This window comes from Macaca fascicularis, chromosome X, assembly GCF_037993035.2.
Source record: "Macaca fascicularis isolate 582-1 chromosome X, T2T-MFA8v1.1".
Classification (NCBI taxonomy): domain Eukaryota; kingdom Metazoa; phylum Chordata; class Mammalia; order Primates; family Cercopithecidae; genus Macaca; species Macaca fascicularis.
Genome location: NC_088395.1, coordinates 76,935,593 through 77,179,022, shown reverse-complemented (window position 1 = coordinate 77,179,022; position 243,430 = coordinate 76,935,593). Strand labels below are relative to the sequence as shown.

The 243,430-nt window shown below is 41.8% G+C and overlaps 8 protein-coding genes and 1 long non-coding RNA gene across 14 annotated transcripts; 4 read left to right on the top strand and 5 right to left on the bottom strand.

Annotated features, from left to right (window-relative positions):
- Positions 1 to 2,036: 2,036 nt before the first annotated feature.
- On the bottom strand, positions 2,037 to 135,110 carry KIF4A (kinesin family member 4A). Of its 2 annotated transcripts, none has more exons than XM_074029486.1 (31): positions 135,033 to 135,110; positions 134,605 to 134,926; positions 134,376 to 134,490; positions 128,089 to 128,279; positions 125,112 to 125,201; positions 121,947 to 122,113; positions 121,615 to 121,709; positions 87,131 to 87,247; positions 86,321 to 86,496; positions 82,654 to 82,715; positions 74,143 to 74,275; positions 72,338 to 72,396; positions 72,117 to 72,222; positions 65,352 to 65,408; positions 64,183 to 64,368; positions 51,767 to 51,870; positions 50,681 to 50,825; positions 49,824 to 49,934; positions 38,987 to 39,070; positions 38,384 to 38,497; positions 27,313 to 27,468; positions 27,090 to 27,190; positions 21,129 to 21,258; positions 19,787 to 19,957; positions 19,009 to 19,116; positions 17,953 to 18,030; positions 17,506 to 17,601; positions 16,779 to 16,967; positions 4,873 to 4,989; positions 3,083 to 3,205; positions 2,037 to 2,804 (listed from the first exon to the last, which is right to left on the bottom strand). In XM_074029486.1, the coding sequence occupies exons 2-31, from the start codon at positions 134,722 to 134,724 to the stop codon at positions 2,601 to 2,603; spliced, it is 3,705 nt and encodes a 1,234-aa protein (XP_073885587.1). In that variant the 5' UTR covers positions 134,725 to 134,926; positions 135,033 to 135,110; the 3' UTR covers positions 2,037 to 2,600. The 2 variants fall into 2 exon arrangements, with proteins under 2 accessions (XP_073885587.1, XP_005593920.2); XM_005593863.5 differs by having other exon boundaries at positions 134,605 to 134,745.
- Positions 55,511 to 56,587, top strand: LOC123571383 (trafficking protein particle complex subunit 2-like protein). Of its 2 annotated transcripts, none has more exons than XM_065537961.1 (2): positions 55,511 to 55,815; positions 56,348 to 56,587. In XM_065537961.1, the coding sequence occupies exons 1-2, from the start codon at positions 55,565 to 55,567 to the stop codon at positions 56,550 to 56,552; spliced, it is 456 nt and encodes a 151-aa protein (XP_065394033.1). In that variant the 5' UTR covers positions 55,511 to 55,564; the 3' UTR covers positions 56,553 to 56,587. The 2 variants fall into 2 exon arrangements, with proteins under 2 accessions (XP_065394033.1, XP_045240295.2); XM_045384360.3 differs by having other exon boundaries at positions 55,593 to 55,801; positions 56,228 to 56,587.
- PDZD11 (PDZ domain containing 11) lies at positions 134,576 to 138,587 on the top strand. 4 transcript variants are annotated; one of them, XM_015444120.3, is made up of 8 exons: positions 135,265 to 135,322; positions 135,589 to 135,663; positions 135,831 to 135,930; positions 136,682 to 136,765; positions 137,017 to 137,073; positions 137,362 to 137,460; positions 137,853 to 137,913; positions 138,069 to 138,587. In XM_015444120.3, the coding sequence occupies exons 3-8, from the start codon at positions 135,844 to 135,846 to the stop codon at positions 138,101 to 138,103; spliced, it is 423 nt and encodes a 140-aa protein (XP_015299606.1). In that variant the 5' UTR covers positions 135,265 to 135,322; positions 135,589 to 135,663; positions 135,831 to 135,843; the 3' UTR covers positions 138,104 to 138,587. The 4 variants fall into 4 exon arrangements, with proteins under 4 accessions (XP_065394398.1, XP_015299606.1, XP_005593913.1 ...); XM_065538326.1 differs by lacking the exons at positions 135,265 to 135,322; positions 135,589 to 135,663 and adding an exon at positions 134,576 to 134,787; XM_005593856.3 differs by lacking the exon at positions 135,589 to 135,663.
- RAB41 (RAB41, member RAS oncogene family) lies at positions 138,204 to 142,960 on the bottom strand. Its single transcript, XM_074029489.1, has 6 exons — positions 142,837 to 142,960; positions 142,590 to 142,645; positions 142,326 to 142,379; positions 141,807 to 141,912; positions 141,556 to 141,667; positions 138,204 to 141,230 (listed from the first exon to the last, which is right to left on the bottom strand). The coding sequence occupies exons 1-6, from the start codon at positions 142,958 to 142,960 to the stop codon at positions 141,089 to 141,091; spliced, it is 594 nt and encodes a 197-aa protein (XP_073885590.1). The 3' UTR covers positions 138,204 to 141,088.
- Positions 141,223 to 144,406, top strand: LOC141409412 (uncharacterized). Its single transcript, XR_012429973.1, has 3 exons — positions 141,223 to 141,360; positions 142,903 to 142,968; positions 144,269 to 144,406. It is a non-coding gene; the product is annotated as an uncharacterized lncRNA (long non-coding RNA).
- On the bottom strand, positions 143,336 to 157,299 carry ARR3 (arrestin 3). Its single transcript, XM_045384367.2, has 17 exons — positions 157,261 to 157,299; positions 156,231 to 156,268; positions 155,936 to 155,966; positions 155,725 to 155,785; positions 155,483 to 155,527; positions 148,871 to 149,070; positions 148,658 to 148,717; positions 148,411 to 148,478; positions 147,639 to 147,774; positions 147,368 to 147,452; positions 147,031 to 147,103; positions 146,529 to 146,666; positions 144,898 to 144,981; positions 144,594 to 144,617; positions 144,361 to 144,413; positions 144,069 to 144,078; positions 143,336 to 143,500 (listed from the first exon to the last, which is right to left on the bottom strand). The coding sequence occupies exons 2-17, from the start codon at positions 156,236 to 156,238 to the stop codon at positions 143,410 to 143,412; spliced, it is 1,167 nt and encodes a 388-aa protein (XP_045240302.1). The 5' UTR covers positions 156,239 to 156,268; positions 157,261 to 157,299; the 3' UTR covers positions 143,336 to 143,409.
- Positions 157,300 to 165,735: 8,436 nt separating this feature from the next.
- Positions 165,736 to 167,851, top strand: P2RY4 (pyrimidinergic receptor P2Y4). Its single transcript, XM_015444352.3, has one exon. The coding sequence runs from the start codon at positions 166,318 to 166,320 to the stop codon at positions 167,413 to 167,415; it is 1,098 nt and encodes a 365-aa protein (XP_015299838.1). The 5' UTR covers positions 165,736 to 166,317; the 3' UTR covers positions 167,416 to 167,851.
- Positions 167,852 to 186,062: 18,211 nt separating this feature from the next.
- On the bottom strand, positions 186,063 to 192,471 carry AWAT1 (acyl-CoA wax alcohol acyltransferase 1). Its single transcript, XM_005593848.4, has 7 exons — positions 192,311 to 192,471; positions 191,250 to 191,357; positions 190,937 to 191,007; positions 189,831 to 190,035; positions 188,705 to 188,876; positions 187,009 to 187,208; positions 186,063 to 186,807 (listed from the first exon to the last, which is right to left on the bottom strand). Exons 1-7 carry the CDS (start codon positions 192,384 to 192,386, stop codon positions 186,653 to 186,655), a joined length of 987 nt encoding a protein of 328 aa, XP_005593905.1. The 5' UTR covers positions 192,387 to 192,471; the 3' UTR covers positions 186,063 to 186,652.
- A 23,163-nt stretch (positions 192,472 to 215,634) lies between these two features.
- DGAT2L6 (diacylglycerol O-acyltransferase 2 like 6) lies at positions 215,635 to 243,219 on the bottom strand. The gene is made up of 7 exons (XM_005595075.3): positions 243,036 to 243,219; positions 222,023 to 222,133; positions 221,522 to 221,592; positions 220,945 to 221,149; positions 219,336 to 219,510; positions 216,576 to 216,787; positions 215,635 to 216,139 (listed from the first exon to the last, which is right to left on the bottom strand). The coding sequence occupies exons 1-7, from the start codon at positions 243,118 to 243,120 to the stop codon at positions 215,985 to 215,987; spliced, it is 1,014 nt and encodes a 337-aa protein (XP_005595132.2). The 5' UTR covers positions 243,121 to 243,219; the 3' UTR covers positions 215,635 to 215,984.
- Between the last annotated feature and the right edge of the window lie 211 nt (positions 243,220 to 243,430).

Below are 243,430 nucleotides of genomic sequence, written 5' to 3'. Positions count from 1 at the left end.
ACACAACTTTGCAGCTTGGCAGTGAGGAGAAGAGGCCCAGCCAGCCCACTGGAAAGGCGTGTGTGTGTGTGTGTGTGTGTGTGTATGTATGTGTGTGTAAGTCTAACATCAAGTCTCAAGCTCCCTGGGAATACAGCCTTGATTCATTAGGCCCCCTCCCCTCTTGAGCTCCTACTTCTAATTCAGCAAGGTGCATGTATAAGAAGCTGCAGCCAGGAGCGGTGTCTCACACCTGTAATCCCAGCACTTTGGGAGGCCGAGGTGGGTGGATCACCTGAGGTCAGGAGTTCAAGACCAGCCTGGCCAACATGGTGAAAAAATACAAAAATTAGCCAGGCATGGTGGTGTGCACCTATAATCCCAGCTACTTGGGAGGCTGATGTGGGAAGATTGCTTGAGCCCGGGAGGTCGAGGCTTCAGTGAGTTGAGATTGTGCTACTGCACTCCAGCCTGGGCAACAGAAGCTACAAGCTACTTCCTGAACTCTGGACAGCAAGTTGCCCTGTTTCTGGACCAGAGGTCCCCATGGGCCTTGTGGATCCTGGGTGACACTAGTAGTTCGCCCGTCTTCCCTCATCACCCGACAGGAGATGCTCATTCAGGACTTGTGTCATTTCTGCTGCCTTGTCCCTAAGGCATATGAGTCTCTTTCCAAGAATCCTTTGAGGAGTGTAGTGTATATTGGGGTCACAGGCTTTTGGAAGATGAACACATACAAAAGATGCTGTTACTATAGCATCAGCGGGGAAGGGCTGGTTAGCACACTATAGTTTGCTTAGTGCTAAAGCACAGGGGTCTGGGTGGGATGGGGGCCAGGGGCTGGCTTGATTGACCTCTCCCTCTACATTATGCCTGATGCGGTGACTCGAGGTCTGGGGGCTATTAGTGCAGTGTTGGTAGGAAAGGATGTTTTCTCTGGGGATAAGTCTGCTTACCCCTCCCCCGCCACACACTGGCTTTCAAACAGTGAGAAGGAAGACTGGCTCTCTTATGCCAAGAGCTGGCCCCCCTCCCACTCAGCCTTCCCATTGTGTCCAGAGGCTCTAGTTGGCAATGGCAGAGGCTCCTTTGCTCCCTCGGCATTAAAATGCAAAGAGAAGCAGGGCTGCTTGCTGGCAGGAGGCCAGGGAGGACCAGCAGGTCACCTAGTCCATTGCAGGCTTCATTCTAGGCAGACTGTTGCTCAATTTCTTTTGCTTGGGCTCTGGTGGATTCTAGAGGAGTCTTGGCTTTTGAGTTTTTGGGGATGGTTTGGGAGCTTTTTTTGGGAGAAGGGTTTTGGAATTCAGAATGCATAGATATGAAGCGCAGGGCTTGTGAGCACCTCAGAAGACAAGGCCAGTCAGCAGCCTGTGTATGGTATTCCAGGGCTGGCCCCCTTTTAGCTTTAAGCAGAGATGGAGAACCTGATACATTGTAAGGCATAAGCATCTTTCAAAGGAGAATGCAAGGAGCCAGTGCCGTTCTGTCCTGGGACTGGACAGCAGTATGGTGCAATGCCCCTCCTGCACTAAGAAATCAGGCTGCAGGGCATTAGAAGTGGCCGCTGCTGGCACTCTAGAGAGTTGGCTAGAGTGAAGCTTGGATGGTAGCTCTGCATTCGGGCCCTAGCTCACTAACTTTGTGACTCTGGGTAAGTTACTTAACTTCTTTGTACCCCAGTTTCCTCAAATGCAAAATAAGGACATCTATCTATGTTGACCTTTTTGTGTGTGTGTGTGAAGAACAAATAAAATTGTGGCAAGAACATGGAGATGGTTAGTAAACGTGGTTTCTTCCTCCCAAATCTGGAAGCCAGGCAGGTTCTACAGTGGAGGTCAGGCCACTGGCCTTGCTAACGTGATTCTGATTTCTTAGGGTAACAGAGCAACATAAAGACATGTCACACTCCACACTACCTTCTGGGAAAGAGGGCGGCTACAATAAGTCAGGGAGGCTCAGGTACTTGTAATGAATCCCCTTAATAGCTTCCTCAGGGGCTCAGGAACACAGGTTGAAATTTTATTTCTCCCTCTAGCACAGAAGGATCTTCCCGAACAGTAGATGGGCTAAGGTTTATTTACTTACTTAACATTTAAAAATAATTCATTTACTTCAACAACATGGAAGACAATCGAGAGTACTATTGAAACACAATTCAGAGAGGGTCAGGACAGTACAGATCACAACCCCATTCCTGAGGTGGAATGAAAGATCTAAACCAGGCCTCCGTCCTAGGCCAGGCTCCTCCGTTAAGCAGAGACAACCAAAAGATAAGAAAGCCTTGGCCTCATCCCCGTCATGAGATAGCCTGAACTGCTCACAAATAAGAAATAACTTGATGATTTTGAGGACTGGTTCCTGATGAGTCATTAGGAAAGTCAGTTGGTTCTCTCTTCAGTAGGTGGTTTGGCACCCTTCTGGAGAACAGCGAGTAGTAGTCTGGAGCTGGAGGCTGAGGGCCAACATCCAACAAAGGTTACCTTCTTTTCAGTAACACTTTTTTCCTTTTTTCAACAGCAAGAAACCTGAAATCCAGAGAAGTCATTTAAAAACCCCTTCTGGCTGCAACCTGAAAGATCTCCCAAGCCAGACTGAGGGTAGAGATGATGACTCCAACTTCAGTGGGCCTCTTCTTCGATAGGGGAGCAGCCAGAGAAGAAGCTGGTGTTGCTGGCCAGAGCTCGTTTCTTTTTCTTCCCTGGAGCCTTATTTTCTTGGTATTCTGTTGCTACATGTTTCAACTCTGGGAGGTCAAAAAGGGAGGGAGCTGGGGGAGTCTTCTTTGACGGCACCTGCTCCACGTCGCACATCTCTTTCAGGATCTAGGAGGGACAGAGACAGGTATGAATAGGCTTTAGAAAGGGGCAGAAGCTCAGCCCAGCCGAGCTGCTATAGATGCTCGACATACTCCCAGTAGCATGAGGTATTCTTTAAGATCATTCCATGGAAAAAACCAGACTCTAGTCTATGTGCGACCCCTAGTTCCCAGCAAGCTGATTACACCTTTACTTCACCTGCCTCTCTTCTACTGGTCCGTCATAGATAACGCAGAGAAGGATGCTAATCCAGTTTTCCAATGCCTGCCTTTTAGCCCACCTACCTTGCTATTGGGGGTGGCACAGACGGGATTAAAGAAGCTTAATCCTGGGGTCACCTCCGTAGGATCCTCCAATTTGAAGGAGCCTTCAGAATCCTGGGTCCGTTCAACAGTGCCCAAGCTATCCTGAAAATCAAGCAGACAGGCATATTATAAATTTGGCTGCAAATCAGTCTGCTCCCATTCAACCAAAGAGGTAACAGTTCTAAGTGCCTGATTAGTCAGCTGAGCAAGTCTTAGGGAGGCCCTGCTTGGGGAGGTCACAGTGTTTGACATACTCTATCCCTGAAGGAATGGAGCAATGCTTGTAGGTAGCCTCTGAAGGCAAAGACTAGGTAGTGGCATGGGACATCTCACAAGGCCAGGTTTAAAGCAAAGAAAACCTTGGTCATTTGTTTGACTAAACTCCCCCTCTCTACAATTTGCGATATCCCTTTTAGCATCTATACTGGGTGTTGCCTGTATTAGTATTCCTTTCAGTTAACGAAACTGATTCTGAGAAAGACAGATAGAGATGGGAGGAGGGAGGGACGGGCCATGCCCCTCTGCCTGGAGGCCCTTTCACGGAGCTACTACATGACTCTTGAACCCAAATTGAAAAACCACAGGAATAGAGGATCCTCAAGGTCTCTGCTACTTCTACAGTTCTTAGCCTGACTTCTGGCTTGCCTATGTATATTACAAGTTTTTTTTTTTTTTTTTTTTTGAGATGGAGTCTCACTCTGTTGCCCAGGCTGGAGTGCAGTGGCGCGATCTCAGCTCACTGCAAGCTCCACCTCCCAGGTTCATGCCATTCTCCTGCCTCAGCCTCCTGAGTAGCTGGGACTACAGGCGCCTGCCACCACGCCCGGCTAATTTTTTTCTATTTTCAGTAGAGATGGGGTTTCACCGTGTTAGCCAGGATGGTCTCGATCTCCTGACCTCGTGATCTGCCTGCCTTGGCCTCCCAAAGTGCTGGGATTACAGGCGTGAGCCACTGCACCCGGCCAGAGGTCTTTTTAATAGAAGATGCAGGCTGAAACTTTTCACATGTGGATGTTCAAGAAATGCATGATGAATCATCATTAGACCGTGCTTGCTAGAATTATTGTATATCACATAGAGAGCTGTAGTAATGCATTTTTGCTATTGCATAGGTAGGTGTAAGGCAGGTATAGGGATCTGACCTGCTTGGTGCTGCTCTTCCCAGGGCACATTTGGTTTTCCTGAGTTTGCTATTCCTGGGAACAATATTAAGAGGACATTTAGATTAACTTGGTTTACAACAGTGACTATTAGAAAGGCCTGGTTCCTGTGGGTCTTTTCCTAGAGCCATGGAATAGCTAGCTGGTTGCCATGGAGAGAGTCTAAGTAACGAATGTCTCAAGATGTCAGAAGGATTAACTTCCTGGAAGCTGCTACCTCAGCACGTGGGTCTTACAGTTCCAGTTAAACCTCTGGACTAGTTTCTAGTTTGATCTTACATGTCTATATGCCTGTGAATGCCTGCTCTCTTGTCCTTGTCGTCTCAAAAACCGTACTGAAACTTTACAGCCAAGCCTGGGGGTAGGGAGCTCTATACCTGGGAATCTCCTGGGAAGCACTGTGGTTTCTGAAAGGGGTATGTGAACAGGCGAGCAGCAAGGAAAAAGGATTGAGAAGTGAACTGTCTCTTTTCCTGGGTTCAGAGGGAAGGAGAAGGGTAGGAAGAGCTGTGCAGGAGACTCCAGGTTTCAGGACGGAAGACAGAAAAAGAGGGTGGAAACTAGTGGGAGGTCTGAAGGGATGGGGAGAGGAAACAGCACTGATCCTACCTTGCCTTGCTGGCGGTTCCGACACTTTGTGGGGTCACAGCAACAGTCCACACCACAGTCTGACTTTTGCTTCCTGCACCCACACTGCTTGTTTCCACACCAGCCCTTGCAGGAACACTGCAAAACAGGTTTGCAGAAAGACACATTACTGAAAGGGTTAGAAGACTAGTTTAAAATGACTCCCTTCATTTGCAAGCTTTTCTAGAAAAAAATGGAAAGTACTATTATCTACCAACCTTCAATCTCCTTAGTCCTCTCTTCTTTGGTGAAACAATAATCACCAAGAACTGTCACAGGTTTAAAGAGAACAAGTCTTGCAAGACAAATCCATTTTCTTTTCTTTTCTCTTTTTTTTTTTTTTTTTTTTGAGATGGAGTCTTATTATGTCACCCAGGCTGGAGTGCAGTGGCACGATCTCTGCTCACTGCAACCTCCACCTCCCAGGTTCAAGTAATTCTCCTGCCTCAGCCTCCTGAGTAGCTGGGATTACAGGTGCACGCCACCATGCCTGGCTAATTTTTAAATTTTATTTATTTTTTTGAGACGGAGCCTTGCTCTGTTGCCCAGGCTGGAGTGCAATGGTATGATCTTGGCTCACTGCAGCCTCCGCCTCCTGAGTTTAAGCAATTCTCCTGCCTCAGCTTCCCGAGTAGCTGGGATTACAGGTGCCTGCCACCACGCCTGGCTAATTTTTGTATTTTTAGTAGAAACAGGGTTTCACCATGCTGGCCAGGCTGGTCTCGAACTCCCGACCTCAGGTGATCCACCTGCCTCGGTCTGTCAAAGTGCTGGGATTACAGGTGTGAGCCACCATGCCTGGCCACCTGGCTAATTTTTGTATTTTTAGTAGAGATGGGGTTTCACCACGTTGCCCAGGCTGGTCTCAAACTCCTGACCTCAGGTGATCAGCCCGCCTCGACCTCCCAAATTGCTGGGATTACAGGTGTGAGCCACCGCGCCTGGCTGAAAAATCCATTTTCTTTTGGACAGAATACTTGAAGGACGGATCAGAGGGATAGCATAATGCAAGGCAACTGACAAAGACTCTTGTGACAACTTTATGGGCAAAGTGAAGAACTGTGAGCTGGATGGTAGTATAGTTAAGTACATTTAAAAACTGAGTGTAGTTGCTCAGTATTTTTAGAATTACCAAACTGTACTTTCATCCAGCTCACATTTCTGCATTTTGTCCAGTGTTAGTCTGGGCTTTGTCCTTACCACATTTTGATAAATCACTGATGATATGAAATAAAATCATTTACATTTGATAGCACTTTACAGTTTTCAGAGTACTTTCATGTACATAAATACAAAATCTCATTTGAATCTCATAACTAGTCTATAAGGTAGGCATATTTATCAGCTCTAACAATGACAGAAAGCTGGAAGGATGAGTAATATGTAAGATAAAAGAATCACAATTCGGCCGGGCGCGGTGGCTCAAGCCTGTAATCCCAGCACTTTGGGAGGCCGAGACGGGCGGATCACGAGGTCAGGAGATCAAGACCATCCTGGCTAACACGGTGAAACCCCGTCTCTACTAAAAAAATACAAAAAACTAGCCGGGCGAGGTGGCGGGCGCCTGTAGTCCCAGCTACTCGGGAGGCTGAGGTAGGAGAATGGCGTGAACCCGGGAGGCGGAGCTTGCAGTGAGCCGAGATCCGGCCACTGTACTCCAGCCTGGGCGACAGAGCGAGACTCCGTCTCAAAAAAAAAAAAAAAAAAAAAAAAAAAAAGAATCACAATTCAAAAATATTTTGACAAGCTGGACTTAAGGTGTGAAAGTAGAAAGAAAGTAAGTTTGTAAGTTTGGTATTTAGGTTCCCCTCAACTCAGTCATAGAAATACAATATGGAGAGTGATCTAGCTTAAAAATAGACCGTGCAGTGGCTCATGCCAGTAATCCCAGCACTTTGGGAGATCAAGGCGGGTGGATCGCTTGAGCTCAGGAGTTTGAGACTAGCCTGGGCAACATGGTGAAACCCTGTCTCCACCAAAAATACAAAAAATTAGCCGGACATGGTGGCAACCTCGGGAGGCTGAGGTGGGAGGATCACTGGAGCCTGGGAGGTGGAGGCTGCAGTGAGCTGAGATCACGCCACTGCACTTCAGCCTGGGTGACAGAGTGAGACCTCATCTCAAAAAAAAAAAAAAAAGACTGTGTAGAAAAGGGCCTAGGGATTTGAGGTGTAAGCAAGCTCTGTGAGTCAACAGCTTGAAATGGCTGTCCCAAAGCAAATGCAGTCAGGTAGAAATCTGGAGTTCAGAAAAGATGGGGAGTAATTATTTCACTGTACCCTGGCTCAGTAGGATCCCATTTGAAATAATGCATCCTGGCTGGGCACGGTGGCTCATGCCTGTAATCCCAGCACTTTGGGAGGCCGAGGCGGGTGGATCATCTGAGGTCAGGAGTTCAAGAACAGCCTGACCAACAAGGTGAAACCCCATCTCTACTAAAAATACAAAATTAGCCGGGCGTTGTAGCGCATGCCTTTAATCCCAGCTACTCAGGAGGCTGGAGGCAGGAGAATCGCTTGAACCTGGGAGGCAGAGGTTGCAATGAGCCGAGATTGAGCCATTGCACTCCAGCCTGGGTGATGGAGTGAAACACCGTCTCAAAAAAAAAAAAAAAAAAAAGAAAAAGAAAGAAAGAAATAATGCATCCTATTTCAGGGCACCATAATTTTGTTCATGCGTACAAAAGCATAGACAATAGCAATAAAAAACCTCACTCATGCCCCCACTAACCCCCCTTAACAGTAAAATGCAGATATAACCGAGGTCTCCTATGTACTCCTTCCTGATCCCATTTGCGTCCTCCCTTTCCAGGGATAAACAGTCTACTGAATTAGGTATTTAACAATCCTATCACATTAGTTTTTTTTGTTTGTTTTGTTTTGTTTTTTTTTTGGAGACAGGGTCTTGCTCTGTCACCCAGGCTGGAGTGCAGTGGCGCAATCATAGCTCACTGCAGCCCCAACCTTTTGGACTTAGTGATCCTCCTTCCTCAGCCTCCAGAGTATTTGGGACCACAAGCACATGCCACCACGCCTGGCTAATTTTTTGTTTTTGATTTTGTAGAGACAGGGTCTTGCCATGTTGCCCAGGCTGGTCTTGAACTCCTGGCCTCAAGCAATCCTCTTGCCTCAGCCTCCCGAAGTGCTGAGATTACAGGTGTGAGCAACAGCACCTGGCCACACATATGAGTTTTTGTAAAAAAACAAAAATAAACAAGAAATTGTCTTACACATTTTTAAACTTTGTATAAATGACATCTTACATGTTGATACATATAGCTCAATTCCGTTCATTTTCACTCTATGAACTTGCCACAATTTACCCATTCTCCTGATAGTGCCATTTTCCACTCTTATAAACAAAGCTGCAGTAGTGATGGCTAACATTAATGTGTGCCAGGCACTGTTATAAGGGCTTTCCGTTTATTAAACCAGTTTAATTGATAAGCATGTTTTCTTGTATGCACATTCAGGAATTCAGTGTGTATGTTTTATAAAGAGGATGTTAAACAAAAAAGAGGTGAGTGATCAGAATTACAGGAAACAATGCTATAAGAAAAATCATAGAAGAAAGTGGGATAGTTTGGCTTTGAAAAGATAGAGGTGGCCAAGCTCACAGGATGAAGGAACAGAGTGAGAAGAGACCTCAGCAACCATCTAACGACTGGTTTGATGTACGAAGCTCCTCTTAACATCCCTGGTCTAATTATCTGAAGCTCTATTTATCCTGAGGTAATAATAGTTTCTATATAACTTCTAGTCATAGAACCCAATTCTGCCATCTAAAATGACATGGAATGAGTTTAACCCCACTTCTATAGAATAACTGTTAAAACCTGAACATAATTTCTACTCCCCAGTCCCCTTCTGTCCAAATCCTCTCAAAGTTAAATGTACCTAGTTCCTTCAATGATTCACCACATGACAAGGTCCTCACCACCTTGACTATACACCAATTTGTCAAAGTTCTTCAATTGTGAGATCTAGAAATGAGCACAACTTTCTAAATGTGGTGTGACCACTGTGGGGTGGACTATGATAAACACCTCCCTTGTTACGGACCCAGTAGTCCTGTTAATGAGGCCTAAAATCGTTGCTTTTTTTTTCCTGTCACATCTTTGTGGATTCATACTGAGCTTATAGTCAAATTCAGGCCCTTAAATTTTTTTCATATGAGAACCATCACCTTTGCTCTGTAGTTGCTCTGTAGAAACCACAATAACATCTTTTTTCTGATTAGCAAAATAATATATATCACTTTACAAAACTTGAAAACCAAAACACTTGACTTTTAATAGTTGTGTATAATATTTCCTCATGGGGATAATGTCAATTTATTTAACCAGTCCCCTAATGTTAAATATTAAGATTGTTTTGAAAGAAATTGTTCACTATTATCAATCATGTTTTAGTAAATATCCTTGTATAGAAATATAATCTAAACTGTACTACGACTGACAAGGCCCTCCATCATCCGGCCCTTGACTACAGATCCCCTGACTGTAGCTTATGCTCAATACATTCTAGCCACACTGGCCTTTTTAGTTGTTCCTCAAGATACTAAGCTCATTCTTGCCCCGAGGTCTTGCATTTTCTGTTCCCCTTTCCTGAAATGTTCTTCTGATGCTTTTCCTGACTTGCTCTTCACTGTTTAGGCCTCAGCTTAGATATTTCCTTCTCAGAGAGAGCTCCGCAAGCACTCTTCTTTAAACAAAAATTTTTTTTAATGAGGTGGGGTCTCGCTGTTACCCAGCCTGGTCTTTGTAACTCCTGACCTCAAGCAATCCTCCCAAAATGTTGGGATTACAGGCATCTGCCACCATGCCCAGCCTCCCGAAACACTCTTTTTTTAGTAGAGATGGGGTTTTGCTGTGTTGGCCAGGCTGGTCTTGAACTCCTGACTTCAAGTGATCCGCCCACCTCAGCATCCCAAAATGCTGGGAATACAGGCATGAGCCACCACACCTGGCCCCAAGCACTCTTCTAAAGTGCTCTTTTCCCATCCCACATTCTCTATGACTTCACTATTTTCTTTTCCACTCATCACTATCTAAAATTATCTTATTTTTCTGGTTACTGTGTGTCTCTCCCCACAAGAATACCAGTTTCATGAGGGCAAAGAATCTCACCTGTCTTGTTTCATGTCTTCTCAGCAGCTAGAAACAGTGCCTGGCACATAGGTGCCCAGAAAAAAATTTGTTGAACGAATAAATATATTTACATACCAATGTCTATTTCCTTAGTATAAATTCCTATAAATTACTGGGTCAAAGGATAGAAACATTTTAAAGGCTATTGATACATATTTTCAAGTTGCTTTCCTGAAAAGTATACCAATTTATATTCCTAATAGCAATACAGAAATGCCCTTTTTTTTTTTTTTTCAGACAGGGTCTCACTCTGTCACCCAGGCTGGAGTGCAGTGGCATGATCAGAGCTCACTATAGCCTCAACCTCCAGGGCTCAAGTGATCCTGTGGCCTCAGTCCCCACTGAGTAGCTGGGACTACAGGTGTGTGTCACCACGCCAGGCTAATCTTTTGTATTTCTAGCAGAGACAGGGTTTTGCCATGTTGCCCAGGCTGGTCTCAAATTACTAGGCTTAAGTAATCTGCCCACCTCAGCCTCCCAAAGTATTGGGATTACAGGTGTGCGCCATGGTGCCCAGCCAGAAGTCCCCTTCTTAGTCACCCTTGCCAATGCTAGACATTATAATAACAAAAAATCTTTGCTGCTTTAAGACAGGATGAAAGATGGAGTTCTATGACATGTCCTGGTGATACTTCCCCAGGATGACAGTGATCCACTGATTGCTACAGCCTGGGTAAGGTCCTTTGGCCATTTACAAATTCATCTAAATGCTCCAAAAAGGCTGTTACCTCGTCCATGTTTCTCTATTTTATCCAAGGGATAATATCATGAGAGCAGTATCTGAAGGGCTGTCATAAAGAATGATTAGGCTCTTATATAGCCAAGACCCATTGGGATGATGTATAGGACAGCACATTTCAGCTAAACAAGAAGGAACTTTCTAACAATTAGTGGAGTCCAATGGGTTGTCCTGTAAGACTGTGAGCTTCCCCCTATTAGAAGTCTTCAAGCAAGAAGAGGTTAGATAAACACCTGGTAGTGGTATTATAGCACAGTCATGACATACATGACAGATGTAGTTGCATGAATGCCACGTACATGAGCTGTAACTTCATCCTATTCTCTCTCACACCAGGAAGCAGATTAGAATGTCAAAGACAGAATGTGACCCTATCACAGGCATAACTACAAATGTATTTACTACATGTATACAGGGTGGTGTGTGTGTGTGTGTGCATGTGTGTGTGTGTATATCACAACTGCTGGCAACCCACCAGCATGTTCCAGCACCATAGTTGAGAAGTAATAGGGGGACTCTTTTTTTTTTCTTTTTCTTTTGTAGAGATGGGATCTAGCTGTGTTGCCAAGGTTGGTCTTGAACTCCTGGCATCAAGCAATCCTCCCACCTTGGCCTCTCAAAGTGCTGGGATGACAGGCATGAGCAACCACACCTGGCCAAGGGATTCTTTGTAGAGAGTGGAAAGCAGAGCTGAAAGACCTCTGTTCTCAACTTAAGCCAGTTGTTCTCAACTCTAGCTGCACATAAGAAATCTCTGGGCAGCTTTTCAAAAAGGCCATGTCCTACCTCAGACTAATTACATCAGAATATCTGGGGGTGGGGTCCCAGGCTCCATGTTTAAAAGCTCCCTTGGGGGTTCCAATGTGTGGCTAGACTTGAGAACTACTGCTTTAGAGTCCATAATTCCTCTAGCACTAAGCTCAGTGTTACACTGTACCTCATACTTCAGAAGGATAAGATCTGGTCAAAAAAAAAAAAAAAAAAAAAAAAAAAAAACAAAAACCAGGATTGGTAAGTGATGCTGTGGCAAAAACAAAAAACAAAGAATACCAGACTAGGAATTTGGAGACTCAGGCTCTAGTCTTATATTTAATGCTTGGCATGACCTTGGACAAGTCACTTCATCCAAGTTAATCTCCATTCTTTTTTTTTTTAATTTTTAAATTTAGAGATGGGGGTCTCACTCGGTCATTGAGGCTGGAGTGCAGTGGCACAATCATAGTTCACTGCAGCCTTGAACTCTGCGCTCAAGTGATCTTCCCACCTTGGTTTCCCAAAGTATTGGGATTACAGGTATGAGCCACCGTGCCCAGGCCATTCCTTCATCAGTAAGGTAGAGGCAAGAATACCTGCTCCCTCTTTTCTGCCAAATGTGACAAATGAGAATATTTGTAAAATGCTTATAGTGCTTTAACAACAATATCTGCATGATATTGTATCCTTCACAAGGTGCTTTTGCATATATTCCTCCTAACTTCTCAGATAACATATAACACCATATAAAAGCATTGTTATGGCCAGGTGTGGTGGCTCATGCCTGTAATCCCAGCACTTTGGGAGGCTGAGGCGGGTGGATTACAAGGTCAGGAGATCGAAACCATCCTGGTTAACATGGTGAAACCCTGTCTCTACTAAAAATACAAAAAATTAGCCGGGCGTGGTGGCAGGTGCCTGTAGTCCCAGCTATTCGGGAGGCTGAGGCAGGAGAATGGCGTGAGCCCGGGAGGTGGAGCTTGCAGTCAGCCGAGATCGCGCCACTGCATTCCAGCCTGGGGGACACAGCGAGATTCCATCTCAAAAAAAAAAAAAGGCATTGTTATTAAAACCCATTTACACAACTTTGACTGTTACTTGGACTCAGGATATTAGTCCTAGAAGGAACCTTATTCATAATCTATTCTAGACCAGGGGGTCCACAACCCCTAGGCTGGGGACCAGTACTGGTCAGTGGCCTGTTAGGAACTGAGCCACACAGCCGGAGGTGAGCTGCAGGTGAGCAAGTATTACAGCCTGGGCTCCGCTTCCTGTCAGATCAGTGGCAGCATTAGATTCTCATAGGAATAAGAATCCTATTGTGAACTGCGCATGTTGCGCACTCCTTATGAGACTCTAACTAATGACCGATATCTGAGATGGAACAGTTTTATCCCCAAACCACCCCCACGACCAGTCTGTGGAAAAACTATCTTCCATGAAACCGGTCCCTGGTACCAAAAAGGTTGGGGACCGCTGTTCTAGACCCTGCATTGCATAGATAAGGAATCTGAGGCCCAGGGAGACTGACTTACTCAAGGTTACTCAATGAACCCGTGGCAAACTCAAGACCCATGTCTATCTGGCTTCTAGGTTACTACTTTTTCTATGATAGCACATGACTTACCCCCCAGCATCTCCTTAGTACCTATAGGAAATGTGGCTGAGTAAGGAAGCCATTAACTCTGGACAAGTCATCATTTTGGTGCCTGCTTCAGTCTCCTTTTCAGTAATCTAGTGATAGTCCCAGCCAGCTTCAGCTGGGTTGAAGCAGTAATAATAAAGGTCCTCTGTGAAACGTCAAGGTCTACAGGTAATACGTCTGCAAGCAGTCTGATCAAAGAGCAGTCATAGCATCCATGTACTTTCAGATTGCCAAAAGGTAACTTTAGAGAAACTAGATTTTATGCTAACTTGCTCCCTTTAAAGTCCAGTTATATTCACTTTCCAAATTATAAAATCAGGAGAAAAGCCTAGAAAAGAATAATTCCTCATTGTTTTAGACATAGGATTTATCACTAATAGCAAATATTATTTACTTGCAATATTTGCTGTGTACTTCTATGTTGCCCTTTTAAGCTTAGAGCAACAGTGCTATAATAAATATATGAAGCTTTCCGTGAGGACAAGTATACCTGTATTCACCTCACATTTGGAAATTCCTTTCCAGAGCTTTAGGCCCTCTACCATTTTTCTTTCTTTTTTTTTTTCTTTTGAGACAGTCTTTCTCTGTCTCCCAGGCTGGAGTACAGTGGTGTGATCTCAGCTCACTGCCATATCCACCTCCTGGGTTCAAGCAATTCTCCTGCCTCAGCCTCCCAAGTAGCTGGGATTACAGGCATGCGTCACCACGCCTGGCTGATTTTTGTATTTTTAGTAGAGATGGGGTTTCGCCATGTTGGCCAGGCTGGTCTTGAACTCCTGACCTCAGGTGATCTGCCTGCCTTGGCCTCCCGAACTGCTGGGATTACAGGTATGAGCGATGCCTGGCCTCTACCATTTTTCTGTGTGTACTTCTCAACTCTGCCTCCTATTACTTAGCTGACCTTTTAATCTACATTCAGTTCATGCTCTCTACTTCAAGTATAGTAAAACATCCATAAATGTTTGTTGAGTAAATGAATGAAAGACAGACACTCTCTGCCCCATTTTCTCTAAGTGTCCCAACTCTGTTCCACTACCATCTTCAGGTCTTAGGAATATGCTATTCATTGTGCCAGAAATGTCTCGCAGTTGCTCCCAAGACTGTATTTCCCTTTCTGTCTTACAACACAGCAATAGTCACCTCTTTCATGGCATTTTCTTAAATGACACCTCCTTGGTTTGGCTTTATAGTCACTCTTAAAAACTTGCGCGGTGGCTCACGCCTGTAATCCCAACACTTTGGGAGGCCAAGGTGGACCGATCACCTGAGGTCAGGAGTTCGAGACCAGCCTGACCAACATGGAGAAACCCCATCTCTACTAAAAATACAAAATTAGCCGGGTGTGGTGGCGGGCACCTGTAATCCCAGCTACTTGGGAAGCTGAGGCTGGAGAATCACTTGAACCCGGGAGGAGGAGGCTGCGATGAGCCGAGATTGCACCATTGCACTCCAGCCTGGGCAATAAGAGTGAAACTCGGTCTCAAAAGAAAAAACACAACAAACAAACCAAAAACTCCCCAGTCCATTTCCCTGAGATGAATATGCTACCATATTCTCTATGGTAGGCTTCTATTCCTTTACCTTGTTTTCCCATTAGATCATAAACTCTCTGAAGCTAAGGATGAGTTCTTAGTTTCACTACGAACACGATATGTTGCATTCTTTTTTTTTTTTTTTTTTTTTTTTTGAGACGGAGTCTCGCTCTGTCGCCCAGGCTGGAGTGCAGTGGCCGGATCTCAGCTCACTGCAAGCTCCGCCTCCCGGGTTCACGCCATTCTCCTGCCTCAGCCTCCCGAGTAGCTGGGACTACAGGCGCCTGCCACCTCGCCCGGCTAAGTTTTTGTATTTTTAGTAGAGACGGGGTTTCACTGTGTTAGCCAGGATGGTCTCGATCTCCTGACCTCGTGATCCGCCCGTCTCGGCCTCCCAAAGTGCTGGGATTACAGGCTTGAGCCACCGCGCCCGGCCATATGTTGCATTCTTGATGATTCTGACTGACCAAATGACTTACCACCATGGCTGTCTATATCTTATGACTTGCTTCATCCTGGTGCTGTGGGTTTATAAGGCTCAGTTCCCCAGGTGATGAGCTATAGGCTAATCAAATCAAATAACGTAGGAAGCCAGCTAAGGTAACTTGTGAACTGTTCTCTTTAAGTGGAATGTGGCTGCAGGGCACAGTTGGGGGCCAACTGTAATGCCTGGGAAGTTAATGTTTCAACATAAAACATCTAGGTTTGAGTAGGACTATCATTGTGTAAGCAAATAAAGCATGCCTAAGTCAGATTGTTCCTAACTAGCCTTAACTTAATGTGTTTGAACTTAATTATTAGCTTTTTCTGTAATTCCTTTTGTTCCTTAGCCTAGGGAGTGAAATCACTCTGTTAGGCAAAGATAAAGTACACATTCAACTTCTGGTCTAAGGTTTTTACTGACATAACCATGATGTGGGGGAAACAAACTGGACTTGGAGTCAGAATATTTGGTTTCTAGTCCTGACTGTCACGTAGTTTTACGACCTTGGGCAAGGTCGTTTCCCTCCTGTGGGTCAGGGGTCCCTCTGGAAAATGCAAATAATAAATATCTCACAGGATTTTTTTTTTTTTTTTTTTTTTTTGAGACGGAGTCTCACTCTTGTTGCCCAGGCTGGAGTGCAATGGCATGATCTCGGCTCACCAGAACCTCCACCTCCCGGGTTCGAGCGATTCTCCTGTCTCAGCCTCTCGAGTAGCTGGGACTACAGGCATGTGCCATCACGCCCGGCTAATCTTGTATGTTTAGTAGAGGCGAGGTTTCTTCCTGTTAGTCAGGCTGGTCTCAAACTCCCAACCTCAGGTGATCTGCCTGCCTTGGCCTCCCAAAGTGCTGGGATTACAAGTGTGAGCCATGGCCCTTCACTGGATTTTTTGTGGTGATTAAAAGTGGTAATATATATGAGAATGGTTTATAAACTGTAAAATGCTATAAAAACATGAAGAATTGTTATGATCATTTTGGTATCAGCTTCAATGAAATGGTATGGAATATTATCTATTCAAATTGATAAGCAGCTAAAAACAAGAAGAGAGCCAACTTGTGCACTCAAGCAGCCCTCTATACTGGCCCCAGGTTCTACACAGAGATGGCCCAACAAGTCCCCCCTTTAGTGGAGTCAGCGCCTCTAAATGGTAGCTAAAGGGTATGGGGCCAACACATTCCTAGATTCAGAAAACTATCCCAGTGGCAGTGAATGAATACTAAGAATTAGAACCCCTGACAAAGTCGAAGAGCTAGGCCGGGCGCGGTGGCTCATACCTGTAATCCCAGCAATTTGAGAGACCAAGGTAAACAGATTGCTTGAGGCCAGGAGTTTGAGACCAGCCTGGCCAACATGCTGAAACCCTGTCTCTACTAAAAATACAAAATTAGCTGGGTGTGGTGGCGCATGCCTGTGATCCCAGGTACTCAGGAGGCTGAGACACGAGAATCACTTGAACTTGGGAGGCGGAGGTTGCAGTGAGCCGAGAATGCGCCACTGCACTCCAGCCTGGGTGACAGAGTGAGACTCTCACTCCAAAAACAACACAAAACAAAACAAAAAAAGTTGAAGAGCGGGCTCCTACCCCTTGGATGTTCTTCCTGGACACCTTAGCTAATTTTGTTGGCTTCCATTCCTCATCATCCCCCTCATCATCGTCACCATCACCATCACCATCCTCATGCTCATTCACAGAATGCTCTGAACAATATTTTAGATCCTCGATGTCCATGCTTTGCTCCAGGAACTTTTCTTTAACACGAGAAGGTTTTGGCTAAGAAAAAAGGTTTGGAGTAGTTTAGTTATTTAATAAAAATTAAAAACTACATATGCATCATATCTTCCCAGTAACCGTTGCCAGCTATATTCTCAGAGCAAAGATTTCAGACTCTCTCAAATCCACCCCACTTGGCTTTACCAATCAGAAGAAATTCTGCTTTAGCCTTTGGCTTTGCAGAGTCTTTGAAGGCAGTGAAATTGGAGGCTGACCAATCTGAGGGAGGAAAGGGAAACTCATGATATGATGAGATAAGTATCTTTGGATGGACAGCTGAACATTATTGCTCTTTTCTCCTGTTCCTCCTCCTCAGTTATGTTAAATAATGCCTGTCCGTGGCCCAAAGTCAGCCTTCTGAGGAGTGAGAGTGCCTACTTTCCTTAGGATTGAACTGTAGTTTTATCTGGGACTCCAAAGAAATGTGAGATGCTAGAATTTGGGAATTTTAACTGTCAACCTCTTATAAAGGGCAGTTTTAGCACACTTACCCCAAACCTACGCTGTGCAAAGGTATCACAGGCACTGATCATTTTACCTTAGGTGGGGCATATTCAAAAGAAGAGTCTGGAGATAGAAGGGTATCCTTAGGAAGATGTTTCTGTCTGCTGGCTACCTGGAGGAGGGTCAGTTTCTATTTGAAAAGAAGAGACAAAGTATATAATGCAGGGCAGCTTCTGGGAGTATTCATGACTAAAACAGATACCAGACCTAGGCTAGCTCAATGTTAAACCATAGTAAAGTGAGGCAGGATTATAGTAGAGTACGTTGACTCCCACTTTCCAATATCAACAATATTAGATTCAGAAAATGACAAATTTAAAAACTTATGTTTATTCCACTTTGAAATGCACAGGTCACATGGAAACTAAATATAGACCTTATGAAATAGAGCCAAGTCACCACAATGGGGACTGGTCCCAAGAGCTGGCCTCAGTAGCAACAGGGTCTCTTAGGGCTTATCAAGTGGGTGGGAAACTATTACCTGCTTGATGATTTCATTCTCTCGGAGAAGCTGCTGATTTTGCTCACACACTTCTCGCATCTTCTCAAGTTCTTCATCCTATTTCCAGATAGTGCAGTGATATGTGGGGTTATTTTGGGCACTACATGTGGGTTACCAAACAACTCACATAGATGAAAACATACTGCTGCCAAGTTGTTGGCAGCAGATGGTTTTTGCACAGCAGGCATTGGCACCCAGAAAAATGTCTGATTCCCAGTTCCTAGGTGACCTGAATGCCACTTCTATTCCAATGCACCCCAGCAGCTCTGACCACACTCATAGGAACCACGGACTCTGCCTGACAAGCCTTCCTTATTCTTTTCCACTCCTTAGCTTCATATCCCTTATTCACATTGGGATGCTGATTAAGAAACCCGCAGAAACTTAGCTCTATTTTCTTGAAGTCTATAAATGCTACTCTTTACCCTTCTTAACACAGACCAGGCAGTTTACTTGCCACTTTAATAAGCCTGACTGAACTACCTGGCACCTAAGACAACCAGATCCATGCATACAACCTTAACTAGTTTGCTTATGTCTTAGATGGAAGGTGCCAAGGAAACCCTACAGACTGGTAGTTCAGGAAAAAGATTCTAAGTTAGACTAAAATAGTGCTACAACATGCTACTAAAGGGTGTGGTGTTCCTAGCCTCTGGAAGAAATTCAGACCCCAGGCATTTTACAAATATGTCAGATTTGAATGTCCCTAGGATTCTAAGTAACTACTGGATGATTTCATTTCCTTAACTCTTTAGAGCTCAGGGTTGAGGCCAAGAACCACAAGGCCTCAGAGTCTGGTATGGAGTATGTGCTGCCATTTTGGTACCAAAAATGAGGTTATTCCTATATGTGGCTACACTCTAAGTACCCCTAGCCTGATCAAATAGGGCCTAAAGGCAGTAGAGGCTACCATTATAAATCTTTTTTCCAGTAGGTAATTAACTATCTGCTGCCAGTACAAGGGTCTAAATGAGACAAGATTCTCAGTCAGTACTGTGAAACTCATCTCTGGAGACCTCTCCCTCTTGATCATACCTGACACTTCAGTGTGCTCAGCAGCTGCTGTTCCTTTTCACTGACTGATTCCTCTAACTGCTTCTCTGCCATTTGGCTTTGCTGCAGCTGGCTGAGAAGGTACAGCACCTAGAGAAAGACACGACCCAATGGGTGATAACAAAGGTACCAAAGGGAAAAAGAAATTTTGACTTAGTTCAAGCAGTGATCCAGGTGACTGCTCCCTTGTGATTTAGAAGTAAACTGTTCTCATTTGCTCTCATGGCATGAAGTAGTGAGTACAGCATGGATATTTCTCAGCATAGTTTTTTTTTTCTTTCTGTTGCCCACGCTGGAGTGCAGTGGCACGATCATGGCTCACAGCAACATCTGCCTCATGGGTTCAAGCGATTCTCCCACTTCAGCCTTATGAGTAGCTGGGATCAGAGGTGCACACCATCACACTCAGCTAATTTTCTGTATTTTATTGTAGAGATGGGGTTTCACTCTCCTGGACTCAAGCAATCTGCCTGCATTGGCCTCCCAAAGTGCTGGGATTACAGGCACGAGCCACCACGCTGGGCCTGTTTCTCAGCATGTTAATATTCATATTTAAGTTGGAAACCAAGAGCCATTGTCACTGGTATGTATAAAGTTAGACAAGTCACATCTCTGCTTCAGGTTTCTTCTTATTTGCAAACTTTAGAAAAGGCCACATGGATTTTGAAAGAAATTTCATATCCCACTTTTTTAAAAAAAAACTAACAATACAAGGCAATGATAGTTTCACAGTGTAGCTTCTTGGCTTGCTAGAGTTTACCTTCTCTTGGTGCTGTTGCTCCATTCTGACCAGCTCAGCTTGTAACTCTGTCTCTATCTCGGCAAAATGATTTCGTTCCTCAAACAGCATCTTCTGCATGTCAGCACAGCTGGTCTTGCTCTGTTTCAGGCTACTTTCAAGTTTGCTGACCTGTATTTTGGAGGACACCAGCTGGAGGGAATAAAAGAAGATCAGTTTATTTGAAGAATGACCACCTTTCTTTCCCCCTTTCAATAGGCAGGATAATGTCAGCTTTCTTGAAAGGGTCTGAGAAAAATTCCTCCACGTCCAAGTCTATTCTTATTTTTTCATGTCATATGGATTCCAACATTGAATAGTAAATATACTATTGTTCTATTCCCAGGCCAAGAGTCCACATTTCTGCTGAGACATGTATCTTGGGGCTAGAAGCCACTGCTAAGGCCATTTTATTTCTTGCTCTGCCTCAAGGTAAGAGTAAACCTAACCCGAACAGTATCTGACAATTACAAATTCTGATATTTAAGAAGTTCTTCCTTAATTTTTAAGCGAAATCCACAGGACACACCCTTATGGCCAATTATGTCCCATTTCAGAATGTCTATATTCACATGTTAGAACTCGTAGACTGAGACTGCAGATCTGGCTCTTCAGGCTACATGATATCCTACACTGGCCTAGTTTTACATTCACTACTAGCCCAGATGGTGAACATCATAAGTATCAGTGTTCACAAGACTGATCAAGATTTCCTTAGTAGAACAAATCTGCTAAGCTAACACAAAAATGTATAAAGGGTAGCATTGTTTAAACTTGTAGGTTTGGAGTTTGTATGCTTGTCTTGAGTGAAAATGCTTCAATCACCAGAGGCAATCAATTTTCATTCCTCTGGTGACAATGTAAGGTGACATATCATTTTAAGGTCAGCAAAGATGGCTTTTCCTTAAAATGAATCTTTATATGTCAAAAGATGCTTAGGTTTTCCGTTTTCTAGACTGGATCTTAAATTTTTGAATATACATCTCATAGGGGTTTTAAAAAGTACTACAGTATAACAGTTGATGTTTAGCCAGTGACCCACTATGGCATTTTGGTCTTTCCTAATAACAACAGCTAACATGCATTCAGCACTTGCTATAGGCCAGTCATGACGGGCATCAATTTGTGAGTCATATTATATTTTTGTAAGTGACTGGCCTGTACTTGCTTACACCAACTTTTATCTACTAAACCCTCTAATGTTAGTGTTATTGGGGTTTCTACCATGAAAAGTGACAATAACACTATGACAATATTTCAAGGCTAACATCTCATTTCAATCTACACAGCCAGCCCCCTAACTGCTGGTTAGAGTGATGTTTACCTCTCCAATCAAGTATTTCAGGGCACACTTGGCTTCCAGAATGGTGGCAATATTCTCCCAGCGTTGTTTTGGCCTGTCTTCACTTTCTGCATCCAGCAGCTTCTGCTGTAGGTCAGCAATCTGAGCACTCCTTCAGGGAAAGAAACAGTGAGCCTTACTGCAAGTAGCCTGAATATCAAGGAGAAGGGGGAAGAGCTCTAAGGAGAAACTTCAAATAATTTTATGGATGGAGCTATCAGTTAAATATCATTTAAATAATGTTTGAGTCATCTGGTTAGGATTTTACACAGTATCGCAAATCCTGTAACAAAGGACTCTAGTGGCTCCAGTGGTGCAATCGGTTAGCGTGCGGTACGTATAAGACAAAGGACTCTAAGAGACTATCTAAATGGTTTTATTCTATTAAATACTGGTTGAAATAAATGGGTCATAAAGTGGGACTTGGAAAGACTTATCACAGTAAGGCTTCTGTTGTAAGGGATTGAGTAAAATATGTTAGTTTGTCTTGGGGCCATATAAGCTCAGACTGTGACATGGTGGTCCACCCATGCAAGGATAAGATTCAGGTTGGAGACCTGAAGGAAAAATCTCAAAAGAACAAACAGGTAGATATGCTCTTTACTACAATCGAGTACCAAAATGATACCCAGGGCTGGCGTTGTGAGAGGTTATCTTGATGTGCCTGCCACAAGACTGAGAAGTTTCTAAGAAGACTAGATATTTTGACCCTGGTTATAGCTTCCGGGTACTTTCTGATCAAGTATGTCCTAGACCAAAGTCTCCACAGTATTTCAGTTTCATTAATAGTTTTCTTCTCAAATTTCTTGTGTCTAGTGAGAAAGAGCATACCAGCATGTGCTTCATATGCAGTGATAAGTTTGGTACTATAAGGAAGATGGGTATGAAAATAATCTAAGACTGTAGTTCTCAAATTTTGAGGTCTCAGGACTCCTTTACACTCTTAAAAATTATTGAAGTCATCTAGGACATTCTGTTCACATGTGTTATACCTATAGAGATTTATAGTATTAGAAAGTACAACTGAAAAAAAATTTAGCTGGGCGCAGTGGCTCACGCCTGTAATCCCAGCACTTTGGGAGGCTGAGGCAGGTGGATCACCTGAGGTCAAGAGTTCGAGACCAGCCTGGCCAACCTGGTGAAACCCCGGCTCTACTAAAAATACAAAAATTAGCCGGGCATGGTGGTGGGTGCCTGTAATCCTAGCTACTTGGGAGGCTGAGGCAGGAAAATCACTTGAACCCAGGAGGTGGAGGTTGCAGTGAGCTGAGATCGTGCCATTGCACTCCAGCCTGGGAGACAGAGCAAGACTCCATCTCAAAAAAAAAAATTATTAATTCACTTAAAAATAATAAACTTAGGCCGGGCCAGGTACTTCATGCCTGCAATCCTAGCACTTCGGGAGGCCGAGGCGGATAGATCATGAGGTCAGGAGATCGAGACCATCCTGGCCAACATGGTGAAACCCTGTCTCTACTACAAACACAAAAATTAGCTGGGGGTGGTGGCACGTGCCTGTAATTCCAGCTACTTGGGAGTCTAAGACAGGAGAATTGCTTGAACCAGCAAGTCGGAGGTTGCAGTGAGCTGAGATTGTGCCACTGCACTCCAGCTGGCGACAGAGCAAGACTCCGTCTCAAAAAAAAAAAAAAAAAAAAAAAAACATACACCTATTGGCCGGGCGCGGTGGCTCACTCCTGTAATCCCAGCACTTTGGGAGGCTGAGGCAGGTGGATTACCTGAGGTCAGGAGTTCAAGACCAGCCTGGCCAACATGGTGAAACCCTGTCTCTACTAAAAATACAAAAAATTAGCTGGGCATGGTGGTGGGCGCCTGTAATCCCAGCTACTTGGGAGGCTGAGGCAAGAGAATCGCTTGAACCCAAGAGGTGGAGGTTGCAGTGAGCTGAGATCGCGTCATTGCACTCTGCCTGGGTGACAGAGCGAGACTCTGTCAAAAAACATAAAAAACAAAAACAAAAACATAAACCTACTATACATTACATATTTTCTGAAAAGTAGCATTTTCTGAGATAATAAACAGTAAGAAAAGGGATTATTTTACATTTTTGCAAATCTCTATAATGTCTGGCTTAGTTGAAGACAGCTGGATTCTTATGTCTCACTCTGTATGCAATCTTTTGTGACATGTTGTTCTAGTTGATGTAAATGAAGACAATCTGGCCTCACATGAATATGCAGATGGGAAAAGGAGTATTTTAATAGCCTTTTCAGATAACTGCAAATAGTCTTCTTTGAGACTACACTAAAACTCAACAAGCGGTACCTCCTTAAGAGTTAGTTGCAATGTTGAATCTGAAACTTATTAATAAACCTTTTTGTATTCTCTCATATTAAAATTCATCAGTCTGTCTTGCAATCTGAATGGCTCATTTACCAATACATGATTCTATAAAATGCCATTTGGACAATATTAGTCCAGAGTCATGCAGATCTTCCAAATGTTAACACATTTCATTCTATAATATATATTTTTAAAAATCACACTTATTAATATCACTACTGGTCTTATCAGAAAAGTTATGAAAAACTGTCAAGTTCACAGTGGCAGATACAAGTTTTCCAAATCCAAATTTTGTTTGAAAGCTCACATTTTGTCTTAGGTAGCACTGTCAGCTGTTTTCCTTAAAGCAACAGGCTTGCTCTGTTCTTTTTGAGAAAATGTCTGCCAAGTAACCAAGTCTTAATAACCACAGTTTGTCTGTCAGTTGTTCATTGAAGTAAAAATGATGTCCCATGAAAAAAGAGGCCTATTGAGCTCACACCTCAAACAATCGCACACAGTGCTTTTCTGGAGACGACCATATTCAGCATGCAGCAGAAGTGCTTTCTGTGTTCTTCCTGTTTTGTCACACAGGCTGTAACACAGACATGAACTCCAGGGTCCAGATTTAGTAAAATGAACAACTTTCACTGCTTTTGCAACACCACTCTTAATTAAGACTGGCTTGGTTTTTTAAAACCTGAGAGTATGTAGTGGTGAAGCATACAATAACTACTAGTTCAGGTTGGTGCCACTGCTTTCATTCAGCCTAGGGTGTCAGCACTTTAGCCCACTATGGCGTTTGCATTTTCAGTGCAAATGCCAATGTAGCAAAAAAGGCAAATAAGGCCTTAATATTATTATGAAAATAGTTTTGATCACTTGGACTCCCTGAAAGGGCCTTGGAGCTCCCCAGGAATCTGCGGACCACACTTTGACAACCCTGGTCTAATGTAGAGTCCTTTCCTTCAACAAGCTTACAGTCTGTCTTTAGAATGACAAAATTAATAAACATAAAACAATAAACATAAAGATAACATGTCAGCAGTATGTCATAATTGAGTATCATAAGTTCTGAAAGAGTTTAGAGAGGAAGGAAGATTAGTGAGGGATTAAAAAGTCAGGGAAGGCTTCTGGAAGAGGTGGGGCACAACACTTCGGAGTTGTCACCTATCATTGGCCCTTTCCTATCTTTTCTGACAATTCATGTCCCTTACCTATTCCAAAATTTAGTTTAAGTCTCATCAGTTCTAAAAAATTTCTCCTAACTAAACTCACTTCTAATTCCTTCTACTTGGCACCTGCCCTACATTTACATAATCATTTACTTACACATATGGTATGCAGGTAAATTTTTAACAACCAGCACTTAAAAAACCAGCCCTTGGCTGGGCACAATGGCTTATGCCTGTAATCCTGGAACTTTGGGAGGCCGAGGTAGGCAGATCACTTAAGGTCAGGAGTTCGAGACCACCCTGGCCAACATGGTGAAACCCTGTCTCTACTAAAAATACAAAAATTAGCCAGGCATGGTGCCACGTGCCTGTAATTCCAGCTACTTGGGAGGCTGAGGCATGAGAATCACTTGAACCCGGGAGGCAGAGGCTGCAGTGAGCCAAGATCGTGCCACTGTGCTCCAGCCTGGGCAACAGAGTGAGACTGTCTCAAAACAAACAAACATAAAACAAAAACAAAAACCCCAGCCCTGATTTGTAAGTTTTGTCAGTTTCTGTGGTGTAAATATTCTCACCATAATCAACTGTAAACTAACAATGGTTTACAACATTCTTGAAATTTTAACAAATGATTCCAGGACACCACTGTGAATAATGATACTATTTCCACCTGAGAGCAAGGGCAAACTCATCTATTTTTTCTGTATATCCCAACTGCATCCAGTGTAGCACAAAGCAGGAACTCAAAGGTTGAGTGATTTATAGATGTATCCCAAGATAAAGTTAGTATGTATTACTAAAACCAGATTAAATGATCCCAAGGTCTTCTGGACAATAAAAATCTATTATCCTAAAACACGATAAAATCTCTGTCAGGGTTCTGTTCCTTCTAGATTTCATAAACTGCTTAAAATAATCATGATTAGAAGAGGCTGTGTAGCATAATTTCTGGTGTAGGGCCAGGAGATGAGGGACAGAAGAACATTCATTGATCACTTCTTTTCTTTTTACTTTTTAGAGCCAATACGAGTGACCATGGCACAGGGAACACCGCCTGAAGAGCTCCTGAGAAAGTGCAGCCTTCACTGAGCCCTTCTATTCCTTCTCTTTTCTTTCTTTTTCCTTCCTTTCCTTTCTTTTCTTTCTTTTTGTCTGTCTGTCTTTCATTTTTGACACGGAATCTCACTCTGTTGCCCAGGAGTGCAGTGGCACGATCTCGGCTCACCACAACCTCCACCTCCCAGGTTCAAGAGATTCTCCTGCCTCAGTCTCACGAGTAGCTGGGACCACAGGTGCGTGCTACCATGCCCAGCTAATTTTTTGTATTTTTAGTAGAGATGGGGTTTCACTGTGTTAGCCAGGATGGTCTCGATCTCCTGACCTCATGATCTGCCTTCCTCGGCCTCCCAATGCTGGGATTACAGGCGTGAGCCACTGTGCCCGGCCTTTTTTTTTTTTTTTGAGACGGAGTCTTGCTCTATCGCCCAGGCTAGAGTGCAATGGCACAATCTCGGCTCACTGCAACCTCTGCCTCCTGGGTTCAAGCAATTCTCCTGCCTCAGCCTCCCTAGCAGCTGGGATTACAGGTGTCCGCCACCACGCCCAGCTAATTTTTTTTGTATTTTTAGTAGAGATGGGGTTTCACCATGTTGGCCAGGCTGGTCTTGAACTCCTGGCCTCAGGCAATCCACCTGCCTTGGCCTCCCAAAGTGCTGGGATTACAGGCATGAGCCACCGCACCTGGCCCATTGAGCACTTCTAATATGCTAAGTACTGTTATGTACTTTACTAATTTAATTTAATGCTCATGACAACTTTACTTACATGTTATAGCTATTTTCTTGATGATCTCTAAAATTCACCTTCTGTGTTGTTGCTATTCTATTATCATTTCTTTGGTTCCTCTAAAATTCTGTTATTGGTTCTACATCTTAGAGACACCACTGCATCAAAAATTACGGTGCCTGACTCTAGTTATCAGTTAAAAAATAATAAAGAGAGAAAAATTGTGCTGTATTGTAAAAAGCATGGGCTTTGGAATTAGAGTGTGTTTTGAATCCCAGCTCTGTTGTTTGTTAGCCAGTTAATTACCTTTGGCAAATTTCTTAAGATCACTGAATTTCCTTTTAAAAATCAACCAATTAACCAGTTTATTTATTAAAAAGCCAGTCAAATTTAGCAGCGAGGGGGCTGTATACCAACTTTAGTGACACTAATGTTAATAAGTTCTGATAACCCACTTCCATATGACCAAGTTAATTTTAGATCTCTAAAATGAGAAGAATGATACGTACCTCATAAGGCATCAAAGGGATTGAATAAGAAAATGTATCTAAGATACCTAGTACAGTGTTTGGTTTAAAAAAAATGGTTATTTTCTCGCGTTTTTCCACCATCACAAGGCTTTTGAATCACTGGATTAATAGGTTCTATCTTTGATTCCAGGCATAAATTTTTATAATGGCTTAGAGATAGTCCCTGTTACCTGAATTCCATTTCAGTCTCTAGGCTTTCAATCTGCTTTGTAATAGAATCTTCTGACTCCGAAACTTGACCACGCACTTCAGTAAGGGAGAATGTACGCCTCTGTAAATAATAGTGGGAACAAGGGTGAAATACTAAAAGGAAAGTAATCCTCCAAAGCTATAAGGATTTCTGGCGAATGTAGAGTCTGATTACTGGCAACATTTTTTCATAAGGGTACTTACCCGGAGTTTAGGAGGTGGATTCTCCCCAGATTCCTTTTTTTCTTTGAGTTGAGCCACATCTTGAGCCAGGATCTTTCTGTCTTCAAGGAGGTCATTCAGATGGCGTTTGGCTTCCTCAGTACTGACCATAACCTCAATTTCGTTTCCAAGCCAATTCTGGAAGAGAAATCAGTGATGTCTGGGTTAGGGATGAGGAATCACTGGCTCATGGGCTAGATTCAGCTCCAGACTTAACTTATTTGAACCAGAGCCCAAGTAACTACAAGTGTGATATCCATTCATACCTACACATACCAAAAATGTCAGTACCTCTCAAAGAGCCTTTAACAGCAACATGCCAAAAGGTCACAAGAAAGAGACTTTCTCCAGAAAATCTTTCTCCAGATTCCTAGTATTTCTATGTGCCCTGTTCTTTATTTTCTCCATTTTTTCCTTTGCCCTTAACATAATAAAAAATTGAATATTTTATGATCTATTCTATTTAATAAATATCTATTTTTAATTTTTAAAGTAGATGAATGGGATTTTTAAAAAAGGAAACAAAATTCAGTAAATTCACTTTTTATTTATTTATTTAGACAGGGTGTCGCTCTGTCGCCCAGGCTGGAGTGCAATGTCGTGATCTCAGCTCACTGCAACCTCTGCCTCCCAGGTTCAAGCAGTTCTCATGCCTCAGCCACCCAAGTAGCTGGGATTACAGGCACGCGCCACCACGCCTGGCTAATTTTTGTATTTTTAGTACAGATGGGGTTTCACCATGTTGGCCAGGCTGGTCTTGAACTGCTGGCCTCAAGTGATCCACCCACCTTGACCTCCCAAAGTGCTGGGATTACAGGTGTGAGCCACCATGCCCAGCCAAAATTCACTTTTTAAAACACTAACTATCCCTGAGAATATTTCTGCTTTTAATGAAGGTATACCATGCTAATAGTAATCAAAAGAAAGCTGGAGTGATCATATTAGAATCAGATGAAGTAGAATTCCTATCAAAAAATAAAACTAGGGATAAAAAGGATTCATGATAAAGGAGCCGATTGTTCAAAGAATATAATCCTTAATGTTTACATCCCTAATAACAAAGCACCAAAATACATGAAACAAAATCATGTACAAGTAACAAACAGCAAGATGATAGCTCAAACCTACCTGTATCAATAATCGCATTAAATGTAAATGGTCTAAACACCCCAATTAAGTTGTAGAGATTTTCAGATTGGATTTAAAAAGCTAGACATGGCTGGGCACAGTGGCTCACACCTGTAGTCCCAGCACTTTGGGAAGATCACTTGAGGCCCATAGTTCAAGACCAGCCTGAGCAACATAGTGAGACCCAGTCTCTACAAAAAGTAGAAAAATTAGCCAGGTATGGTGGTATACGCCTGTAGTCTCAGCTATTCAGGAGACTGAGATGGGAGAATCACTTGAGTCCAGGCATTTGAGGTTACAGTGAACTATGATCATGCTACTGCACTCCAGCCTGGATAACAGAGTGAGATCCTGTCTATGGGAAAAAAAAAAGCTAGACCCAAATATATGCTGCCTATAAGAACCACACCTTGGCTGGGTGTGGTGGCTCACACCTGTAATCCCAGCACTTTGGGAGGCTGAGACAGGTAGATCACTTGACCCCAGGAATTTGAGACCAGCTTGAGCAACATGGTGAAACCTCATCTCTACAAAAAATACAAAAATTAGCCAGGCACAGTGGCATGTGCCTGTAGTCTGAGCTACTTGGGAGGATGAAGTAGTAGAATCATTTGAGCCCAAGAGGTTAAGGCTACAGTGAGCCGTGATTGTGCTACTGCACTCCAGCCTGGGCAACAGAGCAAGACCTTGTCTAAAAAAAAAAAAAAAAAAAAAGAAAGAAAGAAAAGAAAGAAAAAGAAAAAAAAAAAACACACCTTAAAAATGAAGGCACGAATAGGTTAACATTAAATACACCATGACCAAAAAAAAAAAAAAAGAACATGCTAACATTAATAAAAAGAAAGTTGGAGGGGCTACAGTAATATCATACAAAGTAGATATTAGAACAAAGAATATTACCAAGAATAAAGAAGTCCATTTCATAATAATACAGGGGTCAATTAATTCTAAATGTAGAACTCCAAGGAAAACCTCCATAATCATATTTGGAGATTTCAATACCTATTTCCCAATAATTGATAGGACGAGTATGCAGAAAATCAGCAAGGATACAATAGACGTTAACAGCACAATCAATTAAATCAACATGATTGACATTTATAGACACTCCATCCAACAACAGCAGAATACCCATTCTTCTCAAGTACACATAGAACATTTACTAAGATTGATCATACTCTGGACCATAAAATAAGTCTCAATAAGTTCAAAAGGATTCAAGTCATATGAAGTATGTTCTCTGACCATATTAGAATTAAATTGGAAATCAATAACAAAAAGACATTTGGAAAAATCCACAAACATTTGGAAACTAAATAACACTTCTAAATAACCCATGGTTCAAAGGAAAAAAATCAATAAGAAAATTAGAATGTATTTTGAATTGAATGAAAATGAAAACGTAACATTATGAAAATTTGTGGGATATTATTAAAGGAGTACTTAAGAGGAAACTTATAGCACTGAATGCCTATATTAGAAAAGAAGTAAATCAATGACCTTAGTTTCTTCCTTAAGTAAAAAAAGATGACCAAAATAAATCCAAAGTATGCAGAAGTAAAAAAAAAAAAAGATCCGGGAGGCGGAGCTTTCAGTGAGCTGATATCATGCCACTGCACTCCAGACTGGGTGACAGAGCGAGACTCTGTCTCAAAAATAATAATAATAATAATAGTTATAATAATAAGATCAGAGTGGAAATTAATGAGTTGGGAGTTGTTTTGAAATTTTTTATTGTGGTAAAATATATATAACATAAAAATTACCATTTTACCCATTATAAGAATGACAAACCTCCAGCTGGACTGATTGAGAAAAATGAGAAAGCATACAAACAGGAATGAGATAGTTGACATCATCACATATTTTTAACATTTTAATTTTTAAAAACAGAGATAGGTTCTTGCTATGTTGCCCAGGCTGGTCTCAAATTCCTGGGCTCAAGTGATCCTCCCATCTCAGCCTCTCTAAGTGCCAGTATTATAGGCATAAGCAATCGTACCTGGCTGAGATTTTACAGATATTAGAACCATAAAGGAATATGATGAACAACTTTATGCCAATACATTTGACAACTAAGATGAAACAGACAAGTTCTCTGAAACACACAAACTACCAAAGCTTACTCAAGGAGACTTTGAACAATCTTTTATCTATTTTTAAAACTTTATTTTAGTTAACATCCCTCTCCCCAAAAAGCAAAACTAAGCAAGAAACATAAATCTCTCTAGTCACAGATGGCTTTCCTGGTAAATTCTACCAAATTTTTTAGAAAGAAACAATATTAATTCTACACGAAATCTTCCAGACATTTGAAGAGAAACGACTACTTCCCAGCTCATTCTGAGGCCAGCATTACCTTGATACCAGAAACAGACCAAGGTGTTACAAAAAACTACACATCAGTATCCCTCATGAACACAGATACAAAAATTTAAACAAGATTTTTTTAATGTATTACTGAATTTAATAATACATAAAAAGGATGATATATCACGATTAAATAGAGTTTATCTAAGAAATGCAAGGTTGGAATGGAATATTACACAGCCATAAAAAAGAACAAAATCACATCCTTTGTAGTAACATGAATGTAGATGGAGGCTATTATCCTAAGAGAATTAATGCAAGAACAGAAAATCAAATACCACATGTTCTCACTTCTAAGTGGGAGCTAAACACTGAGTACACATGGATAGGAGGAAGGGAACAATAAACACTGGGGCCTACTTGAGGGTGAAGGGTGGGAGGAGGGTGAGGACTGAGAAACTACCTATTGGGTATCATGCTGATTATCTGTGTGACAAAATGATCTGTACATGAAACTCTTGCAACATACAATTTACCCATGTAACAAACTTGCACATGTAATCCTTGAACCTAAAGTAAAAGTTGGAAAGAAAAAAAAAGAAATGCAAGGCTGGTTCCATATTTGAACATCAGTCAAAATAATTCACCAAATCAACTAACTAGAGACACAAAGTATTTCAAAAAAATTAACTACAGTTAATAAACTTAATGGTGAAAGACAGAATGCTTTCCCCCTAAGATCAGGAAGAACAGAAGGATGTCTATTCTCACCACTCCTATTCATCATCATCCTGAAGGTTCTCACCAATGCAACAGGGCAAGTAGGAGAAATGATAGACATATAGATTAGAAAGGAAGAAATAAAATTGTATTTACAGATAGCATGATAGTCTACATAGAAAATCCTAAAAACCTATAAAAAAGCTAAAATAATAAAGGCATGAGATAAAAGTTAATATACAAAAATAAATTGTATTTCTATATACCAGCAATAAACAACTAACTGGATAAACAATTTGGCATTTTCTTTTTTTTTTTTTTTTTTTTGAGACGGAGTCTCGCTCTGTCACCCAGGCTGGAGTGCAGTGGCCGGATCTCAGCTCACTGAAAGCTCCGCCTCCCGGGTTCACGCCATTCTCCTGCCTCAGCCTCCCGAGTAGCTGGGACTACAGGCGCCGCCACCTCGCCCGGCTAAGTTTTTTTTTGTATTTTTAGTAGAGACGGGGTTTCACTGTGTTAGCCAGGATGGTCTCGATCTCCTGACCTTGTGATCCGCCCGTCTCGGCCTCCCAAAGTGCTGGGATTACAGGCTTGAGCCACCGCGCCCGGCCCTGGCATTTTCTTACAAAGTTAAGCATACACTTATATGACCCAGCAGTCCCGCTCTTAGGTATTTACCCAAGTGAAAAAATTAGTTTACAGGCCGGGCGCGGTGGCTCAAGCCTGTAATCCCAGCACTTTGGGAGGCCGAGACGGGCGGATCACGAGGTCAGGAGATCGAGACCATCCTGGCTAACACGGTGAAACCCCGTCTCTACTAAAAAATACAAAAAAAAAAAACTAGCCGGGCGAGGTGGCGGGCGCCTGTAGTCCCGGCTACTCGGGAGGCTGAGGCAGGAGAATGGCGGGAACCCGGGAGGCGGAGCTTGCAGCCAGCTGGGATCCGGCCACAGCACTCCAGCCTGGGTGACAGAGCGAGACTCCGTCTCAAAAAAAAAAATAAAATAAAATAAAAAAATTAGTTTACATAGAAACGTGTATGTGTTTTTAACAGTAGCTTTATTCGTAATTGCCAAAACCTAAGGAAAAAAAAAACCCTAAGATATCCTTCGACAGGTGAATGGATAAACAAACTGTGCTATATCCATACAATGAAATACTACTTAACAATAACAAAAACATGCAAACTACAGATACACAAACAACACAAATTAATCTCAAATGCATTATGCTAAGTGAAGGAAGTCATACTATATGTTTCTATTTCTATGACACTGATGGAAAGGAAATACAATAATGACAGAGTACAGATCAGTGTTTGTCAAGGACCAGGGGTGTGAGAGGAATTGGCTGTAAGAGATATAGGGGAGTTTCTGGGGATAAGAGAACTATTCTGTATCTTGATTGTTGTAGTGGTCACACAACTGTACATGTTGTCAAAACACATAGAACTGTACAACAAAAGGGTAAATTTTATTGTATTTCAATTATGCCTTGACAGAATAAATTAGGGAAAAATCCATGTCATTTGCCATATAACAGAATAAAAACTGACCAATCAACTATCAGATCATCTCAACAGAAACAGAAGAAAAAGCTCCCAAAAAAACCCAACATCAATTCGTAATAAAAACTTTTGCAAAAACAAAAAAAAAAAAAAAAAAGAAAAAAAAAAGGAACTTCTTCAACCTGATAAAAGACATATACCAAAAGATCTATAGCTATTATCATACTTTATGGTGAAAAACTGAATGCTTTCTGCCCAAGATTGGGAACAAAACAAGGTTGTGGCCTCTCACCTAGTCTATTCAATATTGTACTGGAGGTTCTAGCAAGTGCAATAAGGCAAGACAAAGGTTAAAAAAAAAAAAAAGCTGGAAAAAACTGCTTTAAAGTTCATATGGAACCAAAAAAGAGCCCGCATCTCCAAGACAATCCTAAGTCAAAAGAACAAAGCGGGAGGCATCACGCTACCTGACTTCAAACTATACTACAAGGCTACAGTAACCAAAACAGCATGGTACTGGTACCAAAACAGAGATATAGACCGATGGAACAGAACCGAGTCCTCAGAAATAATACCACACATCTACAGCCATCTGATCTTTGACAAACCTGACAAAAACAAGAAATGGGGAAAGGATTCCCTATTTAATAAATGGTGCTGGGAAAATTGGCTAGCCATAAGTAGAAAGCTGAAACTGGATCCTTTCCTTACTCCTTATATGAAAATTAATTCAAGATGGATTAGAGACTTAAATGTTAGACCTAATACCATAAAAACCCTAGAGGAAAACCTAGGTAGTACCATTCAGGACATAGGCATGGGCAAAGTCTTCATGTCTAAAACACCAAAAGCAACAGCAGCAAAAGCCAAAATTGACAAATGGGATCTAATTAAACTAAAGAGCTTCTGCACAGCAAAAGAAACTACCATCAGAGTGAACAGGCAACCTACAGAATGGGAGAAAATTTTTGCAATCTACTCATCTGACAAAGGGCTAATATCCAGAACCTACAAAGACCTCAAACAAATTTACAAGAAAAAAACAAACAACCCCATCAAAAAGTGGGCAAAGGATATGAACAGACATTTCTCAAAAGAAGACATTCATACAGCCAACAGACACATGAAAAAATGCTCATCATCACTGGCCATCAGAGAAATGCAAATCAAAACCACAATGAGATACCATCTCACACCAGTTAGAATGGCGATCATTAAAAAGTCAGGAAACAACAGGTGCTGGAGAGGATGTGGAGAAATAGGAACACTTTTACACTGTTGGTGGGATTGTAAACTAGTTCAACCATTATGGAAAACAGTATGGCGATTCCTCAAGGATCTAGAACTAGAAGTACCATATGACCCAGCCATCCCATTACTGGGTATATACCCAAAGGATTATAAATCATGCTGCTATAAAGACACATGCAGACATATGTTTATTGCGGCACTATTCACAATAGCAAAGACTTGGAATCAACCCAAATGTCCATCAGTGACAGACTGGATTAAGAAAATGTGGCACATATACACCATGGAATACTATGCAGCCATAAAAAAGGACGAGTTTGTGTCCTTTGTAGGGACATGGATGAAGCTGGAAACCATCATTCTTAGCAAACTATCACAAGAACAGAAAACCAAACACCACATGTTCTCACTCGTAGGTGGGAACTGAACAATGAGATCACTTGGACTCAGGAAGGGGGACATCACACACCAGGGCCTATCATGGGGAGTGGGGAGGGGGGAGGGATTGCATTGGGAGTTATACCTGATGTAAATGACGAGTTGATGGGTGCTGACGAGTTGATGGGTGCAGCACACCAACATGGCACAAGTATACATATGTAACAAACCTGCACATTATGCACATGTACCCTAGAACTTAAAGTATAATAATAAATAAATAAATAAATAAATAAAGACACACACACACACACACACACACACACAAAGCACAGAACAGAAAAGAAATAAAATTGTCCATATTTGCAGATGACACAATTGTCTAGGTAAAAAATCTTAAGAATCCTACAAAAAAGCTTTGAGAACCAACAAGAATATCTAAACAACTGGAAATGGAAATAAAAATGCCATTTTCAATATCATAAAAATATGAAATACTCAGGAATATGTTTGACAAAAGATGTACAATACTTGTACACTAAAAACTAAAATGTTGCTGAGAGAAATTAAAAACCTAAATAAAGAGATGTACTGCATTCATGTATCTAAATATTCTTAACATGTTGATTCTCCTCAAATTGATTTATAAATTCTATGCAATCTTAATCCAACTCTGAGCAAGCTGTTTTGTAGAAATTGACAAGATAATTCTAAAATGTATATGGAAATGCAAAGGACCTAGTTTTCCCAAACAATTTTGACAAAAAACAACAACTTTGGAGGACTTACACTGCCTGATTTCATGATTTCTTAAAAAGCAACAGCTTGAACCGGGGAGGCAGAGGTTGCAGTGAGCTGATATCGCGCCAGTGCACTCTCCCTGGGTGATAGAGCGAGGCTTTGTCTCAAAAAAAAAAAAAAAAAAAAGGAAATATTTGTCAAACTCATGGTCACTAAGATTTCCCCCTAAGTTTTCTTCTAGAAGTTGTATATTTTTAAGCTTTTTGGTATTGGCATAAAAATAGACATATAGATCAATAAAACAATCTGAAATAGATGTATAGATATTTGATTTTGACAAAGGTGTCCAGTCAAAATGAATCACAGACCTAAACGTAAAGCTTAAAAATATACAACTTCCAGGCCGGGTGCGGTGGCTCAAGCCTGTAATCCCCACACTTTGGGAGGCTGAGACAGGCGGATCATGAGGTCAGGAGATCGAGACCATCCTGGCTAACACGGTGAAACCCTGTCTCTACTAAAAATACAAAAAACTAGCTGGGCGAGGTGGCGGGCGCCTGTAGTCCCAGCTATTCGGGAGGCTGAGGCAGGAGAATGGCGTAAACCCGGGAGGTGGAGCTTGCAGTGAGCTGAGATCCGGCCACTGCACTCCAGCCTGGGCGACAGAGCGAGACTCTGTCTCAACAACAACAACAAAAAAATACAACTTCCTAGAAGAAAACTTAGGGGGAAATCTTAGTGACCATGGGTTTGACAAATATTTCCTTTTTTTTTTTGAGACGAAGCCTCGCTCTATCACCCAGGTGGAGTGCAGTGGTGCGATCTCAGCCCACTGCAACCTCCGCCTCCCCGGTTCAAGCAATTCTTCCACCTCAGCCTCCCGAGTATCTGGGACTACAGGCGCATGCCACCGGGCCCGGCTAATTTTTGTACTTTTAGTAGAGACGGGGTTTTGTCATGTTGGCCAGGCTGGTCTTGAACTCCTGACCTCACGTAATCCACCCGCCTTGGTCTCCCAAAGTGCTGGGATTACAGGCATGAGCCACTGCACCCAGCCAGCCAAATATTTCTGTTTTAAATTTTTTTGAGACAGGATCTTTCTCTGTCACCCAGGCTGGAGTGCAGTGGTGCGATCATGGCTCACTGTAGCCTTGACCTCCCAGTCTCAAGTGATCTTCCCACCTCAGTCTCCCCGGTAGCTGGGACTAAAGCCGTGCGCCACCATATCTGGTTAATTTTTTAAAGTTTTGTTTTGTAGAGACAGGATCTCACTTTGTTCCCCAGGCTGGTCTTTTAACTCCTGGCCTCAAGCAATTCTCCTGCCTCAGCCTCCCAAAGTGCTGAGATTATAGGCGTGAGCCACTACACCCAGCCAAGATTTCTTAAGTAAGATATGAAAACTGTTTAAGTATAAAATAAAAAAAAATCAATAAATTGGATAGCATTAACATAATAAAGGTTTGCTCTTCAAAAGACACTGTTACAAATTGAAAAGGGCAAGCCACAGCCAGGGAGAAAATATCTGTAAAACACAGAAGTCCTCTGTTAAATATATTTAGAATATATAAAGAATTTTAATTCAATAATAAGAAAAAGATAACCCAATTTAAAAATGGGAACAGATTTGAATAGATATTTCACAAAAGAAAACATACATATCGCAAATAAGCACATGAAAGGATGTCCAACATCATTAGTCATTACAGAAATGAAAATTAGAACCACAATGAGGTTCCACTACCCCCACACACAAAATAGCTAAAATTCAAAAGACTGACCATACTAAGTATTGGTAAGAATGTGTAGCAACTAGAACCCTTATACATTGCTAGCAGGAATGTAAAATGGTACAACTGCTTTGGAAAACAGTTTGGCAGCCACTTACAAGTTAAAACATACACCAACCATACAAGAAAGCCATTTTATTCCTAGCTATCTACTCAAAAGAAATTAAAAAAATCCACACAGACTTGTGCGCAAATGTTCAGTGCAATATTTGTAAGAGCCAAAAACTAGAAACACCCAAGTGTCCATCAACAGGTGAATATAAAAACAAATTATGGTATAGCCATACAATGAATAGGATGCCACTCAGCAATAAAAAGGAAAGAAGTTGTATATGATATATGCAACCACATGGATGAATCTCACAATAATTGTGCTGAATAAAAACCAGAAAAAAATACATACTGTATGATTCCAGATGAAAACAAATCCATAGTGACAGAAAGCAGATTAATGGTTGCCTGGAACCATTGTGGGGATATAAAGAAATATATATGAAATGGGGAGTAGAGGGGTAGACCGGGGAGGAGAAGGAGGGATTACAGAGGGATACAAAGAAAGTTTAGGCAATGAAGCACACTGTCATTATCTTGACTGTGGTGATGATTTCATGGGTGTATACATGTGTCCAAACTCACCAAACTGTATACTTTTTTTTTCTTTTTGAGACAGAGTTTCACTCTGTCACCGAGTTTGGAGTGCAATGGTGCAATCTTGGCTTACTGCAACGTCCGCCTTCCGGGTTCAAAGGAGTCTCCTTCCTCAGTCTCCCAAGTAGCTGGGATTACAGGCACCTGTCACCACAGCCAGCTAATTTTTGTATTTTTAGTAGAGATGAGGTTTCACCATGTTGGTCAGGCTGGTCTCAAACTCCTGACTGCAGGTGATCTGCCCACCTCGGCCTCCCAATGTGCTGGGATCATAGGTGTGAGCCACCATGCCTGGCCAAATTGTGAACTTTAAATATGTACAATTTATAATATGTCAATTCTATTTCAATGAAGCTGTTTAAAAAAGTAACTGAACCTCAACAGGGGCAAGGATAGAAAGAGTTCTATACGCCTGGTCTTTAACAACAGTTCAAAGACATTGCTATCTTTAGGAAATAAGGCTTTCAAGTAGAACTTTAGATTTTGCAGTGTTTACTTCTAAAAAAAAGAGAAAAAAAGCTATTTCTCCTTTTCTCCTGTTCCCAGCGTTCACAAGAGAAATGGCAGTTCAAGTTGTTCATACCTTCACTCGAGCTGCAGTGCCTTCCATTCCACGGCTCTGAGTCTCTTTCCGCTTATCCGCAACCTCCCGTTGTTTCTGGAGAGCATCCTTGAGACGCTTGTTGGCAGCTGCTGCCTAAATAAAATTGGCACATAGTAATGTTGAATGAAAGGTGTAAAAAAAAAAAAAAAAAAAAATCCCATTTCTAGCACATTAGTAAAGATAAAAATTACATGGGTTTGAGTTCCTATAGGAACCAGGTTTATAAATCTCCATGGACATAATGAACAGCTACTGCTTTGGTGCCTAGGGGAGGAATACACTTCAAGGAAGTTCTGCAGACTAGGTGTCTAGAAATGTCACATATCAATATCACTTTGTTTTTTCAGGAAAGGCTCAAGTCCAATTAGGAAAAAATCCTTATTTGAACAGTACCATTTTTCATCAAGTTTTTATCTGCTCACAGGTCATGGCATATAAACAGCAATCAAGATTTAGGAATTGCTTGTGAAGACTGGCATCCCTGGTTTCTCAGGACACTTGCTCGTTTAAAGGATATTATTTTGCAAGCATTTAAGCCTGAAGATGACAATATACTTGACCTAGCAGACTGAATTTTCTTACCTCCTCTGTTTTACGTCTGAGCACATTGGATTGTTTCTGGAAGTTTCTTTCAAGTTTCAGCAGCTCATATTGCCTCTTACGGTCCTGACAAGAAAAAAGTCAGATATGAATTGCTGTTCAGCTAGCTAAAATAAAACCTTATACTATAACTAAGGCGTCTCTCAAGACATCCTTGATTTGTAAGGTTAACTACAATACAGTGAGCTGCCTTCATCTTCTCCTATGAGTCAAAAACTCGTAGTTCTAGAAACCATGTTTGTGTGTAGAGGGGAAGTAGTTTTTCCCTTTGGCTTATTGCTCTGTGGCCAAATTCTTGAGTCTCAGTCATAAGTCAACTACTAGAAATAATATCCTAGAATGTGAGGTCTGGAAGGAAGCTTAAAGATCATCTAGTGAACAGTCCTTTCCACATAGGTAGTTATTGACAGAGGTGGGATTCAGGTCTCCTGATAAATAGACCAGTATTCTTTTCCCATCAACCCTACCTGTCCATCCATTATAAAACCCGGGTGGCTGGCAAAAAAGAGAAAGCCTATCACATAGCCAACCACCTATAAAATTAAAGTAACTTGCAGCTAAAAAAAAGAGGTTTTTCATTTTTGAACTAAACAAGGTTAACCTGGGTACACAGAGACATAAAGATGGAAACAATAGACATTGGGGGCTCTAAAAGGAGGGAGGGATGGAGAAAGTGGGGCAAGAGCTGAAAAACTTCCTATTGGGTACTATACGGGTGATGGGATCAGTAGAAGCCCAAAGCTCAGCATCACGCAATATGCCCTTGTAACAAACCTGCTCCTGTACCCCCGAATCTAAAATAAAAATAAAAACAGGTTATTACTGAATGTGCTTTTTCTTCCCAGAGATTCAAGATAAAGAATACCAAGAAATACTATGGGATATCACCTGCTTCAGCTGAGCACACAATATTTAACTGCTTTGATTTCTTGGCCCTTTCCCTCTTCTAATAATCCATTAAGCTCCTTCTGGCTTCACTTGTTCCTATCGAATCTGGATAGAATGGTCAGCCATTTTTGTCATGTCTTTGCCAGCATACTAGAACAATTCATTTCATTCAATAGTATAATATTTACTGTGCCATCAACTACATACTAGGCACTGGGCTAGGTGTCTATGATACAGAGATAAACATGACACGGTTACTACTCTTACGGAGATTACCAGAGAATACAAACACCATGCAACACAATTATAATAAAATAAGATGTGTGTTGAAATGGGAAGTCAAGATAATTAAAGAAACACAGCCAGAGGACTAAGCTAGTCCAGTGAAAAGAGGAAAGTCAACAGTCTTCTTAGCACCAGACTTCTTGAAAGAGAGGTCTATGTTTAGTGCTTCCAATTGTCATTATTGCTCACTCCATAATCCCCTTGTAAGTAGTTCCTACCAATTGTCCTGGAATTTCCTACTTGTTAAATTCAATGGTCTTTTTACAGTCACCATCTTCTTTGGCTTCTCTCCCAGCATCGTTAGCACTACCAATAACTTTCCCATACCATCCTAATTCTTTTCCTACCTTACAAATTTCATTGTCTTCTTTTTATTTTCTTATACATGAAATAGATTCTCAGCTGGGCATGGTGGCTCATGCTTGTAATCCCAGCACTTTGAGAGGCTCAGGCGTGTGGATCACCTGAGGTTAGGAGTTCAAGACTAGCCTGGCCAACATGGCAAAACCCTGTCTCTACTAAAAATACACAAAAATTTGCCAGGCATGGTGGCATGTGCCTGTAGTCCCAGCTACTCAGGAGGCCGAGGCAGAAGAATCGCTTGAACCCAGGAGGCAGATGTTGCAGTGAGCCAAGATGGCTCCATTGCACTCCAGCCTGGATGACAGAGTGAGATCAGAAAAAAATAAAAAAAGAAGAGATTCTCTTCTTAGCCTTCTTTTTCTATATATTCTCTGTCTCCATTATCTCATTACTCCCAAAGTTTCATTTTTCACCTCTATGCAGACAACTCTTTTTTTTTGAGACAGAGTCTCCCTCTGTCGCCCAGGCTGGAGTGCAGTGGCTCGGTCTCTGCTCACTGCAACCTCTGCCTCCTGGGTTCAAGTGATTCTCTTGCCTCAGCCTCCTGAGTAGCTGGGATTACAGGCATGTACCACCAAGCCTGGCTAATTTTTTTGTATTTTTAGTAGAGACGGGGTTTCACCATGTTGGTCAGGTTGGTCTCGAACTCCTGACCTCGTGATCCACCCACCTTGGCCTCCCAAAGACAACTCTTAATTGCAAAGTCCAGTCCAACTTCTCCCTTGAACTCTAGGCCAACATTATCCAATATTTTCTAGGTCTCTCCATCCCAAAGATTATTCTCCTAAAACCAACTCTGTCTCTTCAAACTAGCTGTTTCCTCTGACTTTCCAGTCACTGAAAAGCCCGTGGTACTTTTTGTTGCCCTACTTCCTTCATTTTTTGAAAGGTAGATTTTGCATTAATTATGATTAAAATCATTCACTAAACATTATTGAGTGTGCACTACTTGCCAGTCACTGCTCTAGACATTGGAAATACAGAAGTGAGCAAAACAAAGATCCTTGTCAATGTAGAATATATATTCCTGTAGAAAGTAAAATTGTCATCACTTTATAGAGATGTCTCCTTTCTTCTTTTGTTCTTCTTAACAGTTTTATTGAGATATAATTCACATACCATACAATTCACTCATTTAAAGTACATGATTCAGTGGCTTTTGGTACATTCACACAGTTGATGTAAACATCACCACACTTAATTTTAGAACATTTTCATTAACACAAAAAGAAATATACTGTTTAGTGATCACCCTACAACCCCATCACCCCACCCCAAAGCCCTGGACAACCACTCATCTATTTTTTGTCTCTACAGATTTTAATGTCCTACTCTGGATATTTCATATAAATGGAATCCTATCATATATGGTCTTTTGTGATTGGCTTCTTTCACTAGGCAAAATGTTTTCAAGCTTCATCCATGTTGTAGCATGTATCAGTACTTCATTCCTTTGTATGGCTGAATACTACTCCACTGTATGGATAGACCACATTTTATTTGCCCATTCATCAGCTGATGGACATGTTGGGTTTTTCCACTTTTTGGCTATTATGACTACTGCTGCATAAACATTTGGGTACAAGTTTTTGCATATATGACATATTTTTGTATCTCCTGGGTAGAAAAAACTAAGAGTGGGATTGCTGGATCATATGGTACCTCTAGGTTTTTATTTAGCCTTTTGATAAACTGCTAAACTGTTTGCCAAAGCAGCTATACCATTTTCCCATCCTACTGACAATGTATGAGGCTTTCAGTGTCTCCACATTCTTGCTAAGACTTACTATCATCTGTCTTTGTTTATAGCCATCCTAGTAGATGTGAAACTGCATCTCATTGTGGTTTTGATTTGCATTTCTCTGATGGCAAATGACATTGAGCACCTTTTCATGTACTTATTGCTTTGCCCATTTTAAAACTGAGTTATATTTTTATTGTTGATTGGTAAGAGTTCTTTTTTTTTTTTTTTTGAAATGGAGTTTCACTCTTATCGCCCAGGCTGGAGTGTAATGGTACGATCTCGGCTCACCACAACCTCCGCCTCCCGAGTGCAAGCGATTCTTCAACCTCAGCCTCCCCAGTAGCTGGTATTACAGGCATGTGCCACCACACCAGGCCAATTTTTTTTTGCATTTTTAGTAGAGATGGGGTTTTTCCATGTTGGTCAGGCTGGTCGTGAACTCCCGACCTCAGGTGATCTGCCCGCCTCGGCCTCCCAAAGTGCTGGGATTACAGGTGTGAGCCACTGCGCCCGGCCGGTAAGAGTTGTTTATCTATCTTGGGTATAAGACTCTTATCAGCTATATGATTTGCAAATATTTTCCTCCCAATCTATGGACTGGCTATTAACTTTCTTCTTCTTCTTCTTTTTTTTTTTTGTTAGAGATGGGGTCTTGCTATGTTGCCCAGGGTGGGATCAAACTCCTGGGCTCAAGCAATCCTCCCACCTTGGCTTCCCAAAGTATTGAGATTACAGGCGTGAGCCACCATGTCTGATCATATTCACTTTCTTGATGGTATTATTTACAATGCAAAAGCTTTTAATTTTGTCTCTTTTTTGGTTAGCTGTTTGTACTTTAGGTGTCACATCTAAGAAATCATTGTCTAATCCAAAGTCACAAAGATTAACACCTATGTTTTCTTCTAAGAGATTTATAGTTTTAGCTCGTACATTTAAGTTTTGGTCTGTTTTAATTTTTGTATATGGTATGAGAGCAAGTTTCTTTCTGAGACAGAGTCTCACTCTGTTGCCCAGGCTGGACTGCAGGGGCATGATCTCAGCTCACTGCAACCCCTGCCTCCCAGGTTCAAGTGATTCTCCTGCCTCAGCCTCCCGAGGAGCTGGGATTACAGGCACGTACCACCATGCCCAGCCAATTTTTTTGTAATTTTAGTAGAGACAGGGTTTCACTATGTTGGCCAGGCTGGTCTTGAACCCCTGACCTCAAGTGATCCACCCACCTCGGCATCCCAAAGTGCTGGGACTACAGGCGTGAGCCACTGTGCCTGGCCACAAGTTTTAACTTCATTATTTTGCATGTGACTATCCAGTTGTTCTAGGACTATTTGTTGAAAAGACAAAATTGTTTTCCTCATTGAATTGTCTTGGCATTACTGTTGAAAATCAACTGGCCGTAAGTGTGTAAGTTTATTTCTGGATTCTCAATCTTATTCCATTGACCTATATGTCTATCTTTACACAGTACCACACAGTCTTGATTACTGTAGCTTTGTAGAAAGTTTTAAAATCAGTAAATGTGATGTTTACAAATTTGTTCTTCTCCTTGAGTGCTTTGAATAGTCTAGGTCCCTTGCATTTCCATATATATTTTAGAATCAGCTTGTGAGTTTCTGTGAAGAAACCAGATGGAATTTCATTGGGATTGTGTTGCATCTGTAAGGCAATCTGAAGGGTATTCCATCTTTAGAATATCAAGTCTTCCTGCCCATGAACGTGGGATATCCTTCCATTTATTTAAGGCTTCCTTAATTAAATTCAATGATGTTTAGTAGTTTTCAAGTATACAAGTCTTACACTTCTTTTGTTAAATTTATTCCTAAGTATTTTATTTGTATTGATGCTATTATAAATGGAATTGTTTTCTTTTCTTTCTTTTTTTTCTTTTGAGACGGAGTCTCGCACTGTCGCCTGGGCTGGAGTGGTGCAATGGCGTGATCTTGGCTCACTGCAACCTCCACCTCCCGGGTTCAAGTGATTCTCCTGCCTCAGCCTCCCGAGTAGCTGCGATTACAGGTGCCCACCACCACACCTGGCTAGTTTTTTGTATTTTTAGTAGAGACGGGGTTTCACTATGTTGGCCAGGCTGGTCTCGAACTCCTTACCCTATGATCTGCCCACCTCAGCCTCCCAAAGTGCTGGGATTACAGGCGTGAGCCACCGTGCCCAGCCCTGGGATTGTTTTATTAATCTCATTGTCAAATTGTTAATTGCTAGTATATAAATATACTACTGATTTTCCTTTTTTTTTTTTTTTTGGTTTTTTTTTTGTTTTTGAGACAGAGTCTTGCTCTGTAGCCCGCTGAAGTGCAGTGGCCTGATCTCAGCTCACTGCAACCTCTGCCTCCTGGGTTCAAGTGATTCTCGTGCCTCAGCCTCTCAAGTAGTTGGGACTATAGGCATGTGCTACCATGCCTGGTTAATGTTTGTATTTTTAGTAGAGACAGGGTTTCACTGTGTTGGCCAGGCTGGTCTTGAACTCCTGGCCTCAAGTGATGTGCTTGCCTTGGCCTCCCAAAGTGCTAGGATTACAGGTGTGAGCCACCGTGCCTGACCACAACTTATTTTCTTATATTGATCTTATATTCTGCAACCTTGCTGAACTTATATATTAATTCTAATAGACTTTTAGTGGATTCTCTAGGATTTTCTACATATAAGATCATGTCATCTATAAACAGAGATAGTCTTGCTTCATCTTTTCCAGTTTAGATGCCATTTATATATTTTTCTTCCCTAAACGTCCTGGTTAGAACCTCCAGGACAATGTTAACTAGACATGGCAAGAGTGGACATCCTTGTCTTGTTTCTGATCTTAGGGGAAAAGTATGCTCTTTTTCACCATTAAGTATGTTAGCTGTGGGTTTTTCTTTTTTTTTTTTTTTTTTTTTTTTTGAGACGGAGTCCCGCTCTGTCGCCCAGGCTGGAGTGCAGTGGCCGCATCTCAGCTCACTGCAAGCTCCGCCTCCCGGGTCTACGCCATTCTCCTGCCTCAGCCTCCCGAGTAGCTGGGACTACAGGCGCCCGCCACCTCACCCGGCTAGTTTTTTGTATTTTTTAGTAGAGACGGGGTTTCACCGTATTAGCCAGGCTGGTCTCGATCTCCTGACCTTGTGATCCGCCCGTCTCGGCCTCCCAAAGTGCTGGGATTACAGGCTTGAGCCACCGCGCCCGGCCGCTGTGGGTTTTTCATACACGCCCTTCATTGCACTGGGGAAGTTCTCTTCTATTCCTAGTTTCTTGAGTGTTTTTATCATGAAAGAGTGTTAGATTTTTGTCAAATGCTTTTTCTGTGTCTATTGAGATGATCATGTGGTTCTTGTCCTTTTTCCTACTGATATGGTATATAACATAAATTTTCCATATATTAAACAAACTCTGCATTTTTCGGATGGACCTCACTCGGTCATAAGTGTATCATCCTTTTTTTTTTTTTTTTTTGAGACAGTGTCTCACTCTGTTGCCCAGGCTGGAGTGCAGTGGCATGATCTTGGCTCACTGCAGCCTCTGCCTCTTGGGTTCAAGCAATTCCCATGCCTCAGCCTCCCGAGTAGTTGAGATTATAGGCATATGCCACCATGCCCAGCTAATTTTTCTTTTTTGTATTTTTAGTAGAGACAGGGTTTTGCCATGTTGGCCAGGCTGGTCTCAAACTTCTGACCTCAAGTGATCTGCCCGCCTCGGCTTTCCAAAGTGCTGGGATTACAGGTGTGAGTCACCATGCCCAGCCTATCATCCTTTTTAAATGTTGATGGATTCAGTTTGCTAGAATTTTGTTGAGGATTTTCATGCCTATATTAAGATATATTGGTCTGTGGTATTCTTTTCTTGTGATGTCTTTGGTTTTGGTATCAGGGAACATAAGCCTCATGGAATGAGTTGGGAAGTGTTTCCACTGCTTATAGTTTTCAGAAGAGTTTCTGAGAAATGGGTATTTCTGTCTTTTTTTTTTTTTTTTTCTGAGACAGAATCTCACTCTATTGCCCAGGCTGGAGTGCAGTGGTGTGATCTTGGCTCACTGCAACCTTCGCCACCTGGGTTCAAGCAATTCTTGTGTCTCAGCCTCCCAAGTAGCTGGGATTACAAGTGTGTGTCACCACACCTGAATAAGTTTTGTATTTTTAGTAGAGATGGGGTTTCACCATGTTGGCCAGGCTCGTCTCGAATTTCTGACCTCAGGTGATCTGCCCACTTCAGCCTCCCAAAGTGCTGGGATTACAGGCATAAGCCACAGCACCAGGCCAAGAAATGGGTATTTCTTCCTAAAATGTTTGATATAACTCACCAGTGAAGCCATCTGTGCCTGGGCTTTTCTTTGTGGGAAGTTTTTAAACTACTAATTTAACTTCTTGTCATGGGTCTATACAGATTTTCTATTTCTTCTTGAGTCAGTTTTGGTAGTTTTTGTCTTTCCAGGCATTTGTCCACTTCATCTAGGCTATCTAATTTGTTGGCGTACAGTTGTTAACAGTAATTCCTTATAATCCTTTCCTTCCAGCAAGACTAGTAGTGATATTCCCTCTGTCATTCCTAACTTTAGTAATTTAAATTTTCTTTCTTTTTTTTCTTATTAAGGTTATCTGAAGGTTTGTCAGTATTTGTTGATCATTTCAAAAGACCAACTTTTGGTTTCAATGATTTTCTGTTTTTTTCTATTTTGTATTTATTAATTTCTACTTTAATCTTTTTTTTTTTTTTTTTTTTTGAGACAGAGTTTCACCCTTGTTGCCCAGGCTGGAGTGCAATGGTGCAATCTTGGCTCAGTGCAACCTCTGCCTCCCGGGTTCAAGCGATTCCCCCGCCTCAGCCTCCCAAGTAGCTGGGACTACAGGCATGCAGCACTATGCCCGGCTAATTTTGTATTTTTGGTAGAGAGAGGGTTTCTCCATGTTGGTCAGGCTGGTCTCAAACTCCCGACCTCAGGTGATCCACTCGCCTTGGCCTCCCAAAGTGCTGGGATTACAGGAGTGAGCCACCGTGCCCAGCCTATTTCTACTCTAATTTTTTAATGTTTCCTTTCATCTACTAGTTTTGGGTTTAGTTTGCTCTCTTTTCTTCAGTGTTTTAAAGTGGAAGGCTAGGTTATTGGTTTAAGATCTTTCTTCAATTAAAGAAAACTGAGGCCGGGCGCAGTGGCTCAAGCCTGTAATCCCAGCACTTTGGGAGGCCGAGACGGGCGGATCACGAGGTCAGAAGATCGAGACCATCTTGGCTAACACGGTGAAACCCCGTCTCTACTAAAAAATACAAAAAACTAGCCGGGCGAGGTGGCGGCGCCTGTAGTCCCAGCTACTCGGGAGGCTGAGGCAGGAGAATGGCGTGAACCTGGGAGGCAGAGCTTGCAGTGAGCTGAGATCCGGCCACTGCACTCCAGCCTGGGCGACAGAGCGAGACTCTGTCTCAAAAAAAAAAAAGAAAAAAAAAAAAAAAAAAAAAAAAAAGAAAACTGAGATGCAGTCTCACAATTTTGCCCAGGCTGGTCTTGAACTCCTGGGCTCAAGTGATCCTTCCACCTCAGCCTCCCAAGTAGCTGGGACTACAGGAGCCTTTCGCGTTTTTTAATATAGGCATTTACAACTATAAAATTCCCTCCAAACACTGTTTTAGCTGTATCCCATAAGTTTTGGTATGTTGTATCTTTGTTTTTATTAATCTCAAAGTATTTTTAAATTTCCCTATGACTTCCTTTTTGACCCATTATTTATTTAGGATTATGTTAATTTCTTCATATTTGTGAATTTCCCAAATTTATTTTTGTTACTGATTTTTAATTTTATTCCATTGTGGTTAGAGAACAGATTTTGTATTATTTTCAATACTTTTTTTTTTTGAGACAGTCTTGCTCTGTTGCCCAGGCTGGAGTGCAGTGGCACGATCTCAGCTCATCGCAACCTCCATCTCCCAAGTTCAAGCGATTCTCCTGCCTCAGCCTCCTGAATACAGGAGATCACAGACATGCCACCATGCCCGGCTAATTTTTGTATTTTTAGTAGACACGGGGTTTCACCATGTTGGCCAGACTGGTCTCAAACTCTGACATCAGGTGATCTGCCCACCTTGGCCTCCCAAAGTGTTGGGATTACAGGCGTGAGCCACGATGCCTGGCCTGTTTCAATACTTTTAAATTTATTGAGGGATAAAAGGGCTAGCATATGGTCTATCCTGCAGAATGTTTCATGTGCACCTAGGAAGAACATATCCTGCTGTTGGTTGGCGTAGTCTATAGATGTCTGTTAGGTATAGTGTATAATCTAGCATATTACATAAACTATAGACCAATATCTCATGAATATAGATATGAAAATGCTAGGTATTATATTGTTGAAGTCTTCGATATCCTTACTGATCTTGTGCCTATTGTTCTATCTATTATTAAAGTAGGGGCTGGGTTCAGCGGCTCATGCCTGTAATACCAGCACTTTAGGAGGCTGAGGTGAGAGGACTTCTTGAGCCCAGGAGTTCGAGACCAGTCTGGGCAACATAGTGAGATTCCATCTCTACAAAAAATAAAAAAGTTGCCAGGTGTGGTGGTATACAGCTGTAGGTCTAGCTACTCAGAAGGCTGAGGTGGGAGGATTGCTTGAGACCAGGAATTTGAGGCTCCAGTGAGCTATGATTGCACCACTGCACTCCAGCCTGGGCAACAGAACAAGACCCCATCTCTAAAAAAGAAAGAAAATAAAGAGATGGATTGAAGTCTCCAAATATTTATTACTGTTGATTTGTCTATTTCTCTCTCCATTTCTGTCAGTGTTTGCTTCATATATTCTGGGGGCTCTGTTGTCAGATGTATATTCAGGCCCTTATAATTCTTCTGGATTATACAATATCTTCTTGTGTTCTGGCCTCTGTTTCTCAATATTACAGTTTGCTCTATACATTATTCCCAGATATGTCTTTCTAAAGCAGTATTATGTTGATAACACTTTCTAAAAACCCTTAAAAATCTTTATGCTACTAACAAAATGAGTTCAAACTTCTTGGATCTTTAATAATCCAGCTTCGACTTGCCTTTCCAATGGAATGGTCCACTACTATACTTCACCCCAGTTGGACCACTTGCCATTCCTTGACTATGCCTACAAAGTTGTCATCTCTATTTCTTTGATCTATCTATCTGGAATGCTTGTACTTATCTCTATCAAAACCCTTCCTATTATTCAGGGCCTATTCAGCCATCATCTTTTCACTCCAACTGCAAATTTGCTTTCCTTTCTCTTACTTTGGTATTTTATTCTTATAGCCCAAATCTCTTTCTTCCTTGTATTTGAGAAATCCATGCTTATGTCTTACCGTCTCCTTTAGATAAGACATTCTTCAAGGGCAGAGTTTATATACTACTAATTTTTCTATTTCTCACAGTGCCTAGTAGATAGTACTTTGAACATAATAGACATAGTAGACATTTAATACAAAGTTGTTAAATTCATGAAAATGTCACACTTTTGGAGACATGAGGTATTTGAAGAGAAGCATCAAAATTGTTAGTCAGCTCAGAGAAGCATTTATTAGCTAGGCCTTCAAGAAGTTTTAGTTACTTACTCGTTCTTTTAACTGTATTACTTCTTTGTCTTTTTTCTGCTTCCACTGTCTAAACTTCTCAGCATCTTCTTTCATTTGACGCATTAACTGTACCCGCTGGTTTTTCATCATCTATAAAAACAAAAACCAGCACAAGTATTAGTCATCTGCACTTTATTCTAGGCTGGTGCGGATGGATAGACTTACCATTAAGAAGAGAGAAAAGCCAGAACTAGGCTGGGAAAGCGGTCCCCAACAGATTTTCTGATTAGGCTTATAATACCCTTGCTATGCTTGCACAGGGTTTCCAAGTATAGACTACACAAGTGAACACTGAGAAGACAGTAAAGAAAAATGTACCTACAAGCTAAATCCAGCCCTAAATTCACTGTATACAAATGAAATTTCAAGGAAACATCTAAGCCTCCAGGACAAATCTACCTAGCAACCACTGTATTCTAAAGGTTTCAGTACAAGTAGCCTGTAACCACCACTTTGTTGGTGCCACAAGTTGAATATTCAATAACTGAGAATTTTCTCTAGGTGTCCGTCATCTTGTTACTACTTCAGGAAATTATGCTGCGTGATCATGGAAGGTGATCAGGATATAACCACTAAGCATGGAGATGTCTTTGTTCTTTGGTTTCAGAGACTCTAACGCTAAATTTTGAATGTCAAAGCAAGGTTATACTGAGCAGATCCTAGATGACCACTAGCACAATGTTCTGCAAAAGTGGCATTTGTGGAAATTCACACACTTGAAATGATTGCCCTGCCTGCTATTTTCTCACCTGAAAACACCTCTGGTGTATTTCTAAATGGAATACCTATGTTTGTAAATTCCAATGGGAGTAAATGCAAGGATTAGAATTTATTACCCGTATCTCCTGGTTCAGTTTGGAGACAGTACGCTCTGTGGATTCCTTTAATTTCAGAAGTTTGGACTGCTCATTCAGTTTCTTCTTCAGTTCAGCGATTTGACCCTCCAGCTCCTGGAGACGTTTGCGGCGGCGCTCACTCAACCTAAACACAGATGCTGTAGAAGTGAGGACTACCAGCAGCAAAGCCTGACTTCAAAAGACATAATACTAGACTCCCAGAGTTACAATCCTGACATATACAAAATAGGTGACTAGTCACATAGCCATCTTGAAAAAAGAATACCACCCAAACAACCAAACCTGTCTCAATAATAGGAGCTTAATACAAAGAGTAAGACAACTTTTAGTACACAGCAATGCAACTGCCTCAATATACGCCGCCCCTTTTGCATCAGAATGGTTCTTTGAAGGCATTTCACTTCACTTTAGCTATGAAGAATTCTGATGACTATTATAGAAGTCTGAGATAGAAAGTAAACATTCAGCATAACTTTTACAAACATGAGCTTTAGACTCAACCGAGAGATAAAATGGAGTCACTGAGTAAAAAGAAGGTAGCGTAGCCCATACAGCAGAGGTCTGAAGGAGAGTAGAATGTTATAGTTATCTGCTTTGGTTTTATTCTTAACGGGTAAGAGATGGCTAGATTGATTTTTTTAATCACTAGCCTGGACATTAATTCCATTCACAAGCTAATTTACCATTAGCGCAGGGACAAAGAAACTGCTGTTATCTAGTAAGTGTGATAATCTTTCAAAAGCCAGCTCAAGCGCTTTTTACAAAGCCTTCCTTGATCATGGTAGCCTGAATTGATATTTCTCGCCTCTGAACTCTTAACACAATTACTGCCTAAGAAATTTATTTGGCTACTAATCATGTGCTGTGTTATGACATTCTTTTACTGTCAACTTGAGACGCTATTTAAAATTGCAATTATTTAACCACTTTTGTGTTTAGGTTTCCTCTTCATAACTACGTTTAAATCTTTAGGGGCAGTAAATGGGACTTCTACTTCTCTATTTCTTGCAAAGCTCCTCACACATAGTAGGGACTTGAAATAACATTTATTAACTTTAATCTTACTTGGCTTGGTTGACATCTTTCTTTGCTGTCTGAAGTTCAAGAACCAATTCTTCCTTTTCCTTTTGCAGATTGATGACTTCTAATTCTAGCTCTTTTATGTTATCCTAGAAAGGTTATAGGTAAAAGAGAAAGAAGACATTACATGGCACAGGAAGAAAAACCACTTCAGCATTCCATGTCTCAAGGAACTATGCATTAAATTTTACCACTTCGATTGCACGCTGAGAACATTTATTCTTGATTTGATGGAGATTAAAATTATGTAGTAGGAAATGTTTGGAATCTGAGGGTCTGGGTTTTAATCTTGACTGCCACACTTAATAAGTATCTTTAAGGAAAGTCACTTCATCTTTTAGTTTGGGTTTCTGTTCAGAAAAGAGTTTATATACGTGTGTGTGCATGAATGTATATGTGTGTGTATATATACTATATCATATATATATAGTGTGTGTGTGTGTGTATATATATATATAGCCCAGATTGGTCTTGAACTCCTGAGCTCAAGTGATCCTCCCGCCTCTGCCTCCAAAAGTGCTAGGATTACAGGTGTGAGCCACCACATCTGGCCCTTCATTTGCTTATTTTCTTTCTTTTTTTCTTTTCTTTTCCCTCCTTTCCTTCTTCCTTTCCTTTCCTTTCCCTCCCTCCCCCTTCTCCCCATCCTTCTCTGTCTCTCTCTCTCTTCTTTCTTTTGAGACAGAGTCTCACTCTCACCTAGGCTGGAGTACAGAGGCATGATCATGGTTCACTGCAGCCTTTATCTCCTGGGCTCAAGTGATCCTCCCACCTTAGTCTCCTGAGTAGTGAGGACTACAGGAGTGTGCCACCAACTTGGCTAATTTTTGTATTTTTTTGTAGTGATGGGTTTTCGCCATGTTGCCCAGGCTGGTCTTGAACTCCTGGGCTCAAGCGATCCTCCCACCTTGGCCTCCTTAAAGTGCTAGGATTATAGGCATGAGCCACAGCACCCAGCCCCATAAATCTTAACTGTGAGTATGACTATATACTGACTCCTGTGAGTCCTCCTAGTGAATCATTCGATCTAGGTGAGCTCTTAGGGACTCCCAAAGGTTTCCCTATCTATGCCAATAATTAATAATAACACCTACCTCACAGGGTTGTTGGGAAGATCAAATAAGATAAAAAGGTAGACACTTTGTAAACTGTAAAGAGCTGCACAAATATTCTTATATTCAGAACTTTCAAACTTATCTATTCAATAACAACTGCAGTTCTGCAAGCATTTAGAAAAAGAAGTCTAGAAACTGAAGTTTGACAGTGGAAAATCCAAATTCCATCCTATTCTCATAACCAGAAAAGATTGGAGAAAACTGACTGGATGAGTAGTTGGCAGGGAAGAAGATTATATGCAGACCCTAGACCAGTATTAGACTGACAAAAAGAAGCAGAGGCAGATTAGGTGGGGTTATATCAGAGAAGCTTTCTAAATGCTTTCTAAATAGGCTAGAGCTGTTTTCCAAGCAATGTACTCAGTCACTTCAGTATAACCACTGAAAATCAAACTTTATAGTTACCTTGCTTTTTTTTTTTTTTTTTTTTTTTTTTTTTGAGACAGAGTCTTGCTCTGTCGCCTAGGCTGGAGTGCAGTGGTATGATCTTGGCTTACCGCAACCTCTGTCTCCCAGGTTCAAAAGATTCTTGTGCCCCAGTCTCCCAAGTAGCTGAGATTACAGGCACCCACCACCACACCTGGATAATTTTTGTATTTTTAGTAGAGACAGGGTTTCACCATGTTGGCCAGCCTGGTCTCAAACTCCTGACTTAAGTGATCCACCCACCTCGGCCTCCCAAAGTATTGGCATTACAGGCGTGAGCCACCACGTAGCCTACCCTGCATATTTAAAATCACTAACAACATGGGTGTGTATGTATGTATGTGTATATTCATATATTCTTTATATGATAAATATATTCTATATTCATCTATACTTACAACATAGAAAATATATTCTATATTTTTACTTATAGAAGTAACATATAAATATATTTATATAAAAAAATAGATAATACATATAAAGGTCAAGTTCCCTTGACTGCCTCACCCCTGCCAAAATTCCACTCCCCCTCCAGAAGCAAGCACTGTTACCAGCTTGATGCATATCTTCCATTTTTTCTAGACATTTACATATTCAAATATTACATATCTAGACATTTACATACACAGTCATATGTCACTTAATAACAGGAATACATTCTAAGAAATGCATTGTTAAGCAATTTCATCATCGTGTGAACATGATAGTGTACACTTATACAAATCTATATAGTATAGCCTACTATACACCCAGGCTATATGGTATAGCCTATTGCTCCTAGGTTATAAAACTGTATATCATGCGACTGTACTGAATACTGTGGGTGATTATAACATAATGGTAAGTATTTTGTATCTAAACATAAAAATGGTACAGTTAAAAATACAGTATTATAATCTTATGGGACCATCATTGTATCCATAGTCTGTCATTGACTGAAATGTCATTATTTGGTGCATGATTATATATTAAATAAATGTATTATATATTACATATCACTTAATATCTATTACTAGAATATGTAATTGATGTAAGTAAATATATAGTATATACACACACACGTGTGTGTTTATACCAATTAAAATGTGTTAAACATAGACTTTTATATATATATGTTATTCTGTAACTTGCCTTTTTTTACTTAATTAGTCATGGAGATTTATTTATATCAGCATATATAGATCTGCCTTGTTTTTTTGCCATAATGAAATATTCTGGTACATGCCTTCTGTGCACATGTGCAAGGTTTTACTAGGGTAGAGAGAAGTGGGAATTACACAGTCATGAGGGTATACATTTTCAATTTTTATAGACCTGCCAAATTGTCATCCAAAGGGGCTATTCCACTCTTGCCAGCTAAGTACGAGAGTACTTTGCTTACACCCTTGTCAACATTTGATATTGCTACACTTAAAAACTATTACCAATCTGATAGGTGAAAAATAGTTTCTATTCATTATATATACCACATTTAGTCCCTAATTGTCTTACCAACTCCACAAGGGGGAATTATTCAAAAATTTAAGTCCTGGTTTACTACAACTCATGGTAATCTTCATTAATCAGACCCTATGCCTCCCCCTATTTTTCTCTGGCAATTCTTTACAAGTGACAGGAAAAATACCATGCAACTCAGGAGGCTGAGGTGGGAGGATCACTTGAGCCCAGGAAGTCAAGGCTGCAGTGTGCTATGATCACGCCACTGCACTCCAGCCTGGGCGAGAGAGTGAGACTTTGTCTCTAAATAAATAAATAAATAATTGAATTAAAAACTGCTTTTATTTCGTAGAAAAAAAAAAAGGGTGATTCACATGTGAGTAAAAGGTATTGATTACATTAAGAATTTATTTCAGGCCTTGTGCAGTGGCTCACACCTGTAATGCCAGCACTTTGGGAGGCCGAGGCAGGCAGATAACCTAAGGTCAGGAGTTTGAGACCAGCCTGGCCAACATGGTGAAACCCTGTCTCTACTAAAAATACAAAAATTAGCTTCATGCCTTTAATCCCAGCTACTCGGGAGGCTGAGGCAGGAGAATCGCTTGAACCCAAGAGGTGGAGGTCGCAGTGCACAGAGATTGCACCACTACACACCAGCCTGGGTGACAGAGCAAGACTCCGTCTAAAAAAAAATTTATTTCTTCTTAATTTAATCAAGCATATTTGATGCCATGGGGAAAAGGACGAGATATCTTACTATAGCTATAGCTCCTTACTAGCACCCCTTTGTAGAGTTAGAAATACAATGGGCGGGGCACCCAGTGCTGGTCCTCTCAAGACGGCGATATGCATCCCGGTGATCACCAAGGAGAATTACCCTCTCTACATCCGCAGCACCCCCATGGAGAACGAGCTGAGGTTCCAGTACATGGTGTACACATCTCTGGACATGGTGGATGAGAAGATTTCTTCAATGGGGAAGGCCCTGGTCAACCAGAGGGAGCTCTATCTGGGCCCACTCTACCCCACAGAGGACTACAAGGTCTTGCCTCATAAGTCACTAGAAACTCTCGACCAGTCCCTTTGGACAAATCACTTGAGACCATGGAGTTCAAAGACGTTCCAAGAGTAGTAATGTAGCTTGTCCATGATGACATGTGCCAGTAGCCACTATTTTACAAAACAATATGGCCTCTACAGAGGAGGTCCGCCTTATTCATGAAGTCTCTGGTTTTGCAGTTAACTTTCTGGACCAGGCATTGATTCATAAAGAGGGTGAGGCATCCCAGGTGCACATAGAAACTCAGAGTCTGAGTGGCTCGGTTCCTGGAGCCTGAATTGGGTAAGGCTTAGCTGCCTGCCCTTTGCTTTTCCAGTAAACACTAGTTGCCCCAACGAAGTATCTAGGCATGCACCCAGTGTGGTCACTGCAGGACCAGCCCAGCCTGGGCACTGCCTGTGATTCAAGGTTGCCAGACTTCTCCAAAGTGAGGACACACAGAGGGCCCTCAGCTGGCAGGTTCTTCACCTGCTTTCCCAGCAGTCCTTGTGTTACAAGTGCATTCCCTATCCAGCTATGCAGACAGAGCTACACTACCATCTCCAAGGTGAAGTTTGTCATGGTGGTGAATCCCTCCAACACAGCTCTTCGAGACAATGAAATCCACAGGATGTTCTGGAAGCTGCACAACTCCTACATAGATGTGATGTGCAACCCCTTCTGTAACCCGAGGACAATATCCAGGCCAGGGACTGATAACATGGTGATGTCTATGATGATACAGGTCTGCTGAGTGAGAACTCTGCCACCAGACATTGCAAACAGAAGCTTCAGCATGTGACTGTTGTGGGGATGTCTGCCTCTTCCTGAATGTGATGACCATGGCATTTGGGGCAAGGCTCCATGCATGGTGCACCTCAAATAAAAGTCTTGTGAGATGAGATTTGGCTTTTTCCTTTTGTGTTAGCAGAGGATTCAACTAAGGAGAGTTTAGCTACGGATCTTTAGTGGTGTGGGCAGAGGTTAGTGACCAGACACAGCAGGAAGTGTGCCCCCAATAGGCTCGAAGCAGGGGAGGCAGGGGTGCCTGGAGCTGAGAGCTCTGGAGCCCACGGGACCTGTGACCACATGGGCTGCCTCTGCTGTTCCCTCTGCCCTTGCTGTGGCTGCCCATTGGCTGAATGGGTGGGCTGGTCCATAGGGGTTAGCCTCCTGAGCCCAGATCCAGCCTAGGATCTAGGGGCAAATGCGCCCTTCCCACGTGCGCATTCCCATGGGGGAGGGCCCTCCTCTTTCTGGACTTGGCCTCCATTCTTTGCATGTGGTCCAACATCTGGACACAGCCCAGGCCTTAGAAGGAGCCCTTGTGAAATTTGGAAGGCCTCAGGGCAGCCTGCTTCTGAAACCCTGGAGTGGCAGACTCAACGTGCCCTTTCCTGCCTGTTGGTGCAAAGTAGGTTAGGATCCGGCTGCTGCTCTCCAGATCCCTGGGCAGGCTGCTCTGGGAGCACATGGCTAGGACGAGCCAATTGGATCTGCTCTTTCTGCCCAGAAGCCCTGCAGCCAAAGTCCAGATAACGACCAGGCCTGAGGTGTCAACCAGGACAAGGTGACAGTTCAGGTGGCCCAGGCCTGCCTCCCCAGTGTCGCTTGTTGATGTGGCTGAGTGATGACTGCCCAGGGCAGTGGCAGAGGCCACAAGGACCACCCATGCGGCTGAGTCCTCGGCACACTCCTCACTCCATGTGTAGTCAGTGTCAGCGGGGTTGAGCAACCAAGGCTCAGCCTGCTGAGGAGCCCCCTTCCCTCCCCAGCCCATCCTCCCACCACCCCCAGCACTGGTCTAGGACTACAGAGTTTCTCAAGGACCTTCCAGGATCCCAGAATCCCCTGGGAGCAGGTCAGGCTGTTAACATGGGTTAGTCAGGGGTGGGGCACAGGGAGGTGAACTTTTTCTCTACACATCTTTGGATTTTCATGTCTTCCAATAAGTGCAGTGTTAATTTTATAAATTATAGGAGAAAAAGAAATCAACTAGGAGTGTGTGTGTGAAAACAGCATGCCCCAGGCCTCCCCCACCCCAGGGTGAACTGGAAGCCCTGAAGTGGGCTGAGTCATGCCAGGCAGCTGATTAGGGTGCACGTGGGTCACAAGCCACCCTCACAGGGTTAAATATTTAACCTCATATTAACAAGAGCCTCATATTTGTTAAGACAAGGCAGGACCCCAGCCCAAGCACCTCTCCCCTGCAGCTAGGCATGAAACCTTTGGCTTTTAGTGGGGATCACCCCTGCCTAAGTCCTGGCTGTGGTGGGGACTGCAAATTGTTAACCCAGCATCTATTATCCTTCCTCCCTACTAACAGAATCCCAGTGCTTCTGCCCAATTCTGATAAGCGGGCAGACAAAATCCATGTCCTACCCTCCCTCACAGCCCAGGGTGGGCAGTTGTAGCATGCAAGTGGATGGTGTCGGGAGAGACTTGCAGGAAAGACCCTGCAAAGGGAGCTCAGCTGACAATGTGCAATACCCTTCACCTTTGCCTTCTTCCTGCCTGGAATGTGGATGTGATGGCTGATGCTCAGCCAGCTGTCTTGAGAGCATGAGGACAAGATTCACACCCTAAGGCCAAGGAAGCAGAAAGCAGGAAGGATCCTGGGCCTTTGTTGCTGTACGTGCCCCAGACTACTTATGTTCAGCTTTTTTTTTTTTTTTTTTTTTTTTTTAATGTGAGAAAATAAATATATCCCTCTCTGGTTAAAGAAAAAAAAAAAAGAAAGAAAGAAAGAAAGAAAGAAATACAATGGGGGAACACATATCCCCATGTTTCCAGGCAAGAGTACAAGAAAGGAAGAATCACTTCTCAGCCTTACCAGTAATCCTTTGTTTATCCTGGAAAAGCCAAAATACATTTGACCTTAAAGAGGCTGCATTGTATGTCCTGTTAATATGGACAATTGAGTGACATATTTAACTTACTCCCTCCTGAAATCCCATGAAAATGAACAAAAAAGGAGGTATAAATCAACAAGAATGAAGAGAGATGAGGAGAGCAGTTGAGAGATATCAACAAACTTTTGGAAGAAGAAAACAGCTGGATAAGAAGTAATTGACGTCCAGAGTGGAAAAAGCTAAAATATAACTCCTACAGGACAAATATCAAGAAGAAGCAAAGCCAATACGTACCACGGAGGCACAGAGTGGAACAGAGGCTTCCTTTCTAGAGAGGCCGAACCTAACAGGTTGGACACAGCTAATAGCAGGGATGCAGTACCATACTGCTGACAGGGATTAAATAAAAGTCTGTCTATGATTGGAGAGACTTCAACTCCCTTATTTTCTCTGGGTTACTAGAACGATGGCATACCACCACTAGGCCCACACAACTCTAGGCAAAAGAATAAGAGTTCTTTATTGGAAATTGATTAGCCTAAGAGAAATCCATGCACATACAACTTGCTATTGGCTTTTAGTGCCTCCCTCTTAAATATGAATGGATAGCCATGGCTCACTAGAAATTTGAGGAAAGTGTCTTACCTGAAAGACAGACCAAAACAAACACATTAGAGAAAGGAAATCTGGAGGAAACAAAGGCAAAGCAGGAAGAAGAAGAAAACCTTGATAAAATTTAATTCCTATTCTTAGAGATGGGCTGTGAATCCACACAAAAAGAATAAAAGGCTATAACAAGGAACAATTACAGGATCAAAAGGAGACCTTGGAAATTAATAACCAAATGAAATAATTCACTAAGAATGAAGGGAAATCTCCCAGAGTGGAATAAAAAGACAAAGAAATAGAAAATAGGAAGAAAGAGATCAGAAAAGTAGAAACTAAATCTAAGAGATCCAATATCTAAGAGAAGCGCAAGAAAGAGAAAACAGAGAAAATGTAGAGATAGCATTATCAAAGAAACGATAGGAAAAAAACTGCCCAGAAAGGAGTACACATTTCTAGATTGAAAGGACTAGTCAAGCACCAAGTACAATAAATGAGAAAAGAAGGCTGGGTGTGGTGGTACATGTCTGTAATCCTAGCACTTTAGGATTGGGAGGCTGGGAGGATCACTAAAGACCAGGAGTTTGAGACCAGCCTCAGCAACATAGTGAGACTTCATCTCTACAAAAAATAAAAAATTAGCCAGGCATGGTGGCACATGCCTGTAGTCCCAGCAACTTGGGAGGCTGAGGCAGGAGGACCACCTGAGCCCAGGAAGTTGAGGCTGCAGTGAGCTGTGATGGCACCACTGCACTCCAGCCTGGGCAACAGAGCAAGACCCTGTCTCTATAAAAACAACAAAAACAAACAAACAAAAAACAGGAAACCATACCAAGGCCCATCATTGTGAAATTAAGTAACACTTGGGGACAATGAAAAGATCCTGAAAGTTTCCAAAGTAAAAAAATATATAGGTCTATTACAAATAATCCAAAATTATAATAGACTTCTCAACAGCAATACTGGAAATAGAAGACAATGGAGCAAGGCCTTCAAAATAATGAAGAAAACATTTCTATAGAATTGTAAAGTATAAGAATTTTGAAAAAGCAATTTTCAGACATGCAAAGCTTTAAAGTATTTCCCTTTCATGTATGCATTCTCAGAAAGCTATTGGGGTTTTATTCCACCAAAGCAAAGGGGTACACTAAAGAGGAGGAAGACATGAAATCCACGTCAACACAGAGATGAGAAAGAAATGAAGCAAATCCCCAGGATGATGGTACCAAGCTGGTGGCTGGACAACAGCCCTAGAGAAAGCAAACCAGGAGAGAAGACTCCAGAAGGGTTGTTTTCAAAAAAGAAATGGATAAATTACCTGGTATGTCTGACCACAATGAAGAGGTTTATAGTTTTTTTTTCTTTTCTTCTTCTTCTTTTTTTTTTTTTTTGAGACACAGTCTTGCTCTGTTGCCCAGGCTGGAGTGCAGTGGCGCTATCTTGGCTCACTGCAAGCTCTGCCTCCTGGGTTCATGCCATTCTCCTGCCTCAGCCTCCCGAGTAGCTGGGACTACAGGTGCCTGCCACCACACCCAGCTAATTTTTTGTATTTTTAGTAGAGACGGGGTTTCACCGTGTTAGCCAGGGTGGTCTCGATCTCCTGACCTCGTGATCCGCTCGCCTCGGCATCCCAAAGTGCTGGGATGAGTTTTATAGTTTTGTCAAGAAGTTTGGAGATAAAATTATTGACAGGTATATAGAAAACTAAGTAAATGGAAAAAATGTTATCTCTAGAAAATACAAAGAGCTATACAAGAAAAGAAATGCAATCATACTATATGGCTCAATTTTAAACATATTTACATAATCAGAATAATTTAAACACTAAATATTCATTTAAACAAAAAGGGTGATATAACCATTTTGAATGAAGAAAGTGAGGCAGTGTGCACAGGTGGTGGGATAAGAGAGCTACATTCTTGTCTTCCACTGTGGGAGGTCAATAGATAGTTATCTAAAAAATGTAACATAATCACACTGCTAATTCTTATCAAGAAATATGGAGGTAAATGTCAGAATAGGAATAGAGAACTATTTTGAGTTTTCTAAGTATTATAGTATTTGACTTTAAAAAATGATATATATGTATCTGACATAGAAAAAAATTAAGTTTTTTTGTTTGTTTGTTTGACACAGGTTCTCACTCTGTCACCCAGGCTAGAGTGCAGTGGTGCAATCTCGGCTCACTGCAACCTCCACCTCCTGGGTTCAAGCGATTCTCCTGCCTCAGCCTCCCGAGTAGCTGGGATTAAAGGCATGAAGCTAATTTTTGTATTTTTAGTAGAGACAGGGTTTCACCATGTTGGCCAGGCTGGTCTTGAACTCTTGACCTCAGGTGATCTGCCTGCCTTGGCCTCCCAAAGTGCTAGGATTACAGGCGTGAGCACCATGCCCAGCCACAGTTTTTTGTTGTTTGAGATGGTCTCACTCTGTCACTCAGGCTGGATTGCAGTGGTGTGATCTCAGCTCACTGCTGCCTGGACCTCCCTGTGCTCAGGTGATCCTCCCACCTCAGCCTCCCAAGTAGCTGGGACTACAGGCTCACACCAGCAGGCCCGGCTAATTTTTGTATTTTTTGTGGAGACAGGGTTTCGCCATGTTGCCCAGGCTGGTCTCAAACTCCTGGGCTCAAGTGATCTGCCCAAGGCAGCCTCCCAAAGTGCTGGCATTACAAAAAACTAAGTTTTTTAAAAGTTAAAAAAGACCATGATAACAAAAGGGAAAAAAACCTCTATTGGCAACTCAGGTATTATTTTGGAAGCAACCTCTAATCTAGGGGAAAAAGTGGTGAAAATTAATTAGCAGAATCACTTTTTTTTTGTTTTTACTCTGAAAATGTATGAGAGCTGGTAATTTTTTAAAAAGCATGAGAATTTGTTGTAGGGTCCTGCAGCCCCATCCATTCTCTACTGGGCCCTGGTATCCCGCTCCTCTCCTAGCTCTGTCGCTGAACGCTGTGCCTTAGTTTACTTCTCTGCACCGGGGGCTCACCCCTAGACCATTCCCAGCAGCTTCCCAGGTGATGTCGGTACCCCTAAGGCTGGGCTTTGCCAGCTGTGGCCCGGCTCCTTAGTACTGCCCAGGAGGCACCAGGTGGCTGAGGATGTGACTGTGGGCATCATTCTAGGCCAGTGGTTCTTGTATTGCATTCCAGCAGCAGGAATATCACCTGGGAACTTGACAGAAGTGCAAATTATTGGCCCCACCCAAGACCCACTGAATTAGAGCTTATGGAGTGGGGACCTGCAAGCTGGGGTTTTAAGGAGCCTTCCAGATGATTCTGACATGCATGAGAATCTGCCAACTACTGATCTAGGCCAGTCATTAGTGTAGCCTGGGGAGGGACTGGGGCTGTCTAGACCAAGAACAGGTGGAAAACACTAGCCTCATTTGGACTCCTGAGACTGGGAACCACCACCAACAAAAACCAACCCTATAGTCTCTCCTCTTGGAAGAGGAAGATAAGTTGGAGGGCCTGGAGAAAGCATACATTTTTTTTCTTTCCCTGCTCCTGGCTTGGTTACAGCTCTGCTCACCTCTCTCACTTGTCTTGGTTCTACAAAAGGTTGTCTAGATGATGCCAGCCAGGCAGGGGGTGGAAGTCCTGGGGAGGCAGGAGGCAGAAGACCCTGACTGTTTATCCCTTGGGAACCTCACCATAGGCCAGATGGCCCGCCTTCGAATGGAAAGAATCCTAACTCCACAAGGAAAGAATCCTAACCCCCCCGTTCCTCCTCCTCCCAACCCCAGGAAGACCTTGTAGACAGTGCCAAAAACAAACAAACAAACAAACAAACAAACAAACAAAAACAGCTCCAACCCCCAGCAGCTGGGAAGACAGCCAGAAGCTGTCCTTCCTCCTCATTCTGGCCCCCCTTCCCAGCCCCCAATACTGTGAACCTTCTTCCCATTCAGCCTGGTTTCCTGGTGAAGGTCCTGCAGTCGTGGGCCCTGGGGGACCCCCCAAGGAAAAGGCCCTCAGGAGGGAAGGGACCAAGGGCATCCTTGGGCCAACTGTCCACCTCTCTTGTCCACTGTTCTCTCCTCCCCACTTCTGTCTTCAAAAGGCTCCTTCCCAGGATGGATCGGGTGCTAGGACAACTAGAATCCAATCCAAAAGCTCTCCCTGCCCCTGTGTCTTTTTTCAGATGTGAGAACAACTGTACAGTGTAAACTTATAAAGTGATTTTAATGGTTATAGATTGGAAAGAAAGTATGTCATATGAACAGCTGCCATGGGGGGAAAAGAAAGCATGGGTACTAGAGCTATTCCTCAATATAAGCATATAATACCTTGGGAGTAGTAGGATATAGCTGGATGGGAAAACAACCCACTCTTCCCCCTACCACCCATCCTAATATCCCTTTGTCTGTAATCACAAACAATGAGAAACACTGGTCTACAAGGGAAAATAAGTCTGGAGCAAGGGCCATTTCTTGTGGGTAACCTGAAAGCCAAGGATTTGCCTTTAAGTAAAGACCTGATTATTAATTGGCAAAGGTCACTTAGAACTACTATTAGAAAAAAGTTTAGCCATTTGTCAAGTCATGTGACATCCACTAGTCTCTTCATAATTCATACTATAACCCAGACTATTTACCAAAAGATGTATTTTTCTCAGAATCCAAGCATAGTTATTAGAATATAATTTTTCTGTAAGTAGGGACCACATTTATTATAACGTTATCAAACTATTTATTAAATACCTGTGGCATAAGGTAAGGCATTAGATAGATTAAATGGAACAAAATTACAGGCTCCCTGTCCTGAATGTATCCTCTTTTTAAACCAACAGTACAACTCCCATTATACTATATACATTTTGTTGTCTTTTCATCATCAAAAATGGTATGCTTGTTGTTTTCTTCCCATTCAGTTTAAGAGACTGTAGACATGAATAAATACTGCCCTAGGAAATAGTTTACCTGGTATTGGTACTGAATGGGCTGTAGTTGGCTGTCATTCTGAGTCATCTTCCTAGCCAGGGCCTCTTTCAGTGCAAGCGCTTTATTCAACTCAACCAGCTCCTTAGACATCTGCGCTTGACGGAGAGCATGCTGAGTGGTAAAAGTGTCAGAAGACCTGTTCGTCTCTGGACTGGTTTCTACTTGCTGGAAAAAAAATCAGGATAACGATTTATAAGAGAAACAAGCAAATGAAGTTCCTTAGGCACTATTTCATCAAGTCTCACAGGCACTTCTCCATTAACAGTATTTCTGTTCCTTTACAACGGTGGCTCTGCATACATTTGTTTTAAGTATCTGAAATAAACTGAGCTAGCCTCGTTCCCTGCTCTCTCAAGCACCTTATTTCTTATACACTTTAATGGACTCTTTTAGTACCAACTACGTTTCTTTGCTCTTTCCTTCGTTGATCTGGATGGCATTTCTTACTTTTACCTCATTCCAAGGGGTCCTTACAGGAGAGAAGGTCCTGGAAATTGAGAAAAGGGTTCATTTGTTCTCACACAGCTGACCTCTAGTACCTGATCTAGTATTTTCCTTCTTTCAGAATGTGAAAACTACTGACATAGATTCATTTTAGGGATAAAAGCCTGTCTCAAGCAATCCATCATCCAGCCTTTCATTTTGTCTTTATAACCTTTAGTCAACATCTAATACATTTTATCTATCCTTGTGATCCGAACACTCAAATTATTTTTCTTGGTTCTTTTAGCCCCTAATATCTCATCCATAGAAAATTATGCTGAGAAAAAATTCTCTTCAATTTCTCCTCTAATGCTTTTTTGACTTTGCCATAATTTCCTCATTTTTTTCCTCTCCTCATTTTTAACTTGCTGGACGGTTGATGCAGAATACTAGCCTCTAACAAGAAATCTGTAAGCTGGGTTGCAAATATGGAACATTACATCCTTGAGAAGTCCTGGCCCCCATTACCAGTTATACTATTAGTGGTAGAGCCTATGCAAGGTAGGGGTTTTATGAAGCTGAGATTTACACTAAAGATTTCTGGATTTCCCAGGCATTCTACGGAGGTTGGTAACAATCACAGGTTCTCTTTTTCAGTTGAGTGATAAATTATAGGAAACAGCAGTTAGAGCTCCTGGTTCCACACAAAGGGACCAATTACTTACAGCTTCTTGTTCCACCGCAGTATCAATGGCTGCAGCCATGCAAGCAACAGTTTCATCCTGCAGTAACAAATGTTTTGGTTTAGGGAAAGAGTCTGAAGTAAAGCTTACTAGTGGATTTTATATTGGTTATTGTTAATTTTTTTCAAGTGTATACAGAGACCGTTTAAGGTACTGAACCCATTTTATAGTCACAGAAATCCCAAAAGCCACATGTTTCCATTTCCCATCTCTCAAGAGTCTTTCTTCTTTATAAAGGACAATTGTGTAGTTTTTATAAAAAATAAGGTCATGTGGCAATTGACATATTTCTTGCACTTCTCCTGAAGCCCTGCCACAGACAGTTGGGCCAGAGTGAAACATTTAGCCATTCCAACAGGCCAAAGTTTAACCCATTTTATGGACTCTACCCTTTCTTTTTATGCATCTACCACTAAGTATACCTCTACTAATGTACAAGTCTAGCCAATTCTTATGGGGGCATACCATTCTACAAACAGACATATCGAATAACGGCAATGCATCAGAAAAGTAAATAGAATGGTTATTTTTTATTTTTATAGTCAGTCAAGGTAGTAGGATCTTCCTCTATAAAGAAATAATTGCCTGGCCAAGCACGGTGGCTTATGCCTGTAATCCCAGCGCTTTGGGAGGTCAAGGCAGGCAGGTCATGAGGTCAGGAGTTCGAGACCAGCCTGGCCAACATGATGAAATCCCATCTCTACTACAAATACCAAAAAAAATTAGCTGGGCGTGGTGGCGAGCACCTGTAATCACAGCTACTCTGGAGGCTGAGGCAGGAGAATTGCTTAAACCTGGGGGGCGGAGGTTGCAATGAGCCAAGATTGCACCACTGTACTCCAGCCTGGGTGACAGAGCAAGACTCCATCATGAAGAAAAAACAACAAACAAACAAACAAACAAAAACAGAAAGAAAGAAATGCCTTAGATGGATACTCCCAGAAAAATATGCTCATGAAGTCAGATAAAGGTACTGCAGCCTCTGTCCCTCATGTAAATAAGAACTGATCGGCCGGGCGCGGTGGCTCAAGCCTGTAATCCCAGCACTTTGGGAGGCCGAGACGGGCGGATCACGAGGTCAGGAGATCAAGACCATCCTGGCTAACACGGTGAAACCCCGTCTCTACTAAAAAATACAAAAAACTAGCCGGGCGCGGTGGCGGGCGCCTGTAGTCCCAACTACTCGGGAGGCTGAGGCAGGAGAATGGCGTGAACCCGGGAGGCGGAGCTTGCAGTGAGCTGAGATCCGGCCACTGCACTCCAGCCTGGGCGGCAGAGCGAGACTCCGTCTCAAAAAAAAAAAAAAAAAAAAAAAGAACTGATCATAAAGATATGGAATCAGGCCGGGCGCGGTGGCTCAAGCCTGTAATCCCAGCACTTTGGGAGGCCGAGACGGGCGGATCACGAGGTCAGGAGATCGAGACCATCCTGGCTAACACCGTGAAACCCCGTCTCTACTAAAAATACAAAAAACTAGCCGGGCGAGGTGGCGGGCGCCTGTAGTCCCAGCTACTCCGGAGGCTGAGGCAAGAGAATGGCGTAAACCCGGGAGGCGGAGCTTGCAGTGAGCTGAGATCCGGCCACTGCACTCCAGCCCGGGCTACAGAGCAAGACTCCGTCTCAAAAAAAAAAAAAAAAAAAGATATGGAATCAATCTAAGTGTATACACACACCACATTTTATTTATCCAATCATCCATTGAAATACCATGGACTACTACTGGAATAGTAGTAGTCACACCATGGAATACTACTCAACCATAAGAAGAATAGAATCATGTCTCTTGCAGCAATGTGAATGAAACTAGAGGCCATTATCTTAAGTGAAATAACTCAGAAAGTCAAATACTGCATGTCCTTACTTATAAGTGGGAACTAAATAATGTGTACACATGGACATAGTGGAATAACAGACATTGGAGACTTGGAAGAGTGAAAGGGTTGGGGGTTGGTGAGGGATGAGAAATTACTTATTGGGTACAAAGTACACTATTCAGGTGACAGCTACAGTAAAAACCCAGTCTTCAGTACTACCCAATTTATCTATGTAACAAAACTGCACTTGTACCCCCTAAATCTAAAAATAGAAAAAAAGAAAAAAGATAAAAAAAGAACAGATCATATGGTATTACTCCAGGTAACTAGGAGGAAAAGGGTAAGCGCTAATTCTTTGGCAAATTATTTTTTGGGGCATTCAAACAACTGCCACCTAGAAGGGAAACCTAAAACTACTTAATAGGGCTAATTTGTTTACAGGCTATCATACTAGCAAGCTCTGTTCTCACCACTGGAATTTAGGCTTTATTTGGTATTGTAAGACATGGATTACCACTTCTGTGTAAGTGATTCTCCAAAGCCCCGGGAAAAGAGAATTATTTCCAGGAAGTCATGTAATTAAGGAGGTCACAGGTGAAAGAGCTATTAGCTCAACAGCTAAGAATTTAGGGTTAGCACATGGAGTCTCTATACCACCCCTATGAAACATTACATAGTTGTTGAAACTTAACTTCTAGTACCTTTAATGTGAGGAGTGAAGAGACCCCTCTTCTCTCGCTCTTTTTTGAGACAGAGTCTTGCTCTGTCACCCAGGCTGGAGTGCGGTGGTGCCATCTCAGGTCACTGCAACCTCCACCTCCCGGGCTCAAATGATCCTCCCACCTCAGCCTCCCAACTAGCTGGGACTACAAGTGTACACCACCACACCCAGCTCATTTTAAAACTTTTTTGTAGACAGGGTCTCACTATGTCATGAAGGATGGTCTAATTTTATTTTATTTTTTTGTAGGGACAAGGTCTCACTGTATTGCCTAGGCTGATCTCAAGCTCTTGGGCTCCAGGGATCCACCTGCTCGGTTTCCCAAAGAGGTGGGATTACAGGTGTAAGCCACTGTGCCTGGCCTGAAGAGATCCTTAATAAGTGCTATTTACAAAGCATTTCCGTTACTCTGCCCAGAAACTCCCAACCAGTGAGGCTCAAAGAGAACTTAAAGGAAGCTTCAGTATTCCCATATCCTTTCTCATAATGATTTATAGTACTGGTGACTCTCCAAGTGCAGGACATACTAAATTATTCTTAAAAAGGATTTTAAAAATCTATAAGGGTTACCCTTTCCTCCCTCCCATGTTTCAATTTTCAGTATAAGGACTAATAAGAGGCCTATCCTAGATTATTAGGGCCTAAAACACTGGCCTTTGGAGACTTTCTCTAGTACCTTCCAGACAGTTAGGATCAAAAGTAGATGGGCTAATCCTTGAAGAAGATATGTTGTTACTGTGGGTTTATCTTTGGCTTTTGGCCCAGAGAAATTTTACAATACTAAGGTTTAAGCTTAGGGCTATGGCGACATGTTCTGCATAAACATGGCAGAATTCTGCCTCTATAATTCTAAATGTAAATATACAACAATAAGATTTATTTCAGTCTCACAGCCCTCTTTCCCCTGATTCCAAGACTATAACCAAGAACCTCTTAAAAATTGTGATTTCAAAAAGGTGATGGTCAGGGAAACAAGGCCAGGGTACATTGTGCTACATCAACCAGCAATGTCCTCCAAGATGAAGTTTGTGTTTGTAGGCTGTACCATTACTGGGCGTGCAAAATGCTTTTTATGGAACTGGTCTTGGAGGAGGGGATATAAACAAAAAAGATCATTTGATTTTGTAGGAACTGAAAGGACTGCTTGAATTTCCTCACAGGTAACTGTACAAGGAGGTTTGCTTGAATTATATTTTAAAGGAAGAAATGGTACAGTTTAGCGCTTAAGGCCCCAGGAAGAATATCTAGGAACAATGGTTGCCTTTATAATGGAAAAGGGGGTGTTCACTAGTCACTTAAAATAAAAATAGTTTTAATCCAGAATGAAGGGCACAAGCACTTACTTTTGAAACATTTTGCTTTCACTGTAGTGAGTCTTAATAAAAGCCACAGGATACATTGTTGTGTATTTCCAAAAAAAAAATATATAGCTGGGAGGGTCTCCGAACAATAGATGTGGAGAACTCTGATTCAGGAGTCCAGCAGGACTCCTGGATAAAAGGGCTTACTCTGCCTAACTGTGACAGTGGATGGAAGGCAGGAACTTCATCAGTTTGTGGCAATCTTTAGCACCCTCCTACTGTGTGTGCCAAGTACATTTTAGTGGCAGACACAGTGATTCTGCAGAGTTCCTCTGAGCCAGCCACCACTAGCAACTCCCTCTACAGGCACACCAGGCACCAGTCATATTGCCAGATTCTCACTGAAGATGCTTTATTCTATTAATTTGGTTCCACGGGTTTCCTTCATCTTTCCCATGTGACTCAAAGCCCCAGAAATGAGGTGGTATTAATCCTCTAAGATCAGTGTGATGGCCATGAACAATGGTGGGTACCCTGGGTCACTATTTCTGAGCTTGTAAGTTTTGGCTCCAGTGGGCTTCTGCAGCCTAGATTATCTTAATACTAAGGCAGCTCACACAAGGTTTTCATATATCAGATGTTTCAGTTGCATTTGAGTGGCATTATAAATGGTGAAATTTAACCTTGTGATAGCCGTTGTCTAACATGTACTCTATACTTCAGCCACATTGAAGTTCTTTCCATTTTTTAAACTTTCATACCTCTTTGCTTTTATATATATCTTTTCCTCTATATATAGTCTAGTCCCTTTTTAAAAAACTTTATTTATTTTATATAAAAACTTCTAAAATTTTCCTTGTGGAGCAGGGCTAACTCATAAGCAGTGCGCCCAGAATTGGCCTGTCCCTTCCCTTTTGTCTGCATGGCAAACTCCTATTCATTTTTAGGACCCAGTTTCTTCTATGATGCCTTCCTGAATTTTCTGGACTAACAGTTAATCACCCTTTGTTTTATGATCCCACTGCACTTTGCTCATATTGCTGATATAAAAGAAAACACACATGAGAGAGGGTTCCCAGTTTTCCTTGCCTTCAACCCTTGCCTCCTTTCCCTGTTCTCCCTATTTTGCCACCTCTCCCACCTGTGAACCTTGACCAACTGAGAAACTGCAAGGCTTGTAAGAACATCTCTCAAAATATAGTAACAGTTATCAGGATAGGATTGCACCAGTATGTTCCTGAGGAAGAGGTATAAAAAAATGAAACAATCTCCAACCAAAAGTTTCACAGCAATTAACATAAAAAACTGTTACCTGAGCTAAACCACAAGAACATACACCCCTTCCTTCTCTTTACTCTATAAAACTCCAATCTTGCTTTACTTGGGAAGTTACCTGGAGTTCAGGCGTGCCCTGAGTGCATCAGCTAAATAATGCTGCTTCTTCTTTTTATTTTTGAGATTAAGTCTCGCTCTGTCACCCAGGCTGCAGTGCAGTGGCACAATCTCGGCTCACTGCAACCTCCACCTCCTGGGTTCAAGCGGTTCTCTTGCCTCAGCCTCCCGAGTACCTGGGACTACAGGTGCATGCCACCACACCCGGCTGATTTTTGTATTTTCAGTAGAAACGGGATTTCACCATGTTGGCCAGGCTAGTCTCGAACTCCAGACCTCAGGTGATCCGCCCACCTTGGCCTCCCAAAGTGCTGGGATTACAGGCATGAGCCACTGCACCCGGCCGAATAATTCTTTTAACCCCTATTTGAATCACTTAAATTATCTCCTTTTGACAGTAATACAGCATTTAGTAAGATTACATAGCTAGGAAGTAGCAGAACTGGCTGCAAACTAGGGTCTGTGTGGTTCTAGAGCCCAGGCTCTCAGTTACTATACCCTGTTAGATAAATGAGCTGTCATCTTGGACAGCTCCTGACAGCTTTACAGTCCTCCTTATTCTAAAACACTGCCTAACAGTCTTTGGGGAATTAACTCATTTAATGTTTTAGAACTGGTCATCATAATGAGTCCTGACAATATTGTATGACACTTTTTTATTTCCTCTTCAAGAATAAATCTATGTGTGGATAATTTTGTGACACAATATTGACAACTCTAGAAAACACTGGGCAAGACCAGGGATGACAGTCTCATGGTTCTGGTAAAATTAAAATCTCTGCCCAAAAGCTAGGAATTACCACCAGGCATTTGCATACACATTACTGTTTCAGAATAATAAACAACAGAGTGTAGACGGAACAAAACCAACCATTACCACTTAACATAGTATGTTATAGTATAATTTCAATTTTTTTTAAAGCATATATGCCTAAGGACTAAGAGATGGAACACCAAAACAAAAATAGATTTTTAGGGGTAGTGGGATTGTGAAAATTTTTCTTCTGGGAAAAACAACAAATAACCACTCCCATCCCCAAAACACACCTGCCACTACTATAATGGTTCTAAAAATAAACAAAAATGGGAACTTATGGTAGAACATTCAAACTTACTTATTATTGGTTATAAAAGAGGCTTATGGTATTCCCTGGTTGCTTTAAGCTGTCAGAATTTAGTTTCTTTAAAATTGGGGTATGATACAAGACCTCTTTTTAAGTTAGCCTACACTGTGAGGACAGCAAATCAATGACTGCTGCTCTTGCTACCTAGGCAATTTTGCACTGCTATGTTGTTGCTTCTGGTATTTGATTAGAATACTGAAATACTAATGTGCATTATATATGTAACCTATGAGTGTTTTAACAAACTCAATATTCAGATCATATCAAATGCTTGTCCTCAAGCAGCTCACAATCTAGTTTTTTCAGCAAAAGGTACAGAGTTAGAAAGGCTCATATATGTCAAGAGAAACAAATGAAAGTAATATGCCTATTTACACTGCCCCTACTTGGCTTACCGATAACTGGGTAATCAATTGCTGCAGGTTACAAATTATCTCTACATTTTCTTTCAATTCCTGGTCTTCCAAAGTCTCTACAAGCTTTTGAAGATCCAGTTTGCAGCTGAAAATTCAAACAAAAAGAACCCAAGGGTTATTCATATGACAAAGGCCAGAGGCTCCATGATTATATACTAAGGTGCTATAGGTTGCTAACAAATATCTGGTGGGCAACTTACGCCGCATGCTGCCTGAGCTCTTCTAGCTTGGCGTTCATTTTTTCATTCGCTTGTTCTGTCTGCAACAAAGACCCAGGAGATCATCAGTGGCAGTGCCTGACAGCCTCACATAATTATGCTCTCCTACTCCTATGAATTAAAAGCTAGGTAAAGAGGCTGTCTCCTTTGCTATAACAGAGGATTTAGTGGGCTTTGGTTATTTTGTGAAAAATGTGTTTTTTAAGAGTCATGGAAATTAGCCCTTCAGTCAACATGAGCTACTAAAAATAGCATCCGAGCAGCTGGGTTTTATGCTTGCCATGAAACTCAGACTATGGGGTGGAGTGTGAAGCCTTAATTCCATAGAGAACTTTGCAACTAGGGGGAAAAAGCAATATTTCCTGGCATGTTAGTCCCTGCTGTTTGCAAAAAACAAAAAACAAAAAACAACAAAAAAAACCCCCCACTTACTTTAAATTGCCTCCTACACTACACTGTTCCCTAGTCCCAGCATAAGGGCATTTAAAACATAAAAGGGCCTCACACTAAATTTGAGCTGAGATTTTTTTTTTTAAGTTATACTATCTGATATGGTAGGCTAGTTTTAGCAAAAGACAGCAAGAAAAAGGGTACGGCACAAGAATGATGGTAGAGAAAGAAGAAACGGCAGAAGGCAGCTTACGTTTTGGGAAGGGTGATTGATATTTTCAGTTTTATTTCAATCACAGTATCTGTAACATGCTGGATGCTATAACAGATCTGGAAAGAATTGTTTATATAGGACAAAAATGTTGTGCTTGTTATGAAGTTCTGACAGGATATCAAACAATAAGCCTATCAGGCAGAGACTGTAACAACCTTATAAAGGTCGGATGAGTATGTGGCTAGAATAAGAAGTAGTTTCTGTTACATCAGCCTCATTCACATACATGTGAAACGCAGCTTCTAGAGTTACTTCAAAGCACAAAATACAGCACTGGAGACAGAAAACTGTATATAAAAATCCCCTCTATCCCATTTTCACCCTCTGTTAGTAATGGACAATACAATGGACGTAGGATTTAGGCCACTTGAAAGAAATCTTTAAGCAGCTTATCTTCCTTGACTAGAGAGCACACTGATGCATGAAGGTGTATATATTACAGAGGTTCAATTATATTTTGGTGGAAACTCATTTTTGCTTCTGGCAATAGCCGTGCTATCAAAAATTGAGTTGTATTTAGACTAGTAGAAAAACCTTAGTGATAGAGCCAGCATGCACTGATCCAGGAGGTTACTGACAGACAGGCAGGTAGTAGGAGTCAGAACTCATGTAATCAGTTATATAGTGATCCACTATTTGGAAATCAACCATATGGAAAATGAATTAAAATTAATTTCCCAGCTGTTATATCTCACCATGGCAGCTGTTAGTATGGGATATGAAATGTGACAACATTAGGGGAAGAGAGATGGAAAATAACTAAAATCTCAGAGAAGGAATGGTTACTTAGTATTATGGATAAAGATTAGGCAGGACTTAAGGTGATAGAGGTACTTGGTTCTTTACTTTCTGGTATTTTTAAATGAATCTATTTTAAAATGGGATTTACATAGATTCTTTGTGGTAGATACATAGGTATTCACTGTACAATTCTTTTAACTTTTTTGTATGTTTGATTATAAGCCCACATATTTACCCCAGAGGGACTCTCTGGAGGATATGGTAATACAAATACATTTCTTTCAACATAACCTGTCTCTCATAATGAAAAGCATGTTAAATATTTTGGAAACTAAAGCCAGTAAATGTTCAGATTGCTAGTAGTTTATTCTTGGGGCCTTACCAAAATGATCCTCTCCAACATCTGGGCTGTCTGACCAGCTGCCTCACTCAGACCACGACTTAATTTTTCATTCTCTTCTACCAGGGACTGATTCTTCTCCATTAGGGATTGTAGATTCTCTGATGGTTCTACACTAAAACAAAGTAAATAACATATTAGAAAAATATCTGATTGATAATACCTATATCAAAGGTGGATAAAAATATATCCCATAGCCCTTTTGGATAGGTAGGGGGATTAAGTTAAAATTATACCACAAAAGTCTGGGAAAAGTGTGTCCAACCCAATCTATCCTCCTACTCAGGTAGAATATTGGGTGTACAATAAACACATCTCTGAAGTACTTCAATGGTTTGGAAAAAGGTAATAATTCAGAGACAGATATGGTTGCAACAGGAATGACTAACCTCTATCTTGACTCTTGGTTAGGATCTTTTCTGTTTGTGTCCTGTAGGTATGAAGTTATAGCTAACTGGAGCTAAAATACATGTTGTCTCCCTTTTCTTCCCACCCTCAATCCCTCATTAAAGATTAGGGAAGTAGAGAAGGGAGAGGTATGGGGGAGGTAGAAGTGACACCACTCAGGGTCAAAATTCAACCTAATCAACATAAATATATTTCCCATTTACTGTAAAGTTTAGGGAAACAGCATTTGAGAAGTCAAAAAGTTGAAATGATGACCAGTAGCCACTAAGAAAACATTTCACAATTCTTTATAAATAAGTGCTCCCTTCTAAATGCTTGCTTTGCTTGAAACTTATGACCCATAGCCTCTTGTTCATTTGTCTATCAATTTTAAATTGCTTAGAGTGAGTCAAGACAACAATGGTGTCCATTTCAAATATGAGGAAAAGGGAGGGTCAGAAATAGCTTGAAGGAATACATATAGGTAAGAACCTTTGGAATGTATACATATCACTTGATATGTTTTTTGTTTTTTGTTTTAATCCAGTGGGATGAAATGTTCAAAAGACTGGAAAACAGGACTGGTTAAAAAAAGATCAGAAGAAATATGAAGATTTGATCTGAGGAAGACTGAGGGGGAAAATGAATAGTTGTAAGGCTATGAAAAAGAGAAAAATAAAGGCCAGGGAACAGCTGTTCTCAATCTCAATAAAGGATAGAAAAGGACTTCAGGAATAAAGTAGATGCCCTCTCACCCATCTTAAGACCTCCATCAATTTTTATAGAAGATCTTAGAAGGCACTTTATCAAAAGTTAATAGCAAGGTCACACAATAAGGTCTCATATGACACTGTTGAGCATTTACTAAGACTCTTATGAAGGAATGTTCAATTAAAATGCAGACTATAAAAATAAGCTATTAGTAAATTTAAGTGTTATTTCCTTATTTATTAAACTGAAAACTTTCATGTGTCATTCATGTAAGCTAACAAGCTGACAAGCTTCAAAGTAATGATACTTTTAACTCAATCGTTTTTTATTTCCCTAAAAAATTTCCAGGATTTCTCTAAATGGGAAAATCATATTTAAGTTTAATTGTTGATTTTTCCAAGGAAAATTTAGCACATAGAAGTAGGTTCTTCATTGTAATTTGAGGCAAATTCTTGAATATTTAAATACTACTGTAATTAATAATAGTTAACACTTCTATAGCATTATGGGCTAGGCTCTATTCTAAATACTTTATATACATTAAATTTTTAAAATTCTCCCAACAGCCCTTATGAGGTAAGTTCTACTGTTATCCCCATTTTACAGTTGGGGAAACTGAGGCACAAAGAAGTTAAATAACCTATAGCCACACAGCTAGTAGGTAATGTGAAGCTGAGATTTGAGCTCAGCAGTCTAGTTTCAGAGTCCATGCTCTTAACTATTATGCTGACTACAGAGATAGGTACTATAAGAACGCAGAGAATCCTGGATATAAAAGTAAGGAAAAAAAAAAGAGTTCTTGGCAAGATTATAGATATATTATAGGACTACATGATATAGGACAGCCATGTAATGGGTAAAATCTTTAAAAGTAAAGCAAAAACAGGACCAGGGCCAAGCAAAGATCAGACTGAAAAAGAAAATATAACAGAAAACCAATGTTTTCACATGCTATTTAATTGCCAAGGCTAGGAATTCAAGTAAACTGAGCATGTGCAAATTGACCAACACTCACAGAAAATAAATACAAAAGCTTCAATAACATGTTAAAAAACAAAAGAACATAGTCTAAGGACAAAAAGTGAAAACATTCATATATGTAAAATGTACTTTTTGTTAACAAGCCTTATAAAATGTCTCTAAAAATATAAATATACATTCTTAAGAAAAGGAGCATCTTTATTTCTCGGTAAAATATTGAACAATTAAGTTTAATTGTTTGATTCATCAACTGTTTCTTAGAATCCATTACTTTTGCAGCTGAAACTATTTCCTTTAGTATATTCTAGACAATCAGAAGTCTGGAACTTTTTGTGCTAAACTGAAAGGAAAGGAAGATGGGTCAATTGCTTCTAAATGAGTATAGTGAGAATAAAATGTAATCAGGAAACCCAGAGTCAATTATCTAAAGGGGGAAAATTAGGAAGAAAGAGGTAGTCATCTCTGGGTGATGAAATTATAGCAACTTTAAGTTTTATTCTCTATACTTCTCTAAATGTTCTACTAGAAGCAATTAGTCACTTTTATAATCAGAAAAAATGAGTAATTGAAAACAAAAATATTGAAAGAAAGTAGGCTCACATCATGCATAAGAATAAATACCAAATGCAAAAATGAAATGTAAAAAATAAAACGACATTATTACTAGAAGAAAACATGGGTGAATTCCTCTTTTTTATTTTTATTTATTTTTGAAACGGAGTCTCGCTCTGTCGCCCAGGTTAGAGTGCAGTGGTTCACGCCATTCTCCTGCCTCAGTCTCCCGAGTAGCTGGGACTACAGGCGCCTGCCACCATGCCCAGCTAATTTTTTGTATTTTTAGTAGAGACGGGGTTTCACCGTGTTAGCCAGGATGGTCTCGATCTCCTGACCTTGTGATCCGCCCACCTCGGCCTCCCAAAGTGCTGGGATTACAGGCTACCGTGCCCGGCCGAATTCCTCTTTTAACCTTGGTGTGGGGAACGGCTTTCTAATTGTGAATCCAGAAGCATGCAGAGAATGTAAATGGTATAGCCACTTTGGAAAACAGTTTGGCAGTTTCATAAAAAGTTAAATATATGACCCAGCAATTCTATTCCCAGGCATTTACCCCATGAAAACACATGTCCATATAAAAACTTACAAGTGAATGTTTGCAACAGCAGTGTTCATAATAGCCAAAAAGTGGAAACAACCCAAACCTCCATCAACTGGTAAATGGATGGACAAATATGGCCTCTCTAGATAATGGAGTACTATTCTGCAAGAAAAGGGAAGTGCTAACACATGCTGTAACATGGATGAACCACAAAATATAAGTGAAAGAAGCCAGACAAAAAAAGACTACATCCTCTATGATTCCATGTACACGAAATGTCTATAATAGGCAAATCTATAAAGGCAGAAAAGAGATTAGTGGTTGCCTTGGTCTGGGAGTGGAAATGAGAGTGATGGCAAATGGGCATGAGGAAATTTTTTGGGGTGATGGACATGTTCTAAAACTGAATTGTGGTGACAGTTGTACAACTCTGTAAATTTAATAAAAATCATTGAATGGTACACATAAGATGACTGAATTTTATGATATGTAAATTTTAGCTCAATAAAGCTGCTGAAAAAATCCAGAGGCAATAAAAAAATAAGCTTTACTACATAACAATGATAACTTTCTGTATGACAACATCATAAAGTAAAAGAAAACTGACAAATTCGGAGAAATTATTTGTAACACACACCACAGACAAAGGGCTAATATCACGAATATATAAAAAACTGTCAAAAATAAGGGCCAAACAGGGTTGCTATTATTAAAAAAACACATTGGTGAGGGTGTGGAAAAATTGGAACTTTTGTGCATGGCTGGTGGAGATGTAAAATGGTACAGCCAGGCTGGGCGTAGTGGCTCACGCCTATAATCCCAGCACTTTGGGAGGCCGAGGCGGGCAGATCACAAGGTCAGGAGATTGAGACCATCTGTGAATGGTGAAACCTCGTCTCTACTAAAAATACAAAAAAAAAAAAAAAAAAAAAAATTAGCTGGGCGTGGTGGCGGGCGCCTGTAGTCTCAGCTACTCAGGAGGCTGAGGCGGGAGAATGGTGTGAACCCAGGAGGCGGAGCTTGCAGTGAGCCGAGATTGCGCCGCTGCACTCCAGCCTGGGTGACAGAGCGAGACTCCGCCTCAATAAATAAATAAATAAATAAATAAATAAATAAATAAATAAAATAAAAAATAAATAAAAAATGGTACAGCCACTATGGAAAACAGTATGGTGGCTTGATTTAAAAATTAAAAACAGAACTACCATATGATCTAGCTATTTACTTCTAGGTATATACCCAAATGAATTGAAAGCAGGGATATGATCAGATATTTGTACACCCATGTTTTTGTTGTTGTTGTTGCTTGTTTTGTGTGTGTGTGTGTGTGTGTTTTTTTTTTTTTTTTTTTTTTTTGAGACAGGGTCTCACTCTGTTGCCTAGGCTAGAGTGAGTGGCATGATCACAGCTCACTGTAGCCTCAGCCTCCCTGGGCTCAGGTGATCCTCTCAACTCCAAGTAGCTGGGACTACAGGTGCACACCATCATACCTAGCTAATTTTGTATTTTTTGTAGAGACGGGGTTTCGCCATGTTGCCCAGGCTAGTCTAAAACTCCTGGGCTCAAGTGATCTGTCCACTTTCGCTTCCCAAAGTGCTTAGGATTACAGGCATGAGCCACCACGCCTGGCCCATGTTTTTTTGTTTGTTTGTTTTTAAAGAGACGGAATATTACTATGTTGCACAGGCTGAAGCTCAGTAGCTATTCACAGGTGCTATCTTAGCATACTACAGCCTTGAACTCCTAGGTTCAAACAATCCTCCTGCCTCATCCTATTGAGTTGCTGGGACTTCGGCATGCACCACCATACCTAGCTGTACACCCATGCTTATAGCAGCGTTTTTCACAATAGCCAAAAGATGTAAGCAGTCCAGGTGTCCATCAATGGATGAATGGATACACAACATACAATGAAATATTATTCAATCTTAAAATCAAAGGAAATTGTGACATATGCTACAACATGGATGAACCTTGAAGACATTATGCTAAGTGAAACAAGCCAGTCACAAAAAGACAAATACTGTATGATTCCATTCATATGAGGTACCTAGAGTAGTCAAATTCATACAGACTGAAAGCAGAATGGTGGTTGCCGGGGGCCAGGGGGAGAGAAAATGAGGAGTTATTGTTTAGTGGGTATAGAGTTTAAGTTTTGCAAGATGAAAAAAAGTTTTGGAGGTGGATGGTGGTGATGGCTGCACAACATTGTGAATGAACTTAAAGCCGTTGAATTGTATGCTTAAAATAATTAAAATGGTAAATTTTATGTTATGTATATATTACCACAATTTATTTTTAAAAAGAGGCCAAAGGACCAAAAAACCCAATAGAAAAATGAGAAAAGACATGGACAATTCACCAGCAAAAGGGATAAAAGTGGCCCTTAAACATAAGAAAAAATGCTCAAATTCACTCATAAGAAATACAAAGTAAAACAACACTGAGATAGCATTTCTCAACTATCAGACTGCCAAAAATTGAACAAGTATGACAATACATTCCATTGGTGAGGCTGTGGGGAAACAGGTTTTCTCATACACTGCTGGTAGGAATGCAAACTGGTACATCTCTTCTGGAGGTGAATATACCTTATAAAGGTACAAATGTACTTACCTTTTGTCCCAGCAATCCAACTTCTAGAAACCTACCCTTAAGATAAACCTCTGACAATACAAAAATATATACACACAAGTTATTCACTGCAGCATGTTTGTAATTGCAAAACATTGGAAACAACCTAAATGTGCATACATAGGAAAGGGGTTGAATTGATATGTATGGCACATGTCCACAATAAAAGTACTATGCACCTGCAAAAAAGAATGAGGAAGACTTCTCTGAACTGGTTAGAAATGATTTCCAGGAAATACTGAACAAAGCAAAGCCACAAAGAGTATAAAATCATTACATACAGTACCCTACCATTCATATGAGAAAAAAAGGTGATATAATAAAATACACAGGTATCTGCTCATTTGTACAAAAGAAATACAAGAAGGCTAAACCAGAAACTAAAGAGATGGGTTAAATACAGGGGTAGGGAGAATAATGGTAGAAAAGAGGTAGAAATAAGGGTGGGAAATAGGAATGGGAACAGAGTTGCAGGGATGGAGAGGGAATGACATTTACCTCACTGAGTGTATCCTTTTTCCTTTTTGAAAAAAATTGTGGTACATGTATGCATTAAGTAGTTTCTCATCACCCACTCCCCTCAAACTTCCTACCTTTCCTAGTTGCCAATGTCAATTGTTCCATACTCTAGGTCCATGTGAACACATTATTTGGCTCCCACTTGTAAGTGAGAACATCCAGTATTTAACTTTGTGTTTCTAAGTTGTTACAATGTACATTATTCAGGTGATGGATACACTAAAACCCCAGACTTCACCACTACACAACATCCATATAATAAAATTGCACTTACATCCCATAAATTTATACAAATACAAATTGGAAAATCATGGGAAACATATAAACATAAAACTTACCATCTTAATCACCTTTAAGTGTGCTATTCACTAGTGTTAAGTATATTCACATTGCTTGCTGTGAAACAGATCTCCAGAATGTTTTCATCTTGCAAAACTAAAATTCTATACCCATTAAACAACTTCCCTTTCCCACCTACCCCCCAGTCCCTGGTAACCACCATTCTACTTTGTTTTATGAATTCGACTACTTTAGATACCTCACATAAGTGGAATCGTACAGTATTTGTCTTTTTGTGACTGGCTTAGTTCACTTAGCATATCTTCAATGTCCACCCATGTTAGCAAGTGACAGGATTCCCTTCCTTTTTAAGGCTGAGTGATATTCTGTTGCATGTATACACCACATTTTATCAGGTCATATGTTGATAGACATTTGGGTTATTCTACCTCTTAACTATTGTGAATAGTGCCACTATGAACATGGTCGTGAAGAAATCTCTTTGAGACCTTGCTTTCAATTATTTTGGATATACACACAGAAGTGGGATTGCTGGATCATATGGTAAGTCTAGTTTTAATTTTTTCAGGAACCTCCATGCTGTTTTCCATAGTGGTTACATCATTTTACAATCCCACCAACAGTGTACAAGGTTTCCAATTTCTCTATATCTTCACATCTTTGTCAACACCTCTTATTTTCAGTTATTTATCTATTTATTTATATAATAGTAGCCATGCTAATGGGCATGAGGTGATATCTCACTGGGGTTTAATTTGCATTTCTCTGCTCTAAGTATATCCTTTTGTATAACTCTGACTCTTAGATCCATTATGTTTCACATACCTAAAATATAAACAAAAAAAAGTAACTAAGATTTCGGGGGAGAGTGCCTAAAAGGGAATACAAACAGTAACTGTGGGAAACGTTATCTTGCTTAGATTCTCTAAGCCTAAAGATAAAAAGAACTGTACAAAAATGCTGTAATCTATTTCATAAAAAGTATTTCCCACAGAGATATAGGCTAATAATTCTGAAACTACTTTATGTGTATAGTAGAACTGAACAAGTAAATAAATAGATTGCAGATGAGAGCTGGGTTTCTTACTGTTGGAGAAAGAAATTACAAGTAAGGAAAGGGGAAAAACCAAAATGAACCCTGTCACATTGGAATAGTATCAGAGGTGTCCGTATAAACTCATGGTTTGTAATATATATGCAGACAGATATATTCAAAAATATAGATGAAGGTATATGTGTATGTTACTACACATGTAGACTATTTCTGAGCTCTACCTGCTCAGAGTGCTTAGAAGCAGTAAAACTCTAGTAACAATAAACACAGCTGGCACTAGTACCCAAATCTTGGTTTCTAAACACAATTTTCCATCGACAAAAAAAGAGAGGAACTAGGGCTCCTTGGAGACATGGCTGATTCCAGAACTGGGGGAGGGAAAATACAAGATGAGTTTGGAAACTCTTGTAGAAATGATCAAAAACTTGAGAAGAGCCAACCTGAAGGAGCTCCTAATGGACAAAGCAGGAACAATTTGAGCAAAAAAACAAATAATAGTGCTGGATGTTAACCCATAGAATAAAATAAATATCCATGAATCTATACAAATATAACTAGATGTCAAACAAATGAGGAAAAAGAGACAGCTCTTCCTCACAATAGAATTCCAATTAATAAATTTCTGAGGCCAGAACTCATGCTCTTTCTGTTACATTAGGCTGCTTTAAACATAACTAAGTCCTAAATAGTCAGCAAAATTGGTAAGATCCTTACCTTGACACCAAGTGCTAGCAGAAACCAGGGAAAAACTATTATTAGGAAAAATAGCCTCTACTAGAATACACAATTAAAATTAATCTATGACTCTTACTTTATAGATCCAGGCAGGGTACCTCCATGGGCTTGTAGCAACAAGACTTGTAGCTGTTGTACCTGGGAGAAGCAAAGAAACATAATCAGCTAGCCACCAACCAAATGCTACTCATCCCTTGGCAGTAAAATTACCACAATTAGCAATAGGGTAATTTTACTAAATGTCTATGAAATCTAAGGCAAATAGCATATCTTAGATACTACCAAAGGCATCATACATAGTTGATGATCCAATGATAACAGGACAATCAGCATTACATGAACAACTATTAAGTAGAAGATGAGTTGTCCATTTTATCTACATCTTAATGAGTTTTTACTGAGCACCTATTTTTCTTCTTTTTTTTTTTTTTTTTGGAGACAGAGTCTTGCTCTGTCGCCCAGGCTGGAGTGCAGTGGCACTTCTGCCTCTCAAGTTCAAGTGATTCTCCTGCCTCAGCCTCCCAAGTAGCTGGGACTACCGGCGCCTGCCACCACATCCAGCTAATTTTTGTATTTTTTGTAGAGACAGGGTTTCACCATGTTGGCCAGCCTGGTCTTGAATTCCTGACCTCAACTGATCTGCTGACCTCATCCTCCCAGTGCGGGACTTAGACGTGTAAGCCACTGCTCCTGGCCTTGAGTACCTATTTTTCAAAATCAGTCTCAGCACTGGGCTAGACAATGTTCGGACATATAAAAATAAAATACGACTCCTACTCTCAAGTTTACAATCTAGTTAAGAAAGATAAGCCTAAAGTCTAAAATAGTAGGAAATAATACAAGACAGAATAAGCAAATTAACAAAAACCAAAATAGTCAAAGGGAGGCTTCATGTAGATGGATCTTAAACCAGAGCGCATGTATAAGCATCCTCTCCCATTCCCTCCTATGACACAAGGGGAGTTGTTCTCCCTCCCAAGACTGGTCTTCTTGCATGTGCTTTGGATTCCTACTCTTCTCGCCATCTTATGAATCTTACTCTGTTATCCCTTCTCTCTTCTATATTTTCAATTTCTCCCTTTCTATAAGATCCTTCCTATTAAGATTAAAACATGTTCAAGTCTCTCCCATCTTAAACAAAACAAAAGCGTCTTCCCCAACCCCATTTCCTATCTCCCTAACCCTATTTCTCTCTTTTTTCACAAAGTTTGAGAGAGTAATACACCAATTGCCTCCATTTTCTTTTGCTCGCCACTCGGTTGCTCCTCGACTAACTCCAGTATGACTGCCTACATCATTCCAATGAAATAACTTGCCCAAGTTACAAATGAGCTGCATGTCACCAAATCCAATGAGAATTTTCCAGTCTTCATTTTACTTGACTGACTGTTTGGTAGCATTTGGCTTACAAGACACATTTTCCTGGTTTTCCTTCTATTCTTTTAACTCATCTTCTAAGTCTCCTTCTTGGTTCATCTTTGCTCCACTTGTCCTTTAAATGGTAAAGTCCCCCAAAGCCAGTAGGAGTTTTCTTACTTACATTCTCCTTATATTCTCTTCTGAATGTCTCATCTCTGCCTCTGGTTTCTATTACCTGAAACTGGTGACTTCCAAAATTACCTCAAGCACAGATCTTTCTGAACTTCAGACTTTTATATTCAACTATCTACCTGATATTTCCACTTAGTTGTCTGGTATCCTCAAACCTGGTGCTTTTCCAGTGTAACCCAGGTGAGTGAATATCCAGTTCCAAATGCCAGAAATCTGGGTGTCATTCCCTTATCTAATTCTTGGTTTCTTCTTTCTATCACTACTGCCAGCACTCTAAGTCCAAGTCATCATTATCTCTCGCTTAGACTACTGCAGTACCTTCTTAAATGATCCCCATGAATCTACTCTTGCTTTACTACATTTCTATATAGCAGCCAGGCCATTGTTTAAAAATATAAATTATCAAGTTACTACCTGGCTTAAATCCTTCTTAACATTGTCCATGAGTCCTGGATCAGTCCTCTGCTTTCCCTCTAGCCTTATCCTGGAATACAGGCACATCTCAGTTTATTGTGCTTCACTTTACTGCACCTCACAGATACTGTGTTTTTTTATAAATTGAAGGTCTGTGGCAACCCTGAATTAAGCAAGACTATTGGCACCATTTTTCCAACAGCATATGCTCATTTCATGTCTCTGCGTCAACAATTTTTTAGCAATAAAGTATTTTTAAATTAAGGTATGTACATTGTTTTAAGACATAATGGTATTGCACATTTAATAGACTACAGTATAGTGTAAATATAACTTTCTATGCACTGGAAAACAAAAAAAATTGTGACTCACTTTATTGCAATATTTGCTTTATTGTGGTGGTCTGGAACCAAGCCCACAACATCCTTAAGGTAAGCCTGTACTCTTTCCTTGCTTTCTGCGCTCTAGCCACACTGGCATTCTTTTTTTTTTTTTTTTTTTGAGACGGAGTCTCGCTCTGTCGCCCAGGCTGGAGTGCAGTGGCCGGATCTCAGCTCACTGCAAGCTCCGCCTCCCGGGTTCACGCCATTCTCCTGCCTCAGTCTCCCGAGTAGCTGGGACTACAGGCGCCCGCCACCTCGCCCGGCTAGTTTTTTGTATTTTTTAGTAGAGATGGGGTTTCACCGTGTTAGCCAGGATGGTCTCGATCTCCTGACCTCGTGATCCGCCCGTCTCGGCCTCCCAAAGTGCTGGGATTACAGGCTTGAGCCACCGCGCCCGGCCCACACTGGCATTCTTTGAGGTCTTCAAATGCACTATTCTTCTGTCCTATCTCAGACCCTTCCAGCACTTGCTATATGGCAAGTACTGTTCTAAGTGCTTTACATGTATTAACTCATTTAACCCTCGTGAAAACCCTAAGAATAAGGTATTATTATTATTTCTACTGTACAGATAGGGATACCAACGCACAGAGAACTTGCCCAAGGTACATAGCTAGTGAGTTACAGAGCTAAGATTTCAACATGGGCAGGCTAGTTGCAGTGTCAGTGCTCCTGGCCACTATACAGCTATCCCTATGTATATGCAGGGGATTGGTTCCCCTGCATATACATTTTTGTATACCCTGTGCGTATACAAAAATGTACACACATAGTCCAGTCCTGCAGTCAGCCCTGCAGAATCCACATGTACAAAAAGTTTACACATGGGTTTCTCATTCTGCAAACATCATATTTTTGATCTGTGTTTGGTTGGACCAAACTCCTATTGTTTGAGAATCAACTGTAATTTGCCACCTATGTTTCTTCTCTCTAGAACTCTCTTCTTTGTTTTGTGCAGTGATTTATTTTCCTTCTTCTAGTCATGCCCACTTCTAATCTATTTTCTCTATACTTGCTAGAGTGATCTCCCCAAAACACACATTTCATCATGTCACCCTCCTACTTAAAACTCTTCAATGGCTCTTCACAGCTTTCAGGTTGAATTCCAAATTCTTTAACAAGTCATATAAGGAACTTCAGAATTTAGCCCTTGTCTACACCTCTCATCTCATCTCTCACTGCTCACTTCTTCTTTATCAGTGAACTCTCCAGTGCTACCCCCAATCTTAAATGGACAGCAAACACGTTAATAGGAGTTATTTTAAGAGGTCCCCAAACTAACACGCCTAACCAACATCTCTAAACTTCTGATAGAGAAAAAACTGAGAAACAGAAGCTCTACCATTCCACTCACATACTTGTAATTTTTCCCGTCAAATTTTAAGTTCCTTATACCTGTTGCTTTAGATGATTAAGTTCAGCTGTCTGGGGATCAATATTAACAATAGGTTTGTTCTTGATTTTTCTTGCTCTGTCAGCATAGCGAAGGGTATTTAATGTTTCCTCTAGATTGGAGTCAGCGGGACTCACACAGGCTATCATAAGAGTATGGCTATTACCTCCTAGAGAATCTGAAAAAGAACAATAAAGAATAATGAAAGGAAATGAAATCAAACAAGTAGGATATAAGCAAAGCTGTCCATTCGGGTTGGTGACTTAAAATTCAGAGCTACAAGAAAACGTTCTTAATGTTTTTTATATTGAAACAATGGAAATATATAGATATCTAAGATTTCTGATGCGATATACATTTAAATCCTATTGCATGTGTCCCCATTCTCAAAAGGGATTGTGATTTCAGCAGTTAATCAGGTTAAAACAACTGGGGCCTGGCCTAAGTAAGTTAGGAGCCACTCGTGAAATTAAACATTCTTAGGATGCCCCCTCTAGGTGGATCTTAACTCTCCAGGGAATTCTGCTTAGCAGCACTAATAATTAAAGAAACAGTAACCAAATTCATTTTCAGGTGCAAAGTACAAAGTACAGTTGGTGCACCGCAGATTTCTTGGCTCTCAATGTCATATATGAAGACATTTTTCCATTATCTTAGAAACCTGCTTGCCAACAGCACTCTCTCATATTTATCAATTAGACAACAGTGTATGTCATAGTCCAAATAGCTGGCTTTTTACCTGTTTCATCTTTGCTTTCTCAGCACTATCATTTTGAGTTACTCTCTTATTTTTAGAGGCACTTTGGGCTTACCTTGAAGCAGTCGAGTCAACTTGGAATCTCTGTAGGGCACAAAGCCACCCTTTTTGTCATCTCCAAGAGCACTGATTACATTTCCCAAGCATAGGAGGCCTCGGTTAATATTAATACCTAATAGCAGGAAACGAAATTTAAATTGCTTGGTAACGCATCCAACATATACCGACATTTCTTCTGAGAAACAGAAAAGAAATTAAGACCCCATAAAAATATTGAGTCATCACAACAAATAAAGAGAATTTTAGACCAATACCCCTGATGAATATCGATACAAAAATCCTCAATAAAATACTGGCAAACCGAATCCAGCAGCACATCAAAAAGTTTATCCACCATGATCAAGTGGGCTTCATCCCTGGGAATAAAGGCTGGTTCAACATACGCAAATCAATAAATGTAATCCAGCATATAAACAGAACCAAAGACAAAAAGCACATGATTATCTCAATAGACGCAGAAAAGGCCTTTGACAAAATTCAACAGCCCTTCATGCTAAAAACTCTCAATAAATTCAGTATTGATGGGACGTATCTCAAAATAATGAGCTATTTATGACAAACTCACAGCCAATATCATACTGAACGGGCAAAAACTGGAAGCATTCCCTTTGAAAACTGGCACAAGACAGGGATGCCCTCTCTCACCACTCCTATTCAACATAGTGTTGGAAGTTCTGGCCAGGGCGATCAGGCAGGAGAAAGAAATAAAGGGTATTCAATTAGGAAAAGAGGAAGTCACATTGTCCCTACTTGCAGATGACACGATTGTATATTTAGAAAACCCCATCGTCTCAGCCCAAAATCTCCTTAAGCTGATAAGCAACTTCAGCAAAGTCTCAGGATACAAAATCAATGTGCAAAAATCACAAGCATTCTTATACACCAATAACAGACAAACAGAGAGCCAAATCATGAGTGAACTGCCATTCACAATTGCTTCAAAGAGAATAAAATACCTCGGCATCCAACTTACAAGGGGCCACTGCTCAACGAAATAAAAGAGGACAAAAACAAATGGAAGAACATTCCATGCTCATGGAATCAATATCGTGAAAATGGCCATACTGCCCAAGGTTATTTATAGATTCAATGCCATCCCCATCAAGCTACCAATGACTTTCTTCACAGAATTGGAAAAAACTACTTTAAAGTTCATATGGAACCAAAAAAGAGCCCACATTGCCAAGACAATCCTAAGCCAAAAGAACAAAGCTGGAGGCACAACGCTACCTAACTTCAAACGATACTACAAGGCTACAGTAACCAAAACAGCAAGGTACTGGTACCAAAACAGACAGAACAGAGCCCTCAGAAATAATACCACACATCTACAACCATCTGATTTTTGACAAACCTGACAAAAACAAGAAATGGAGAAAGGATTCCCTATTTAATAAATGGTGCTGGGAAAACTGCCTAGCCATATGTAGAAAGCTGAAACTGGATCCCTTCCTTACACTTTATACAAAAATTAATTCAAGATGGATTAGAGACTTAAATGTTAGACCTAAAACCATAAAAACCCTAGAAGAAAACCTAGGCAATACCATTCAGGACATAGGCATGGGCAAGGACTTCATGTCTAAAACACCAAAAGCAATGGCAACAAAAGCCAAAATTGACAAATGGGATCTAATTAAACTAAAGAGCTTCTGCACAGCAAAAGAAACTACCATCAGAGTGAACACGCAACCTACAGAATGGGATAAAATTTTTGCAATCTACTCATCTGACAAAGGGCTAATATCCAGAATCTACAAAGAACTCAAACAAATTCACAAGAAAAAAACAACCCCATCAAAAAGTGGGCGAAGGATATGAACGGACACTTCTCAAAAGAAGACATTTATGCAGCCGACACATGAAAAAATGCTCATCATAACTGGCCATCAGAGAATCAAAACCACAATGAGATACCATCTCACACCAGTTAGAATGGCGATCATTAAAACGTCAGGAAACAACATGTGCTGGAGAGGATGTGGAGAAATAGGAACACTTTTACACTGTTGGTGGGAGTGTAAACTAGTTCAACCATTGTGGAAGACAGTGTGGCGATTCCTCAAGGATCTAGAACTAGAAATACCATTTGACCCAGCCATCCCATTACTGGGTATATTCCCAAAGGATTATAAATCATGCTGCATACAAAGACACACGCACACGTATGTTTACTGTGGCACTACTCACAATAGCAAAGACTTGGAACCAACCCAAATGTCCATCAATGATTGACTGGTTTAAGAAAATGTGGCACATATACACCATGGAATACTATGCAGTCATAAAAAAGGATGAGTTCATGTCCTTTGTAGGGACATGGATGAAGCTGGAAACCATCATTCTGAGCAAACTATCGCAAGGACAAAAAACCAGACACCGCATGTTCTCACTCATAGGTGGGAATTGAATAATGAGAACACTTGGACACAGGAAGGGGAACATCACACACCGGGGCCTGTCGTGGGCTGGGGGGAGGTGGGAGGGATAGCATTAGGAGATATACCTAATGTAAATGACGAGTTAATGGGTGCAGCACACCAACATGGTACATGTATATGTATGTAACAAACCTGCATGTTGGGCACATGTACCCTAGAACTTAAAGTATAATAAAAAAAAAAATGTATCCATCACTGCTATATTGAATATATAATATGTCATTAGACTTAAAAAAATATTGAGTCATCAATCTTGAGAAAACTTCTTAATGTTGTTCACTTTTTGGAGTGCCTCTTTAAGTAAAGGACAAAGGTCCAAATGTTGGATATGTACGATTGAGTCCACTGGCACTTCTTGCCCTTTCCCATGGAAACAAAGCGGACAGATAAATAACTATCACCATGACAACCATCTGCATAGTTATTTACTTTTTATATCCATTATGATAATCTTTAAATTAATGCTGTGAAATTGGATGAACAGGGTTTCTTTTTTTTTTTTTAACATATCATTATCATTATTTTCATTATCATTCTCATTTTACAGATAAAGAAAGAAGCTCAGAGGTCATACAGCCAACAGACACATGAAAAAATGCTCATCATCACTGGCCATCAGAGAAATGCAAATCAAAACCACAATGAGATACCATCTCACACCAGTTAGAATGGTGGTCATTAAAAAGTCAGGAAACAACAGGTGCTGGAGAGGATGTGGAGAAATAGGAACACTTTTACACTGTTGGTGGGATTGTAAACTAGTTCAACCATTATGGAAAACAGTATGGCGATTCCTCAAGGATCTAGAACTAGATGTACCATATGACCCAGCCATCCCATTACTGGGTATATACCCAAAGGATTATAAATTATGCTGCTATAAAGACACATGCACACGTATGTTTATTGCAGCACTATTCACAATAGCAAAGACTTGGAATCAACCCAAATGTCCATCAGTGACAGATTGGATTAAGAAAATGTGGCACATATACACCATGGAATACTATGCAGCCATCAAAAAGGATGAGTTTGTGTCCTTTGTAGGGACATGGATGCAGCTGGAAACCATCATTCTTAGCAAACTATCACAAGAACAGAAAACCAAACACCACATGTTCTCACTCATAGGTGGGAACTGAACAATGAGATCACTTGGACTCAGGAAGGGGAACATCACACACCGGGGCCTATCATGGGGAGGGGGGAGGGGGGAGGGATTGCATTGGGAGTTATACCTGATGTAAATGACGAGTTGATGGGTGCAGCACACCAACATGGCACAAGTATACATATGTAACAAACCTGCACGTTATGCACATGTACCCTACAACTTAAAGTATAATAATAATAAATAAATTAAAAAAAAAAAAATGACCTGCCTAAGGTCAAACAGCTAGTAAGTGGTAGGCCTGAGATTCCATTTCAAGATTTCAGTCAAGTCCTATGCTCCTTTCATCATACCATACTGAAATACCTTTCCTACTGCAGCTTTAAAAAAGATAAAGATTATTTTCCAGTTTGTTTAATTCTGAGGTTTGCTTCTTAAACATTGTAATAACCTCTGAAGTCCTGCTGAAGCAACTAACTTCCCATTATTAGCCTTACTGTGGAAAAGCTATATCGTATAATAGTTAAGTGCAGTTGGTATCAAATAGGTTACAATCCTGGCTCTGTCACTGACTAGTTATATGATCTTGGGTTAAGTTCTTTCATAAAATGAGATAACCTTATTGGGTTGTGGTAGGGAATTAATTAAGATTCTATATATGAAGCAAAGTTAAATGATAAATAAATCATGCCATGGTTTGAATGTTTGCGTCTCCTCCAAAATTCATGTTCAAACTTATCCCCCAATGTAATAGTATTAGGATATAGGACCTTTAGGAGATCATTAGGCCATGAAATGTCTACCTTCATGGATGGGATTGGTGCCTGATAAGAGGACTGGAGAGAATTAGCTAGTTGCTTTTACCCTTCTGTCCCTTCTGCCACGTGTGGACACACCATTTATCCCTTTTCCCCATCTGCCATGTGAGGCTGCCAGGATGTCTGTCCTCACCAGTCATTGATTCTACTGGCACCATGACCCTGGACTTCTCAGCCTCCAGAATTGTGAGAAATAAATTTATATTGTTTCTAAATTACCCAGTCTAAGGTGTTTTGTTATAGCAGCACAAATGGACTAAGATAAATGGTATCTTATTGTTAGCTCTACTCTACCTTTTATATAGCTATCCTTTGGAATTCCTTATAACATGAAACAATTATATTTATGAGATTCCGAACTCGAAATTCCTGACTGCATCCTACTATCCTTCCATTTCTTTGGATCCTGTTCTTCACCCTTTTTTTGGACTACCAATGTACTGACACTTTCTAATACTGTCAGTAGATCAGTCTCTTCTGGACCTTCAACTCTTGCTCTGAACCCTATGGTTGATAATTTCAATTACATTTTCCTAAGAACTCACTGGACATATGATCTTCTACCATTCTCACCATGTCAATTCTCAACCACAGGTTAAACCAACTGTGTGCGTGTTATGTTTATTTGTAGGCTGCAATACTGAAGAAACAGCATAACCAAACAGATGAGATCCACTATAAACATGCTACCTAACCTTAGCTGAACCCTTGGTCAATTGTTCATCTTTTCTTCCTCATTCCTACTTTACTAACTTTCTAATCTAACGAATCTAATTCACCATGGCAGCTATTATACAAAACTCATCATTTTTAAGAATATAAACCTATCTTCACTTTCTAATGGTAGATGATTTCACCAAATACTTTATAGAGAAGAAAGTTATCAACAAGGGCTCCCCAACCTCCCCTCTCCTTACCTTACATTCATTCTTTTGCTATTACTTATTCCTTCATCCTGCCCCTTGTTTCAGAGGAAATAGCTGCCTTTGTTTTCAAGGTCCTGCCTTCTGCCTCTGTTTCTATTCCCTCCATTTCCTCTGGGACCCTGATCCCTTATCTTCTCCCTCTCTCTTAGATCTTCCACTTATTTTTTTCCTTCACTAATTCCTTCTTTTTAGCCTATACTCATGCTCAAATCTCTCTAATCTAAAACGAAAATAATTTTCTCAATTATCCCTTTGTTTTCCTCTTATTACCAACCAGAATGGGTACCGCTTATCCTCTCTAGGATGTGAAGGAAAGCCTGCTGAGATTTATCAAACCTGCCTGCTAATACCTGTAATAAATCCTATGTTAGTCCATTCTTGTCTTTTCCTTCCCTTTTTAGCCAAACAAAACATTGTGTTATTTTATTGGCCCATATCCCAACTAGATGTAAAGGAGAGACTGCTGAGGTTTTTCAAAGCTGCTGAGCAAAACTTCCATCTATAGTTTCACATAGGAACAAAACAAAATTCCGGATGAACCCTGAGAAGAATCTATGGCAATGATCCAAGCAAGAACCATAGACTTAAGGATAAAGTGGGTGTTTTTTTTCCCTTCTTCTTCAAATAAGAGTTGGGGCTCAAGAATAGAAAAGAGCTAAGAGACATGAATGTTTCTCTAGAAATAAATCACCACAAAACAGGATTTGATTTCCTGTTGTTAAGACATTAAAATGATAAATTATTGACAAAGATGGAGTATATATCACAAAGATGGGGAAGAACATATTTGCAGAGACTTAAAAGTTCTGATTAAGGACAGCTATGAAGAAAAATGAAGTTTTCTCCGGAAGAATGAGAACAGATCAAGTAAGGAGAGTCAAAAATGCTACTTAATACCTTTGGGTGTTTGTTCACTATGGCAACAAATAAATAATAAAGGAGAGATTTTAACTTTAAAAGAGAAATATAACTTCACAGCTATCATGGAGGCACATTACAATAGTTTTACAGCTGGAATAGAAAAGCATATTTGTAAGAAAAAAGAAAACTGAGGCAGGAGAGAAATGAAGTAGATCTATATGCAGTGGTTCTCAACTGGAGGCAATTCTGCTTCACAGAGGACATCTGGCAATATCTGGAGACATTCTGGTTGTCACAACTTAGGAGTGGGGTATGTGTGCTACTGGCGTCCAGTGGGTAAAGGCCAAAGATGTTGTAAAACATCCTACAATGCACAGGACAGCCTCCTTCCCCGTAAACAATTATTTGATCCAAAATATTAATGGTGCCACAGCTGGGAAACCCTGTTCTATGTGTGAAGAAAATATGTATGGGCCTAAAGCAGGTAGTATGGCTGAATAAATGAGGGTGAAAAACAGAAGTATGCTATGATAGATGGTCTGCCTGGTCAAAGAGAAAGGGAATGATTGTTACTGAAATGGATCACAAAACGTATAAAGGCAATCAGTGATAGGGGATACAGCAGGAAAGGCACTTGATTAGGAGAGAGAATCTTAGTTAAAATTCTGCCTCTGCCACTTACCAATGTGTAGAATACTGAACTAGCCACTGAAACTTTCTTTTATCCATAAAACAGGGATAATACCGATCTTACCTAATGGGACTGGGATAAAACTCAAATGTGATTTGTAAAGGGTTATCTATATTTAAGTTATTATTAACATAGTAGAAAAACTTGGATAATCTGAATACTTACTAAGTCACATGAGGCTGAAAGCAGAGTACTTGATAAATCCCTTATCTACTCTGCTGACTGTTTATTTACCCAAAAGATACTACGAGTGAAGAATAAAATGGCTGTTTTGGCCTTCAAGTTGACACACAAGGAAGAATTGATTATAGAAGTAAAAAGATGGGAATCTGATTGAAGGATACCAAGGAGCACAGTCAGACATCAGTGTCCCAGACTTTAAGAAAATAATCTTCAAAATTCAGGAAAAAAGATAGTTAGGATCCCAGGAACAGAATGTCTAAAGGGGAAAATAACAAAAAAAAAAAGAAGGCTTTCAAAAAATAAAATTATAATTAGTCATAAATTATTCTAATAAAATATCAATGTAGCTACACAGGAACGGGCTTTCAAATAACTTCCTATATAAAAAGAACATATACAGCATTATGGGAAATTCTACTCAAACATAGGAAACTGAACACCAGCGTATCTCTCCTGTTCCTCCTAAGACACCACTAAAAAGAATAAAAAACGTACTAACCCACTAGATCACAGAGCACAGAAGAGGAAATATAGTAGGCACAAGGTTGCAACATATTTTTAGAGTACAGATTAAGAAGCAATAACTGACTTAGCAAGATGGAATAAGCCTTAACTTAAAGTGTTTGCAGAGGGAAAATAATGATAATGATAGCGATAAAAACAGCTAAGTTTATACAATGTTTATAGTACTGTTCAAGGTACTGTATACATATTAACTAATTCAATTTTCACAAGTCCTATAAAGGAGATATTATAATTATCCCTGTTTTGACAGATATGAAAGTTGAGGCACAAATAAGTTAGGTAACTAGACCAAAGTCACCCAGCTACTAAGTGGCAGTCAGAATGCAAATGTAGGCAGTATGGTTCCAAAGTCCATGGAGTCTTAATCTCTGTGCTCTAGGGAAGGAACCTACTTTGTTCACTTGGCAACAGGTTCTGCAGAAACAGGAGAACCTTAGGGTTAAAAAGATGGGGGTGGTAGAAAATCTATATGATATACAGAACTCCTGGACTCTCAAGTCTCCTTTCCAGAGCCATGCAACTCCTGTGTCCTCCATTCTCAATCTCCCAGTCTACTTTATGGGATATGCTTTCTATATTTGCCCATTAAATGTTGATACTCTCTGGGAACTGTCTTAAGCTCTTTTGTTATTATATATACTCTCTTTGTGGGATCTCATCCATGCCTAGAGTGCCAATAAATACCTATATACTAATGACTCCCTAAATATATATGTTCAAACCAGACTCTTTCCTGACGTCCAAATCTGTATTATGACTACCTACTGAATCCCTCTAGTGGACTATGCCCACGTGGCATGGCACAAAAACATTGAAAAAAACAGAATTTATCTTTCCATGCAAACCTATTCCAATTCCAGCACTGTTCCTTTCAATTATCTCACCATCTAACCTGTCACCAAACCAACAGCAAATCTGAGTCATCTTGGACACTTCCTCTTTTCTCACCCCACACGTCCAAATCCTTTATTCATTGTGCTACATATTAGAGACACAAAGATGAATAAGTCAAAATCCCTACTCTCAAGGAGTTCATAGTCTAAAGGGAAAGAGAGACATACAAACAAATAATTGCAAATACAATGTTAGAGGAAGAGATACATGTGGTTAAGATGGGTTCTCTTAGGAGAGAGTGGTAAGCTTTACCTGGGAAGGTAAAAGGCAGCTTCAGAGAATTAAAGTTAGAGCTGAAATGTGAAAGATGACTAGGACAATGATAATGGAGGAGGGAAGAGTAGGAAAGAAGAGAGTTAAGGGCATTCTAGGCAGAGGAAGCGGCATATGGCAAGGCACATGTTTGTGTGAGAACACAATACATTTAGGAATTACAAGTAGTTCAATATGAGTACAATGCAAGTTATGAGATGGAGAGAGATAAACAATGAGGCCAGGGAACAGATCATAAAGGGCCTTATATGTCATGGCCAAGTATTCGTATTTATCCTATAGGACTGTGGTTTTCAAATCGTACTACTCAGAACCTTAGGGATAATTCAGGGAGCCCTAGAGATACTTGAGTTTCTACAAATAACAATTTGGATTTTGTTTTAAATATTATTTTTTATTGTGGTAGAATATACATGACATAAAATTTACCATTTTAACCATTTTTATTTATTTATTCATTAACTTTTGTTTTCAGTTCAGGGGTACATGTGCATGTTACAGGGGCTTGGTATATAGATTATTTTGTCACCCAGGTTATAAGCATAGTACCCAATAGGTAGATTTTTGATCCTCTCCCTCCTCTCATGCTTCACCCTCAAGTAGGACATGGTGTTTGCTGTTCCCCTCTTTGTGTCCATGTGTTCTTAACGTTCTCACTTATAAGTGAGAACATGCGTAATTGGTTTTCTGTTCCTGCGTTAATTCACTTAAGATAATGGCCTCTAGTTCCATCCATGTTGCTGCAAAGGACATGATCTTGTTTTATTTTATAGCTGCATAGTCTTCCATGGTGTATATGTACCACATTTTCTTTATCTGGTCTATTGTTGATGGGTATTTAGGTTGATTCCATGTCTTTGCTACTGCGAGAAGTGCTTCAGTGAACACACATGTGCATGTGTCTTCATGGTAGAATGATTTATTTTCCTTTGGATATTGTATTACTCCATTTTCACACTGCTATAAAGACATACCCAAGACTGGGTAATTTATGAAGGAAAGAGTTTTAATTGACTCACAGTACTGCATGGCTGGGAAAGCCTCAGGAAACTTACAATAATCGCAGAAGGGGAGGTAGGCACCTTCTTCATCAAGTGGCAGGAGAGAGAGGTGAAGTGCAAGCACAGGAAAAACTGCCACTTTTAAAACCATCAGATCTCCTGAGACTCACTCACTATCAAGAGAACAGCATGGGGAAACTGCCCCCCATAATCCAATCACTGTCCTCCAGGTTCCTCCCTTAACACATGGAGATTACAATTTGAGATGAGATTTGGGTGAGGACATAGAGTATATATTCAATAATGGGGTTGCTGAGTTGAATGGTAGTTCTGTTTTAAGTTCTTTGAGAAATCACCACACTGCTTTCCACAATGGCTGAACTAATTTACATTCTAACTAGCAGTGGATAAGTATTCCCTTTTCTCCACAACCTTGCCAGCATCTGTTATTTTTTGACTTTTTAGTAATAGCCGTTCTGACTGGTGTGAGATAGCATCTCACTGTGGTTTTGATCTGCATTTCTCTAATGATTACTGATGTTGAGGATTTTTTGATATGCTTGTTGGTCATGTGTATGTCTTCTTTTGAAAAGTGATTGTTACAACCCATAGAGTGGGAGAAAATCTTCACAAACTATACAGCTGACAAAGGACTAATATCCAGAATCTACAAGGAACTCAAACAAATCAGCAAGAAAAAAACAAATACTCCCATCAAAAAAGTGAGCAAAGGACATGAACAGACACTTCTCAAAAGAAGATATACAAACAGCCAACAAATGCATGAAAAACTGCTCAACATCACTAATCATCAGGGAAATGAAAACTAAAACCACAATGAAATACCACGTTACTCCTGCAAGAATGGCCACATAATTAGTAAAAGTCAAAAAACAATAGATGTTGTTGTGGATGTGGTGGAAAGGGAACAACACTTTTACACTGCTGGTGGGAATGTATATTAGTACAACCACTATGGAAAACAGTATGGAGATTACTTAAAGAACTAAAAGTAGAACTACCATTCAATCCAGCAATCCCACTACTGGGTATCTACCTAAAGGAAAAGAAGTCATTATATGAAAAAGACACGCACATGTATTGTTTATAGCAGTACAATTAGCAATTGCAAAAATATGGAACCAACCTAAGTGCCCAGTGACTAACCGGTGGATAAAGAAAATGTGGTAAATATACACATTGAATACTACTCCGGCATAAAAAGGAATGAAATAATGTCTTTTGCAGCAACTTGGATGGAGCTGGAGGCCTTTATTGTAAATGAAGTAACCCAGGAATGGAAAACCAAGTATTGTATGTTTTCACTTATAAGTGGGAGCTAAGCTACAAAGACACAGAGCCATAAGAATGACATAGTGGACTTTGGGGACTCAGGCCAGGGGGAGGTTTGATGGGGGTGAGGGATAAAAGACTACATATTGGGTATAGTATACACTCCTCAGGTGATGGGCACACTACAATCTCAGAAATCACCACTAAAGAACTTATCTATGTAACCAAAAACCACTTATCTATGTAACCAAAAACCACCTCTACCCTGAAACTATTGAAATAAAAAAATTAAAAAAAATAATGGCCAGGCACGGTGGCTTATGCCTGTAATCCCAGCACTTTGGGGAGCCGAAGCGGGTGGATTGCTTGAGCCCAGGAGTTCTAGACCAGCGTGGGCAATGCGGCGAAATCCTACCACTACCTAAAATACAAAAATTAGCTGGGCGTGGTAGTGTGCACCTGTAGTCCCAGCTACTCAGGAAGCTGAGGCGGGAGAATCACTTGAGCCTGGGAGGTCAAGGCTGCAGTGAGCCAAGATTGTGCCACTGCACTCCTGCACTCCAGCTTGGGTGACAGAGTGAGACTCTGTCTTAAGAAAAAAACAAAGAAATTGTGATCACAAAAATAGCTATAATATTCTTATGGCTTTAACATTGACTTAATGTTATACATTTGAACTTATACATTTACATGAATCTAAAATGCTTTTTAATCTATTTCAAATGTTAGAATTTGTTATAAGGTTTTATTTTTAAAAAAGCTCCTATGCTTTTAAAAGAAGGCAGATTAAAATCTGTTGTAGACAATGGGAAACAAACAAAAGGTTTTAAAGAGGATGGAAACATGACCAACTTCGGATTTTATAAGTATTACTTTGTCCAGGAGTTCACAACCAGCCAGGGCAACACTGCAAAACCCTGTCTCTACAGAAAATACAAAAATTTGCTGGGGACAGTGGCATAGACTCACAATCCCAGTTACTCAGGAGGTTGAGGTGCAAGGATGGCTTCAGCCCAGGAGGTTGAGGCTGCAGTGAGCCGTGATCACACCACTGCACTCCAGCCTAGGCGACAGAGTGAGACCCTGTCTCAAGAAAAATAAATATTAAGTATTACTTTGTTGGTCATTTGGAAGGTGGACTTGGGAGTAAAAAACTGGTATTTAAAAAACTCTTTACCATTCTTTTCTTTTTTCAAATGATTTTATTTACTAGAATGCACAATTTTTAAAATATGCAAATAAAAAGCTTAAAACCTTGAAAAAAAGAAAGAAAACATTTAGAAGGTTATTTTAATGGTTCAGATGACAGAACTCTGAGAACTGCAGCAGTGGAAAAGGAATGAAGGATATAGAAGTCAGAAGCACTTAAGGCATAAACATGACATGGCTAAGCTAACTTCTGGATGTGAAAGGTGAGAAAAGAGAATGCATAAAGTCACATACTAATATTCCAGGAATAAAGTACATATTTATTCTCCTAGCCAGACAACAGTTATAGAATACCTACTGTGTGTAAGGCACAGTGCGGGGCACACATAGCAGGAAAATAAGAAATGGTCTCTGCTTTTAAGGAACTCAAAGTCTAATGGGAGAAACAGATAATTAAATAATTACATGAAAAGAAACACTATGAGAAAGAGGTAACTTTATCTTGATGAGGCTTTGGGTTATAGGCTTTTGGGTAAATGCATTTGTCAAAACCCAGCTAATATACACTTAAAATTTGTGCTTTTCATTGTACATCTTATATTAAGAATATAAATATTGGTCGGGCATGGTGGCTCATGCCTGTAATCCCAGGACTCTGGGAAGCCGAGGCGGATCACCTGAGGTCAGGAGTTCAAAACCAGCCTGCTCAACATGGTGAGACCCTGTATCTACTAAAAATACAAAAATTAGCCAGATATGGTGGTGCAGATCTGAAGTCCCAGCTACTTGAGAGGCTGAGGCAGAAGAATCGCCTGAACCTGGTAGGCCGAGGTTGCAGTGAGCCAAGACTGAGCCACTGCACTCTAGCCTGGGAAACAGAGCAAGACTCGGTCTCAAAAAATAAATAAATAAATATTAAATGCCAGTTAATAATAAGCAAGCTGAAGTAGTTAGGAGGAAGTATATTAATTTGTGTAATTTACTTTAAAATGTGTTTTTAAAATGAATATAGATTGACAAATGGATAGATGGACAGATATGTGATAAAGCAAATACAGTAAAATGTTAATTTTACTATAGGTATAGGGGTATTGTAAAATCAACTTGAAGTAACTTTGAAAATTTTTATCAACAAATGTTAGAAAAAACCCACTATGTGAGCATGAATTTATGGAAAGATCTTGACCGAGAGCAGAGGTTTCATAGGTGGGTAACATCTGAATTGTGAATTGAAATATTAGTAGGAGTTTCCAGGCAGACCAAAAGGGAGAAAGAACTCAGGCATTCAGTGAGGACCTATGGCATGTCAGGCGCTATGCCGGGGCCTAGGGATTCAAAGATGAATATGACTCAGTTCTTGCCTTTGATTGGCTTGCTGTCTACTGGGGAAGTCAGGTAGTTAAGGAGATGACTGTAATACATGGTTGGGGCAGTGTTAGTGTAGAAGAGAGGTAAGCACTAGATAAGGGGTACCTACTCCGCACTGGGGGAATTGAGGTGGTCAAACAAAGTTTCTTTAAGGGGATGAAATTGGGACTGAGTGCAAAATTGAATAAGCCACATGAAGATAGAGGGAAGGCACTTCTGCAGAGGGAACAGAATGCACAAAGACACATAGATGAGAGAGCATGAGGCACACTTAGTATGGCTAAGCAGATTGCAAGTAAAGAGTGGGGAGAGGAAAAGCTAGCCAGGGAGGGCAGGCTACAGCAAAAAGGCCGTAAGGAAGCAGCATGGTGCAAACTGATGAGCTCTGGAAGAGCTCTTAGCAGGGAGACACAGTTTAGGAAGAATACTCTGGCTGCTGATTGGTTGATGACTTGAAAGCATACCTAACTGAAGACAGGGAGACCAGTTCTTGTTATAATCAAAAAAATGATGAGGGCCTGACATAAGATAGTGGTAGTAGGGATAGAGAAAAGAGAGTGAGGTGAAAGAGGAAAAGTTAGGACTGACAGGTCTCAGTGACTGATGAGATTGGGGAAAGGAGTCAGAGTTTAAAAAAAAAAAGGGAGTATAGAACAATGCCCCAGTTTCTGTCTTGGCTGACTGGGTGGATGTTGATATTATTCACTGCAGGTGATGGAGGGACCAGTTTAACAGCAACAGGGAGGAATGAGGAGTTCAGTTTTAGACATGTGGAATGGGAGGTGCCTGTGGGACATCCATGAGACTCCTCACAGGCAACTATATTTACATACTTAAATATGACACATGAGATAGGGGCTCGAGATAGAGGTTTAGGATTGGTAGCATACAGGTAGGAATTATAAGCATCTAAGTGGGTGAAACCACTTCCAGAGGGAGGGTGACAGGGTGATGGGCATGAACAGTGGGAAGAGAAAGAAAAAAATCCCAGGACAAAGCCTGGATTATGTTTCAGTTAGGGTTGAGTGGAAGAGGAGAAGCCTGTGAAAGAGTCTTCAGAAAAGTGAGAGGAAAATCAGGAGAGGGTAGCATCACAGAGTCAAGAGGAGTGAGATTGTCCAGAAGAAGGGGCAGGATGTCAGACCTGCAGAGTTACCAAGTCAGAGGAGGACTGAAAAGAGCCTAACGGATTCAGTTGTTCAGGTCATGGGTTGACTTCAAAAGCGATAGTTTCAATGGGAGGAGGATGGCGGGGTGACAAAAATGCAGAATGAAAGGAAAAGGGAGGAGAGGAATAGTAAGAGGAGGATGAAATATTTTGGTTAAGTTGGGGAAACATTAGTATGCTTCTACGCTGAGGGCAGAAAGTCAGTGGAGGGGGAGAAGTTAAAACAGGAGGAGCAAGAGTGCTTGATGGAACCATGTTTCTGAGGCAGTGGGGAGAAAACCCAGCAGAAAACACACAGGAGTAATGACACAGAGATCTGAAACAACAGAACTGTTTGGAAAAACAATGAGTAGACTGCTGTGGCTGGAACCTTGTAGTTTGTGGGAAAATGGGGGGAGATGAAGCTAGAAATACAGAGGCACCCGAAAATGACAATGTAGTCCTGTGGTACTAGAGAAATTTCAGAAGAGAAAAAATACATTAGAAGATAACATGATTTAAAAAGGCAATGTCAAATACCCCAACACTTAAGTTGAGCCTTAAAACGTGGTATGTTGTAGATAGTTTGATTGCATGTTGGGGGGCACACACTACATTCTGGGCAAGAAGAGGAGATGGCTGTGATGAAAGTGTGCAAAGACCAGAATTAGCTGGGCTGGCGTGGAGTGTGGGTAGGGAAGCTGTGAAAGATGGTCGAGGAGGTAGGCTTGGGACTAGGCTATAAAGGGTCTGGAAGACTTGGCTATGTTTTTTAGACTTCATCTTGTAAGCAGCTACTTCAAAGTTCTATTCAGGTGAGGTGCCATGTAAAAGATGTTATTTTTAAAGATACATATGTAATTCATTTATTTATGTATTTTTATTGATACACGATATTTGTACATATTTATGGGATACATGTGATATTTTGTTACATGCATAGAAAGTGTAATGATCAAGTCAGGGTATTTAGGGCATCCATCACCTTGAGCACTTATAATTTCTATGTGTTGGGAACATTTCAATTCCTCCCTTCTAGTTATTTTGAAATGTATGATACATTGCTGTTCACTCATCACCCTACTCTATTATCAAACATTAGAACTTATTCCATCTAACTGTATGTTTATACCCATTAATCAACCTCTCTCTTCCCCTCGGCCTCCACCCCCACACCCTTCTTGGCCTCTGGTAACTATCATTCTACTCTCTTATGTCCATGATACCCACGTTTTTAGCTCCCATATATGAATGAGAATATGCAGTATTTGTCTCTTTGTGCCTGGCTTATTTCACTTAACATAATGGCCTCCACATCCATCTATGTTGCTGCAAATGACAGGATTTCATTCTTTTTTATGGCCCAATAGTATTCCACTGTGTATATATGCCACATTTTCTTTATCCATTCATCTGTTGAACACTTAGGTTGGTTCCAAATTTTTGCTATTGTGAATAATGCTGCAATAAACATGGGGGTACAGGTATCCCTTTGATCAAAAGGTATTTTAAGATTAACCTGGCTATGGTATTTAGAATAGAATGCCTTCTAGGAGTCAAAAAGTTAGAAGGCTATAGTTCAGATGTGCAGGGTGAGGGCATGGACTTTGTAGTGGTGGCAGGAAGAGATTGGAAGTGGATGCATCTCTACCATAGTGCTAAGGAAGAACTAACAGCAAGTAATGGGTACTCATTCCTAATTGAGGAGATCATGCTGGCTGCAATTAGATTAACGGATCAGCAAGAAGAAAAAGCAAAAGAGATTGAAAAGTAACAGTTTGAGCTAGGAAAAGAACTAGGATAGTGAGGCTTTACAAGACAAATTAAGAGTTTCAAAAAGAGTATTTTCAAGTGTTAATGCCACAGAGAGGTTGGGTAAGATGGGCACTGAAAAAAATTAGTTCTGGTAATTAAGATAACCCTGGATATCTCTTACATAGTGGTTTTGGCAAGGTAGGTAAAGACAGACTGCTGAGAGAGTGAATGAGGTTGCAGGATACAAAATCAATATTAAAAAATAAATTTTAGGCCGGGCGCGGTGGCTCAAGCCTGTAATCCCAGCACTTTGGGAGGCCGAGACGGGCGGATCACGAGTTCAGGAGATCGAGACCATCCTGGCTAACACGGTGAAACCCCGTCTCTACTAAAATACAAAAAAAATTAGCCGGGCGAGGTGGCGGGTGCCTGTACTCCCAGCTACTCGGGAGGCTGAGGCAGGAGAATGGCGTGAACCCGGGAGGCGGGGCTTGCAGTGAGCTGAGATCCGGCCACTGCACTCCAGCCTGGGCAACAGAGCTAGACTCCGTCTCAAAAAAAAAAAAAAAAAAAAAATTTTATTTTCCACACACAAAAAACAAAGTCAGAGAATATAATTTTTAAAGATTCTATTTATGTTGGTTACATGGGTTTGTTCAGTTAGTGAAAATGCAGCAAGCTATACACTTATGGTAGGTCTACTTTTCTATTTGTACATTATACTTCAATAAGAAGTTTTAAAAATATCACTTGCAATACTGTCAAAATACAAGTTACCTAAGAATAGAACAAAAGATGTATAAGACTTCTACAGGGAAAAACACTCATTTAATTTTGATTTAATAGAATACTCAGAAACAGACTAAGGGATATTTGGGCACTTAATATATGAAAGAAATGGCACTGCTTACCAGTAGGGAAAGAATGGACTTTTTAATAAGCAGTGCTAGGACAAATGTGTATTTATATGGAAAAACAAAACTGGACCCTGCATCATACCATGTATAAAACAACAGTTTTGGGTAGATTAAAGGCTTAAGTGTGAAAGGCAAAACTGTAAAGCCTTTATTAGATAATATAGAAAAAACATCGTTAAGATCTTGGGGATTCCTTCCTCCCTCCCTCCCTCCTTCCTTCCTTCCTTTTTTTTTTTTTTTTTTTTGTTGAGATGGAGTCTCGCTCTGTCGCCCAGGCTGGAGTGCAGTGGGGCAATCTTGGCTCACTGCAATCTCTGCCTCCCGGGTTCAAGTGATTCTCCTGCCTCAGCCTCCCGAGTAGCTGGGATTACAGGCGCGCGCCACCAAGCCCAACTAATTTTTGTATTTTTGTAGAGACCAGGTTTCACTGTGCTAGCCAGGATGGTCTCCATCTCCTGACCTCGTGATCCACCTGCCTTGCCCTCCCAAATTGCTGGGATTACAGGCGTGAGCCAACACACACGGTCTAAAGGATTTCTTTTTCTTTTTTTTTTTTTTTTTTTGAGACGGAGTCTCGCTCTGTCGCCCAGGCTGGAGTGCAGTGGCGCGATCTCGGCTCACTGCAAGCTCCGCCTCCCGGGTTCACGCCATTCTCCTGCCTCAGCCTCCCGAGTAGCTGGGACTACAGGCGCCCACAACCGCGCCCGGCTAATTTTTTGTATTTTTAGTAGAGACGGGGTTTCACCGTGGTCTCGATCTCCTGACCTTGTGATCCGCCCGCCTCGGCCTCCCAAAGTGCTGGGATTACAGGCGTGAGCCACCGCGCCCGGCCAAGGATTTCTTAAGACACAAAATTAAAAAGAAAGTGAAAACACAAGCCAGAGAGGAGGGAGAAGATATGTGCAAAACATACGGGGTGGGGAGATTTGCAATAAATATAACTGACCAATGACTAGAATCTATAGTATATTAAGAATTACTTTTAATCAGTAAGAAAAAGACATTTAATAGAAAAATGAGCAAGACTTCAACAGACATTTTACTGAAAATACACGTGGTCAATAAACATATGAAAAAGTGATCAACTCCATTAGTAATTGAGGAAATGAAAATTAAAACCATAATAAAGTATCACTCCACATCTACTATATTGGCAAAAATTAAAAATTCTCACAAAACAGTGGATATAGAGCAATTAGGATTCTCATACATTGAAACAAACTTTGAAAGATAGTTTGGTATATATGTACCCTATAACCCAGTGATACTACTTCTAGGTACATATCCTAGAAAATTCTTATACATATGCATTGGGATACACAAACAAGAAGGTTCATATGGGCATTGTTGACAATAGCCAAAAACTGGAAAGAAATGGAATATCCTTCAAAAGTAGAAAGAATAGTGGTTCAGTCAAATGATAGATTACTATACAAAAATGAAAAGAAATGAACTACAGCTGTATGTAATGTAGTAGATGAGTCTCTCAAATATTTTAATTGGAAGAATGAAGGCACAACAGATTATATACAGTATAATTCCACTTACATAAAGCTTAAAAATAGACAAAACTATATTATGCTATTTACAGATATATACACAGGTGGCATTGCTATCAAGAAAGCAAGGGGAGGCCGGGCATGGTGGCTCATGCCTGCAATGCCAGCACTTTGGGAGGCCGAGGCAGGCAGATCACCTGAGGTTAGGAGTTCAAGACCAGCCTGGTCAACACGGTGAAATCCCATCTCTACTAAAAATACAAAAATTGGCCAGGCGTGGTGGCACACGCCTGTAAAACCAGCTACTTGGGAGGCTGAGGCAGGAGAATCGCTTGAACCCAGGAGGCAGAGGTTGCAGTGAGCCAACATCACGCCACTGAACTCCAGCCTGGGTAATGGAGTGAGACTCCATCTCAAAAAAAGAAAAGAAAAGAAAGCACGCAAGGGGGGCCAGGTGTGGTGGCTCACACCTGTAATTCCAATACTTTGGGAGGCTAAAGCAGGAGGATTGCTTGAGCCCAGGAATTCAAGACCAGCCTGGGCAACATAGGGAGATCCCAACTCTAGAAAAAACTAAAAATTAGCTGGGAATGGTGGCATGTGCCTGTGGTCCCAGCTACTCAGGAGGCTAAGGAGGGAGGATTGCTTGAGTCCAGGAGGTTGAGGCTGTAGTGAGCTGTGATTGTGCCACTGTACTCCAGCCTGGGCAACAGAGCAAGACACTGTCTCAAAAAAAAAAAAAAAAAAAGGCAAGGGAATTGACATCACAAAAGTCAGAAGAATGGATACTTGGAGAGAGAAGGAAGGAGATCATGATCTCGGAGGGGTATGCATGGGTGCTGGAAGTGTTTTGCTTTCAACCTGAGTGGTAGTTACATAGATGTTTGCTTTATAATCATTTATTAAACTAGATACATGACATAACTTATGCAATGTTCTGTATGTATCCTACGTTTCACCAAAGAAGTGAAACTAAGAGTTAATCACATGTATTGCTAAGCAGTGTAAGCTTTTTTGAGAAGCCTGAGTCTAAAGGAAAGGAGATAGGACAGTAGTTACAGGAGGATTCAGGATTAAAGGAATTTAGGTACGTATATCCACCAAAATACCTGTACAAGAATATTCATAGCATTATTCATAACAACTCCAAACTGGAAATTACCCAAATGCCCATCCAAGAGTAGAATGGATAAATTGTGGTACATTCATCAGTGGAATACTATATAGTAATGAAAAATAAACAAATTACAACTACATGCAATACTATGGATGAACCTCACAAGCATAATGTTGAGTTAGGGTTATCAGATTTGGTAAAACAAAAAAAATATAGAACATCCAGTTAAATCTGAATTTCAGATAGATAATGAATCATTTCTAACATAGGTATATTCCATACAAAATGATGTCATTTATCTGAAATTCAAATTTATCTAGGCATCCTGTATTTTCTCCGAAGATCTAACATTGAGTGAAAAAAGTCAGACACGAAGGAGTCCATACTACAAAACTAATCTAGGACTAAAAGTCTGGACAGTGGTTACTCTTTAGGGAAAAGAGTGACTAGAAGAGAGCACAAGTGGCATTTCTGGGATGCTTAGAATACTGTTTCTTCACCTGGGTGCTATTTACATGTATGTATTTCATATTGTGAGCATTCATTGAACTGTATAATGATGACTTGATATCATTATGTATATTACATATGTACATAGATATATGTATATGTAATATATATGTATATGCAATACATATATGCATATGTATATGTCATATATATTTATGTGTAATATGTATATTATACTTCAATTGAATAATCTACCTATTATCCATCTGTAATCTATTTATAATCTATCTGGCAGTGGCCTAAATATGTTTTATATTCAAAATCACAACAAAAAGTAGGGATAAACTTAACAGAAAATGTACAGCACTCACACTGACTGAAGGGAGAGAAATACTTTGAATAGGTAATTTAATCAGGAATATAAATAGCCTATAAATATAAAAGTATGTTCGACTTCACTAATAACTACAGAAATGAAAGTGAGACACCATTTTTCACTTATCAAATTGGTAATAATACTTAGTAGAGAATTTAGGAAAGTGAATAATCTCATCATTCCTTCATGGGAGTTTGGTAGCATCTGTTTTTAAAAGGTACATGAATTTTGGGAAGACAGTAAGTTGAAAATATTCCAAATCGCCTCTATTCCCAAACCTGATTCATTGACTGTTCTTGAGCCAAGTAGGTGCTGGGGCCAGCCAAAAAAGTAGGTTGCAGGATGGGTCTGAGGCCTGAGAGTAAGGGGTGATGTAGAATTTTTCACCTCTGGAACAGACAAAAGCCCTGGGCTAAGAGTTTGGTGTAGCAGAGCCAAAGTGCAAGGACGGAAACATGGTCCATGGTAAAGGCTTGGCCCATACCACTCTGACCTCCTAGGGGGAAAGAATACTGCTTATGTGAGTGTGCCAGGTTCCCCATCTGAAAATGCTAAGAAAACAATGAGATGGGTTGGGTCTTCTCCACCTTGAGACTAAGAAAGCACAAGGAAACAAGAGTACATAGAGGCCTCCTCCTGATGCCTCCTCATGGGTTTGACAAGCTGACTGGCAATATTCCTGCTAGCTCATGGGCAGAAACCACTGTGCTTTTCCCACTCACTGGGCTGCTATGACTTCAGATACTCCAGGATTAGACTTTAGACCTGGAGAGCAGACCAAGGAAAATAACAATACACCTAAAGGGACCCAGAAGCCAAAAAGAACATGCAGAACACTTAGAACAGGACTTTAATGAATAGAGTTGCTGAATGAAACAGACAATTTGCACTTAAAAAGGACTTTAGAACTAAAAGAATTAAATACCATTTACCAACAACAATAGCAATTATCATTCCAAATAATAAAACATTAAAACCATTCTGATTTAAATCAGAAACTAGATTCCCCTGAGGAAAGCAACTTTACTGGTCTAGGGTATATCTGCTGACATTTTTCTCATTGCTAATTAAATAAAGGAATAAATATTGGAAGAGATAATTTTCTTCTTACTGACACAATTTGATACCAAGAAAACTCAAGGCTCTAGTTAACAAAACCTATTAGAACAGAGCTATATTATCAAGATGAACTGATCTCACGAATGTAATGTTGAGGGAAAAAAATCAGTTTCAGAAGACACATATACCATGAAACCCCTCACGTTAAGTTTAGAAACATGCAAAATGTCACTACATATCATTAAAGGATATAAGAATAAAGAAATTAATGGAAAGGATAAACACCACATTTAGAATGGTGACTAAATTCACCCCTTAGTTTGATACAGCCTGTCCTAATTCCTTACCACTCGACTGACACTGCTCTGACAAAGATCACCCAAAACCTCAATGGACAAATCTGTTTACCTCTTCTCACTAATCACGCTGAAGCATATGACATAGGTGACAGTACTTTTTGTTTATAAAAACTCCTACCTTGGTTATCTAGATACTATGATCCTCCAGTGTCTCTTCAGCTTCTCTCATTGACTCATTTACACTTGGCCCTTAAATATGAGTGCTCCTTGCTCATATTTAGTATTTATTAATATTATTTAATATTTACTAGTGGATTTCATTGTCTAGTCTTTCTCTGCACAACTTTCCTACCCATGGATTCCAAATATTTATCTCTAGCTCAGATGTTGCTTCTAAGCTCTTGTCCTGACTTTCCTATTTCTTCCTGGATTTTTCTAATATGTACTCCAAATCTGACACGTCCAAAATCTTTCCATCTGCTGTCTGCTTCCTATATAGCTATCTCTTGTTTTCTCACTAGCTTCCCTTCAACTCTTGGCATCTGCCACTTGATATAGGACTCAACTGTGATTCTGTCATAAACTTCTTTGCATCACGAGTGAAATCTGACACTTAGGTACACCTTCTTTCCCCCAGTCCGCAGTAATGCAACATGTAACAATATTCTGCCGGGTCATATCCACCCTCTGAAAATATTCCAGAGGGGTTAGCAACTTTCTTAGTTCTTGATAAGTAGAAAATGATTTCCTCTAACAGTGGAGGACTTGCCTTTGACAATGGCAGTTTGGTAGCCAAAGAAAAGTTAATTCCACTGGTAAAAGCCATATCCCTAAAAGCTTCTTCCACCCATGAAATCTACTTCAAATATTGACAAGCACCTTAGCAAGCTCATAGGGATCTTAGTTCAGCTGAGATTGTATATAAACATCAGTAGAGCCCCTATATTCCTCATTAGCCACACTCAGAGCAAGTAAAAACACAGATGATGGAATTGGTAATTATGAAAAGACTACTATTTACTAAGAATTGCATTAAATGTTTTACAAATATGAGTTCACTTAATTCCCACAACTCTATTGGAGAATATATTCAAATCCTATTTTACAAATGAGGAAATTGAAGCTCTGAAGCTAAGATGGGCAACCCAGAATATGTACGTAAAACCCTCTAACACAATTGAGTAAAATTCCTTTAGAGCCCCTAAAAGTCTTTGAAGAGGCTGCCAAGTGGGAAAGCCACCAACTTCCTGTGAATCCATCACTGGTGGATCACAAACCGTGACATCCTCAAGAGACTGAAAGCAGATCAATCAGACCAACATAAGAAAAAATATGCAGGAGAGAACTGATGTAAAAAGTTGGCAGCAACTGCAGGAGTACTACAGACTTGAAGGTAGTGGATTCAGAAAACAGGAGGAAGCCCTGGGACAATGGTCAAGGTATCTGGTTGTGGTACTGGAGCAGGAGTAGGACCACAGACTAGCAGTCAGTGATATGACAGAAATAAGTCCAAACACACACACAAATATAGAGGGTAAAACTACCTATTAAAAGAGAACATCATCCCTAAGCAGTTTAATAAAAGAAAAAAAAAATTTAAAAAGAGAGAGCATCAGATTGGGTATAAATGAAAGGATAAATTAATTAATAAAGTCAAGCTACATAGTTTCTGTAAGATAGGGATGGAAAACATACCAGGTAAGGGTTAACAAAGAGAAAGTAGGCGAAGAAATACTTATTAGACAAAACAGATATAATCCTCTAAGAAGACATATGTCATGACATTTTATGCAGTTGGCAACATAGCTTCAAAGTATAAAATATATAAACAAAGAAATACAAGGAGAAGTGGACAAATTATTGGTCATACTATGAGAAAATAACATACTAAGTAAATAACAAGAAAGAACATGAGGATCTGAATAATACAAGTAACAAGCTCATCTAATAGGTATATATAAAACTATATACCCAAGAGAAAATATATTCTTTTAAAATATAAGCAGAATATTAATAAAGACCAAATAAGTATAGGCCAAATTTCAAAAAACACAAATCACATACATTTGTTGAACATACTGCAATACATTAGAAATTGACAACAAAAGGAAAGACAGAAGCACCTTCTAAATAACTCTTAGGTTTGAGAGAAAATGCAAGAGTAAATATCTATTTAGAAATGAGCAGGGCCGGGCGTGGTGGCTCACGCCTGTAATCCCAGCACTTTGGGAGGCCGAGGTGGGCGGATCACAAAGTCAGGAGATCGAGACCATGGTGAAACCCCGTCCCTACTAAAAATAGAAAAAAAATTAGCCGGGCGCAGGGGCGGGCGCCTGTAGTCCCAGCTACTCGGGAGGCTGAGGCAGGAGAATGGCGTGAACCCGGGAGGCAGAGCTTGCAGTGAGCCGAGATTGCGCCACTGCACTCCAGCCTGGGCGACAGAGCGAGACTCCGTCTCAAAAAAAAAAAAAAAAAAAGAAATGAGCAGTAAGAGTACTATTTCTCAAAATTATAAGATTAGATTGAAGTGGTACTTAGAGAAGATGTATAGCTTTAAATATATCTTTTTAGATAAGAACAATTGAAAACAAATGAGACATAGTTAAATGGTATGTGCAAATACAAGATAAAAAATTGGTCTTGAATGTGATTAAGCCTCTAGATCTAACTACCAATTTATAGGAAATAGAGAATGAAAGTGAAACATGTGAAACTATATAGGCATCCAATTAGCAAAATTCACACTAAGGGAAATTCTACAAGACAACTTGATTTCTTCAATAAACAAATTCCAGGGACCTGAGGGGTAAGGAGAGATAGAGGAGGTACCTATAGATTAAAGGACATTTAGGCCTTGGCTGTGCAGTGGCTCACGCCTGTAATCCCAACACTTTGGGAGGCTGAGGTGGGTGGATCACCTAAGGTCAGGAGTTCAAGATCAGCCTGGCCAACATGGTGAAACCCCATCTCTACTAAAAATACAAAAATTAGCTGGACGTGGTGGTGTGTACCTGCAATCCCAGCTACTCGGGAGGCTGAGGCAGGAGAATCACTTGAATCTGGGAGGCGGAGGCTGCAGTTAGCCAAGGTCATGCCACTGCACTCCAGCCTGGGCAACAGAATGACACTCTGTCTTTAAAAAAAAAAAAAAAAAAAAAAAAAAGACATTTAAAAGACCTATTGAGCAATAACAATGTGTGAACCTTGTTTGGATCCTGATCCAAATTAAAAAAATCTATGAGACAATTAAAAATTTGAACACTGACTAGATATGTAATTTTAAGGCATAAGTATTATTGTTAATTTAATTTTTAGGTATATATATATATATATTTTTTTTTTAGAGACAAGGTCCCACTCTGTGGCCTATGCTGGAGTGCAGTGGCTCAATCACAGCTCACTACAGCCTCAAACCCCTGGGCTCCAGTGATCCTCCTGCCTCAGCTAGGACTACAGGTATATGCCACCACACCTGGCTATTTTATTTTTGATTTTTGTAGAGATAGTGGGGTCTCGCTATGTTGCTCAGGATGGTGTCAAATTCCTGGTCTCAAGCAATCTTCCTGCTTTGGCCTCCCAAAGTGCTGAAATTATAGGCATGAGCCACTGAACCTGACCTAGGTGATTATATTTTAAGAGTTCTTAATTTCTACAGATACAAACTGAAATAAATAAAACAATATATCCGTGATTTGTTTCAAATAATATCAGAGGGAGAAAGTGGGCGTTATATAGACGAAACAAGACTGGTCATAAATTAGTCATTGTTGAAACTGCATGACAGGTATATTAGGGGAGGCATTCATTATACCATCCTGACCTCTTTGGTATATGCTTGAAAAGCTTTTTTAAAAAAGAGAAGAAAAGAAGTAAACTCAGCTTTCAACCTCAAGAAGCAGTAAAAAGAACATAAAACAAAACAAAATAAAACAACTTAGGAAGAACTCAGTAATAGAGTAATAGTAAAAATTGGAAAACGGTAGAGTTAATTTGTCAAATGTGATAGAAAAAATAGAGAAGATACATAAACAATTGAAATGAAAGTAGAGACATACCTACAGATACAGAGATTAAAACTACAAAGTAAATCTATTTGCAATATTATATTAATAAATTTGACAATCAGACAAAATGAATAATCTTCTTTCTTTTTCTTCTTCTTCTTCTTTTTTTTTTTTGGACAGGGTCTCACTCTGTCACCCAGGTTGGAGTGCTGTGGTGCGATCTTGGCTCACTGCAGCCTCGGCCTCCTGGGCTCAATCGATCCTTCACCTCAGTCCCCCGAGTAGCCAGGACTACAGATATGTGTCACCTTGCCTGGCTAATTTTTTATTTTTTGCAGAGACAGGGATCTTACTATATTGCTCAGGCTGGTCTCCAACTCCTGGGCTCAAGTGATCCTCCTGCCTAGGCCTCCCAAAGTGATGAGATTATAGGTGTCAGCCTCCGTGCCTGGCCAAAATGAACAATTTTCTAAGAAAATATAAATGACCAGAATTGGCTCAAGATATAGAAAATCAAATCTCGAAGAAACCTTCAGAGATAATTTCTGTGTTATATCAACTGTACCAGAGCATACAAAAAACGTAAAAGACTGGAACTCTCATACATTGCTGGGGTATAAAATGATACAAACCATGTTAGAGAACTGTTAGGCACTTTCTCATAAAGTTAAACACAACGCTTGCCCTCTTCTATTCCTAGGTATTTATCCAAGTGAAATGGAAACATATGTTCACAAAAAGACCTGTATACAAATGTTCAGAGTAGCTTTATTCATAATAGCTAAAAATTTGAGATAACCTAAATTCCCAACAATAGGAGAATAGAAAAACAAATAGTGGTATAATCATAGAATTGAATACTACTCAGCAATACAAAGGAAAATCACTAATCAAAGCAAGAACATGAACAAATCTCAAAAAACACTATGTTGAGCAAAAGAATCTAGGCACGCACACACACACACACACACACACACACACAACCATTTTGAGATCTCATTGTAATGAAGTCTAAGAACATGCAAAATTAATCTATGGTGACAGAAGTCAGACAGTCGTTGCTGGAAGTGGAATGGGGGAAGAATGGATTGACTGGAAAGGGGCACAAGGGAAGTTTCTGGGAAGATGGAATTGTTTTATATGATATTTTTGGTGGTAGATATATGAATGTATATAACTACCAAAACTCAACAAACTAAGCATTTAAGGTATGTGCATTTTACTGTATATAAATTTTTTGTTTGTTTTTGAGACAGTCTCACTCTGTCACCCAGCCTAGAGTACAGTGGCATGATCTTGGCTCATTGCAACCTCCGTCTTGTAGGTTCAAGCAAATCTTGTGCCTCAGCCACCAGAGTAGCTGGGACTACAGGCATGTGCCACCATGCTCCGCTAATTTTTGGATTTTTAGTAGACACAGGGTTTTGCCACGTTGGCCAGGCTGGTCTCAAACTCCTGGCCTCAAGTGATCTGCCCTTCTCGACCTCTCCAAGTGTTGGGATTACAGGCATGAGTCACTGTGCCAGGCCAATTGTATATAAATTTTACTTCAAGAAATAATATATTGAAAAAGGTAACTATATGAGGTGATTGATATGCTAATTAGCTTGACTGTGGTAATCATTTCACAAATTATGCATATATCAAAGTATCACATTGTCTAAACATTTACAATTTCTGTTTGTCAATTATACCTCAATAAGGCTGAAAAAGAAAAAAAAGCTATTGCTCCCTAAGTAGCCAATTTTATACATTAAAAAACAGAAAAAATATGTAAGAAGAAATACACACACAAGGCATGAATGAAAAAGATCAATAAAGTTAAAAAATGAGACTGAGGAAAATATATGCAATATATGTAACTAAGGCTTAATATCCAGAATATATAAACAATTCCTACAAATCAACAAGAAAAATATAACATGAAAGAAGAAAAAATAAGCAAAGGGTATGAACATGCAATTCATAGAAATGGAAAGAGAAATAGCCAATAACATGCAATATTCAAGACAGGCAAAACTAAAAAGATCAATAATATCTAATATTGTCAGTAGTATAGAAAAACATCATCATTTTTTGTAGGTAGAGTGGATAAAGAGACAGACATTATGGTGCGCAATATTTAATAGTATTTACTCAAACGTGTATGCCCTTCAATCTAACAATTCCTCTTCCAGGTACATAACAGAGAATACTCTCACATGTTTATCATGTACAAGGCTATACAGTGAGGCATCAATTTCCAATAGCCAGAAATTGGAAAACTGAAATGTCAACCAAAATAGGAATAAACAAGGTAGACTCTATACTGTGGAATCCTATGTAACAGTTTTTTAAATTAAGTAGACTTATACACATGGGATACAAAAAAGATCTCAGGTCAGGCGCGGTGGCTCACACCTGTAATCCTAGCACTTTGGGAGGCTGAGGCAGGCAGATTGCTTGAGCTCAGGAGTTCGAGACTAGCCTGGGCAACACAGTGAAAGCCCATCTCTACTAAAATACAAAAAATTAGCCAGACATGGCAGCATGTGCCTGTAGTCCCACCTACTCGGGAGGCTGAGGCAGGAGAATTGCTTGAACCCAGGAGGCGGAGGTTGCAGTGAGCCGGGAGGCTGAGGCAGGAGAATTGCTTGAACCCAGGAGGCAGAGGTTGCAGTGAGCCGAGATCATGCCACTGCACTCCAGCCTGGGTGACAGAGTGAGACTCCATCTCTTAAAAAAAAAAAAAAAAAAAAAAAAAAAAACTCAAAGTTGTATCACGAAGAGATAAAAGCAAGTTGAAAAACAATATGTGTAGCATGATGACATTTATCTTTAAAAACACGGAAACACCAATAAAAAACATATGTATACATGAAAAAATCTTGAATGATACCCACCAGTCAGATGAAAGTGTTCACCTCTGGATTAGGACTGGGTGGTAAATCAAGGTAGATTTTATCTTCATCTGTATTGTTTGTATTTTTATACGAGAATCTATTCATGTATTACTTGTATAATTGAAAGGAAATAAATAAATTAGGCAATGCCCAAACATTTCAAAGTATATAAAAACTATATTACTATATGTACACATACACATATGCACAGAAAAACATCTGGTGAAGATAAACATCAAACTTAATAATCATGGTTAAACAAAAGCCTAGCCAAGAGCTTAAAAGGTCTGGGAAATGAGGTATCATGGGAGGAAGTGGGGATTAAAAAGTTCAGATATATTTCTAAAGGTCTAGAAAGTTGTCTGAACGTATAGGGCTGTCCACATGCTCAGGAAAGGCCTAAAAAGCCCTAAATTTTGCATCTTTGGCTGACTTTGAGACTCTGTTCAAGCAGTGAAGGCTAAAGCAGAGTTGTAAGTACCTGAGTGTTGAAGGCATGCCCAAACACAGACACAAAGCTCTTGGCAAATGCTGGAAGATTTATAGGTTCAAGGCATTTAAGTAACTGAGACCAGTCATCAAGTAACCACTAAATTAACTGAGAAGACACTTCTGTGATGGCAAACTACAGGGAATCCAGTCTACAGAATCAGTCCAGGAAAGTCACTAAACAAACAAAAACAAGTAAGATTTATCCTAGGAATACAAGGTTGGTTTAACATTCAAAAATCAATTAATGCAGTACACCATATCAATAGACTAAAGAACAAAAATAATGTGATCACATCAATAGATGACAAAAAAGCATTTGACAAATACCCATTCATGATAAAAACACTTAACAAACTAGGTGTACAAGGGAACTTCCTCAACCTGGTAGGGCACCTATGAAGAACGAAGACTGAATGCTTGTCCCTTAAGATCAGGAACAAAACAACATTCATTCTCACCACTTTTATTCACCGTTGTGAATAAAACGCTTCTAGCCAGGACAAGTAGGCAAGAAAAAGAAATAAAGGCATCCAGACTAGAAAGAAAGAAGTAAAAGTATCTCTATTCACAGGTGATATGATCTTGTACATAGAAATCCTAAAGCATCTATTTAAAAAACTATTAGAACTAATAAGTTCTGCAAGTTTGCAGATACAAGATATACAAAACTCAATAAACAAATTGAAAATGAAATTAAGGAAACAATTGCATTTACAATAGCATTGGAAAGGATAAAATACTTAGTAATAAATTTAACAAAAGAAGTGTAAAACTTATACTCTGAAAATTAAAAAAAAAATTATCAAAACATATTTAAAAAGAATTAAATAAAAAGAAAGATACTCTAAGCACAGTGGCTCATGCCTATAAACCAGCACTTTGGGAGATAAAGGCAGGAAGATCGCCTGAGGCCAGGCATTCAAGACCAGCCTGGGCAAGAAAGTGAAACCCACATCTACAAAAAAAAAAAAAAAAAAAAATTAAAAATTAACCAAGAGTAGTGGTACATGCCTATAGTCCCAGTTACTTGGGAGGCTGAGATAGGAAGATTGCTTGAGCCTGGGAGGTTGAAGCTGCAGCCATTGCTTTCCAACCTGGGAAACAGAGCGAGATCCTGTCGCTAAAAAAAAGAAAAAGAGGCCGGGCACGGTGGCTCACACCTATAATCCCAGCACTTTGGAAGGCCAAGGCTGGTGGATCACTTGAGGTTAGGAGTTTGAGACCAGCCTGGCCAATATGATGAAGTTCCATCTCTACTAAAAATACAAAAATCAGCCAGGCATAGTGGCATGTGCCTGTAGTCCCAGGTACTTACTTGGGAGGCTAAGGCAGGAGAATAGCTTGATCCTGGGAAGCAGAGGTTGCAGTGAGTCGAAATCACGCCACTGCACTCCACCCTGGGAGACAGAGTGAGACTGTCTCAAAAATAAAATAAAATAAAATAAAATAAAGATAAAAATTAAAAATTTGAAAAAATTTGAAAAAGAAAAAGAAAGACATCTGATGTTCATACATTTGAAAGACTTAATATTGTTAAGATGGCAATACTTCCCAAGTGGATCCACAGATTCAGCGAAATCTCTATAAAAATCCCAGCTGGCTTCTTTGCAGAAATTGACACGTTGAACCTAATATTCATATGGAAATGAAAGGGACCCAGAATAGCCAATACAATCTTGAACAAGAACAAAGTTGGAGGACTCACACTTCCCAATTTCAAAACTTACCACAAAGCTACAGTAATGAAGACATAAGGCGTAAGGCATACAGATCAAAGGAATAGAGACCAGTTGCTTCTTGACAAGTATGCCAAGACAATTCAATGGGAGAAAGGATAGTCTTTTCAACAAACGATGCTGGGATAACTGTATATACAGATGCAAAAGATTGAAACTGGACCACTCTTCACATCATATGCAAAAATTAACTCAAAATGGGTCAAAGCCTAAATGTGATATGAAAGGGCATTCTTCCAAAAGATATATAAATTGCCCATGACCACATGAAACAATGTTCAACATCATTAGCCATTGGTGAAATATAAATAAAAACCACAATGAGATACCACTTTGTACCCACTAGGATAGCTATAATTAAAAAGGCATAATAACAAGCAAATCTGATGGCCCAGGAGTTTGAAAAATAAATAAGTAACAAGTGAAAATGTGGAGATACTGGAACCCTTATATATTGCTGGTGAGAACATAAAATGATGTTGTTGTTTTGAAAAACAGTGTGATGGCAGTTCTTCAAAAGGTTAAACATGGAGTGACCATATGACCCAGTAATTCCACTCATAGATATACACTCAAGAGAAATGAAAACAGGTCTACAGAAAAACTTATACACAAATGTTCATTGCAGCATTATTCATAATAACCCAAAATGAAAATAACCCAAATGTCTATCAAGGGATGAATGGATAAATAAAAACATGGTATTTCCATACAATGGAAGATTGTTTGGCAATAAAACAGAATTAAGTACTGATACATGCTACAATATGGATGAACTGTGACATTACGCTATGTGAAAGAAGCCAGTCACAAAAGACCATATATTGTATAATTCCATTTATATGAAATGCCCAGAATAGGCAAATCAGCAGAGACAGAGGATTGGTTATTGCCTAGGATGAGAGGTGAGGAACATATACTGGGGGGAAATAAGGAGTGAATGCTAATGGGTATGGATTTCTTTTTGAGGTGATGAAAATATTCTACAATTTATTGTGGTGATGGTTATACAACTCCTTGTGAATATACTAAAAATCAGTGAATTGTATACTTTAAAAGGGTGAGTGCTATGGTACGTTAGTTATATAATTATATCTTCTATTTTAAAAAAAAAATTAGACAGAGTTACCATATGACCTAGCAATTCCATTCCTAGGTATATACCTAAGAGAAATGAAAACATTTGTCCACATGAAAATTTACACACACTCATAACAGAGAAAACTGGATATGACTGATGAATGAACAACCATAATGTGGCATATCCATACAATGGAATATTGTTCAGTAATAAAAAGAAATGAGGCCGGGTATGGTGGCTCACGCCTGTAATCCCAGCACTTTGGGAGGCCGAGGCGGGTGGATCACTTGAGGTCTGGAGTTCAAGACCAGCCTGGCCAACATGGTGAATGAAACCCCATCTCTGCTAAAAAATACAAAAATTAGCCAGGCATAGTGGCACATGCTTGTAACCCCAGCTATGGGAGGCTGAGGCAGTAGAATTGCTTGAACCTGGAAGATGGAGGTTGCGGTGAGCCAAGATCGTGCCACTGCACTCCAGCCTGGGCAACAGAGTGAGACTCTCTCTCTCTCTCCAAAAAAAAAGGTATGAAGTACTGATATATGATGCAACATGGATGAACCTTGAAAATCTTAGGTTAAGCCAGTCACAAAAGACAATATATTGTATGATTACATTTATATGAAATGTAGGTTAAGTGATTGCCTAGGGCCAGGGAAGGGGGTAGGAATGGGGAGTGATTGCTAATGAATATGGGGCTTCTCCTTGGGATGATAAAATGTTCTAAAATTAGATTATGATGATGATTGTACAACTGTGAATATACTAAAATCCACTGATACGTATAGTTTAAATGGGTAATGTTATAGTATGTAAATTATATCTCAATAAAGCTGTTAAATAAAACAACTTGGAACTGAACACCTAAAAGAAGATAAAGAAAGCATAACAGCCTTTAAAAATAGTCTTAGCAAAGCTAAATCTCAAGTGCAAACATAGAACAAAAAGGGTACTTTGAATGACACTCAGAACAAAAAGCTGAATAAGGAAGAAACAGGTCTGCACTCAGTGGCAGCAGTATAATAATGATAAATGATAGAAGTAAAATTCCTCGATTACTATTTTTCCTTCTGCCTTCTCAGTTCCCAAGAGAGAAATGAAGCTCAATATGAGTAAAGAGGTAGTAAGCGTAAACCCAACTGCTTTAATAAGAGTTCAAATATCTTGGACCAGATGAATTATAGCTAAGGGAACAGAGAGTAATTTCAAATGAGACTGCTGAAGCTATGTCAACGACCTTTGACGAATCACAAAGAAATATGTTCCAGAAGACTGGGCAGATGCAATTTCAATTTTCAAAACAGGGATAAAAGTTAATTCCATAAATTACCAACAGTGGGTTTGATATAAGTCTAGAGTGGATTATTACAGAGACAGCATGCAAGAGCCTAGAAACAGAAGAATAAGCACTAGAAGCCAACCTTGAATTCACCAAGAAAAAGCACTTTAGGCTAAAAACCCTTATTTCTTTTTTGTATTGTTACTAAGCTGGTAGCTATGAGAAATACAGTAGATACGGTATATCTGGATTTAGCAAGGCATCTGATGAACTATTTTATGAAATCCTTAAGAACAAAATTGAGATATATGAGCTGGATGTTAATTTTTATTAGAGAGATTAATAATCACTTGAAGATCATTCCCAAGGCATGCAGATTACCAGGTCACTATCATGTTAGAAGAAGGTTTCTAATAACATACATCACAGGGTTCTTCTAGCCTTAGGAATTTCATCACTTTTCAAATGCAACAACTCGAATAAAGGCATGGAAATTGTGCTGAGGTTTATATGTGACAACATCTGGAAGAGATGGTGAATACTTAAATGACAGAATCAGGATACTGATTTTAATTATAAATAGTTGGGGTAAAACAAAACAAAATAAAACTAAAACTAAAACTTGCCTGGACCAGATGAAATCAAACCAAGGGCCAGATCCAAATCTCATACCTGAATTAGAGAATGAGTGCAAGGGAAAGAAACAATTTTTCACTATTTCTAAAGTCAGCCTCAAATCTAAATCGTAGTTACTGTTAGAATGTGATCTCAAATCCCAGTGGAAACACCACCAATACCAACAAGAGTACTAGAACTGTTTATCTACAACTGTGACCTTAATTACTCTCTTACCCTCTTTTAGACGATCCCCTTCAGCCTTGGTTTTCTTCTGTCTTTCTGATCCAGCAAGGTCTACAAGATGCAGCTTGGAGCGAAAGCTGCTATTCCTGTGATAATGAAAGGAAGACACAGTGAGAATGGTACACAAGCTTGAGACTAGCTGAGTATCAAAGCTGACCTGTCAGCTCTCGTCTTCTTTCAAGTCAGTCAAAGTGGCTCCATTAGTCACTCGTGCTCACAATACTGATGTCTGACGATTTGCCAAATCAATTGAAGAAGCAGCCTAATGTTTAACCTTAATAGAACTAATACTAAAAATCTTGACTCTTTAAATTGTAACTTACTTGTCACTTTTCTTTCTTTGCTCTATGGAGATTGTAAAGATGGCATGAGATCGGGACGACTGGGAGTTCATAGCCGTGGAGGCCACAGTCCTAGAGTTGTTGCCCTGCTCCAAACAGGAAACAGTATCCAAGGCAACTAAAACAGTCTTCTCAGTGAGTCCCACAATCTAATTGCAAGAAAGAGAAAATTCCCTTATGATTTATACTTCAAATGCTTGGTCAGAAATATACGGATTTCTGGTTTAAAAAATGCCTTGATGCTCTAGTAGAACCTCAAATAGAACAGTCATGGTGATAAGAACTGCTTTAACTAGCAACTCTGTGAAGATAGCTGGAAACCAAGGTCTCCAATCTTCCTTAGGAACTTCAGAAACAAAGGTGCCAGTCAATACTGGAGCTAGAAAAGATCTCAAGATTTTAGGGTAGTAATGGCTATGTGCCTTCCAAGGAACCCCAAGTGAAGTTAATTTTGGTCCCAAGGAGAGCAAGTACAGCACAAACAGTGATGGCATTTCTCTTTGTTACCTTCACCTCTATCTGACCCCATGCTCCTCTCTGTACCTCTCATTCATTTTAAACCTCATTTTCACTAGAGGAAATAGCATGGTACAGTTTCCACCGGATTAGGAAGCCAGGAAAACAGGGCCCCAGGCTTAGTACTGTATTTACCTGGGAGAACTTATACAAGTTGAATCTCTTGGAGCCTCTGAGGTGATTGGACTAGAGGCTTATGAACTCTTTTCTAGCTCCAATATGCTATAATTTTATTACTTCATAGCTCCCAAACTTACTTCTGTGGCCCTAATTTCTAGTCTTTTATTTCTAATGATCTACTACTTATACTCTGAAATCAGTCAATTATAAACCAAATTCATCTTCTTCCCACAAACACTAATTCTCTCTACTATAATACTTCTTCATTTCTATTAATCTTGTCTCATAGTCTCAAAAACTCACATCGCCTTCAACTCCTCCCACTCCTCCATATCCTGTCTATCACCAACTACTAGTCATTCTCCTTTTGAATCCATCACTTCCTTTTCCTTTACACATCTACTTGCCCAGTTCAGGCCCATATTACTTCACACCTAAAAAATAAGCAACAGTTTCCCCAACTGGTCTTCCTCATCCTAGTCTTTCTCCTTTTCAATCCATTTCTGTTTGGTTTTCCTAAAATGTCACCAACCTACTAAGCCCTGTGCTAGATAATGAAGATACAAAGAGATTTCCAAGTACTCCCCTGACCTCCAGGTTAGGGTGAATTCCTTATAAGAATGAATTCACATATCACTTGTAACAGAGTTGGAGAGATACACACATAAGATAAAAACTTCGTAAAAGTAGCCATAGTAATCCCTCACTCAGAAGTTTTACATAGTTTATATATGGTTCACAGGGATAGAAACTAAGCTCTTTAGCCCGGCTTCATAATCTGGTCCTAACATATCCCCTGTTACTTCTCAGCCCAAATCCTCTAATTCAGACAGACTTGTGTAGTCTTATTACCCTCAGGTGTATATTTTCTGCTTTCCTGCTAAAGCTATTCCTTACCATAAGAATATCCTTGTTTATTTTCTCTACCATTTAAAGCCTATCCATCTCATCTGAAGAGTGTTTACAAACTCGTCCTTACCAATTTGTGTCAGGAACTTATACTTCCCTGTATTGCAAATCTCACCTCAAACAACTCTTAGGACTTAATTCCTGCCTTAACATGGGGCACATAAAAGATCTTGAAACAGGGTCAAGTGCTGGCTCAGTACAATAGCATGTATTTTGTCCAGATTTCTTTTTTTTTTTTTTTTTTTTTTGAGACGGAGTCTCGCTCTGTCGCCCAGACTGGAGTGCAGTGGCGCGATCTCGGCTCACTGCAAGCTCCGCCTCCCGGGTTCACGCCATTCTCCTGCCTCAGCCTCCCGAGTAGCTGGGACTACAGGCGCCCACAACCGCGCCCGGCTAATTTTTTGTATTTTTAGTAGAGACGGGGTTTCACCGTGGTCTCGATCTCCTGACCTTGTGATCCGCCCGCCTCGGCCTCCCAAAGTGCTGGGATTACAGGCGTCAGCCACCGCGCCCGGCCTTGTCCAGATTTCTTATCCTCACTATCCAAATCATCTTTGTATATTCCAAGCTCATCAGGGCTGATCCTTTAAACCTTGCATTAGTAGCTGGCTAACAACTTAATGCCCCAGAAAAAAAAAATCAGCAGCACAGGCATCTGCCCCTCACTGGTACCCCAAATCTTCAACTTTCTTTTTTTTTTCTTTGTGCAAGGGAAGAAGGGAAGGAGGAGTAAGATATTATTCCAAGTTTTCTCAAAGTACTACCTAGTCTCATCTACTTCCAGCCTCTGATTTTCCCACTCCTGAATACTCAAGCTCTGCCTGTTTTCAACACTGACTTCTGGATCTGGCTCACTTCCACATAGGAAACTCTCAATTTTGCCTCACATTTTCTGTTCAGTTCTAGCTCCCCATCTTGCATCTATACCATCTAACAGAAGATTCTCAAATAAGCTATCTCTTCTTCCTATGATACTTACATGTTTTAAAAATTATATATTGTTTAACTTTTCAATTTTAAAAATATCATCCCAAAGCCCAGCACAATGTCTATTACAGTGCTGTCCAATAGAATTTTCTATTGGATATAGATATGTTCAATCATATCCATGCATTAGTAGCTGGCTAACAATGACCCAGAAGAAAATACATGAATATGTTCTGCATCTATCTGTGCTCTCCAATATGGTTACCACTAGCCATATGTAGCTATCAAGCACTTGATATGTGGCTAGTGTGCCTGAGGAACTGAATTTTTAAAATTTTATTCCATTTTAATTTGTTTAAATTTAAATAGTCACTTGTGGCTAGTGGCTAACATACTGGACTGCTCAGCCTTAGAACTCTGTAAATAATATTTAGTTGATATTAGCATTCCTCTAGGTAACAGGAAGGTGACAAAACTGAATGTGAGTCCTTCCTTGCTCCCCCACAAGAGCTCCCATCTAGAAATTTTAGATTAACAAAGGGACTTAGGACCACACAAAACCTGACTCAGATGATAGTAGTCATTTAAAACCATAGTGGCAGATAAAAGGGATGTGAACTTTAGTATTATAATTGCCAAAATTTTAAAATAACATCAAATGAGAGACAAACACACCTTTATGCCTTCCTTAGGATCCTCCCGTATATTTATTTGAGCTTTCTCACGAGATGGGCATAGAAGATCCAAAATTTCTTCATTGTAAATCTGATATTGTTGAAAATAAAGTGGCAAAAACAAGATGTTAACAGTGGTAATCTCTGGGTGGTGAGATCATAGGTAATTTTAAAAATTATTTGTGACTTTCTACATGTAAAAATTTGTTCATAATGAACATGTATTACTTGTAGAATTAAGAAAAGGACCGTAACCCTATAGGTAATCACTTGATGTTTTATAAGAATGAATTCACATATCACTTGTAGCAAAATTGAGATTGCTTTTTATTATTATTATACTTTAAGTTCTAGGGTACATGTGCACAACATGCAGGTTTGTTACATACGTATACATGTGCCATGTTGGTGTGCTGCACCCATTAACTCGTCATTTACATTAGGTGTATCTCCTAATGCTATCCCTCCCCGCTTCCTCCACCCCACGACAGGCCCCAGTGTGTGATGTTCCCCTTCCTATGTCCAAGTGTTCTCATTATTCAATTCCCACCTATGAGTGAGAACGTGCAGTATCTGGTTTTTTGTCCTTGCGATAGTTTGCTCAGAATGATGGTTTCCAGCTTCATCCATGTCCCTACAAAGGACATGAACTCATCCTTTTTTATGGCTGCATAGTATTCCATGGTGTATATGTGCCACATTTTCTTAATCCAGTCAATCATTGATGGACATTTGGGTTGGTTCCAAGTCTTTGCTATTGTGAATAGTGCTGCAATAAACATACGTGTGCATGTGTCTTTATAGCAGCATGATTTATAATCCTTTGGGTATATACCCAGTAATGGGATGGCTGGGTCAAATGTTATTTCTAGTTCTAGATCCTTGATGAATCGCCACACTGTCTCCCACAATGGTTGAACTAGTTTACACTCCCACCAACAGTGTAAAAGTGTTCCTATTTCTCCACATCCTCTCTCTTAAGACAGAGTCTCTTAGGAACAGCAGACACATGAAAAGTTACATGGCAACACAAATTCAGTTCTTTGATGGCATCATAATAGCATTACATTAACCCATTTTGTTAAAATGTGAATAACAGGTACATAGATGGGGCTGGATGGAAAAGGAAGAAGTGGTAGCTAATATTTCAACAGGAAACAGAATTGTAAGTACTTACAACAGTGTTTAGCACATATAAGCACTACATTTGTTTGCTATTACAGCTATTGCTATTATTTAACATATCATGATCTGGAGTTATTTTGATACTCAATTATGTTGGCCACAACTAGGTTAATCAAGAGACTTGAGAAGGCTAATCTAGCTGAGCACAGTCACTCACGCCTATAAACCCAGCACTTTGGGAAGCCAAAATGGGAGGATCACTTGAACTCAGGGGTCCATCACCAGCCTGGGCAACATAGTGAGACCCTGTCTCTACAAAAATTTAAAAATTAGCCAGGCGAAGTGGCATGCGCTTGTAGTCCCAGCTGCTTGGAAGGCTGAGGTGGGGTGGGAGGATCGCTTGAGCAGAAGCTGGAGGCCCCAGTGAGCTATGATTCTGCCACTGCACTCCAACCTGTGAGAAAGTGGGACCCTTTCTCAAAATAAATAAATAAATACAATTAAAAACTGCCTTTAAGGTCTCACTCTGGGGCTCAAGCAATCCTTCCACCCTGCCTCAGCCTCCTGAGCAGCTGGGACTGCAGGCGTGCACCACCTCGCCTGGCTAATCTTTAAATTTTTTTGTAGAGACAAGATCTCACTGTGTTGCCGAGGCTGGTCTCAGACCCCTGGGTTGAAGTGATCCTCCCGCCCTGGCCTCCCAAAGTGCTGGGATTACAGGCATGAACCACCAGGCCTGGCCAAGAAGGCTAATCTTAATGATGTAATCCTCTGTCTTCCAGTTCTACATCTCTTTACCTGTTAGCATGTTGAGATTGAACTTCAGGATAAAGTATTCACATACAATTTATAATTGCATGCTTAAATTATATAAGTTTAATTATTACCCCCTAAAGGATAAGACATCACTGCTATGGAACCAACTAGCTAGCTTCCCAGAAGCCATCAGTTCCCTAAACATGTGTTTTTGGTGTTATGAAGTTAGATATAATCGGCCAGTCTACAACTATACTAATATACACTAGAACACAAACTCCCATAAGGGCTAGAATTTTTGTTTTGTTCACTGATATATACCAAGTACCTCATATACCCAAGTGCCCAGAATTGGGCCTGGCACATGGTAGGTTCTCAATAAATATCTGTTTACACACTCTATCACCACTTATACAGTTCAATATTTCAGCTGGTTTTTATAACATTCTTCATGAGGCAACAGCATTATCATTTAAGTCTCAAACAGTAAAGGGAAATCAAACACTCTTCTGCAGACTCTACAGGTAATCAGTAACAGAGGCTAAAATCCTATCTGCCAGGCGTGGTGGCTCATGCCTGTAATCTGAGCACTTTGGGAGGCCGAGGCGGGCGGATCATGAGGTCAGGAGATCAAGACCATCCTGGCTAACACAGTGAAACCCCGTCTCTACTAAAAATACAAAAAATTAGCTGGGTGTGGTGGTGGGCGCCTGTAGTCCCAGCTACTCGGGAGGATGAGGCAGGAGAATGGCATGAACCCGGGAGGCAGAGCTTGCAGTGAGCTGAGATCACACCACTGCACTCCAGCCTGGGCAACAGAGCGAGACTCCGTCTCAAAAAAAAAAAAAAGAATTCCTATCATCCTTTTATATGGCAATGCCAATTCCTCCAACAATCAAATTAAACAGACTATTCTAACACCAAGGAAAGAACTGGGTGGGTGGGAGCCAGATCCAACTGAGTCAGTAAGTTTTCTCTATCAATTCATTAAAATGCAACTTACTAATTTGAGTCATGTCAGGAAAAACCTGATTTGGATTTATTTTTCGACCCACAGACAATTTCGAATTCAGAATAATTAAACGTAAATTGCTTACCTCTAAGTAAGACACTTTCAGAGTAAATTCAAAGTCACTCTTTTTATCAATTTCTTTGAAGAGCAGTTGTATTACCCTAGGAATAACCCCAACTGTTGGTTCATTCTCTTGCTCTGCAGTGTATGCACCTCCCATCGAATAGGTTTTTCCAGAGCCAGTCTGCCCATAGGCCAGGACCGTTGCATTATATCCTGGCAAAATAGATGTCACATGCATAGTGGTGTTTAAACATTTTCATCTAATCAATATACTCCATTTCCTTCAGCAATTATTTGTAATAAAACTGAGATTGCTCTCTTAATACAGTCTCTTAAGAATGGCAGACACAAAGAAAAGTTCTATGGGTACCATGACCTTGCACTACTCAAAATAAGCAAAAAACAAACACAGAAAAACAAAACAAAACCCAACCCTAAAATGTGTCCCCCTAGTGATAGCCCTTAGAAGCTAGGAAATCAAACACTTAAAGATATGACTGACTAAATGAAGGTGGCCAAGCCACTGTCAAAAGTCATTTGGAGCTTGAAAATTCTGTCTTCCTACCTTCTGAACTCTCAGAATGCATCTGGACCATATTATCAGGCTCCTTACAGAAATATCATCATTTAAGCATAATTCAATGTGATATATGTCCTTTGCTTTTATTGAGAATTGATAAAGACTCATCCATTCAGGAGCCAGGTTCTGTGACTCATGCCTGTAATCCCAGCACTTTGGGAGGCTGAGGCAAGTAGACTGCTTTAGCTCAGGAGTTTAACATTAGACTGGGCAACATAGTGAAACCCCGTCTTTACTAAAAATACAAAAACTAGCAGGGCATGGTGGCGGGTGCCTACAATCCCAGCTACTTTGGAGGCTGACACAGGACAATCATCTGACCCTGGGAGGCAGAGGTTACAGTGAGCCTTGGTCAAGCCACTGCACTCCAGCCTAGGTGACAGAGCGAGACCTTGTCTCAAAAAAAAAAAAAAAAAAGAATCATTTATTCAAAGATGTTCACAATATAGTTAACTGAAAAAAGCAGCTTAAAAATAATTGTTAAATATCAGTGTATGGACAGGAAAAGTTCAAAAGTATATGCATTATTAACATTTTGATGTTTACCTCTGAGAAACAGGATGGTAAATTTTTTTTTTTTTTGAGATGCAGTCTCGCTGTGTCACCCAGGCTGGAGTGCAGTGGCGCGATCTCAGCTCACTGCAACCTCCACCTCCCAGTTCAAGCAATTCTCCTGCCTCGGCCTCCCGAGTAGCTGGGATTATAGGCGCACACCACCATGCTCAGCTAATTTTTTGTATTTTTAGTAGAGATGGGGTTTCACTGTGTTAGCCAGGATGGTGTTGATCTCCTGACCTTGTGATCCTCCCAGCTCGGCCTCCCAAAGTGCTGGGATTACAGGTGTGAGCCACCGCACCAAGCCATAGGATGGTAAATATTTTGTGTTTTCTTTTCCCCCATTTGTATTTTTTAAATTATTAAATAGAAGGCACTATTGAACAGAGGCTTTTTCGTTATCACTTATGTTAACAGTACTGTCTGCAGAAAGACCCATAAAGTATGTTTCTGTTTGAGTTTATTGGCCAGGCGTGGTGGCTCACGTCTTTAATCCCAGCACTCTGGGTGGCCAAGGCGGGCAGATCACTTGAGGTCAGAGTTTGAAACCAGCCTGGCCAACATGGCAAAACCCTGTCTGTACTAAAAACACAAAAATTAGCTGGGTGTAATGGTGGTGCCTGTGGTCCCAGCTACTGGGGAGGCTGAGGCAGGAGAATTGCTTGAACTCAGGAGGCGGAGGTTACAGTGAACCGAGATCACGCCACTGCACTTCAGCCTGGGCCACCGAGGGAGATTCAGTTTCAATAAAAAGTATATTTCTGTTTGGGCTTAGTTCTGGTAAAAATGTTTATTTTGTAGATTAGTTTTTATATTTTCTCTTGTCAGATAATCCAAATTACTAGTTACTCAGCACTCCCTCTCCCCATTTTTTTGAGACAAGGTCTCACTCTGTCACCCAGCCTGGAGCGCAGTGTGTGCAATCACAGCTCCGCCTCCCAGGCCCAAGTGATCCTCCCACCTGAGCCTCCAGGAGAGTTAGGACTACAGGCATGCGCCACTACGCCCAGCTAATTTTTTTGTATTTTTTGGTAGAGACGAGTTTCGCCATGTTGGCCAGGCTGGTCTCGAACTCCTGACCTCAAGTGATCTGCCCACCTCAGCCTCCCATAGTACTGAGATTACAGGTTTGAGCGACCATGCCCGGTGGGCATTTTCGTTTTATCCCATAAATTCAAAGTTTAGATTGAAGCTAGAGGAAGATAAACAACTGTAGCAAGATTTTATAAAGAAACAATTAGACAATAGATAGGTTATTCTCACTTTAACTTCAAATGTTACAGTCGTGTGCCATATAATAGCATTTCAATCATGTGGAATGTATTTACGATGGTGAAAAATTCCTGTTGCTTCTTGACTTAGCCATTATAACACTGCAGTGCAACATGTTACATGTTTGTGTTGATGCTGGGGTAAAGAAACCTACTTCACTGCAGGTCATATAAAAGTATAGCACATCTAACTATGTACAGTATGTAATGCTTTATAATAATAAATGATTGTTACTAGTTTATGTGTTTAGTATACTATACCATACTTTTTATCATTTTAAGAGTATACTCCTACTTATGATAAATAAAGTTAACTGTAAAACAGCCTCAGGCAGGTCCTTCAGGAGGTATTCCAGAAGAAGATATTGTTGTCATAGGAAATGACAGCTCTATGGATGTTAGTGTCCCTGAAGACCTTCCAGTAGGACAAGACGTGGAGGTGGAAGACAGTGATATTGAAGATCCTGGCCCTGGGTGGGCCTAGGCTAATGTGCATGTTTGGGTCTTAAACAAAAAGTTTAAAAAGTAAAAAAATATATTTTTTTTTTAAAAAAAGAAAAAAGCATACAGAATAAAGATGCAAAGAGTGAAAATGTTTATTCAGCTGTGCAATGTATTCGTGTTTAAAGCTAAGCATTATTACAAATAAGTCAAAAAGATTAAAAAAATTAAAGTTTATAAAGTAAGAAAGTTATAAGCAGCTAAGGTTAATTTATTATTGAAGAGAGAAAAAATGTTTAATAAATTTAGTGTAACCTAAGTATCCAGTGTTTATAAAGCCCACAGTAGTATACAATAACGTCTTAGGCCCTTACATTCACTCACCACTCATCACTGACACACTCAGAGCAACTTCCAGTCCTGCAAGCTCCATTCACGGTAAGTGTCCTATACAGGTGTACCAGCTTTTACCTTTCATATTGTATTTTTACTTCACCTTTTCTATGTTTAGATCACAAATATTTTCCACGGTGTTACAAGTGCCTACAGTATTCAGTACAGTAACATGCTTTGCAGGTTTGTAGCCTAGGAGCAGTAGGCTCAGGTGTATAGGAGGCTATACTATCTAGGTTTGTATACATGCACTCTACGATGTTCATACAATGACAAAACCGCCCAATAATGCACTTCTCAGAAGGTATCCCTGTCATTAACTGATGCATGATTATAACTTGCTACTTAATTGTACGGTAGTAGCTTCTAAAACTATAAGCATGGCACCTAAACGGAACTACAAATCCAAATTTACTTCAAGGTGAAAAAAATAATGACCTTAGGAAAGTCTGTCGCTTATTAGTGTGGCAGACATGTTGTCAAGGAACACAAAGCAAGCTTTCTCTGTTAAATGATCATCATATTTTTGTCAAAGCTGTTATCTGCTATTTACCAAGATAATTTTGCAGTCTGAAGGAAAAAACCCTTTAAACGTTGAAACAATGTTTTAATCTAAATGAAAACTTTGAAGTTTTGAAAGAACTTGTTGGTCTAAATGAAAGATCATAAGAAGATGCTAAATTGAGATTTTCACTGTAATAGATCGCTGGTAGTAGCTGGCATGACTATGGGGCAAGAGAATAACATTTCATAATTTTCTGCAATACCACAGATATACGTAGATAGCAATAACTTGGGAAACGAGGTTTTAGTAGTTTTTACAAAATATTCAGGGCTCTGTGGTACCAGGAGTTCAGAGTACAAGAGGGTGCTGTTGAGCTGACTATAAAAAATATTGGCTTTGTTTTTGCAACCAAGGGCAATGTTAAGCAAACACATGTATATTGGAATCACTTTCTACTTTATGTTGCCTTTAAAGAACATAATTTAATTCTATCAGTTTCCCAAGTTAAGAATATAAAAGTAGAACTGTGGTGCTCTTACTAAGCTGTGGAGGGATAGCCTGAGGAATCTGACCAGACATTGAAGGGTCTGAAAACCATATTGTTTCAGGAATGGCTAAAGGAAAGGCGGGGATAATTAAAGAGAAGAGAATTAGATAGAAACATTTAACGGTCTTCCAAATACTGTATGTAAAAAGGAAAAAGATTAACTTTATAGCGGAGAAGCCCAGCAGATTAACACCTTAATCAAATGATCAAAATGAACATCAGTAGTAATAGAATAAATCAAAATCATGTGCTGCCCAATAGGCTTCAGTGAGAAGAAAACAGCACCACTTCTGTGATATTCCTGCTAAAAGATACACAACTTGAATCTAATCATAAGTAAACACCAGACAAAACAATATTGAAAAACGGTTTACAAAATATTTGGCCTGTAATCTTCAAAGTGTCAAAATCATAAAAGTCAAAAAAAGACTAAAGAATGTCAAAATCATAAAAGTCAATAAAAAGACTAAAGAACTGTTTTAGAATGGAGACTAAACAGACAGCAAAACTAAATAAAACATGTGATTTTGAACTAGATCTTTTTGCCATAAAATATTTACTGGGACAACTGGTGAAACTTCAATGGGGTTTCAGGAATAGATGGTAGTAATGTAGCAGTGCAAATTTTATTGTTTTGATGGCTGTATTGTGGTAACTTAGAAGAAAGTCCTTTTTTTGTAGGAAATATACACTAAAGTATGGGGGGTATCAGGCCAACAACTCATCTCAAATGGTTCAGGGAAAAAATGTTTTTTATGCTGTTCTTGCAACATTCCATACGTTTGAAATTATTGCATTAATATCTTAAAATTTTGAAACAAAAATTTCAATGTTCCCTGAGCCAATTATTAAACAAAAAAACGTGAAAAAATATGTGAATAGCTGTTGCCTGGAAGAAGGCTTCTAAAGGGATGAACTAACATCACCGGGTAGAACTTATCAGGAAGCAAATTTCATCTCAATATAAAGATCTTTATAACATAATTAGACTAGTCCAAAACCCAAATCTCAACTGGACTACCTGTGAGTCAGTGAGTTCCCTGTTAGACACTGGCAGTTCACCTAACAGATATTGTTAGAATGCATTTTTCTTTGGATGAAAAACAAACTAGATGATATACAAATGTCTCTTTCAACTTTAAGGCACTAGCATGCCATGATTCTACTTCTTGTATATGAACCTCTGTTTTGAATCTTGAATAACCACTGTATTAGAATAATAATTAGACATCTCTCAGGCACTGCTCCCTTCTTTAGAACCCTGCTATGGTCTTCAACAGCATTAAAGACTTAGCTTCCGCAATAAAGATTATTAACTGGTCATAGTATTCAGAGGCTTTAGGAACTCCCCTTTTCCAGCTAAAAGAATTATACTCATTATTCAAGACCTATCTCAAAGTTTTCCCACTCTGTGAATTTCACCCCAAATTCCCCAAGCAGAGTTAGAGTCATCCTTTTGTTTTTCATACCACTTTGTATGAGAGCAGAGCTACTTCTATAGGACTCACTCTGTTGTATATTTTTAACTTGAAAAATTTTTCTTCTAAAAGGTAAGTACAAAAAATTTAAAAATTTTTATATATTCAAAATGATTTATGTAATCATCTACCTCCATTCCTATTCCCTGGACTTTGAACTCCTTCGACTTTGAGGGCCTCGAAGCTATATTGTTTGTCACCTGAATCCCTCAACAAGCTTTGCAGTGCCTGAGCCTCAAGTAGGCTGGCACGCTTATCACCTTCAGCAACCACCACAGAGTTTATAATCTAATGAAGTTCCAGGATAAACACAAACATATACAAGTCAAAGATGAACAGAACCACATAGAGCAAATACAGAATAAAACTAGCTTCAAGGGTAGAGAGACTTTCACAAATGTTATTAGACTAAGGGCTTTTTGAAGTCACGTATCATGATTCATCCGTTCCTGTATTTGCAGCGCCCAAGCACAGTGCTTGGCACATCGTATATGCTCAAGGAATATATATGCTATGATCGAGGAATCAAATCGCCTCACCTTTAAATACACCTTTTATGAGTGGCGCCACTGCTGTATTGAAGACTTCTTCCTGTTCAGTAGAGGGATCAAACACAAAATCGTAGGTGAAGGATTTATCTGTACCAACCACCACCTAGAGAGAAGGCAAGGGACAAGGCGTAAGGGAAGAAATGAAAGGCAAGACCACACCCCTCGTTACCATTTGGCCCCAGCTGTTCAGACACAGGCTCTGGACTCTGCTACGCACCTGAGGCTCCCCGGGCACGAAGGAAAGGCACATCTGGCAGCCTTCGCTAATCTCTTTGGGGACCAGAGGGCGACAACGCAGCGCCACTCTTACAGGAATTCCCTTCACCTCTTCCTTCATGATCCTATCTCAGCACCGTCTCTGCGAGGGGGAAAAAGAAGGCTCGCTGATGAATGTTAGCAGGTCAGCAGGGGTGGGAGGGCGTCCTCCTCGGTTCCGACCCTTCTCAGCGGGAACACTGCCTTGGGAGATTCACTCTCCAGGACTTGGCCAGGGCTGGACCGTCCGTCAGCCCTGCACTCTAAAGAGAGTGCACGCGCGTCTGAAAGGCAAAGAAAAAACTCCAACGGGGACAGCAACAAAGAACCAAAGCCCTAGGGTACCGGGAAGAAACAGGTTCTGAGCTAAGGTGTGCCCCCGTAACTCACCAAACTAAATGTCCCTTCCCCGTTCTCCACGGGTCTCCAGCCGCCCTGTCCCAGACGGAGCTTTAACCGCCAAGTTTCAAATCCGTTCCGGAGACGCCAACCAATTGCAGTGCGGACTGCCGAGGGCGGAGCGCGCACGTCGGCGCGCGCAGGCCGGCGCGGTGGGAAGGGGAGGGTCAGTTTGTTGCACCCTGGCCCGGCCTCTTTTCCACCCTGCGGAGCATCCGCTTCCGGTTCCCAGACTGAATTGGCGGTGAGCGGAGTTTGAGGTCGCTGTGGACTGCCCACTGGTGAGGTGGTGCGGCGTTTATGCGGCCGAGAGCGCGGGACTCAGGCAGAATGTGGGGTGGGGACGTGGGAGGTGGCTGGTCAGGTGAAGGAAGGGTCGATCTGGGGACCCTACCGTTACTAATCGCATCTAGGAAATGTGGGGCGGTGCCTTGCCCCGAGTCCCTGCGGATAGTTAACACTCGCTTGGGCTTCGAAAGTAGATCTTTTTAGACTCGACCCTGATTTCCTCTTCTCCAGGTTTAAGACGGTAACATCTGTTTTGCAGGATTGTTGTGAAAAATGAGGTCCTCTTTCTAGAGTACCTGGCAGGTTGCTTGGCATCCAGAAGATGTTTAGCTAAGTTAAGAGTTTTCTTCTTCCTTCCTGCTCTCCTCCAACCTTAACACCTAGATGTGGGCTGTGCCCGTAGACTGACTGCCTTGGAATGGGTTGGAGCTGCTTTCTGAAACTTGCTGGGCTGCTCTCCCTTTTGAACCACTTTTTGTCTGTTCTGATTCACTCTTCCAGGGCCTTGCCCGAGATGGACAGCCGGATTCCTTATGATGACTACCCGGTGGTTTTCTTGCCTGCCTATGAGAATCCTCCAGCATGGATTCCTCCTCATGAGGTGGGAACCATCTATATTCCTGAGTAGGAGATTTTTTCCCCCTGGGCATGAGATGATGCATGAAAGGTAGGATGGCAGGGTTAGAAGGCGACATGGAGAGTGCATCTTAGCACTTGTAGCCAGAAGACCCAGAAGCTGGATTCTGAGCAACAGGACCCATTGGGAACTTCTTTGTGGAAGCCTCCTGCTGGGGTCTATTCACACCGGTTAATTCTGGAAATTTGGAGCCTTCCTTTCCATACTGTTAAGAGGCGAAGGCCAGGCGCGGTAGCTCATGTCTGTAATCCCAGCACTTTGGGAGGCCGAGGCAGGCAGATCACATGAGGTTGGGAGTTCGAGACCAGCCTGACGAACATGGAGACACTCCGTCTCTACTAAAAATACAAAATTAGTCGGGCGTGGTGGCACATGCTTGTAATCTCAGCTACTAGGGAGGCTGAGGCAGGAGAATCGCTTGAATCTGGGAGGCGGAGGTTGCGGTGAGCCGAGATCAAGCCATTGCACTCCAGCCTGGGCAACAAGAGCAAAACTCCATCTCAAAAAAAAAAAAAAAAAAAAAGGTGGAGAAATGGGGAGCTACTGGGCTGTCCCAATGCTGTCCATCTGCTCATTTAGTCAGTGTTATCTGTTCTACTTAAATTAAGTCTATGACCTTTCCTTTTCCTGACTTCAGGGTGATTCATTAGTGATCCAAATGAAGGTAGGTATGAAGTAAGACTGGTAAAATTTCTGGGGTTGCTGTGTCTTGCAGAGGGTGCACCACCCAGACTACAACAATGAGTTGACCCAGTTTCTGCCCCGAACCATCACACTGAAGAAGCCTCCTGGAGCTCAGGTGAACTTATGAAACCTTATTCCAGGCTAGATTCATCCATACCAGAAATTGGCAGTGTTGGGGGGATGGATTGGAAAGCAGGTGCAGATGTGAGGAAACTTTCCTTCTTGTGGACAGAAAAGCTGAGATAACACTTCTACAACTTCTGACTTTCAGGGACACACAAGCTGAGCTATTGCACGATGATGCTACTAGTTGTTCTTGTGTTTGTGGTCTCTATTGAGCCCCCATTCTGTGCTCTTGTCTTACAGTTGGGATTTAACATCCGAGGAGGAAAGGCCTCCCAGCTAGGCATCTTCATCTCCAAGGTATTTATGCCCAGTAGGCAATATGGATAGTTACCTCCCTTTGTTAAATTAACAGATTGCAGAACCCTAATGTCCCAAAGGCTGAGAGGATGACTCAGTGGATTCATAGAAGGGGTATAATGGAGACACCCCCTTTCCCACTTTAAACTTTTCATTTGGCAGGCCATCTGTCTGCATAGATTATCACAGAAAAACAATAGCACCTTACATTTGAATAGCACCGAATTTCACTGACAGTCTTCTGCAATTATCGCATCCCAATCACATGTATTCTCTCTTTACCAACAGGTAATTCCTGACTCTGATGCACATAGAGCAGGACTTCAGGAAGGGGACCAAGTTCTAGCTGTGAATGATGTGGATTTCCAAGATATTGAGCACAGCAAGGTGAGCACAGTACTTGGGCTGTGGTGCTGCAAGAAGCCATCTCAAATAGGACATATTGGACAGGAGTAGCCTAATCTGTAACTTAATAAGAAAGCATTTTGCTGGGCACTGTGGTACATGCCTGTAATCCCAGCTATTTAGGAGGCTGAGACGGGAGGATCACGTGAGCCCAGGAATTTAAGACCAGCCCAGGCAACACAGCAAGACCCTGTCTCAAAAAAAAAAAAAAAAAAAAAAAAAATAGAGAAAGTAAGCACCTCTCCTGGGGAAAGTACCAGAGGGAAGCAGCTATTAGTGATACAGAGGTTGGAGTGGCAAATCCCTTTCCCCATGTTACGATTCTGTCTTGGGTCATATCTCTTCATTTGTACAAGCTGCTGTGTTCCTTCCAGGCTGTTGAGATCCTGAAGACAGCTCGTGAAATCAGCATGCGTGTCCGCTTCTTTCCCTATAGTAAGTGCCACTTTTTTCACTTTCCTGACAGGGCCGTAAGTAAGAACTCTTTAAATACTGATAGCTAGAGGCCCTACAAGTTGGGGATAGGGAATCGGGAGCTCAAGTGTGAAGATAACCTGCTCTGTTCCTCCTTTTCTTCTTCTTTCCTTCAGATTACCATCGCCAAAAAGAGAGGACTGTGCACTAGAAAGTTGCAGCCCACAGCCCTTCATGTGAACTCTGCCATGACATGCTAACTAGACTTTAGGAGAGCCACTTCTATTTTCAGCCCCTCCCTGGAATAGTGAGTTGGGAGGATGGGGAGACAGCTAACCAACTGAATTACCCAAACTGTATTGCACTTTTAGTTCCCTAGTTTTCTAGGTGAGCTTCATTCCCTGAAAGGAGGATGATATCTAGGCATAACCTAGCCTGTGAGGAACCTAGTTAGGAAAGACAGCTGACATTTATTGAATACCATGTACTAGTCCCTTACATATGTCATATTTTAATTATAGAAATCAGTAGCAAAAAGAATCTTGGGGATTTTCCATCTGACTTCCCTGACCATCTTATCCCATCCTTGTACTACCAGAGGATTCATACACTTTTGAGACTCCAAAGAGACCCTGATTTCACCCCTTCCTCCTCCTAGCCTCTCCCCCAAAAAGTAAAACACAATGCTGAAGAAATATTGGTGTGGCTTTTGAATGTTACCAATTAGATGTAAAATGCTATTGAGGGAAGAAAAAGCTCTTCCAAAGAGAGGAGCCACTGGAAGGAACAGAGCAACACTAGACCTACCTTGCAACTACCTATGATGTCTGACCAGAACATTAGGGAGGCCGAGGAACTTTAACCACAGTATAACTAAGGAATGGCATAGAGTGAGGGGCACTGAAAGAAACTGCCTGTTCCCCTAGGAGCTTTGAACATTTCTCTGCAGGGGACAGTATTAATATAATTCTCTCTTCTTTCTCATATTCTTTGATCTGGAACATAAACTAAGGAAGGGGCTTAGATGCATTTCTTTTCTGAGGCAGCAGTCAGAAATTGGTTCACAGTTTCCAACTTGTAAGTTGAGTAGTACTAACTGCTGACTTCTCCCTTTTCTTCACCCCAGCCCCAAATAACATTCTGCCATGTTCCTAGATCTTTAGTTACCAATCCACCATTACAGGATTCCTGGTCACGCCTATGCCATCGCCACTGACGTGTTCAAAATACCAATTTGGAATTGAAAGTTTTCTAGTGTGAGGCTGGGTGCGGTGGCTTATGCCTGTAATCCCACCACTTTGGGAGGCCAAGGCGGGCGGATAGCTTGAGGCCAGGAGTTCGAGACCAGCCTGGCCAACAAGGTGCAACCCCATCTCTACTAAAAATACAAAAATTAGATGGGCGTGGTAGCACACTGCCTGTAATCCTAGCTACTCGGGAGGCTGAGGCAGGAGGATTGTTTGAACCCTGGAGGTGGAGGTTGCAGTGAGCCAAGATGGTGCCACTGCACTCCAGCCTGGCTGACAGAGTGACTGTCTCAAAGGAAAAAAAAAAAAAGTTTTCTAGTGTGGCGTGGGGTGATGTACCCCTATGATGAAGTCCCAAAATTTGCCTTGAAAGAATCCTGGGGAACTTAAATATATATTTATAGACCCATCTACTGGACAATGATTCTGTTAGTCTGAGGTGGAATCTGGAAATCTGGATTTTTAAAGACGCAAAGGAAATAAGCAAATAAGTCTTCAAATGTAGGAAACATTGTTCTAAACAGTAGTACTATACTGTATGGGGAAGGTCTGGTTCTTCCTATATATCCCACCCTAGCTCTACTGACATACCTCTTCTAGAGCCTCAGTGCTATTGTTAGGTGGCAACATCCCTTGAGAGCAGAGCTGGAGGTAGAATTAATGTAGCTGTCTCTATGCTTCCTGGGAAATCCTGTTCTATGCTCCTATTTGCTGACCCCCTGCCCCGCATTGGCCACGAAAGAAAGAAAATAGTAGCTTGGTTACTTCCATAAAGGCATGTTGGGTGACTTGGCTGAATGTTGAGGTCCAAGACTCTCCCTGTGGTTAACAGGTCTTAAAAAATGTATCTAAGAAGTATAAAAAACATGGTAAAAAGTCCCAGCCAGGTGCCATGGGCCTAAGAGGCAAAAACCCTCCTGCCCTAAATTGGTTCTCACTTGAGATACTTGGATTGGTTCTATGTTAGGGCACCAACATGAGATAATTGCATTGTGGAAATATAGGTATAGTGTGGAGAAAGCACAAGCAGTAACAGCCTTAGGTTAAAGAACCATTTATTGAGGGTGTACGTAAACAACAACAAACAGTGGAGAATGAATGGTATTGGCCTTTGAAGTATGTCAGCTGCTATAGAACTGTATTCTCTACAGATGTCTTTTACCATCAGAGAAGGTAAGGTAGAATTCCCAGGTGCTGCAAGAAGCTTCCACCCAGTAGCTGTGAGATGCAGTCGGGAAAAAATGACAGCACTTTCAGGGGTTCTGTTTTTACCCCAAGCCTAGGAATTGGAAGAGAGTAAGTGGCCATGTATCATAAAACGAGGTGGGGAGGAGAACTGGCATGGCAACCCCAAATGTAAGAAATCCATCAAATGAGGCAGAGAAAGCCTAAGCTGTCAACGGGAACAATAGCTTCTGTTGCCTGACTCCTCGAAGGATTCCAGTTCGATTTCAACTGCTGAAGTGTGTGTTAAGGAAGCTAATACAGTGAGGTGACTGGAGTCAAATCTCAACACCCAGGGTCAGCTTCTAGGAGATGTAGAAGAGGAATTCTGATCTTACAATCCCTCTCACCTAAAGGCAAACCAACGAACTACTTTGGGCTAAAGTTAGTCCTGTTTTCCCCTTAAGTACCACTCAGGCATCAGCTCAGCAAAGGAAACTTACCTTCTCTACTTGTATACTCCCTACCCCAGCAAAGCTAGGAAAAAGGATACTCCCCTCTTTTGGTGGAGGTAAAGTCCTTGTGGAAAGAAGGGCAGAAACCACACGCCGGAACAGCTGTGTGTGTGTGAATGGTGACCAAAAAAAAAAAAGGAAAAAAAAAGGTCAGGTTCAGAGGCTGGAATAATTCAGGGCCTTTGAGATACATGATGGGGAGATGAATCTTGACCCCCACCCCGCAAAAGATAAGCCAAGGTTATCCAAAAGAGTAAACAGTGGTGGTAGCTACAGACAGAGTGCAGTTAAAGTATTATAGAAAGAAACAAGTATTACCTTTTTCACGTTGTAACCGGTTTTGGCACTGGTCTCAATAAACATCACATTGAGGTTTCTGGATTTTTCTTCACCCTCTTCTGCAGTGACTTGTCTGGACGAATCAGAAATGATGAAAAGGGCCAGAGTTATTGGATATGGATAGATTCTTCTGAGGTGTAATGATGCTTACCTAGCGCCAGGAACTCTAGAAGGCTTAAACCCATGACCCATCTGATTACAGGGTGAGGACTCTCTCCTGTACCCCCCACATATCCTTGTGCCCTGATGGGACGCCCCCCTGTCCTTCCCCTCCTGCAGTGCTGGTAGTGGGCAGAGGAGACTAAGGTAACTCCTCCCCAAGTAAATAGAACACAGTTGACCCTCCCCATAGAGACTGAATTTTAGGTATGCCAGAAGAAATTGTAGTTATACTTTACCTTTTGTTATCCAAATCAATCTTGTTACCCACCAACATGATGACAACATCGTCACCTCTTTCTGCTCGTACATGTTCTACCCACTTATCTGTCTCCTTAAAAGAACTGATGTCTGCAAGAGAATATGTTGCAGAGCGTTGAAACATTTAGGAGAGATTTGGAGAGAACACTTCCTCTCTGCTAATTTTATCAATCTCCCTATCAATCTCTTTATAATCCCCTTTTGAAATAAAACATTGCATAACACCCACTTGTGATGTCATAGACAACCACTGCAATAGTTGAATCACGAATGTAGCTAGGAATTAGGCTGTGAAAGCGCTCCTGGCCAGCTGTGTCCCATAGCTGCAGCTGAACCTGCATAAAACAAATGTTCAGGAAGAAGATGGGGAAAGGTAGAAAAGAAACTAGCCTTTTTAAAAAGCTCAGACCTAATAAAGGCAGAATACAAAAGGTCGGGGAGAGTGGATCCCTGAGAAGTGGCTGCTATAGCCTCAAACCAAGTGGCCTATAGTCCTAGGACAGGTCCAACCAATTTCAATATACTGTTTTGATTCAGGAAGACCCTACAGCACAGCAGATTTAAGGATTCAAGGTCTCTTGGAGTTTATGTTACAGTTGGAGATTAGATGAAGGCAGGCAGAACAAGAAACATCATAGGGCTTGGTAATTTGAAGAGGCTTCAGTTTTTTTGATGGTGCTACCCAACTGTGATGAATAGGCCTAAGGGGTTGAAGTGTAGGGTTTGTGGTATGAGAGTTAACACTCACTATTTGGTCCTCCAAGTACATGGTCTTAGACAAGAAGTCAATTCCAACAGTTGCCTACAAAAGAAAGTGAGAGACACTCCAGCATTCCCTCTATTCCCAATATGAGGCAGTCTTAGAACCCAAAGTGGAGAATGACCCTTCAAGAAGTTGTCCTGGCTCCACTTCCCAATGCTTATAATACATAACTTTGAGGAGGAGAATCTCCAGGTGAGTCCGCCAAGAAGAGCGGCAAAAATGTACCATATGACTTGGTGATGGGCTTACCTGGCAGGCGCAGCCGAAGCTGTTGTACATGAAGCGGGTGATGACGGATGTCTTCCCTACTGTGAGGGAGTTAAGCAGGCCAATCGTTGCCCTCGGTGCCCTTTCTCCCCCCAATGTTTCTATGAGCCCTCCCTCTTCCCACTCCAACCTTTCCCAACAAGGAGGAACTCGGTTCCCCAGAGAATGCCCCACCCCATTTCATACCAATTACACCTCCCTGTCCCCAAAGCCCAACCCAGACCCGCACCGCTCGGCTCTCCCAGGAATAAGAGTTTAGATTTGCACAGAGACTGGTATTCGGTTCTTTCGGCAGCCTCCAGGCCAAAGCCTCCGGCCTCCATCCAGGCCTTGTCGTGACCAAAGGCAGACATCGCTTCAGGTAGGTGGCAGCCAAAATGGCTTCCGACTCTCAGCCTGCGCCGCCAGACGTCATGCCATACTCTACTGACGTCCGCTGACGGCCATTGGCTTCACACCCAGGCCTGGGCACGGCCACGCCCCCTCGGCCCCCTCCCCACAGCTTGCACTGTGCCTCGTGTTCAGCGCAATCCTATGGCCACTAGAGTGGGGTCATGGGGTGGAGAGAGGGATGGCCACTGACCGTGTCACAGGAAGTTGGGGTCAGCGTAAGGGAAAAGCACGGGCTAAGTGTAGTGTAATCACGGCGAAGGGGTGGAGGTGGGGAAGATTGTTCTCAGCAGTTCCATGATCCTCCAGGAAGAGGAAATAGGCAAGAGATCGCCAGGCACATCTGAACACACTGATTTATTAGAGTGTTACAGTGGGGGCTCCCACACAGACGGGCACCAGAGCGAGGTGCTCAGCTCCCCTCATCTCCCTCGGCCTCCGCAGCCTTCTGGTTCTCCTCCTCGCCTTTCCGCGTAAACTCCTCGATGACTATGTCCTCAGAGCTTGCAGAAGCAGCAGAAGAGAATGGAGGGTTAGGAACCCCTTTCTGGGTGTCCTCCGTGTCCACTCTTTTTTCCTGATCCCAGAAAAGTGATCCCCTCCCTGCTTCCCAGCTAGGCTCCTCGGCCCCCTCTTGGTGCCCCCACTCCTCCATCAGCCACTCTGGCTTGTTTCCTTCCATTCCCGCCCAAATTTCCCAGCACAAAAGTCCCCCAGGAGCACTGGAAGGGAAATAAGGATGAGGGGTGGGAAGGAGGGAAGGTATCAAAGAATGAAAGACGAAAGAAGTAAGGGCGAGGGGGTGGGGGAAAAGGAAAAAGAAAAATGGGAAGGGGATGAGGGGGAAGGATGATTCCAACAAGAGCAGAAGGTGGAGGGCGGGGGGGATGCAGAAAGGGAAAGGAGGGCATATGAAAAGCACCGAACTGTGACACGAAGCTAAGCCATATGTTTCCACTGCACACGTATTGAAAGCACCCCAGGGAAGCATTTTCACATTTCCATCATCATAACATGGAGGGTGGCAATGGGAAGAGGGGAATGGGGCTTCCCAGTCTTGTATTCCATTACCTAGCAGCCTCTGTAGCAAGCATGGAGAGGGAGGGAAAAAATGGAGCTGAAGCTGATTAGGGGCTCTTCGGTTCCCTGAAGAAGTATCTTTACTTCCCCCTCCCCCTTCCCAATCCTTCGTCTCCAGCACACACGACACACACACACACTTCCCCTGAAAACCTAGACACCCAGCCTACCTATTGCTATTCCATCCCCAGGCAAACTGCTAGTCTCCAATTCATGAGATCAGAATGGCTTGGACCCCAGTCCTCAGGACAACCGTTCCTGTGAGTTCCACCTGGTCACTCACCTTGAGATGGCTTCGGATGGATCAGGACCAAGGGTAGCTCCACACCAACATCGCTGCAAGGATCCCAAGGTGGAGTTACATCTCCTCTCTCTACAAGCCCAATCCCTGGACCTCCCTCCCTTAGTTTTCCAGTCTTTGGATGCCCTCAGACCCTCCCGAATCAATCATTTTGCTCTCCTTATCCCCTTGTCCTCCTCTTCTTGCCCAAGTCCCCCCACCCCACAGTCTCTCACCTGGCTGTCAGGTCTCCTAGGATGCTGTGGGTAGAATGACACCCAAAATTAGCAGCAGGAAATACAGAAGGGGCAACCTAGTTTCACTAGGGGATGAGGGATCATAAGACCTAATGAGCCAGCCACAGAATGGGTTTCTGGAAGGGAAAGTGACTTGCTCACTGAGCTCACCGTTTTGGGTACCTGGTCTGGGAGAAGGGGTGGGGAATGGTTTGATTGGGTCAATCTAACTGGGAGAAAAACAGAAGCGAAAAACCCTTGACTCCTCAGCCCCTTCCCAGACAGACCCAGAACCCTCACTTACCCACCACAGGACACCATCAGGTTGACTCTGACTTTGTAGGACACCAGGATCCCCAGCAGCTCTTTGTCCATTCCAGGTCTAATACTGGAGGTTGTAGTATTCGTTTTGGGGTGTTTAGGAGCATGAGGAGTAATTCATTCAGTCCCCAGTTTCTTCTCATGCATTCCCATCACCACACCCTATTATGTTTAGTCTTATCGTAGAATATCTCCCAGGCTCTAACCTCTCCTACCCATTGAGACCACATTTCTCTTCCTAACATTCACTTTTACCATGTCACCCTCTGCTCAAGAGCCTACATTTTGAATATAACAACTACTCTGCCTGACTTTCAAGACCCCTAACGACCTTGCCCTATCTAGCCTCTCTAACCTTTTCCGCCCTAACTCCTGGGATACAACCTAAGCAGACCCATCTTCTCTCCGTGATCAGAACATGCCATGTGGATTCCCACCTTCTAGCCTTGGCCCATGCTGTGTCCCTAGTCTAGAATGCTCTCTTTTTTCCTCTGTTGGTATCCAGATCCTTCACATTCTTCAAGATCTAGCTCATTCTACCTCCTCCAGGAAGCCCTCACCAGCTCTCCTGGCTTCTTTTAACTTTGTGGCACTTTTACTCTGAACCACGTGCACTAACATTTAACTGTTGGGTTGTATTTGCATCTCTCTTTGTTCCTCATCTAGGCCATAAATTGACTGAAGGCTGTCTTAAACTTCTTTGTATTCTCCACATTGCTTAGCATAGGAATGAGCATGTAATAGGTGTTCAGTAAAAAACCCACTGATTGAAAAATAAGACACTGAAAGCTGTATGAGCTTGAGAAAATCTCTTCATTGCTCTGGGCTGCTGATCTCTTACATATAAAATAATGCAGTTTGGATGATTTCTAATGGTATTTCTAGCAATAACAGTCTATAGCTACTTGATTGATAAGGGTAGGGAGAGATGGAAGGATTACACTTGACAGATGGTGGCAGGTGGTTTTTGGTGGGAGACACATCTAACACTAGGGCCTCCGAAGGCACAGAACCAAGTGAATGACTTCCTAGAATTCTATTCATTCCTGTTGCATCATTTTCCTTTTTTGCCCTCCTTTTCCTCCATTTCTCATCTCCTAGTCTTCTACTCCATCTTTATCTTTTCTAGAGAGTAGCTTCTGTAGAGATCACAGTATTCAGAGCCGGATGACATGTGATATAATCCTGTCTACGTCTACCACTTAACAGCGATGCCACCTTAAATGAATTCCTTCTTCTCTCTGAGCCTCAGGGTCCTTAAGTGTAAAAGGAAATAAGAACACCTATCCAGGCTACTTTAGTGGGGTTCTCACAAAGATAACATAGTACATATGTAGGACCTTTGTGAACTGTGAAATCGTATACAACATAAGGATTGCTTTCCTCTCCATGTTTTCCTTTTTTCTGCCTATGACCTAAGCCTGCCGTTGGTCCCACAGGCATTATTGAGCTTACTGCCGGCCCTTAGGCCTGGAGGAGTCTCTGAACACTGCCCTAGAGACACTTTAAAAAACGGATAGGCTTCACTGAAGATGAAACGTCAGAGCTGTAAATGTAGCATGTAGAATGGTGGAGGGGTGGGAAATGGAGGCTGAGAGTTACATTTGAGCTTACATCGTGCTAGAGGCCAGGTTGGTATCTTCATGCTTAAGTTTGCCATCCAGTGCCAGGCCCCGTTTCTGGCAGCTGGCAGCCAGGATTGGGGTTACTGCAAAGCTCTGGGAGAAGCTGGAATTGGCAGCTACAGTCTCCCTTCAAAAGAAGAACAAGAGAAGAATCTAGGCTGGGCTTGCTGACTAAGCATACTTTTACTCCCAAGAGTATCTTGTACAAGATTATACAAGAACCTACTGGAGTATCCAAGAGAGGTGACATGTTTAACTGTGAAGACTGGGGGGAATTAGTTCTGGTGGGAAATCCTTATGCCCCTGCCCTCGCTCAGCATCGTGATGGGATTCCTGGGGGTAAGTTGCATCTCCTCCATCTAATTCTCCTGGGAATCCCTCCCTGGGATCTTCCACCACCCTTTTTCCCCCAACCCCCTCACCTGCTTCCTGGACCTCTTTCCACCACCCCACCCCTTGGCTCTCTGACCCTAGCCCCAGCGCCAGCTCACGTGAATTCCTGAATGAACACAGTCTTGGAGTACTTGTCTAGTGAATACAGGACAACATCTGTGGTCTGGTCAACTGAACAAGCCAGGAAAAGCACATGATTATATCAGTCAGTCATCCTTGAGACCCCAGCTCAGTGTCCTTAGTTGTGACCTTATACATAGGCACACTATACATGATGCAGTAAGACATGCTCATTGACACAATAAGATATGCATTTTGACAAGCCCATGTTAGAGGGAAAGCCTAGATGAATGCAGACAGGTAAGTGAGGCAGAATTTTGGAAAAAGACCTGTGGCTTTGGGACCAGGTGCACAGGGATGGAAAAAGAAACTCACCTGAAATCTTGATTTTTTTGATGACCTTGTTGGTGCAGTTGTTGATGGAAACATTGACAGAGATGGGTTCTCCATGGTAGTGAACCTAAAGCAGGAGGAGGGACCCATGTCAAGGCTGGAGGAAGAATGCACAGATGGAGACCTAGAACCCCTGCTTCCTTAGCACTGTTGTCACCCTGGCTCCCATCTCTGCCTGCCCAAGTAGGAAATCAGTGAAGAAAGGGCATCAGAGGGGTTCTGGGGTGGAAGGCAAAAAGTGGGGGTCACAAACCTCACTGTCCATCCAGGCCTGGAGTTGTAGGGGCTGAGCTGACAGAAGGAAGCGGCGGATGGTCTGGGCTGAGGGGCCAGGGCCTGCCTCTGGTGGTGCAAATTGTACTTTCCGGACAACCAGCCGCACATAGTCTCTGAGCAGAGACCAAGGGATTAGCCAGAGCGTCCTCCTTTCAGACCCACAGACCTCTCCCATGCCACCCCCATAGTCCAATCGTTACTTAAGAATGGGAGCAGAGGAAGGCCTCCCTCAGAGAACTTTTCTAGTCCCTTAATGTAAGTATGTAGACCAAAGGTTAGTAAACTGTGGCCACTGGCCAAATCTGGCCTGATGCCTGTTTTCCTATGGCCCACGAGCTGAGAATGGTTATATTACATTTGTAAATGGTTGAAGTAAATCAAAGAACAATGCTATTTTATGACATGTGGACATTACATGAAATTCAAATTTCAGTGTTCATAAGTAAAGTTCTATTGGACACACAGCCACACTCATTCATTTCTATACTATCTGTGACTGCGTTTGCACTACAACAGCAGAGTTGAGTACATGCAACAGAGAAATACTGTTTTTTTTGGCCCATTACAGAAAAGTTCACTGACCCCTGCCCTAGATCAAAGAAGATAAGTCAGAGGGGGCTCAGAACCGAGCGTCACTGGTGGCGATGATGCTGTGGAGGTTAGAAGTGGGGCTATTTCTGTCATGAGAGCAGGATCTGTTTCCTGGCAGAGGCTGGAGGCAGGGATTTTTGGGGACAACCAAAGAATACCTCTTGGAGACTGTCTCCTCCGGGTTTTCAGCACAGAAACTCTTCACTTCAAAGTCAATCCCACAGGGCTGTAAAAGGACAAGGGCAAAGAGAGCTAATTTCCAGTGCTGTCCTCCCTTCCTCATGGGCCTATAAGAAAATGCCTGACCTCTTTCCTTAGCTGTCCATTTCTCCAGTCTTGACTATCCCACTGTTCCTCTTCCCTGGCACTACCATCTATCCTTCTTTCTTAGAACCTAGTCCTCACCTTTCCTGAATCTTCAGGACCTGGCTGCAGTGTCACAGAACAGGGCAGGTTGGTCACCATCTAGGGGACAGAAAGGAGATCAGAAAAGAAGTAGAAAAGAAAAGAATACAAACAAATGCAAAAGAAATAGGGAACCCTCTCCCTTGTCCTTCTTGAGCTTCCTCTCTTAATCTTCCCTGGAGACCTTGCCTGCCCAGGGCTTGGGGTCAGTACCTGCAGGGTAAAGGGGTAGGCATTGTCCCCTAGCTTGTGCAGCAGTCGCTCCTGTAGAACTGTGAGGGGCCCCTTAGGGCTGCTGGATTCAGCTGGGACCACTTGCAGGGTCTGCACATACAGATCTTTTCGGAATGTCAGACCAATCACTTCCAAGTCATCACGGCCATAGCGAAAGGCACACGTCAACATGACAAACACTGCAGACATAGGAGGAAGAGAGTGGCCTGTCAGGCCTGAGTGGGAAGGGGAATCTTAACTGAGTCAAGAAGACACAGACAGGTTATGTAATATGATCGAAGGCTGGCCGGGCGCGGTGGCTCACGCCTGTAATCCCAGCACTTTGGGAGGCCGAGGCAGGTGGATCACAAGGTCAGGAGATCGAGACCATCCTGGCTAACACAGTGAAACCCCATCTCTACTAAAAAAAAAAAATACAAAAAATTAGCCGGGCGTGGTGGCAGGCGTCTGTAGTCCCAGCTACTCGGGAGGCTGAGGCAGGATAATGGCATGAGCCCAGGAGGCGGACCTTGCAGTGAGCCAGGATCGCGTCGTCACTGCCCTCTCCAGCCTGGGCGACAGAGCAAGACTCTGTCTCAAAAAAAAAAAAATCGAAGGCTATGGGCACAAAGAAAAAGATTATTAATACATTTGACTGCAGTAAGATTTATATTAAAAGTCTTTATAAACAAAGTCTTCTTTATGTTCAAAGTCTTTATAAACAAAGAAAAAATGGAAAGCCTGGGAGAAAATCTTTGCAACACATATAACACACTGAAGTTTAGCGTCCAAAATATGTAAGGACTCCCACACGTCAACAATAATAATGTACCAGTATAAAAGTGTGCAAAGAATGTGAAGAGGCCCTTGCAGAAGTGTGCAAAGAATGTGAAGGAATGGCCAATAACATATGAAAACATATTTAGTTTCATTAGTAATCAGATAAACGCAAATTAAAACCACAACGAGATAAGATTTCACACACATCAGATTGTCAAAAAATGTTAAATCTGGCAACATTACATGTTAATGAAGATGTGGAGCAAAAGGAGTTCTTACATACTGCTGGTGGGAGTATTAATGCAACCAATTTGCAAAACTATTTGGGATTATCCAGTAAAATTAAATCTGCTCGTAGTGTATGAACTGGAGATAATCTAAAAATCTATCAACAGGAGAATTGGTAAAAAATGTATGGTATATTCACATAATGGAACACTAAACCAAGGTTGAAATAAATGAACTAGAACTTCAAAGAATGCCCTGTGGTTTGTATGTGGCCTCTCCATAATTCAGGAGTTGAAAGTTGATGACCATTGTGATGGTATTAAGATGGCCATTAAGAGGTGATTAGATCATGGGGCTTCTTTGTTCATGAATTCCTTTATGAACGGGATTAAGACCCTTATAAAGGAGACCTTTTGCCCTTCCACCTTCCACCATGTAAGGACACAATGTTTCTCCCCTCTGGAGGATACAGTAATAAGGCACCATCTTGGAAGCAGAGAGCAGCCGTCATCAGAAAACAGAACCTGCTAGAGCCTTGATCTTGGACGTCCTAGCTTTCAGAATTGTGAGAAAATAAATTTCTGTTCTTTATAAATTACCTAGTCTCAGGTATTTTGCTGTAGCAGCACAAACAGACTAAGACCTGTGTCAACATGGTTAAATCTCAAAATTTATTGAACAAGGCTGGGCACGGTAGCTCACGCCTGTAATCCCAGCAATTTGGGAGGCCTAGGTGGGCAGATCGCTTGAGAACAGGAGTTCGAGACCAGCCTGACCAACATGGTGAAAACCCATCTCTACTAAAACACAAAAATTAGCCGGGCATGGTGGCATACACCTGTAATTCCAGCTACTCAGGAGGCTGAGGCAGGAGAATTGCTTGAACCCGGGAGGCGGAGGTTGCAGTGAGCTGAGATTGCACCATTGCCCTCCAGCAGGGGTGACAGAGTGAGACTCTGTCTCAAAAAAAAAAAAAAAAAAAAGCTACTGAACAAAATATCTAGCTGCAGAATGATAGGTACAGTATGTTACCGGTTATATAAAGTTTAAAAGCATGATGATGACAATATCAAAGTTGATCATAGACACATAAATATGGAGTAGAAGTATGGAGCCATCAAGAGAATAATCACCAAATTCAGGATAGTCGTTATCTGGGGAGGGAGGAGAGAAGGAGGAGAAGCAGTGAGTAGGGAGGGAGGAAGGCAAACTGGATCAGGGAAGGACACACAGGAGACTTTAGTTTGTTTCTGTTATTCTTTTTAAAGCTTGGTGATGAGTACAGGGTATTCATTACATAATTCTCTATGCCTGAAATATTTTATCATGAAAAAGAGAAACAATAATATTTAGGGCCAGAATACCTGGACCTGAATAGGACTTGCACAAATCTCTTGATTTCTCTGGGTCTCAGTTATTACACCTGTCAATAATAGGACTGCTCTAGTAACTCTACATATGCTATTTAGACCTCGAAACAACCCTCTGAAGTATTATTATCTCCACTTTACAGGCAAAGAAAGTGAGCTCGGAGCTGTTAAGCAATGGTTCAGGATTTCAACCCAGGCCTGTCTGACTCCAAAGCTCAGGCTCATAGGTGCTCAACTTAACTCATAGGATGGTTGTGAGGAGTTGGTGTATTAGAAATCCCTTTGGAGGCTGGGCACAGTGGCTCACACCTGTAATCCCAGCACTTTGGGAGGCTGAGGTGGGCGGATAGCCTGAGGTCAGGAGTTCGAGTCCAGCCTGGCCCACATGGTGAAACCCTGTCTTTACTAAAAACACAAAAATTAACCGGGCGTGGTGGTGGCCACCTGTAATCCCAGCTACTCGGGAGGCTGAGGCAGGAGAATCGCTTGAACCTGGGAGGTGGAGGTTGCTGTGAGATGACATCACACCACTGCACTCCAGCCTGGGCAACAGAGTGAGTCTCCGTCTCAAAAAAAAAAAAAAAAAAAAAAAGGAATCCCTTTGGAAACTTCAAAACAATTATAGATGTGGATGAAGATGATGATGATGATACTGACAGAAATGGAAGAGTTATAATTGAACTCATACTTTGTAACTGGTATCTAAGATTTGAAAGAAATCAAGTGAGAGGCAGATAGAAAGCATCTGAAATGCACTAATGGAATGTAGAATGGAGTAGAGAGGGATACCTGTCCAAGTACAGGGTGACAGAGGTTGAGGCAAGGAAAGATATAGAACAGGAATGTGTAACCTTACTTCTATCAGGAGTTCTGACCCAAAGAAAAAAAAAAACTGCCAACAGCAGCACTTGAGTAGAAAGCAACTTATTTTAGTATTTTTAAGAACTCAAAACATCAAACACCGGATTATTTGCTTTTAAAATTGAGATTGAGGAAAATGAACCTATATTCAAAAGATACAGCAAAGCCTGAAAGTATTGATAATATCGGTGTTTATAAGGACTGGGGCAATATGGGAAGCCTCATGCACTGCAGGAGTGAGATTTAATTGGTATAAGCGTTTTAGAGGGCAATTTGACAATGGGTATAGAAAGCTTTAAAAATGTGTGAATGAGGCCGGGCGCGGTGGCTCAAGCCTGTAATCCCAGCACTTTGGGAGGCCGAGGCCGGGCGGATCACGAGGTCAGGAGATCGTAGACCATCCTGGCTAACACGGTGAAACCCCGTCTCTACTAAAAAATACAAAAAACTAGCCGGGCGAGGTGGCGGGCGCCTGTAGTCCCAGCTACTCGGGAGGCTGAGGCAGGAGAATGGCGTAAACCCGGGAGGCGGAGCTTGCAGTGAGCTGAGATCCGGCCACTGCACTCCAGCCTGGGCAACAGAGCAAGACTCCGTTTCAAAAAAAAAAAAAATGTGTGAATGCCTTTTGGCCGTTAATTCCTCTTCTAGGCATTTAGCCTAAAGAAATAATTGAACAAGTGAGAAAAAGATGTGCATTGCAGGGCATTGTGGTATCCCCACACAATATAGTACTAGGCAACTTAAAAAGTTATAGATTTGTATATATTGACACAGGTTTAAAAGATTATAAAATATTATTTGTAGTATAGCATTTTAGTTAAAATTTTGATGTTTGCACAGAAAATATGAATAAGATCAAAAGATTAGTGATTAAAGATGGTAAGGTTACACAGTCTCTCCTTCATCATCAAATGTTTTCTAATTTTTCTACAATGGAGACAAACCTAATACTTTTCAAAAGATACAACAAATAGATTCACCTTTGTTCTCAATTATGGCCAATTATAGTGTGAGAAAGGAAAGAGAAAGAAAGGAAAATAAGGCATAAAGGAAAGGAAAAAGACAGAAAGGAAAAAGGAGAGGAAAAGAGGTGGCTGGTAGGAGGCAGGGTGAGAGAAGAAATGAAAAAGATGAGGAATGAGACAGAAAAAAAGGTCAGGATGGGTGAGGCAGAAGGGGATCTAGTAGCACCTGAGGTAAGGATGTTAATCAGATGACTTGTTCTTGGAATTGCTTTCTGTTCCTGTGTTGGGAGGGCAGCAGACTAAGACATCAGCTGCATCATGCAACTCCTACCCCCAACTGAAGCTCTAATTGGCTCTCTAGCAATTTAGAATTGTCCTTTTTTTGCATGCTAGGAAATAGCTTGTTTTTATTTTCTTTTAAAGTCAGTATCTATTCTAAAGTTATTAACGTATAGTTGTGTTTATTCTACAAAATATATGTTAATTGTCTGAGCATCAGAAAATACAAACAAAAAGACAAATCAAAGCTCCACCATAATATATCATGTTCCACAGATAACTACTGTTAATATCTGTTATGTGTGCTTCTCAACTTTGTCTGTTGCTAGAATTGAACGCAAGGCCACCTTAGGTATTTTTTACTTTTCTCTCATTGCCTTTTTGAAGTTAAACTTTGTATTTTGAGATCACTGTAGAGTCACATGCAGTTGTAAGAAATTATACAGAGAGAGATTGTAGATATATTTTTGTTAAACAACAGTTTGTTCACACTATCACATATACTGCCCTATCACTGGCCTTTATCACTCCACAGTATAGATTAAGCATATTTTATATCCACAAATGTACCTTGATAAAAAAAAACATTAGAAAATATGACGCAAACAAGACAATCTTCATAGAGGTAACAAACCATGTTGAAAAACTAAGAATAAACAAGAAATACGCGCAACTTAAATGAAAAGTAATATAAAACTCACAAGGGGACATTAAAAAAAGATTAGAATAAAAGGAAAAATTCATTCTCTTCCTGGAACAACATATATTTTTAACTAAAGATTTCTTTCCAGAGCTTGTGAAGATTTTGTAGAAATGTGAAAAAATGATTTAGGTTTTAGAAATATAGAATACTTGGGAACCTTAAATAAGTTGGTTAATTTATGAGTCTATCCCAAAGTTCCTCTGATATTTAAAACCGACTTGATTGCTTCTTCACACTGCTTAATCTGAGAGATTTAGGCTACTTTATTCTCCAATATCTAACAGTTACATCCGAACTAGTACTCATCAACCCATTCAGCACCTTTTTCAAATCAACCCCAATTTTCAGTCTAGTTGGATCACGGTGGGGTTAATCCACAGTGAGAAATTAAAAGGAAAAAAAGCAGCAACGACAACAACAAAAATCAGCATAATCTTGATCTGTAGTAGTGCTGCCAAAGTAATGTTTCTTACGGTTACTTCCTGTGGTTGTTGTTTTGGTTTTTGTTTGGGAATTTTTCCTTGAATAAAAGGTCAGTTTCACTACACAAAAAAGGAGATGGAAACACGTATACCAGAGGTTGCAAAATGGCAGCCTGAAGGTCACATCTAACCAACAGAAAAAAAAAAAGTTTATAATCTATCCAGGCTTCTAAAGTCTTTTAGTGAGTTGCCAACATTTGAAAATCAGGAAATCTGCATTAAAATATGGATTTCTGACTTATTGGATCATTCTATAGGCAGTCTAAGATTCAGATCAATAGCCAAGCAGGGCCACCACCAGTAATAATAGAGAAAATCCGAAATTCTGAAAGAAGCTATTTTAATTTCAGCACGAGTGTAAGTTTTGTGCAATTTTGAAAAATAAAATTTAAATCCCAGCACTTTGGGAGGCCGAGGCGGGCGGATCACAAGGTCAGGAGATCGAGACCACGGTGAAACCCCGTCTCTACTAAAAATACAAAAAATTAGCCGGGCGCGGTTGTGGGCGCCTGTAGTCCCAGCTACTCGGGAGGCTGAGGCAGGAGAATGGCGTGAACCCGGGAGGCGGAGCTTGCAGTGAGCTGAGATCCGGCCACTGCACTCCAGCCTGGGCGATAGAGCGAGACTCCGTCTCAAAAAAAAAAAAGAAAAATAAAATTTAATTTATGCTTTAGATATTTACTTTGAATATGATTTGGGTAAGGGGGCACCATAATCTTTTCACACTTTGGGCCTCTAAAAGTCTTATTTTGAGCTTCATTTACAGTTCCTCGTTAACAATTATAAAATTTGGCCACACTGGGCTGGAATTCCCAGTTGTCAGCCTCCACCAGAGAAGGCATTCGCAGTTCCTGCCACTTTCTGGTTTTCTTATACTCTGGTGCAATCCACTCATCGAGTTACCTGTCTGAAACACACAAAGACCGACAAGGATTTCCACTTACACTTTCGACCTTTTAAGTACTCAGGATCAACCAGGACTACACCATCTGTGGAGAGAAGGACAGACAGCACTTTGGTCAGGAAAAGCTCTCAAGACTATGAAATAGAAGATGATCCCTGAAATGGTTCTTCCCATTCTTCCCTTTAATTTGCCTCCTTTTCTGCACAGTCTCTCCTGGACTTTCTTTTACTCCCTAGTTTCCATTCCTCTTTCCCCAGGCTTCCCCTTTTTGGACTCACTGACCAATGGGTTCCACCATGTCCACATGGTCCACGAAGTCCCGTTTCCCCAGGTAGATGGAGAGCTGTTGTGGAACAACTTTGCATGTTATTCTCACAATCATTTTGGAATGGATTCCCCTGATGCCCCCAACCCAGATCCCTGAGACCTTGAAGGATGTACCCACCTATCCCTTTTGCCCTCTCATTTGCCCAGCTGGGCCAGGTTCTCTCACCTTCCCATTGGAGCTGGTCTTCTTAAACACCCTATGGGGAGAAAACCAGAAAGAGGATGGAGAGGGGGATTGGAAGTGCAGGGAAGAGGAAATAAGGGAAGTGGGGAGAAAAGAAATATTCTTAGGATTAGAAGAGGCTCCAGGAGCATAGGATGGGGCAAAGGTAGAGATAATCGGGATAGAATCCAAGGACACAAGTTAGGGAGAGATTGGAAATCCCCCTACCCCAAAGGGAAATACTTGGATTGGGGTAGGGAGCAATTCACAGATTCAAAAGATTAGAAGGAGTTCTTACTTGGACATGTTGGCTATATAGTTGATGTTGAGCCTTTTCTGCGAAAAGGGAAAGAAGAAAGGCTCAATCATTTCATTTCCATTCTTCTCACCCCACTCCAGCATACCATCCATATACACCTAGTGTGATGTAACCTTTCTTCCTTAGACAGACACCTCACCCACATCAAGTACCTCCTATTATCCCTTCTGCCAAGGGTACTTCTTCAGCCGTATTCTTGCCCATCTTGGGCAAGAGGGGAAAAAAAACTTTCCTATTTTGTACAAATCATTGACTAACCATACTATCTATTCTCCAGAAAGGGCCAAACTTCCTAGAATGGCTGGGGGACTCTTGAGAGCCCTCAGAGAGAAGGAACTTCTCTGGAAAGAGGCTGGACAGAGGTTTCCATCCAGAAAAGTTTGAGAAAAATGTGTTTCTTGGTCTGTATGAGGCTAGACATCCCCTGGCACACACTAGGTGCCAAGACATGTTTGTGGGATACATGAATGAATGAATGAATGAATGAATGAATGAATGAATGAACAAATGAATGGATTCTGTCTCCTTCTGCTACTGCAATGGATCCTGAGCCTGAGTTCACCTCATGATGGCCTTGACTGTCAACAAAGAATGGAGAAAAGTGTGAGAGAGAAGGGGTTGGTGCCTTCATACTCTCAGTTTTTGGTGACAGAAGTCTCTTTGGAGGTTGAAAGTCCTCCTTGAACCAACTCATCCCTCTCATTGCCTTCCCTAGATTTTCCCATTCTTATCCCCGTCCAGGTCCCCAGGGGCTAGGCCTTTGGGTGGGAATCCTTAGAGAGAGGGAGATGTCTCTCTAGGGCTTCTCTTTGATGCTTACTGAGCCTGGCCCAGGGGGTGAGCTTAGGGGAGCTTCCAGAGGTCTTTGGAGGGTCTCTAGGCCTGAATGTCTATAGGCTATGTCAGGAAGGGTGTCCCTCAACTGCTGCCTGATATATTAAGGGGGATGCTAAGAGCAAGGGATATAGGGTTTAGTATGGGCTAGAAGTCGAGGGCTCTGGAATATTACCTGGGGAGAGAGATGAAGTTCACATCAGTCTCCAGCTCTGGTTGCTATGCCTGCCTCCCCAGCCTCTTATACCCACAGTCCTCTGAGTGTTTTGATTGGTGGGGGTCATCAGAAAAGAATAGGGTTCTTGGGGGGGGCATGAAACACTGCTATAAATAGTTCAGGTGCCAAGAGTTTGGAAAGCAGATTAGTGCCTAAAAGATTAGTGGCTAAAAGATTAGCAGGCTATTGCTGCTGGGACAGAGTGGGGGTAGGAGGTTGATTCTGATGATGTTAAAGGCAGGGGAGTTTGAGAAGGGTAACTTCAGGATTTTGGCCTTGTGAGGCCTTGAACCTGAGAACTGGGATCAAAGTGGAGTTGGAGGTCTTAAAGGTGAAGCATGGTGGGGGATTGAAATGGGAGGGCTCAAAGTATAGGCCTTTGTGTTTTTGAAAGGAATACCTTGTGTCACACTCCAATCTTTATATCAGCAGCTCCAGGCCACACAAAAGCCAAGGGTATGGGAAAGAGTACCTCGTCCCCAAGCCGCCCACCACTTGGGACATTGGACTCTTGAAGCTGATGTTTAGAAACCCCGATTATCCCAGCTTATGTGCACAGCAGGAGTCAATCTCCTGTAGGTAGTGGGGGCAGGAGTGGTGGAGGGGGAGCTGAGTGCATTGAGCTGTGTGTGCACATGTCTGTGAGCCTTGAACTTCTCTTCTCGTTGGAGAGGAAGGTAATATAAGATTCCCAGCCCGGGGACAGGTTCTTCTGGCAGGACATGCATGTCGAGGGAATAGGCGGCTGACATCTTATCACCCCTACCTAGGGTAAACCTCCTCACCCTAGCTCTTGACTCTGTCCAATCCCTGAAACTAAGTCCATGCTGTAAGCAGCTTCTCTTGCCTCGTATGACCGCTCATGGAATTAGAGATATTTCTGTCTCTGCAGCTGCCAGGACCCCCACAACAGCAACAACAAAGTAATCTTCCTTTCTTGACTGTCCTTCCCACAGGGCCTAGGCTCAGGCTTCACGGGCATAGAAAATGTAGAGACAGAACCTACAAGCTCTGGGGTTTCAGGACTCTGACCTCCTTCACCTCCCCTTACAGCAGTCTAGACATTAGTACTTATCTATAGACATAGCCCTTAACCCCAACCTCCACAATGCGGTGTCCATTCCTCAGAGGATGGCTATGGCTATGACTCAGAGGGCTGGGCAGGGCCTTCCCTAACTCCTGCCCCTCACTGAGGGCCCTGGACAACTGTCCCATATTCTCTTTGCACAGTTCATGGTGTCAGCCCCTGCCATTCCTAGCCAATATGCATCTCAGGGCCTGGTTGTTTAGTTACTATAACTCTCTCCTTCTCAGGGACTTTCAGATAGTGTGAGAAGCCCAGATTCTGCAGGTACCACAGTGGGATAGGAACTGATGCTGGACATACAGGAAAGACTTGTATACATGCCAAGGTTGGTGTCTGCGAGGAAGGTGAAAAGTCAGAATGAATCTACTTTTCATGCCAGACATGGCAATATTCAATGGCAGGAGAGGAAGGCCTCTCTTCTTGTATGCTTATTTTTATCATTCAGGAAACCTTTCCCAGAATCTCTAGAATGACTAGTGGTCAGCCTATTTTTGTCTTTAGATCCACACTTGAGGCTCCTACCTCCCTTTTAGGTACTCAATCCCACTTTTCTTCTCTTTCTACTCAGATCCATGGACCTCTCAGTAGGAAGAGAGTAGATCTGCTAGGTCTTTAATTCATTATTATGATGGAATGTAAATCATTACTCTTTTCCAGAAGTTTGTGCATTTCTTGACTGAGGTAAAATTCACAAATCTTAACTGCAGCTCAATGAATTTTTACCTACTGTGGCAAGCTTAATTATGCCCCCCAAAGATGTCAGGTCTTAATCCCAGGAACCGATGAATGTTACCTTATATGAAAAAGAGACTTTGCAGATGTGAATAAATTAAGGAGCTCGAAATGGGGAGATTATTCTAGATTATCCAGGTGGGCCCTAATGTAATCACTAGTCTCTTTGTGAGAGAGGGGCAGAGAGAGTTTTGACTCTGAAATAGGAGGCAATATGAGGCCTGAAGTAAGATGCTAGGCTGCTGGCTTTGAAGACGGAGGAAGGGGCCATGAGCCAAGGAATGCAAGCAATACAACTCTAGAAGCTGGAAAAGACAAAGAAATCGATTCTCCCCTAAAGTCTCTCACGGCCACAAGATGGCTGTTCCTGCTCAGGCATGGCCCTGCTGAAACCTTGATTTTGGCCCACTGAAACTGATTTTAGACTTCTGACCTCCAGAACTGTAAGAGAAGAACCGTGTATTGTTTCAAGTCACCAAGTCTGTGGTAATTTGTTACAGCAGCCATAGGAAACTAATACACCTGTGTAAACGCACATATAACCACCACCCAGGTTAAGATATAGAACATTTCCATTCCCCCAGAAAATTTCTTTGTGCCTCTTTCCAGTTAGTAGCTTCCCGAAGAGAACAGTCACAAGTTTCACTTTGACCTGGAATACTTGCATTTTACGAGGATGCAACAGTAAGAAAGCAAAGGAATGCATATCTAATGGAGTTACTGGCCCCTATAATACATTGGTGGGGGAAATATTTTTAGGTCCTTACCCACCCTCATTCTGTACACCTGGATGATATCTCCAACCAGACCTTCCAGTTAGAAAATGATGATCAGATCTCTGCATGAGGAAGGAGTGGGTTATTCAGTAAAAGGTTGTAGAAGACAGAATTGCTTACCAACTCAATAGTCATCTCCCTCTTCCTCCTTGTGGGAAGAATCCCCATTTTTAAGGTATTTCACCCTCCTCCGCATGGGTCTGTGCTCCTCTATGCCACTCATGGTCGTTTTATCCCCCTTGCCAGTGATCAGCTTAGTTATAGGCATGGTGAAATTCAGGCCACTGTGATGTGAGAGGAGGTATGCTGGAGAGATTCTGGGAAAGGTTTCTTGAATGATAAAAATAAGCATACAGGAAGAGGCCTTCCTCTTTTACCATTGAATATCGCCATGTCTGGAAACAATGCCTGACCGGCAATAGCCACCCTGTGACCATGAAAGTTGCTAAATAACATGCCAAGGTTTCAAATCAGAGAGATGGAAAGAATCAGGATTTTTTAATGACATTGTTGAACTGCTGAATTAATCAGCTCCAAAGCCACCCACTACTGAACTTATATGCAAGATAATATATTTCCTTTTTTAAAAACAGTCATCTAAGTTGGGATTTTCTGTTATTGCAACTGAAAACATAGCAAAAGATTCAAGTGGGATGTGGATGAGGCATTAGCTCAGTGGGGGAGGATGGAACGGAGATAGATGGATTAAATCGCAGAAACAGATTTCCTGTGCTGTCCTAGGCGCTGAACAAACTAGTCCTGGTCTCCACTCTAAGGTTGTTAACAGCCTTGCTGGAGATAAAGTTGGGTGTGTAGAAAGACAAAAAGGGCACACTACAGATAATACATATGAACAAAGCTAACTTGGGTACAACTATGTGGAGCCAGTCATTTCCCCATGATTTTATTAGTAAGTTTAGACATCCAGGGCTTCAGATCACTACTCCTTTCCGTCAAGGTTGAGTGACTGTCTTGTTCCACTTACTCTCAGCAAGTAATTCCATTTGTTCACTTCATAAAGAAAATTCAGGGCCGGGTGCGGTGGCTCAAGCCTGTAATCCCAGCACTTTGGGAGGCCGAGACGGGCGGATCACGAGGTCAGGAGATCGAGACCATCCTGGCTAACACGGTGAAACCCCATCTCTACTAAAAAATACAAAAAAACTAGCCGGGCGAAGTGGCGGGCGCCTGTGGTCCCAGCTACTCGGGAGGCTGAGGCAGGAGAATGGCGTAAACCCGGGAGGCGGAGCTTGCAGTGAGCTGAGATCCGGCCACTGCACTCCAGCCTGGGCGACAGAGCCAGACTCAGTCTCAAAAAAAAAAAAAAAAAAAAAGAAAAAAAAGAAAATTCAGCCAATTGGAGTGGACCTCACACCTTCCAAATACACCTATACTTTAATTCTCAATAACGACAATGAGGGCACTCTGCTGGGTTCCTTACATGCATTGCTTCATTGTCTTCTCACAACAAGCTAGGTGCTAGCATCCTCATTCTACATATGAGGAAATGGAGGTTCAGAGAGACTTATCCATAGTCACAGCTGCCAGGCAATGGAGCCAGAGTTCAACCCTAGGTCTGTCTGACTCCAAGCCTGCATTTTTTCCACTATATCACTTACCTTCCCTCCCTCATTTTCTTCCCTCTCCCTTCCTTCCTACCTTTATCCCTCCTTTCCCTCCTCCCTCCCTCCCTCCTTCCCTCCTTCTCTCCCTTCCTTCCTTCCTTCCTTTCCTCCTAACTCAGAGAAAGATATTAGAAATCATGCCTCTTCTCCGTTTCCTTCTTAAAGCTCCAAGGAAACAGAAAATCTTGCAAAGAAACTGTCATCAAGACAATTATGAAGAGTAGATGTGAAGGGCCAAGAGGGAGAGGACTGGAACAAACTGGAGGAGTAGGGCAATGGAAGGGTGTCAGCAATAATGGTATTTGTACATCTTATTTATCTCTGTCATGAGAAAAATAGTAAACTTTTTCTGCATACTAAATTCCAGACGTCAATGAGATACCCAAGTGTGTGTGTCCTGTAGCAAACAATATATATAGGGCTTAGATTATAGATGTGGGAACCATTCAATTCAACAAATTATAATTAAGTTATTCATTCATTCAACAACTATTTATTGAACACTTACTATGTGCAAGGTACTTGTTTTCTTAACTCTGAGTTGGAAGGCATTTTTATGGGGACAGCAGAGAATATAATTGGAAATAAAATATCTAGAACATATGTTATAATAACTTCACCTGGAAGGCTATGGGAAAGACAGAGGTACAATGAGGTACATGTTCTCAAGGAGCTCTGGTTCTGGTATGGGGGTGGGAGGATCAGGAGGAGATGGCCAAAACCACAAATGAGTATAATTCTAGGCTGCCTGTGGTATGTGCCATCTCTGTAGAAATGAAATGTGATAAAAGTGTGAGAGAAGGAGAGATGCATTTTGATTAGAGAGAGATCTGTATGCTGGAGTCTCTTGGCCATTACCAATTTTTGATAACCTCTGAGTCATAGTTGAAATCATGAGAGTAGATGTTCCAAGAGAGAAGGGGAAGAGAGGGTGGGGGTAGGGGGGAGAGAGATGGTGGAGAGGGAGATAGAGGAGAGGAGAGGAGAGGAATCTTTGGGGTAAGGCTCACATGTGGGGAAAGTAGGGCAAAAAAGAGCCAGGGAAGGGGCCAGAAGGAACATCCAGAGGAAGAGGAGAACCGGAGTAAAGCAAAGTCACAGAAACCAAAGTAAAGAAGAGTTTCACAGAAGAGAGTGAGGCTGATCCGCTGCATTCCATTCCTCTTGGCCCCGGGTGAGGATAGTAAAAGCCAATCAGGGGTGCTGGTTGGGGAGGGTTGGGAGAGGTCTTTTCCTGAAATAGCCACTGGGCGGCAGTGGTGGCAGCAGCAGCCGCTGCAGCTGTGTCCGGACCTGCAGAAACGTAGCAGAGCTAAGTCAGGGGAAATGTAGCAGAGGTGAACCAGCCTGAAGCAGTGGGAGCAGGAAGCTGGCTCAGGCTGGGGCTTCTGTAGTGTAGTGCTTCTCCTTGGGTGTACACCAAACTTCAAAACACGCTTGTCCACCTCTGCAGAGGCCAGGTTCATCCCTGGGAGCAAAGCAGTAATAAAAAACACCTTATAAACTTGCAGCATTTTATGGTTCACAAAGTGCTTCCACACCTGGTAACCAATTCAATATTCAGGAAACCCTTGGTGTTATCATTCCCATTTCACTGGTGAAGAATGGAAGTTACAAAGAGGCGCCCAGGCTCACATAACTAATAAGTGGAAGAGCAAGGATTTAAACACAGGTCCGTCTGGCTTCAGAAACCCGGGCCTCTTATGCAGTGTCACAGTAGTCAGCTGCCCAGGACTCAGGTTATGACTGTGCCCTCCACTGCTACCTTTTATTCCACCCCTTACTCTACCACAGGGCAAGGATCTTCAGTTTCCCCATCCAGGTTTCTGAGCTTTCTGAGAGATCTAGATTCTAAATTCTAGAGCCTCCTTTGCAAGTCCGCCTCCTCCTCTCACTCCCGGTATCCAGCTGGGTGACATTCTCAGGACCTGAGGATCAAGTAAATTCAGAGTCCCCATTGCTTCTCAGCTCCATGCAGAGTGGATTCTGCTCCAGCCTGCTCACCCCTCCCCAAAGGCACTGCTTACCTCATCCTCAGAGTCCTCCAGACCGGGTTTGCCTCTAGTGCCTAAGACATACTTACGGAGGCTTAGTTGGCTTCAGGAGCCCCAGATCCTGAGCTGCTGACAGTCCCTACACCCGGCTCTCAAACCTCTAGGCTTGTTCTCTGCACCTTCTCCACTATATTCAGACCAAGTCTCTGGGAGTGATCAAGAGAGATGAGGGGTACTGTATAGAAAGGGGTAGAGTCTGTATGGGAAATGTATTGGCTAGTATCCTCCAGGAGGCATGAACTGTCTCCTGGCCATCTCCTCTTACATGTATAACAGGCATCTCAAAATTTACAGGCTGAAAAGTGAACTCCCAATCTTTCCCCTAAACCCACTCCTATCTCTGTCAACAGTAACTTTATTCTTCCAGCTGCTCAGGTCAGGCATCTTGGAGCAATTTTTGACTCTTCTTTCTCTTATACCCCATATCGGTAAATCTCGCTGTCCCTACTTAAAAAAAATATATCCAGAATTTGACCACTTCTCATCATCTCCGTCACTGTGATCCAAGCTACCATCATCTCTATCAGCAATAGCCTCTTGACTGGTCTTCCCCCTGTACCTCCAGCCCTGCAGTCTATTCTCAACATAGAGCTGGCCAGTGAGCCTTCTAAAATGTAAGTCAGATGACACCTCTCTTCTCTAAATCCTAAGTGCCTTCCCATTCACCAAAGAGTCCTTTACAACGGCCTCCAAGGACCTTCATGATCTGGTCCCTGCCAAACTCTCTGACTTCATTTTTTACTTTTCCCCTTCTCACAACACCTGGCCTTTATTCAAAAGTCACCCTTAATATTTATTTATTTATAGACAGGGTCTTGCTTTGTCATTGAGGCTGGAGTGCAGAGGTGTGATCATAGCTCACTGCAACCTCGAACTGCTGGGTTCAAGTGATCCTCCTATCTCGGACTCCCAAAGTGCTGGGATTAGACGTGTGAGCCACTGTGCCTGGTTTCACTCCTAATACTTAAAACAACGACTCTCTCTATTACCCTTTTCCTTCCCTCTTTAATTTTTCTCCATAATGATGATCACAATCTACATATTTTACTTATTAATTTTGTTATCCCCCAGTAGTATGTAAGTACCATTAGGGCGGGAGTCTTTGTCTATTTTGTCTACTCCTAAGGAATTACCAGTAACTGGAACTGGACCAGGCAAAAGTAGACTCTCAGTAAATATTTGTGGTTTTAAAAAAAATTATTTATATTTGAGACAGGGTCTCACTTTGACACCCAGATTGGAGTGCAGTGGCGCGATCACAGCTCACTGCAGCCTCAACGTCCCAGGTTCAAGCACTCCTCCTGCCTTAGCCCCCCATGTAGCTGGGACTTCAGGTGCATGCCACCACGCCCGACTAATTTTTTGTATTTTTTGTGGAGACAGGGTTTTGCCACGTTGTCCAGGCTTGTGTTGAACTCCTGAGTTCAAGAGATCTGCCTGCCTTTGTCTCCCATAAATATTTGTTGATTCTTTCCTGGATCATAGCTAGTGGCTTAGAGAGGCAACTTAAGCACAGCAATTAAGTCATGGATGCTAGAGCCTGATCCAAAGGCAGGCCTGCCTTGGTTCAAATCTTGACTCTACCACTAACTAGCAAGACACCTAAACTTTCTGTGCCTTCATTTTTTCATCAGCAGAGCAGAGACAATAATAGTACCTAGTTCATAGAGAACCTATGGAGTCATTAATAAGTATAAAGCACTTAAGAAAAATGCCTGTCACATACTAAGTGCTATATAAGCATTCGTTGTAATGATATGCATATGAGATTGAGATTTGTATTAAATATCAGTAGTTTAGATTTTCTAAAATCTTTCAATGTGTTGTCCTGCATTTGCCCATGTGAAAATTCATTTCCCATGTTTCTGCTCACTTACACAGACTTGTATGATCCCCCTGTAATCTATCTCCAGGGGCCTGGCTCTTCATCGGTAAACTTGGATGTTTCCTCGTGTGCTTCCTCCTGCAGTCATTTCAAAGCTGTTAAAATAGTAATCTCGCTGGGCCCCAGTTTCCCAATCTGTACAATGAGTAGGGTTGGACTAGGTCATTGTAAAGGGCCTTTCTAACTCTTTGGATCTCCCAGATGGGAGGAGGGACAGGCCCCACCTCCAACTCCACCTCCTTGGATATGCCCTCTGGCTGCCAAGGGGAAAGGTGACAGAGTCAGCTGAGCTCAGCTTCAAGGGGACCAGGTAGGAGACGTGCCAAGGTTCTTGGGCAAGGGTGGCAATGGGGCTCCTGGGCTGTAGGCGGGCAGTGGGGAAGGTGTCATAGGTAAATGTCATCTGGAGACACTGTGACCAGGGCACTAGGAGAGGCGAAGGCACTGTGGGGAGAGACACTCCTCTTCCAGGGACACAGCTGTGATGAGGAGTCAGGAGACACTTTGTGTCTGGGTATCTTCCCACTTTGGATAGTGCTGGGAGGCCTCCACCCTCTTAAGCCAGCCAGGCTCTTAGGGACAGAGTGAGCTGCAGAGTGAGAACAACCCAAACCCACGGGCTGCCTGCCTGAGCCCCAGCACTGCCTGCTGCCCACCACTCCCCAAGCTGGACCAAGGGAGCTTGGGTAGGGGCCTGGCTAGCCTGAGTGCACCCAGATGCACTCCTGTCAGCTCTCTCTAGTGCTTCAACCACTGCTCTCCCTGCTCTCTGCGTTTTTTGCCCCAGCTCAGGGATAGGGGTGGGCAGGGAAATCCTGCCACCCTCACTTCTCCCCTTTCCATCTCCAGGGGGGCCATGGCCAGTACAGAGTCCTCGCTGTTGAGATCCATAGGCCTCAGCCTAGGTCCTGGCAGCAGTGAGGTGGAGCTGGACTGTTGGTTTGATGAGGATTTCAAGTTCATCCTGCTTCCTGTGAGCTATGCAGTTGTCTTTGTGCTGGGCTTGGGCCTTAACACCCCAACCCTGTGGCTCTTCATCTTCCGCCTCCGACCCTGGGATGCAACTGCCACCTACATGTTCCACCTGGCATTGTCAGACACCTTGTATGTGCTGTCGCTGCCCACCCTCATCTACTATTATGCAGCCCGCAACCACTGGCCCTTTGGCACTGAGATCTGCAAGTTCGTCCGCTTTCTTTTCTATTGGAACCTCTACTGCAGCGTCCTTTTCCTCACCTGCATTAGCGTGCACCGCTACCTGGGCATCTGCCACCCACTTCGGGCACTACGCTGGGGCCGCCCTCGCCTCGCAGGCCTTATCTGCCTGGCAGTTTGGTTGGTCGTAGCCGGCTGCCTCGTGCCCAACCTGTTCTTCGTCACAACCAGCACCAGAGGGAACACCGTCCTGTGCCATGACACCACTCGGCCTGAAGAGTTTGACCACTATGTGCACTTCAGCTCGGCGGTCATGGGGCTGCTCTTTGGCGTGCCCTGCCTGGTCACTCTTGTTTGCTATGGGCTCATGGCCCGTCGCCTGTATCAGCCCTTGCCAGGCGCTGCACAGTCTTCTTCTCGTCTCCGATCTCTTCGCACCATAGCTGTGGTGCTGACCGTCTTCGCTGTCTGCTTCGTGCCTTTCCACATCACCCGCACCATTTACTACCTGGCAAGGCTGTTGGAAGCTGACTGCCGAGTGCTGAACATCGTCAACGTGGTCTATAAAGTGACTCGGCCCCTGGCCAGTGCCAACAGCTGCCTGGATCCTGTGCTCTACTTGCTCACTGGGGACAAATATCGACGTCAGCTCCATCAGCTCTGTGGTGGTGGCAAGCCCCAGCCCCGCACGGCTGCCTCTTCCCTGGCACTAGTGTCCCTGCCTGAGGATAGCAGCTGCAGGTGGGCAGCCACCCCCCAGGACAGTAGCTTCTCTACTCCTAGGGCAGATAGATTGTAACACGGGAAGCCGGGAAGTGAGAGAAAAGGGGGTGAGTGCAGGGCAGAGGTGAGGGAACCCAATAGTGATACCTGCTAAGGCGCTTCCTCCTGTTTTCCAGGCTCTGGATAGAAGCCCTCGCCCTGAGGGTTGCAGGGAGACAGGGACATTATGGGTGATCTCATCTCTCATAACCCCTTCAGTTGCCGACTCTTTTTTAGCCAATGCCAGCCTTCTACTCCTTTCTCATTGTTTCTGTCCCTTCCTGGGGCCATTGATCCTACAAGTCTTCCTGAAAATCTTCCCCAGTCCTCTTTCCCTGTCCCATTTCCCCCACAGCCTCCTATAGCATGTGTTTCTCCAGCCAGACCAGAGCATTCAGCTGAAGGGGTGGATCAGGCAGAGTCATCTCAGGATTGGCCTGACGTATCTGATGGTGATAACCAGAATCAGGAAGTGGAGGCAACTTCCATATCACAGATGCCAAGGATGTGCCATATGCAGCACCCACACCAACTTCCTGGTTCTCCCTCAAAGACAGCATAGTCTTGCTTACCGAGGCACTGCAATAGGGTGTGATCCCAGGGAGCCTGCATGCCAGGGTCCCCGCATATAGCTGGGGGCCTGACACTGTTGAACTAGTGCGCAGCATGAATTAAAGTCCTGTGATGGGGTGGGGACCTTAGCTGATAACAGCCTTTAGGACAGGAATGGGACTGGACCTTCTTTATGATGTTTGCTCAGAACATGTATATGACAGCTCTCCTGTACTTAACGAAAGGACAAGTGGATGGCTCAGACTGAGGGGGTGGAGCTCTCATGTCTATGGCTGTAAGTTCCGGCATTGAGGAGTAGAGCAGATTTGTGCAGAGGATGGTGGTGACAGGAATTGACGCCCAGAACTAGCGTTTCACTGATCTCTCCCCTTTCTCTAGCTCCTGCCCCAAATAAATGATAAATCTGCCACCAGCTCTTTCAGATCAGGCTTCAGGACTTTGAGGCCAGGGTGGAGCACTAGGACTGGGAAGGTTCCTTTTAAAGTTTCCCACCCATTCATTGCTTCTCTCTTCCAGTGCCATCTTAGCACTTACAGGCTTATAGGATCAAGTTGCGGAGGGGAGCGGGGTGCATTGGAAATTGAGAAGCTAACCCCTAAGCCTTGGGAAGTAAGAATTTCTGGGTAGGCATTCTTGAGAAGGGTGGGCTCACACTTACAGGCCTTCTCCCTTTGAAATCACCTTCCAGCCTGTTGGTCTCCTGAGTCAGACCCCAGCCTTGCCTTTCGTTTTTTCCCACCCTTGCTGACCTGTCTCTGATCTCTTACTTATCTAATGATACCAACTTCTTATTGGCTTCTAAGGGGTCTCTCTCCGTAGAGTAGGGCTGGGGCTGGACTGCAGAAAAAAAATGACGTCAGTTTTCCTAAATTGCCCTTTTTGTTTTTTGAAAGGCTCCCACTTTCTCCCTAGATATCCAGGACCTTCTTGCTACGCAGGACTCCTGCCATTAGGAGTAAATGAACCGACTTTTTTCTCCTCTTCTTACTGGTTCTCTCAGTCTCACAGCCACTGTTACATACACTGTTCCTCATCTGCACTCTCTTCCTTTTATTCCTATGACCATGGCCTCTTTGCCCATCACCTCCCCTAACCTGCTGTCCCCACCCAGTAAAGCTGCTTTTTCCATCCCAACTGACTCAGGCCAATTTTCTCATCTGTTACTTTAGGGCTGTCTTCCCTTGCACTTTAGCTTTAAACACCTTGACTTTCACCTTGGGCCAATCTCCTTTCTTCTAGGACTGGAGGAAATTGCAGATGAAACCAGAGGACAAGGCTGGCTTGACTCACTAAAACTTCACATCCTGGAGCTACGTCTAAGCTCTCATTCCTCTTAGCCTGGTGTGTTCCTAGAGAACATTCCACAGCAGCTGTTTCCTGTCTTTTCCACCTCCACAAAGCCCCAAATTCATCTCCTTCTTGTGATCTCTTAAGAGAGTTACCTTGCCTCCTGCAAAACTGAGAAGCTCTAACGCTTCAACTTCCAGTTATCATTCATGATAACTACTCTATATTTGCCCTGTCTTTCTGCCTTTCTTCCCTGAAGTTCCCAGAATAAGAGGTGGTCCCCTTTCTTATTCCTTTGTTTACCTCTCTTCATTATTTCAAGTCTCTTCCATCACCCATTTTATCCCACCTTAAAAACAAACAAACAAACAAAAAAACAAAGCATTACCACTGACACCTTAACCCTGCTGTCGTTTGTCTTTTCTTTTCTTTCCTTTTTTTTTGAGACGGAGTCTTGCTCTGTCGCCCAGGCTGGAGTGCAGTGGCACAATTCTCGGCTCACTGCAACCTTCACTTCCCGGGTTCAAGTGATTCTCCTGCCTCAGCCTCCCGAGTAGCTGGGATTACAGGCATGCACCACCACGCCCGGCTACTTTTTGTATGTTTAGTAGAGACGGGGTTGCACCATGTTGGCCAGGCTGGTCTCGAACTACCTACCGACCTCAAGTGATCTGCCCTCCTCAGCCTCCCAAAGTGCTGGGATTACAGGCGTGATTACACGCCTGGCCTAGAAACCTTTTATTGTAAATATTCTCCCTGGTTGCTATAGTCTTTCATGTCTATTATTTCAATTGCCTCATAAAATTATACCTGTCAGTAGATTACATTTTATTTGACTATTCCCCTATTATTGAATATTTAGATATATTTCAATTTTTCTGTGCTTTGAACATCTTAATGTGTATAGATTTTTTCTCCTTTGTAATTCTGTCTCTAGGATAAGTTCCCAGAAGCGGGATTACCAGACCAAAGAGCATGAACGTTTTTATGGATCATGATTGCCAAAAGGACTGCAAAAATTTTCCACACCACAATGACATATGAGTTGTTCCAGTTCCCTTGCAGTGCTAGCATTGGACTTTAGAAGAAATCTCTTTAGATGGTTAAATATTATTTTCATATTTTTTCATTTCTTTGATTACTCATGGGATTGAACTCTTTCCCATATGTTTACTCTTTGCATCTTTCTTCAGTTGGCACCCTAGTGGTATTCTTATATATCTAAATGTATTATTATTTTTTTTTTTGGTTTTGAGATGGAGTCTCGCTCTGTTGCCTGGGCTGGAGTGCAGTGGCCGGATCTCAGCTCACTGCAAGCTCTGCCTCCTGGGTTTACGCCATTCTCCTGCCTCAGCCTCCCGAGTAGCTGGGACTACAGGCGCCCGCCACCTTGCCCGGCTAGTGTTTTTTTTTTTTTTTAGTAGAGACGGGGTTTCACCGTGTTAGCCAGGATGGTCTCAATCTCCTGACCTCGTGATCCGCCCGTCTTGGCCTCCCAAAGTGCTGGGATTACAAGCTTGAGCCACCACGCCCGGCCCATGTATTCTTTACTTAATATACATGCTATCCCTTTGTCATTATTTGATGTAAATATTTATCTTATTTATTGTGATACTTTTAATTTTAGTTCCTTATTTTATCCTCTCGCTTTAGAATTTCTCTCCTCATGCTTTTATCTCTCTGATTGCTTTCTATCTCCTTTGCTGACTTCTCTTTTGCTCCTTAAGTAAATAGCATTCCTGAGATCGGTCACAGAGTCATAGCATTTGGGGATTATTTAATGCCCTTTGTTCATTGGACTGTTGATTTTGCCTCGGAGAGACCATACATGCAGGTGACTCATAGTCCTTGAGAGTACCTCAGAGATCATATAGGGTCTGCGCACCCCCTCACTTTACATTGAAGGAAATAGGCCCAGAGAGGTGGCTTGCCCATGACTCAGTAAGTTAGTGGCAGAGAAGAGGCAAAGTCCCAGGTCTCCTGACTCCCAGGGCTCCTTATATACCATTACTTCAAGCCAACTCAATTCTAGGCCTTCCCTTCTCCCAACCTCCACCTCTACATCTTCAATTGCCTACTAGACAGTTTCACTTGGACCTTCCATTGTTAATTCCACCCCAAGATGTCAAAAGCAAAACTCCCTGAACCAGTTTGTCTACCTGTCTTGCTAATTTCTGTTCATGGCCTCTTCTTTCAAGTCAGCTAGGCTTGAAAACTCTCAGGCAAGTTCAACTCTTGTCTCTCCCTATTTCACAGGTTCTGACATTTCTTTCTTCATCTTGCCAATTACAATTGGCCTTCCTTTTAGTCTCAGCACTACCATTCTAATACTGGCTTTTGTCACCTTATCCCTGACTGTCATAGGCTCCTAACTAGTCTTCCTTATCTCCAATCTCTTCCCATCGAAAGGCATCCTCTAAAATGCATATTGCCAGATTAGTCTACCCACACACTGCTTTCAGAGTTTCACTGTCTTACTCAAAATTCTTTCATAGTTCACTATTGTCCACAAGACAAGTCAAAATCCTTTTGTCAGAAATTCAAGAGGGTCTTTTGAATCTTATTTTCCATTATCCCCCAGTAAAAGTCTCTCTTCTAGATCTAGCTAAATTTGTCTTTTCGTTCTCTCTCCAAACAAGACTTGGGTTTTCTCACCTCTGTCTTTATTTTTCCTGTCCCCCACACTGGAATGCCCTCCCTTTCTTCTTGGGCTGCCCTTTTTCTATTCAGTTTCCAAGGCCAGGCTTTAGTCCTGCTTCCTGTTCGAGGCCTTCTCTGTTGACTCTTACCCACAGTGACCTTACAGGTCACTCCTAGAGCAATTATTGTCTCTGTCAGTCATTGGACACTTTTATTGTCTTCTAACATTACTTCTACTGTTATCTTGAATTGTTATTTAACTATTCATGTACTTTTGTCTTGAGTTCCCACCTATAAACCCCTTGAGTTACTGTGATAGAAAGGAAAGAGCATAGAACAGAAAATCAGAAGACCCAAGTCTGAGCTCTGGTTCAGAAAATGGGGATCAGGTGTGTCATCTTGAATGAGTCACTCAGACACTCTGAGCCACAGTTTCATCATCCGTAAAAAGAAGATAATAATCTCAGCTTTAAGTACCTCTTCAGATTCTGGTGAAGCTCTAAGTACCTCTTCAGATTCTGGTGCTTAATAAATATTTTCTGAATGATTATATGTTAGTAATTCAGTTTATTGTTTCTTCTTCCAGGTATATTTCCACTTTGAGAGGCCACAGGAACCCCAAGGAATTAAAGCCTAGGGGACTTTAGGAACAAGGGGGGTAGGAGGGCATTGGAAAGATGTTTTGAGGGGAAGTAGACATAACCAGCATCTTTCACATTCCACTCTGTGGGCTAATCACTACTTGGCCTGTCTGTAAGGCTAACCTGGATGTAGGGAGGAGGGGAAGGTGACGCATCCTGAGCTTTCACTTTGCTTATGTTTTCTATTCCTTCATCCAACAATCCCCAGCTGATTAAGTTAAATGCTTCACTCAGGACTCTGCTCTCCTTCATTGATGTGATGAAAGCCAGCATTTTGGTAAAGGAAGCGATAAGGTGTGGTAGAGAGAAGGAACAATTTTCATGAGATAACTGGATTTGGCTTTGAATCATTGATCTGATACTTGCTAGCTGCATGATCTCAGACACGTTACTTGATCTCACTGAACTTCAGTTTCCTCATTGATAAATTGGGATAAGAACACCCATTTCAGAAGACTGTTGCAAAGAGTCAATGGAGTAACGGATGACGAAACATCACTTACAATTCCTGTGGGTGGGAACTTCCTTTCAATGGTTTTCAACTTTAGCATAGCTGGACATGGAACAAGAACTCCCATTCAAGTACTAATCAGGCCCAACCCTGCTTAGCTTCCTAGATCATGAGATCGGGCACGTTCATGGTGGTATGGCCATAGATCATGGAACTAGAACTCTATATTTGAATCTGCTGCTTAGATGTGATAGTTAAGATCATGACAAAGAAAGAACCTTCGAGTGTGAGAAGCAGAGGGCTAAGAACTGATCACCAAGGGATGGCCATAGCGATGGATTGGGAGGAAACAGTTTGGGACTCTGGCATTGCATGAGGGAGAAGAGAGTTTCAAAAACAGGGATTTAGGATAGTTATTTAAAAAACAAAAACAAAAACTTTGAATAAAAAAAGAGAAAGATTAAGAAAGCAATCAACAGTGCCAAGTGCCTAAGAGAATTCAAGGAGGATGTGATGGTCAGAAACACTCAAAAAAAATACTTGATTCTCTGCAAAACTGGGTTTATGCATACAATAGATAATAGCCGATGGCATTGACTAAGAGGACAATTTTAAATAACTTTTGTAATCAAGAACTTTTTACATGCATTTCTTGGTGACCACACCTCTTTCCAAAGTTTCTTGATGACCACACCTCTTTCCAAAGTTTTCAGAATAACCCAGTTAATGGGTTACTTGCCATAACCTACAGAGCTGCTATTTCCCATATGAGATGAGATGTGGCTTGTCATCAAAACGAAGAGCAGAAATACCTGAGTGGAACCAAAGAGTGAGTCTGTCTATGAGGGTACCTTGGTATAGGTTTGATTACCAGAGCTTAATGTATTTGGGTCACAAGATGGGAAGAAAAATTATCCCTTCTTCAGTCAAAGGATACATTATTAAAATGTAAGAACTCTCCCAGAGAGAAAGGAAGATGAAATCTTTCTTGAAGCGGGCTGGTTATTATTGTCTATTTTGTACCACAGTTTGGGGTTCTAGTCCTGTTTTTGGATCTACTGATGGAAAGAAGGAAATAAATGTACTGGGGCCAGGTGCGATGGCTCGCGCCTGTAATCCCAGCACTTTGGGAGGCTGAGGCAGGTGGATCACCTGAGGTCGAGAGTTCAAGACCAGCCCAGCCAACATGGTGAAACCTTGTCTCTAGTAAAAATACAAAAATTAGCCAGGCATGGTGGTGCACGCCTGTAATCCCAGCTACTCGGGAGGCTGAGGCGGGAGAATCGCTTGAACCTGGGAGGCGGAGATTGCGGTGAGCACTCCATCCTGGGTGACAGAGCGAGACTCCAACTCAAAAAAATCAAAGAAAACAAATGTACTGGGAAAACTCAAGAGAAGAATCAACTGATATCCTCTCAGGAATCACCACGCTGATGGCACCTGCCCAATTTGTGTTACCTCTCACTGATGTTTAACTTACTGCTCTTTGTACATCTCATTCCCTTCACTAAATCAATAGCCCTCTATCTGCAATGTGAATAAAACATTGTTTTTTTTTACCCACTCTAAATATTGCTAGATCCCTTTCCAGAGGGTAGCTGCTGTTCTGGTTCTTTGAGGATTTAAGCTGGTTTGATTTTTTTTTTTTTTTTTTAACATTTTTGTCTTTATTTCTCTAATGAAATTTTCTCAAGTACATTTTCCAGGTGCTACTAAGTTTTGAAGGGGCTGGCTTTAATATTGTTAAGCAGGTTTCTTTACTACAGGATTTATCTGGAGCCCTTAACATCATAATATCCACTGTGAATTTCTAAGAGGAGGGGGTTCTTTTTTTTTTTTTTTTTTTTTGAGACGGAGTCTCGCTCTGTCGCCGGGCTGGAGTGCAGTGGCCGGACCTCAGCTCACTGCAAGCTCCGCCTCCCGGGTTCCCGCCATTCTCCTGCCTCAGCCTCCCGAGTAGCTGGGACCACAGGCGCCCGCCACCTCGCCCGGCTAGTTTTTTGTATTTTTAGTAGAGACGGGGTTTCACCGTATTAGCCAGGATGGTCTCGATCTCCTGACCTCGTGATCCACCCGTCTCGGCCTCCCAAAGTGCTGGGATTACAGGCTTGAGCCACCGCGCCCGGCCCAGGAGGGGGTTCTATATATAGTACTTAGCAGACTTATGGACCAGGGAACCATTTTTTCCTGCAAGGCACATCTCAAGGACCTCCTATGCCAAGACACATTTTAGGAAGCACTGTTCTAGTAAGAGAAACCTACTATCTGGAAACCACCTAGTCAGAGGGCAGGAGTTAGCTTATGTCTCCTGCACTCCTAGATTTCTTCTCTTCTTCTCTCCACCATGGGCAGATACAGACCAAGAAAAGTTCTTTTCTTTTTTCGTATGTAGAAATGTAAAAAATACTTTTCTACATTTTCCAGGAAATCACATGGCTTTTCAGATTCAATGGAAAAGTTTTTCACCTCTCCAAATAATAAGTAAAATACTTTTCCTGGAAACCTTTCCCTTTTGAGGTAGTCCATCAATTAGGAATGCATTTGACTGTATGTAACAGGAACCCATGGAGAGGGCTCAACAAGTTATGTGTTTCTTGTGTGTGTTTGTTTTAACAAAAATCCCCAGGTCAGCAGTACAGGGTAGGTGCAGATGTTCAAGAGAATGCTTACAGCTTCCTGCTTTACCATCTCTTTAATGTATGTTTTTCATCTTTGTGGTTATAAAATGGCTGCTCAACTTCCAAGCACCTTGTCTGTGTTATACATGGGAGGAAAGGAGTAAAGGCATATAGCAAGGGGCTAAACAATCCGGTCAACTAAGCCTTTTTTTTTTTTTTTTTTTTTTTTTTGAGACGGAGTCTCGCTCAGTCGCCCAGGCTGGAGTGCAGTGGTGCGATCTCAGCTCACTGCAAGCTCCACCTCCCGGATTCATGCCATTCTCCTGCCTCAGCCTCCGGAGTAGCTGGGACCACAGGCGCCCACCACCACGCCCAGCTAATTTTTTGTATTTTTACTAGAGACGGGGCTAATTTTTTGTATTTTTAGTAGAGACGGGGTTTCACCATGTTAGCCAGGATGGTTTCGATCTCCTGATCTTGTGATCTGCCTGCCTCGGCCTCCCGAAGTGCTGGGATTACAGGTGTGAGCCACCGCGCCCGGCAGCCCTTTTTCTTTTTCAGGAAAACAATAGCCTTTCCGGAAACACCACCCAGTAGTCTTCTGCTTACACTTCACTGGTTAGAGCTAGGCAATGTACTCAGCTTCCCATACACATAACTGTACATTGCTGCCCCAAACAGGGTGTTCTCTGAGTAAAGAAGACAGGGATAATAGGTATTGGGTAGGATACTAGCAGGGTCTGTTACATACTGCTTGTTTTTTTTCTTCTGACTTAAAAACTGATTTTCCCATGATAACGTTCTGTTATCAAATACAACCAAACTCCTTTCTGAGAAAGTTCTGTAACAAAAGCAAGATTAACAGTATGCAATCTTCTATCACATCTGTTACAAACTTCTCGGAAAACCAAGAATCTAATAAATCTTGAATTCAATAATTGAAATTCTTCCAAATTGTCTTGTACTCATTGTGTACATACTATTGTAGTCTGATATTGTCACTTCCATTTCACATGCAAAGTTTTATACAGTCTGCATGTGAGAATGCTTAATGTGTAGTAAATCAGCATTAATAACCGTCAACCGAATTTGAGCAGTCATCCAATAGATCGAGTTCTTAAGGACGTAGTTGTCTGACTTACTTCTCTGTCTTCCCCAGTGCCTAGAACATAATAGGTGGTCAATAAATATTGCTGAATGAAGTGAGTGAATGAATGAATATCTGAAGTGTCCAGGAAGACCTGTCAGGGCCCTGTGTTATCAAGGAAGATCTAGCTCTAAGTAGGAAAGGACCAGCCTGCCAGGTGAGAAGATAGCAGAAAAACCGAACTGTCAACAGTTGATTCAAAAGCAATTCTTTATATATTGGTTAATTTTGGTGCACCAGAGATGGTTTTGGAAAACTTTTATGCATTTTTAAATATCTTTGGTTTTCAAAATTTCAGTTTTTATTTTTAATTTATTAAGGCATTGCCAAAATAAGTTTATTTTTAATTTATTAAGCAGGGCTGGCATAACTGTCTAAAAATGAATTAGGAATAAAATTCCAAAAATGTAGGAGCAATAATCCCACATCTGAAAAGTTATGGAGTTTTATTAAATTTTTGAAACTTGGCCGGGTGCGGTGGCTCACGCCTGTAATCCCAGCACTTTGGGAGACCGAGGCAGGCAGAGGTCAAGAGATCGAGACCATCCTGGCCAACATGGTGAAACCCCGTCTCTACTAAGAATACAAAAATTAGCTGGGCATGGTGGCATCCGCCTGTAGTCCCTTGGGAGCCTGAGGGAGGAGAATCCCTTGAACCCAGGAGGCGGAGGTTGCAGTGAGCCGAGATTGCGCCACTGCACTCCAGCCTGGTGATGAAGTGAGACTCTGTCTCAAAAAAAAAAAAAAAAAAAAAAAATTTAAACTTAAACTTGCCTTACATTATTACAAACGCAATGCATTATCACTACACAAGGATCATAAAATACAGACAAGCAAGAACTCTGTGGGGCAGGCAATGATTTATTAGAACCCAGAAAACAATAAACATATGAAATAATTTGATAAATTAGACTTTATCAAAAACTTGTAAAAATTGCTAGAAACAAATCCGCAATGCAGATTTTTTTTTTTTTTTTTGAGATGGAGTCTTGCTCTGTCACCCAGGCTGGAGTGCAATGGTGCAACGTCAGCTCGCGACAGCCTCCGCCTCCTGGGTTCAACCGATTCTCCTGCCTCAGCCTCCTGAGTAACTGGGATTACACACACCCGCCACCACACCCGGCTAATTTTCGTATTTTTAGTAGACACGGGGTTTCACCATGGTGGCCAGGCTGATCTCAAACTCCTGAAATCACGTGATCTGCCCAGTTTGGCCTCCCAAAGGCTGGGATTACAGGTTTGAGCCACCGCACTGACCAGAAAAATTTCAAATAATTCGTACAGCTGCTTCATCCTCAAGGATAGACAGCATAATTCCCCACTCCTTAAAGGTGAACTATTGAGAATTCTTTCCAAAGGGCACAGAGTGGAAAAGGGGAAAAAGAGTAACTTTACAGTGGGGAAACTTGACAAACACTACCTCAGCCAGGTGATCAAGGTCAACAACAACTCTGATAAGTCTTGTTGATACTATGTGTCTTAGTTATAAGGTGATGACAAATGGCACTTTACTTCTGTGGTCTTCTTCCCTAAAACCCATAACCTCAGTCTCATCATGATAAAAAATGTCAGACAAATTTCAATAGCAGGACATCATACAATGTACTTGACCAGCATGCCTCAAAAGAGTCAAGGTCATTAAAAACAAGGAAAATCTGAAAAACCATCAAAGCCAAGGGGAGCCAAACATATAATACCTTAATGTAATAGGATATCCTGTATGGGATCCTGGAACAGTAAAAGGACATTAGGTAAAAATTAAGAAAATCTCTGAATAAAGTGTAGTTAATAATAATGTATCAATGTTAATTGTAAAAACTATACCATACTAGTGTGAGATGTTAACAATAGGGAAACTGTACTATCTCAATTTTCAGTAAATCTAACACTATTCCAAACAATAAAGTCTATGAAAGCACAAACAAAACTTTGCTCATCAAAAGAGACCATTACTGGCTGGGCACAGTGGCTCATGCCCGTAATCCCAGCACTTTGGGAGGCCGAGGCAGGTGGATCACCTGATGTCAGGAGTTCGAGACCAGCCTGGCCAACATGGCAAAACCCCATCTCTACTAAAAATACAAAACTTAGCTGGGTGTGGTGGTGGGATCCTGTAGTCCCAGCTACTTGGGAGGCTGAGGCAGGATTGCTTGAACCCAGCGGGTGGAGGTTGCAGTGAGCCAAGATATTGCCACTGCACTTCCAGCCTGGGCAACAGAGCAAGGCTCCATCTCCAAAGAAAAAAAAAAGAGAGAGAGAGAGAGAGACCATTACCACATGAATAGACAAACCAGTGACTGGGAGAAAATATTTGCAAAACATCTGTCTGACAAAGTACTGGTATCTAAGATGTATAAAGAATTCCTGCTAACACTCAAGAATGAGAACACAAACAGCCCCACAAAATAGGCAAAAGATATAAACAGGTACTTCAAAAAAGAAGATATATTTATTAGTGGCCAAGCATGGTGAAAAATATGATCAACATTATTAGTCATCAAAGAACTGAAAATTAAAACCACCAGGGGATACTATTACAGGCTCTTCAGAACAGCTAAAACTAAAAGAACTGATCATGCCAAATGTTGGTGAGAGTGTGAAACATCCAGAAATTTCCTACATTGTTGATGGGAGTGTAAAATGGTACAAACACTTTTGGAAAGAGTCTGTTAGTTTCTTATATAAGTAAACATACACCTATCTTATGACCCAGGAATTATATTTCTAGGTATTTACCCAAGACAAATATATGGCCATATAAAGATGTTTATAGTTGCTTCACTTATTTTTATTTTTATTTTTTTGAGACAGTGTCTCACTCTGTCACCCAGGCTGGAGCACAGTGGCATGATCATGGCATACTGCAGCCTCAACCTCCTGGGGTCAATTGATCCTCCCACCTCAGCCTCTCGAGTGGCTGGGACTACTGGAGCTTGCCACCACACCTTGCTAATTTTTCTTCTGTAGAGATAAGGTCTCATTTTGTCAGCCAGGCTAATCTTGAACTTTTGGACTCAAGCAGCCCTCCCACCTTGCCTTTTGAAAGTGCTGGGATTACAGGCATGAGACACTGCGACCGATGGCTTAAATAAAGTCCACCATAAAGAAGATTAGAGAGTCACTATTCATACCTTGATGTATATCCTTCCAGATCCTTTCTTATGCACAGATACAAGAGGCATTGTAAACTTACTTTGACCAAATGCTGAATGGCCAAGTTTTTTCCTTCCAATTTTTATTTTAGGTTAGGGGGTACACGTGCAGGTTTGTTATATGGGTAAATTATGTGTCACTGCGGTTTGATGTACAGATTATTTCATCACCCAGGTAGTGAGCATAGTACCTAATAGATAGTTTTTTGATCCTCACCCTCCTCCCCTCTACTCTCAAGTAGGCCCTGGTGTCCGTTGTTCCCTTCTTTGTGTCCATGTGTATTTAATGTTTAGCTCCCACTTATAAGTAAGAACACGCAGTAGTTGGTTTTCTGTTCCTGTGTTAATTCGCTTAGGATAATGGCTTCCAGCTCCATGCATGTTGCTGCGAAGGATATGATTTTATTCTTTTTAATGGCTGCATTATACTCAATGGTGTATACATACCACATTTTCTTTATCCAATCCACCATTGAAGGGCATCTAGGTCAATTCCATGTCTTTCCTATTATGAGTAGTGCTGTGATGAATATACACGTGCATGCATCTTTTTGGTAGAATAATTTTTATTCCTGTGAGTATATACCCATTAGTGGGATTGCTGGGTAAAATGGTAGTCCTATTTTAAGGCCTTTGAGAAATCTCCAAACTGTTTTCCACAGTGGCTGAATGAATTTCCATTCCCACAGTGTGTAAGTGTTCCCTTTTATCTGCAACCTCGCCAGCATCTGTTATTTTTTGACTTTTTGATAGTAGCCTGAATGGCCAAGTTTTAAAGTCAATATTCAACTGAAGTTCAGGATGAAGTTGAATATCAATATCTATTTTAGCATGAATCCCTGGTATATAAGAATAAATCTGAAACTTTATTAAAAATAAATATTATTACAACTTAAAATTTTTGGTAGCAGTTTTTAAGAAATTTGACCTTACAGCGAAGGAACTATAATGTGTCAGCATTGTGAGCAGCATGAGTGTTCTTGCGCTCACTGTTTTGTACATTTTCCATGTTAAATAAATGTTTACTTTCAGATGAAGTCAATGGAAGAGCACAATTAGTGGCCTAAATGGGATTAGTTAATTAAAAATTAAATATAGTTCTTAGAAGTTATTTCTAGTGTTGTTAAGACTAGTACATGAAACAATTCTGTTAAGATTAGAATTGAGATATAATTTAATTTTTTTTTTTGAAGCAAGGTCTCACTCTATCTCTCAGGCTGGAGTGCTGAGGCATGATCACAGCTCACTGCAGCCTCAAACTCAAGCCATCCTCCCACCTCAGCCTCCCAAGTAGCTGGGACCACAGGCGTGCACCACTATGTCGGGCTAATTTTTGTAGAGATAAGGTCTCATTATGTTGCCCTGGCTGGTCTCAAACTTCTGGGCTCAAGCAATCCTCCCATCTCAGCCTCTCAGAGTGTTGGGATTACAGGTGTGAGCCATTGCACCTGGCTGGAATATTACCTATGATATGAAAGTGATCTTCTTATGTCCCCTTTATACAGCATGGAATATCTTATGTACTGACTATTTGTGTTCTCCACCCTATGATTCTTATGTTAATATCCTAACCCCCAAGTGTGGCAGTATTTGGAGATGGGACCTTTAAGGAAGTAACTGAGGTTAAATTAGATCATAAGGATGGGGCTCTTATCTGATAGGATTAGTGTCCTTACAGAAAGAGACACCAGAGAGCTCCCTCTCACTTTCTCACCAAGTGCATTCACCGAGGAAAGACCATATGAAGTCCTAAAAGCAAGAAGGGTGGCCATCTATGAGCCAGGAAAAGTGCCCTTACCAGGAACCAAACTTGCTGGCACCTTAATCTTGGACTTCCCAGCCTCCAGAACTGTGGGAAAATAAATTTTAGTTGTGTAAGCCATCCAGTCTGTGGTATTTTATCATAGCAGCCCAAGCCAAGTTGTACAGAGTACATTGGCCAAATTCAGTGACTCTGCCTAGGATTTATTACATCTACACACACACCCACACACACCCCTGGGTTTTATCGTGTATATGTTCTAATTAATTGGTTAACTCTCCTGTAACTTTTAAAGCTTTTCATGTAGGAATATAATTAATTTATTTTCTTATTAGTAAAAACATTTAAAAGTGATTAGTTTTTCTTTCAGTACCAATCTGTCAGAAACCCACACATTTTTAAAATAAATTATTTATTTTGGATTAATTTTACATTTACAGAAAAACTGCAAAGGTGATGCACAGAGTCCCCAAATACCTCTCGTTCAATTTCCCCTAATGTTAACATCTTACCGTGGCACATTTTTCATAACTGAGACATTGACATTAGTACATTACTATTAATTAAACTCCAGACTTTATTCAAATTTCACCAGTTTTTCCACTAATACTGCTTTTTTCTGTTTCAGGATGCAATTCAGGATAGCACGTTGCATTTAATCATCATGGCTCCTTAGTCTCCTTTGGTCTGTTAACAATACGTCTTTCCTTGTTTTCATGACTTAAATGATTTTGAAGTCCTAGTCAGGTATTTAGTGAAATATTCCTCAATTTGGGCTTCTTTGGTATTTTCGTCATAATTAGACTAAGTTCTTGGGACTGGAGAATAGCACAGAAGTGAAATACCCTTCTCATCACAAGATACCAACATGATTTATCACTTGTGACGTTGTAACCGCCCAAGGGGCTCACCTTGCCTGCTGCCTAGACAGAGCCAGTTCATCAAGAGAGGGGAACTGCAATAGAGAAAGAGTAATTCACACAGAGCCAGCTGTACGGGAGGTCAGAGTTTTATTATTACTCAAATCAGTCTCCCTGAGCATTCAGGGAGCAGAGTTTTTTTTGTTTTGTTTTCGTTTTTGTTTTGAGATGGAGTCTCACTCTGTCACCCAGGCTGGAGTGCAGTGGTGCGATCTCACCTCACTGCAACCTCTGCCCCCCAGGTTCAAGTAATTCTCCTGCCTCAGCCTCCGGAGTAGCTGGGAATACAGGCTCCTGCCACCACGCCTAGCTAATTTGTGTATTTTTAGTAGAGATGGGGTTTCACCATATTTGCTAGGCTGGTCTTGAACTCCTGACCTCGTGATCCACCCGCCTCAGCCTCCCAAAGTGCTGGAATTACAGGCATGAGCCACCACACCCGGTCAGGGAGCAGAGTTTTTAAGGATAACTTGGTGGGTGGAGGGAAGCCAATGAGCCAGGAATGCTGATTGGTCAGAGATGAAATCATAGGGAGTCGGAGCTATCTTCTTGCACTGAGTCAGTTCCTAGGTGGGGGCCGCAAGATCAGATGAGCCAGTTTATTGATCTGGGTGGTGCCAGCTGATTCATCAAGTGCAGGGTCTGCAAAATATCTCAAGCACAGATCTTAGGAGCAGTTTAGGAGGGTCAGAATCTTGTAGCCTCCAGCTGCATGACTCCTAACCTGTAATTTCAAATCTTGTGGCTAATGTTAGTCCTACAAAGGCAATCTAGTCCCCAGGCAAGAAGGAGGTCTGCCTTGGGAAAGGGCTGTTACCGTCTTCGTTTAAACTATAAACTAAGTTTTTCCCAAAGTTAGTTCAGCCTACGCCCGGGAATGAACAAGGATAGCTTGGAGGTTAGAAGCAAGATGGAGTCAGTTAAGTTAGATCTCTTTCATTGTCTCAGTCATAATTTTGCAAAGGCGGTTTCAATGTTAACCTTGATTGCTGGGTTAAGGTAGTGTTTGCCTGGTTTCTCTGCCGAAAAGTATTATTAGGTTGGGGCAAAAGTGATTGCATTTTTGCCATTAAAAGGAATGTTTTTTCACTTCCCACACTCCATTCTTTGGAATAGAATTGCTAAATCTAGCCCACACTTGGGGGTGGGGAGGAGATTAAGTTCTACCTCCTGAGGGGACGTATCTACATATATTATTTGTAATTCTTCTGTAAAGATTTGTCCCTTTCCCACTATGTATTTGTTTACTCATTCATTTATATCAATATGGAATCATGGATATATAATTTATACTTCAGATTATAATTCAACACTATGTTACTTATGTTATTTGTCTTATTGCTCAAATTGTTTCAACTTTGGCCATTGAGAGCTTTTTCAGGTTGCTCCTATGTCCCCTTGACACACCACACCTGCCTCAGGTGTTTTCTGAGCACTTCTTTGCTTTCTGATGCTTGAAGATGCTCCAGGATGATCTGGTATTTGCATACATTTTTATGTGCGATATTTACATTTCATTTATTCCTTCCAACATATTCTATTAATGTCTCTAAATTTATTTTCTGAGCCAGTTGTCAGGAGAATATTTTTTATTCCAATTCAGCTGTGGACTCTAATTCTACCTTAATTATTTATTTCTAAGTTTGCTGTATTGTATCCTGTGATTATACTAGGTAGAATTTCTGCCTTTTACATCCTAGTTAAAAGTATTTTTATTTTCAAATACATAAATAATGGCTGTGAATGATTCATGTACACTTTAAAGACAATGTAATTCCCTGTCCTGCTCACTAAGTCCTTATCATTTGAAAGCCTAGTCTACATTATTTATTGTATTATTCAGCTCTGTACTTTCCAGCCTTATCGCAAATCAATCCCTACCAACAAGGCTATAGAAGAATGAAGGAAGGAGTAACTCATTTGGTCTGGTGAAGGCTTCACTGGGAAGGTGAGATTTGATGTAGTCTTAAGAGATGAGCGCGATCGTGGCTCACTGCAACCTCTGCCTCCCAGGTTCAAGTGATTCTCCTGCCCCAGCCTACCGAGTAGCTGGGACTACAGGCATGCACCACCACACCCGGATAATTTTTGTAATTTTGATGGAGATGGGGTTTCACCATTTTGGCCAGGCTGGTCTCGAACTCCTGACCTCAGGTGATCCACTCGCCTCGGCCTCCCAGAATGCTGGGATTATGGGCATGAGCCACCGCGCCCCCACGGAATTATTTTTTTCTGTGCAATAGTCATTAACATCTAAGGAACATTATTGGTACCCAGAGTAAAATTTAGGATTTTTTGGTGGAGGTATTATAGGAACAGTAAAGGATTTAAGCAGGGAAATGACAAGTCAGATATAAGTTTTAGCAAGATTGCCCTGGAAATAGTATGATGGATGGGTTGATTAAAGAGGGCTTTTCTAGAGGGAGTGGAAATAGTATTGGAATGTTGAGGGCTTTGACTAGATTATGACTGTAGAAGGGGAGAAGGAGACAGGTTGGATTAATATGAAGGTGGTAAAATTGATACAATTTGGTGATAAGTTATGAAGTTGGGAGAAGGATGATGACTCAACTGGTATTGGGTATGTTGAGAGGTTGAGGTGCTTGTTGGAGATTGGTAAATTGGATATATCGCGCTCTTTGCTTATGAGGAACATCTGGGTTAGAAATAGATGTCTCAGACCTGAAACAGTAGAATGTGAGAGAAGAGGATGGGACTCTACCAAGACCCAATATTTAAAGGTTAAGCAAAGGGAAAGAAAAGCTAGTAGTCTAAATGGTCTTTTAACTTTTGGTCATTTGCTGTGTTTTTAAGTGTCTCTTGTTGGCTGCCTCGTGAAGGAAGAGACATTTGTGTTTTTATTTACTCTTTTAAGATTCTCAGAATACAACTTTAAAAAAAACTTTTATTTATTTATTTGTTATTTATTTATTTATTTATTTATTTATTTATTTATTTATTTTGAGATAGAGTCTCACTCTGTCTCCCAGGCTGGAGTGTAGTGGTACCATCTCGGCTCACTGCAACCTCCGCCTCTTGGGTTTAAGCAATTCTCCTGCCTCAGCCTCCCGAGTAGCTGGGACTACAGGCGTGCGCCACCACGCCTGGCTAATTTTTGTCTTTTTAGTAGAGATGGGTCAGGCTTGTCTTTAACTCGTGACTTCAAGCAATCCACCTGCCTTGGCCTCCCAAAGTGCTGGGATTACAGGCATGAGCCACCGCGCCCGGCAAGAAAACTTTTAAACAGAATTTAGTAAGGCTTTAAAACATAGATATCAAGTGTATTCCCCACAGTAGGCTATGAGGATGGTTGCAAGTGCCCTGGGACTATGAAGTCAGAGGATCATTATGACAAGGTGACTTATGGGAAATGCCCGTGCCAACTAAAAAATGATCCTGAGTACCTTTTATCTATCCTAAAGGCATGCTTGTCAGTGGTGTGGGCATAAGATAAGCCTTTATGTCTGGGGATGGCAGATGACCACACAAAAACTTGTACATACATGAGTATTTAAAGCAGTACTATTCATAACAGCTAAAAAGTGGAAATGACCCAAGTGTCCATCCGGTGGTGAATGGATAAACAAATGTAGTATACCTATACACACTGGAGTGTTGTCCAGCCATAAGAAGGAATGAAACACTAATACGTGCTACAGCATGGATAAACCTTGGAAACGTTATGCTAAGAAGCCAACCACAAAAGACCACATATTGTATTATTCCATTTATATAAAATGTTCAGAATTGGCAAATCCACAGAGACAGAAAGTAGATAGTTGCCCAGGGGCTGGGGGAATACGCAGTGACTGCTAATGTGTCCCAGGGGACTCAAATGATGACCAGGCATCAGGCCCCAGCATGAGGGGCAGTAGGATGCCTTCCTTTGAGGCATGACTGTGTGCAGCTCTTCAGAAAGAACTCCTATAAGGGCCCTGTGGCAAGAAGGCAAAGAAGGAATTCCTCATGTCCTCCCCTACCGCATATAACCTCCCTCATCTCCTGCCTCTCTTTGGTTAGTGGCAGGCGAGTCACTTCTTCAAGGCAAGCACTTCTGTGCTCCTGGGCATGCAGTACCTTCATTCACAGGAAAAACAGCTTTTGGGTCTCTGAGCAGCCATAGTGGGTCTTATGCTGGTCAAACAGTTTGTGCAGAGCATCCATATAAAGTGCGTGGTATTTGTCCACCATCTCCTGGCTTGGGTTTTCAATTTGGGGCAGTGGCAGAGGCTCCCCAACTGCCAAGAGAGATGGGAAAAGAGAAAAGGAAAGTGTTAGAACCTCCTCTTCCTTTAACCTCCCTCTCCTACCTTTGGCCTGACTCTCGCATCCCAGATCAGCTCCCACCTTCCCCTCTGCTGCCGTCTTCTTTGGTGGGGCCAGGCTGAGGTTGAGGTTGAGAAACCTGAGGTGGCATTGGGGCTGAGAGTGGCACTCACCCACAGTGACAATAGGCCTGGCGTATGGCAGGAGCCCAGTGGAGCCTTGACAGAAGCTTTGTCCATAGAAGACACAAAAGTAAAAACCAAAGATACGGCGGAAGCAGCTCTGGAACTTGTACATCCTGCTGTCCTTATGGAACAGCACCTGATCATACACCTCAGTTTCCCCAAAAGTGAAGGTGGGGACCAGATGAGCCCTGTAGGAAAACTCCAATTTATTTTCTAAACACAGTCTAGGATGAGACCCATCCTGGAAGAACATTTGTTTGCTTGCCAGGCCCTCATCTATTTTGGTGAAATCCCGGTGACACAAAGCATTTTTTCTTGCACTAAACAGGGTTTCCCTATTTAATGTCTCTTGTCATGAAATTTTCAAGGCCAGTGAGAGTGCTGTCTCTGGGCCAGGATTACAAGGGCAAGATATAGCGGGGTGGGGGGTGGGGGCGGTGGTCAGGGAAGCAAGAGAAGTTGAGCAGAGATCCCCGGAAAGACCCATATCATGAAAAGTTTCCAGAAGGTGTCAAGGAGGGGAATATCCAACTCTGTTTGTATGAGTAGAAAGCACAGAGAAGATGACAGTAATTTTGCACAGATGCCCATACTTTATGTGATATGCCCTTCACCCAAGGGGGCAATGCATAAAGTGTTCTGTCCTTGGGTTATAGGATTAGAGCAGAGAAAAGTTGTTTCCCTTCCACAGACCATGAGAATCCACCCTGAACAGTGCCCTGGGTAGTCAGGCTCAAATTCCGTGAGGGAGAGAAGAGTAAATCTCTCTTACACAAATCTTGGTGACTTGCTAATAACAATCTCTCAGCACTTTGACATATGTTACATTACTGGTTCCTCACGGCAAAGGCTGTGGAGGGCACAGTGGAGGATGCAGAAGTACAGGTTCAGAAAGGGATGGTCACTCAGGCAGTCAGTGAGTGGCAGAACCTGGACTAGAACCCAGGACTCCCAACTCAGAGCGCTCTTCCCCTACATGATACTTCCAACTGGTGAACAGGCCCCTCAGGCAAGGTCCTTGGAAGAAATACTCCCCTCTTCTCTAAGTCTGCAATAGGACAATTGTCCCTGCGTCCAGAGAGCTGGCCTGCTGACCCAATGGGGCACTCTACAGCTCCAGCCCTGGGCCCCTAAGTCACAGTGACTAACATTTATTGATCTCTTATAGTGTGCCAGGGACGTGGTAAGTGTTTTGTGGGGTACATTCATTTAAAGCCCACAATTACCCTATGGAGTAGGTACAGTTCTTAGCCACATCATTAAGATGAAAAACACCAAGGCTCAGAATGGTTAAGGAACCTGTCCCAGAGTGCACAGTCATGGAACCAGGATTTTAAATCAGGCTCCTGACTCCCAATCCTGCACACACACTCATTACACTGTACTGCCCCGTGCACTTACCGTTAGCAGACTGGTGTAGATATCAGTATTGATAGAGATAATGTGGGCGTCATCTATATGCCAGCGCAGCTTTGGCCCAAGCCCCTTGATATTGAACCTGGGTTTATGGTTTGACCTCTCAGAAACTAGTCGAGCTAGCTCAGAAGGACTGGATGACCCATCTTTCTTACTTGGTAGTATGTTCCTTGAGGGCAAAATTCACATCTGATTCATCCTGGCCTCACCTACAAGGTCATGCTGCTCAGGGAACACCATGCACTGCCCCTCTGGGGGGAGCACCTACCCATGCTGGAGGGCTGTGCGCACGAACCCCTTGCGCTTCTGGAGAATGAGGGTGGTGGTGTTGGGCACACTTTGCAGGGCCTCACCCACACCTCCCACTACAATGCCCACGAGGTTGCCAGTGCTGTGGCTCAGCAGATAGTCGATGGCTGGCTGGCTCACGGAGCACACACCTAAAGAGAATCAAGGAGCAAAATGATCAGGAGAGGAGAAAATTGCTAAGAGAGAACACTCTATTCTCTGCTCTTCACTGGCTTGTTCCCATAGTTCCTAGGAGGAGAGGAGCAATGAGATGGTACTAAAGAGTGTGAAGAAGAAAGGTTGTTGACAAACAGAATAGCTCATGTTGAGGCAAGATCTTCATTTTGCAGGAGGCACTGAATCAAAACTGGTAGGAAGGTTTTCAGTGGGATAACCAGAAGGACTTTCTGAATCCCATGTATAATGGTACCCTTTTTTTTTTTTCCATTAAGAGAAACAGCTATTATTTATTGAGCATATACTCTGTGGCAGGCATTGTGTCAAGTTCTTTTTTTTTTTTTTTTTTTTAAGACAGAGTTTCGCTCTGTCACCCAGGCTGGAGTGCAGTGGTGTGATCTCGGCTCACTGCAACCTCTGCCTCCTAGGTTCAAACGATTCTCCTGCCTCAGCCTCCTGAGTAGGTGGGATTACAGGCGCCCACCACCATGCCTGGCTGATTTTTGTATTTTTAGTAGAGATGGGGTTTCCCCATGTTGGCTAGGCTGGTCTCGAACTCCTGACCTCAGGTGATCCACCCACCTCAGCCTCCCAAAGTGCTGGGATTACAGGCTTGAGTCACTGCGCCTGGCCAGTGTTGAATTCTTTACTTGCATCATCTCCCTTAGTCATCATCCCACAACTGAGGTCAGACTGTTTTCATCTGCACCACTTTATGGATGAGGAAACTGAGGATAGTTTGCTCAAGACCACGTAAGTGGCAGAGCTAGGTTCAATCCCAGGCAGCTTAGCTCTAGAACATGTGCTTTTGACTAGTATGCTACAATGACATGGGGGCGGGGGGTGGGGAGGAGGGGATGGGATTTAAAAGGGTGCATTTCCAAGCAGAAACATGGACCAGAAGCTCCAGTAAGTATGGTCAGAAGCACCTTTGGCCATGAGGTACTCCCTAACAAAGGGGATCTTGAAGAACCAGGACAGCGTGGCCAAGTGAGGAGTGATGCCTGGGAAAGTCTTCGAGAAGCCTGTGGCCTCAGTGCAGAAGTTGCAGAAGGCACCAAAGGTCAGGAGGCCGTGGGGGTGAACCCCCATGAGGTAGTTGTGCTCAGGTGACAGGTCCTTTGTCTTCAGGATCTGCAGCCGTGGAGAGAAATGCCAGAGGTGGTGGAATGAGATTACATGGCAGAAACAAGGGTGGTGACACTTCAGGGATCAGGGCGCTCTCTAAAGCAGAGCTTTCCGACAGATTTTCTGAATGGGTTTCAGGAGGGCTGAGATATTGGTCTCTGAGGCCATTGGACAACAATCTGGGACAGCTAGAACTGCCAGATCTCCTGCCTGCGGCCAGAAGTAGCCTCAGCCATCTATGTCAGTGTGCTTTGTGCAAGTTATCATTGTCTATGAACACTTTTGTGAAGAAGATCAGGAAGCTTGGCTCTAAAAGTCAGGGCAGTGTTTGTTGTATACTCCAAAGAGTGCCCTGAGGATCAGCATAGCAGTACATTTCTGGAACCTCTTCCTGGCATTGTTTCCCGCCAATCCCCTTCCAGTGCCTGTCTAAGTAACTTGTATTGAACTTGGAAAATCCTGCTTAGATATCACCATGTCTGTGAAGCCTTTCCTTATCCCCCATCTGAACTACTTCTGCACCTTGTGCCAAACAAATAATATACTTTATACTAATGTCCTCCCCATTAGATGTGAGCTCCTTGATGGCAGAGAATTGCATCCTACTCATTTCCCTGTGCTCCTAACATGTGGTTCAGAGTAGATTTTCAATCCATGCTTATTAAACTGATCTGAACGGTGCTTGCCTTCCGTCTGTCAGCTGGCAGGTGATGCCAAGGGTGTACAAAGTTTCCTAGCAGAGTATGGAGTGCTCAGTAGAAATGTTGAATCTTGAAGTATATTTAGCATAGACTGAGACTTCCCTGGGATACTTATCTTCCTTATGGACAACTCTAGTCATGTGGCATAAATGACTTTTGCCTCAGAGTTTTGGGAACTCTGAGGACACTGGGGAAGAGATACTTACCGTAATGGGGAAATAGTCCCTGATGTGGGTCCAGACACACCAGTTCCTTACCCAGGCCGAACGCCTGCCACCTGAGACAAAAGCAGTAGGGGATGATGTCAGTGTATGCCACCCCATACATTCCACGGGCTCAGGGATTCCCTGGCATGGCTCTGCTAGAGAGGTGGGAAAGGAGGAGACCCTAGGATGGTCCTGTTTGGCCCAGCTCCTGTGGCTCTGAGAACTTGGATGAGGAGCCTGTGGTATGGCAAGTGGGACTCCCTGGCTGCAGGTTCTCATGGAACATTCTTCTTTCTAGGTCTGTGAGTCTTACCTCGCTCTGGGGTCTTCCAGTCCAGGAACAACCAGGCAAGGTAAAGCGCTGGTAGCGGCCACAAGGATGTAAACAGCAAGTAGATGAACAGTGGCTGCAAGATCCAAACTGATGAGGGACCAGGTTAGACCAAATTTGTGCTGCCAGCAGAACTTGACTATGTCCAGTCCTATCACCAGCCCTCCACATTACCTAAGCCTCTGGTCCTGGCCCTCAACACAGTCCAGGTCCTGTTCCTCATCGTCCATGTCTACTTCTACTTGTCCTTCAAACATTTCCTCTATCATCTACCATACACAAGCCTTATTTCTCTGCCTACCTGTCATCCCTGTCCACCTGCTTCCCTGTACAGCCACTATCTCTGTACTCCTGCTCTCTACTTCCTACCAGATTTTTTCCCCTCCTACCCCCATTTGGTAACCATCATTTTCCTCTTGTCTCCTGTCTCCCTCTCTATCCATCATCCCTCATTAAGCCACTAGCCCACTCTCCCTCACCCCTATGCTATCCATATCTTCCTACACACTGCCCACTCAGCATCTGCATCCTTCTACTATTTCCTATCCACGATGCTTGTCCTTTTGCTCATTCACCATTCTTTCCATGGACACTGTCTTCCCCCATGCTACCACCACCCCACTCCCAGAATAGACAACTCTATGGTTCAAACCCAGGCTATACTTCTTTAAGTCTGGGATGCTAATGTTTCCTCTGTCCTATTCCCCATGATCATAAGGGAGCATTCCCTGGGCCTCGCTTTTCCTCTCTAGATAGTAAGGATTAGGAAGTGGCTGAAATTAACTAGATCTACTCATATCCATCATGACCCTGTTCCATCCCCCGCCCCTCCCCCTACATATTCTCACTGTCTCCTGGGGCTCTATCTCATTCTTCTCCAGGGCACTCATGGAACCCGAGACTCCTTGGTTTTACCCTCTAGTACAATCTTAGATGGTGGAAAGGCTCGAGATGAGACTTCACATGGCCCTGAAAGTCACCCTAGATCTGGCCCTGGCTTCTGACTCTGGCTTCTTGCTATGCACTCTTGGGTCAATACTCACAGATGGCAAGGTAGCTCAAAGGCCACTGCAGAAGCATCAGACTCTGGAAGTGACTAGGCTGCTTGGAATGAGGCATGATTCTTGGGAGCCTGAGGGAGGCAGAGATCTCAGAACAGTGTTCCAACCAAAGGTGCTACCAGCCTCTGGAAGTTCACTTAATCGTGAATGCATATGACTATGAGGAGTTTGTACCTGCCCTCTTCCCTCTTGTCCTTCCCTGCCCCCCACCCACTGCAGGGGCAGGTTCTGAAGTACAAGGACTGCCCCGTCAGGTCTGGTCCAGCCCATTTGCCCTTTGACTGTCTTTCCTAGGATTATTAGCACATCAAGATGGAGAAAGGTGAGAATGACTGCCATGTAGTCGGAGTGACACAGGGACCTAGAGAAGGTGAAACCCCCTCACAGGCTACTCAGAAACTGTAAGGATTGTGACCTTAGGGAGATGACTGCTGAGAAGGGAGTTCTGGGGATTTGTGGTGTGGGGAGCACCTGGGATTTGGCCTTTGTTGCCCTGAAGCAGGCTGCTTTGGGGCTGCTCCACTTTTAACTTTTATTATAAAAATTTCCAAACACACAAAAAGCGAGAAGATGCAACAAATTTTTATCTTCATGTTCACCTTCAACAACTATTAATATTTTTCCATACTTGTTTCATTTATCTCCCCACCTTTTTTTTCCTTGGAGTATTTTAAAGCAATTCTAAGATAGCATGTCATTTCACCCCTAAATGCATCACTGTGCATCTACAAAAAAATACAGATGTTTTCTTTCATATCACCCTTAACAAATTTAATAATTCCTTAATAATATCTAATATCCAGTCCATATTCAAATATCTTTCTATATAGTTGGCCAATTTGAATCACATCCAAACAAGGTCCACTGGTTATATTTGGATGTTACGTGCCTTATGTCTCAGTCTCTTGCTCTTTGTTTGTCATGATAAAATAGAACCCAGATACAGAAAGCCACTTAAAACAAATGTATTGGTTAATAAATTATTGTAAGACAAACACCTTGTAACCACCACTTGGTGAAGAAGATGAACTTTTCTATCCACCCCAGGATGCTCTCCATGTGCCCCATTCCAGCCACAACCCACTTCCTCCTCCCAAAGTAACCATCATCTTGACATTCAGAGTCATCTTTTCCTTGCATTTCTATGGTTTTCTTACCTAATTGTACTTCCCTAATGACTATGGTTTAGTCTTCCCCATTTTAAATATTGATTTGTCCTTGAAGTTTTCTCTCTCTTTTTTATTTTATTTTATTTTGTTTTATTTTTTTGAGGCAGGATCTCACTCTGTCACCCAGGCTGGAGTTTAGTGGTGCAAACACAGCTCACTGCAGCCTCAATCTCTGAGGCTTAAGTGATCCTTCAGCCTCAGCCTCCTGAGTAGTTGGGACTACAGGTATGCACTATCATGCCTGGCTAATTTTTTATTTTTTGTAGAGATGGGGTGTCACCATGCTGCCCAGGCTGGTCTTGAACTCCTGAGCTCAAGAAATCCTACCACCTCAGCCTCCCAAAGTGCTGGGATTACCAGCATGAGCCACCATACCTGGCCATTTTTACTTTTTATTTTGGAATAGTTTTAGATTTATGAGAGAGTTGCAAAGATAGTATAGAGAGTTCTCTACACCCTTCATGTAGCTTCCCCTTTATGTTAACATCTTATTAACAATGGCATATTTATCACAACTAAGAAACCAATATTGGTGCATTTATATTTACTAAACACCAAGTTTTATTTGTACTGTATCAGTTTTTTCCACAAATGTCCATTTTCTGTCCCAGGATCCCATTGGAATCTCACATTGCATTTAATCATCATCTCTCCTTTGTCTCCTCCAATCTGTGACAGTGTCTCTGTTTTTATTTTATTTTATTTTATTTTTTAACCACATACTCAGATTGGGTTAGTTTCTCGGTCTTTCCTCGACTTCCATGACTTTGGTGCTTTTGAAGAGTTTAAGTCGGTTCCCCCTCCATCCCTTTCCTTTCCTTATGCTTTAGCTGTTGAAGAGCTCACAGGATTTGACCTGTAGAATTTCCCACAGTTTGGATTTTGCTTATCTCATACTTACGGTGCTTCAGCATGTTCCTCTGTATTTCTTGCAGATTGATAGCTGGATTCAAAGACTATAGTGATTCAGATTTGATCCCTTTGTCAAGATCTTATTTTTCTTTTAATATAGAACAATCTCCCTTCCTCCCCTCCTTTTTTTCCATTGCCACTGACTTAGTGAAGACTGTTTTTCTCTGGAGTAAGCCAGTCTTCCAAGCTTCCATGAGCAGGGGTGGGGTGTGGAGCGTGATTCCTAGGTGAGTCTCAAATACAGGCCAAAGTGGGAGGGGGGAAGCAAAGCCCTCACTTCTCTCTTTGACTCTTGTAACTTTATGCCCATTAAAGCAAATGTGGTTGTGTGTGTATGTGGTTTTTGGTTTTGTTTTTTGCTTTTTCCACCTGAAGATTGCATGCCTCTAAAGAGATTGGGACCATATCTTATTTGTCAGTTTATCTGCTCTTAATGCCTGAAAGCCCTAGGGCCTTGGTGTTAAGAGAAGGATCAGTAAGTGAGGATCTTAGTTTGGGGTCTATGGTTGAATGATTTCTCACATGTAATGAGATCACTAGAGTCCTATGGGGGCATATGTCCTGGGGACTTGAGTGGGGGATGAGAGGCCATACAGAAACAGAAGACAAGGAACACATTACAAAAGGGGAGAAGAAAGAATGAGAGAAAGGAAGGAAGGCAGGTGCTCACCTTTGATGCACTTTGGCAAAAGAAAAAGTTCTGCCTACTTTGCCCTCCCACTCCAGGTCTTCCTGTTTACTGGAAACCAGCCTGGCCCTAGAGCAAATGTTAGCACTCAGGTCTCACGGCACCACTGCCCTACTGATGTGTTGACATCCCGTGGTTGAGGATGGAGACTCGCCCCTGACAATATGAAGGAGATTAGCACTCTGTCTTTCCGGAATAGAATATCCTGGGCCTACACCAACTCCCTCTCCATGCTCTGTCATCCTTGTAAATTGTCTTCTCCAGGAAGCAAGCCTCCTGGGTTAACTTTTAATAATGTGTGAATTCTCAGTTTTTCTCCTGTATTTCCTCCTGCCTCCCCTAGAAAAAAAAGGAAGTAAATTGTTGAGAAGACACTTGAGCTAAGAGAGTTGATCTGTATATATATTTTTCTTTTTAGCACTAGATCCCAACCATCGCCTAAGTATTTTAATGTTTACAATGCCGTGGCTCTCCACATGATAATATGTAACAAACTAAAGCCACTGTGTATATTACATAATGACAGTATTTATATGCATTTGAAAGAAAAGTGTGCTGCAAGCATATTATTTATTCATTCTAATCAAGGCTTGGGTCAGGTAGAGGTTTCTGGAATCCTTGTATAATTAAGTTACTCTTCCACTCCTCAGAGGTTTGCACCTCCAGGTTGGAAACAATGGCTTGCTTGCTTTTTTCCCAAAATGGAAATTTATTTCCTTTTATTTCTGATTATGAAAATAATCCATGTAAATCATAAAATTTTCAGAGCCCTCAGAAAAGTATAAAGGGAACAAAAGTAATTCATAATCTCACTATCCAGAAATGACCACTGTTAACTGTTAATATCCTGGTATCTATCTTTCTTGACTTTTTGTCTATATAAGTATAAGCATAGGTATAGTGTCACTGTTAAGAGTTCGGGTTCTTGAGTCCAACATATCTAAGTCTGTATCTCAGCTCTGCCACTTAAGTGAACTATGGCAGATGATTTAATTTCTTAGTGCCTCCGTTTCCTCATAAGTAAAACAATAATTATAATACCCACATCACAGGGTTGTCATGTAGTTAGAATAATTCATGTGAAGCACTTTGATCAGCACCTTGCTCATATATATGATCATATTAAAAACTCGATACATGTTAGTTATTATATATATATTAACCAAAATGGGATTATATTCTATGTCCCATTTTGTAACCTGCTTTTTCACCCAAAAGTATATCGTGGACATTTTTCATGTCAATCTTCTTCTATAACATCGTACATAGCATTTCATTGTATGGGTATGCTGTAATTCATTTAACCAATCTCTTATTATGGAGGAAGCACTTCTTTTTAGACCTGTCTCTTCCACACTCTGGTCAGATCTTTAGCTCTTTTAATGGTAGGTGAAAGGTCACTGATCAGAAACCCTCCCATACTTGGAGCCTTCTCAGTGGCACTGCTATGTCCTCTCCCCCAGCACTTTCTAGGAGTTAGTGTGGTACAGAAAGTGAAATGCATTTTTTTTTTTTTTTTTGAGACAGAGTCTCACTCTTGTTGCCCAGGCTGGAGTGCAATAGCATGATCTTGGCTCACTGCAACCTCTGCCTCCCAGGTTCAAGCGATTCTCCTGACTCAGCCTCCTGAGTAGCTGGGATCATGGGTGTGTGCCACCATACCCGGCTAATTTTTGTATTTTTAGTAGAGATGGGGTTTCACCATGTTGACCAGGTTGGTCTCGAACTCCTGACCTCAACAGATCCACCAGCCTTGACCTCCCAAAGTGCTGGGATTATAGGTGTGAGCCACCGTGCCCGGCCTGTGAAATGCATTCTAAAGCTTCCATCAACCTGGGTATGTTCCAGGCATCAGGCAGCCAGGTCAGCAGAATCAGCCTCTCTCTCCAAGGAGATGACCATGTCTGAACAAAGGGCTTGATTTTCTTCTCCAAACAACTCAGGAGGCAAGCGCTGTGGTCTGAATGTGTCCCCCAAAGTTCATATGTTAGAAACTTAATTCCAAATACAATGCTGTTAAGAGGTGGACCTTTAAGGGATAATTAATGTCATTATCACAGGAAGGGGCTAGTTATCATGGGAGTGGGTTCATTATCACAAGAGGGAATTCGTTATAAAAGCGAGTTTGGTGCTTTCTCGCTCTCGCTCTTCCTCTTCTGCCTCCTACCATGGGATGACGCAGTAAGAAGACCCTCACTAGACGCAGGCCCCTTAAGTTTGAACTTCTCAGACCCCAGAACTAGAAGAAATAAATTTATTTTCTTTGTAAATTACCCAGTCTGTAGTATTCTGTTACGGCAACACAAGATTGTCTAAGATAGCGCGTTTCATGAAGGCCCCCAGTATCCTATTAGACCTGGCAGGGCTGTTGTTTGGATTCACCTCAGTTAAACTGAGGAAATGTTTAAATGCAAGCTAAGTCCAGGGCTGAGGTGACGCCTGGAAAAATGGGATTTGTAAGTCCCATCACTGAGGTCAGCCTGTACCCAGGATAAACTAGGTAAGAAATCTGTGTTTCATCAGTGTCTTGGTTTCTAGGCTTTTCTATTGTTTTGTTTTCCTTTTGAGAAACATTCAGTCAGCTCACCTGAACTAATGATTAGTGTTTTACAACTTCCTAGGCCAGAGTGTCTGGGGCATCCAGGGATTTTCTTGGTATCTGGGTGGTCCTGGCCACCTTGCCTGAATTACATATTTTTTTAAAAAGTAATAGCTAAAAGAAAACCTGGGAATGTGGAGAACTGGTTGTTAGTAAGGACATGATCCTTTCCTTTTGTTTTTGTTTTCTTAATATGACATCAAGAAATTGTAGTAATAATAATCCTTGACTGATGACATACTTTCATTGTTTTATGAATGTCCTTCTTTTCTATCTATCCTATCTGTCCTTCTTTTCTATCTATGTATCCATGTATCTGTGTATCTGTCTGTCTATCTATCTATCTATCTATCTATCTATCTATCTACCTACCTACCTACCTACCTACCTATCTATCTTTATTGATTCAGGTTTTTCCAGTTGGAATTTCTCTCTGGAGCACTACACATGTAAAGTACTGTCTTGCCCCTGGATCACAACTTAGCAGCTAGTTATCTGGCCTTGGCCTTCTCTTTCTACTCTGAGAGCTGAAGGCATCTTCTTGATGCTACAGCTTTGGTAATAGAATTCTTCTTTCACTTATCTTCAGTCCTTGGCCTGTAAGCATTCATCAGAGCAGATTCAAACTCTCAAGTGATTTCTGTCACAATAGGATGTGGGCAGCAAATAGCTAAAATAGGTCACAGAGGATGAAGAGGTGTCAACATTCTCCTAAGCCAATGTTTGGTCATATGAGGATCCAGGTATCAAGACGCAACTTGATGTTCTAAGATCTGGAAGGTCAGCAAGTGGGGAGGTCAAGGCAAAAATAAGCCAAGAGGGAAGGCCATTCCAAAAGGTGGCAAAGCCAGTGGAAACCACCCAGGCCTAGTCCTAGGTCAAAGGTTAGTGGATATCGAAAGGGCAAGTGATCTTGGTCTCTCTGTCTGGGTGACTAGAACAATCAGACAGGAGACTTGCCATTTTCGCACCTGCTTTGACATGCTGGGCCAGGCTGTCATGCAGTGTCACTGGCTAACCTCAGCTTATACCCAAGTTACCCTACCTGCCTCTGGCTTTCTTCCTTTTCCTTTTAAACATGTTTTGGTGCAAAACAATTGGATGAATTCATGCTGTAGGGTGTGTGTGTGTGTTTGTAAATAGCCAAGGTAGGGGCAGCAAAGATCAAGGATTTATTTAATGCAGTGTGATAGCTGCAGGAGCAAACAATTGGATGAATTCGTGCTGTAGGGTGTGTGTGTGTGTGTGTGTGTGTGTGTGTGTGTGTGTGTGTGTAAGTAGCCAAGGTAGGGGCAGCAAAGATTGAGGATTTATTTAATGCAGTGTGATAGCTGCAGGAGTGAAAACCATGGTGTGCAAAGAAAGAATCTGTCATATCACAGAATGTGCCTAGGCAAATGCTATCTGGGAAGCTGCTTCCATTTCTCCAGCATGACTGAACTGTGAGGGACTGAGAACCCATCAGTCTGAAGGGCAATGGTTTATTGGCTGCAAACTCTCCGGGGCTTATGCACCCACCAGGGACTCTTTCTCATTCATTCTCAAGTCCAGGAATGGCTGCCTGCTCCCACTGGGTAACAGTCATTCATCTCATACATTATACCCTTCATAAGTAGGTAACCCCATTGGCCCCTTAATGTTTCTGGAAGATCTTAGTTTCCCACTCTTTTTACCTTTGGTGTCAGAGATACTACAGGAGACATAAAGAATCATAAAACTGGGCCAGGCGTGGGGGCTTGTGCCTGTAATCCTAGCACTTTGGGAGGCCGAGGCAGGTGGATCACTTGAGGTCAGGAGTTCAAGACCAGGCCTGGCCAATATGGTGAAACCCCATCTCTACTAAAAATACAAAAAATTAGCTGGACATGGTGGTGGGCACCTGTAATCCCAGCTACTTGGGAGGCCGAGGCAGGAGAATCACTTGAACCTGGAGATGGAGGTTGCAGTGAGCTGAGATCGCGCCATTGCACTCCAGCCTGGGTAACAAGAGAGAAATGCCATCTGAAAAAAAAAAGGGGGAATCATAAAATTTTTCATCTTACCTTCTGGGAGAAGTAGCTGGTGTGGCTTGACGTTTCCAAGGCCTCATCTTTATCTTCTAAGAGATGGCATACTTGCCAAAGTTACTGTAGCTGCTGGGGCTGTGGGTGGAGAGGGATGCCCTTCACTGCAGGGTAGTGGGGAATTACATCAACTTTTATTGTCCTTAACCTGTTCTCAAAACTAAACTAAACTTAGTGTATGGTTTATTCAGCCTCTGGGAATGAGAAAAACATCTTTTATGCCCCAGAGCTGTGACCTGTTTACAGAGAGGAGGCAGGGAGACCTAGAAGGAGTCGAGACCCACAAGCTGAGCCAGAGGTTGCAAACTCAAGTGTCTGTAGGGATCGGAGATACAGAGATGAGGGAACCAGGCAGAGAGTTGTAATAGGGAATGGTGGGGACTTGGTTGACCCAGAGAGGGCGTGTTCCTTCTAAAGGCCTTCAAATTTAGTTTCTCCAACTTTTCTTAGAAAAAACTTCAAACATACAGGAAGGTTGAAAGAATAGTATAATAAACAACTGTATATCATCTACCTCTCAAATTCAACAATATTGTGCATATTTATTTCATCTCTCTGTACATATATGCATATGTACATGTGTACATGCATATATGTATGTATGTGTGTCTTGTTTTTCTGAACCATTTCAAATTTAAAAACAACCATAACTGTGCTGTCCACATAAAACACAACTACAAACAGATTTAGCCCAAGGGCTGCTAATTTGTTACCACTGGGGAAGGGCTGGTATGAGGTGCATAGACCAAGTGTTGGGTGCCAAGAGGAAGTCCTGGTAGTGCAATCAGTAGCCGAGAGATCTGGCGTGCAACAAGGGGTGGATTAGCAGAAACAGGCATGGCCTTCTAGCTCCTTCCCTATCTTCTTGTTTCTGAAAAGAATATGTAATGCTTTTCAGATCTACTAGGGATTTTTTATCTTTTCCTTTTTGTGTTAATTATGAAATATATCATTCATATAAAAGAGTTGAAAGAATAATATGCAAATATATGTGCATCTGCCCTCTGACTTAAGAAATAGATGCTGCCAGTAGTTTCTAAGGCCCCTGTGTGCCTCTCCCTGTTCTCGTTCCCCTGTACCCTCCCCTACCATGAGTAACTGATGTGTTTGTCTATCATTCCCTTGATTCTATTTACAGTTCCATCGCATATGTATGTCTTCCTAAACAATAAAACATTTAGGTTTGTCTGCTTTTGGCATAGAAACATTACACACACACACACACACACACACACACACACAGTATTCTTCTGTTACTTGATTGTTTTCACTCAACACTATGATTTTGATACTCATCTTTGTTTACATAAGCAGCTCTGTTTTTTGTATTCCATTGTATGAATATGGATGTACCACAGTTCATTCATCCATGTTCTTATTGATGGACATTTATATTGTTTTTTCCTATTATGTACATTGCTTCTAGAACATTCTATTTTATGTCTTCTGGTGCTCATGTGCAAAAGTTTCTCTAGGATCTATAACTAAGAGTGGAACTGCTGGGTCATATGGTCTGTGTGTATTCACTTGTACTAGAGCCTACTAGATTGTGTTTTCCAAAGTGATTGTATCAATATATGCCTTTGCCAGAGTGTGAGAGTTCACATTGCTCCATATCCTCTGTGACACTTGGCTTTAACTAACTTTAAAATTGTTGCCCATCAGTTTAGTGTGAGATGCTACCTTGCTGTGGTTTTCATGTGCATTTCCTTAATTACTAACGAGTTTGGGTGTGTCAGTTCATATGTTTATGAGCAATATTTCTTCCAGAAAATTCTTGTTTATGTTTTTATTGATTTTTCTATTGGTTGTTTTTCTCTTATTGATTTTCAGGAGCTCTTGATATGTTCCATATATTAATCCTTTGTCAGTTAGGTGCTGGAACTGTTGACATACCAATGTGCGGTGAGGTATAGAAGACATAGCCTCCAGAGCCAGACCATGTGGATTCAAATCCCAGCTCCATTTTTTACTAACTGTGAGATCTCACACAATTTAACCTCTCTGTGCCTCAGCTTCCTTAACCTCTTTGAGCTTCTTTGTTCTCATCTGTGGAGTACCTAATTCATATGTTATAATGATGATTAATTGAATTAATATGTGTAAAGTACTTAGAATGGTGTCTGTTTCATAGTAATCAAGACATAGTTTAAAAAAAACAAACTTTTATTTTAGGTTCCGAAGTACATGTGCAGGTTTGTTTTATAGGTAAACTCATGTTACAGGGGTTCGTTGTACAGATTATTTCATCACCCAGGTACTAAGCCTAGCACCCATTCATTATTTTCTCTGATCCTCTCCCTCCTCCCTTCCTCCACCCACAAGTAGGCCCCAGTGTCTGTTTGTGTCCATGCGTTCTCATCATATGGCTCCCACCTATAAGTGAGAACAAAGGCATAGTTTTAAATAAAATGCTCCTCTGAGAGTGGACATTTTAAAAAAAATTTATAAAGTACCTTTTATTTTGTTACAATGTTTTCTCTTTTAAATTTCTAACAAAGTAATACATTCAAGTAATAAAAAATAAAATAGTATGGAGGGTTTATGACGAAAAAGAACAGTTCTCTAACCCTCTCTCCACTTCCTAAGGGTAAACAATTTTAACTCATTTTGGTTTTAATTCTGGAGATTATCTCCCTAAGTCTAAACAATATGCTTTGATCTGTTCACTGATGTATCTGAAGGGCTGTTGACAATACTTGGCACATAGTAGGTGCTCAATAATAGTTGCTGAATGAATTCTCCTTTTCCTAGTTGGTAGATTGTCTTTTCACTTATTTATTTATTTATTTATTTATTTGAGAGAGAGTCTCACTCTCTCACCCAGGCCCAGGCTAGAGTGCAGTGGTGCGATTTTAGCTCACTGCAACCTCCACCTCCTGGGTGGAATTCTTGTGCCTCAAGGAATTCTTGTGCCTCAGCCTACCAAGTAGCTGGGACTACAGGTGCATGCCACAATGCCCAGCTAATTTTTGTGTTTTTTGTAGAGATGGAGTTTCACCATGTTGGCCAGGCTGGTCTCAAATTCCTGAACTCTAGCAATTCGCCCACCTCAGCCTCCAAAAGTGTTGGGATTAAAGGCGTGAGCTACTTTGCCCAGCCCTTTTCCCGTTTTTAGAGATTTTTTTTCGAGTTCTTAATTTTAATGTGGTTGAATTTATCAATCCTTTCTCTTGAGGTTTATACTTTTTGCGTGTTGTTTAATCAATTCTTCCCCATCTGAGGTTTTAAAGATAGTTTCCTATGAATGTTCTTCCTGAATTTAAAGTCTATTTTTCTTAAAAATTTATTCATAACTTTAGGGAAAGGAAAGGGCTGCAAAAATAGCAGGTTTCGATAGTTACAGAAAAGAGTCTCCACAAATATTGACCCGAGTGATTCTCAGTCTGTAAATGGAGCTGGGCTAAGCCTCTTGGCTCCTCTTCAAGCTCCTTCCTTGATGTTTTTAGTCTCAGGACCAAGTCTTCCATCTTAGCCCTCCTCTGCCAACCACTGCTACCTCACATTTTCTCTAGCTAAGATTCCTTGAAGAAAAGTACGAGTAAAAAGGCTTAAACGAAATCTATTTTATATCTATCTCATTCATTTGTTCAACAAATATTTATTGCGTGTTATGTTTCATGCAGTGTTTAAGTGCTGGGGTTACAGAAGTGAAGTAGACAAAGTCTCTGTCCTCATGATGCTTACATTCTAGGGAGAGAAGACAACAGCAAACATATATAATATAATATAATATAATATAATATAATATAATATAATATAATACAATACAATATAATACCAAGCTGTGCTACATTCTGCAAAATAAAATAAATCAGAGTAAGGGCGCTGGTTAATGGGTTGCAATTTTAGATAGGTTGGCAAAGGAAGGCATGTGGCTCTAGGGGAAAAGTCACTGCAGACAGACAGAATAGCAGGTACAAAGTCCTTGAGGCAGGAGCATGCTTAACTTGTTCAAGGGGCAGCAAGTGGGCCAGCGTGGCGAGCAACAAGTAGAGAAAGGAGTAGGAAGTGGGGTCAGAGAGGTAGTGGTAGGGTTAGCCATGGCAAGTCTTTGAGGACATAAGTTATCTTGAGTCATCAATGACTGCCTATTGGGTAGTAGCAAGGACTAGGGCCGGATTTCTATTCTGGTCTCTTGGTCCCTGGTTTCTCTTCCCTTCACTACCCATTTAATCTTTTGAAATTTCCTTTTGCACTTGTCACTTTCAGGTACTATTGCTTAGGAGATAAAGGCTAAATTTCACAGCCTCTGAAAGCTCTCCCATGTTGTTCCCTCTACCTGGAATACCCACACAGCTCTTCTTTGCCCAAGGTTGCTTGACCAACCCAGTCAAGACAAGAAGCCAGTTTTCTTGACTCTCAGTTGTAACAATAAGAACATATTAGAACTAGAATGATTTCTGTTAGTTGGGATGTAGGTTCAGTGCATGTGACAGAGATCCAAAATAAAATATGGCTTAAATAAGTTAAAGATCTATCTCTTTCTTCCTCTCAGTCATCACAAGGTATGTGCGTTACTGTGGCAGTTCTGCTCAGTGAAGTTGTTAGGGGCCCGGGCCCCTCCATCCCCGGGGTGTTGGCCTTACTTGCATTATCCATGCCGGTTCATCACCAGGTCTCCCTAGACCATTGTGATAGCCTCTTAATGTCCTCCCTGCTTTGGCGTTTGCCCTTTTAAATTCTATTTTCTACAAGACAGCTAGAGGAAGGCTTCTAAACTGTAGGCCAGATTTTGCCATTCCCTGCTCAAAACCCTTCCAATGATGAGGACAATCTTTAGACACTGATGTGGAGTGACTTTCAGAATATGTTTTAGTGAAAAAAGCAAGATACAGAGCAGCATATATAGTAATACTACCTTTTGGGCTGGATGGGGGGAATAAAAATATATATATTTTATATATCATATTATATACATTATTATCTATTACATATAATAGATATAATATATATCTATTATATATAATAGATCTAGAAATGCTTTTTGTTGCAAAAAGTACTCTAGAAGGAAAACAAACCCCAGATTAACAAAAATGGTTATCTGTAGAGAGAGGGAAGGGACAGGTTAGAGGGGGTGGAGATGGAAGTGGAATGTCTCTGAATATACTGTATCATATCAGCTAATAAGTGTGCAGGGAGTGATAGAAATAGAAAAACATTATTGTACAACCTCTGATGAAATAATAGTGTCAGTCAATGATGATCATTGGCTGCTAAAACCATGAGGTGAAAGGTTGATGTGGAATGTCACAATGAAAAGATCACGCTGTCACCACCTGCATTTCTGATCAATCTTAGAGTCACTAAAAGTGGGGCAACCCAATGTGAAGGACCTACCTATACTTATTCTTACCTCTAAAGTTAATCCCGAATCTAAACAAGCCTTGGACTAACTTTCAGTTTACAAGAAATGGAATAAAGGAACAAATTAAAAGATACCACAGGGAAGCAAACAGAAATCCAGAATCCAGGACTTTTTACAGGACGGTAATCTAGTTTCTTTAAGAAGTCAGTGGATCCGGGCTTGGAGACATGTACCTGTAGTCCCAGCTACTCGGAAGGCTGCAGGAAGATTGCTTGAGCCCAGGAGCTCTGGGCTGGAGTGTGCTATGCCAATGGGGTAACTGCACTAAGTTTGGCACACGTTTGGCATTGATATGGTGACCTCCTGGGAGCAGGGAACCACCAGATTGCTTAAGGAGGGGTGAACCGAGCCAGGTTGAAAATGGAGCAGGTCAAAACTCCAGTGCTGATCAGTAGTGGGATCGTGCCTATTAATAACCACTGCACTACATCCTGGGCAACACAGTGAGACCCCTTTTCTTAAAAATAAGTCAGTTGTATGAAAAAAGTGAGGGACAGGAGATGAAGGACTGCTTTAGATGAAAGTAATTTATGGGACATCATAAACCAACTGGAAACAATTTTTAAGGCAATGAGGGAAATTTGACTATGGACTGAGCATTAGATGATACCAAAGAATTAATTTTGTTAGTTGTGATAATGGCTTTATTTTTATGTAAGAAAGTATTCATATTTTTCAGATGTGACATATGTAAGGGTGAAATTTGCTTTAAAATACTTCAGCAAAAATGGAAAAATTGAGATAGATGAAGAAAGTGGCATTATCTTGATAATTGTTGAATCTAGGTGATGAATTTATGGAGGTTCATCATACTATTCTCTCTACTTTCGTATCTGTTTAGAAACTTTCATAATAAAACATTTTAACTCCTCCAACAATTCCTCTTCTCACTTAGAAAAAATATCCAAAGTCAACACCTTGATCCTTGAGGTCCTACTTGATCTAGTCCCTATCACCTCTCTCACCTCATCTTCCATTCTCCCCCTGTTCATTTCACCCCGGCCAGTTACCAGGCCATCTTGCTGTTCCCTAAACATGCCAAGTAGATTCCTTCTCAGTGTTTTTGTCCTTACTGGTCCCTTTGCTTGGACTGTTCTTCCCCCAGTGGCAGCTGGTTGCCTCACTTCATTCAGATCTCTATCCAAATAACAAATTTCCAGGAAGGGTCTCTGTCAGCACCCCAGCTAAAGTCGGACTCCCGCTGAGCCCTTGATTTTTCTTCATGGTACTTGTCACTACCTAATGGTGTGGCTTGCTTACTTGATTGATTGTCTGCTTCCCTAAACTAGAATACAAACTTTCTGAGGGCAGAGTCTTTGTTTTATTCAGTGCTGCAATCCCAGCATCTGTTAGGTTGGCGCAAAAGTAATTCTGTTTTCTTTTTTTTTTTGAGACAGAGTCTTGCTCTATCACCCAGGCTGGCATGCAGTGGTGCGATCTTGGCTCACTGCAACATCCACCTCCCTGGTTCAAGCGATTCTTCTGCCTCAGCCTCCCGAGTAGCTGGGACTACAGGCACGCGCCACCATGTCTGGCTAATTTTTGTATTTTTAGTAAAGACAGGGTTTCACCATATTGGCCAGGCTGGTCTCGAACTCCTGACCTTGTGATCTGCCCGCCTCAGCCTCCCAAAGTGCTGGTACAGGCGTGAGCCACCGCGTCCGGCCTTAGTGCAAAAGTAATTCTATTAGGTTGCACCAACCTAATAGAACAGTTCTTGCCACATAATAGGAACTCCATAAGCATTTGTTAAAATAACCAAAGAACAGGGTAGTGATGACTTGAAAGCACTGAGTGATTTGTCAGGTTGACACATTTGCTGAACTGCTAATCCTCTACGAACACCATGTGCTATAATGACCTGTATATGTCATATGGTGTGAGAGACCTCGGAGATAAGAGTGAGGCATCTCCCAGACTCTGCTTGTCTTCAGGGAGGACTTGTTTGCACAGATGCTTTTGGGCTGTGTTACCTGGCTCACCGCCAGGCAGTTGGTTTGTAAAGGGGGTGGAGCCCTCCTCCAGCTATCAGCATGACTGCTCTGTTTTCTGACTCACCAGTTCCCTGTCCAAGGCCATCCCTAAGCTCTGTTTTCTTCCAGTTACTGGCGAAAACAGGAAAACTGGTTGTTGAGAAAAAGTGCCACCAGGTCTTGGGAGCCAGCGTGTGGGCTCTGAATGTTTTTAGTTCTTCCTCAGACATCATGCCTTGAGACTGTGGTGGTTTATGCTGTGGAGGCCTGAAAAGAGTGGGTTCCCTGTGACAGTCTTGGACCTGGTAGCAGCAGTGAGTCTGAAGGTCTGTTTCCTTCCCTCAACAAGGAACCGTTCCCCTATCGACTTTACATCCAACCTCTCTCCCTTGCCCCTCTTGATACTTTCTTGTTATGTGGCGACAGGATAGAAGTGAGCTTGGGCCTGTGGCACCTGAGGGGTGCCTGAGCAGAGGCCCCATTCAATTCTTTTCAGCTCCACGAATGCTAAGGGACCTTGACCACCGATTTTGCTGCACACGAAGATAATAGTGTTGTGCCATTGGGTTGGAGTCTTGCTTCTGCCTAGAAAGCACCAGGGCCAGGGAAAAACCTTTGTAGGCTCTGAGGAGGGCCCCACTGTTTTCTCTTAAGGGACCAGACACAAAAGAACTGCAAGCAGAGGGACTCTAAATCCTGAGCCCATCTTCTGGGAGTCCCTTCAGTTTTTTCTATTATTTTTATGGTTTAATGATTTAAATGAAACTCTTTAATTACAATACACTTAGGTATACGGCATGACATTTTAGTTCTTTTCTCCAAATAATAGCTTACTTTCCCTGTAGCAGCACTTATCGAACAATCCACCTCTTCCTTGTTTATTTGTGAGGCTTCCTTTATCCTGTATTCAGTGTGTGTGTGTGTGTGTGTGTGTGTGTGTGTGTACACACAGACATATATATATATATATGTTATTTCGACTTTATTCTTTCAGATGAATTTTAGAATAAATTTCTTACATTTCAGACAAAACCCTGTTAGTATTTTATGTACATTAAACATTCAATATAATCTGGAAATAATAGCTTCACAACATTGAATTGTCTCATCCAGGAACATGGTAAATCTCTCCGTTTATTCCCACATTCCTTTACTATCTCATTAATGTTTGTAGCTCTTTCTCCCATTGTGTTTTCTAATCTGGTTGTTTTTGGTATATAGGAAAAGTTTATTTTTGTGTATATTGTTTTGTATTTAGCTGAACTCTCTTATCAATTCTAACAATTTCTCAGCTTCTTCTCTTGAGTTTTTAAAGTAAACAACCATATTGTTTGCGAATAACTTATAGCTTAGTGGTTCCTGGGCCAAGTTCAGACATTAGGCTATCATAAGGTAAACTCAAATTCTATTGGCACAATATAATAATACATTGTAATTTGTTCCTGAAGACTCATCTCACACTGTAAAAATACCAAAATTGATCATGAAAATAAATGAAAAGAAAATCCAAATATATTATTTTAAAAACTCTTGTTACCTATGTAAAACCAAACACTCAATAGAAATGTTATATCATAAATGCTTCTTTTGGATTGACTAGCCTAAAAAAAGAGAAATGCTTCCTTTGGAGGATTATTTTTTCTCAGGGAGTGGACTATCTCAGATGCCTTAAAATAGACATCCATTGTGAACATATGAAAAACTAAATTTGTACACTTTAAAAGAATGAATTATATAGTGTATTAGTCTGTTCTCATACTGCTAATAAAGACATACCTGAGACTGGGTAGTTTATAAAGGAAAAGGGTTTAATTAACTCACAGTTCAGCATGACTTGGGAAGCCTCAGGGAACTTACAATCATGGTGGAAGAGGAAGCAAACACATCCTTCTTGACATGGCAGCAGGAAGGAGAAGAATGAGTGAAGAGGGGAAAAGCCCCTTATAAAATCATCAGATCTCATGAGAACTCACTCACTATCACAAGAACAGCATGAGGATAACCACCCCCATGATTAAATTACCTCTCGGCCAGGCACAGTGGCTCATGCCTGTAATCCTAGCACTTTGGGAGGCCTAGGCAGATGGATCGCCTGAGGTCAGGAGTTCAAGGCCAGTCTGGCCAACCTGGTGAAACCCTGTCTCTACTAAAAATACAAAAATTAGCCGGGCATGGTGGCAGGTGCTTGTAATCCCAGCTACTCAGGAGGCTGAGGCAGGAGAATGGTTTGAGCCCAGGAGGTGGAGGTTGCAGTAAGCCAAGATTGCATAAGACTGCACTCCAGCCTGGGAGACGGAGCAGGACTCTGTCTCAAAAAAAAAAAAAAAAAAAAAAAACGAAAAAAACCTCTCACCAGGTCCCTTCCATGACACGTGGGGATTATGGGAACTATAATTCAAGATGAGATTTGGGTAAGAACACAGTCAAACCATCATTCTGCCCCGGCCCCTCCCAAATCTCATGTCCTCACATTTCAAAACACAATCATGCCCTTCCAACAGTTCCCCAAATTCTTTTTTTTTTTTTTGAGACAGAGTCTCACTCTGTCATCCAGGCTGGAGTACAATGGTGTGATTTTGGCTTACTGCAACCTCTATCTCCTGAGTTCAAGTGATTCTCGTGCCTCTAGCCTCCTGAGTAGCTGGGATTACAGGCACCCACTACCACAACTGGCTAATTTTTGTATTTTTAGTAGACATGGATTTTACCATGTTGGCCAGGCTGGTCTCGAACTCCTGACCTCAGATGATCCAGCTGCCTTGGCCTCCCAAAGTGCTGACTTTACAGGGGTGAGCCACTGCACCTGGCCATTCCAAAGTCTTAACTCATTCCAGCATTAACTCAAAAGTCTAAGTCCAAAGTCCCATCTGAGACAAGGCAAGTCTCTTCTGCCTATGAGCCTGTAAAATCAAAAACAAGTTAGTTACTGCCTAGATACAATGGGGGTACAGGTATTGGGTAAATACACCTGTGCCAAATGGGAGAAATTGGACAAAACAAAGGGGCTACCGACTCCATGCAAGTACTAAATCCAATTAGGCAGTCATTAAACCTTAAAGTTCCAAAATGATCTCTTTTGATGCCATGTCTCACATCCAGGTCACACTGACTTGGGAGGTGGGCTCCCATGGTCTTGGGCAGCCCTGCCCCTGTGGATTTGCAGGGTACAACTCCTCTCCTGGCTTCTTTCACAGGCTGGCATTGAATGTCTGTGGCTTTTCCAGGTGCATGGTGCAAGCTGTGGATGGACCATTCTGTGGTCTGGAGGATGGTGGCCCTCTTCTCACAGCTCCACTAGGCAGTGCTCCAGTGGGGACTCTGTGTTGGGGCTTCAACCCCACATTTCTCTTCTGCACTGCCCTAGCTGAGGCTCCCCATGAGGGCTCTGTCCCTTCAGCAAACTTCTGCCTGGACATATAGGCATTTCCATACATCCTCTGCAATCTAGGTGGAGGTTCCCCAAACCTTGATTCTTGACTTCTGTGCACCCACAGGCCCAACACCACGTGGAAGCTGCCAAAGCTTGGAGCTTGCACACTCTGAAGCACAGCCCCAGCTGTACCTTGGCCCCTTTTAGCCATAACTGGAGCAGCTGGGACACCAGGCACCAAGTTCTTAGACTGCACACAGCAGGTGGGGCCTGAGCCCAGCCCACTTAACCTTCTTTTCCTCCTAGGCCTCCAGGCCTGTGATGGGAGGGGCTGCCGCTAAGGTTTCTGACATGCCTTGGAGACATTTTCCCCATTGTCTTGGTGATTAATATTTGGCTCCCGGTTACTTATGCAAATTTCTGCAGCCGGCTTGAGTTTCTCCTCAGAAAATTTTTTTTTCTTTTCAGTCACATTGTCAGGCTGCAAATTTTTCAAACCTTTATGCTCTGTTTCCTTTTGAACACTTTGCCACTTAGAAATTTCTTCTGCCAGATACCCCAAATCATCTCTCTCAAGTTCAAAGTTCCTCAGATCTCTGGGGCAGACACAAAATGCCACCAGTCTCTTTGCTAAAGCATAGCAAGAATCACCTTTACTACAGTTCCCAACAAGTTCCTCATCTCCATCTGAGACTACCTTAACCTGGACTTCATTGTTTGTATCACTATCAGCATTTTGGTCAAAGCCGTTCAATAAGTGTCTAGGAAGTTCCAAATTTCCCCATATCTTCCTGTCTTCTGAGCTCTCTAAGTCTCTAGGAAGTTCCAAACTTTTCCACCTTTTCCTGTCTTCTTCTAAGACCTCCAAACTGTTCCAACTTCTGGCTGTTACCCAGTTCCAAAATCACTTCCACATTTTTGAGTATCTTTACAGCTGCACCCCACTCTCTGTGGAGCCAATTTGCTGTATTAGTTCATTCTCATGCTGCTAATAAAGACATACCTGAGACTGGGTAATTTATAAAGGAGAGGTTTAATTGACTCACAGTTCAGCATGGCTGGGAGGCCTCAGGAAACTTACGATCATGGCAGAAGGGGAAGCAAATACATCCTTCTTCACATGGTGGCAGGAGAAAGAAGTGCCCAACAAAAAGGGGAAGAAGTCCCTTATAAAACCATCAGATCTCGTGAGAACTCACTCACTGTTGCAAGAACAGCATGAGGGTAATTGCCTCCATGATTAAATTACCTCCCACTGGGTCTCTCCCACAACACGTGGGGGTTATGGTAACTACAATTCAAGATGAGATTTGGGTGGGAACGCAGCCAAACCATATCATATGGTCTGTATATTAAATCTCAAGTAAAATAAGAAAGAAATACAAGTCCTCGAAGTTTGGAATGAAGATGTCATATTTTTCTACTAAATATTCCTCAAGTAAACACAGGAATTCTTTATTACTCTCAGGGCCCTCCAGGTGTATTTTATAATAGGGTCATCTCTCTGGAAAGTTTTTGTTGTCAATGAGGTGTGTAATGACACGTGGTAAATACTTCGAACAAGGTAATTTCTATAGCAACTGTTACAATGATCCCTTGCTCTCCTATTTCAATCACATTTTATGGCTGAATTCTTTTGAGAATCTAGCAATTCAGCCATCTCCGCTTTATAGTCAGGCCTTGATTTGTATTTCTCAGTAGTGTGGATTTGTGACAGCATTAGATTATAAAAAAAAGTCTTGTTCCATTGATATTAGACACTTGTTTGCAAATAGTAGCTTTCCTTTTCAAGATTTCAGTTAACTTTGCCAGAAACTTCAATGCTTTTGTGCTGGAACCTGCAGATACCCTTTGTCCCAATTCTGGGACTGGTTACAGCAACCAGTTCTCTTTCTGTAGTTGTTACACCGGAAATACGTTTTGCTCAGAATGAAATGTCTTTCTTTGATATCTCACTCTGCCTACTTTTATATGTTCTTAAGAGAGACAATATTTTTGCCAAAATTGTGCCTGGCTCATTATGGGTTCATGGAGTCAAAATTCAAAATATTGTATTTTGATTTTAAATCACAGCTCTTCTTGATATTTTATTGATTTGACGTTTCTTTTCTTATATATCGGGAAGGGTGTGAGTTTTAGATACTTGTAATAGCCAAACAACTGTAAACAATCCAGATGTCTTTCGATGAGTGAGTGGTTAAACAAACTCTCGCGTGTGCAGAACATAGAGTACTGCCCAGCCAACATAAAGGAATGAACTGTGGATACATTGTAACTTAGCTCTTTAAGGGCATTACGCTTAGTGGAAAAAGACAATCTCAAAATATTACATACGGTGATTCCATTTGTATAATCCTTGAAATGACAAAGCTGTAGAGATGGAAAGTAGATCAGTGATTGCCAGGGACAGGGACAAAGGTGTGGGTGTGTGGTTATACAGGGGTAATATGAGGAAGTTCCTCTGTGGTAATAAAACAGTTCTATATCATGATGGTCATGGGAGTTACATGAATCTATTTATGGGATCAAATTGCATAGACACACATGCGCACACACACAAACACACATATGTGAGTGTAAAAACAGTAAAAACTGAATAAGTTTTAACAGTATTGTACCAGTGTCAATTTACTGTTTTGACATTGTACTACAGTTACATATGATGTCACCATTGTGGAAAGCTGGATAAAGGGCTCAAGGGAGATTTGCAACTACCTGTAAATCTACAATCATTTCAAAATAGAAAGCATTTAAATTTTTTATTGTGAATTTTTTACTTTAAAATAGCTCACAGTTTTTTCCCTTAAATTAAAAGGCTAAGTTTTCTTAAACATTGCTCTTTCACTGAGATAGAATTCACATACCATAAAATTCACCATTTTTTTAAAGTGTCCAATTTAGTGGTTTTAGCATATTTGCAAGGTTGTGCAACCACCACCATTATCTAATTCCAGAACATTTCATTACCCCTAAAAGAAACCCCTACCCATTAGATGTCATTCTCCTTTCCTTTCTTCCTTCACAATTTCTCTTTCTCTTCTCTCTTTCTATCTCTATATTTGCTCATTCTGGACATTTCATAGCACACAATATATGACCTTTTGAGTCTGGCTTCTTTCACTTACCATAATGTTTTCAAGGTTCATCTGTTTTGTAGCATGTATCATCACTGCATTCCTTTTTACTGCCAAATAATATTCCATTGTATGGATAGACACCAATACATTTATCCGTTCATCAGCTTGTAGACCTTCGGATTGCTTGCACTGTTTTGCTATTAGGAATAATTCTGCTGTGATCATCTATGTACAAGTTTTTGTGTGACCATATGTTTTAAATTTGAAGGGTATATAACTAAAAGTAGAACTGCTGGGTCATATGGTAACTCTACACTTAACTCTTTGAGAACTGTCAAACTGTTTTCCAAAGTGGCTTCACCATTTTACGATCAGCAATGCCGAGGAATTCCAGTTTCTCCATATCCTAACTAATACTTGTTATTGTCTATCTTGTTTTATTATAGTCATCCTAGTGAGTGTAAAATGGTGTCATAGTGGTTTTGATTTGCATTTCCCTAATGATTAATGATTTTGAGCACTTTTTCTTTTTCTGTTTTATTAGAGACAGGGTCTCACCCTGTCACCCAGGCTGGAATGCAGTGATGTGACGATTGTAGCTCACTGCAGCCTTGAACTCCTGGGCTCAAGCAGTCCTCCCACCTCAGTCTCCCGGTAGCTGGGAATACAGGCATGCATCACCACACCCGGCTAATTTTTAAATTTTTTGTAGAGATAGGGTCTCACTATGTTGCCCAGGCTGGTCTCAAATTCCTGGGCTCAAGCCATCCTCCCTCCTGGGCATCCCAAAGTGCTGGGATTACAGGTGTTAGCCATTGCACCCGACCCTTACTTTTTCATTTGTATAGCTTCTTTGGAGAAATGTCTATTTAAATCGTTTCCTTATTTTAAAAATTGAATTGTCTTTCAGTTGTTGAGTTGTAAGAATTATTTATCTATTCTGGCTCCTAGACTCTTATGAGATACGTGATTTGTAGATATTTTCTCCCATTCTGTGGGTTGTCTTTTCACTTTCTTAATGGTGTCCTTTGAAGCACAAAAGTGTTTAATTATAATGAAGTCCAACTTATCTATTTTTTATTTTGTTGTTTGTGCTTTTGATGTCATATCTAAGAAGTCATTGCCTAATCCAAGATTATGAAGCTTTACACCTATGTTTTCTTCCATGAGTTTAATAGTTTTAACTTTCACTTTAGGTCTTTGATCCGTTTGAGTTAATTTTTGTATACGATATGAGGTAAGGTCCAACTTTATTTTTCTGCATGTGGATGTCCAGTTTTCTCAGCATTGTTTGTTGAAGACCATTCTTTCCCACATTGAATTGTCTTGGCACCCTAGGTGAAAATCAATTGACCCTCTGTATTCTCATTTCCTTTCTATTGACATAGAAAGATTTTTTAAATTAATCAATTATTTTCCCTGGGGCCTAACATAGGACCATTGTGAATAGAATCAGTGCCTTTTTTGCCCACATTTATGAACTAATTTTGGTGGAGTGCCGGGGGGCCTCATTTAGGAAAATGAAGCTGAAAAATGGGTCTCCAGAAAATGAGGAATGGGGACATGCAGTGGTACATTGGAGAGAACTTTGGCTTGAATGCTAGTTCTATCCAAAGTTGTGTGGCTTTGGGCAAGTTACTAACCCTCTAGGAGCTTTAGCTACTGTGAAATGGAAGTGATGACAATCTCAATCTCACTGGGCTTATGTTTAGTATTAAGAGACAATGGTTATGAAAGCAATGTCATGGTCCCTGGAACATAGTAGGGACTTGACATCAAGCAAACTTACAGTTGGTGCATGGTCTTGTGGCTCCCTCGCTTCTGACATAGGGTGGTTATGTGGGATCAGGAGAGGTGGGCTACCCAGCGGGTACCTGTGCCAGTTCCCATGTTTCCACTCCTGTCTCCTACACTGTGCAGCAGCTATGGTTCCACTCCCCCACCTTTTCTGTCAGGGGAAGTATGAAGGGTAAATAAAGAAGAGGAAAGTGGCTCTCCATAGAGCAACTTTCTGGTTAGAAGGAAAAATCTCAGGTTTGAGGGAAGCCCAATAGCAAACCACAGAATAATCAGGAAATAGTGGTATCCTGTTTTATATGTCTAGAACTTTATTTTCAAAGAAGAAACAATGTAACTGCATTGCCAATCTAGAACTCTATCACAACTGAGGGAATCCCGTCTGCTTTGACTAGGCAGCTACAGTGCAGGTCCAGCCCTCCCCAGTCCTCCCCTGCCCCTCTGGTTCTTTCCCCTAAGCCTGCCTCAGCCACTTGGGAGATGACTCTATTGCTAGAACCCTGATTTATTAAATAATTTCTGGTTTGGATGGTCTCCTCTCTCATCCTTACAATCTTTCCCTTTCCTGGAATTCTTTTTCTGTGGCTCTACTTGGATCCCTCATGGCTTGGGGGTAGATTAATGAGGAATGTGCCTCCTGTTATATAATTGTCAGCTCTTGGGTCTCAGGGAGGCCATATTCAACTTTATGTTGGTCAAAGAGCTTGCGCAGGGCATTGATGTAGAGTGCGTGATATTTGTCCACTGTCTTCTGGTCTGGCCTCTTAATCCTGGGAATTGGCAGGGGTTCCCCAACTATGAAAAAAGACAAGAGACAAACATCAGAGTCCCCCCTCCTCAACTCAAACTACCCATCCCTCACTGGGAGCCATGTCCTGAAACTCAGTATCTGGCTTTCCTCCCCTTCTTTCATTCTTTCCCTTTGCTCCAGTCTCATCCTGGCCCCTGTTCTCTGATCATCTAATCAAACCCATGCTCAAGAGAATGCAAGCAAGCTCAGGAGAGTGGTGACAGAATGTGTGTGAATGGTGATGCTCTTGTAGCAGATGCTGATGTCACATCCATGAATGGCCACAACTCTTATCTGTTTAGTTGTCCTACCCACCCTGCTCTCAGCCACACCCATTGCCCATCCCAGATGTGAGTTGGGTCCCCCGGACTTGATGGATGATTTAAAGTGGGTGGGAAGTGAATGAAGAAACAGGTCATCTGGAGATACTGGAAAGCTCACCAACAGTGGTAATGGGCCGATTGAAAGGCAGGAAGCCCCAGGATCCGTGAGTTAAGCCCCGGCCATGGAAGGTACAGAAATTTAGTCCCATGATTTTTTTGATTGTGTCCTGGAAGGCTTTTTGGAGCAACCTTAACCACGTGCCCTCAGGGAAGGTCACCTGATTGAAAACCTCGTTCTCACCAAAGGAATATGAAGGGACAAGGTATGCCCTGCAAAGAGAGGGGCAGGAGTGTGAGCTCTCTGAGGAAGATCCCCAGAAAAATCCTCTCCAAGGTGGGAAACCTCTCCAACCTCCCCCTTATAGGACAAGAACCCAAGCACCCAAACATCTCCAGCCTCATGTCCCATTCCTGCCATGCCCCACTCTCCCAACTGAACTCTCTGAGGGGAGCTGCTGCTCTGCCTTGTCCTGGTATAGGAAGAAACTAATCTCAAAAGTTCTGTCTTCATTGCATCCAGCATCCAGAGTGTTCTTCGTAAACTGCATATCTGGACATGCCACTCCTCTCAAAATCTTGCAGAGCTCCTCAGCTCCTAGGGCCTTTTTGCTCTGGCCTTCCCTCCCTGGCTAGTTTTTCCTCTCCCCACTCTTTCCTTGCAATCTGCTTAGCCATATTAATTGTGCCTTGTATTCTCTCATCTATGTCTTTGTACATTTTGCTTCCTCTGTCGGAAGTGCTTTCCCTCTATCTTCATGTGGCTCATTCAATTTTGCGCTCAGTCCCAATTTCATCCCCTTAAAGAAACTTTGTTTGACCACCTCAATTCCCCCAATGCGGAGTAGGTACCCCTTATCTAGTGCTTACCTCTCTTCTACACTAACACTGCCCCAACCGTGTATTACAGTCATCTCCTTACTTGCCTGACTCGCCCCATAGACAACAAGCCAATCAAAGGCAAGAACTGGGTCATATTCATCTTTGAATCCCTAGGCCCTGGCATAGCGCCTGACATGCCATAGGTCCTCACTGAATGCCTGAGTTCTTTCTCCCTTTTGGTCTGCCTGGAAACTCGTACTAATATTTCAAGTCACAATTCAGATGTTACCCACCTATGAAACCTCTATTCTGGGTCAAGATTTTTCCATCAACTGGTGCTCACATAGCACTTTGTACACATTTCCATTGAAGTGTTCCATTTGTTTAACAAATATTAAGTTCTTTCTATGTGCCAGCACTGTTTTAGGCCCTGGAGATGCATCAGTGAATACAATGGATTTTTAAAAATTCTGTCTTCATGGAGTTTACTTTTTTTTGGGAGGAAGACAGACAATAAACATTGAAAATAGTAAGTAAACAAATAAATAAAATGGATGATCTATAAGAAGATAAGTGTAACCGGGAAAAAATAGAGCAAGATGGTCAGATAACCGTATTGAGAAGAGACATTTGAACAAAGACTTGAAGGAGATAAAGGAATGAGCCAAGCAGTCATTTGCAGGAATAGTGTTGCGGGCAGAGGGAACAGCTAAAGCAAAGCCCCTAAGGCAGGAGTGGGTGGCTTGCTTGAGGGACAGCAAAGAGGCCAGTGTAACTGTGATGGAATGAGAGAGGAGTGAGAGGAGTGAGTGATGAGAACAGAGAGACATCTAAGGACTAGATTATTCCACGTCTTGCAAGCCCTTGTAAGGACTTTGGTTTTTTTTTTTTTTTTTTTTTTTTTTGAGACGGAGTCTCGCTGTGTCTCCCAGGCTGGAGTGCAGTGGCGTGATCTCGGCTCACTGCCAGCTCCGCCTCCCGGGTTCACGCCATTCTCCCGCCTCAGCCTCCCAAGTAGCTGAGACTACAGGCGCCCGCCACCACGCCCGGCTAGTTTTTTGTATTTTTTTTAGTACAGACGGGGTTTCACCATGTTAGCCAGGATAGTCTCGATCTCCTGACCTCGTGATCCACCCGCCTCGGCCTCCCAAAGTGCTGGGATTACAGGCTTGAGCCACCGCGCCCGGCCAGGACTTTGGTTTTTACTCTGAGTGACATGGGAGCCACTGGAGCATTTTGAGAAGTGACATGATCTGACTCGTGTTTAACAGGATCATCCTGGCTGAAGCTGGGAATAGACTCTTGGGGGTGGGGGAGGCGGGAATGGATACAGGAAGAGCAGTTAGAAGTGTTATAATCATCCAAGGGGAGAGATGATGATAGTAAACCAAGGGGTGGTAGTCTAGGTAGTAAGTGGTTGGATTCTGTATGTATTTATTTGGTAATTATATGTGCATGGGCCTGTCTTCTTCCATATTGGACTGTGAGTTTGCAAGGACCAGGTCTTATTTACTTTTAAATCCTAAATGCCTACTACTATGACTGACATACAGTGGGTGTTCAGTAACTGCTGAATGAATGAGGTCTATTTCTCAAACCAGATTGTATACTCTTTGGGGCATGTCTTATCTTTTTGATCCTCACAGCATCAAAGCTAGTGCATCCCCTTGCAGTTGGTAGATTCTCAGGGCCTCTCAGTTAACAGGTTGATATAGAGTGGAGCCCCGCTTTCCCAGACCTCCAGCCTACCAGGTCAATGGGCAGAAAGTAAAAGGTTTTCTTCTGCTGTTCTTTCTCCAACTTCAAGTAAGAAAAGTGCCCACTGAAATGTATCTGGAGGCCCCAACATCCCTAAGGCACAATGTGAGGGGGTAGACGGAAGGAATTAGAGTGAAGATGGGGGCCCTCTAACAGGTGCCCAGGGAGGGCACCATTCTGGAGAGGGCTACAGAGGGCCTATGGCACCCTGACAACAAAGCACTAGAACCTTGGAACCTACCCTGTTTTCAGTGCCAACTTCACAAAACCTTTACGCTGCTTGAGGAGGAGAGTGGAGGCTCCTGGCTGGCACAAGAGAGCTTCAGCAGCTCCACCCACCACAATAACCACGGCATTGCCTGAGCCTTTCTGGGTCAGCAAGTACTTCAAGGCTGACCTACTCACGGGGCACACACCTGTGAAACCAAAGAGTCAAGTGGTAGAAAAACTTCATGCCTGAGGATGGGATGAGGGGTTTTTCCAGGCTCTTCCTGTCAGAGACAGTTCTTCTGTTTTCTGATGATTGCTGTTTCCACCTTTCTGTCTCTGACCTTCGTGTCCTGGGTTATGACTGCTCTAGCCTAAGGTTGGTTGGTCCTTAGCGTCAGCTGTTTGCCTTGGGGGTCTGTGCTTCTGCAGTTGGGTCAATACTGAGTTCCTCTGCCTCTTACATCCATAGCCTACTGCATTTCAGATCAATAGTATCTAAGCCCACCTCATCCTTCTCTACCCATGAAGCACAGCCATCTTCCACTCTGCCCAGGCTGACAACACTGGAGATCCTCCAGAGTTCTCTCCTCCAGGGCTAATCGAGACTAGCCACCACAAACCTGCTTCCTCCCTAAGAGCAACCTGCCAAAGGGAAGCCAATGGCTGGGGTTTCTGGAGAGTAGGCAGACCCCTGAGCCTGCCCAAGCCAAACTGAAATGTAGTTGAATGATGGAATGTGAATGACACCCTGTTGTTTAACAACAATCATCTAGCCTTTCTCACTTCTGTCTCCCATCTTTGCCCTGTGCTCACCATCTAGTCTCCACTGGGGTGGCAGAAATTGCCTCCAGGCTCTAGCCATTGAGAAAGAGTCCCGCTCCAGGGCCATGCTAACCTCAGAGCAGAGTAGAAGCATTCTCTGGGACTCTGGTGGTCCCACCTGGCACCTCCAGAGAACTGTATCTTACCTTTTAATGTTTGGCTTCAGTTGTTTTCTGGTGTCCAGAAGGATGACTATTTGTTCAGAGAGAGAGACATTTTTCACAGTGCACTGACCTGAAGCTGAGCATGGGGAAGTTGTTCTGGATACTCTGATGAACTCCTATCCTTTATCCCTTGGCATTTTATGCAAGTGTGAAGGGGTTCCAAGGAGGTAAAAGTCATAGACCAGGAGAGTTTTAGCTAGTATGAGAGACTTTAAAATGCTTTTAAGACACCATGGTGTACAAATGACCGGCCCAAAGACGCCAACTGACATCCTAGAGAGAGCCTGGTGAAGTTCACCGGAGCGATCCCATTCACACCTGCTTTTCCCTGCATTTGTGTTTCATTCTTGGCTTTCATCCTCTGATTTGCACTTTGGCATTGGTCCTGAATTCCAGCCTTCTGGTTCTCCCTCTGAAAAAAGTCCTGGTGACTCTTACGAATGCCTATAACTTCCCCTGCTGTGCAACCAAACCCTGCTTCCCAGATCTTGGACAGAAACTAATGCTTAGCCACATACTCCTGTTACGGGCCCAGGGTGTGCTGGACTTATTTTCTATCATGTACTCTTCAAGCAGGGAATGATTGTCAGGACTTATTGGGGTTGCACCTTTGAAGTAGGTAAAAAAATAGAATTAATTATTTCTTATACTCACCCATTGACATCACATATTCTCGCACAATTGGGATCCAAAATATCCCTTCTAAGGTCCCTACAAAGGGAGTGATGGATGGGAAAATCCGAGCAATGCCAGTGGTCTCAGTGGCAAAGTTGATGAAGACACCAAAAGAGAGAACACCATGGGGGTGATTGGCAATGATGTAGTTGTGTTTGGGAGAAAGATCGTGAGTCTTCACCAGCTGTTAGAGGGAGATTGAGTCAGAGCATTGGCTACAAAGAAGGAAGAAATGACGTGTGGACTAAAATCCCAGCAGGTAGCCTATGTTTCCCTTCGGGAGCCCCAAATCCCTGTTCACTAGGATGTCATCATTGTCATAGGACTGCCAGGGCTCACGATGGTCAGAGAGGCTGACCTGGCTTTGCCAGTGCAGGAAAGGCTGCCATCCACCTGTCTCCCCACCTGCCCATCCATCTCGGGCCCTTGCTTTGCATTATGACTTGGGGCCTTGACCTTCGCTGCTGACCACCAAAGCCTCTGAAGACATGGAGCTGAGTAGGGAGCAAGAGTCTGGGCAACAGGAACTGAGGGCACCCCGAGGAAGAGTAGTCACCTTTACTGGGAAGTAATTTCGGAAATAAGTCCATAGGGTCCAGTTTCGTACCCAAGCTGAACGCCTGCCGCCTGTGTGTACAGAAGGGAAGGGAAGAGTCCGTAGGGCATTGTAGTCCCTCTACCTCTCCCAGAGGAGGAGAGTTCTGCCTGCAGTCCTCAGGTCACAGGAGGGGCCTCCTTCTGACACCTCAGAACTGTAAGTACTGTCCCTGAATCCAGTCCCCAAGACATAGGAAGCCCCTGCTCCTCTAGAGCTGACCAGAAAGGTGACAGGAAAATAGTCTGAGGCTGGGGGCACCTGCCCAGAGACCTCAACCTCATAATTCTTCCTCAGCTACCTGGTAGAGACCTCTGTCCCTGCTGAGCTTTGCTCTCCCTTCTCCCTCCCCTTCCTTCGCCTCTCCCCTACCCTTGGTTCTCCCTCTCTCCCTCCACCTCCCTCTCCCTGTGCTTCCACTGTTGGCCCAAACAGGAAGACCATTGTGCCCCTGTCTCTTACCTTGACTGTGGGTGTTCCAATCATAGGCGAGCCAGGCTAAGGAGAGCACAGCCAAGGACCAGAACTTACTGAACAGCAGAAAGTAGGGTATAAGGAGAATGGGAATAGCTCCTGAGGAGACACAAAGGGTTCACGCCTTTCAATTCCCTTCAAGTTTTAGTACACCGCTCATAACCCCGGCCTCTGCTCTACACTACAGGAGCAGGGCTAGGCTGGTGTGGGACCCTTCTCTCCTTCTCCCCTCTTCCCCAACCCCTCGCCCTCCATTTGTCTCTGCTGTGGTCTAGGCAGGCCTCTGAGCCCCTGGATCTGGGTCTCCTTGATGGTCAAACTCTCAACTGAAGAAAGAGTTGGGGTCAAAGGACAGCATGGCTTGCTGAATGGGAAGAAGAGTACATTGGGCTGGTAGCTGAATCCCCATTCTGGGACCTCTGGAAATTCTTTCTAAAAGCTTGAACCGCTTTCCTGTGCTGAACTGCTAAGTCTGCATATTCCAGCAGGGACGTTACCCGCAGTGTACAGGCTGTTTGATGCTGAAAAGTAAACATGGATTAAAAACTGCTCCACTTTGGGAGGCCGAGGCAGGTGGATCACAAGGTCAGGAGATTGAGACCATCCTGGCTAACACGGTGAAACCCTGTCTCTACTAAAAATACAAAAAATTAGCGGGGCAAGGTGGCACACACTTGTAGTCCCAGCTACTCGGGAGGCAGAGGCAGGAGAATCGCTTGAACCCGGGAGGTGGAGGTTGCAGTGAGCAGAGATAGCACCACTGCACTCCAGCCTGGGCAACAGAGCAAGACTCCGTCTCGAAAAAACGAAACAAAACAAAACAAACAACAACAACAAAAACAAAACTGCTCTACTAGGCCAGGTGCGGTGGCTCACTCCTATAATCTTAGCAATTTGGGAGGCCAAAGCGAGAGGACTGCTTGAACCTAGGAGTTTGAGACCAGCCTGGGTAACAAAGTAAGACCCTATCTCTAAAAAACCAAAAAAACAAAAAACACAACAACAACAACAAAACCACTTTACTATGTTTATTTTGTTCCATTCAAAAGTGTCACGAAGGTTCAGAAGGGGAAGTCTGTGTTAGCAAATGACCATAGCAGGCTGTAACTGCAAACATGATACATCTTACAGCAGTGGGAATGAATTCCATTAAAAAAATCTGCATTCATGAGAAAGAGGGGCTGAGTATACATATGGTGAATAAAAAAGACTTAGCTAAGGGAATGACTTCTTTGACCAGGTACCATGTCATGGCAGATAAAAGTTTCAGGGAAGAAGAAACTCAGGAGTTACCTACCAGCTCTTTGTCTCTTGCATTTTGGACATAAATGAAAATAGCAGGAAAAGGCTGAGTGGACAGTGCTTTAAAAACTCATGTTATGGAGTAAAAGAAACCTTTGTAATAAGCTGAATTGCCCTCATAAGCACTGGTCGAGATGGTTGTTGTAAGCATTCGAATTAGACAGGAAAGAGTGGTGGGAGGAGTTTTATGGGAAGCCTGTCATGGAGAAAAGCCTTGCTATCCATGCCCTTCATCAAAGAGGAGAGTAAATTTGCCAGTTAAGCTTCAGAAGAAAATTCAGATAAAGTTAAATAAGAATCATCACTAATTAAAGTTAGCTTAAGTGTATCATTTCCTTTATATTTTGTTTTAAATACATTTTGTTTGTATTCCCAGTATTTAGAAGAGAGCTTGGCGCACAGTATGTGTTCAACAAATATCTGTAGACCGATTGAAAAAGAAATAAGAAAATGTTTTCTGTTTTCAGTAGTAAACTTGATGATTACTATTTAGTCAGCATGTATAGTGTTATTTAAATGTGATGTTATTTTAATAGCATAGACGGATTAGTTGTGTGCCTTTCATCTCACTCATTTATCCACCAGTCCTAAAGGCGGTCTAAGAGCCCTTACCTGGGTAACACCATCCCCCTTGTGGAACCTATTGGAACTGCAGGTATGACCCGGCAGGAGACCAAGAACGTTTTTTCAGAGCAAGGCTTCCAGACCCAGCCTGAGTGTCACTAGAGTCGTGCACAGTGACAAAAGTGGAATTTAAAGATATAGGAGAGGCCGGGCGCGGTGGCTCACGCCTGTAATCCCAACACTTTGGGAGACCGAGGCGGGCGGATCACGAGGTCAGGAAATCGAAACCATCCTGGCTAACACGGTGAAACCCCGTCTCTGCTAAAAATACAAAAAGAAAGAAAGAAAGAAAAAAAAAAAAAAAACTAGCCGGGCTTGGTGGCAGGCGCCTGTAGTCCCAGCTACTCGGGAGGCTGAGGCAGGAGAATGGCGTGAACCCAGGAGGTGGAGCTTGCAGTGAGCCGAGATCGCGCCACTGCGCTCCAGCCTGGGCGATGAGCAAGACTCCATCTCAAAAATAAATAAATAAATAAAGATACAGGAGAAATAGAGGCGAAATGTGGAAGAGCTAAGTCTCATGGAAAAGGAGTTCCGTGACATAAAGCAAGGGTACCTGAGAAAGGAATGATGAAGAACAAGCATTTATGTATGTGTGACACTCCCTTAGTTATTATGGCCTTGACACCAGAAGATAGTTCCAATTTCTCTTGTCACGTACAAGTGAGGCGTCTTGGAGAGGGTTATCAAAGAGGAAGTTCACATAGGTAGGCTTCTAATTTAGTTTGTAGTGAAGATGGCCAAGCCATTCTAATATATGCGCACTGGGGAGGGAAAAAAAAAAGGAAAAAAATGAAGAAAAAACTAATATATTCGCATTGGTAGCTCATCGTAATTTTAACTTGCATTTCTCTAATAGCTAGTGATGCGAAACAACTTTTCATGTGCTTGTCTGCTTTCTGCATATCCTCTTTGGTGAAGTGTCCATTCAAATCTTTTGCCCGTTTTTCTTTTTCTTTTTTTTCTTTTTTTTTTTTTTTGAGACGGAGTCTCGCTCTGTCGCCCAGGCTGGAATACAGTGGCCGGATCTCAGCTCACTGCAAGCTCCGCCTCCCGGGTTCACGCCATTCTCCTGCCTCAGCCTCCAGAGCAGCTGGGACTACAGGCGCCCGCCACCTCGCCCAGCTAGATTTTTGTATATTTTAGTAGAGACGGGGTTTCACCATGTTAGCCAGGATGGTCTCAATCTCCTGACCTCGTGATCCACCCGTCTCGGCCTCCCAAAGTGCTGGGATTACAGGCTTGAGCCACCGCGCCTGGCCTATGAGTTCTTTATATATTTTAGAGATTAACCCCTTGTGAGATATGTGGCTTGCAAACATTTTCTTCCATTCTGTGGGTTGCCTTTTCATGTAGTTGATTGTTTCCTTTGCTAGGCAGAAGATTTTTAGTTTGAGGTATTCCTGCTTGTTTATTTTTGCTTTTGTTTCCTGTGCTTTTGTTGTCATATCCAAAAAATCATTGCCAAGGCCAATGTCAAGGAGCTTTTCCCCTATATTTTCTTTTAGGAGTTTAATGATTTCAGGTCTTACATTTAAGTCTTTAATCCATTTTGAGTTAATGTTTGTGTATGTTGTAAGGTAAGAGTCTAGTTTCATTATTTTTCATGTGGATGTCTAGTTCAACACCATTTATTGAAGAAACTATCCTTTTCCCATTGTGTATTCTTGGGACCTGTTTCAAAGATTAGTTGGCTATAAATGCATGGGATTATTTCTGGGCTATCTATCATATTTCACTGGTTTCTGTGTCTGTTTTTATGTCAGTACCATAGTGTTTTGATTACTATGGTTTTGTAATATAGTTTGAAATCAGGAAGTGTGATGCCTCTAGCTTTGTTTTTTTCTCAAGATTACTTTAGCTATTCAGGGTCTTTTGCTGTCTCATACAAATTTTAGGATTTTTTAATGTTTCTTCTAAAAATGTCATTGGAATTTTCATAGGGATCGTACTGGATCTATAGATCACTTTGAGTAGTATAGACATGTTAATAATATTAATTTTTCCAATCCATGAACACAGGACATCTTTCAACTTTTTTATGTCTTCTTCAATTTTTTTTTCAATGTCTTACAGTTTTTGATATACAGATCTTTCACCTCCTAGGTTAAATTTATTCCTAAGTATTTTATTCCTTTTAATGATATTGTAAATTGAATTGTTTACTTTCATTTCTTTTTTGGATAGTTTATTGTCAGTGTATAGAAATGCAACTGACTTTTGGATGTTCATTTTATATCCTGACATTTTACCAAATTCATCTATTAGTTCTAACAATTTTTTGGTGGAGTCTTTAGGGTTTTCTATATAAGATTATGTCATCTGCTAACAGAGACAATTTAACTTCTTTCTTTCCAATTTAGGTGCCTTTTCTTTCTTTTTCTTGTGTAATTGCTCTTGGTAGGACATCCAGTACTGTGTTGAGTAGAAATGGCAGAATGAGCACCCTTGCCTTGTTTCTAATCTTAGAGGAAAAGCGTTCAGCTTTTCACCACTGTGTATGATGTTAGCTGTGGACTTTTCATATATGGCCTTTATTATGTTGAGATCCATTCCTTCTATGTCTAACTTGCTGAGAGTTTTTATCATGAAAAGATGTTAAATTTTGTCAAATGCTTTTTCTGCACCTATTGAGATGATCTTACGATTTTTATTCTTCTTCTGTTAATGTGGCATATTACATTTATTGACATATGCATGTTGAACCACCCCTGCATCCCAGGGATAAATCCCACTTGATCATGGTGTATGATCCTTTTAATGTGCTGTTGAATTTGGTTTGCTAGTATTTTGTCGAGGATTTTTTGCATCTGTGTTCACCAGGGATATGGGCCTGTAATGTTCTTTTCTTGCAGTATCCTTGCCTAGCTTTGGTATCAGGGTAGTGCTGGCATTGTAAAAGGAGTTTGGAAGTGCTCCTGCCTTTTCAATTTTCTGGAAGAGTTTGAGAAGGAATGACATTAATTCTTTTTTTTTCTTTTGACACACAGTTTCACTCTGTTGCCCAGGCTGGAGTGCAGTGGCGCGATCTCGGCTCACTGCTCCCTGGTTCAAGCAATTCTTGTGCCTCAGCCTCCCGAGTAGCTGGGACTACAGGAGCATGCCACCATGCCTGGCTAATTTTTGTACTTTCAGCATGTTGGCCAGGCTGGTCTCAAACCCATCACGTTGGCCGAGCTGGTCTGGAACTACTGACCACCTATGAAGCTTTCTGGTCCTGGGCTTTTCTTTGTTAGGAGGTTTTTGATTATCGATTAAATCTCATCTGTCATTGATCTGTTTAGATTTTCTTCCTTCGTAATGTATTCTTGGTAGGTTGTATGTGTCTAGAAACATATCCATTTCTTCTAGATTATCCAATTTGTTGGCGTATGATTGTTCATGGTAGTCTTTTATAACCTTTGTATTTCTGTGTTATCAGTTGTAATGTCTCCTCTTTTATTTCTGATTTTATTTATTTGATATTCTCTCTCTTTTTTCCTTGGTTAGTTTAGCTAAGGGTTTGTTACTTTTGTTTATCTTAGGGTTAGTTTATTCTTTTTTTTCTAGTTTCATGGGATGTAAAGTTAGGTTATTGATTTGTGATATTTCTTTTTTCTTTATGTAGGTATTTATCATGATAAACTTTCCCCTCAGAACTGTTTTTGCTGCATTCTATAAGTTTTGGTTTGATGTGTTTCCATTTTCATATGCTTCAAGATACTCTTTGATTGCCACTTTTAACTCTAACATGAGATAAGAGACAAAAGTATTAAAAATAACTACAGCTGCAATAATTTTTTAATGGATACATGATATAAAAAGATGTAAAGTTAAAAGTGATTTACACACTACCATTTTGGATTTGATGATATATTTACCTTTACCAGTGAGTTTCATATTTTTATCTGTTTTAATATTGTTACTTAGTATCCTTTCGTTTCAACTTGAACACCTTTCTTTAGCATTTCTTGCAAGGTAGGTCTAGTCGTGATGAACTCCTTTAGCTTTTATTTGTCTGGAAATGCCTTTTTTTGTTGCTAGAGATGGGGTCTCATTTTGTTACCCATGCTGAAGCACAGTGGCATGCTCATAGCTCACTGAAGCTTTGAACTCCTGGGCTCAAGCGATCTTCCTGCCATAGCTTCCCAAGTAGCTGGAAGTCCAAGTAGCTGGACATCACCATGCCTGGCTAATTTTATTAGTTTTATTTTTGCAGAGACAGAGTCTCACTATGTTGCTCCAGTTGGTCTCAAACTGGCCTTAAGCAATCCTCCCACCTCAGCCTCCCAACATGCTGGGATTACAGACATGAGCCACCATGCCTGGCTTTGAGAATGTCTTTATTGTTCCTTCATTTATGAACGACCACTTTGCTGGTTATAGTATTCTTCATTGGCAGTTTTTCATCTTTTAGCACTTTGAATGTATCATCCCACTCCCTCCTGGCCTGCAAGATTTCTGCTGAGAAGTGGGCTGATGAGGTTCCCTTGTATGTGATGCAACTCTTTTCTCTTAATGCTTTCAATATTCTCTTTTGTCTTTGACTTTTGACAATTTGATTATAATGTGCTTCAGGATATTCTTCTCTGAGTTGATCTTGCTTGGGATCCTCTGAGCTTCATGAATCTTGATGTCCATTTCTTTCCTAGGATTTGTGAAGTTTCCAACCATTATTTCTTAAAATAAGCTTTCTGTTTCTTTCTCTCTCTTTTTCTTCTCCTAAATTATGGGACTCCCATAATTAGTAGATTCATTTGCTTATTGTGTCCCATAGGTTCCTTATGCTTTCTTCACTCATTTTCATTTTTTTCTTTTTTGTTTCTCTAATTGGCTAATTTCAAATTACCTATCTTTGTGTTACCCATTTCTTTCTTCTGCAGGATCAAGTCTGCTATTGAAACTCTTTCTTTTAGTTTTCAGTTCTGTCATTGTATACATCAGCTTGAGGATTTCTGTTTGGGTTCTTTTTATGGTTTTTATTTCTTTATTAAACTTCTCATCTCATTTATGTGTTGTTTTCCTGATTTTGTTTAGTTGTCTGTGTTCTCTCACAACTCACTGCACTTCAGGATGACTATCTTGAATTCTTCATCAAGCCTTTAATAGATCTCCATTTATTTGGGCTGTTACTGGAGCTATACTAGTTTACTTTGGTAGTGTCATGTTTGCTGGATTGTTTGTTATTTATGTAGCCTTTCATTGGTGTCTGTGCATTTCAAGGAGCAAATCAGTCTTTATAGACTGATTTCAGCAGGTTTATGGGAGGGCTTCTGCTAGGTCACTGGGTAGGTCCCTGGGCAGGCAGGACAGGCCCAGGACTGTGGCTGAGAAGGGATAGAACCAAGTCATAGGGCTGCCTCAAGGTCTATAGCCAAGACTGAGGCCTGCAGGCCTGCCTCCATGGGCATGGACAGGTGTGCCTCCTGCCAGGTTCCTGGGTGGACAGGACTGCTCTGGACAGTGCAATGGAGCTGGAGCCAAGTTATGGGGCTGTTTCAGGATCTGCTGCGGTACCAAGGTTAGCAAGCTTGCTTTCTATGGCACAGACAGGCACGATTCCCAGCAAGGCCCTGGGAAGGCATAATTGCTCCCATACCACAGCAGAGTGTGACCAGAGCTGAGTTATAAGGCTGCTTCAGGGTATACTACTGGGACCAAGATTGGCAGTCCTGTAACTTGAGGCACAGATGGTTGTGACTCCTCCTGGATGCCTTGGAAGATGATTTTGGTGGCAGAGTCAAGGCCAAATGGCATTGTAGCTGAGTTTACAGGAGGATGAGACTATTTCCAGGTCTGTAACCTTCATCACGGTCAACAACCCTGGGTGTGGGTCTGCCCTCTCAAAACAGCCTTCCTTGGTGTTGGACTCTACTAGAGTTTTGCAGCATCCTACCTGGGTCCAAAATTCCCACAAAGGTACTTTGGTCCACGGATGGCTGCCAAATTCTTGTTGCTCTGGAGAGATGTGATGGACTTCCCATTCACCATCTTGTTGATGTCATACTTGAGTCAATTTTTATAGAGCCTGAAGTTTGGGTCAAGGTTCATTTTGCCACATATGGACATCAAATTTTCCTACACCATTCCTTGAAAAGACTTATTCATCCTCCATTGAATTGCTTGTTCATCTTTGTCAAAAATCAATTGACCATATTCGTGTGTTTATTTCTTGACTCTCTTTTCTGTTCTGTGGATCAATACATCTATTCCTTGACAAATACGTCACTGTCTTGATTGCTGTAGTCTTGTACTAAGTCTCAAAATCAGATGGTATAATTCCTTTAACTTTATTCTTTCTCAAAATTGTTTAGTTATTTGTAGTTTCTTTGTTTCTCTATATAAACTTTTGAATCAGCTTGTTTATTTCTACAAAAACTCTTGATGGAGGTTTTTAAATTAAACTTTTTATTCTGACAAAACAAGATTATTTTAATAAAGTCTTGTATAATCTTCATCTACATCTACCCATTGTCAACATTTTACATTTGAGTAATCTTTAAATGTAAAAATGTAAGTATATACATATGTTTGTATTTGAGAATACATCACAGAAATTACAACCTTTTGCTTCTAAATACTTTAGCATGTATTTTGCAAGAAAAACGATATTCTCTTCCCTTATAGCACCCACAATGCTATTACCGAATTTGGGAAATTTAATATTTTTGCAAAACCATTACCTAATATACCCTGGCTGTGATTTTTACTTGAATTGCATTATACTTATAGATCAGTCTGGGGAGAACTGGCGTCTTTACTCTGTTGAATCTTCGAATCTGTGAACATGGTATGTCTCTAATTATTTAGATCTTTTATTTTATTCATCAGCATTTTACAGTTTTTAGCCTATGAATCCTGTATGGTTTATTAGATTTATTCCCAAACATTTTATTTTTGAAGATATTGAAATGGTATTGTTTTTTAAATTTCCGTTTTCAATTCTTCTCTGCTAGTATATAGAAATGTGATTACTTTTTATGCATGATCTTGTATCCTGTGACTGGCTAATCTCATTTGTTAGTTCTTGGAGGTTTTTGTTTTATTTAAAGTAGAGTCCTTGGGATTTTCCTTACAGACTATCATGACATCTACAAGTAAGGACAGTTTTATTTCTCATTTTTTCCTATCTGTATGCATTTATTTCTTTTTTTCTTTTTGCCATATTGCATTTGCTAGGGCTTTTAGTATACCGTTGAATACAAGTGGTGAGAATGGACATCCTTGCTTTGTTTCTAATCTTAGGGAGAAAGCATTTCGTCTTTCATGATCAAGTGCGATGTTAACTGTAGGGTTTTTTTTTTTGTAGATGCCCTTTATCAGGTTGAGGAAGTTCCCTTCTATTCCTAGTTTGCTGAGAGATTTTATCATGATTAAGTGTTGAAGTTTGTCAATTGATATGATTACGTGGGGTTTTTTCATGCTTGGATGGTTAATATGGTAGTTTACATTGATTTATTTTCAAATATTTACACTTGCCTTCTTGGATAAAGGCCACTTGGTCACGGTGCATTATTCTTTGTAATGTATTGCTGGATTCAATCTGTTAATATTTTGTTGCTTTTTTCATTTATATATATGAGGGATCTTAGTCTATAGTTTTCTTTTCCTTTTTTTGTACTATCTTTGACTGATTTTGGTATCAGGATTTGGCCTCGTAAATGAGTTGGGAAATGTTCCTTTCTCTTAAGTTTTCTCGCAGAGATTTCATAGAATTCGTGACATTTCTTCTGTAAAATGTTTGTAGAATTTGCTGTTGAAACCATCTGGGTCTGAAAATCTCTTTTTAGAAGGTTTTTAACCTTCTAAAATTAAGATTATAGTGATGGGTTATTTATTTCATGTTAGGTGAGTTTTGACTGATTATGGTTGTCAAGGAGGTCTCCAAATATAATTGCTAATTTGTCTATTTTTCTTTTTAGAGCCATCAGTTTTTGCATCATGTATTTTGAAATTCTATCATTTGAGGCACACGCATTTAGGATAGTTGTTTTCTTGGTGAATCATCCCATTTATCATTACATAGTGTCCCTCTTTATCCCTGATCCTGACTTTAAAAAAAGTTAAACCTGTATAGCCTCAAATTGCTAATGATTACTAGCTTAAGTTGAAAATGGTACCAATATGACCTAAGTGGGTCCTTTCTTCAAATCATCTCTGATTCCTCTCACTTGCTCACTTATCCCATAGATTAATAGCCAATATCTATTGTACACTTATCATGTAAAACTAAGCGTTTCACATGGCATAGTTTATTTAATCTTCATAAAGACCCCATGAGAACAGTAATCATTATCATTTTGTGGATGAGGACCTGAGGTTCAGAGTGGTTAAATAGTTCCAAAATTACACAGCTAGGAGGTAAGTGAACCAGGGCTGAGAACCAAGATTGTCTTACTCCAGGGACTGTACCCTTAACCACCAAGCTCTAGCTGTTACTTCCATTTAGTCAGGTACTAATTCTTGCCACTTCTGCCTTCCAGATCTCTTTCAAATTATTATATTTCCCTCCTCCATGCTACCACTTGCTCAAAGCCACCATTATCTCTCACCTAGATGACCACCAGTGTCTTCTAAATAGGCTGCCTGCTTCCATTGGAGCCATGACCCAGCCAGTGCATTAAATGCAAGTCTGTCTCTGTCACTCTATAGCACGTAGCCAAGGACATGGCTGGGTTGTCAAAGAGGCATATCTGTGGCTTTATAATTACCTATTGTTAACTATGATAACCTATTCAGTTAACTATAAATATAAGAACCTGTGGGAGTATATGGTAATTTAACAATTCAACAATTAACGTGGTTTCCTGTGGCCCTTAGGATCAAGTCCGGTCTCCTAACCCTGGTTTAGAAGGATTAGGAGATCTTGGTGATCTAGGCCCTGGCCACCACCTTGTCCTTTGCATTCCACCACGCTATTCTTTCAGCTCCTTCAAGTGCTCTCTAGCTTCAGGGCTTCTCTGCATGCAGTCCCCTTTGCCTGGAAAACTCTCTCTTCAGCTCTTTGTCTGGCTAGTTCCTATTCATCTTTCAGGCCTCAAGATAAATGTCATAGGTTCAATATTTTTAGGCCATCTTTGACTTCTTTCCCTTTCCAAAAAAACCCAAAACAAACAAACAAACAAACAACAACAACAACAACAACAAAACCTCTTCTATCCATCTTCCTGTCTCTGTCCCCATTGCCACTGCTATGGTCCAGGACTTGATTTTTTTCTAGTCTGGACTGCAGTATTTTGTCTGCCCTTCAGCTACTGGTTTCTTCCCCTCCAATCCATTTTCCACACCTCTGCCAGACATTTTTAAAAAGCACAATCACATAATGTTGTTTGCTTTCCCTAAAACCATCAATATTTTCCAACTGCTGACAGAATAAAGTGTGAACACATTGGCCTGGTATTCAAGGCCCTCACTGGCCTAGCCCCATATATCTTCCTAGCCTCATCTCTCAGTGCCTGTAGTCACATTCCTTATGCTGCAGCCTAGTATTTCTCAAAGTGTTTCTCAGCCTAGTGTTCCCATGCTCTGTAGGGACATTAGATGATCCAAGGTGGTATATGGATAAAAAGTTATTTGAATGCATAGAGAATAAAAGCAAATTCATGGTAGCAATATAAAATTTCCTGTTAAAATACATTAATTTAGGCTACAGAGATGACTTAATTTGAAGGAAAAGTATGTTAAGTAATAATAGCATGGGTGGTACACAGCTGTGGAAAGAGCCAGAAGGTGGGACACAAATGGCTAAAGTATGGGAAACAGGGGCCCGACCACCTTTGTCTACTTCCCATTCCCTCAACTCACCATGTAATTCACATTTCTGTGCCTTTGATGATGCTGTTCCCTTATTTTTATTACTCTGTTTCCAACTTTCTGCTTATCAAAATTCTCTCAGGCTTTAAGGATTAGCTCAAATGACACTTCCTTGTGATATCTTTGCTCATCTCCTGGTCAGAATTAAGGACTGCCTCTTCTGCACACTCCCAAGACACTACTCGTGCTTCTTTCTGGTTCTGGTCCATTTTGTTTGATTGTGTAATTAGTACCTCATATGTCTGTTTCTCTCCCTATCAGACAGTAAGCTTCTTAAAAACAGCCTTTAGCACAGTGCCAAGCACGAAGAGATAGCTTATGATAATTATTCATTACATGGAATTATAGTAAAGGAAGAAGTTCGATTTCAAAATTCTCCAAGTTGCAGGTGAAAGTTAATAGGAAGAGAAACCACCAATGCCCTTATTCCAAATAAGGAAAGGCCTTCTGAAGTTATAAGGTGTGCATGTGTGTGTAAGGATATAGGCAACGAATTATTTCCAGTGTAAGGTGAAAGCCTATAAATCTTATGGGTGAAAACATTATGTTTCATGTTTCGGGACAATGACCTAAATCTGAATGTTGGCAATGCTTGCCAAATCTAGTCAGTTGGCTCAATGCCTTCAGAAATTAAAAAAAACAAAAAAACAAAAAAACAAGGGTAGTTTGTCAAAGAGGAATCCTGTAGCTTTGTGATTACTTGTTGGATCCAAACAAACTATCAATATAAGAACTTGTAGGAGTGACAGGTAATTTAAAAATTCAATAAACATTGATGAGCCTACCTCATATGAAATCTCTATGTTAAAAGCCATGGGGACAGGGTTGGGAACTGGAAAGAGGAGGGTGAAGGGAGTAAATATGGAAATGATGAAAAGAATGCATGCATGGTCCTTGATACCATGTATTGACCATTTGTTGTGAAAGGCACTCTATTCAGCACTTAATGTATATTATCTCATTTAATGTTCTTGCAATCCTCATAGGCGGATAATTTTATTATCTCATTTTACAGATGAAGAAACTGAGAATCAGAGAGATCATGTATCTTTACTCCAAGCTGTAGGAAAAAAGTAGATAGCATTTGTTGCATCTTCATTGTGTGCCAATAACTATTTTAAGTACCTCATGTGTATTAACTCATATTAATACATGTGGAAAACAAAATTCCTGTCTTCCAGAAGCTCTGGGTTTCTTGTGAAAGGTAAGGTTCAGAGTTGAATTTTGGAGAAAAGGTAGGATTTTTGTCAGATGGCTTGGTAGAGGAAGGGTCCTCCATGCACAAAGAAGAACTCGAACAAAGGCCAAGAGATGGGAGAGTCCAAGGCCCGTGAGTAACATCATTACCTGCAAAAACACAGGCAGCCTAAGGAAGCCGTGGTACAGGAGATGAAGCTGGGAAGGAAACTGGAAAGATTAGGCCTGATGCTGAAGGGAATGAGTAGCCAGTAAAGGTTATTAAGCAGGGAGCAGAAGAGTAGCATGATCGTGTCTGTTTCAGGAAGATAATCTGGAATAACTGTGAGAGCAAGAGAAACTATAGGCAAAGAGATCAGCTAAGAGTTTTGGCATTCAGATGAAAGCCAGTGGGAACCTAAAATAGGCTACCATTTCACATAGCAATTTGAAAGTCACCAAGGAGGTAGAATTTTCAGCCCAACACAGCTGATTTGATGCTGGGGTGATGGAAGGGGATTAATGAAAGATGCCGTGATGGGGTATGTGAGAATGCTGGGAATGCATCAAAGTCTAGGCCGGGCGTGGTGGTTCACTCCTGTAATGCCAACATTTTGGGAGGCCAGGGCAGGAGGAGCACTGGAGTCCAGGAGTTCGAGACCAACCCAGGCAACATAGTGAGACCTCATCTCTACAAAAAAATTTTAAAATTAGCCGAGCATGGTGGTGCACACTTGTAGTCCCAGCTACTCGGGAAGCTGAGGCAGGAGGATCGCTTGAGCCCAGGAGTTTGAGGTTGCAGTGAGTTATGATCATGCCACTGCACTCCAACCTGGGAGACAGAGCGAGACTCTGTCTCAAAAAAGAAAAAGAAAGAAAGAAGAAAGAAAGAAAAAGAAAGAGAAAGGAAGAAAGAAAGAAAGAGAGAGAGAAAGAGAGAAAGAAAAGAAAGAAAGAAAGAAAGAAAAGAAAGAAAAAGTCTCTATCTGCTTTAGTCATCATTTTTCCTGAAGATGCAATAAAGTCAGTGTCTAAGGTGTCTGCCTCAGAGGAATGGTCGTCACTCCTCTGTTGATCAAGTGGCAAGGTTGGCAGTATCTTATCAGGTGTGGTGGTTGGGCTCCAAGTAGTCAATTTCGGTAGTTGAAAGGAAGAAAATTAACATGTATTGAGGATTTTCTCACCTCAGAGGTCTCTGGAACAGTCTTGAGAGGCAGGTACTATGCTATTTCTGTTATGGTACAGGGTGAATGACTTACTTGCTCAAGGTCACGTAGAAAGTAACAGAGACTTACTTGCATAAGGTCTCATAGCAAGTAAGTGACAGACTGGTCCATCTGACTCTGAAGACTGTGTTCTACTTTTATTTATTTATTTTGAGACAGGGTCTCGCTTTGTTACCCATGCTAGAGTGCAATGACGTGATCACAACTCACTCTAACCTTTACCTCTTAGGCTCAAATGAGTCCCCCATTTCAGCCAGCACAATAGCTGGGACCACAGGCATGCACCACCATGCCTGGCTAATTTTTTGATTTTTTTTTTTTTTTTCTGTAGAGATGGAGTCTCACTCTGTTGCCCAGGCTGGTCTCAAACTCCCAGGCTCGAGTGATCCTCCCACCTCGGCCTCCCAAAATGTTGGGATTACAGACATGAGCCACTGCACCCAACCTGTTCTATTTTTTACAGTACCAGAAACCAGAGTAAGAGGGCAGGCCCACACACCCAAAAAGGATGTCCAAGGGAGAAAAGAAAGAGTAAGAGTGAAAATAAAGATTTCTGCTGAGGAAGAAGAAATCTGGAAGACCTTCAAGTTAGTGTCAGGCCGGGCGCGGTGGCTCAAGCCTGTAATCCCAGCACTTTGGGAGGCCGAGACGGGCGGATCATGAGGTCAGGAGATCGAGACCATCCTGGCTAACACGGTGAAACCCCGTCTCTACTAAAAAATACAAAAAACTAGCCGGGCGCGGTGGCGGGCGCCTGTAGTCCCAACTACTCGGGAGGCTGAGGCAGGAGAATGGTGTGAACCCGGGAGGCGGAGCTTGCAGTGAGCTGAGATCCGGCCACTGCACTCCAGCCTGGGCGGCAGAGCGAGACTCCGTCTCAAAAAAAAAAAAAAAGTTAGTGTCAAGCTTGATCTTGCGTGAAATATAATGATGATAAGAAAGAGCTCCTGTTCTCATGGAGCTTATTGGGTAGAGGGCACAAAAGATATAAGGGCTGCTCCCCAGCCTATTCTTACAAAGTGCTCTAGACTTTCCGAGGCGATGTAGTCTTGGGTTGTCTGGAAAATGTACAGAGAAGATATGATTTGAGTAATATCTAAAAGGAGGCGCTGTCCCTGGAGAGTCCAGGAAGAGCTATCATGCCGTCTTTCCAGTGGCAGGAGTAGTAGGAGTAGTGGGAGCAGAGGTGAAGGAATGGGAGAGTCGATTTCCTGTTTGTTTAGTGAATAGATTACCTGCAACGCAAGGCAATCATGTAGGGAAGAGTAGGAGGATGAGCTGGCAACGGGTTAACACCAGAGAGTGGAGGAAGACTTTGAATGCCCAGTCTGACACCTTTATACATCACCACATAGGCAATGGGAAACCACTGACTATTTTTGAGCAGGAGAGGGATGTAATCAAAGATGCTTTTGAGACGGTGGCTCATGCCTGTAATCCCAGCACTTTGGGAGGCTGAAGCGGGTGGATCACCTGAGGTCAGGAATTCGAGACCAGCCTGGCCAACATGGCAAAACCCTGTCTCTACTAAAAATACAAAAAAAAAAAAAAAAAAAAATTAGCCAGGTGTGGTGGCACATACCTGTAATCCCAGCTACTTAGGAGGCTGAGGCTGGTGAATTGCTTGAACCCGGGAGGCAGAGGTTGCAGTGAGCTGAGACTGCCCCACTGCACTCCAGCCTGGGCAACAGAGTAAGACTCCATCTCAAAAAAAAAAAAAAAAAAAAAAAAAAAGGGATGCTTTCGAAAGACCTCCAGAAGCAGGCACTGGAATAGATTGGAGAGGGTGGAGATCAGAGGTTAGACGATCAGGAAAAAGAATATTGAGATCGTTTAGGGGGATGGTGATACAAGCCCAGAAGAGATGAGGGAAAGCCATCCTCTGAATGAAGGCTGGCCCTGAGAGGGGCTGTCAGAGCCACAGCCTAATTCTAAGGACATGAATATTTGTATTCCAAATCTCCTCCAAGCCATTTTCTCATTCCTCTCTTCTTGCTTCCTCCCTCCTTCTTGTCCCTCTGCCTTTTCTCCATTTTCTCTATTTCCTCCCCATTACTTCCAGTAATGCTCCGTAATCAGCTATGATTCTGAACATCATTTGGGAAGGAGGGGAAGCACTGAGGGAGGCTCTGAGCAAGATAGAAGGAAGGAAGGAAAGAAGGTGAGAAAGAAAAGGAAGAAGGAAGGGTGGAAGGCAGACATTTCTGTAGGAGCATTTCCCATGAACCAGGCTGAGAGAATAGGGACACAGACTTAGAGGGATTGCGGTACTTGTTTGGAGTCACATAGCTAATTGCCATCTAAGTCTGATGAACTCCAGAACTCATGTCCTGTTTGCCATGTCACGGTGACTCCCTTTCCTGTCTCCCCTGATCTGTTCAACTTGTATAATATTTTCTTATTCTGATACCCTAATATCACTTTGTCATGGCTCTTTCACTCACCACAGTCTGTCTTACATTGTAGTGATCTGTGTATGTGTCCAGCACTGGCACATAAAATAGGGACAATGGTTGAATGAATGATTGGTTTATCTCTGTTACTAGATAGTAAAGAGCCTGTAAGGATCTCACAGCAAGGACAGCCCAAGATCTTATCATTAGTATTTACTCTATAACTGTTGGATTGAACATATTTGAATGTCTTAGGCACCTCTGTGGGCATCACGCCCTGTTGGACACTGAAGCTACCTTGGTAACTTTCAAGACCCAGGATTTATGTTGTAATTTCTAGCATAATCACTAAAAGAACAGAAACAGGGCGTATAGCACCTGAACAAGAAGAGAAAGACAAATGGAATGGTAAAGCTAATCAGTCTAAAAGAAGTCAAATCAAATGTCCAACAAGCACACGAAAAGATGCTCAGCATTATTGATCATCAGGGAAATGTGAAGCAAAACCACAATGAGATATCATCTCACACTCATTGGGATGGCTATTATTTAAAAAACGGAAAATAAGAAGTATAGGTGAGGATGTGGGGAAATTGAAACTCTTGTGCACTGTTGGTGGGAATGTGAAATTGTGCAGCCGTTAAGGAAAACAGGATGGCAGTTCCAAAAAAAAAGTAAAAACAGAATTACTGTGTGATCCAGGAATTCCATTTCTGGGTGTGTATCAAAAGCATTGAAAGCAGAGTCTCAGAGATGTTCGTACATCTATATTCATAGCAACGTTACTCACAATAGCCAAAATGTCAAGGCAACCTAAATGTCCATCAGTAGATGAATGGAAAACAATACGTGGCATATCCACACAAGGCACTGTATAACTCAGCCTTTCAAAGGGAAGAAATTCTGACACATGATACCACATGGGTGAGCCTTAAAGCCATTATACTAAGTAAAATAAGCCAATCATGAAAGGACAAACACTGGAATAATCATTCCAATTATATGAGGTACCTAGAATAGGCAAATTCATAGAGACAGAAAGCAGAATGGTGGTTTCCAGGGACTGGAAGGAGGGGAAATTAGGGAGTTATTGTTTAACGGATACAGAATTTCAGTTTGGGAAGATAAAATTCTGAAGATGGATGGTGGCCATGCATTGTGAATGTACTTAATGACATGTACTCAGAGCACACTTAGAAATGGTTAAAATGGTAAATTTTATGTTCTAGGTATGGTACCACAATAAAAATAACTTTTAAAAATGAAGGTGAAAAAAATCCCATTTATTCTCTTTTAAATTATTTTTAAAATTTTTTAATTTTTTATTTTGTTTGAGACAGAGTCTTGCTCTGTCACCAGGCTGGAGTGCAGGGGTGCGATCTTGGCTCACTGCAACCTCCGCCTCTCGGGTTCAAGTGATTCTCCTGCCTCAGCCTCCCGAGTAGCTAGGACTACAGGCGCATGCCACCACACCCAGCTAATTTTTGTATTTTTAGTAGAGATGGGGTTTCACCATGTTGGCCAAGATGGTCTCGATCTCTTGATCTTGTGACCCGCCCGCCTCAGCCTCCTGAAGTGCTGGGATTACAGGCGTGAGCCACCACACCCGGCCCCATTTATTCTTATGTGTTTCCACTGAAGACACATGGGTATCATCCCCACTCCACGCCTCCAGCTCTTCTGGGACAACTAGAAACCATTGAAATTTGGGGGTGAAGGGGCATTACTTGGAGGCTAATCCTCACCTTCTTGGTCCCTCACATATCCAGTTATCTGATACACTCTCTACCCTATACCCAGCAGGACGCACTGTCCTTTGAGAGAGGAAATGAAATAGAGAAAAATATATATGAGAAAGTATCATTTTCTGGCAGAAAAATGAGTACATTTTAATTAGAAAAGCTGCCTCGCCCGGGCACGGTGGCTCATGCCTGTAATCCCAGCACTTTGGGAGGCCGAGGTGGGCAGATCACCTGAGGTCAGGAGTTTGAGAACAACTTGGCCAACATGGCGATACCCCGTCTCTGCTAAAAATACAAAAATTAGCTCGGCGTGGTGGCAGGCGCCTGTAGTCCCAGCTACTTGGGAAGCTGAAGCAGGAGAATCGCTTGAACCCGGGTGGCAGAGGTAGCAGTGAGCCAAGATCGTGCCATTGCACTCCAGCCTGGGCAACAAGAGCGAAACTCCGTCTCCAAAAAAAAAAAAAAAAAAAAAAAAAAAGCTGCCCCAGAAGAGCCTTCCTGGGTGGAAGCGGCCCTACACCTAAAAGGACCCGCTCACAAAACTCATCCTCTCTTGATATCTTTTCCCTGCTCTCTCTGCCCCATCTCTGCCCATTCTTTCTGGGATCCTGATTTGACACAGTTGCTGCCACCCTGATAGCAAGTGTCTTAGGACATTCCTGTGTCCCTCACTTTCCTGGCTGAGGGCCGGAACTTATCAAAGGGGTCTTTTTGGGGAAGTTAGGGGAAATGCAAAGGAAAACAAAAAGAAACTATGAAAGTCTAGAAACAACTAAGTTTACTAACAAAATCACTTTCTTCTCTCGATATAGCTAAAGTCAAGCCATCAATGGGCTTAACGTGTTTTGATTTTAATAAGGCTTAATAAGTCTGCATTTTGAGAAGGCTGTGGACCCCTCTGGCAGTCTGGTGAAGCCATGGACCCTTTCTCTGAATAATATGTTTAAATGCACAAAATAAAATACACAGATTTACAAAGGAAACCCATTATATTAAAATTCAGTTATCAAAATACTACCCACAATGTGATATAGTAACATATGTGCTTCTTGATGTATGCATTAAATAACCAGATCTAACAGCAGTGCCAATAACTACTGGTATTTTGAAGTAGTCGTGAACATAAATGAAATTTCGAGATACCTGCAACAACTGTAATATGAAATGCAAATCTCTGTGATGTCTGTTACTGACACTCACAGGTACTCCTAATACTTTGTGGTTTATTGCCTGCATTCATCATTGAAGGAAATACTACATTTCAATTAGATGTTAGTGGAAAGAAAGAGGCAGTTTGTTTTATTTGTTTTTTTGTTTTGTTTTGTTTTTTTGTTTTTTGTTTTTTTGAGACGGAGTCTTGCTCTGTCGCCCAGGCTGGAGTGCAGTAGCACGATCTTGGCTCACTGCAAGCTCTGCCTCCCGGGTTCACGCCATTCTCCTGCCTCAGCCTCCTGAGTAGCGGGGACCGCTACTGAGTACAGGTGCCCGCCACCACGCCTGGCTAATTTTCTGTTATTTTTAGTAGAGATGGGGTTTCACCGTGTTAGCCAGGATGGTCTCAATCTCCTGACCTCATGATCCTCCTGCCTCGGCCTCCCAAAGTGCTGGGATTACAGGCGTGAGCCACTGCACCCGGCCGAAAGAGGCAGTTTTATTCATCCCAATTCAAAGTACTCCCCCATCCACCCTGAATTTTTGGTCTATAGGACCCTGGTTGAGAGCCTCTGCTCTAAGGATCATATAGCCTCCCATGGGTTGGAATCAGCTATCTCCTACCTGTCTCATCCCTCAGGATGACATTATTTCTCCTCATCCAGTTTTCAAGCTTGCCCCTGTAATTGACCGCCCCCAAATCCCTGGTTTCTGGCAAGGAAAATCTTGGAGCTGTCAGCCCGTTTGCAGTTTGCACTCCAGCCTGGGCGACAAGAGCGAAACTCCGTCTCAAAAAAAAAAAAAAAAAAAAAAAAAGTGCTTCTTAGGTGGGAGAGGCCCAACACTGTTGACTTCCGTGCCGTGAGTCCACGGAACAACTGGCTCTTTCTCAAATTCTGTCTGAGATGTCACTCAGGCAGCCCTCAGATTTTCCAGAATTCTCTCACCGTAACTGTAGACTAGAAAATCACCCAACACCTACCTAGTAACACCAACTCTGTAAGCCACCACCACTTCTGCCCTGTCCCTGAATATGACTCTTTTCAGCTAGTTCATAGGGGACAGCTCCTGAGAAGGCTGGAGTGATTTTTTTTTTTTTTTAATATCTGGAGACAGAGTCTTGCTCTGTTACCCAGGCTGGAGTGCAGTGGTAGGATCTCGGCTCACTGCAAAGTCCACCTCCCGGGTTCAAGTGATTCTCCTATCTCAGCCTCCCAAGTAGCTGGGATTACCCGTGCATGCCACCATGCCCGGCTAATTTTTGTATTTTTTCTTTTTCTTTTCTTTTTTTTTTTTTTTTAGTAGAGGCGGGATTTCACAATGTTGGCCAGGCTGGTCTCGAACCCCTGACCTCAGGTGATCCACCCGCCTCAGCCTCCCAAAGTGCTGGGATTATAGGCGTGAGCCACCGTGCCTGGCCTGGAGTACTCTTTAAACCAGAACAGCCGCAGCCTCACTCCTGGCCTTTGTGCCTGGCAGATCCTTCCCAGAGGGTGGAGATCAACCAGACGATCTCTTTGGAACCCTCCTCATCTGGAGATTGGACACTCTTTTGGTTTGTTCCCCATGTGCTCTCCAGCCCTTGGGGTTCACTCACCTAAAAATACATAGACTGGAATCCATTGCAAAACAGAGAGGGTTTGGAGGCCCTCCTGGAGATCCAGTCGGGAGAAGAAGGCCATGGTTATGGTGCTGTTCTGTTGTGGTAAGAAGCCCAACCAGAAGGTCAAAACTTCTTAAGCTGAGTTGATTATAGATGCTTTGCTATAATCTCTTATTGTGGAGTGAGATTAGCTACTGGGGTTTTGTCAGACTTGACCAAACCTTTCCCCCACTGCTCCGCCCCAACTTCCTACCCACACATCAGGTTGCAGATCAAGCAGTATAATTGATCTCGCCAGTGGTATCCTTTCTCCACGTGTGCCCCATTGTAATGAAGCAGAAATGGCCCTGGGGTGGCTCTAGCTGTGAGGGAGGGGCACTCTTGATAAA

Bases quoted from the DNA above. Each gene is read 5' to 3' on its own strand.
- LOC123571383 (XM_065537961.1), top strand. From the start codon at position 55,565: ATGGGCGGGGCACCCAGTGCTGGTCCTCTCAAGACGGCGATATGCATC. The intron at 55,816-56,347 runs GTCACTAGAAAC...ATGCAGACAGAG, and splicing joins TACAAGGTCTTGCCTCATAA to CTACACTACCATCTCCAAGG.
- KIF4A (XM_074029486.1), bottom strand. From the start codon at position 134,724: ATGAAGGAAGAGGTGAAGGGAATTCCTGTAAGAGTGGCGCTGCGTTGT. The intron at 27,469-38,383 runs GTATGAACAACT...TTTCTCTTCCAG, and splicing joins GCACTGCAGCTCGAGTGAAG to AATTGGCTTGGAAACGAAAT. The intron at 21,259-27,089 runs GTAACAGGGACT...CTTTCCCTGAAG, and splicing joins GAGACTGAAATGGAATTCAG to GAGTGCTCAGATTGCTGACC.
- PDZD11 (XM_074029488.1), top strand. From the start codon at position 135,748: ATGGGTTGGAGCTGCTTTCTGAAACTTGCTGGGCTGCTCTCCCTTTTG. The intron at 136,766-137,016 runs GTGAACTTATGA...CTTGTCTTACAG, and splicing joins AGAAGCCTCCTGGAGCTCAG to TTGGGATTTAACATCCGAGG. The intron at 137,461-137,852 runs GTGAGCACAGTA...TGTTCCTTCCAG, and splicing joins AAGATATTGAGCACAGCAAG to GCTGTTGAGATCCTGAAGAC.
- RAB41 (XM_074029489.1), bottom strand. From the start codon at position 142,960: ATGTCTGCCTTTGGTCACGACAAGGCCTGGATGGAGGCCGGAGGCTTT. The intron at 141,913-142,325 runs GTGAGTGTTAAC...TGTTTTATGCAG, and splicing joins TGTACTTGGAGGACCAAATA to GTTCAGCTGCAGCTATGGGA. The intron at 141,668-141,806 runs GTGGGTGTTATG...ATTCTCTTGCAG, and splicing joins GGTTGTCTATGACATCACAA to ACATCAGTTCTTTTAAGGAG.
- ARR3 (XM_045384367.2), bottom strand. The intron at 149,071-155,482 runs GTAAGTGGAAAT...CTATGTCTGCAG, and splicing joins GTACTTAAAAGGTCGAAAGT to TGTTTGTCATGTTGACGTGT. The intron at 146,667-147,030 runs GTGAGCTGGCGC...CTTCTTTTGAAG, and splicing joins GTGTTCATTCAGGAATTCAC to GGAGACTGTAGCTGCCAATT.
- P2RY4 (XM_015444352.3), top strand. From the start codon at position 166,318: ATGGCCAGTACAGAGTCCTCGCTGTTGAGATCCATAGGCCTCAGCCTA.
- AWAT1 (XM_005593848.4), bottom strand. From the start codon at position 192,386: ATGCCTCATTCCAAGCAGCCTAGTCACTTCCAGAGTCTGATGCTTCTG. The intron at 190,036-190,936 runs GTAAGTATCTCT...CCACGGCTGCAG, and splicing joins GGGACTATTTCCCCATTACG to ATCCTGAAGACAAAGGACCT. The intron at 188,877-189,830 runs GTGCTTCTGACC...GATTCTCTTTAG, and splicing joins GGAGTACCTCATGGCCAAAG to GTGTGTGCTCCGTGAGCCAG.
- DGAT2L6 (XM_005595075.3), bottom strand. From the start codon at position 243,120: ATGGCCTTCTTCTCCCGACTGGATCTCCAGGAGGGCCTCCAAACCCTC. The intron at 221,150-221,521 runs GTGACTACTCTT...TCCCTCTAACAG, and splicing joins GAAATTACTTCCCAGTAAAG to CTGGTGAAGACTCACGATCT. The intron at 216,788-219,335 runs GTAGGTTCCAAG...CTCTCTTTGCAG, and splicing joins AAGTTGGCACTGAAAACAGG to GGCATACCTTGTCCCTTCAT.